The 285,135-nt window shown below is 42.8% G+C and overlaps 20 protein-coding genes and 4 long non-coding RNA genes across 43 annotated transcripts; 16 read left to right on the plus strand and 8 right to left on the minus strand.

Moving 5' to 3' along the window:
* Positions 1–2,514: 2,514 nt before the first annotated feature.
* On the plus strand, positions 2,515–26,371 carry LOC108163709 (insulin gene enhancer protein isl-1). Of its 2 annotated transcripts, none has more exons than XM_017299152.2 (9): positions 2,515–3,301; positions 21,175–21,364; positions 22,094–22,224; positions 22,294–22,482; positions 24,491–24,611; positions 24,678–24,840; positions 24,890–25,123; positions 25,201–25,387; positions 25,454–26,371. In XM_017299152.2, exons 1-9 carry the CDS (start codon positions 3,163–3,165, stop codon positions 25,759–25,761), a joined length of 1,662 nt encoding a protein of 553 aa, XP_017154641.1. In that variant the 5' UTR covers positions 2,515–3,162; the 3' UTR covers positions 25,762–26,371. The 2 variants fall into 2 exon arrangements, with proteins under 2 accessions (XP_017154641.1, XP_017154642.1); XM_017299153.2 differs by having other exon boundaries at positions 24,908–25,123.
* Positions 26,372–28,204: 1,833 nt separating this feature from the next.
* LOC108163530 (39S ribosomal protein L13, mitochondrial) lies at positions 28,205–32,131 on the plus strand. Of its 3 annotated transcripts, XM_017298879.2 has the most exons (7): positions 28,205–28,306; positions 28,371–28,494; positions 29,778–30,037; positions 30,094–30,242; positions 30,324–31,062; positions 31,125–31,453; positions 31,511–32,131. In XM_017298879.2, the coding sequence occupies exons 1-7, from the start codon at positions 28,283–28,285 to the stop codon at positions 31,971–31,973; spliced, it is 2,088 nt and encodes a 695-aa protein (XP_017154368.1). In that variant the 5' UTR covers positions 28,205–28,282; the 3' UTR covers positions 31,974–32,131. The 3 variants fall into 3 exon arrangements, with proteins under 3 accessions (XP_017154368.1, XP_017154370.1, XP_017154369.1); XM_017298880.2 differs by lacking the exons at positions 28,205–28,306; positions 28,371–28,494 and adding an exon at positions 29,458–29,623 and having other exon boundaries at positions 31,511–32,114; XM_017298881.2 differs by lacking the exons at positions 29,778–30,037; positions 30,094–30,242; positions 30,324–31,062; positions 31,125–31,453; positions 31,511–32,131 and adding an exon at positions 28,798–29,258.
* A 294-nt stretch (positions 32,132–32,425) lies between these two features.
* Positions 32,426–44,179, minus strand: LOC108163531. Its single transcript, XM_017298882.2, has 6 exons — positions 43,096–44,179; positions 33,939–34,410; positions 33,686–33,880; positions 33,480–33,611; positions 33,160–33,418; positions 32,426–32,935 (listed from the first exon to the last, which is right to left on the minus strand). Exons 2-6 carry the CDS (start codon positions 34,263–34,265, stop codon positions 32,742–32,744), a joined length of 1,107 nt encoding a protein of 368 aa, XP_017154371.1. The 5' UTR covers positions 34,266–34,410; positions 43,096–44,179; the 3' UTR covers positions 32,426–32,741.
* On the plus strand, positions 41,428–42,432 carry LOC117188793. Its single transcript, XR_004472839.1, has 3 exons — positions 41,428–41,702; positions 41,768–42,187; positions 42,259–42,432. It is a non-coding gene; the product is annotated as an uncharacterized LOC117188793 (long non-coding RNA).
* Positions 44,180–44,962: 783 nt separating the features above from the next.
* On the plus strand, positions 44,963–48,018 carry LOC108164210. The gene is made up of 4 exons (XM_017299841.2): positions 44,963–45,167; positions 45,234–45,325; positions 45,897–46,185; positions 46,264–48,018. The coding sequence occupies exons 1-4, from the start codon at positions 45,160–45,162 to the stop codon at positions 47,945–47,947; spliced, it is 2,073 nt and encodes a 690-aa protein (XP_017155330.1). The 5' UTR covers positions 44,963–45,159; the 3' UTR covers positions 47,948–48,018.
* Positions 48,019–48,391: 373 nt separating this feature from the next.
* On the plus strand, positions 48,392–51,297 carry LOC117188935. The gene is made up of 2 exons (XM_033393571.1): positions 48,392–49,164; positions 49,228–51,297. Exons 1-2 carry the CDS (start codon positions 48,558–48,560, stop codon positions 51,213–51,215), a joined length of 2,595 nt encoding a protein of 864 aa, XP_033249462.1. The 5' UTR covers positions 48,392–48,557; the 3' UTR covers positions 51,216–51,297.
* A 4,288-nt stretch (positions 51,298–55,585) lies between these two features.
* On the plus strand, positions 55,586–59,310 carry LOC108162661 (centrosomal protein of 97 kDa). The gene is made up of 8 exons (XM_017297501.2): positions 55,586–55,894; positions 56,172–56,335; positions 56,398–56,864; positions 56,933–57,294; positions 57,353–57,610; positions 57,683–57,859; positions 57,935–58,376; positions 58,444–59,310. The coding sequence occupies exons 1-8, from the start codon at positions 55,888–55,890 to the stop codon at positions 59,027–59,029; spliced, it is 2,463 nt and encodes an 820-aa protein (XP_017152990.1). The 5' UTR covers positions 55,586–55,887; the 3' UTR covers positions 59,030–59,310.
* Positions 59,102–59,983, minus strand: LOC108162663 (probable RNA-binding protein EIF1AD). The gene is made up of 2 exons (XM_017297503.2): positions 59,725–59,983; positions 59,102–59,657 (listed from the first exon to the last, which is right to left on the minus strand). The coding sequence occupies exons 1-2, from the start codon at positions 59,894–59,896 to the stop codon at positions 59,338–59,340; spliced, it is 492 nt and encodes a 163-aa protein (XP_017152992.1). The 5' UTR covers positions 59,897–59,983; the 3' UTR covers positions 59,102–59,337.
* A 305-nt stretch (positions 59,984–60,288) lies between these two features.
* LOC108162664 (hydroxysteroid dehydrogenase-like protein 2) lies at positions 60,289–61,048 on the plus strand. 2 transcript variants are annotated; one of them, XM_017297504.2, is made up of 2 exons: positions 60,289–60,394; positions 60,459–61,048. In XM_017297504.2, exon 2 carries the CDS (start codon positions 60,464–60,466, stop codon positions 60,884–60,886), a length of 423 nt encoding a protein of 140 aa, XP_017152993.1. In that variant the 5' UTR covers positions 60,289–60,394; positions 60,459–60,463; the 3' UTR covers positions 60,887–61,048. The 2 variants fall into 2 exon arrangements, with proteins under 2 accessions (XP_017152993.1, XP_017152994.1); XM_017297505.2 differs by having other exon boundaries at positions 60,304–60,394; positions 60,464–61,048.
* A 151-nt stretch (positions 61,049–61,199) lies between these two features.
* On the minus strand, positions 61,200–107,636 carry LOC108162659 (protein cappuccino). Of its 5 annotated transcripts, none has more exons than XM_033394076.1 (10): positions 107,412–107,635; positions 90,724–91,123; positions 84,949–85,395; positions 81,321–81,881; positions 76,043–76,645; positions 68,713–68,900; positions 63,033–63,948; positions 61,884–62,960; positions 61,522–61,819; positions 61,200–61,447 (listed from the first exon to the last, which is right to left on the minus strand). In XM_033394076.1, exons 1-10 carry the CDS (start codon positions 107,601–107,603, stop codon positions 61,330–61,332), a joined length of 4,800 nt encoding a protein of 1,599 aa, XP_033249967.1. In that variant the 5' UTR covers positions 107,604–107,635; the 3' UTR covers positions 61,200–61,329. The 5 variants fall into 5 exon arrangements, with proteins under 5 accessions (XP_033249967.1, XP_017152982.1, XP_033249968.1 ...); XM_017297493.2 differs by lacking the exon at positions 107,412–107,635 and adding an exon at positions 94,432–95,115; XM_033394077.1 differs by lacking the exon at positions 84,949–85,395 and having other exon boundaries at positions 81,321–82,127; positions 107,412–107,636.
* A 330-nt stretch (positions 107,637–107,966) lies between these two features.
* LOC108162660 lies at positions 107,967–237,278 on the minus strand. Of its 9 annotated transcripts, XM_017297496.2 has the most exons (10): positions 237,089–237,278; positions 233,727–234,373; positions 169,603–169,825; positions 142,617–142,877; positions 141,910–142,106; positions 126,493–128,712; positions 125,779–126,435; positions 122,526–122,936; positions 119,655–120,053; positions 107,967–110,949 (listed from the first exon to the last, which is right to left on the minus strand). In XM_017297496.2, the coding sequence occupies exons 2-10, from the start codon at positions 233,752–233,754 to the stop codon at positions 110,921–110,923; spliced, it is 4,425 nt and encodes a 1,474-aa protein (XP_017152985.1). In that variant the 5' UTR covers positions 233,755–234,373; positions 237,089–237,278; the 3' UTR covers positions 107,967–110,920. The 9 variants fall into 9 exon arrangements, 8 of the variants coding, with proteins under 8 accessions (XP_017152985.1, XP_017152988.1, XP_033249972.1 ...); XM_017297499.2 differs by lacking the exon at positions 122,526–122,936 and having other exon boundaries at positions 237,089–237,277; XM_033394081.1 differs by lacking the exon at positions 122,526–122,936 and having other exon boundaries at positions 237,169–237,275.
* LOC117189095 lies at positions 163,287–163,915 on the plus strand. Its single transcript, XR_004473156.1, has 2 exons — positions 163,287–163,782; positions 163,845–163,915. It is a non-coding gene; the product is annotated as an uncharacterized LOC117189095 (long non-coding RNA).
* Positions 200,077–201,623, plus strand: LOC117189093 (hsp90 co-chaperone Cdc37-like). The gene has a single exon (XM_033394084.1). The coding sequence runs from the start codon at positions 200,189–200,191 to the stop codon at positions 201,449–201,451; it is 1,263 nt and encodes a 420-aa protein (XP_033249975.1). The 5' UTR covers positions 200,077–200,188; the 3' UTR covers positions 201,452–201,623.
* LOC108162662 (E3 ubiquitin-protein ligase RFWD3-like) lies at positions 215,841–216,506 on the minus strand. The gene has a single exon (XM_017297502.2). The coding sequence runs from the start codon at positions 216,463–216,465 to the stop codon at positions 215,917–215,919; it is 549 nt and encodes a 182-aa protein (XP_017152991.1). The 5' UTR covers positions 216,466–216,506; the 3' UTR covers positions 215,841–215,916.
* Positions 237,279–238,538: 1,260 nt separating the features above from the next.
* On the plus strand, positions 238,539–240,180 carry LOC108164267 (hsp90 co-chaperone Cdc37-like). 2 transcript variants are annotated; one of them, XM_033394031.1, is made up of 2 exons: positions 238,540–239,703; positions 239,824–240,180. In XM_033394031.1, the coding sequence occupies exons 1-2, from the start codon at positions 238,641–238,643 to the stop codon at positions 240,024–240,026; spliced, it is 1,266 nt and encodes a 421-aa protein (XP_033249922.1). In that variant the 5' UTR covers positions 238,540–238,640; the 3' UTR covers positions 240,027–240,180. The 2 variants fall into 2 exon arrangements, with proteins under 2 accessions (XP_017155399.2, XP_033249922.1); XM_017299910.2 differs by having other exon boundaries at positions 238,539–240,180.
* Positions 240,181–250,470: 10,290 nt separating this feature from the next.
* LOC108160815 lies at positions 250,471–252,330 on the plus strand. 3 transcript variants are annotated; one of them, XM_033393969.1, is made up of 3 exons: positions 250,471–250,558; positions 250,837–251,097; positions 251,154–252,330. In XM_033393969.1, exons 2-3 carry the CDS (start codon positions 250,985–250,987, stop codon positions 252,001–252,003), a joined length of 963 nt encoding a protein of 320 aa, XP_033249860.1. In that variant the 5' UTR covers positions 250,471–250,558; positions 250,837–250,984; the 3' UTR covers positions 252,004–252,330. The 3 variants fall into 3 exon arrangements, with proteins under 3 accessions (XP_033249860.1, XP_033249858.1, XP_033249859.1); XM_033393967.1 differs by lacking the exon at positions 250,471–250,558 and adding an exon at positions 250,680–250,772; XM_033393968.1 differs by lacking the exon at positions 250,471–250,558 and adding an exon at positions 250,695–250,779.
* Positions 252,331–261,562: 9,232 nt separating this feature from the next.
* Positions 261,563–261,998, plus strand: LOC108161617 (leucine-rich repeat extensin-like protein 3). Its single transcript, XM_017295916.2, has one exon. It carries the CDS (start codon positions 261,626–261,628, stop codon positions 261,881–261,883), a length of 258 nt encoding a protein of 85 aa, XP_017151405.1. The 5' UTR covers positions 261,563–261,625; the 3' UTR covers positions 261,884–261,998.
* A 612-nt stretch (positions 261,999–262,610) lies between these two features.
* On the plus strand, positions 262,611–263,180 carry LOC108161393. The gene has a single exon (XM_017295641.2). The coding sequence runs from the start codon at positions 262,698–262,700 to the stop codon at positions 263,019–263,021; it is 324 nt and encodes a 107-aa protein (XP_017151130.1). The 5' UTR covers positions 262,611–262,697; the 3' UTR covers positions 263,022–263,180.
* Positions 263,181–265,092: 1,912 nt separating this feature from the next.
* LOC108161516 lies at positions 265,093–265,777 on the plus strand. The gene has a single exon (XM_017295794.2). The coding sequence runs from the start codon at positions 265,196–265,198 to the stop codon at positions 265,529–265,531; it is 336 nt and encodes a 111-aa protein (XP_017151283.1). The 5' UTR covers positions 265,093–265,195; the 3' UTR covers positions 265,532–265,777.
* A 1,678-nt stretch (positions 265,778–267,455) lies between these two features.
* Positions 267,456–267,980, plus strand: LOC108161602 (probable serine/threonine-protein kinase DDB_G0281745). The gene has a single exon (XM_017295890.2). The coding sequence runs from the start codon at positions 267,523–267,525 to the stop codon at positions 267,889–267,891; it is 369 nt and encodes a 122-aa protein (XP_017151379.1). The 5' UTR covers positions 267,456–267,522; the 3' UTR covers positions 267,892–267,980.
* A 3,157-nt stretch (positions 267,981–271,137) lies between these two features.
* LOC108161440 lies at positions 271,138–272,118 on the minus strand. Its single transcript, XM_017295702.2, has one exon. It carries the CDS (start codon positions 272,116–272,118, stop codon positions 271,138–271,140), a length of 981 nt encoding a protein of 326 aa, XP_017151191.1.
* Positions 272,119–276,007: 3,889 nt separating this feature from the next.
* LOC117188955 lies at positions 276,008–276,425 on the minus strand. Its single transcript, XR_004473014.1, has 2 exons — positions 276,295–276,425; positions 276,008–276,239 (listed from the first exon to the last, which is right to left on the minus strand). It is a non-coding gene; the product is annotated as an uncharacterized LOC117188955 (long non-coding RNA).
* LOC108161642 lies at positions 276,155–276,549 on the plus strand. The gene is made up of 3 exons (XR_001775491.2): positions 276,155–276,247; positions 276,300–276,354; positions 276,421–276,549. It is a non-coding gene; the product is annotated as an uncharacterized LOC108161642 (long non-coding RNA).
* Positions 276,550–283,571: 7,022 nt separating this feature from the next.
* Positions 283,572–284,242, minus strand: LOC108161571 (S-phase kinase-associated protein 1). Its single transcript, XM_017295860.2, has one exon. It carries the CDS (start codon positions 284,172–284,174, stop codon positions 283,641–283,643), a length of 534 nt encoding a protein of 177 aa, XP_017151349.1. The 5' UTR covers positions 284,175–284,242; the 3' UTR covers positions 283,572–283,640.
* Between the last annotated feature and the right edge of the window lie 893 nt (positions 284,243–285,135).

Genomic DNA, 285,135 nt, shown 5'->3' on the forward strand with positions numbered 1-285,135 from the left:
TATACCTTCCATTAGAGCGGAGTACTGGTCTTGCACCTTCCCAAGGTTTAACCATTGTAATAGATAGAAAAATATAAAGATTACTTCTGGTTTTTTCATTCTTATAGCTTGTCTTATCCCTCTAGGCTTCAAGTTACCCATTCATTATCCATACAACACCCAGGAGCTCCATTCAATTTCCTATATCTCGTCCAAAAGATAGTTCTCCCCCATCCTCTATGTATTCTGTTTAGCCCTTCATTAGCCACCGCCTTAGATTACCTTTCATTTAGTGAATTACTTGACCAGTTTATCCCATTTCTCACTCATTACCAAGTAACAATCACAATTAGAGCTATCAGGGCGGCTAAGACTCTCTTCCAGGAAGAATTTATGCCACCAACTTATACAATTAAGTCTAGAATAGAGACAGAGATAGAAAATGAACTGTCAGTTAAGCTTCAGCTGATGGAGCAGAGCCCTGATGGCTCCCAAACATATAACCGCATTCAACGATTCCAGGAAGCTCGAGATTGAGGTCCAGTCTCCCGCACTGCAGAGACAAGTCCAATTCAATTTCAATTAAAACCGAACTATCTTGCAACCAACAAGTGGAGCACACTGCCCCCCAAATCGATGCGATTCCGACGATATCCCGGTAACCGTGTGCCGGGCGGCAACTTGAGTGACATGTCCTAATTCGTAAGCGTTGACTTTTACCGGCATTTCAATTAACCCAATTAATGGACGGGACCTAATTAAATTTTGAATTCATGTTCATGCTACTGCACACACACCCACATCCGCAGAGCGAGAGCGAATACCCCGCACACACACACACACACAGATACACACAGAGAGCGAGTCCACAGATACAGATACATCAGTCAGCTGTTTCTCTGCTGGCCAGCTGTCGCTCTGCTCGGCTCGGCTCTGGCCTCAGTGTGCAAAGGAGACGGCGCGAAAGCTTCACAGTGTCGGCGGCGGCGGCGGCGGGTTAATGGGGGTGGCTATTGCTGGTGGGGGTGGCTCTTGGGGGGGGTCTGTAACAAGTATGTACTAATGTCGGCGTCTGGCTAACTGAGACACGGCTATGAATGAGTGTCCCGAACGGAGCTTGAAACTGAAGCTCGATGACCTTGATTATACAACACACACACACACAGACACACATACACGCGACACGACCCCATCCGACCTCTCCACCCCAGCACGGTGGCACTCCTCCTTCAACCCTGCGGAAGGAAGAGCAGCGTCAAATAAAAATGGCAAAAATAATGCCCCCAGAGAGAGAGAGAGAGAGAGAGAAAGAGAGGAAAAGTAGCTGGTGCTGGTGACTGACATTACAACAAATCATCGGGCAACAAATGTTGGCAACTGGGTGCCAAGTCAACGAACTGCTAACCACAACACAGGCCCACACAGATACACGGATACACGGATACATGTAGGAGTGGGCCTTGCAGGCGTGGCAAATGTCATTAAAATTGCAACAGGGGCCTTGAAGGAGGACCAGAAAGACACACGGGAGGGGGGGGAGCAGGTGATGCCCCACCACACAGGAGACCCAAAAACCAAAAGACAAAATCAAAAGATCAATAATTATTATGATGTTAGCTGGCAGAAAAGCCCCAGCACACGGAACAGACACCAAAAACTAGACGTAGTAGAACCGCAAGAACCCAAGCCAAGTCAAGACATGTACAGACATCCCCACAGTGGGGAAAGGGGGGAGCCAGGGAGCGAAAAGTTCGACAAGCGCATTACACACGGCCCAGCAATCATCGTTGGGGGAAGGGAAGGGGCTCTTGAGAGAGCCAGGGTGCAGGGTGCAGGGTGCAGGGTGCGGGGTGCGGGGTGCTTGGTGCGCGGCATTTGCTTACAAGTGCAACCATTTTGTAGTACAAACTTCGAAAACCAAAAGCGAAAATTGGCAAAACAAAAGGCATACGCGACAAGCAGAGACAGCCAAAGGGAAAAGCGGGGAAAAGGAAAAGCGGATGGACTGGATCTGGATATGGACTGCCACCATTCCGAGATGCCTCAATGCCGTGTGTGTGTGGATTGTGGAATGTTGCAATGTTGCTCCAGCTACAGCTACAGCTACGGCTACGGCTACGGCTAGAGCTCCCAGCTGGAGCGGTTCATGCGCACTGAACTCAACCGATTGGCCCGCTTCGACGCCATTTAGAAAATCCCATAGAGTGGGTAGCCAAGGCGAGAGAAAGAGAGAAGAGACCCCGCCAGCGAAAGAGACAGAGCACGGGGTGTGCGAGCAGTGCGGACAAACACCTGTTCCTGTTTCGAACTTCGAGACGCCCAAAAAACACACGACGCGCATCTGTTGTCCGAAAAATGAAACACCACCAACAAGAACAACACGACGAGAACCGGTTGCAGCGACAGCGACGCAGCCCACAAACGCCATATAGCGGTGCTCTTCTGGCACGTGGGGGACTGCGCGAGTGCCAGACACGGCCACATTTCGGGGTGACTGCTGCGTCGTCGTTGCGGTGTCGTCTCGGGCTGAATGGAACGACCGGTTTAGTCGTTCAGCATTCTCAGCACCGTTAGCATCGTACGAACGAAGCGCGTCTGTCTGTCGCACGTTTGTTGATCGTCGTCGTCGTCGTCGTCGTTGTCGTTGTCGTCGTTCTCTCGTCGTCATCATCGTCGCTCGCACTACTCGTCGTCGGTGTCCGGAACACAGGCGCAACCACATCTCATTCGCCCCGGGCCACAAAAAATCACAAACGTCGGGCAAGTCGGTTGCCGTCGCCTTTTTGGATACGAAACCGAAACTCTTTTTACCTGGCTCCTGGCTCCGGCTCCGGCTCCGGCTCCGTGTTACCTGTTCGCGTGTGCCGATCCATCGGAATAATCACCTAAAAAAGGAAGAATCATCGCGTAGAACGTAGAAGCAGTGTGTGTGCCAATCTCTAACTAAACTGAAACTGAATGCAAGCAGTACCAGTGCCTTAAACGAGTTTCTAGAAATTCAGATTCATTCAGAGATCTCAACCCGAGAATACAATCCAAAATACTCTTTGCTCAATGCCCGAGACAAGGCAAAGGCAACGTAAATTTCAATATTTTTGAGTTTTTCCTTCCACAACCCCCCACCCACACACCCACCCACCCCGTCTCGAGTGTGTGTTTGCCGGGGTTTTGTAAGCCAAATATATGGTAATGGCAGAGATTGGTGGCCATTTGGCTCACCAGCTACCATTGCACAATCACAACCACAATCAAACTGGATTACAGCCGTCGCTGGTGATGAACCATCACCTGGACTTGGATTGTCATGGGCATGATGTGATAAGTAAGTAATCAAAACATAAAAAGAACCCAATTCGTATTCCCAGGCAGTTTCTGCGGGCATCTTTTGAGGGAAAATCTGTTAAGAAACATCCACAAAAGATTCAATTCATTTGACTGTTCTCTTCGTATCTTATAGATGAGATTTTTCATATATTTCTACCTTTTATGGATAGGCACCTATTCGATACGTTTTCATCCTCTTTCTAGCCACTTTCCTATCTATATCTACAGCTTTTTCAACCATAGCCTCCCCCACAATATTAACCATGGACCATCCAATAATTCGACTATCAAAATACAAACCAACTACACCCATTGCCTAGATCAGAGCCAAGTGTTTTTCTGTGCCATATCGTTTACCGCTAATAAAGCTATTCAAACGAGTTAATGACTTATTTATAGCCCTTGTCGCAGTACCCCGAATAAAAATTGGCAAATTAAACTGTCATTAAAATGTGAGCGAAGCCTAATCGCGGCGCAGTCAGTGAACTGTAACTTTCTCAATCCATATGTTCAGAGATACTCGAACGTATAATGAAAACAGTTTTAGACATTAAAAGCCCATAAAAAAGGTGTAATCACAGATGGTTCTGGTTTTGGTACAACATTTGGTTTGGCAATTATGTACATACATAAGCCAAACTTTTAAAGGTCTGGCCTAAAGATCAGGGTTTTGGTGCTGGTTTGGGTTCAAAATTCAAAGTTTCGATAAAATGCTGTAAGGTTTAAGGGCTGTTGGAACTGAGAGCAAGTTTATGGGAAGACATTGAAAAAGGTGAAGCTTGTGCTGAACTCTTTCTTATGGTCAAGGAGAAGACCTCAGGGCTTGACATAAACGATCTTAAATGAATGTTTTATATAGGTATTACAAGATCAAGAAAATTAAATGGAAGATTCGTAGCTATAAAATAATTCAACTCAAGTTCCCCCCGCGGTGTGCCAAAGTTTGCCTCGTAAAAAGAAATTTTAATTCTCTCTTTGACCTTATTGTGCGAGTTCTATCTGTGCGAATTACGGTCATGAACCGATGACAGATCAGACTTATCTTTGCAATGGGCTTTGCCTTTGTAATGGGCTTAGGACTTAACGCGACTCGAACGCCGCCGCCTATGGCAATAACTTTTAAATTATAGCTGTATTTTATTTTAAGCACAATTTACATATAATATAGAAGCCAATTAACAGTTGAATGACATTTTAATGTTGAGCAATTAAAAGCGGTCAAGCCAACAACAACAGCCCGAACGGCGAAATTATCAAAAATGTATCCCCTGCGATTTAGTGTCGGGCAATTTTTAAACTAGACAAAAGTTGTTGTTAACCCGAAAATGCATTTTATAAATTCATAAACCAAAAGTGTCATTAAAAAATGTACTGCGTGAGCGTGCCAGAGGAATATGTTTTATTTAAATTTTATTTCGTGTGTGCTAAATTGTGACAAATGTTACGCCTGACAGTTGTCTAACCAAACCGAACAAAAGACCGCAACAAAAAAACAACAAAAGTTAACAAAAAAAAATATCATAAAACATGAAAAATCATAATCATAAGCACAAATGCAACAAAGAGTGAGGGGGAGAGAGAGACGGCTATTTAATTATGAATGAATCTGGACAACGACACACACACACACACACACTAAAGATACATAGATACATGCTGGCCATCTAACTGTGGAACATTTAAATTGCATTGAAATTTTTGTAATTGTAATTTAAATTCGAATTAGTTTCGCTGCTAAATATTTGATGAACGGACATTTTAATTTGAAAACTTTTCGCAAAAGTTTTTCCCTCCCCCTCCCTCTCTCTCTCTTTCTCTCTGTCGCTGTCTGACAAAACTTTAAGTTTTAGTTTTTAGTGAAAACAATTTTTGTTTTTTTGTTATTTTTTTTTAGCCCATCCTCCTGGCCGTTCCACTCTCTTTTTTGTTTTTGTTGGTTCAGTCGCAGTCCGAGCTGGAGGTTTTTGTTTGTTTATTTGATTTTTTGAGCACTGTAAACATTTTAATGAGTTTTTCATGTCGCAGCCACCTCCCTCCCCCCTTCGGCCACAGTCAACATGTCGCCGCTAACTTCTCAAGTAGTCGTTAAATTAATTAAATATAGTAGAAACAAAAAGAAAACCTTACAAAATGGCTGAAGCGTACTTTGCTTACACAAGATATGGAATGTGGAATATGAAATATGGAAAAACCAATGCATACTTCAGGGCGTTTCACTCACGGAATAGTTCTTCACGTTCGGGCCATAAAATAGTATAAGTTTATGCCGAAGACCATAAAAAATTGACAATTATTTGCGGCCATTAAAACGCTACGATTTTTACTTTTATGATTTAGCAATTAGCTGAAAATCTAAATAAAAATATAAAGACACTCGCATGTGCGCGAGTATCCAACAGATACTTCTTCGCTAATCGCATTTATATTTATTTCATTTAAATCGTCCAGCTACTAAAATTAATCGTATGCTAATTAACATTTTTTTTTGGTTTTGGGTAACGTCAAAAGTTTTTCGAAAGTTAATTGTGAAAAATTGATTGAGCAAATGCTTAGCCAATTCACCAACAAAAAGTTGATATAATTTTTGAAACAATTTGTCAACTGTCAGACACCGAAATGCTGTGGGGGCCCCATATAAGGTTAAGTTGTTCGAATGTCCAAAGAGAATGGTACGGTGCTCGGACGAGAGTGATAGTCCAAGATAGATAGATCAACAACGGATCGTGGATCTCGGGGGGGATCCATGTCTATTTATAGTTTCGCTGAAACGTGAGTGAAAGGCCAGGGGCTTAGGCATACAATACGAGCCATAAAATTAATTATATGACCATTCTAAACGAGGCTCGATCGATATTTGATTACAATTTGGTATGCATTGATTTTTCGTGGAGCATTTTATGGGATATATCGAAGGTTTCCCTTAGTCAAAGTTTTGGTCCAAACAAGATTTTTCTTAATATTCAATATTCAATTGTTTTATATTTTGAATTCTAAAATATTCTGCATTGATGACATCACAAAAAGGGCCACACCCATTAGTGTGCCATAGCCAGACACGACACTATCTATATTTTATGAGTTCCTATCCAAATTCCTGGTCGTTTTTTGCCTTCCCGTTTCCGGTCAGAATCCCTGCTGGTGCCTCTGGTGCTGCCTCTGGTGCTGCCTCTGGTGCTGTTCCTGCCTTAAGGGGTGTGATAAAGTTATTTAGGCGCAATCCATAAATTCCCGTACCAAAACAGAGACCCAAACGTAAATCCCAAAAGCTTATCTGATTTTGCACTTCGGGTCCCGGGCCGGACCGGGCCGGGCACTAGATCAATATGTTATGGACAGAGTTGTCCCCGTACCTGGGACGGGACCCAAGACAGCTGTGCGCCTGCGCCGTGTGTCGCCTCCCAGGCATTTGAAATGCATTTGCACGAGTATCTGTGTCTCTGTGTGTGTGTGTGTGTGACAGAAGCAGACGGGGAACCCGAGACCCGAGAGAAACACACTTGGTCTAGAAGACAGTTGGCAGATATCAAAACATCAAGTCCAAAAAATCCCAAAAATCTGTCCCCTGTCCCCAGGTAAATTTTCGGGCCAGAGTTTTGTATTTTGGTTCTGTTTTTGTTTATTTTTGATGCCTCTGCTTTAATTAACAGCTCGTTGACTGGCGAAATTAGAAAATTATGCCTGGAATTTCCGTTCACAGATGAGCCAGTAATTTTGGGTTTGCTGATTAGCAAAAAACAAAGCAAAAATAGAGGAAAACGATAATAAAGTGGAGTGCCAATAATTGCTAAACTAGTTGATTAAGGGTTTTCCAATGAAAGAAGGAAAATGGCTATGAAATTGGATAAGAATTGGTTAATTTTTGGCTTTATTTGTGAAGAAGATTCTTATCCTCATTCAGCTTTAAGAAAATGTTTAAGGTGTCACTGAATTATTTAAACTAAAGCCTTCGCTTTAAACTACATTTAAACAGTGGATTACAGAGCTGTAAAAGTAACCAAAAGATTACATATCCCCTTCCAAAACATCTCTATTATTCAATATAATTTGTATTCCATTTCGTGTTGTGTATTTTTCAACCGAAATATCTTAAAGCTCAGACCCTGCTCAATGACTCCGCAGATACTCTCTAACCTAATTAATGCACTTCAAGATATTCTCCCCCCCCCCCCCCTCACCCCCTTCGTCTGACCCCCCTGGAATTGGGCATATTAAAGCAGCCGACAACCTATTAAAGTGCAATTAAAATTTTTTTGAAATTCTGTTTTCCATTTTTTTTGTATTTTTTTTTTTTAAAGTTCATTCAAGGTGTCAGCAGCTTGTCAAGGTGAGAGCCAGGCGGCGGCTACTGTTTGCTCAGTCAGAAACGAACTGGAAAAAATATTAAGTTTCAACTGGGGAAATTGTCAGAGAGAGCCCGAAGAGGTGGGGCGGCGACACGGCGAGACAGGGACAGTGAATCAGAGAGAGAGAAAGACTGTGAACTGATGAATGTTCAGGCCAAAAATTAGTTGAAACCAACCAAAAACAGGAAGAAGAGAATAGTTTTCAAGGCCGAAGCTTAAGATACCCTGGAAGAATGAGGGTTCTTATAGAGATACAGGAATAGGAAGAAATGCTATGAGGAAACTCGTTATAAAATAGACTTATTTACATCTATCCTGGGTCCAGGGGAACGAAGGGACTCTTAAAAAGTATAATCTTCGAAACTATCAGTACTTTCTTAGAGACCTAAAGACCATTCATGTTTTTCGTTATAAAACCTAAGGGGTAAGCGTCCTACTCACTCGGTTCTCTGCTGCGCCAACCCCCGGCTCACTCGCTTCTATCCCAAATAGAGAGATGATGCTGATTCTTCTTTCGATGCTTATAGGTTGTAACAGAACCTCCGTTTCTCATGTACAGAACTCTTCTGATAGTCGTAATACCTTCTTTCAGAGTATCTATGTATACCGACATGCCACGCCCGTTTATCGCGTGAGATGCAACCCGTATGGGTGATTGGGGAGTATCCGCGACTCGTGCCTCTCCCTGGGTTATCCTACCCCCCCCAACCCCCACCCCCACCCGCTCCCGCTGTGGCTCTGGCTCCGAGGCTCTCCAAGCGCTCATTAAGAGTGCGGCGCGCTTTGCATTTCCCGCTGGGATTTTGGTGGTGGGGCAGAAGTTTAGTTTTCGGTGGCCGTTGAACACCCGCTGCGCCATATGACACCTAACTACCTTCTGTGGGAGTTAGTGTGTGTGTGTGTGTGCTCAGGTGCATCGGTGGCACCTGAGGGGTAGCGAAAGAGTGCCGAAAGAGGGGCAGTACAGAGAATTGCGAGCTGTCCCTTGTGTGGCATTTTGGCGTGTTGCATGCAATGCGGTGGCCACTTTAATGGCGTCGTTTTTAAAGCTTTCTGGCGAGGCATGCCTCTCCCCGCCTCGCCTCGCCTCGCCCCTCGGCAGAAGCACCTTTGCTGCTGCTGCTCTTTATGAGTGTCATTTTTATAACCCTTGTTTTAATGACTAATTAAGCATGAAAGACAATAAAAAAAAAACCCTACAAAAGTAAAGAAGGAACAAGAAGAGGATGCTGCCTAGAAAAAAACAAACTTTTATGTCTTCGATCTATAAAGTACCCAAGTAGGGAAGAGGGAAGAGGGTAGAGGGCATGGAATCCCCTACCGATGAGACTTCAAATACTTGCCGCTGGCGTCAGCTGCCAGACGCCACTTGAGTACGGGCCCTACTTGAGGGTACACTCCACAGAACCCTCTCCGTGTTGCACAATCTAACGAGTTCATTTTGCGGCCAAAAAAGAATTGAGATCAATGCCTGAGAGTGGTTTTCGGTTATATCTTGTTACATTCGAGGGGGTGGGCCCTCGCCTTGTTTGTTCGTTTAGAGGCTCTGGCCACTCAGGCCACACTTCAATGTCAAGTGTGTCTCGTCTCGTCGCGACTCGTCTCACCCATCAACAGGTTGGACCGCCTGCAGTGGCTCAGACCCAGACTCCGATTTGAGCCGAAACGAACCGAAACCAATTTTGAATGTCGCGCCACGGGGCGACTCATTCAGCACTAGACGAACGACCCGTCGCCAGACAGTAGCCCGAGAGATGCAATTACCGCTGCCTGACAATATTTTGACTCATCTCCGCTAACCAGGATATGGGATATGGCTCTGGCTCTGGCTGCTATATGGTTATGGTTTTTGTATGCATAACTAAGCCAGATCTACTTGTACCCCCTGGCCACTGCCACTGCCACTGCCTCGGGCACTACCTGTGCCTGCAGTCGTCTGGCCTGCGGCTCATTATGTCAAATTGAAATGTTGCCACACGGTCAGACAGAGAAAGAGAGTAAAGGAGATGGAGATGCGGCAGGGAAAAACAGGCCAAACACGTTGGCCTCTTTGGGCCTTTATTTACGGCCAAATCACCGTTGGCCAAATACTTTGTGGCTGGAAATGGAAATTATACGACCATTCCTCTATGTAGATCAAATCATAATCAATGAAATTTTACACCAGACGAGACTGCAATGCAGAGGAAGTTGTAATTGTGCTCCAGTTTTCCAATCAGAGGAGGATGTGGGCTTAAAGAAGCCATCAAAAAAGTTATGGTAATTGAATACAAAGTGCATTAATGGCCGAAACCCCATCCTAACCATAACCATTTCCTTATTCAAGAAGACTTTTCTCTAAGAATTCCTCGCCATTCCATCCACCTCTAAAGCACCTGTGAAAAATTACACCTCCGATCACTTTAAACCTGTAAGCATCATCAAAACCCATGCCTCCCCCTACAAACCCCCCGCTTCAGGCGTTTTTTCCCTACTCTATTAACAAATGTGGCTCATTATGTCAAATTGAATTGTTTGCCTACCATCGGAGCAGTGCAGAAACGAAAATACATGACAGACCGAAGAACCGACCAAACAAGTTAAAGACTGGACAGAGATCTCTCAATGATTCCCCCCGTGACTTTACTTTATTTATGAGGAAGTTGGCGGCGAGCGTTTTGTCGCCGCCTAAAAGTGGGTAGCGGCCGAGGTAATACATCTTCCCGATACACCACCGACCACACAGATCCCCACAGGGAAATGAATCATACGAAACGGGTATTGAGTGCGGAATGGAGTACTATACAACGCGATACTCATTCGCAACTAGTTCCTACAGAAAGATACATATACACGAGTGGAGAGAGAGAGAGAGAGAGAGAGAGCGAGAGAGAGAGATGTGGAAATGCAGAGAAGTAGAGCCATAAAGCAGGCCTACTTAAAATGCCATAAAACCAAACAATTTATTGGAGCGAAACCAAGATGCAAGGAGTCCGAGTGGAGTCCTCGAGACCTGCAATCAACGCGATTGGAGCTGGAGTCGGAGTCGATCTTTGGGTCTGTGTGGAATTGGTATTGGTATTGGAAACATGCCGCTGCGGTGCAACGCTCCTTTGAAATTCAAATTTTATGAAGCTCATTAAATATAAATTTGTCGTTCGGCTCTGCCACAGAATCGACTCAACGCGACTCGACGATGCAGGCAGCCAGCCACAAGGCATGTCAACACAATGAGCCCGGGACTCCTCTCTCTGTGGATCTGTGTGGATCTGTTGATCTCTGGATCAGTGTGTGTGCGACTGCGGTATACGACACCCAAATAAAATAATATAAATTAATTAACAAAACGAAGCCGAAATGAAGTTAAAAATTTGCATGAACACAGGCCCAAAGCCTTTGGCGGTCGGCGCGGCGGTCTTCTCATCGGGTTTGCTCTGTTATTTTGGAGTTGCGTGTGCGTAATCGGTCGGAGGGGTTCAGGGGAGTTGCTTTAAATACTCTAGGGTGGGGGGGGAGGAGGCAGCAGGACCCCAACGATTGTTGTTGGGTGGGGAAGGGAGAGAACCAGAGCCGTAGCCGGAGCCAGAGCCAATACAACGCGTTAAATGGGCAACTCGATCTTCGAGTGCCATAAAGCAGGCGGCGTCTTTTAATGAGGTCTTAAGTTTTTATAACGGTGTCGATGCATCTGTATATGGGAGGGGGGGGGGGGCATCATCTAGGGGACACACCTTGGAGAGCGAGAGGGCAGGAATTTCCAATAAGGAACAGGAATTTCAATTAATCTACAATAAAAGTAATTTTTACTGAAAGAAACTTCATCGGGCATCGGTCAAAAGTATCTGTAAAAGTATGAAAGGAAGTTCCAGGATGCTTTAAAACCTTTCGTTGATTAAATCTTCAAAAACATGTACCAAAAGATATTCAAATACTTAGCCTGTTTCCCTGGGACTCTCTCCTAAGCCTCTTCGATCCCATAAAATACATACCCAAAATGGTTCACGAATCCTTTGGCAACTCAAGCGAAATTAATATAAATCTGCGGCTTTGGGCATGTAGCATGCCACAGCAGAAATAGGTAGAGCACCGCACAGGCACCGCACCGCACCGCACCGCACCGCACCAAAACAGCAGATACCGACACTACGAGTACAACTACAAGAACACCACCAACAACACCAACAACAACAGCAACAACAGCCACAGACAGGCGGAGAGACAGACATACAACGACAATGTTCAAGTGCAAAAGGGGCACGCATGCGCGGCAACAGCCACAGGCTGGCCAACAGGCAAACACGGCGGGGATTTTGTGGCCAGGAGGAGTAGGACCCGGAGATGGTGTCAGCAGTGGAGCAGTGGAGCAGGGATGCACCTTTTGTGTTGTCATGTTTGCGCAATATTTGCGACAAATAAAGCATAAAAACTGTTAAAGTTCACACGCATCAGGTCAAATATTTACACAAGACCACCGCCGCCAAGAGACAACAACTAAAACAGCAACAGAAACAACCCAGAACAACAACAGGGCAACACCAACAACACCAACAACTGCGACTTCAACTGCGACTCCAACAATATCCCAGCATACAAAAATGTGGCCAAATCGCACACATTCTAATTAGCCAAAAGCCAAATGCAATTTGTGATAAACCAAATGCAATAAAAATTAGTAGAAAGACAAAAATACAGAAAAATAACAAGAAAGGCAATCGAAGAGACGACTAGTCGAAGGCTGAGATACTCTAGAAGAGTCATAGATTCATAATTTATAAGATATGAGATATCTTTCTATTATATACACAAGTTCTAGGTCGTTGGAGTCGTCTCTTGTTTCACTCATAACGGCGCGAGCAAGTGAGCTAAGCGAGTGAGCCTGGGGTTTGTGGCTTGAAAGAAGTGAATGCGGAGGAGGCTTTAGTAATGAAATATATCATAAGAAAACATACCAGATCATATCAAACCCCAGTAAAGGGATTATCTTAGAAAATACTTCATTTTCGAATGGCTGCTTCTATGGAAATTACTCTTAGCAGGATCTTTAAATGTATACCTGTAAAACCGAGAACCTAGTAGTCCCAAAATCCCACCAACATGGCTATAGCTACTTGGTTATTAATCCCGCCAAAGAATACGTAAACTCTAAGGATTCCGAAAGCCTGCCAAACAGCCCATAAAAAACATCATACTCTCCAAGAGAGCATTCCAAAAAACCTGCAGAAAAACCACCTCAAAAATGGGAAAAAATTAATATGGTAAAAACTAGGAAAAACAACAAGCCAGCAAATAAATTGAAAATTTTGTTATGTGCCGCCGCCGACAGCCGACAGCCAAACCCGTTTCGATTCCATATAAAGGTTAAACTGCATTTTGAATTTCAACTTCAATTTTCTTGTGCGTTTCTTTTCAGTTTTTCTTACTTTTTTTTGTCTCTTTGTTGTTGCTGCTGTTGTTGTTGTTTCTCTCTTTAATTGCAGTCAAATCAAAGTCAGATTTTTGAGGAGATTTTTGTTGTTCATTACTGACATTAATTTGACACTTTTCTGAGTCTGAGCCGTGAGCCCTGGGCTCGCTCGCGCGCAGACAATGAAATGAAATGAAATGACGGCCCTGACTCTTAACGTGGCTTTCTCCCCTGGATAGGAGGAGGAGGAGGAGGGGGGAGGAGGAGTGGAGGAACCCCTACCTACAGACCGATGAGAGGGGGCGCCTTGTGTTAAAACACCATAAATAAATGTCGCCCGCTTATCGCCAAGAGAGAATCCTGCGTCGGCGTCTGGCTCTGGTTCTGGCTGTGGCTGTGGCTCTGACGGCCCCTCCTGCCACTGCCACTCCAACTCCATTGAAAGACAAATGCGTTGTCAACGCAACCTGCCTAATAACCCATCATGATCATCACTTAACCCAACAACGAACGGCCGAACGGCCGAACGGCCAGCCCAAGGTGGAACAAGAAGCTCAAGAGGCGAGAGAGTCCCGGGACTAGGGCTCGGTTTCGGGTTCTAAGTCGGGTCTGGGAGGAGGAGAAGGCTCAGGAAAGACACTATCGCCTCTTGTCATCTGTCGGCGACACGCAGCAGAGGAGGCAAGTCTCTCCAGTCGGAGGCTGAGGCCGGAGTCCGGAGTCCGGAGTCTCGCGTCCGAGTCGAGTGTCTGCATCGGCATTTTGTTTTCTGCTGCATCTCTGCAGCCGCCACTGCCGCCGACACACAAAAAAGGTCATTTCCGTTCTTATGCTTGCAACATCTCTCTCTCTCTCTCTTTCTCTCTGTCTCTCTCTCTCTCTCTGTCTCTGTCTCTCTGTCTCTGTTGTGGCATAAATTGTTGCAGGCCCATGTCCATTTTGAGTCCAGGCACTCTTTGATGTCGCGACTTCAACCAGCCAGCAGCCAACGATGGCATCTTGTGGCCTCAGTGGCAGCGGCTTCTACCACCGGTCTCTCGTCTTGTCTCGTATTCAAATTTGGCTTCAATAAAACGACAGCCAACACCACACCAGCACCAGCACCAAGCAGCAAGCACAGTGAACCACCACCACCAACAACAACAACAACAACGGCCACATTCAGTTAGCTGCGACGGCCAATTCCAAAATCAAACACTTCAAAGTGATTGCCTGGCGGCGGCTTCTTTTGGTTGTATGATTTTTTTTTCCACTCTCCCCCCACCCCCTGCCGCCCCAGCCACTGTTTATTGTTGATTTTTTTTTAACAGATTTTTTTATATTTTTTGTTGTTGAGGAGAAGAGTCAGTTTGCATTGATCAGTTATTGGCTGCGCTTACACAAGGGAGATGGTGGCGTGACACGAGCAAAGGTTTTCGAAGATGGCAGATCTGCAGATACATGCCCAAAGAATGAAGCGAAAGATGGGTCAGAGTTGGGCACTTATGGGATGCTCAAATGAAGGCAATGAATGAGAGAAAAATGGCATAGAATACAAATAAAGTCGAGTTCTTATTAATTTAAAAATTAATCCATTAAAAAGTCTTTTTAATACGTCCCACATTTCATTTAAATATAAAACACTTTAAAATAAATACTATATATTAGATTTGTTGGAAATATATTTAATTTAAATGGGAGAATATTCAATTTAAATATTAAATATATATATTTTAAATATTAAATTAATCTAGATCGAATATTTGCTTATAAATCGCAATCTCAATTTAAGTGAAAATACTTACATTGAAATATTTCCTCTCTCGGGAAAATATATTGTCATAAATACTTAAATCTAATTGTATCTAATCGATTCTCTGGTCTGTTTTCTGGGAGATCCATACTCTTGAATACATTCCATAGAATAGGAATGAAATTTCTAATTAAAATCCTATTGCCAGTACGGGTTTTTCTTTGATTAATTTCTCCACTTCCTCTAATATGTGTTCGAATTTTATTCCAATTAGTTCTACACGAAGTGTTTCAACAATCGATTGCAATCAACATTTTCCAGCCCGGTTTTCCCCATCTCGAATTGACCTCTGCCCCACCCTCCGAGGCGGCCAGGTGGCTTCTGTTAACCCCTTTTTGGTTGTGTTTTGTGTAATTAATTAGGCAAATTCATATACAGACAGAAGACCAGACACAGAGCGACAGCGCAGCGAGAGGGAGAGAGGCAGGGAGGGAGGGGGAGCAAGAGCAATGGCATTGGGAACAGCAGGCCCGTGCAGACCGAATATCGATCGAGAAAACTTGATGTTTTTGCTGGGCCCCCAAGCAAAATTAAGATAATGTTGTCCATTGTCAAAGCAACTGCACTTAATTAAGCCAACTTAAGGCCAGCATGCGAGTAGATGTATAATTGAGAGTATCAAAAGTCGATGGGCAAACAAATCAAAAACCGCAAAACTTCCTTTGAAGCAGAAAGACAAGAGCAAGGATTGTCCGTCATTGAATGAGTGAGTGGAGGAGCAGCAGCCCACGCTGGATGGCGAGACAATAGCCAGGGCCAAGCAAACAAAACATGGCCTAATCAGTGGCCACACTCCCCATCCCATGCCCGCCATCCTTTCGGGGGCCCCTACCTTTCGGGCTCTCTCCTTTTTCGGTATCTACAAAATTGATGAGTCTGTCAAAATGTGAATTCGAATTGTCCGCCCAAAGCGGAGTGAATGTGTGAGTGAATCTCTGGCCGAGTGTGTGACTGAGAGTGAGTGGCTGTACGAGTGTATTTGTGTGTGGTGGCCGGGCAGGGCACGTGTTTCAAAGGGTCGTGGTAGTAGTCGTGGTCGTGGTCCTCGCTGCTGCCTGTCATCATTAATTTTTTAAATCGTTCCCCGAGTCACAGGTAAACCGAAAAACAGCGAGAAATGAATGGGAGGAAGCCCACAAACCCAACAGAAACTTCTTCCAGGAAAAATGACAAATTTTCCAAGAAGTCACGCGCTCTGCTGTGTCTCTCCCCCTCCCAATCTCTCTACTACTACTTTTTTATGAGCATGTGAAATTCCTAGTTAAATCCGACGGAAAGCGGCACTTGCTATCCATCTACCAATCCCCCCCCAAAAAAAAAAGAAGGAGAAAAAAAAACACCATCCAACGAACGATTGCTGTGTGACTGCGCTTTGTATTTGCCTTATAACAAATATGCCATAAATCAAAGAGGAACGGAACGTACCGGAGCCCTTTACCTTGCCACAGACTACAGTGCCTCCTACCTCGTACCGCCTACCGCCCCGCCATGTGGCAAAGACACAAACAGTAGTTGCTTTTGAAATCGCGCCCATATCCGGCGGAGCTTCCATAATTTTTTTTGTGGTCTTTGAGGCCGGCCCCAAGAGTAGGGAGACAGAGACCCAGAGACCCTGGCCAAAACGTATCTTATCGATGCTTTGCATTTTGCATGTTGCCTCTTGTCCGAGCAACAGCAACAAGCTGGCGGAGATGGGGTTGGGGCAGCACCAGAAGATGCTGCTGGGCAGCCATTGCCTTGCAGTTGGAGCCCCACTGCTGTCCGTGTGTGAGTGCGTGTCAAGTATCTGTATCTGTGTGCGTGTGTGTGTGTGTGTGTGTGTGGAACCTGGTTGATTTGACTGCAATTTTACTTGTTCTCCTCATTCCTCTCTCCCTCTCTATCTCTGTCTCTGTCTCTCTCTCTCATCTTGTTCCCTCTTTTGGTCTTTGAAAGATTGCCGCCACTGATAAGGAGCCGGCACCGAGAGAGGGGTGTGGTGGGGGTTTTTGGGGTTACCAACACACATGGTGGGCGTTTCCTATACGTATATTCCACGTGGCCATCCATTGATGATGTCCACCCAAAGATCATAGTTCATCGAGAGCATCATCCTCCTACGAGTATCAAATCCATCATTAACACACGAACACCCAACGAAACTCGTGTCTATTAGATAAAACTGACTTAAAGATAGTTTAATTGGTGGCGGAATAGCCAAGGCTAAAGATTAAGGAATATACTTGTACATAAAAGGCATTGGAAAGGCATACAGAAAGGTGGGGAAGCGCTCCTTCTTTTCTTCTCTCACTAAGAAGTCTTTATACAAATTATTCTCAAAGAATAAGAGTTCTAGTTGTAAATCAAACAGAAATGAGACCAAGTCCACTTCCATCTATGAGAGTCACAAAATTACTGATTAGAAAACTTCAACTTTGGATAGCTATATCTTCAGGTTTATCCAATCTGTCGCTACGAATCAAAAATCCTATGAAAGGTTGTACAATTCTCTTTTGAATCTATTCATTTTGATGGCTATCGCCTTTTCAGATGCCGAGTAAAAAAGATAAAGGGGATTTATTGAAAAATCCAAGTATAATCCAGCCCCACAACCTGATCTCCAAAAGTTCTAGAAATAGGTTCTTCCTAGCTTTGGTGGTTCCTGGCATGGAATATTCTTAAGGGACACACCCCTATAGGTCCTAGGGTTATCCTGTCTCTGAATGCCGCAAATGTTTAATCACTTTAAAGCCAAGAACGTGGCCAGCCCCAAAAAGCACTAGATATTTAAACGACTTTAAGTACGGGTCATATCCGCAGAACAGGGCTCGGCCACAGCTGTCTCTATTCGCACACACACACACAGAGAACTCTCTTTTAGCCATGTCCGACAAGGTTTTTGCCTGATCACAGAAAAAATTACATCATATGCGAGTACATGGCAGCAAAAAAAAAAAAAAAAAAGGTTGAGGAGGTCAAGAGCAATCGACAGACACCCCTTCGTGAGGCAGAAAAGGTGCGGCCATTAAACATTTAAACACCTTCGCCATAAAAACTTGAATTCGCTCGTTGGCCAAGATCAAGTGCCTTAGACAAGCAGCAGCCAGTTGTTTAAATGGAAAAGATACATACATATACATATACAAATGTATCTACGAGGATGTATCCCCAAAAGAAGAGGCGAAAGACCGAGACCGAGGCAAGAGTGACAGGCAAAAATTGGAAACACGCAGCTTGTGAAGCGTTTTCCTCGTTAAAAGTGAAAAAGCCGCAGTAGCCGCATGTGCCCCACGCAGCAGCAAAACCCTCTCCCTCTCTGCCTCCTCCTCCACTCAACCGAAAGAAAAACCGCCGACACAGTCGCAAAAATTCATAGACGACAACACGAGAGACAAAATTGCATTTTGGTCCAATGTGTGCCGCATGGCAGTACAAAAACACACACACCAGATGGAACCGCGACGCGTCAACCCCCAGTCCAAAAAAAAAAAACGAGAAGGAAAGAGCGGGAGCAGGAGGAGGAGGAGGAGGATTGGCAGGCAGGCAGGGAGGTGGTGGGGGGTTTTTTTTGGGGGGGGAACCAACAAAATGGCAACATAACATGCAAAAGATACGCCACAAAAGCGGAAAAACCCCCCCCATGAAACGGAGGAAAAGATACAAACAGGCGCAGGAGTTGCGCTTAAATTCCCATTACAGCCATAATGGCTGCGGCTGTGTGTGTGTGCAGGAGAGTATCTCTGTGTGTATGCGTAAGTGTGCGTGTGGATGAGTGGGTGGCAAAAGAAAAATGAAAACGAACTGCGCAGGATCATTAAGGCAGCTCCAGCGCCAGCCCCAAACTCAACCTCAAACCCAAGGAGCAAGCAATACATAGATCCCCAAAAAATACACACAGATACACACACACATACAGGAGGCAAACAATGCGAAATGTCAGATGAAGGAACACAAAAGATACACGTACGGGAGGGCCAACTGAAATTTATACAAACAGAAACGAAACGAAACGCACACCAGAAAAACGAATGAAACGCACAACAAAAGAAGCTGCCAAAAAAAAAAACAAAAAACACACACAGAAGAAGAAAAAAAAAATGGCTAAAATGGTGGCCCCAGCACACGCACACTTGCGGGCAAATCACACACATGTCTATATGTCTATATAGGGTAGCATTATATAGCAGGAAAGCACAACAAAAAAAAAGGCGCACATGCCCCCAAGCCAAGGCTGACGGAGAGGGAGATTGAAGCCGAAGCAATTGGAGGCTGAACATGGAAGTAAATGCTGACTGTCTGTCCGTCCGTCCTCCAGTCTCCCCATCTGTCTGTCTGTCAGTCGGAAACTGAAACACTTGGAGCTTGAAAAGCAACAAATACCAAGTACTAATGCTTTTCCTTTTTGGCTTTGAAGCAGCTTAAAAATACCCTAAAAATTGCTAAACGAATTTATGACTAAATGTTGATAAATACATGAGAGCAGATGTGTTTCAACCACAAGTTTTGGGGATATTTAAGGTATGAATGGTACATGAAAAGTAGGTATAAAAGTAGGAAAAGGAGGTCTTTGGTTTGGGATATTGATTGCTGATTTTCATGATGTATCTTAAAGTTTAACGAGCAATAAATAATTAAACTTAGATTAATAAATAATTAGTTCATGGGGGAAAAGGCTAGCAGTTTTTTGAATTCCCAAAAATCATAGAATTTATTCATTAAATCAATATTTCTTCAGAATAATCCCAAGGTTTTAATATATGATAAATCCATTAAATGAATTCTTCTTTTTATGCAGTGATTCCAAAGAAAATATACGTTTTTTTAAACCAATTACAACTTCTAAAGATTAAACAGTATTTTGATAGTATGCCAATAGCTTTCCAATCCCTAAGCACCCTACCAAAATGGCCATACCCCACTAGTAGGGTATTTACAAAAAAATCGGCGAAAAAATAAGGAAAAGAATATACAGAGAGAGAATGAACAACAACAACGATATCGGACAACGGCAGCCAGCAACTTGTCTGCTCCGCCTTTATAAATAATTCATGTGTAGCTACAGCGAGTGCGAAAGATACGCAAGATACTACCCGTGCATGTAGACACCACACCACACCACACCACACCCCACCCTGTACTCCTCCACCTCCTTCCGGCCCCATGCGCCCCTAACCACTCCCCACAAACACAAACACACACACACACACACACAGATACACGCAGCCACGTTTAAAGATACTTTCGTACAGCAGCAGAGGCAACAGATACAGATTTTATGCTGGTGTGTGTGTGTGGCGATGGTGGGGCAACGAAACATTTAAAACGTGCTAAACGCGCGTCAAAGTTTTTCTTAATTTTTCAACAGCAGGAAAAAGTTTCTTTTTTTTCCTCCGCCAAGGATTACAGCCAGCAGCACATATTTACTGGGAAGGGGAGGCGACAATGGGAGGGAAAAAAAAAATATATGGTACGAGTGCGAGTACGAGTATCTTATAGAGTGGCATGCTGTGTGCTCTGCTGTGCTCTGCCGCCTTGTACATAATGTGGCAATGATTGCATTGATTTTTTTTTTATTTCTTTTTTTTGCGCCAGCAAAAGTTTTGGGGTCAAAAAAAAAAGTACGAAGATGAAGTAGCTGTAAAAATACACTCGAGAAAAATATGGGGTATATTTCCAGAACTATAGGGACTCGAAATAGAGAAGAGAAATGTATTAAAAGTGGATATTTCCATAATTTAATGTATATCATAAAATGTATCTCTTTCTACAATAGATAACGTATCTGGGCCTCAACAGAGAGGGAAAACTGTTCAACTTAAATACTGGAAAATGGCTGCCTGGCTTGTCCGGGATTTATGAATTTTTCAAATGTTTTCTCTTCCAAAAAAGAAAGCAGGGAGGAAAAAGTTTTTTGGCAGCAAAAGTTTTTCGGTTTTCGGTAGGTCTCAGGCACCCCAGCACTTGGGTAAACAGGGAAAACTCAGATTATTTGATAACAGTTTGTTAATTAGCGCTGTCTTTGGCTCTCTGTCTCTCAGTCGCTGTCTCCCTGGCTATTTGTTTGCGTTTCCGAGGCATAATTGGCAAAATGAATTTAAGTTTTGGCCCAACAAAAAACTGCAGAGCCAGGAAAAATTGCAAATTGAACAGGGGACGGTGGGGACGGGGGGGGCCGGGGGGGGAGGGACTTACTGGGAACTACTTTTACCGCCGGCAAATGGGAAACTTCTATTTTTAGCTTGTTTTTGATTAGGTATTCTTTCTCAAATTGATTTCTATTGAATAATAGATGCAAGGAGAAGCCTGCGGTGCGCCCCCCAAGCCCCCCTTCAAATATAGATATGATATTAAATTGTATTCTCTCTTTTTTGCAGAAAAACAACGTTTATCGCATTGCGTTGGCTGTGGCGGCCAGATCCACGATCAGTATATATTGCGCGTGGCACCCGATCTGGAGTGGCATGCGGCGTGCTTGAAGTGCCAGGAATGCAGGCAGTTTCTGGACGAAAGCTGTACGTGCTTTGTGCGTGACGGCAAAACCTATTGCAAGCGTGATTATGTTAGGTATGTAAAGGACGCCCAATCCCATGACTCCTCTTCCCCAAGAGCCCCATTCAGCCCCCACACACCCCCCCCGCACACGCTTCTTGTCATGCGCTGGGCCTTTTCGTTTCCAATTGTAGCATCAGTCCGGCCACCGTTTGTCCGCTTTTTTGTTAGCCAGCCTTGTTAGCCCAGGCAATTAGAGTGATGATGCCAACACACCGAGGCAGCCACATTTCTGTTCTAATCAACAGATGGTGGTCCAGTAGCATCGGCAGCAGGCACTTGGCGGGGGTTTCATCATCGCTAAATGTATGACGTGCAATAAAAAGTTGTTTGCGGCGGTGTTTTTTTTTCCCCCCCAATAAAGCGGCGGTGGAGGACCGACCGACCGGCAACGTCGCAACTATTTGCCATGCAAATCTTTGAATAATTGATTAACACGTGCAAAGCTATAAATTAACACTTTTCCACACACATATATCTATCGTATCGTATACGTATAACCGAATTGAATACGAACAAATGATTGATGAACACAGGGCACACAGCACACAGTCATCGTGGCTGTTGTCGGGGCGGCGGCGGCTGTGGCGGTCACAAAAGAATTTCATTTTATAGCCATAAACAAGGTAGAGCTATACCCATCTCCTACCCATCTCTCCCGATACCGACTTTGACCACATTCAAGGCTGTTTACAATCATCGGCTAATCATGGGATCTTCTCTTCTCATTTTTTGTCGTTTCAGGTTATTTGGTACAAAATGTGATAAATGCGGTAACTCCTTCAGCAAAAATGATTTTGTGATGCGGGCCAAAACGAAAATCTTTCACATTGAGTGTTTTCGCTGTTCGGCGTGTGCGCGACAATTACTGCCAGGTAGGAATCGAGAACCTACTCCTCAAATATGTACCTTACTCATTGTTTATTTGAAAACCGAATTTTCAGGCGATGAATTTGCGTTACGTGATGCTGGGGCACTGTATTGCAAGGAGGATCACGACGTGCTGGAGAAATCATCGCAGAGCAGTCTCACCTCCTCCTCGGTGGAGAGCAACAACAATATTAGCAGTAGTAACAATAACAACACCAACCTTAGCAATAACAACCATTCCAGCGAATTGGGTTCAATGTCAGGTGAGTGCCAGTTTCGGTTTCGAACTTGATTTTGTTCTTGAAGAGGTGTGCTCTTAATGAAGCAAGAGATTTCCAAATACTCGACTCGAGTGGGTTTAAGACTCAGTAATAGTTATAGAAGAAGTACTGTCTTAGTTCGGGTTGATTTGGGTTCTTGAAGAATGAAGAGTTTACTCAAAGGGTTGGGCACTGATTCAAGGAATACTCTTAGACCAGGGAAAGATTCAGAAATACTTTAAGAAGGGTGGGATTGCTGTAGTTCCTTCATCCCTTCTTATCGGCCATGGGGGATGCTTCAATTGTGTGAAAGTCTCTCCCTCTCTCTTTGTTTTGGCTTTCAGTAACTAGATATTCGTTCGTTAGCTTCTCAAATATTATGATACAACTATTATTGTTTTTGGAGCCCATATTTAGAGTCATTCATCAGGTTAATTGGTCTCGAAGTTATAAGTTTTTGTGATAGAGATCCCATAAATCTTCGAGTTTCCATTACCCCTAATTATTGTAAGGAAGAATCACACAGTACCTTGCAGAAAACGAAAGACTTATCTTATTACTTCTTTAGTTCTCAGAACACAGCCCAAGTGCCTCTACTTAACCTATATTTTATGGGTCTTAGATAGTCGACTCCTACAACTCCTACTGCAACTTCCACTCTCTAATTGCAATGGCAAAGAGCACTCCCATCTAAGTAGCTCCGACTCCGAGTCCCCCGAAAAGATTGCCAATCCTAATTAGCCCAAATTGGTCGGGGGAATGGCATAGTGGCACTATGGCTGGGACTCTGTGGCTGCCACATAGTTCGGCATCACACAAAAGCGTTGCCGTTCGTGTTTTATTCTTAGAAAAACAGCGTTACATCCTTGTAAGTGATAAAGTGTCAATAGACATCGGCAAACGTCAAACAATGTACGACAATTGTCAAACCATATCGTCAACATAATCTCATTGTTTAACCTGAACGAAGGAGACAGAGACGGAGACAGAAACGGAGAGAGAGGCAGAACCTTATCAACATGGGGCGGCGTTGTCAAACGATGCCAAAACGTGTGTGGCGTAGAGAAAGATAGATGCAGGCACCCATGCCCCCCCCAAGCCGTCCCCCAATTTGCAAAAGGTACAGGGGGATAGGGGATGGGGGAGAGTGGTTCCAGCCAGCTGCCAGTTGGGGCAAACACAAGCCTGAGAGACTCGGAGCTGCATTGAAGCGTTCAAGCGGGCAAACATTGACAAGCAACTTCTTGGGAATTGGATTTCTGTTTGACTGACTTCGATCGTCGATCGTATGATCAATCAGCCTTCGCCTGCGGTACTCCCATACTAGGGTGCCATACATACACCATTCATAGTTCCACTTGTTGGTTTATTTTGTGTTTGTGTTCAACTCGAAAACGGCATGCAGTCTAGTCGAGTGTTTGCCAAACCACGACGGCCCCATCCACGGTGCGGTGACAACGCTTTGATGTCCCCGAGAGCCATGGAGGATCGCGCTTCAATTTGTATAAAAGTTTTTGCCAATTTGGCAGCCAACAGGCCACCCCACAGGCTGATAAGGAGATGGAGCAACACCGGCCCCGATAGGCATCCATCCATCGATCGATCTATTCTTCGGTTTCGGTTTCGATTTCGATTTCGGTTTGGTTCCGTTCCGTTGCGATCTTCATTGATCAAAATTAGATAACAACTTGTTCGGGGGTTGTGAAACACGACTTAATTATCATCCTATCGGCTGTACGATCGGGTACAAGGCAACGCGTGTGCAGAGATAGCTCTTTGATCTCCATTCGCCACATTTGGCGATATTTTTGGGTGCAATTGGTACTCGAAAACCCAGCCACAACAATACAACCTTACAGAAAAGAAATAGAACGGAAAGAAAGAAAGATATTTTGGAGGGCAAGAGCAAGAGCAGGGCGCAACAATTTATCAAACGGCACTTCAAAGTGTTTTTTCTTTTGCCAAAAATAGCAAACAAATTGATCATATCTCTCTCTCTCTCTCGGTACAGATTCTGGCAGCGAATCGGGCTCACATAAAAGTATTAGGGAAAAACGACCCTCGGGTCCATCGGATGGCAAGCCAACGCGAGTTCGGACCGTGCTCAATGAAAAACAGCTGCATACACTGAGGTAAGAATCTGATTAGATATTTTCTGTTTCTAAGTCATCATTCAATAACTCAATGAACTTCTGTAGAACCTGCTACAATGCTAATCCGCGACCTGATGCGCTCATGAAGGAGCAACTGGTTGAGATGACAAGCCTCTCGCCGAGAGTCATACGGGTCTGGTTCCAGAACAAGCGCTGCAAGGACAAGAAGAAGACCATCCAAATGAAGCTGCAAATGCAACAGGAGAAGGTATGTCCACACCCAGCCGTATAGCCTAGCTCTATAAACGATCAATAAGATGGTTTATCCTTTCCAGGAGGGTCGCAAACTCGGCTACGGCGCCATGCAGGGCATCCCGATGATCGCCAGCTCGCCGGTGCGCCACGACTCGCCGCTCAATCTGCAGGGTCTGGACGTGCAGACATATCAACCGCCGTGGAAAGCCTTAAGCGATTTTGCCCTGCACGCCGATCTCGACAGCAATGGAGCAATCAATACGCACACACCTGCATTTCAGCAGCTGGTCAATCAGGTAAGATATCAACACCCCATAGCTATACTGATAACTAATTTAGTTACTAAATTCCACAATTATAAACTATTCTACAGATGCATGGGTACGATCTGAATGGAATGCCAGTGCTGCCGCCACATCCGCCACAGGGACCACACCCACCGCCGCCGGGCCAGCAAATGAACGGGCCGCCCGGCGGCAGCAGCATGGACTCGGGCATCACCTCGCACCACCATCCGGATAGCACGGACTCGTATGTCACCTACCTGGAGAGCGATGACAGTATGCAAGGCAGTCCGTAGACCAAATCGAACCGAATCTAATATCAGCTTCTTTTGTTGCTCCCAGAATCCAAACTGGCGCTGACACCGTCATCCTCGTCATCGGCATCGGCTGCCACATCGATCTCCTCGCCGCCATCGTCCACGTCGGCGGCCACTGGCGGCGTCGGCGTCGGCATCGGTGGCGGTGGCAGTGGAGTTGTGGGTGTTGTTGGCGTAGGAGTCGGCATGGGCGTGGGCATGGGCATGGGCATGGGCGGGGTCGGTGTTGGTGTTGGTGGTGCCGCCAATCAGTCGGCCACCGAGCAGCTTATGCAAATGCTCCAAAAAGTGACTGGCTCCGGCGGTGCCCCGGCATCCCATGCGGTGCTTTGAGCTCTGGCAAGGGGCAAGGGGCGTGCCGCAGACATCCATGACGCAGGCTCCTGCTGATGCTGCTGATGCTGCTGCTGATGCAACAGAGAGAGAGAGAGAGAAAGATAGTGGAGGAAGCAGAAAAGAGCTCACGGGCTTTTTTGGGTTTTGTGCAATTTCCGCGGCTCGATTTGGGGCTTTTCCCCCTCCTCCGTTTTCCCGTTTTCCCCTGTTCAATTTTTGTAAACTATGATTTGTATTTTGTAACTTTATTTTATTCTGTTTGATTCGGTGCCAAAAAATAGTCTGTAGGCCGTTGGCATTTCGCTGGCTAAAGGGAGGATTATTATATCTGGTTCTGGCTTTGGCTTTGGCTTTGGCTCAGTTTTGACCCCTTTTTTTTGTTATGTAATATACAGTTTTGTTGTTGAGTTCCGTGTCAAAATTCAATTAAAACAAAAATGCTCACACACTTGAAAAGTTTTAACAATAATTTTTGCATTAACAAAACGAAAAAAAAAACTCGAAAAAACCACACACAAAAAATATTATTGATAAACGAAAAACAAGTTACTGCGCATCAAGTAGGGAATTTCATTAAACGAAACAATTTGTACATAACTTTTATAAATATATATATAAATATAAATATATTTTCATTCAAAATGCAAAACGATTCATAGACATTCAATCAGAAAACGAAACAAAAACAAAAAACGAGGTAAAACGAGAAATTGACTATAAAAAAAAAGAAAAGGAAAAACGCTCGTGTGTATTATAGAGGATATATAAACTGGGGATTAGAGATATAGTATAAAAACCACGCACTTGGCAAAACTGTAAATCGAATTAACAACAAAAGAGGTCTACGTTTAAGTTCGTAAATTGTATGGCAACAGAAACAACACAAAATTATTATAAATAAATGATTAAAAAACGAGAATCAATGGGGGATCCGTGAATAAGTGAGAAAGAGAAACTGTAACTAAATCTAGACTTATTTGTTAGTTTTTAAATATTTCCGAATTGCATTCGAACGAAGGAGTCACACAAAAGAAAGCAAACAAGGAGATGTCAGGAATGAGGGACAGAGGGAGAAATGTACCAAGGATGTTTATAAATTGTTTCGTAAAACAACTAATGTATTTTCAATAATATTTAACTAATATTAATAATAAAATCAGTGCATAAGTAATTTTAGTAACTATAGAAAATGTTTAAATGAAATTACAAACGAAAATAAAACAAAAACAACAAAATAATTGACGAATTTCAAAGTGTTTTGATTTCAAATTGGCCGGTCTGTTAAGTAACGGCACTCTGAACATTGTGTGGGTACAACAGTACATTGTTTACAGCACGCACGGCAACGAAAATCATTTATTATCTATGCCAGCTCGTATTGGGCTTTGTTACAATTATTTGTATTGTTAAGTTTTCATTTTCAGGCTTCTTGGTTACCTGTTTCCGTTCCTCTTGGGTTTCAGCCAACCGAAGAGAGGAGAACACTCATGTTCAGACTTGTTCAGACATGTTCATGCTGTCGTTCCTCCTGGTGCGGTGGTTCCAGGTGCCCAACCCAATCGGCAGAACCTCAGAGGGCTAGCCATTGTTTAACGAATTGCTGCACTGTAAAACCGTCACGATGGGATCCAATTCGTATTTTGGTAATTCTCAATCCCACACTTTGCCGACCGTCACGAGTTTTGTCCATCTTTTCTAAAGGAAATGTGAAAAAACATGAATGAAACAATATGGTAATTGTTAATATGCAGCACAAACCTTGTGTTTCGAATAGCCATCAACAGCACGGTCTTCGCGCGAATCAAATTTTTTTGTAAACACTCGATTTTATAACATTTCCCGCGAATTTCTATCGCACAAAACTACCGATCAGTGTGACCGCGGATTTATCGATACAATATACCCTCCGACCCTCAGAAATATACCGAAACATACCGCCTCATTTTCTAAATATACCGTATATGAAGTATCACGATACCTACCAACAGATGGCGCTGTAAAATGTAAAAACATGTCATGAATCGATGTAATTAAAAATCCCATCCCTAAATCAACTAAAATATACCCATCAGGGTGACCGTTTATGGTATTTTAAATACTTTTCGGTATTTCTTGAGGTCAAAATTGACCCGACGGCATATTTACACGATATACTGTATATTATGGTATATTTTGTCAATTTCATCAATCAAAATATCATTTTCGACGTTATATAGAAATCCAATAGAAGCAATTATTTAAATTAAGCCAATCAAATAGGAAATTGATTCGTAAATCGTATAAAACTATGTGGGTAGGGCTGAGAAATATATCTAGCTAATAGTATATGACCGAATATTAAAATTGAGGAATATGTAAGACAGAATTTGAATTTTTCAGTATATTTACGGTATATTTTTCAAATGAGACGGTATATTTTGGTATATTTCTGACGGTCAAACTTCCGCGGTCACACTGATCCCATCCAGCTAAAATTTTTATTTTGAAATTCTATTTTTTCTATTAAAATAGCTTTAAAATGTCTATCGCCAAGCGTGTGCAGGTGGGGTACTAACGAGACTGTTTATCAGCAGAACCTGAAAATACCTTTATTGGCTTTTTTCTAGCAATGGGCAACATTTGCACGAACCTGGCACATTTACGACTGCACCTGGCAGAACCCTTTTGAGTCCGCTGCACTGGTGAAAACACATTTAATGGGTCTGCACAAGCCCATATATCATCCTATGAGTAAGTACAACCTATAGTTGTAGCCACCGGTACTAGTTTTAAGTCAGAAATGTGATACAATCGGGGGCTCGGTGAATGTTTACGTGCGTCATTACATCACAATCTCGGCCGGCGTGTTGTGGCTCTGTTGGTGGGAGTAAAACAGAATTAGTGGGTGTGCTACACCATTCAAAATGGTAATTATTAAAGCGTCTTCCTAGTCCGATTGATCCCATTTCTGATAAGCACTCTGTTTTTCTAGGTTAAGAAATTCCTTCCATCGCCAGCTGTCATTCAAGTCTAAACACAAATCCGTATTTGCAGATGATTGCGGGGACCATGTGGTGTTGATCAATACCAAGGAAATTGCACTGCCCGGCGACGAGTGGATCAAGCGTGTCTACTTCCATCACACGGGCTACCCCGGCGGTGCATCCTGGACTCTGGCCTGGCAGCTGCACGAGAAGGATCCCACCATGGTCATGAAGAAGGCGGTGTACAATTCAATGCATGGAAACCTGCAGCGCAGAAACACTATGCAGCGATTGCATCTATTCTCCGGCGACTCGGTGCCCGATGAGATTCTCCAGAACGTCACAAACCAGATACGCACTCCCCGCACTGTGCCCCAGAGGCTCGATCATATTGATAAGGAGACGCTGGAGAACTTCCCCACCATTATGGACTATCCAAAGGACTACATATTGCGTTGATTGTTGTTAAAATATTGTAATTAAGCAAAATACATTTAAACACAAAATAAACGTTGTGTTTTCCCTGTAAAAGAAGGTTATTGGGGTATATTGTTATGAGTTTGATAACATTCCAAGAATTTAAGAATTTTATGTTATATACAATAAGTTTTCATATCCACAATATCATATATATCATTTATTTCCAGCTAAAATTTTCAGTGTACAAGAAACCAAGATATTTCTCAATCTGATTGTTGGTCTGCTGTAGTGCGTGGTATCAACAAGTCGGCTTTCTGCCGTTGCCATTTCACACTTCTGTAAAGTGGCAAGGCTTTGCATTTAGAGTTGCCAGATCTTTGAAAAGAGCTTGTTCAGCCGGCACGGCAGTGAATTGCAAGTTCTTAATATTTTGTCTTGGCGACGCCTACTAATTCATCTCCAAACATATATCAGAGGTGCGATCATCATATACTATACATACTTTTCGCATCTGGAGAGGTTTTTCCCTTCGCATTGCTCGAATCTCTATCAAATCTTTATTTATTTTATGATAAGCTTATCGGCGTCCAAGAAACACAAACCAAACGCTTTCTCCCTCTGTTCTTGCAGTCTCCAAACGCGGCTTTTGCACGACACACCTACAGCAGCTCCAGCAGCCGTTCCACCAGCCACAACTTTGTCCAATTTATCAACTCCAAAAACGCAACATGGGCCGCCTGGGTACTGTGGATCCTAGCTCCTACTCGCAGCCGGATTTGATTACCACGGAGCACAGTGTTCTCAACTGGAAAGTGGATTTCGATGCCACCAAACTGCAGGGCAGTGTGGTGCATCGCTTCAATGTGCTGTCCACTAATTTGGAGAAGATTGTGAGTAGCTGGAAAGAGATTAAACCATAGTCCTGAACAAATTGCACCTTTGGTAGCTCCTGGACGTGCGCGACATCAATGTGACCAATGCCACGTTGCTGGCTGGAGGCAGTGAGCTGCCCATCAATTACTTCATCAGCGATCCCGTGGACGATATTGGACAAAAGCTAACACTGGAGTTGCCAGCCGGCACGGCTAAGGGGAGGTGAGCATTCGCATTCAGATCGATAAGCTAATCTTTATGGGACTTGTAAATAATCCACACTACTTCACTCCTATCGTCTAGCCTCAATGTTCGCATCGATTACGAGACCTCAAGCAGTGCCAGCGGCCTGCAGTGGCTGAATCCCACCCAGACCCTGGGCAAGGAGCATCCCTATATGTTCTCCCAGTGTCAGGCCATACACGCTCGCTCTGTGGTGCCCTGCCAGGATACGCCAGCGGTGAAGTTCACCTACGATGCTGTGATTGAGCATCCCACCGAGCTTACTGCCCTGATGAGTGCCATAATTGACAAGAAGCAGCCCGGCAAGACACACTTCAAGCAGGAAGTGCCCATACCCGCCTATCTCGTGGCCATTGCCATTGGAAGGCTGGTCTCCCGACCACTGGGCGAGAATTCCAATGTCTGGGCCGAAGAAGCCATTGTAGATGCCTGTGCCGAGGAGTTTTCTGAAACGTCCACCATGCTGAAGACTGCCTCCGATCTGTGCGGTCCCTATGTGTGGAAGCAGTACGATTTGCTGGTGATGCCACCATCATTCCCCTACGGTGGCATGGAGAATCCATGCCTGACCTTTGTCACACCCACTCTGCTGGCGGGCGACAAATCACTGGCCGATGTCGTGGCCCATGAGATTGCACACAGCTGGACGGGCAATTTGGTGACCAACAAGAACTTCGAGCACTTCTGGCTAAACGAAGGATTCACCGTGTTCGTCGAGTCAAAGATTGTGGGACGGATGCAGGGTGCCAAGGAGCTGGACTTTAAGATGCTGGGCAATCTGACCGATTTGCAGGAGTGTGTGAGTACAACGTCCATTGCATTCCTTTACTATTCCTCCTAATTTGCGTTTTCCTGCTACAGTTGCGCACTCAACTCAGTGGCACACCAGAGCTTACCAAATTGGTTGTGGATCTATCCAACTGTGGCCCTGATGATGCGTTCTCCTCAGTGCCTTATATCAAGGGCTCCACATTCCTGCGCTATCTGGAGGATTTGCTTGGTGGACCAACTGTCTTTGAGCCTTTCTTGCGTGAATACCTGAAGAAATTCGCCTACAAATCGATTGAGACCAATGACTTCAAGAGTGCCTTGTATGATTACTTCAAGGATACGGACAAAAAGGATCAACTGAGTGAGGTGGACTGGGATCTGTGGCTAACCTGTGAGGGCATGCCGCCAATTATACCCAAGTAGGTACTCATAATTTCTAAGGTAACTCTCTTACTAAAATGCGCATGTTTCTATAGATTCGACGAATCCCTGGCCAATGTCACCACGGATCTGGCCAAACTGTGGAGCTCTGCTACTGTATCTAAATTGGTAGACAACAAGGACATCAAGCAGACCATTTCCATCCATCAACTGATTGACTTCCTGGGCAAACTGATCGAGTCGAAGGATATTGTGGAGTTGAACGAATGCAAGATTAAACTCCTCGAGTCCACGTACAATCTGAAGCAGTCCAAGAACGCTGAAGTGCGCTTCCGCCTGAATCGCTTGATCATTCGTGCACGCCTGATCAACCGCCTGGACGAGATCATTGAATTTGCCAACTCCAATTTCCGCATGAAGTTCTGCCGCCCCATCTACCGCGATCTGGCCGCCTGGCCCGAGGCCAAGCCTGCGGCCATTCGCAACTTTGTCAAGGTCAAGGACCAGATGATGGCCGTGTGCTCCCACACTATCGAAAAGGACCTGGGATTGAAGTAAACTAAATTTAAGTCGAAAACTTTGTGCATTTCGAGATCTGATCTGTTAAGTAAATATGAAATTGTTTGTGTATTCTTATGGGTTTTGCTTTCCGTTTGGTTTCTTGAATTATTTGTTTTTATTAAAAAATAAGCAAAACTACGTTTATAACAAGTTGATTTCCGTTTTCCATGCTCATTGTAATTTCTAATTTTCAATTTTGCTTGCAATTTTGTTGTGTTATTAGGTTTCCTATTACAATTACAATAAGTATTACCAATTTGTTCAGCTCAATTTTTGGATATCCGTTCAACATTGACCAATGCTCGTATGGCCTCCGTGCTCATTCGGTTCCGTATACCTAATCAAAGGGGCAATGATCTTGTGGATCTTCCTTCTGTTTCAAAACTTTACTTTGTATCATCTTTCATTAAATTCTTTAAATTTCTCTCTCGGCTCGTAATACACACATACAATTTATTATTAAATTTATTATTGTTTGCTTTGCTCGGCGCTGCTTAAATATTTTCTCTGTTCTCCCTGTTCTCCTCTCAACTGTTTTCATCGACGTGTTTTGCTTGTTCGTTTTCTTGTTTTCTTTTTTTAAACTAATTAACAATTTTGTTTTTCACTTCTTACATTGACCAAAATTCTACAACATGCTTCAAATTTCTGTTATTCCAGTTTATAGCTGAGAAATCTTCATAATTCAGTTTGTATTTGGGGCTTTTCTCCTTCGGCTTCAGCTTCAGCTTCTCCTTCATGTCGGGGTTGAGGAATTAAAAACTATCACGCACTAGAATTATCATTGGAACGGGACGTGGATGGACCGGCACCCTGATCATCGCCTAACACGAATGTGGGACTCTGGCGGGATGTGTGATAGTGATAGCCCTCTCGATAACGTTGATTGGGTTTTGTCCGTGCGGTTTGTGTGTGACCCAATGCTGGACGCTGATTGTTGAGCTCATTGGGTCGTTTGGCTGCGGGGCGGAAATAATAATGCAGATAGTCAATGGATATTACAGAAAGGGAAGATATCAGATACCCTTGCAAATTGATTGGACATTTATATTATAGCGTGTTTTCCCATCGATGTGTCAATATGAAATATTGAACCGATTTCGATCAAAGTTTACTTTTTCATTCGATTCCAAATACCTTTGCAAGGGTACAAATCATTGCATAGCTCCTTATTTGGTCTTACCAGGTATATAAGGCTTTTGATTATAGGACGATTGTTGTTGTTGTTGGTTATATAGATCCTCCGATGCTGCTGCATTGCCATTACGATATGGCGTCGCATGCAGCTCGGTGCTACAAATAATGGGACTCATCGGTGTCATTTCGCGATCCTCGATAAACAATTCGCTGGCATCGTCGGGCACCTGACGGTACTGAGTCCATGGCCAGGATGCGATGCCCGACAAAAGAAATGCCTCCAAGGCGCACACATATCCAATAATCTGGAAAGAATAATCATGTCATTTGATGGATGATTTTCTGCTTCATGATGGTGCGACTTACGCCTGTGGCTAATAGTGTGTCCCTGGAATGCTTGGATACCCATGTGTATTCAGTGGCACAGAGGACCATGTGGACAAGTAATGTGGAGCTCAAAATAAATATCAAACCAATACTCAGGTACATCCACGTATTCTAGGGAGAGAGATGATATAATTATATATACTTTTTGGGGGGTTTTGTTTGTTTTTGCTGTTATTTATAGTTACCACTTTAGTCCAATTGAATGGAAACATGAGAGCTATATGCGATATATCCAGAAAGAGCATGAGACATGTGATGAGTAGCGAGAAGAGCGCACAGAAGACCATCAGTCTCAGGCGTCCGATGAGTGGCAGTAGAAAGAGGCCCACCTGTACCGTGCCCGCAGAGCATTCGCAGGCCAGGCAGGCGGCCGAGGATAACTACGGATATACATACATATAGTGGATGTATAGGTGTACTATATACGATCGATCTTACCACCAATAGTATGCGCACAATCCCTGTAGGCGTTTTCAAGTGTTGCGGATCACAGTGTAGGGCAACGCCCCATGGCAGCGGTGTCGCTCCGCTGCGCTGTTTGTAGTTGGCATGCGAGTCCCAGGAGGTGCATGTGCCCAGCGGCGATTCGAGGGATAGCGAGAGCTCACCGGCCCTGCTGCCAGCTATTTCAAAGTCCTGCTCATCGTCCAGCTGACAGCAGACCGGCTCCAGCTCCAGCTCACGTATCTCGTCCAGCAGCAGTTCTATCTCGTCCGTGCCATATAGATCAGATACAGACGGTATGAAACGTTGGGGTTGTTGCATTGCCCGTTGCGGGATGTGTCCCACATCACCGATGGTTGCCCCTCAACTTTCAATAGCTGCTTCCACGCTCTATATCTCTTTCTCTCCCGTCCGTGGTGCTATGTACTCTGTCTCTTTTTCTCTGTCTTGTTCTCTATCAGCGTATCTGGAAGTGAAAGAGTGAAGAAGGAGACCCAATGAGTTCTACATTTTATATGCCACAGAAATTGATAACTGTCAAGCAGCCTGCCCCCGACGCTCATTAGAGGCCCCTCGAATCCATCCCCATCCCCATTCCCATCCCCATCCAAAGCTCCGTCCTGTCCCAAGCTTTTGTGCATAACCATAACGGTAATTTGATATGAGTCGTCGGCGACGACTTTGACGTTGCCGCGGCTCGGCTGTCACTCATACGCCATGTGTGCCGCGGCGAAGCGCTTCTAGCGAGCCCCTTGGGTGTTGCCAATCAGAATACACTACGGCCAGGGCCTAGGGCTATGTGAACTTCCAAAGCAGATTTGTTTATATTAATATTAAAGTAAGGATTTAAGTAAATAATGGTGGAATCTTTGTGGAATGAGAAATGAACGCTTAAAGAGATTAACTTTCACAGCTAGGAAACTTTTAAGTACAGAGTACTCCTGACTGTGAAAATCGGAATGTGAATCCAATATTTACATAGCAACCATTTCCTATTCCTCTATGTAGGTATATTTATACAATTCCTTCCGCAATTCCTGATTCCAAATTAAAACCAAAAGCGCTCATCAATCACTTTAATTCAAAGCAACAGCACGAGAGGAGTATCTGCCATGTTTCATTTATCAACTTCACGTCTAATTACCGAGAGAAACACTCGCTTCGGCACTCCGCTACAGTTTTCCATTTATTATTTTTAATTGCGTCTGATGTGCGGTCTCTGATAAACCTCTCCACATTCCGCATTCCACATTCCAGATGAGGTGGCTGCCAACTTGAAATTAAATCGAATTGGTTTTCCTTTTACCACCAGGTAGGAGTGCTCCTCCTGCTCCTGCTCCCGCTCAAGCCACACATCGATGGCCCCAGCGCGTATGCAATGCATTTTTTTTTTCAGTGAAACATTTTTATGCCGCACACATACACCGGCAATTAACACAGACAGATGCATGTGTGTGTGTGTGGAATACATGTAAAGGAAACTCCTTGGAGAATTTCAACAATTTTCGACATGGACTGCTGCCTGCCTGCCTGCCTGCCTGCCTGCCTTTCTGCTGTCCGGCAGCATTCGCCTTGAGTTGTCATAATCAGGACACAAAATGAAGGTAGCTTATGCTCCCTGCTGTCATTCGTCCTGTTGTCATACCCTGGACGAGGGTATGATGATTATGAAAAGATGTTTTGTTTGCAATGAAGAGAATAAAGGAAACATCTCAAAGTGGAATATAACCATCTTTTTAGTAGTACAGAAATCGGTAATGCTCGAATCGGACTATCTGGGAAGAACATACTACTTTCTAAGGACTAAGGACTTTCTTCCCAAACTTCATCAACGTCCGGCAAGGGTATATCCAGCTTCGTAACCCATATAGCCGTATCTACTGTTGCTGTGGCAGCAGCACAAGGACTCTGGGGCAGGCAGTGGCAGTGGCAGTGGCATGCAGCAGCAGGACAAGAGCAATGCAGCTGGCCAGTCAACACGAGAGGAACTGAGGCATAGGAGCAGCCCATATGTACATACATATATGTACACGTATATCTCTCTCGACAGGCAATGTAACAACTCACTCTCTCTCTCGCTCTCTCTCTCTATCTCTCACACTCTTGCGCTCCCTGTCTTTCTATGCTGCTCTCTTTTGGCTGTTTTTTTGTGAAGTTTTTGTTGCTGTCAGAGCCTTAGCCTCTGCTTCTGCTGATGCTGCTGCTGCTGCTGCTGTTCGTGTTGTCCTTGCTCTAGTTTGAGCGCGAGAATGTCCCCAGCCTCCGGTTTTGGACCTGGTCCCCCCCACCGTCAACCCACCTATACACGCCCTTATCTGTGGCTATTATCGCTGCATATAATCTGCTAGGAAAAAGAGTACCCATCGAGTGCCTAATGAGAGTCCTTGTCAGCATCTTTCTGAAAGGACAATCATGCTCTATCTTATCCCATCGATTCCCCCGCATTAAGCCCTTCACCTGAACCTACCACACAGGCTCCAGCCCCCGCCATCGTACAATTTGGAATCAATTATGCTCATCTGCATATAAACTGACTTGGCTTCCTGTAGGGCTCCCCCTCGAGCCACCACCGCCGCCACCGCCACCGCCACCGCCACCAGCACCTCACGGAAGTGGAAGTGGAAGTGCAAGTGCTGTGTATGCAAATTTATTATGGAATGAGTAAAAGAAGGATGGAAACTGGCGTTTAGGCCTCATGATAGTATAGCCTGCAGGACAGGACAGGGCAGAGAACGGCAGTGGTAGTAGGTTCAAGGGTTGGACACTCATCGGGGCTCAACGCTGGCGTCGGCTGCATTTCTTATTTATGAACGTGCATAGACAATGCCCTGGGCCGCAGCCCGACTCTTGTTGCTTTTTGTTTGAGTTGAGTGCGGACATGGCACGGACACGGTATGGTATGGTACGGTACGGTACTCTATGCCTTCCTAAGTACACAATCACACAGCACTGCACAGCACAGCACACCCATCCATACGATGTGCAACTTTTGTCGCATTCAATGGACCAAAGTTGCCGTAAATAACTTTTAATAGAATTTTTAATGGGCTTCGGTTCGGTTCGCTTGGTTGGCTGACCAAATCGTTTGTTGGACTCCACCTAAAACTCAGCCATATTGTATGGCAATTTCATATTAATATAGATTGCTGTAATGACTTTGTCCAGGCAATAAACGCAAATACTGAATTTGTTTGGCAAATATTACAATAAGTATTTGGGCTGTGGTCATGGAAAGGCATTAAATGGTACGAATATGAGATTGATATTGAACACAAGCAATTTTTAACAGACAAAAAAATTAATCAATTTAGCGCCATTTAGTTCCTTAGCATTTCCTTAGACACCGTTTGTTCTAGGGTTTAACTAAGAAAAATCTTGCCTAGTTGTAGCTTAATTTCTGCACCTGGTTTCGGGAAACGAAGCACACCAAGTTAAAGCTGAGAAGTTCTTAAAGGAATTAAAAAAGATAGCAAGGCATCTATCTGTAAGTTTTTATCCCTTATACGATACGAGCACTGGTAAAAGCTAAGAGAACAGCTAATGGACCCTCAAAAATGATTACAAAAAATTGTATATTCCCTAAGAGATATTAGCACTGAGCAATGCACTCCATAGCCATAGCTTATGAAGCATAAGCCTCCAAAATAAGACAGATGCACAGGCCATCAGATGCACATCAAATTCCACTAGATGATATTATAAAATTTTCATGCGATTTCTTTCGCCTGGCAAACGAAAACGAAAACTTCTCTATGCATTTTAAACTTGCACAGAACTTTTGCTGGAATAATAAATTTTTTATGGGCTTGGAGAAACTAATGACCTAAGCAGGGACCAGGATGGATCCACGTAAAGTTATCAGCCACGTGGTCTTTGAACTGTGACCATAAACCATGGAGCATAGAGCAAATGTCGGACAGGGCTTGGGCTTGGGTTGGGGCTTGGGGGGTCCTTCGTAAGTTGCGTATAAATTTGAGCTAAAATTATTGGAATTTTTTGTGTATTTTTTTTCGTTACTGCTGCTGTTGCTGGTTGCAGACATTTTGACTCTCGTCCTCGATTCGTGGCGGCAACATTCAATGCGGCTGGTCTGGGTCGAAAGAATGGGGGGCATGGGGCATGGGGCATGGGGCATGGTATTGGGGCCGAGTCTGTGAGTCTTTTGCCTACTTATTATGCCGCCGCATGTTTCTCTATGTTTGCTCTTTCTTTTTTGCGGAATTATCGATTATAAATGAATATTTCATTAGGGCAGAAGCTTGGAGAGTGGGAGAGAGGGGTAGAGTGGAGAAGGTGCCTGGTGCCTGGCACCTGCTGCCGGCTGGCTTCCGTTTCCGGGTCGCGACACTTGCAAGGCTATTTTCAATTAAAATGCAGCATACTTTTCCACTTCTCCGCTTCACACGTATTTGTCTCTCTCGTTCCATATCGCTCCACTCTTTCTATACACTCTGTATCCGTCTGTGTGTCTCTGTGGAATGTTGTATAATGGATGGTATCCCCACTTCTGCTTTGTGTCGCATAATTACCAATGGCAGGATAATTAAGGCAGCGCCAGCCAGGGGCCAAAATAAAAAGGACAACGAGCCCCGAATGCGGGTCCCGGCTCCAGGGATTTGCAAATGGCGTGGGTCGAGTAGGAGTGGGAGGCCTGCCAGTGGGGGTGGCGAGTGGGTGGCAGGTGGTTGGCCGGTGCTACGAGCACGTGACTAACGGTAATGGCACGCCAAATCACAGAGCGAATGAAATATTTTCGGTGGGAGTGTTTTTGCCACTCTGTTCATTGCGAATCCTCAATGAGTGTCCTCTGTATACGGCAAGGTGGAGTATTTTAGCGTATTTTAAACTTTAATTTAGTTAAATTTGTATCGAAATTAATTTTGGAAGATCAGCCAAGGACCCCAGACCCCCCATGCCTCCTTTTCAAGTGGATTTAAGGTTTATAATTTTAGAAATTAAATAAATAGCCTTAGAAGAGTAACTGATATTCGCTTGCATTCTCTTGAAAATAATTTATTTTAATAGGAAGTGGGGTTTTATTTGTAGACCCTTTCAGAGCTCATGCTAAATTACAGAATATTACTAAATGTTTCTAGAGAATTCTGTATGCATCACGGTGTGAAAGGGCTGGAAAAGGAGATGGATGAGACCGAGTCCAACAAAGTGCCTCCAAAATAGTAGAAACCACCAAAGAATATTTAACCAAAATAAACTGCTAGTGCCAGAGGCCATAGGCAGTCCCTCAAGACAAGAGATCCTGATGGTATTTACTTAACAAAAACATACTTAAAATGTGCCTAAACTTATTCAAATATCTTAAGATTATGCATTAAACTAACTTCGAATTTCCTCCAAACTTTTGAATCAATTAAAGAAATAAAGTTTCACTTTTCACGACTAAACTTTGCTCACTGCGAAGGGTTTCCCTTTGGAAACCCCAACCCGTGATCCTCTTATGCTAAACTTATGAGCCAACTCCACTTGAGATTTAACCACCTCACCCCCTAGCCAACCCCACTGAGTACTCACCCCTCTCTCTTAGCCCAGCGGCACTCGACAAAAACTTGAGGGAAAAAGTGATTAAAGCTCACGTTTCGGGATTACGTAAGCTCCTACAGGGATACTTAGCCGGGTCCCATTTTTCCCCGTGTGTGTGTGTGTGTGTGTGTGTGTGTGTGTGGGGGCTAAGCATATCATGTGTTTATGCGCGAGTCCTGAAATGAACACCTACCCCTCTGCCTCCCCTCGAACCATTATATACCCCCCTGTAGGGCCACAATTTTTACCTGGGGCTTTTCGGGGCGTCCCCTGACACGTGAGCTCCATAAAATACAAGGAAGCCTCGTCATGTCATGGACGTTGCAGCACGCGAGCGGACCAATGGGTCCCTCATCCGTACACTCCACGTTTGCGTTGCTTTTAGCCCCCCTACCGCCTTTCTCTAATCGCTTTCCCTACTTGGCTCCTTTCCTGTACGCTTTCACACCCCCATTTCCCTCGCAGCTTTGCCTCCCTCTTCATTGCGTTTTCACTTTTGTTGGGAATCATTGTTGTTTGGCCTGTCGAGGGAATTAAACATTTTGACCAGATGTTTTCAATGCACAGAATAACCACAAAGGGATATACATACATATATGTATATACAAAATTTCTGTCTGTTTCTTTACCCAATTTAGAAAGCTATCTGGCTGCAGATCGTCTCATAAATATAGTCTAATTCTTTTTTATTTTCAAAGATGAAATTTTGTAGAGAAACCTTGAAATATTATGCTGTGTGAAAATTCTCCTTGTAGATTCATCTTTCCTCTTTACTCAACAAAAATTATCATTGAGATATCTTTCAGATCGATGTTTAAATTCTTCAAGATTCATCAATTTCAAGGGTATTTAAATATCCATTGCCCCTTGATGGGTTAGGGACCAATGGAAGAAAAACAGAGCATATAACTTTTCATTTTCAACAACAATCAAGTCTATTCTTTAATCAGTATCCAAATTGTTTCCAAATCAATACAAAAATGTATCTATAAGGGTATCCAAATCTTCGATTAAAACGTTCCTTTCTCTTCTCTTCCTTTTTGTTTTTGTTTTTTTTCTTACGCTGCGTAAACACCGCTATTAAATTTGAACTGACCCCAAAACTGACTGCTGACCGAACTCGGAACCAAAAGCCATCAAATACCCAAGCTGCAATCCAACATTGTGGCTCGTGCTCCTCCGCCTCTACCCCTAAGCCTAACCCTACCGCCTACCCCTCCAATGACAGTAAACGGGCGGTGCAACAACCTCGTTTAGTTGCAGCAACGACCTTGACTCAGTTTCATTTTTACATTTTCTTAGAAAAGAGGCAGACGAAGGCAAAACGAAACCCAGGCGAAATAGGAGAAGTCTTAGAAAGGCTAAGACACCCCACCAAGTGGTGTTAGTATCTCGAATATCGTGTCTTATTAATAAGGCTTAAACCGTCTAACGGCAGTTTAATTGCAGCAACACACACACCCCCACCCCCACCCCCACCATTAGGCCATATGAGGTTTGGTTCTATGACAGCAAACTAAAAATAAACAAATGAGCCAAGAAAAGTAACAAAAAAACAACCAAGAGGTTGAGGCAGCAGCTGACCAGCGCCTGCGTAAAGAGAAAGAGAGAGAAAGTCTGAGAGAGGGGGAGAGAAAGTAAGAGAGATAGTGAGCTTGAACAGAGATGGAGAGAGAGAGGTTGCGAGAGACAGACCAAAATGATTGTTGTGGCTGTAGAAGGATTTCAAGGAAGTGAAATAGCTGCAGACAGCATTTTTCACACACAAAGTTTCCTATTTTCTTCCTCTTCCTGCTGCTCCCTCCTCCCATTATCCACCGCCCACCCCTCTACAGAGTTTTCCCTAGCTGTCACTTCCTCTCCATATTCATTTTTGCCTGTGTGTTGGCGTCTGTTCAATCTCTCGAACTGCCCTGCACACACACACACACAGTAGCCTTTTACACAGATTTTTTTTTTGAACCTTCAGTTTTGATTTTACGGAATTTTTGCTACGAATTTGAAAGCATTTCCCAGAATTTATATGTATTTCGAGGCAAAAAGACTTTGACACAACATTTGTTCGCACTGTAGCTTGAATATTTTATGAGAGCTCAATTGGGGCTTGGAAATTGTTATTGGATGATGGAAATGCATGAATATTTAGAAGAAAATAGAGAAGCTCCTACTAGATAATAGCTATCAAGCATGGGGGATGTACATGATATAAAATCTCTTCAAGTAAATGTTCTTAATTGAATATAATATCAATACCAACTAAAAATACAATTCTCTTGGTATTCCAGCGGCTAATTAAGGCTACCAAAATTATGTTAATGTTGTCATTTAATGAAAGAAAGGCATGAATATGAAGGAATATTCAAAGAATTGAAGCCACAATCTTGTTTCCCCCTTATGGTCGAAATTACTAGGGCTAATTAAGACTAAACAGAAGGTAATAGAAATACAGAAAATGGTCTATACTTAGAGTAAACGATCTGGACAATAAACAAACCAATTAATGAAAGTTAGCTACAGGAATCGATTAGTATTATTTCGTTAAGGAACGTTAAGGAACTTCCATATTAATAACAGTTCTATATAAATACTTCCATTTACCTAAGCCAAAATTCAATAAGAAACTCCTTCACAGAAGTCGATGCATAAATTTATTTAAATATTCTCCATTTCCAAAAGAAACTCCAATAAGACCTATAAGACCTATGGTATTTATTTTATCATTTATTCCTTTTATTATTCATACAGGCTTACATATGCCCTGCATCTCCACTCTTAGCCCACAACTCCACCCATTTCGAAAGGCAAACACACGCTCGAAGGCGAGTACATACGAGTATATCTAGGGAAGTTTCCTATTTCTTAATTAAGAAGCTCATGTTGCCATTTCCCTACAAAGACTCTTATTTACTTGGACACTTTCTTAGCCATAAAATCTATTAATAATGTGATGGCTTATATGCCCTGTGTTATTTGCTCGTTTTGATGGTAAAACAACTTTGAAGATTTAATGTTTTCTTTCATTTGGCGGTGAATTTGGTTCAATTGAACCAATTCCGAAAATGAATCTTGCACAAACATCCCTAGCCAAGGCTTTTGCGTACGTATTAGTAATGTTTTCCTCAGTTTGTGTGTGTGTGTGTGTGTGTGTGTGTGGCAAAGTGTTATATTGACATTTGGCTACATAATGATTTATGCTGCTGCAGGCAGGCAGGCAGACAGCAGCAGCAGCATCATCGCAGGCAGGCAGCATCGTGAGAACCTCGAGAACGATCCTTGGCTTCATGTAATCCCTGTGCTGCCACTTGGCTGCTATTTTCGAGGCATGGCCATAATTTATTTTTATATTTACAACAACAAAAACAGGAAGGAGGCAACTATTACACACATTTTGAACGGGTCCGGGGCCGGGTCGGTGGGCAGTGGCAGGAGTACCAAAGGGGTCTGCGACGGGGACTGTGGGGCAAGCGAAGGGCAAGCGCGCTGGAAAGCATGCTATGATTTCTGTTGCCACACGCGTGGGCGATGCGTGTTGGGGGGGCACCACAGCGGGAATGGGGTGATTGGGTGGCATTTCGTGTATACAACTAGTTAAATAAATTTACACTTGACCCACCTTTTTATTCGCTATATATGTATATACACGTATGTATGTGTGTGTGTGTGTGTGTGTGTGCTTTTTTCTGGTTTCCAAATGCGCGGCTCGCAGCGTTCACGTAGTTTCTATTTCCCTTTCGTCGCGCAAAAATCTCTCGAAAATTGCCTTTTTATATGCTTTTAAATGTTGCACATGTGTATGTATGTATGGCTCTGTGAGAGGGTGTTGGAGTGTGTGTGTGTGTGTTTGTGTCGTGTGGGTGTGAATGGAGGGAGGGGAAAAGTGAGAGGCAAGGCTGGTCTGCTCTTGCTCTTCCTCGTCAGCGATTCGATGGCAGGTTCATTCATGGGCCAGGATTCAGGCCCAGGACACGGACTGTCGTCGCCTGTCCGTCGTAATGGAGTGTGTGTCCGTGTGTGTGTGTGGCACTGTTGTTTGAATGGTCGTGTATGTGTGCCGCAGCATATTTATGAAGCACAACGTTCGCTTCCACGTTTCCACGTTTTCCCTTTTCACAGTCCCAATTTTGCGATTAATTGCAATTTCGCACACACTTTTTTGCTTGAACGCGTATTTGGCTCTACTTTTCTCTTGGGGTATTTCAATTTTCCATTTCCATTTTCGTTTGATGGCAGCGCCAGCACAAAACAATTTTCATTTCCAGCGAACACAAAAATCATTACTCAGTGCGACCGAAAGTATGCACGCTTTTCCCATTTTCCGCTGTCTTTTCGGGCCATGCTGTGCTGCTGCCTTTCAACATTTGCTCGCACTGGCACTCACACTAGCACACTGGCTGGCGCACACACACTGAGGCTCTCGGAGATAGGCTGGGCCACACACACACACACCCATACACACAGGCACAGAGGGGAGAGTGGCGTGTGGTGCGGTGTTGGGCAAGGGAGGGGGCACAATGCAAAGCAGCAGCAGCAGCAGCGGTAGCGGCAGCGGCAGCGGCAGCGGCAGCGACGTAGCAATGGATAACGCAACGACAAACGCAAAACGGACGACGCCAAAAACCACCGACGCGACGCACAAAAAACGGACCAACCCACAGAGAACCGACAGCGTTGAAAGCCAGCAAACGACTGAGAGCTTTGGAGCTGCTCCAAGATGCACAGAGAGAGCGAGGGCCCCAAGTTAGAGAGAGAAAGAGACAGAGAGTGGGAGAGGGAGAAGGCTACCCGGAAAGGAGAAAGTGATGGCAGGAGAGAGCGCTGCGTGTGTCCTTTGCAGACTCTGTTCCCGGAACTAGCTCGCAGCAGGCAGATGGGAGAGAGCGAGAGCACAGCACGAAGAGAGAGAGAGAGTGCAGGCCGATTACACTGGAAAGAAAAGGATACAACTAAATAAATCCATGGGAATGTAAAGAAATGCTGGAAAGCCGAAGATTTAAGAAGTAGTTAAGTATTTTCATTATTTTTAAGACCGATATATGATAAGATAATAGATCGATTTTTAATAAATTTATATCTTCTATTGAGGATCCTTTTTGTAACAAGTCGTATATTTTAAACCGTTTAAACAGACATTTCGGAACCACTCGGAACAATTATCCCTAGAAAAAGACAGAGACATGTGTTTATGATATAAAAATCCATTCATGAGGTTTAAAGTTGTCTTCAGCTAACTATCCAACTACTAGACTAGTTACACTGATATATCTTATTAGTATAGACAGTATAATATATCCATTATGCATTGAAATATGAATAATACATTTCACATTCGTATTTCTATGCCATAATTGATACCGAAATCATGATTAAGAGCTTTTTTTGCCCCTGTGTAGTGCTTGTCTTCAATGAGAGCAAACGATTAGACTGATAAGCTGTCCAAGCACGACCAGACCTATGCGAATCTATTGTATTGCATGTCTGACCGATCGATCAGTCGTGCCCAGCACATTAACACGAACGAACGTGTACAGATCGGGATAGAGAGAGATATAGGTATAGGTATATAGAGAGAAAAATCAGAGCCGAGTGTACGCGTACAGAGTGTATAAAGTGCAGCAACTATACTAAGTATAGCTTCTGCTTCGATCTGTCTTGTGTCTTTTCTTAGAATAAACCGAAAATGGAAAGGTATGGGTGATATACTATATTTGGCTAATGATAGATTACAAGTCTTTTGTTCTTTTACCCGCACAGCTTCTGGCAAGAGTTGAAATCTTTGTTGAAGACCTTACTGTGCTTTGTGGTGGCTGTGATGCTAATGCCTTTGCTGCTGTTATCGTTTCTGTGTAAGTGATCATCATCATCTCCCCAGCAACGATCGGATCGATCCAGTGTACCAGATGATCATCGATTGATCAGTTCGACACGCGCTGCCTACGCTGATAAGACGAGTAGATCACTGGCCCCCCTATAAATCAAGAACATCAAACACGACCGACTATATAAATAAGCGAGGCATGGGTTGATTAACCGATTCCACTCAGCCAAAGCTCTAGCTCTAGTTCTACCATATAATTGACTCTCTTCCCAGTGAAAGAGAGAGTGTTACAGAACGAGAGACAGTCCCAGAGATAAGCTTTTTGTTTATAAATAATAGAGAGTACCTGTTGCACCTTTGGCGCAACCCAGACGAGCGCCCGAGCGAACCTTGACCAACCGAATTACTCATAAAAATTTTGCAGCCGATAAGGCAGCATTGTTGCTGCCGTGGGTTCGGTCTTTCGGGTGGGCGATAATGCTCGAGGTTTTCCCCCTATTCAGACTCCAAAAGGAAAGCAAGCCGAATCCAATCCAATCCAATCCAAATCAGCTATCAGCTAGGCTGACACCTCGTCATATTTCGTCTTTTTTTTGCAGGCGCACACTTTGGCAACGAGCTGGTCAACTACATTCTGAGTATCAAGTATCCCAACCTGACTATCTCCAAGTCGAAGAAGATTCGCACTTTGATCGACACCCAGAAGAATGCCGGCATCTTTCACTTTCTGCTGCAGGTGGAGGGAGCCTGCGACTTTGAGCTGATCAAGCGATCGTATGCCCAACACCTCACGGACCTGCGGGACAAGACGGGAATGGTGAGGTTCCCGAAGCTAAGACAGAAGCTGGTCAACTGTTGGGGTCACTATGCCTGGGTGAATGATAGCAGGTAGAGATGATCAATGATCAATGATCAAATGATTTATAAACGTTAATGTGCTCTTTCTCTTCCCAAACATCCCATCAGTGGTTTCAACATCAACAACCATGTACTACTCAGCACCCACAAGTACCGGGGACGCCTTGTCAACGACTCCAATATCCAGGATTACGTGAGCGAGCTGGCCACCAAGTACATACCCTCTGACCTGCCTCAATGGCAGGTGATTGTAATACCCAGCTCCGACAGCACCCAGCCCTACTACATCCTGATTAAACTGCACCATTTAATCATCGCCGAGGAGGAGGATCTGCATGTGGGGGAGATGCTCTTGCTGCACGACACCACGGAGACGAAGACCGTGATGACCCTGAACGATGGTGTTCTGGGCCAGAGTCCATCACAGCAACTTTCCCACTTTGTGCGGCAGCCAGAGCACATCAGTCGACTGGTCAAACATCTGATGCACTTGGTCATCTGTCGCTGGCAGCAGTTCATCTACGAATTCGAGTCCCTGGAGACGCCCGATGGCGCCTCATCCAGCATCCAGGTGCGGTCTCTCAGCCAGCTCTTGTCCCTGATCCTTATTGTGCTGGTGAATGTGGTTCTGGGGTACTGGCGGAGTCGCTCAAAGCTCCTCAAGTTGAAGCGCCGTTCCAGTGGCTATAGGAATGATGTGGGCCGCCTAATGACGATTCGATTGCTGCTCAGAAGGGAGCTGGAGCATCGCAATCTCAGCTGGACGGTGGCCAGAATGGCCCTGTACAATAGTCTGCAGCCCACGAATCTGGCCAAGGTCTGGACCCGCTTCATGTGGCGCTTCAATCTGAACCATGTGCTGCTCCTGCCCTACCACTTCTACTGCGAGGCCCTGGCCATGCGGGATGTCCTGCTGAGAGGCCAGACCAGCTACACATCCACCTACTGTGCCCGGCTGCATCTGTATGTGCCGCTCCTGCTGTACGCCCAACTGGAGCTGGTCAAGATCTGCTGGGAACTGTTCAAGGCGCCCCGTAACATCTATGAGGTGCTGTTCGAACAGCCCACCAAGGAGTTGAATATTCTGCACAAGAAATCCTATGCGGGCAGGAAAATAGTCTCCTTCAGTCGCTCTATAGATGGCACCCAGCTGAGGGAACGACATCGGGACAGATTTAACGATCAGCTGCGTGAATCGGACTTTAGTCTCACGTGTCTGGCCGGCGCCGTACATGATTACTTCAACACCTTCTCCGATCTGGCGCCAGTGCCTTCGCTTTTGAACACTACTTGTAGGACCATTTCTAAGGGATACTTCACCGATCGCCGAGGGGACAAAAGCGATAATATAGGTGGTGTGGTCTTTCTGCAGCTGCCCCTTCGTCAGCCAGATGTGGAGCATGCCCGTCATTTGCACGGAATTGTGGAGTGCATCAGGCAGCAGCAAATCATGATCTATTTGGCCTCAATCGGTCAGACCAAGTACAGCATGCTAACGGCCCTTCTACCGCATGTCCTTACCAAGATCTTCATCAACTTCTTCTCGTATAATTTTCCAATTACGATCACAGAGATCTATGGGTCCTCGGCCGAGTTCCAGTCGACTTGGGGCCAGAGGGTTCAGGATGTGCTACTCTTCAGGCCCCCCCAATCGAAGACTTGCCTTTCCCTGAACCTCCATCGCTTCGGGGATAAGTACAGGCTGGCTATTATGGCAGACACACATCTGGCCCCGGATCACACGATCATAACACGATCTTTCGAACGATATATGGAAACAGTAACACTCTGATTCCCAAACGATTATAAATGAGGGGAAGCTATAACTTTCAAGTATACGAATAAAATTATTATCTATTAAAATGCAGGTTTCTATGAAATTGTATGCAGAATCCTCCTTTTCAGGGCATACTCATACGAGTATAATAAAAAAACTCGAATCGATTGAAATATCAAAAAACTTCTCTCGATTTATGGATAACAGTCTATTACCGATCTCGTTTAACAACCCGTGGCCGCTCCCGGTTACAGCTGTGCCACTCTTGGAGAGACCTCTAGACCTAATCACTTACAAGGCCCCGATAAGAACTTACCTGTTAACGAATATATATATATCGCACTTGGACTCTTCTGCATGCTCATCGCTGGATTACTTCTCCAACAAACACTCTATCTTTTATGTTTGAACAAGAAATGTGCTTCATTGAAATTATCTTCATATTTAATGAAAATCTTCATATATATCGTACCCTTCAAAACTTGACTCTTTCTACATATCTGGTTTATCCCTTCGTTCAGTTTCAACTAGCAAAGTAACCCTGTTATTAAAGTCATCTCCTCATTCGAGCATACAAAACAAACTCGAATCGGTTGAAAATTCCAAAAAAAATATCTCTCGATCTATGGATAATCAAGCCTACAATTATTGCTTGGACTTTTCGAATTTTTACGAGGCCAGAAGTGCAAAAATAAAACCGATTTGCTCATTTCTCCAAGTTTCCGACATGAATCAACGGACAAGCGACAGCAATACCTCGTTATTAGTAAACGAGGAGGTGTCACAACAGGATAAGCGCACGGCACGAGAGATGGGAGGTGAAATGTCTTCTCAAGCCTATCTAGAGGACCTAAAATGGCCAACGAAGAACCTTTCAAAGCAGCAACAGCAGAAGCCTTCCATCCTGGACCAGACCCAGGCTCAGGAGCGTATGTGCGCGAACAGATCCGGCTGTGGTATGCACCGTAGCTATCATCCAGGCGATTACCTAGCACAACAGCCGCATCAGTGTCAGAAGTATAAGAATTTAAATCAGAGTCCTGCCAAGAAACAGCAGACTTCTCGGGATCCTCAACAACAGCAGCCGCAGCATCAGTGTCTGGAGCAGAGAAGCCAGACTCCTTCCATGCCGAGTCAGTGTCTCCAGACTTCATATCCGAAACTTCATCAAGAACAGGCACAGCGTCATGACAGCCCGAAAAACAAATCTTCAATCAGAGCCAGCTCCAAAGGTATGAACGTCCTATTTTTGCGTCCTCCGCCACGAAATGTTTCCTTTCTGACGGAAAATCCAGAGCCCTCCAACACAGCAAGTGGCCAACCTTATTCATGCTCGAGCAATACGGACGAGGAGAATTTAGCCGATAAACGTGATGAACGTGATCAAAATAAATCAAATAAGTACATGGAATTCGTGCCTCAGCACTATTCGCATCAGCAGCAGCACCCACATGAACAGTATCGGACGGCTTTTCGTCAGAATTCTCCTCAACGCAATCAAAGCCAGAAGAAAGCACCCATAAGCAAAACTAAAGACGTCCTATCGCCGTGTCCTCATCAGTACAGTCCGCTAAAGCTAAATAAACTTTCTAAGAAAACGGACGTGACAGATTTTGACCAATATATTAAGGAACTTGATAAAAACGCATCGTACAAGTACAAGGAATATGCCCCTAAACTCGGTCAGAGTCCACCCCATCTTCATAAGCACAGACAGGAGCATTATCAAATGTATTCAACGTCACGTCAGAAGGTCGAAAAACAGCAGCTGTATCCGATTCATCTACAGCAGCAATCATACCCGAATCCATGTGAGAATACTTGTGAAAAGCCGTCACAACGTAATCAAAGCGAGATGCAAGCTAAGGATATCCCATTGTCGACTCCTCATCAATACGGTGATCTCCCTGTGCCGGATAAGTGGGGTAGAGAGATTGGTGGGGAACTTCTCGCTAAGACTCGGACTCGGAGCGACACCTCCGAGAAAAACCGCGAAGATTCCACAGTAAAACAAAAAAAATATAACAAATGCGGAAGGTGCAGTGTCGAGAACGGCACGGACAGTACCTCCACAGGATCGTCCGGGAACGAGCTGTGTTCCATTGTCCGGGACGAGCTGTGTGCGTTGGTCCGGAACGAGAGTGAAATTCAGTCGGTGTTCGGTGAACTGTCTGATACTGTGATCTGTCATGTGAAGGACTTTTTGTGTGGGCTGTCAACAACTGACAATGTTCCCCCGGACGAGTATATGAAAGAGAGTGTATCTACAAAGGCACCCAAGAATTCAGCCATAGATGATGTCCTGGATACCAAGAGGCAGGAGTCATATCAAACCCAAAAAAAAGCATCTCCTATCAAAGGCATATTAAAAGCTCAAAAAGTCCAAATGCCGCAAAATCCAGGGCTAGACAGAAAAAAAGTCGCGGAGCTCCAGTCTGTGCTTCAGAATCCTACTCAGCGTATGTATCAGGATCTTACCAAAGAGAAGAGACAGGAGTCGTATCGACAGGCTTCGCAACATTCCCATCGTACCTCGAAGCTGAAGGGTCAAAAGAATCCTCAACAGAAGCATCCAAATCAGCAAATCGCGGACTTTCCTCCATTCTCGCGCTTCGGCGATACGCCTGAGGATGATTCCGAAGAGTGTAATTTCGGAGTGGATAAGAAGGCACGCAACAAGTTCATGGAATGTTACGGTAAAGGCTTCCCAAAGGACAAACCCAAGCACAGGCAGTCCGGTGCCGGGCATGAGGTATTTTCCATGGCCAGTAGCAGCTCGGTATCGACTTCGATCAGTGCCAAGAGCGGGCACGAGCTGCGTGCCATGATCCTGGACGAGATGCAATTGCAGTCGGTGCGTGGTGATCAAACATCCAGGCCACGATATAAGGATCTTGAAGAGAAAGTTTCCACACTTTCAGACTTGAATCCGCCCAGAGATGACACCCATCCTTGTTCAAACGTGTCCAAGTTTCAGGATATGAAGGAAACAATGTCCACACCCATCGGTTCCCTCCCGAATTTGGCCATAGCTGTTCATGCGCCCACCACTGAATCATTTAAGGGTTCCACAACAGATGAGATGCCACAAATCGAGGGCAGTATGAGTGTAGCTGATTTAGTGAGCTACAAGGTAATCACTCCCATGATCATGAAGATACGCAAAAGGTGTATGACCCATATGCAGAATGAGATGCATCTCTTGAAGTATCTGGAGACGGTGCCGCGCCTTGTCGGTCAGATTTACATGGACAACATCACGATGGAACAGAGGAAACTCTAAAAATGTTTAGTCACTTTTGATTCGATGATACCTTTTTATATATTTTATAATTATTGTATTAAATAAAGAACAAACATCCAAGCCACGCTATAAGGATCTAGAAGAGACAGTTTCCACCCTTTCAGACTTGAATCCGCCCAGAGATGACACCCATTCTTTGTTCAAACGTGTCCAAGTTTCAGGATATGAAGGAAACAATGTCCACACCCATCGGTTCCCTCTCGAATTTGGCCATAGCTGTTCATGCGCCCACCACTGATTCATTTAAGGGTTCCACAACAGATGAGATGCCACAAATCGAGTGCAGTATGAGTGTAGCTGATTTAGTGAGCTTCAAGGTGATCACTCCCATGATCATGAAGATACACAAAAGGTATATGACCCATATGCAGAATGAGATGCATCTCTTGAAGTATCTGCAGAAGGGGTAGTGACGAGAACGGCACAAACAGCACATCCACTAGATCGTCCGTGATCACTGTGAAGAGCAGGGACGAGTTGCGTTCCATGGTCCGGGACGAGCTGTGTGCCTTGGTCCAGAACGAGAAATTCAGTCGGTGTTCGGTGAACTGCTTGATACTGTGGTCTGTCATGTAATGGACATTTTGTATGGGCTGTCAACAACTGACAATGTTCCCCCGGCCTAGAATAAGGAAGAGCGTGTATCTACAAATGCACCCAAGAATTACAAAAATTACCAATTACACAAAACCAAGTAGGAATCTCTTTAAAATGCTATTCGCGATACGGTAAATACTTTTGCCAATTAAAGGAAATTCTTGAGCGGTGTGCTGCTTTTCAGATCTTCTTTTCAAAATATCGCCCCGCTCTCTGCCGCCTCCAACACACGATGATAATCGTGAATATTGAAGAAACGGTAAAACCAAAAATACAGAACCATAGGACCATATCTACCAGATTTCAGAATCTGGATCAAATCGAATCAATATTATAGTCAGAATATTATCGCGCAGTGTGCGACCTGTTGGAGGGGAGCAAGATATAACGGCTGGTGTTGGTATGAGAAGGGTGAGAGACAGACAGATTTAGCGTAATAAGAAACAGCAGCATTAAATTGAGACATATAAAATATTCTAAAGTTCTAATTAAATCGGTCATAAGGTGGATAGAGGAGAAAAGAAATAACAATTGAGAGAGATCTCCCCTCCCCACTTTAAAGAACAAATCAATTCGTTCCTGATTGCCGCCTCTCTCAACGTTTCCACTCATTTTGAAAATAAGAATAAAAACCCTACCACACAAAACTTGACTTTTCTTTCATCATATTAGTTTTCATGCTTTCAGTTCGAGCAAGCAAAGTAATCTTGTTATAAAAGTCATTTCTGAAAGGGGTAAAATCTCGTCATACGAGTACACTGAAAAAACTCGAAGCCATTGAAACAGCATCAATTTCTGCTCGCTTGATGGATACACAAGATCACAAGTGTTGCTCAAGCGATGGCAAAAGCGAAGAAACAAGTCACAGAAATCGCTACCTATTAGAGGATGAGATGCCGCAACAGAGCAAGAAAAAGCTATGGAAGGAAGTCCGTCAGATTATGTCTCCTACCGATCTAAGAACATTGCAATGGCTTACGGAGAAAACTCCAATCCAGGAGAAGACTAAGTTTCAGAAAACACATCACAGATCTGTCCTAGTGCAGCGGTCCAGTAATCCTGACAAGATTAGGCATTCGCATGAGAATCCTCAGACGGAAACCCAGACAGAGGATGATCAGATTCGCCAGAGTACCTCCAAGATGATGCAGAAAAATCTGCAGAAAGTATACCAGGAACCCCCTAAGAAGGATCCGTATGAGGATCCTCCTCAGAGGCCGACTCATGATCAGTTCAAGCAAAAGCCACCGGAGGAGTATCGAGTGTCTGCGTATCATAATTCTACAAAGAAGCATTCGCATGAGAATCCTCAGACGGAAACCCAGACAGAGGATTATCAGATTCGCCAGAGTACCTCCAAGATGATGCAGAAAAATCTGCAGAAAGTTTACCAGAAACCCCCTAAGAAGGATCCGTATGAGGATCATACTCAAAAGCCGACTCTTCATCAGTTCAAGCAGAAGTCACCGGAGGAGTATCGAGTGTCTGCGTATCAGAATTCTACAAAGAAGCATTCGCATGAGAATCCACAGACGGAAACCCAGACAGAGGATGATCAGATTTGCCAGAGTACCTCCAAGATGATGCAGAAAAATCTGCAGAAAGTTTACCAGAAACCCCCTAAGAAGGATCCGTATGAGGATCATACTCAAAAGCCGACTCTTGATCAGTTCAAGCAGAAGTCACCGGAGGAGTATCGAGTGTCTGCGTATCAGAATTCTACAAAGAAGCATTCGCATGAGAATCCTCAGACGGAAACCCAGAAAGAGGATGATCAGATTCGCCAGAGTACCTCCAAGATGATGCTGAAAAATCTGCAGAAAGTATACCAGAAGCCCCCCAAGAAGGATCTGTATGAGGATCATACTCAGAAGCCGACTCATGATCAGTTCAAGCAGAAGTCACCGGAGGAGTATCGAGTGTCTGCGTATAATAATTCTACAAAGAAGCATTCGCATGAGAATCCTCAGACGGAAACCCAGACAGAGGATTATCAGAATCGCCAGAGTACCTCCAAGATGATTCAGAAAAATCTGCAGAAAGAATACCAGAAACCCCCTAAGAAGGATCCACATGAGGATCATACTCAGAAGCCGATTCTTGATCAGTTCAAGCAGAAGTCACCGGAGGAGTATCGAGTGTCTGCGTATCATAATTCTACAAAGCAGCATTCGCATGAGAATCCTCAGACGGAAACCCAGACAGAGGATGATCAGATTCGCCAGAGTACCTCCAAGATGATGCAGAAAAATCTGCAGAAAGTATACCAGAAACCCCCTAAGAAGGATCCGTATGAGGATCATACTCAAAAGCCGACTCTTGATCAGATCAAGCAGAAGTCACCGGAGGAGTATCGAGTGTCTGCGTATCAGAATTCTACAAAGAAGCATTCGAATGAGAATCCTCAGACGGAAACCCAGACAGAGGATGATCAGATTCGCCAGAGTACCTCCAAGATGATTCAGAAAAATCTGCGGAAAGAATACCAGAAACCCCCTAAGAAGGATCCGTATGAGGATCATACTCAGAAGCCGTGTCAAGATCAGCTCAAGCAGAAACCATCGGAGGAGTATCGGGTGTCTCTGAATCATAAATCTACAAAGAAGAATTATCCTGAAAGCCCTCAGAATATGCAGAAGTCCTTACAACAGTCATCTAATCAGCAGCCTCCTAAAAATGCAGACAATATTATGCAGCAAAATCTGCAGACGGAATACCAGAATCCCCCAGTGACAGGTTCTCGGTACAATGTCCGCCTGATACCGCAAAGCCCAGAGTTAGCCAAAGAGAATGCTATCGACGGGCTTTATAGGAGCGGGGACCATCTCCAACCATCATTCATGGTCGATAAAGCCAAGGAACATTTTCCAGACTCTGCCGTTGAACTGAATAAGAATACATCGGATAATCACATGGAATGCGAGTGCTGCGAAAAGGAGAACCCCGAGATGGGATCCAAATACAAGCTGTTCAGAGACGAGAATCAGATGCCTGGTACGGAGACCAATTCCTCTAGATCGAATCAAATCAGTGTGAGGGACGGGGACGAGCTGCTTTCCTTGATCCGCAACGAGGTAGAATTGCAATCGGTTTTTATGAAATTTAATGATGATCTGGTGTTGCATGCAAAGAAGATGGGCTTTTTGGTTCAGGATCATCCTCAGAATCCGTGTCAAGATCAGTTTAAGCAGCAGTCGCAGGAAGAGTGTAAGGAGGCATTCTTTTGCAATTCTTCTAAACAACAGTCGCATTCGAATCAATCACAGAAGCAGCGTTTCTCGAATGATCCTCAGGAGCTGTCTGCTTCTAACAAATCGGACACCCTGAGTATGAAGAAGAAAGCCGAGGAGAAGGTGCTTCAGGATATAGATAAAATAGTGAGATCGAAGGTCATCAGTCCCATGGTTCGCAAGATAAAAAAACAGTTTATTCAAAATCTTCGACACGAGATCTCTCTGGTGGATGATTTGGAGCGGGTGCCGTTTCTCGTCAGTGAGGTGTGCAAGGGAGCAGTTAATTTGGAAGAGAGCAAACTTTCAAAATGACTCCAGTCCTTTTTTAATTAGTACAACCTTTGCTTTATATATTTTCTAAGCGTTTCTTCAAAACAAAATTAAAAACCAAATAGGGAGTTTAAATTATGCTTAGTCGTTAATGGCGCCTAACAGCCCAAGTTAGCAGAGCAATGTTAAAGCGTAACATTAACACCAACACGCCACTTGGCGCCGTGTGTTTTGCAGCACTACAAACACGATAAGCGATATCATTTATTTTGGATTTAAGCGCAGCGGCAAGAAAAAAGAAATAAAAATAATTTATTGGCCATGGCAGCACTAGAACCATAAACTCCTGGTAGCATAACCACCCAAAGACTGCAGATCATCATCCAGAGCATACGGCTGGGGCACAGCAAGAGCAGAAACACTGGTTCTGGAGAGAGAGCGACGCCACATTCCGCAACATTGATTTTTCGTGGTGGACGCCACTCCAATCGGCTGGCAACGACGTTCGGTAACAACTGCTGAAATTTAACCTGTGCCACCCACCAGCCATCATGAGCGGTAAGCCGTAAAAGAGTATAGGAATTTTCTTCGCTACCTCAAGAGGTTTCGACCGGGGTTTCTAGCCCAGCAGCTGTCGTTGGGAGCTCGTCTCCTATGCATCGAAATTTGCAGTCTGCTTTTGGGCAGTGGAGTCGGGGGGCTTGGAGTCGCACCTGCGCGATGCTCCCCAGCCCCCAGTCCACTAGGACTAACCCCGATGAAGTCATCAAATTACTTTACATTGTATGTGTATACATATACGTGTGTTTGTATCTTCCCCCCTCTCTTACGGCAGGCGACGAAGGCGGCTGCAGCGAGAAGCAGACCCTGAACCTGTCCAAGCAGAAGCTGAAGAAGGTGCCCAAGCAGGAAGATGCCCACAACATACGCAAGCTGATACTGGACGAGAATGAGCTGCAGAAAATAGACAACATTGACTCGTACCTCAAGATAGAAACGGTTCCTTAAATTGATACCCTCTTAAAACCTGAATTTGCGCTTATATAAATTATGTTTTTCAGCTGTCGCTGGCAAAAAACCAATTGCTGCGCATGTATGGCGTCTGCCGGCTGCACTGTCTGCGCGAGCTAAACCTCTCCTTCAATGGCATTCTCTCCATCGAGGGCCTGAAGGATTGCCAGCATTTGCGAGTGCTCAATTTAGAGGGCAACAACATCAAGACCATCGAACATCTCAACACGAACGTGGCGCTGGAGTGCCTTAATCTGGCGGAGAATAGCGTCACCAGCATATCGGACATCTCATATCTGTGCAACCTCAAGGAGCTCTACCTGCACGGCAATCGTCTGACGCATCTGCGGCAATGCGACAAGTACTTGCCCACTTCCCTGGAGACTCTAACGCTGGCCAAGAACAACATCGACGACTTGAACGAGATCTGCACGCTGTCGCATCTGAGCAATCTGCAGAGCCTCTCCATCACCGAGAATGGCTGTGTGAACATGGCCCTGGGTCCCAACAGCGTGGAGTGAGTAGGATCCACCCTTAAAAACTCGGCATAATCTCACTGAACTTTTTTATGTCCTTAACTTTTAGCGGCTTTGACTATCGACCTTTTGTCTTGAATTGGTGCATGAGCCTCAAGTGTATTGACGGCTATGCGGTGGATCCCATCGAGAGCCTCAAGGCCGAGTGGCTCTACAGCCAGGGACGGGGCCGCCAGTTTCGTGTGGGCGAGCAGCTCTCTCTGGCCAAGCATCTGAGCACTTTCTGTCCGCTGGTGGGCAAGGCCTTGGAGAACGAAGACGATCGCAAGCTGCGCCTAATCCTAAGCAAGGCGCAGCATCATCAGCGCCAGCTGCAGGAAGAGATCATGGACAATCATGCGAATAGCTCGGCCAACACTTCACCCTCATCCCATCGCCGGAAACCCACGAGTCGCATACAGTCACCCAGATGTAGGTGTAGTTGTATCCTGTGTTAGATATTTGCTAATTTCATGCTTGATTTTTGCAGTCTCCCGCTTGAGTGGCCGCCAGGGCTCGCCCGAGTCCATGGTTAACAGCTATCATGGCAACAGCAGCAGCAATAGCAGCATCAACGATAATGGTTCCCTCAATCATTCGCTGCAGATGAGCATTTCGCTAATCGAGAACATCAAGAACGATGGCGACTTCCAGCTGGCCGGCAGCGGTATGTCCAGCAGCGTGACCACCAAGACCTACAACTCAACGGAATCAACGCCTCGCAATATAACGCCAAATCCCTATAATGGTACGCTAGTCCTTTTATTTATTGCATCCATATAGAAAAATATATATATCAAATTCTCTCTCCTCAAAACAGATCAAACATTCCTCAGTCAGCCGCCTGCGGGTGGTCCCTTGGCTGCTGCCTCGAAAATGGTGCCCGTGCCGGAGACTCTGATGAGTCCCGATGTCTGTCCCGCCGCCGTTGCCCAACGGGTGACGGTCAGTGCTCTCAACTCGCAGTTGCACAAAACGAAAATCAACAAAAACAAAGGTGGCCAGCCAAGCATAACTAGTCTCTGTAGTAACACGGCATTTAAGTACACTTTTGATTTTATTCCCTGAACAGACAACAAACTGAATTTGCCCCGCGTGCATAGTCCCCTGCTGAAGCGCACCCAGAGTCCCATAAGCAGTCCACAAAAGGTGGCCCCTAGAACAACAGACAGAGTGCAGCAGCAGATGACTTCGACGACGACGACGGCGGTGGATTCGGGAGGTGGCAGTACGGATGATGATGGCGAGCAGATGAACATCGACAAGTTGAGGACCATTAGGAAGATGGCTGCGCAGAGGAATCAGCAGCAACAGCAGCAGCAGCAGCAACAACAACAACAGCAGCAGCTGGTGGACAACAGCAGTCAGAACTGTGCGGATCGGTTGATAGAGCACATGACGGAGTCATCGGCGGTTATCATACAGAAAATGTGGCGTGGCTATTATACCCGTAAGAAACACAATCCCGATATTGCAGAGAAGCTACAGAGACGTCGCGTGCAGGAGTACATTGAGTGAGTCCCAGGAATGGCAGAATTTTTCCTTGAGACAATAGCTAATTCTTGTTTTCGTATCCCCCAGGCAACTCAGCAAAGACATGCGGCTGACCAAGGCGCAGCTGGAGAACGAGCGCAAGATCCAACAGCTGCAAATGCAGGCCATCAATGCGCTGTGGAAGAAGGTGTCCACCATGCATGTGGTGGATCCTAAGGCAGCAGGACAAGTCGCCGCAGTCCAGGGCACAGTTTCGGGCGAGGATTCCAGTGCCCCCGTGAGTCTTGATCATAACTCGGCCTCTGTGGTCAACGATCTGGCCAAGCGCTGTACCATGCTGACGGACCAGGTGCAGCAGCTGCGCAGCTCGATCGGAACGATTGTCAACTGCCTGACGATGGTGTGTAATCTGCCACAGTATGCTCTCATTAGCAATCCCGAACCTGATGCCCAGGTGCCCGTGTCGGAGCAGCGCGACTGTAGCTCCACGCAAACCGATCTGATTGCCGTACACACGCCACAGATGGAGGACCTAACGAACTTTCCGTTTACCAAACCGCGACCGTCTACCTTGGCGTTGGAGTCGAAGATCGAGGCGTTGCCTTTCAAGCAGCTGGAGCCGGACGATGGCGAGCAAAAGGAGCATGATGAATCGGTGGAGGCGAATGCATAAACACCTGCATCAAAGCGAGCCGCATCTTCAAGAAAAGGAAATCAAATCCCAGTGAATAAAACGCTTTAAGAATCGATCTCAACGCGCATTAATTAATCGCGTAGGCTTTTATGTAGCTTTTGCAAGAATTTTCAATTCAGTTAAAACACTTAGTTTAGCAGCAGCCACAAGAACAACACTTAATTCATAGTGACCATCTATTTTTTGTTACATTTTGAAAGATGGGCAGAAAGTAAGAAAAAGAATAAGAGAAATATACAAAGCTAAAATTTTGTAATGCACTTCCACAATGCACTCATGAACTCGTGTCAGTCTTCCTCATCGCTGCTCTCCGTATCAGTGTCCTCGTCCTCTTCATCGGATTCCTGTACGGGACGATTCGTGTTGGGCGTTAGATCATCTTCAAAGTCGGAGTCCTCATCATCGTTCTGTGCTTTGGCCTCCTGCGGCGGATTCTTGGCAAATCGTTCCGGCCATATGCCTGCCTTGGTGTACTCCTTGACATGGTCGTTGGTGAGGATTTTGGATATTTCCGCCTTGACTTTGTCGCCCTCCTCGATGGGTTCCACCAGAAGGAAGTCACCGCGCTTGACCCACATGTTCTTGCGATATTTGTTGGGCATGGACACTGGATTAGAGTTACGTATGGGTGTACGTTAGTCGTGGTTTCTCTAGATGATCATCCCAGTTCTCACCCAGAAAGTTCTCCGACTCTGGCGTCGCAGTTTCCACCTCGTGGAGATTGTTCCCGCAGCTTCTGACGACGCGCACGATCTGCTGCTGCTCTGTCGGAAGTTCATAGTCATCCTCCATCATTTCCTTAATCAAATGCTTCCGTCGCGTGGTACTCGGATGTGAACGATGCATAGTATAGCTTTTTGCAGAAAAATCAAAACAAAAATTGATTTTAAATTTTGCTTGTATACAGTGGGGATTAGTGTCTGTGCGTTAACCCATTTAAACCACGATTGAAAAACTTCTATTGAAACAGGTGAACAGGTTGAGTTAAACCACGGAAAATAAATATATTTTAAATTCTCCTTATAAATCCATCTATCCTTTCTCTTTACTCACAAAAAAAAAAAACAAAAACTAAAGTTTCATGATTTTCGGTGGTAGTGTTACAAGGGCCCAAGAGGGTTAATCGTTCATTTTGGTTTTCGACACAATGGGGATGACATATCATAATACTTCTCTTTCTACTTATCGATGTGTACCGATAGTTTTGTGCGATAGACGGAACGAGTTCGGCGGTAGTGACAGACCCAATTATAAAATCAGAGTAGGCGGTGCTTTTCGTGCAAAAAAATAGGATTCACATCAAAACAGATCTATTAATTGTTGTTAGAATTTCATCAGTACAAGGTTTGTCCTGTAAAAATAACAATTACCATACTATTCCATTCATACATTTTCGAATTTCGTTTAGAAAAGATGGACAAAACTCGTGAAGGTTGGCGAACCATGCTGTCGTGTGCGATTGAGAATCAACAAAATACGGACATTGAGATCAATCGCGAAGGGACTACAGTGCGCCAAGTCGCTTCCCTATGGCGGGCCCAAACAAATTCGGCTCTGCGTTGCTTGCACTCTGTTGAGATGCTTACTCTCGCTGAACAGTTGGCAGTACAGGGCCAAGAGCAACCACAGGCCCAGGAGGAACCACAAGGCCAAGAGCAACCACAGGCCCAAGAGGAACCACAAGGCCAAGAGCAACCACAGGCCCAGGAGGAACCACAAGGCCAAGAGCAACCACAGGCCCAGGAGGAACCACAGGGCCAAGAGCAACCACAGGCCCAGGAGGAACCACAAGGCCAAGAGCAACCACAGGTCCAGGAAGAACCACAAGGCCAATAGGAAAAGGAACCTAGACAAAAACTGCCATCTCATCCCTTATTAAAGCATTGTTCTTCTTTTTATGTATTTCGAATGCCAAGTACATCTAATTTGTATAGGACATTTCGTTACAAACATCTCCCCCAATGTTACAATTTATAAAGAAAATTTGTGTATAGAAAACATGGAAATTGAGATCTTCAAAAATGTAACAGGACGTCCATATGTGTCCAACCGATAGGCAGAGATAAAAAGGGCTGCCATACATCTCATCTTCAGTGCTGTAAAAGTTCAACATGTGGCGGCTTATTTGAATTCAAATTGTAAAAAAACGTTGAACGAGTGCTTTTGTATAATTTATCTTTAGTTTAGTTTAATATTAAAATATCACTTTACAATTAGTGAAGAATGTTGCCATTAAACGAGAACTTTGCTTAGCAATAGTATCTGAAGCGCAGGTAAAACTAGTTTTTGCCGCGTCGCATCACCATTCGCTCCTTGAGCGATAGCCGGCCGGACTTTTCCACCTTCGTGGAGACATTGCGACGCGACTCGACCTGCACCTGCTTGGATTTCTTTTTCCTGCAAATTAAGCAATATGTTAGATAATCGCCGTGTCAGTGGCAGTGGGGAGCACCCCAATAATATTCCCTTACAATTCATTTATAAGATTCTCGATCTCCTTGCGCCAAATGTCCTTAAAGTCGTTTGTGAAAAGTGTCCAGCACTCGAAGAACTGGTCGGGCGTGCAATCTCCCAGGGTTTGAGTCTCCGGCGTGTAATGATAGAAGCGCATTGTCTCCAAAAACAGTTCCCGGCCATCGTTCAGCATGCGATCCAACTTGGCCATCGACATGTCGGCACTCTCCGTGAATTCCTCCATTTTGGACTTGAAGGGCTCCACAATGTCTTCACTGCAGGCAGCCAGTACCTTGGCCTTGGTCCTCTTGAAAACTAAACCAAAGGATACGCCGATTAATGCAAGAGAGCAAGCCAGGGGATTCCCAGCGGATCTTACCCAAAAACTTCTTTTTCAGCTCGTTGATATGCATCTCCACATCTTCAAACTTGATCTGTGCCGCACGCTCCACATCCGCTGGCTCGGGTATGGGTAGACGAATTTCCAGGGGATGGACACCCTCCTTCCGCCGCTGGGCAATGTAGGTGCGCACTATGAAGTGCAGGAGTGTGGTATGTCGCTCCTTGGACTTGACGTCCTTCAGTTTCCCAAGTATATCCAGATTGAAGCCGTCCGCCTGGCCGCGCTGCCGATTGCCCCCGTTCATGTAGTTGCCCAGCGTCAGGATAATGGAGAATACCAGCTTGAGGTCCTCGCTGTCGATCAGCTCCTGCGACAGCTGCTGGATGGTCTCCAGCTTGCGCATCTGCTGCGACAGCGACTCCTCGAACTCGGCCTGGAAGATAATGCACGAGATCCGCTCGCTGGCCATCGAGATGAGAGATATGTCCAGCAGGAACTGCTCGGGTGTATCCAGAGGTATTTCCCCGCCAGCCGCATCCTTGATCTTGAACAGCTCCTCGTCGCTGGCCTTGATGTGGCCCAGGTGCTGCAACGCCTCGAGGCTCACCACCGATGTGTCCAGGTTGTAGATGGCATGCTCGATCTCGCTGGAGGGCACGTGCAGGCTGCGTGAGATGATCCCCACCTTCCTGGAGCGCTCCGGCTCCAGCACCTTGATGGACTTGGCTCGCTTCATCTTCACCTCCTTGGGCTTGTTCACCGGCACAACGGCCTGTCGCGAGAAGAGCTCGGTGAACTCCTCAATGTTGTCCAGCGGCGTCTCCTCAATCTCTGTCCAAATCTCCTTTATGGGCGGCGGGGGCTGGGGCACAACTGGGGCTGCTGCTGCATTGTCGCCGCTACGTGGCGTTGATGCCCCACTGCTGGCGCTCGTCGAGGGCAGTTCATCCGGGGAGCTGCCGCTGTTCTCCACATTGTCCACATTGTCCGCACTGTCCGTGGAGTTGGCCACCGAGGAGGGACGCGGCACTGGCGGCAGTGATATTGTCACAATCCGCGTCCAATATAGGGGACGCATGGGCTTTGGCGGGTTAACTGCACTTTTACGAAGCGCTGCAGGAAAGCAGAGAGGGAAATGCATGAATTTTCAATTGGAAAATGGAACCCAGGAGCGTATTTACTCACTGTTTGTGCGATTGAACCAATCTCCCTCGGAGGGATCGGGCAGCGGTGCGGGTGAGATCATAGACGGGGGCGGTGGAGGCGGGCCTCCACCACTTCCTGGTGGCGGGGGAGGTCCTCCAAATCCTGGCGGAGGCGGGGGCGGCGGTGCACCACTGCCAGGCATGGGCGGCGGCGGGGGTGGAGGTGCACCACTTCCAGGCATGGGTGGCGGCGGCGGCGGTGGTGGGGCAGCCGGGGGAGGCGGAGCACCAGCAAAAGGAGGCGGCGGCGGCGGTGGTGGGGCAGCCGGGGGAGGCGGAGCACCAGCAAAAGGAGGCGGCGGAGGAGGTGGAGGAGGGGGCGGCGGAATAACAAGCGCTGGTGCTGGCGGTGGGGCAGGCGTCCCAGCCGATTCGGCACTTTGCTCTCCGGCCTCTTCGCCGCCCTTCAAGGATGCTCCACCACAGCGACAGGAGCCTTGGCAGTCGCCCTCCGTCTGCGTCTCGCCATCTGCATAGCTCCTGCCCTCCTGCGGCTTGTTGTACTCGTAAATGGTCGACTCGCTGGCGTTGAGCAGCTCCGTGAGATTGGTACACCTCCTGGAGGGACGGCGGGGCGGCTCATCCACGCTGCTGAGCAGCTCGTTGACCACCGCATGCACGTCGGCCAGCGTGGAGCAGTTGAGGAGTCGCTTCTTGAGGATCTGCTGCAGTGTCTTCTGGTTTTCGGTGACAGTGGGTGTTGTCGCATCCGCTGCCCCTGCCGCTCCTCCAGCCACTGCGGCTGTCGCTGTTGCCAACGATGACGCCTCCAAGGTCCTGATGCCCGCCGGTGTGCTTGAGAATGGCCAGGAGGCCACCTTGTCGAGTTTGCCGGGTGTGAGCGGCAGCGATGTCGTCGGCTGCTCCGTGTGTGTCCACTGGTACATCTCGTACGGCTGCAGGGGGAGGAGGAGCATTGGGTTAGATAAACTTGTATTAACCCATTGACTTCTAATTGTCGAGTCGAGTCGAGTCGAGTGCTGCAGTGCTTCCTTCCAAGTGGGTCTCGAGTGTGCCACAAGCGACAAAGCTTAAAAGCTCCCCCGATTGGCCCCAAATCCCCTTTCCCCCTACTCTGAATGCAAAAACTCTCTCTCTCTCTCTCTGGATTGTGCATGTCGCCATCGCCGTCGACTCGACTTGGCTTTGGCTCCCGCAACGGGAATTGTCTTACTTTTGTTGCCGTTTTCTTCTTTTGTCAGGCCATTAAGGGTGGTGGTGGGGGGGGCAGGAGGTTTGCAAAAGTTGTGGTGGGATGAGAGCAGAGGTGCATATATGCAGATGAGGTGGTAACTGTCGAGTATCGAGTTTTTTGCTTAAAGACAGCTTGAAGATCTACCGCGTAAAATATTGCTTTTCAAACACTCAATGGCGCACATTTAGGGCTTTTACGATTATAATATGAATGTAGTTCTTGGAACATTGTGCTTCGAACGCAGAAGATCGTAAAATGTGGCCCCTTGAATATCTTGTGTAAAAAATGGATGGCTTTGTGATCAAATATGGTAAGCAAATGCTCGATGAATTTGCTTATGTTTTTGTTTTTTCCTTTTGGGAACCGACTTTTGAGCGTCGCCATCGAAAAGTAAGTCTTTTCTGCGCCTTGTGGAAGACGGTGTATATTGTTATTGGATTCTGGGGACCGACTCAGCTGCCCAAAGCATTGCCGAAGCCCAAGCGAAGTCACGAACCCTGCGTTTCTGTTCCAAGAAGCAAACGAACGAAAATTGAAATGGAATTTGTTCCAGATGGTATTTTATAGTCTTTGATATGGCTCATCGTGTATAGAATTAACATATTTACATCGAATGAATCTATATGTACCTATTTATTGAACATCCTCTAACCAAAAAGGCACAAAGAGATCTCCAAAAATGGCTCAGAATATCCCAAGTATTCCATCTTTCATACACCCCATAGTACTTCCTGAACCCATCTGCTTTCCACAGTAAAACTTTCTCTATGTGGGTGTCTATCGTAGGGTTTTTGTGTTGTCTTAGGATCCATCTGGGATGCGCTTGAATAGTCTGCTTGGGTTGCTTCTTGGCTTCTTTAGAGTAGGAAAAAAACATGCAAATTGTGTAAACTGCGATAAACCCCGACTCCCACACAACAGGAAGGGACATAGCCGTGGGGTGTACGAAGTCCTATCGAATAAGGCGTCAGGCATCAAAGCAAGCTGTTGCACTTGATTTGCATTTGTCAGATGCTCAGATTCTTTGACTGATTAGGGTCGAACCATGTGTATCTACGAGTGTAAGTCTGTATCTATGTGTGTGTTCGTTCTGAATGTATGTATCTATGTGCTGCAGGCACAGACAACTGCATTGTGGGACGCCACTTGTTGGAGGCATAATTAAATTTCAATTACAATTTTAATTGCATTTGTCAGATTTTGTTTTGAGGGTAGATGTGGGCGGGAGGGGCATGGGCAACAGTCTGATGTTGCGGCGAAAGCGTGTTTTTATGATTTAAATAGTTTTTAATTAGCAAAATGTTAATTAAAACAATTTGGCAAGCATCATTTTATATTGTTTTAAATATGTTGTTTAATAAATAATCATACAAAATGCTAAAGGAATCATTTCGAAAGCGCTGCCTGGTACCCCCTGCTTGGAGCTGAATTTTGATAAAGAAAATGCGGGATTTTATTTAGTTTTTGAAGAAAACGATGACTGTTCTTAGTTTTCAGTGCTATTTTTTCATAGAAATAATTTTTAAACATTTTATAATTTTTTAAAAAACGGAAAAATGATTTTTTTCTGTAATAAATTATATTTCAATATAATTTCCTTCGAAATTAATTATCTTTGATTGAAACCTCTGGCAGTCATTAAATTAAGCATTTATTGAGGTCTCAGCCGCTCTATTAATAGCACGATGACATTGGAATCGCTTCAATCTAATCCACCATCAACCCCTTGAATCCCACCCCCCCCCCCCTCCCGAAAGACAGACCCCGACAAGACATTGCATTAAAATCCATTGAAATCATTCCATGGCATTAAAGTTTCGAAACCCAAAAGAATATTTTGGAGGGGCACGAAAAACAACAACTTTCGACTGAAAGTAATAAAAACGCACAAAACTTTCAATGAGCCAAGGCACACAGTCGCTTCTGCCACGAAAAAAAAAGATGGGGCACGAGCACCCAAAAAAAATGTAGAGACAAGGGAATCCCCGATAGAAAAGGCAAAAGAAAAGTCGAACAGCGAACAACGAACCTTTGGCTTCCCCCTCTTGGCATATGCTGGCCTGTTGCCCAAAAAGTTGATGATGCGCACATCGGTGGGGAGACATTTGGAGACACCGCCCCTACCCCTACCCCTCCCCCTGCCACCTACCTCCTGCCCCTGCTTAAGGACTGTCCCTCGGTTCTTGGCAGCCAGTTGAAGAAATTTGTGATATCATAATCTTGAGCTCAAGTATCATCACATAGAAAATCACTTAACGGTGTTGTCTGTGCGACTGGCGGTGCTCCCCTCCCCTCTCCACCCCTGCCCTTTCGTCTTGGCTCCTGGCTCGTGGGATTTGAGGTTAAGCTGCTGTGGCTAAAACTTTTGGCCTAAACTAATTTGAGGGCTATACTCGTATCTAGTGCTTCATTATTTGTGGTTGTTCTTGTTGCCGTTTGGCTGCTGCTTGTTGTTTCTGTTTCTGTTGCCCCATGCTGTCGCCTGTCAAATAACACTTAACTGGAGACGAACTGTGGGGTTTTACAGGCGGTAGAAATACGAAATGGAACCAGTTAACAGGTCTTCCTTCTCCCAGCCTCCACTCCACTCCACGCCCCGCTCTCTGCCTCTGAGCAATTAAAGCTTTTTCCCTTTTGGCCAACTGTTTGTTTATTTAGCTGTTTGGTCGGTCAAGAGGCTAGATGCTTTGGCTAAACTGTACCTAAATATGGTCAACTATTATGGAGTCCATTAGGCACAGCACAGCGGCTGAAGATGGTTACGAAAGAGTTGCACCCAGATGGTGGCAGGGCAGAGTGTTGGCGTGGGAGGCGAGGAGCTGCACTGAGCGAAAAAAGGGACTTTAAGGGATTGAATTGGTGGCTTTTGTTGGGCCCAAAGGCTGTTCTAAATCTCACGGAAGTATGAAGTTATGGAAGTTACAGAAATATGTACATTTTAAGGCATATTTTAGCAGATTTTCATCGGAAAACTATCCATATTTAAGCAAAAAAGGAACCCAAACTAATTTAAAACAAGTTTAAATGAAAATAAATAAGGAACTGGCATGTTAATATTCATAGGATACGTTTCAAGGGAAATATTTAAGATATTAATGCTTCCGATAATCCTAGAACGTCGTTCACAGATTCTTGGCACATTTCAAGATTTTTTCAAATTAGTAAAACAGGAAAATAAGGGGATCAAAAATTTATAAAAGATTTTGTTAAGGCTCTGGAGCATCTCATAGTGGCAGATGAGATGGCCCTCTTACCTGGGCGCCCCGGTACTGGCCTCCAAGAGGACGCCGCAGGAACTACTGCCCTAGGCGAAAAAATACCCCGATTCTCGAGGACTTTAAAATCCCTGAAGCACTGCCTCGACGGTTCTCACCCTTATCCGGATCCGTGGCCCCGCTGAAGCCCGTTCGGGTTAACCTAACCTTTTAAACAGGACCATTTCTTAACTAGAATTTTTTGTATGATTTTTTGTTGGCTTAAAGTTTGAAGACCTGTCGAAAAAGTGCCAATATCTTAGATAATTCTTTGAAAATCAAATTATATAAATTCTCTACTCTCTTATGGAAATTCTCTTACAATCCTAAAGGACAAACATGTGGGCTCGAATGTTCAAAGCCTTCCTATGCACCTTTCCCTGTTGCTGGTTCGCCCGACGATTGTTCCCAGTGTAGTGGCAGCGTCTCGTCCAGCGTCAAACTTTGGTTTCATAATTTTGCATGCAGCGAAACAAGAAGTGGGAAAAAAAACAACAACAACTGCATCGAGAAATTGTTAATGCAGAGAACCAGAACCCAGAGACCCAGAGAGCCAGAAGCCAGAGTGAGTTTTGGCTTTTGATAGTTGACGTCTGCCGACTGTAAAGTTTTAACAAGTTCTGACACTTGCAGGCGAGAACAGGGGCGGGGGTCCAGGCGTGGGGACCCCAAAGAGGGGTCAATTGGGGCGGCCAAAGGGTTAGATGGACAACCGCTGGAGTCCGGGCTAAATGCAAGTGCAACCAAAGCCCGAGTCCTGGTTTGTCTTTCATTTTGTCTTCTTCTTCGTTTTTTTTGCAATGGAATTGCTAATTTCCGGGCACAACTTTGCGGTGCACAACTTTTGCCGCCATTCGCCAGCGACTCCTTTTCGACGGAGGATGACGCGGCGTATGAGTAACATTACGGAGACGCAGGACGACGCATAAGTTGGCTGACAGTTGGCCTCCTCGGGGGCGTACACGGAGAGCGAGAGAGAGAGAGACAGAGACAGAGAGTGCCCATTATCAATGGGTTTTTGCCTTCAAACGCTAATGACTTGAAACTTAGTTTAGTTTTGTGGACCGGACCGGACCGGACCGGAGTGGACAGGCTTCCTGTCCCCCGCTGTCCAGCCAAACGCGGACTCTCATCATTTCCGCCAGCGACGTGGCAACATCCGACGCAGATGACCAATTTCCTGGCCTGGCCATAAAGGCCATTGAACTTACACTGAAGCCCGCCGTGGAGTGGCCGTCCAGCTGGCCGTCATTGGAAATCTGCTTGAGGACGCCGACGTATTTGAGATTATTGCAGAATTGCAGGGCCATCGCATTGAATTGTTCCTGCAGCTCCAAGGCAGCCGTCGTCTTGGGGTTGCCCTGCAGCGTGGATATCAGCCATTTCATCAGCATTTGACCTGCAAATATTATGGATACGGGAATTAATGAAATCGGATCCACAGCTGCCCCAAAAAGAAGTAGAAAAACTTTGACCCACAAAGATTTATGGTTGAGAGACGCTGGAACTCCCAAGGAAAAAAGTTTGGCATAAATAAATTTTCTAGGCGAATATTTCGAATAGATTTTGGGGCTGTTGGAAGATACTCTAACATGTCTTCTGCCTATATCAATAGTTCGATATCTACCAAGGGTTTGTAGGGTTTATTTAAGGGCATATCTAGTATTGTTTTTGGTAGTCTTTTAATAACAGTCGACTTTCTGGTCTATAAAGACTTATAAAGGCATGACTAATGCCCCACCGATAAGATAGAAAATGTGAAATTAAGGAAAGTCAATCAAAGTATAAATAAATATGAAATCAAAGGCAAATAAAAGCCAAATACTTCCCAAGGAAGAGACAATGAGGGCTGGGAGCAAAACCTTTCCCATCACCAATCGACTCTTCTGAGGGAAATTCAAACCCAAAACAAACTTTTTGTGGAAGTAAAACTTACGCTTGCTGTCAGCGTGTGAGTGGGAGACGGCTCGCAGCTGCGGGTCAGGCGGGTCGGGCAGGTCCACGCTAATGCGGACAATGCGTAGGCTAATGCTGGTCGAGGAGGCAACATCAGGTGGCAGCCACTTTGGTCGAGAGCTACGTGAACTCTGAGCCTGTTCGGCGGCCAATGACATTAGCTGGAGATCACGAGGAGACGAATGGAAGTTCTCCTCCTCCTCGATGGCCGGCCTTTCCACATCCACATCCCAGTTTGCTTGCTTTTGGGCCAGCAGTGAGCACCAGACGTTGCTCAATGCCCTGGACATGGGGCCGCAACAAAATTATAACCTTCTCAGACTAAATCCAACTCTAGACTGTTTTGAAGGGTGGAAACACACAGAGCTTCGATCGAATTGAAATGTGTCAAAACTTATCAGTATTATCAACGCTAACACAACAACTGCGACACTACTATGTACGATGTTCAGGTTCATTGATAGCACAGTGCATTCGCAGTCGAAGGAGGTAGAAAGAGAACTCTATTCTCTGTATATTCTCGGAGAGGCACAATGGCCTGGCAAGGTCGTTTTCTTTATCAGTCACGGTTGCTGTTGGTTGTCTCTAGGGTTTTTTTTTTGTTTTGACCCCACTGAATCATTTCTATAAATTCGAGTATGCTTAATCAACTCTAAAACAGAATTAGAAACCATATTCCAAGTGCGTCATTGCCAAAACGTCACCGGGCCTCCCGTTCAATCGATATTCGCGCTTTCTTTATGCCAACAACTTTGTTTTGGGCTTTCATTTGGTTATCTATCTCCCTCTTCCACAAGATAGCGCGATCATGTCTTGGATGATAGCTGAAATCGATTGATACTCGTCCAATCTAAATACGCTATAAAGACTGATTGGCGACAATCAGTAAAGGAAATCTTTATGGCTGCCTTGGCAAGTGGGTTACGAGTATTACTTGAAGTGAGCTTTTCATACACCGAAATAGATGGTAAGTGGAGTTCTGCAATCTCTCAGATCCAATCGTTACTGATCTGTCTGGGCTGTAATCCATAATCATCGAATCTTTTCACTGACTAGAGATTTATTTACTCATTAAACCTCTATATCTATATCTAATACTAGTAATAATACGATGTGCCCAAGATTCCTGTCACTTGCTGCAGGTGGAGGGAAGATTATTTGCTTCGATTGGAACCCAATTTTCCTTCCACATGAAACTGGTTACGATAGCTACTAATCGTACGAGTAGACCTAAGGTTATAGAGGACTAAAAGGCGCCCAGATTTGGAGAGGAAATGCACTGCAACAGGCATCTGGATGTATCTATATCAGAGGATATCTGTAGATCTAAGTAAACCATTTTAAGCATCAAAAACTGTATATAAACCGCACATATTTACTAAATAAAACCAATACTTATCGAACTAGTAGCTCAAAACTTGTTTAATGGAAAACAAATCCTTCCTTCAATAAAAACAGCTCGAGTGGAAATCTTGAGATGGCCTTACAAACGGTTCAAGGGTTGAGCATCTCCTGTAGACCCAAAGAAGCCTCAGTAAGCCCAAATCCTAGTGCGACTTACGAGGAGAAACCCCGAATACGCCCAACTGTTCGAAAAGCTGATCAGTGAATGGCTTTGGTATGCCTCGAGAATGATTCGAAATGGCTCCAAATAGAAACCAAATGGGACTCCAAATGTAAACCAACACAAATGCAATTGCCTTTCAGAACTTGTAGTTCCATAACTAACCATTTCCCAAACTCCACCAAACCTATTTGGTATCTTCGCACTAAAGTCTCATCAGCGAAGCAAACAGCGATTGGGCTCACAAGATCATTAGCCCAAAAGGTTGATGCCAAGGATTGTAGCCCATTCCCATTCCCACCATCCCATTCCCATCCCATTAGCTACCAGTATTGAGGAGGAGCAGGATGATGATTAGGCTGATGATGGCTAAGCGTCGGGCAACAAAGGATGCGCCTTGGGCTTAGAGGATGGCCAGCGTTAGAGCCTCATCATCGCCCATCGTCATTGTAGTAGTAGTTTTTGTTTTTTTCGGTGTTGTTTCTGTAGTTCTTCCCATTGTTGTAGGCGTTCATCCTGTTGCTGGTGTTGTTGGTTCCGTGTTATTGCCGGCGCGCCGGTCGCGGCATTGTGGCACAAACCGGTTTTGATGAAAACTGCGCCACGGACGCACAACAAATTTGCATAACTGCTTGCCTGGCACTGCACCACCCCTCCCCACAGCACACCACACCACACCATGCCGCATGCCACAAAAGGGGGGATGTAGAGATGGGGGTGGTGCAGCGGCTTTTGGCGCCTCACGCATGCATGCGTTGCATTCATCAACGGCAGAGACTCCTTTACAGCCACTCCCCGCTCTCCCCCTACACTTTCTGTTGCACTTTCTGGACGATTCTGACAAACAAAACGGATGAAAATGAAACGATGCCGGGGAAAACCACAAAGCAGAACGCAGGAATGAAGCAATGAGGAGAGACACCAGTGGTAGAGGCAGAGCCAGCGCCGAGAAATAGAGGAAGCTACTTCGCTTACACGGAGGGAAAAAGCGTGTCGGTCAGGGCCGAAACTCTCGCTCTCCTCCGCCAGAGAGCGCACATTGCACGACGAAGAGATTAAGCGAGTGTTAAGGAGTTGCATGGCCACTGCATTGGTTACCCTTCTGCCTGTAATGATCCAATCTCAATTAGATTAGGCAATCTGGTAGATATGGTCTACCATATTTGAAACACACAGGAGTCTGGATACTGAATTTGATTGCTCTAGCGCACATCGGGACGGAAGGATAAACGGACACACAGACAGAAACACGCTTCTTTCTGGGTGTTACCCTTCGAGTATCGGGTATAAGAAAGCATGTACCATAGAAAAATATGGCTTTTGCCCTAATTATTACTTATATTGTCTTTGGTTTATGGGTTAGGAGATGGCTGGGCTGTAAATGTTGCCAAAAAAGATATAAAGATAAAAAAATACAAGTGTTTCACATTCTTTCTCGCGGTTTGCTTTACATAACACCTCAAATGAGCATCTAAATTATCATTTTGTATCCCTCCTTAAACATAAAGCATTCAACATTCCCAAAGACTACGACAACTCCTTCCTGGACAACCTTTTCCCTCAGTGTATAGTAGTTTTCTCTCACACCAAAAAAAAATATTGTTTCATTACGCTTTGGCCAAAACATTGTTGCCCGTCTCTATACTTGGAGTCAGAGGCAGAGACCTCTCCTTGAAGTTGACTCTGGCACCGAGGCATCAGGGTGCTCATCCCAAGTCCCGGATCCCGAATCCCGGAATCTCTTCATCCCGACAACAAGCTGCTGGGGAACGTGATGTTGTCGAGCATATAAATCAGATTTTTGGATCCCAAAAACGTTCCGCTACACGCCGGACGTTGGCTGTCCGTCCTGTCTGATGAAAAGTCGCGACAAAAAGCTTCTGTTGCCGCTCTGCTCTCCCCGCCACGGGGCGGACTGGTCCTCGGGTAAGCCACGAAGAATTGATGGCCACTTCAGAGACAATGACGATGGCGACGACAAACGCGACAGGCGACATGCGACAGGGATACAAGCAGCGACTTCTGCGGATGGACCCTGTCCAGAGCCAGCAAATTGCGTGTCCAGCGATATCTAGAGGCGCCTGCTGCCTGCTCCCTGCTGCCCGCTGCCTGCCTGCCTCTTCGCCTCTGATGTTTGTCCAGCGAGGCGTTAAAATGTTTGTTTGCATTAATTTGCAGCAGACGGCGACGATGATGATGACGAGGAGGATCAGCAGCCAGTGGAAGAGCCCTAGAAGCCCCCACAACGATGAGCTTACCAATTAGCGCCACCATTTTCCACTACCACCGCCATTCGTTCTCCTCCTTTTGCTGGCTGGAGGCGTGGCATGTGTCAAAAACTGCGCCTCCCAAAAAACTTGAAAGCCAACAAAATTTTCGCGCTGCGTTTTAAGCGAAAGTTTTCCACTTGCTAACGGGGGAGATTTTAATACGAACTAAGGGGAAAGAAGGGTATGCTCGGATACGTACAGATGGGGACCATAAATATATAGCTTCAATGTAGTTCTACGAGTGTTTGATCTATCAGTATCTCAAAGACCTTTTTGGAATATACTTACAAAAGCTGTGGCATCCACAATAATAAAGATATGTGTATAATATTTGGTGAATGTGTCTACAATGCTATTGTCTACTCAGCTCTCAAAAATGATCTTAATCGGAAATGATGTTGGTCGAAAATGTTGTAGCATCCACAATTTTAGACATATTTTCATCAAATCTGATAAACTCATCTACAATGTCATCATTATCTACCTAAGAACCAAAAATCATCTTAATCGAATAATGATAACCCTTGATCTTTTGAATTATTATAAAGCCAGAGGTGGTATTCCTTAATTTCTGTGTTAGAATCAGTTCTCCGACACCTTTTTACCTCCTTAAATGTAAACTGGTCTTCAAATTTACTATATGTCTATATAAAGATATAATCTAATGTTCTAGAAACAATCAGCTCAATGGTACAATGATAAACCCCCCAAATTATTGCCTCGGCTCTTTCAAAAATAGTCCCCGACTTCAGCCTTTCATTGTCGAAACTATTAGGTCTAATAGGTATCCCCTAGTCGAACCATATGTTATCTAGCACTCACGCAATTGTTGAAAATAGTTTGCCGTTCGACGGGGAATTTGTGTCTGGAATTTCGAGCACACGCAATAATGCGAGCGAGCAACGCATCGCACATCTGTATAGAGATATATATCGCATAGTGGAAGGTAGGGGGCGTGTCATGTGCTATGGAAATTCTTGGGTGTCGTGGGCGACTGAAAGTCTTAAAGTCTGAGAGCCTGAAAGTATGCCACTAATTTCGGGAATATGGTAGGTTCTTTCTGGTTTCTTAGTTGGACAGAATGGGCGAGAGTTTTCGCGACTTCAAACACTTGCAAAATGTTAACCCAACAAAAGTTTTCCCTTTCCCATCCCCAACCAAAATATATATATATGCCAAATATTTACATACACAAATTTCCCCAATTATGCAATCATTCGACTTGATTTGGCTTCCCCCTTTCTTGAGTGATTTTGCGCTCCACGCTGAAAGTTGAATCAGGGGAAATTAATTGTTAACTTTAAGCAAACAACAAACGCAATCAAACGTGGGACGAACATAGCGAATGATTGGAGGGATTGGGGGGGATTGGAGCCGAGGGTTGGGGTTGGGGATGGGAAAATAAAATTAAATGTTTCCCAAGAAACGACACAAAAGGCAAACAGTTAGTGCGCAAAAATCGCTGTTACCTTTATATTTCTCCTTCAATGGGTCTGCGCTCTTGTGGGTCTCCGCCTCCCCCCTTCTATGGTACTGGGGGTCCGCCTTTTCTGCTGCTGATTTTGGCATCGCTTCACTGGAGTCGCAGATTGAAACATAAAGCGGAAACCCTACCTTCAGAGGCAACCACAATCGACGAATGCTCTTGCAGAAGGTACTACGCAATTATTGCGGGAGTCAGTTTTCTATTCCAGAAGATTTTATTGGGAACAAAGTGAGAGGGTAGTCTCAGTGGAGAGCGGTGTATTTCGACTACAAGATGAGGCCTTCCGAGAAAGATCTGTACTCAAAAAATTCCATTGCACTTATTCCAATGATTTTTATAAGCACACATAGTCGTATGTATGACAGTTTTCCTATCAAAGAACTTACAAGGCATTCTCCACTAGGTCGTATAACTTTATCAGCTATCCAATCACTTGTCCCCGTTTCCCTGTAATCTTCGCCTAAGAGAAAGGAAGGAGGCTGTTTTCCAGTAAGCAGTTGCAAGAGGATTTCCACTGTATTTCTGAATAATTTTGTTAGCATTTCAATCGCTATTTCTTGGCTTGATCAAATTCGATAGTATATCATAACTATCAAACAATTTAGTGCTGTTAAGCGCAGAATTTAGAGCACTGCGCGCTCAAGATCCTCTGTTATGTCAGCTGTTAGCACGAAAACGTAAAGTGTTGTTGGCTTGGCAAACTATTTTAGATCCAACTTGAGTTTGGGTTAAAAAAAATTATTTATAAAGAAGGCACAAGCTAAATTGCCCTGTTAAGGGTGTCAATTGTATGTTATTGGGTCAATAGGTCATATATTTTTTCCTTTTGCAATTAAGATCTGTATTTTTGTCTAAAAAGCCGCTTACTTTTCATGTCGGCGAGGAAAATGCTGCCGTTTTGAATACAGACAAATCTAGCGGGAGCACCAATGCAGAATATACTTGTAGTACTCGTATAGCACTTATATCTCCTCATCTTTGATTAGAAATACCATCTCTCAGATTTAGATATGTAGGAAAAGTATATTCCCGTTGCTATTTATCAGGTTTTCATATTATTCTCTTAAAATTACACCCTAATTCCCCTTCAAATGTGAAATAGATAAATGGATCCACCAAAAGACTCTTCATTCAACATTTTCAAGTCGTATCCCTGTGTCTTATTCCAAAACTCCTTCCCCAAACCCCATGTCGATTCGTTTATGACCCACATTGCCCTCTTTTTTTTGAGTACGAAATGCAAACGAATATTTGGACAAACTTACCTTCGAACTTTTCATATGCAGCGAAGCTTAACTTTTCCGGTACATAAGATGAGCCGCGACGCGAACCAGTGCCTCCACCTGCCCCTGTGACGGCGGCACCTGCCATCTCTGGCAGGGTTGCCAACAGCGACGATGTCGGCGTGGCCAAGAGCGTTGTCTCCGCCTCCATCAGTGGCAGCGTATTCGAGGAGCTATTGCCCGCCGCGGACTTCTCGACCGTGAAGCTGGCGACCTTCTTAAGCACATTGCTCGTGAGCAGCGGCGTTGTGGGCGTACCAAATCCAGGGGGCGGCGGCAGCGGCGGCAAGGGCAGGGCTGCCATGTCATCCTCCACATTGTCAGACGGAATGGGTGTAGCAGTCGCTGTGGCAGTCGCTGTGGCAGTTGCTGTGGCAGTCGCTGTCGGGGTTGGGGTCTGAATCGCAGTCATCGTTTGAGACTGCACAGGTGTTTGAGATGATTTAAACGAAATTATAACAGTTGATTGCGTTTCCAGCGTGGATGACGGCGACGATGGTGTTGTTGCTGGAGCAGACGCCTGTGGAGCGGTGGAGGAGCCCGCTGTTTGAGCTGCTGATGCCACTGATGCTGATGCTGATGCTCCTGTGAATGAATGACGAGGCAATGGCATTAGCAGGATAAATTTGTATAGAAATTCAGGCACATCCCTCCCCAAGGGTGCTCTCAAAGGAGGATCCTGTTTAAATGAGTGAAAAATTGAAGATAAATGTACGAGTATTCGCACTGCGTTTAGAAGTCACTTCAGATAATTACTGCTTAAATTGTTGGGTTCTTATGGGTGGCCAGCATTTGCCATCCATTTATCATTCGTGTTCTAAAATTGTTTGTGTTTTTTGGATTGGTTTATATAGAGGTCTTTGAGGTACTTAAATGTCCCATTAGTTCCTGGAAAAATGTTGCTGGTTGGGTGGGGAAATGGATACTTTTCGGTGTAAAAGGTTCTCAGAACTGGTGGGGTTTATGGTAGAGATGTTTGCACTGTTTAAGGGAGGGATATCCCTTAAGATATGTATTTATTTTATGTATTCTAAAAATTGCAGAGGAATTTGTTTTCACATACCCAAAACAACATCATAAATAGACCTTTAAATGTTCTATAAAAGTTCCCTAAAATCAAATCCAATCAAAACCCTAAAACAAAGTTTTTTTAATCATAAGAGTCAAAAAAGTTCTTTAATAACCCATTCTAGGCACTAAATTCTATGCGTTCGTTCTCTAAGAAAGACTTTATCTGGTTCCTAAAAAATCCTTAACGAGAATCCAGTAATAATGTTAGAATCTTAAATACACACCATTTTGTTCTAGATTTAAGCTATGAAAAGTATCTCTTAACGAATCTGCACAGTCCATAGATACATCTCAATATCTATAGGTATATCTAATTAGTTATATATCTGTCTATCTATTTATTCATCGATCTGTATATTTATCCCTCTATCTATCTAACTATCATTCTATCTTTCTATCTACCGATCATTCCATCTTTCTATCCATCTATCTATCTATCCCTCTATCTATCCATCTATATATCTTCCTTTCTCTATCTAAAGGAATCATTTAATTGATGGAAACTGTCTCCCCTTGATAGAAGTAGATCAAATTAGGGAGAACTAATCGCACTCTAGATTTTTGGTTCCTATACTTCCAAAATTCGTAAATATACCCAGAAAAATATCGAATTATTTGCTCTTAAAACTAATATATTTTCATCAATTACAATCAAAATGTTTTCTTTATCTAAAACAAAGTGGTACCCAAAAATGCAACTACTTTCCGAAATCTTTAAAGATCCCCTTTAATGGAATTTTCTAAGCTCAAAACTTCTTCAAGCAACTTCTCTCTCTCTCTCTCTCTCTCTCTCTCCAGCGTAAACCATTTTTTATAGCCCCATTCCGCCGTGCAATCTGTTTTGTATTCCTTCAGTCAATATTTAAATGATTTATACATTCATTAAATCGAAATTCATGTCAGAAAAAAAACACAGAACCCATAAAAAATTGCCTCTTGCAGACATATAATTTTTCTAGTGCATTAAATCTTCCATTATCCAACACCTCCTCCACTGAAGCCACTCCCTCCACCCCTCCGCCAATCAGATTGTGTATTTTAAGGCGGATTCCTGATTTTAGGAAGCAAATTTTTATGGTCCTCCTGTCGCCTGCCTCCTGGCTCCTCCAATCCCCCAGTTCCCGCTCCGATTGAGTAGACCCTGTGGAGCGCTTATCATGCGGCCCCCATCATCATTGACTGTGTACCCAAGTGGTTATGCCGCCTCCTGCCTCCTGCCACTTGCCCCCTCCGCCCGTCCCTTCGATTTGCGCGGAACACTCCCGCGTGTATCATTCTATATAACATGATTTAATTAAAATTTAAACTTTACTTTTCTCGTTTTTTTTTCCTCCCTTTTTCTCTTGTGTTTTTTATTTGTTGTTTTGATCCCCCGTCGAGGAACAATGGGGAATACGACAGGAACAACAGGAAAACAGCAAAAACGATGGAAGTCCAAGGCCTGAAGCCTGAAGCGCCCGTTTCCCCTGCCTATTGCCACTGCCTGTTTTCCTGCCCGTTTTCCTGCCTTTCCGGCCAACATTTTGTAAACAATGAAGACGTGTTTGCAATTTTTAAGTTTTCACAAATGTTTTGTTTATTTTTTGAAAGTATTTTGATACCGCGTATTGGCCGAATGGAAAAAAGTATCCTGTAACAGGAAGGAAGGAAGCAAACGAAGGGATTACGGAGCGTTTTTTGGAGGATTGTGCTGGGTTGTTGTGGCCGTACATCAGGGCAGAAAAACACCTGATAGGTGGCAGAAATCCCTGAAGAACTGGGATATGAAAGAAGGGTTCAATTATTCTTAGATGATAATGCATTGAATAGGGTTTATTAAAGGAACTAGATCTCCAACCTCCAACCTATTTCCCTAAAAGTATATCTATTAAGCTGAAGAAAGCTTTTCCAGACTTTTCTGATAACATTTTTGCGTGATCTGTTGGTTTTTAATCTAGGCTTCCTTATTCTTCTAGAAATGACGCAAAGCCTGTGCTGTTTACTATTTAAGAGATAAGGAGCTCAAATTGCATATGATTCTATATGAAGTTTTAATCTATCCAATTATAGAAATTCATTTAGATCAGACAACTATTACAGCCAGAATAAGGACAAGACGCGCTTCTGCTACCTTCAATCTCAAAGGAATTCGATTTTGAACAGTGATATTTCTCTATATATCTTTTTTAAAGAGTTATTATTGTATAAAGAAACTCCATTTAGATAATTTTTTACTTTGCATACTTGAAATATATGTTCTAAAGATACATTTTTCTATTTATCTCTCTCCGCAAGAGTCTTTTGAGTAAAATTCCACATATTTGATTTTCTTAATAATTTACTTTCCACAAATCGAAATACCAAGTATCCCTTAGTCGTAATATCTTCCTATACTTTCTCTAACTTGTATTTTTTTGCAGGGATCATTTTACTCCGCTCTTTAGGGTATACTCCAAGCCAAAGGCAAAGCCAAAGCACGGTCCCTGGCCGGGCCCGGCCCAAGGCCAAAAAAAAACCAGCGAACCATGTTCGCATTTCGCTTTTGTTTATCGAATCGCAAGAGATGGTCCGCTCCACGGATTCGTGGGGCATCAACGCAATTAGGTAACTGTTTGGGGAGGCTGGGAGGAGTTGGAGGCGGTAACTGATAGAGAGGGGGTTGGGGCGGTGTGGATTGGGGGCCAATTATATATTTAAAATATCATGTGAAAGGAGACCCATGGAACGAGTCCTTGCATAAATGTGCCAATAATTACTTTCGGGTCCGTCCTGCTGTTGTTTTCGTTTTCGTTTTTTTTTTTGCCACCCATCATTCAACATTTTTCACCATCCGCTGATCGGATCAGTTCGGAAAACAAAGAAAAGAGTTCTGGAGCGTTGGGGTTTTCGGGGCTGGGAGTAAGGGGAGTACAGGGCGACTGTTGTTGCATGAGTTAATTAAAAAACTTTGCATTAAGGTTCTCTGCCAGGGCCCTTAAGTTTTTCTGTCTCTTGTGTGTGTTTTTGGTAAAGGTTTTTCAGAGTTCTGTAAGGAAATTTCTCAAGTCTATGAAGTTTTTATGTTATTGCCGGGGAAATCATAAGAGAAATACAAATGGTTTGTGGATATTGTATATTGCCTGTGGTCTATGGGTTTCTTCTAGCAGAAAGAATGAGAATCTTTCATTTTCTGGTAGAAAGAGGTCTTAGGAATGAGTTATAATATCAGAATAAATATAATAATCCTCCTCTTGTGATATTTTCATAAGTAATCTCTGCACTTTCGTCTTGTTTATGCGATCTCTAAACAGTTATATGACTATAAATCGTTTCAAATTCAAAAACTAATGAAAAACCGATATTTATCGACGACTTGGAACTATCAAATTGAGTATTTTGACCACTCTAGCATTAAATGAGTAATTTATATAGTTTAAAAGGTTTTAATTGATTAATAATAATAAGTAATTTACGATAAATATTCGATTTATATGCAAGACTCATAAAAAACCGATATTTATCGTTACATTACACTGAATATATGCTAGTTTTTAGGTAAAATAAATCTAAACAACAATCTAAATGATTTTCTTGAATCATTGATCCTTTCCTAGAGATTTATGAAACTGTTTAAGTTACAACAAATATCGATTAATTAGAAAACTTAATAATTCGATAAACAGCTGACAATCAATCGATATTTTTCCCTTCCAACTTCCCTATTTTCAAATCACGAATCAAAGATCTCCCAAGCCGGTGCTCTTCTTTAATGTTTTTACCCCTACCCCCCCATTCTAGGGTTTTTCCTCTTGCAACTTGTTGGTGCGTTTTCCCAGGCACTTCAATTATGTGCCAACAGAAAAGAGACAGACAGACAGATAGATGGTGAACCATGGCTAGAGGGAGAGAGTGAGAGGGCACCACTCCAGCCAACAGTTTGACAAGCACTCCAGGGCCAAGCCGTATTTACCTTTGAAATTGGCGCAAAGCAACAAGCGGCACGACAACAACAACAGCAAAAAAAAAGGGACAGGACAAGCTTTTAGGACACGGTTTTTTTGTCGGACTGAAGGACCACTCAGTAGAGCACACACACACACACACACACATACTGAGACACAGACATGTGGCATATGGCTACAAGTGGGGGCACAACAAACAAGCAACGGCAGGGGCCACCAGCTTGAGTTCAATGGAGAAAAAAAACGCTCTTTAAAGTCTAGAGTCTCACCTGAATCCTGTGTGCCGCCTGCAGGAGGCGGCGGCGTTGGATAAGCGGCAGCTGTGAAGCGCGATGATAGATTCTGGAGCTCCACCCTCTTCGACTTGGACACATTGAAGAGTTCCCCATTGCTCAAGGGGGAGTCCACTCGGGTGATTCCTGGCGTACCGCCCTCCGTAATGCCACCTGTTGGCGGCGGTGGGGTACCGGTGCTGCCCAGCACCTGGGCCAGCTTCTTGCCCAGCTGCAGGGCCATTAGTTCGTCGGGGGAACCCTCTGACACTACCAGCTCTTCGGATCCCGCTGGATTCCGCTCCTCCGCGTCCTCCAACTCCCTCCGATCATTGGCTATATAGTGGTACGATGTGGGCGAAAAGCTCAGGCATGCCAATTTGTCCGCTCGACAGCGTCGCTGGAGCTCAAGCACTGCCTTGGCCGTGCTCGGCGAGAGCGTGTCCACCGAGGTAACACTGATCTCGCTCAAGGGACGATCCCGTTTCGGCAGAACTGTTGCCTCCGATTTAGTTGCGCGTAGAGAATCCTTGGTCACAAGCAAAGCGTCGACTGGATCTGTGAATAGGGAATCATTGCTTGAGCATGAGGTGCACAAAGATCTCTGATCATGGTCGAAGGGATGATGGCTGTGATGAATGTGTTGGTAATAGCGATGCTGGCTATGCAGATAGCATCGTGGATGGTGACGCTGCTGTTGCTCTTGATGCGTTAGCGTGTCGCTCGAGGCATAGCAGCAGGAGTTGTCGCTCACGCAATTGTAGAACTCTAGAGAATCGGTATAGTCCAAACTGACCACGTCGTCTATGTGTGCGTCGATAGGGTACAGGGACAGACATACAAGATAGAGAGATTCAGTTGAATAGATAGAGGAAGTTGTACAGAAAAGTATATATCAGAGTTCAAGTTCAGAACCAGGAAAAAAAAAACTTATTCTTTACTTAAGAAAGACAGGCTAGAAAAAAACATAATAATAATGGTAATTGAAGATTTTTACAATATTCCAGGGTATCCAAAATATAAATACTTTATTGTAAACCAACTAAAATTTGAATTAAATAACAAGTCTATCAATTCTGGAGTTACATCTATTCTAGTAAAAGAAATTAGCTTAGTCAGGGCTGCTTTAATTCAAAGGTTTATGGAGCAAAGTCTGTAGATAGTTGTCTTTTTTTATAGTAACTAATAATATGATATACTAAGCTTGTATACAATTATTCGTTTTTACTACGCAGGAATCTTGAACCGAATTGATATAAAAATTTTGGGAACAAAGCTAGAGATTCTCCTACTAAATGAACTATGAATTCCATCAAGTCTTACCCTCACACATCAGACAACAAATCTCAGGAGAAAGAAGTGTTACGTTTGGAAATTTAGACGTACCTAAAGGTATGTTCCTATGGAATTTATTACTTTCTAAACATATTATGTACTTCTAAACGACAATTAGTAAAGTTTAACCAATTGTCTTCCAAATAACAACAACAATAACTTATCTTTCCACTGCTCGATCGTATAGCAGCATACTGTAATTGGATTTTAATCGATCCGAACTATAATAACTGGCAATGCAATAGCACTTTAATCAGCAAAAACCCTGTATAGTTACATCATGTTTTAAAAAGCCATTGGGAAAGGCTCTACTCTACAGATATATCCATCATAGCCGGATGATCTAACTCCCCAAATATTTTCGAATTAATGAAAAAGTGTGCCAACTGTTCCTCCTTCCTCGCTTGATTTATGTTTATGTCCCATTGGAGGGGATTGATGGCTCATTCATAAAAAAAAAAACAAAGCGACATGTGTAGAAAATAATAATTAAACAAAAGTAAATACTCGTAAAAGAAGGCGCCACTGGAAGGCCAAAAGAGAGTGAGCGTGAGAGAGCGTAACAGAGAGCAGCACTCACTCTCAGAGAGAGAGGGAAAAAGAGAGAGAGCTCTGCTCCGCTTTGACTGGAAATCAGAAACCGAAACCGAAACAGAGGCAAAATTATGAAAATCCATATGGAAAACGGTCAATAAAAGAAAAGCCGCAAACAAAGCACAAAAACAACAACAAAAGAAAAAGAAGGTGTGCAAGGCAAAGAAAAATGAAAAGTGAGGGTTCGAATGAGGGGCGATAGCGAGGTGAGGTCAAAGAAAATCCGCCCAAACACAAAAAAAATAAACAAAGAAAATTGTACGAAATAGAACTGAAAACTGGTTTCGGTTATGGGTCTCTGTCTCCCTAAAAGAAGGGTTCGGCAGTGGCGGAACGTGGAAGAGGGAGAGAGGGGCAGCAAAGCGTTGGCGTCAGTTTATGCTCGCTCTCGCTCTCCCTATATCTCTCTCGTTCCACACGCACACCATTTGTAATACACTTTAAAGAGAGAGAGTTTCGGGTGTAAGAAGATGCTTGCGACGCAGGGAATGAAGCATTTGGGATCTCAGATGCCCTTGATAAGCTTCAAATAACGATCGATCAAAAAACAATTACAATTCAGAAATATATGCAAATATTTCCACAAAACCTTCACATCGCAGCCCTATTTCACATCTCACTCCACCTTCAAGGGTATTCCAAGTTTCGGTCTCCCGATTGACAGCCTTCCCTCTCGTGTTTCGTGTTTAATTTGTTGTCCATGAGCAATTAAAGCAAATTGAGAGCAAAACAAAAGCCCAAAAAAAAAACCAAAAAATAGATGGACAAACAGATAACAAAGGAAAAGGCTCAACCTCAAAGAAGAAGCACAGGGCGAAGACAGAGACAGAAAAGGAAGATTTAATAACCTGAAACGTAACCCTGCTTAGACACCTTTAGATGGTTATTGTTTTATGTAGTTGTTGGCAGCAGCAAATTAGCTAATGGCATTTGTCAAGCACCGCACTCTTTCCGGCGAACACAATTTGTCACTTTTCACAGATTTTTCACCGTATTTGTGTTTGTTTTTTCACTTTGTTTCGTTGGCCGTCGTTGGCTTTGAACCGATCTGCGCGGAAGCGGGCTCAAAAAGTTAATAACAACCAACTGGTTTCCAGAAGGGGGGCTCACCAGACTGGAAAGAGCCACAGAAACAACGCTGGAAAGTCGAAAAGCCGCACACAGCAGACAGAGAGAGAGAGAGTGAACGAACGCGACCGGGAGAGCAAATGCGGGAGTGCGTGCCAGCGGGAGAGCCAGTGAACAATGAGAGCGCGAGAGCGTTGCTGGCGGCCGTCTTAAGCTCGAATTACACGAAACGAAAGCAGAGCAGAAAGGCAGACAACAAAGGGTACGATGATCGACTAGGGCATGTTCTATAAGCAGAAGAGTTTGACTTAAGTTGAGGTAATGTTGAATACATTTCAACTTTAAACTTTCCATAGACATATTTATCAACCTATCGTTCCTCACGACGATTTCTTCAATCAAAGATCAATATAATACATATTTTATATAAAAACTGGAATAATAAATAAATATTGATAAACACAGTTGCTGGTGCCGACGGCAGTTCGGTAATGTCTGTCCTCTTTGGACACCGTTTTCCGCAACCCTATATACCTCTCTTTTACCCGTTCACCCATCATCGAAGCAGAGCAACAACGTCCGTCATATTGTGCATGTGTGTTGGTGCATGTGTGTGTGCCGAGCTTACCTGCAGCTTCGCCAACGTTTTGTGTTGAAATTTCTAAAGCTTTCGTTGATTCTGGCGGTGCTTTCAAAGCTTTTGTTTCTATTGCTGTCTCGATTGTTTCGACCAAAAGCTCTTCAATGAAAGCTCCACTAGAACGATCATCAATATCGTATTTGACTTTTCTCATCGGTTTTGGTGGCGGCTGCGGGGCCGTACGACGCTTGCGCGGCTGTTGGGTGGTGGGTGGCTGCATTTGGTCTGGCAGAATCGCTGCGCTTTCCTGTGCCAGATCTTCCCCCTCGTCCCGCTCGGTTGGACTCTGATTAAGCTTTGCGGAAAGCTGGCAGAGCTGTGCGATGCTGCAGAGTTGTTGTTGCTGTTGCTGTTCCTGTTGCTCCCGCTGCTGCTGCTGCTGCTGTTGTTGTTTTTCTTTTTGTTTCTTTTTGAGTCGCAGCGGCTTGGTGGGCACTTTAGGGGGCAAAGGTTGAACACTTTTGGGCTGACGCATTTTCGAACCAATTTTCCAAAACACTACGGCCGTGGCCACCGCAGTGGTGGCCTTGCAAACCCATTCTCCAATTGCACATTTCATTTTGTTATATTTTTGGGATCATACATGTTCTATGGACTTACGGACAGATGGTATCCAAAAAAGTTATATTTTAGTCGATCAGAGATTATGGCTATTCAACCATGAATATCTCTTGGACCCCAGTGTCCGGGCTCCATAAGGAGATTGTTTAATTTGGAATTTTCTAGCCAAAAATATTTGTCAAACATGACAACTCTAATCAATGTTGCTGGGTTTAGAGATCTAATGATCCAATGAATCCCACGATTCGGATGGAAAATCTTAGCTTTCTCCGACCCCAGTCTATCTTTTGGAGCTCATGAACACTAAATGTCTGTGCGTAAGCCTCTTAAACGGATTACACTTGCCCACTAATACGATTGCCGGCTTAATGTTTATTCAAATTCGTTCAAAAATGCACCCAAGAGTATGGCCAGGCGAATTTTCGCTGGCAATATCATTTGCAGAAATGGTACAACACGCTCAATAATTGCATTATAATAACAAATTGTAAACAGCATTAAACAGTTGTTAAAACTAGAAACACACAGACACACACAGAGGCAGGCAGGAAGTCAGGCAGGCAGGCAACAGGGGGTTAAAGAGAGGGGGATATAGAGTGAGAGATACAGATAGAGAGCGAGGGCGAGGGCGAGGGCGATGGTGATAGAGATGAGCGAGATGGCGAAAAAAGTTTACAACTTTTACATGGAAATTGTACAAGCAAAACTATTAAAACTAATTGCCATAAATATTAGCGGCCAGCCACGTGCCATGCCCGAAAAACTTTTCCACTGTAATGTGTTCCCACTGTATGTGTGAGTGAGATGTGACGTGGTGTGTGTGTGGCGGGCGAGCGAGCGAGAAAGGGAGCTTAATTGAGCACGTGTTGCCTCTCACTCCCGCAGGCTGCACTTGCCGAAAAAAAAGGCACCGAAAACTAAGCCAAAACTCAACCAGCAGCGACCCCCCCCCCCCCCTCCACACCGAACTATACACCTCTCAGGCTCTTCCACCAGCTCCCACATGTTGCCCCATCCACCTCTTATATGCCGTCCCAACCACCGCTCATACGGTGCCCCAGCCACCTCTCATAGGGTGCCCCAACCACCTCTCTTATGCCACCCCAACTTCTCTCACATGTTGCCCCACGAAAATCCTTTCATTTGGGGGGTTCTGTGCTGCGGGATATGTGGTTTTCGCGTAGAAGTGTTTGGGTAATGGGATCAGGAGAGGAAACAAGTGGGGGGAGGATTGCTCATAGCGTAACTCCGGATCAACAAGATTATATGGTAGTTGGAAAGATCTGAGTGCTAGTCAGGAAAACATATGCACAGAGCATCTAAAGAGAACCAACGATCAACGATAGCGAGTTCACATAATATTCGGCATGATATATCAAGGATGATATATCAATGAAATTTCTTTAATGGTTGCATTATCTGTGGCTCTAAAGCAAAAGAACTCAAAGTATATAGAGAGCTACCTTTTAAAGATTGTTATAAACGATCACTCCACTATAGTTATAGAACAGCAATCCGTTGTGATCCCTCCACATCAGAACTGATTTAATTCTTAACCTAAACGATGCTCTACCTATATTCCAGTCTTTTCGTCCAGTTAAATGGTGGCCCTTTATTCTCATTCTTGAGATTTGTACAAAATGCCCCAGGATCGTGGGGTTTCCTGCCCTCCTCCAACCCACATGGCACTTCTTTTATCGAGTCCCCGAATCTTGGCCCACATGAATTATGAATTTATGCATTGAAAGAGGCCCGAGTGAGTGAATGAATGAATGAATTGAGTGTGTGAGAGTGAGGTCCAAGGAGCAGTCGGCCGGTATCATCTCTCATCGCTAAAAGGGAATTTTTGATAGCGAGCTCGAGCCCCCTCCGATGCCCCTCCTCCTTTACAGCAGGTCCTGGCACGTTTAGGATTTCTCGTTGATTTGATTTTAGACTTTGCCCCACACTGCAATGCCAAAAGGCCCCATGCAGTCAGGCGGGTGGTCTGTTGTTGGGGCGCGGCAGCCATGGGTGGGGCATCTCTTTTTCGCCTCTGAATTGCTTTTTGATATGCCTCAGCCTTGAAAGCGTTTTCGCGTCTTTGTGAAGCGCGGAAAATTCCGTGGCACACTACAGTGCAGAAAAACCCGCTGCGAAACAAAAACAAACCCCGGCAAAAACGTTTTCCAGAGTTCTTTTTGGCGCAAATTTGAATTTATTTGATACACTGGGGGGTGCTAAGGGTATTACGGCTATGGGAGGTGGTTTGTTAGTTGGGGTAGGGAGTTTTTCCAATAAATTTGGTAGGATTTGGTTATATTTCTTCTATAAAATAATGTTAAACCTCCTCAGAAACCCTTTCTTTCAAATGAAGAAGGCAATCTTTCTATCATAACTAAGCTCTGATAATCATATTGCAATATATATCCCTGGAATACCAAGCAGAAACGTTGCAGAACCAACCAAAGGGCGCTGCTGCATGACGCGTGAAACGTATTTTCGAGGAAAATTGGATCTTAAGTGAATATTCCCATATAAAGACCTCTATTTCATCTACAATAAACTCTGATATCAGTAGGTATTCCAATATCTCTATATATATCCGATATCCCACACTATTTAATAGGATATACATATGTATCCTCTGTTTTACTACAATTTCCCACAAACACTATACAAATAAGCTTTCAGCTAAAAACTTGTCCCTTTCTTTCTCTAGACCCAACCGATGGGCACTGCCGCAAGACACGCCACACGCATAACCGAACCGCTGACCTTCTTGCCTTCTTTAAAACTATTTTCCGCCAACTTATAAGAGTATTTCTTCGTTCACTTCACCGAGTCCCAACCCTTTACTTCCGCGCTTCTTCACACAAATTTTCCAGCTTTGAGTGATTTTTTTGCTGGCGTAAATGTGTGTGTGTTGTTTTTTAAGTATTGAGGAAAAGTCAGTCGCCTGCAGCTTTTTGAACTCGACGCGTTTTTCTTATGGCTGTTAATAGACAGTCGTGAGTTTTTGAAGTGGGTCGCCGTTATGCTTCTGTTCATGCTCCTCCCAGAAAGCATGCTACCATCTCGTGCCCCTCCGCGTCGCATCCCAGTTCTGGCCTTCAGTTTTGGGTTCTGTTTTGTGTTTTTCGGTTCCTAAGTTTCTGTCTTGTGTTGAGTTATGACTGGGAACGTGCTCGCTTTGAGTGTTGCTTCAGGCTTCAGATGCTGTGCGGGGGGGCGGCTGGTGGGGTCTGTTTGTGCTCTTCTTTTAATATTTTTAAAGGAAACATCTTAAAGATTTCACATGAATAACTAAAATCTATAAATTTTTGATTCGTACGAAACAACCGAATGGAAACTTTAGAGTAAAAAATATTATATTTCCCAGGCAAAATGCCAATAAGTTACAAGCAGCCTCGCAAAACTCTCAAGTTTTTCTCCTTCTTTTTTTGGCTTCGATGAGGGATGGTGCACGGATCCGGTACCCAGAAGAAGGTGCCACAAAAACAACATCCAGCCGAAGGGTGGGGCGAGAGGGGAGCGGCACAAAAAGTGAAGCTCTAAAATTCAGAAAGTCAAGCGGTAGGTCTGCTCAGGTTAGGGTAGGGTTGAGTGGCAGAGTGGTGGAGTGGCAGAATGGCGGAGTGTTCGGGGAATGCGAGTGTAGAAAATTTCATAAAAAACTTCAATGAAAAGTTTATATTTTTCTCGTATCGTATCGTTCCTTCTTCTTCTTCTTCCTATTTTTGTGTTACAGGGAACTTGTCCGAAAAATTCTTATTTAAACTACGCTTAAATTGCAATAAAGTCGACTTTCAGAAAGAGCATTGCATGTGGAGTGCGTTTCATTGTTGTAAGAGAGGGTTTAATGTTTTTCGGTATTTATGAGAGCTATTCAAGGTCCAGAATATAATCCTTAGTGACAGTGTAGTAAAAAATACATACAAATTGTATTTATTTAAGGTTTTCTTTTATTTTTGTATAACAAAATAGAGTTCAGATGGATTCATCGAGTATTTGTCTCAAATCCTTGAAAAACGATGGTCGGATGTGGTACTCCGATATCGATATATATCGTTATTTATCGATTAAGCCATTATTGATACGATTCTGTTATGGAACTGACTCCAACATTGAAAAAACTTTATAAATTTCTATAACTACAGAAATACATCGTTAATTATCATGGTACTCTCTGTTACTATTCCAAAGTCTCAAATCGACTTACTCTTTCGTGACGCACTGTCGTCTGAAGAGTTGTATATTAAAACAAAAGTCTGACAAAAAAAAGTTGCAATAAAAAAACGAGTAAAACCCCTAAACGAACAATAGAGGTACAACAACAACAATAACAACAAAAAAAGTTTCCATATTGAAAAATGCAAGAGGTCAATTTGGTGAAGCGTCATGATGAAGGGGAAACGGACGGGGTAGAAGAAGGAAGAGAAGAAAAGAACATGAAGGAATTTTCCAAAAATAAAAGGCAGAGAGGAAAAGCTGACAAACTGAAATTTGATGCACAACAACAGCCACATTTACAACAACAATAGGAATCTCAACAACAAAAAATAGAGTAGGGATAAGTCAGCAACGAAAAGTCAACAATAAGAAAGTAAAATTAGTTTTGGGATTAGAAGTTTTTGATACCCTTAAAGATCAGATATGAAACTGAATTTTTATTGATTATTTTTACGGGATATTTCTGATGAAAACTGTACAAAAGCCTGAGCAAAGTTTAAGCCTGATAAAAGCTTTAAAACTGATCCAAATCGATAAGTCAATAACAATCGATAAATTGATAACAAATTTGCATAGAAACATACTATAGGAAATGGTTGTATTCTTGTATCCGCACAAAAATCAAGAATAACCGATAAATCGGTAGAAATGTATAAAGAAAAAGACCATAGGACATGGATATATCGACATTGATGCTATTGCGAATCAATTCACAGAATAATCAATATAAATCGATAAGTCGATAACATGTTTTAATAGATACAGAGCATTGAACATGTCCATATCGACTCGATTGATATACATCCTTTACAAAAATCGTAATACTTTCTGCAGTATAGGGTACGCCACCCAAAAACAACAAATAAAATTGAAAACTCACCAACTAAAATTCCACAACAACAACAATACTAAAAACAACAACACTAAGAGTTGCAACAACAATAACACAATAAGACGGGAAAGGAGAAAAAACTTGGAAAATTGACTTACGAAAATCTATTTGTTCTGCGCTGGCATCCAATTGTCCATGCTCCACTGCCACTGCCGCTGCCGCTGCCGCTGCTGCTGCTGCTGTGGTCCTATCCCCCACCGTAACTCCTTTTCCAACGCCACTGCTGGCTCTAGGTGTTCCTTGTTCCGTTTTCGGGTTGAAGAATGTCTCCCGAATGCGTTTCTGTCCCATCAGACGACCCAAAACATGCACTCGACCACGCTCCACCATAGCGCCGCTAGCCAAACCCAGGGGCGATGATTCGCTGCTGGCGATTCCCAGACGGGCTAGACTGCCACCTGGCGGCGACTTTTCATCGCCAGTTGTGGCACGGTTCTGGGAGTTTCCCATGCTTCTCGATTTTCGAGTATAGAGCTTCGGCTTTCGATGCTCTGGCAGCTGCAAAAGAAGTTTACAAAAATCAATTAAAAAAGTTTTCAATCAGTCGCATTGTTTGGGTTTGGATTTTCAGCTTGGTTTTTTAAGTATACTCTAACAGAGGGTAGAGGGATTTGTGGATTAACCCATCAAATGATCAAAACTGTGATCAAAAATGTACAGTATTAAGCTGTGAAGATGAGGGATAGGATAGGGATAGGGATAGGCTTTACCAATGATTATAGAACCCACTATAGAACGTACATAAATAGGGCAGATTCCTAGATTCTTTGGACCGAAATGTAAGTCCTTTCTGCGCCCCGTCAAAGACTGTGTATATTGTGGTTGGATTCTGGGGACCGACTCATCTGGTCAAGTCCCGAGTAAGGCTTCCAAAGCGCTGTCAGAGGCAAAGGATAGCCCAAGAACCAAGTCTCGAATGCAAATTGAAATGGAATTGGTTCCTGAGGCAATACCTTGGTGTTTTATAGTCTTTGTTTACAGATACATCTCCCAAGTGGTCTATAATCTTTAGCTTTACGTATTATTTAGTAACAAGAGCATCCACTCTTCGGTTATTCCCTCCACCAAACGACCTTCCCGTTTATTTTTGTCTACTCTTTGGGACAGGCTACAAAAGTTTTTATTTATTTTTTTTTTTTTGTGGCGAAAATGTTGCAGAAATATGAAATGAATTAGTTGCACAGGTAACAGAGCAGGCAGGCGGGTGGCGGGTGGTGGGTGGGTTTGGTGGCTGGATTGTCGTGGAGGGGTTCGGTTTGGTGGCCTAGGAGAGTTGACAGAAAGTTGCTACTTTAGTTGTTTGATTTCTAAAGGCAAGTACCACAGTATTTGGGGCTGGTTCGAGAGGGTGGAGCTCTACGGCTCTGCGGCTGATTCTGATTCGGATTCTACTGCTGCTGCTGCTGTGTCAATAGCAAAATGCTCGAGGCCAACGCATTTGCAGGTTGAATGAGAAATCGTTGTTCCTTCCTCCCTCCCTCTCTCTCTCTCTCTCTGAACTTTTACTTTTTCCACAAGTTTTGTCGAGAAATTTCCACCGATAATGATCATTAAAGAGAGAGAGAGAGATTTTGATATAAAAAAAGTTAAGGATAACCTTTGTTAGACATCTGTCAGGTGGTCGACGCTGGAAAATCTATAGTACTCGAGGGGGGTTGGGGGCCCATAGTTTGGGGAAAGTAATGAAATTTCATTTGCATTCGTTCGGGAAAAGTTTTTCCATGCTCAAGGTTTGGCAGGAATTATTTTCAGACTTTTTCCAACAATTAAAATTTTAATTCAACACGAGATTTCTATTTGTGACAAGACCATGCCCCATCGGGCATTCGGTGTAATTGTCATGCAGTGGCAGGACACCAGCAATGGTGTACTTGCATTAATCCTTAATTAAGGATTTCAAGGCGTTTTGGAGTGGGTTCGGTTTTTTTTTTCGAATAATTGTAATTGTTTTTTTTTTGTTTGGAGGTAAAAGTGTGTGTTTTTTAAACTAGTGATTAAAGGGTATGGGTAATAGTTGGTGGTGCTATTAATGCATTAAAGATCGAGGCTTTGAGAGCTCTTAACCCAAAAGAGGTAGAATTTATTTTGATGGATTTTATCTAAAGGTTTTTTTCAAATAGGTAAAACCATGAAAATGTATGTTATAAGATATTGTATCTCCTATATGACTATAGTTCTGTCCTTGTAAATGGGTCTTGGCACCGATATTGGTCTTGGTTAGTATTATTTTATGGTCCGAGCAAAAAAATGGAACCCGAATTTCCCCTCGAAAACCTCATTGGCAGCTTGTATTCTATTATAGAAACCCAAAGATACATAGTTTTTTTATCATTAGATATAAAACGAGTGATAAGATTGTTATAAACAACATTGTTGCCCATTATAATGATATATAACAATATTTTAGAGCTATTGTTATGCAAATCTTATGCCCTTAAGAAACTTTTTGCTTTAATTTTTCAATTTTCTATAAACTTCCTTATCTTAATCCCTGATAAACGTATGCCCCATCTCCAAAGCTGCTTATCTTCCACTGAACCACAAAATTCATTTGACCTTACGATAAAAAGCCCCTCAATCGAGTGGACTCTGATATCATTCAAGTTCAATGACAACATTTTGCATTCAACTTTTATTAATTACAATTTTTGATGATTTTTATAAAGCCTCCAGAGAGAGAGAGAGCGGAAAGGAAAGATAGGGGAGGCGAGTCAGACATAAAACATTAGAAAGCCTCACGGCACTCTCATAAATCACAATAAAAACAAATTAGGGAATTTTTTATCGGCTCGGGGCCAGGAGAGGCGCGCGAGAGGCCTACCAAAAAATGTTGGACTAATTGAAATACTCCAACAGGGGCGGGATGGGGCGGGGATCAAGCGTGAGAGGTGTTAAAAATTGTTCACCAAAATTAATTGCCAGCAATAAATTGTGCGTCGTTTGCCTGCCCACGTGACGCATTTAAGGTTTTTTTTTTGTAGACTTTTCTGGAGGGTATTTTTGGGTTTGGTTCGAATTTTTTGTAAGGAAGAGATATTGGAGATATAGAGAGAGATTTGTGGAGATCCAATTGGGCGGTATTGAACTATTTTTTGGAGTCTTTTTTTATAATTTCATAAAATTTGAAGACCTTTCGTTTGAAAGGAAGAAACTAACTTTTTTCCCGACCAGTTTGTGAGTTTTTAATTGTTTTCTATAACATTTCAATGAGAAGTCTATACATACTCTAATTGATCAAAGTTTGATACAAAACTGACAGTTTCATAGAGCATTCCCTAGAAAATATTCCTTCCAAGGCACTCTTGGTACGAAAAAGTCATCAAAAGCTTAAGATAATTCCAAAAAAGTCTCAAAATAATCAGTATCCTTCTTCAAGGGCATTTAAATCTTCCATCCTCCAAGTCTAGCCTTAATTTTCTTCTCTCTCTCTGAATATCAGGCTGCTTTTAGCCACCTTATCCCCCTCTTTCGTTTAGCATAATTGCCATGCGGCGGCGGCAGTCACAAACGCATTTCTTTTAAATGTTTTGTGTCCTTCACACAAATCAGTATTTCAATTATGAGTAAAAGTGTGGTGGAGGGGGGAAAATGTAGTAGGTTTAATGGAAAATAGTAACAGGGGGGGTGTGGAGGGGTGGGGGAAAGCCACGTGGAAACACATTTTCTTAATTGTGTCAAAAGCGCAATTTTCTGCAATTTTCTTTGAAATGTGAAATGAAAGTGAAAGCAAAGCGCACACAAAACAAGAAATAACTGTAATCCAAAAAGCTTACGCATCTAAAACGTACACACACACACACACCTACCAGTCAGAGGGAGAAAGAGAGAGAGAGAGAGAGGGAGAGCGAGAGCGTTGTGGGTGGTCTCCTTTCCGGTGCAATTTGCTATATAAATCCGCGCTTTTGTTGGCGCTCTTCCTTCGCCCTCTTTCTCCTTCAATTTAATGCTGCTTTCTTTGTACACTAACGGGGCGCGGCGTAACTTAAATTTCTCTCTTTTTTGTATATTTGATTGTTGAATGATTTCGGTTTTTTGTGTTTTTGTGCTGCCTTTTGCTAATGCCTCATGTTCGTGAGGGTTTCTATTTCCGCTGCAACACCACACACATTCCGCTGCCGTCTAATGGCCCGAAATTCAACCGATTAGTCCTTAGTTTTGGCAATTTCCCATCACGTTTAGCATTTTTTCGCTTTCTCTTGCTCATGGCACACACTTTAACTGTATTTTGATTCGTTATTTAATTGCAACATGCAGGCCGAACGGTAAATGCAACCTACTGCAGCTGTCAAAAACGGCACTTCGGCAGCGGCCAGCAAGTGTCACAACAAAGCGAAGTGCAGCCCGAAGCCCCAAACGAAGAGCGCGGATGAATCAGATGTTTCCCCGAGAGCGAGCAAGAGCGGCAGGAAGGATGAATCAGCTGACTGAACGGAGCCGTGAAGCCTAGGACAACATCCACGGCACGGAGAGCGAGAGGCGTAGCTGTAGCGGGAAAAATCGATGGCACACTGACTGCCTGCCTGCAGTACGAAATGAAGCACACAAAATGGGCGAGAGAGAGAGAGCGAGAGAGGTGCGACTAAGAGAGCGAGATTACGTTTTCGGGAGTGCCATAACTGGACGACGTCTGATAACAGCTGAGCGAATTTGTTGTGGATTTATTTACGGTTGTTTTTTTTTGTTTTTTGGCAAAGGTTTCGTGTTGTTCAGGTTTTCAAATGCCCTGCACAAGCGATTGGGAAATTATTGAACTTTTTTTTTGATACCCTGCGAGGGTGGCTCTTATATTAAATTTCTTAATAATTTCTGTTTAAGATAATTTATAATTTTTAGGATGCTTATAAATCTTAAGGGACTGTTTTAGGCTGTTCTAGTTCTTCACTACAGATTTTAGAAGATTTCTGAAGAGTTTTAAGATCATAAAATTCAATTATTTTTCATTTTTCACGAATTTTCATAGTTATAAATAAATAATAACGTTCATCGTTATCGTTAAATAATTTATTTTAGATTTTCAAAAAATTTTTTTATTATATATTATATAAATTTATATTTTTATTCTTTAAATAGTAGACTTTTTTTTCATGTGGAAAATTTGTATTTTATTGTAAACAAGTTTACTGCTACCTTTCGTGGCAACTTAATCTAGTTTTACATTTAAGGTGAAAAACAATTGATCACAGGAGATACATATGTACATAAACTTAATGTTACATATATGGAGCAGGTACATACAATACATACAATATTTACAAAAAGTTAATGAGATGTTATAGGAGGGATCTAGTGGGGAGATCCAGTGGATGACACCTTTTGAGTCTTCTTTTCCTTGGCGGGTTAATTAGACGTCTGGCTAGCGCATCAGGGTGACCACCAAGTCGTTGCAAGTACCTTGCTGCATGTAATTGTATAACATCGCCCACTTTGGGAACCTTTAGGTCGCTCTAAAATAGTAGACTTATGAATAATCTTTGCCCTGGTCCCAAAAAGTAAGTTTCCGTAAACGAAAAATTGGTAAAGTCGTTAAAGGATAGAATAATATGATCATAGAGTATTATTGAACTTCGATCACTTATAGATTTTTTTTTACTAAAGAATATAACCTTAATTTGCTTCCTCTAAAATTTATTTGTAGAAAAAAAAAGTAATTAAAACCTATGTAGACTCTTTATAGAGTTTATACTATAAAAAAAGACCTTTTAGTGTCTAGTTATTATGACTAAAATTAGATTTTATCTCATCTTTCACTTCCACACCCCCGACACACATCTCTTTAGCCTTCTTTTAGTTTATTGTATTGCCACTAGACCACATTGAAGTGGCATTCTCGTTGCTCCTCTAATTGTAGCTCACATCTTGGGTCGGGGAAATCGAATCGTGCTGCTCATTAGCATTTTGTGCCATGAGCACAGGGGACTTAATTCTAGGGTTACGATATCGTGCACTCTGCAATGACTCACACAATCAACAAACACACAAATCTGTCAGCTACATATACACCTAAATGTATGCTCACACACACACACACACACACACACACACACACACAGCTACCAATACAAATGCAATCAGGTCCCAAGGCAATTGCAATTGTGATTTTATGAGCTTTTCCGTGCGGTTGAGGATAGCTTTTGTGTATGCGCGGAGGGGCTTAAAGCATCGATCCATGAACTTTGAAATGATTATCAGCTTAGCCATCGCTCTCTCCTTCACTCATTATATTTCCCCCCTCTCTTTAACCTTTAAGTGCCCTCTCTCTCTATCTCTCTCTTTAACCTTTGATTGGTGCAAATAAAAGAGACTTTGCATAATACTCGCACTCGCACTCGTAATCGTATCATAAAATTCCATTTACTCGACAATAAAATGCTTAGCTCTGTTTGAATGAATGATTAAATGTTTAGCTCTCGTTGGATGAATGCTGAAATGCTGAAGAAATGTAGAGCCCCAAGGGATATTGGAGCCGGGGCTGAATGGGGCACCGATGATGTAATTTTTTCACAACGTTTATGGGGCCTTTTGTTTGTGTGTTTGTTCTTGTGGCGGCTGTCGTTTTGTTGGGGGTCAGCACTCATTGTGATTTCTTGATGTGTCCACAATTGATATAAAAAATATAAAATGAGAGAATTATTTCATGCCGAAAGGGAATACCCTAAAGGGAATTCCACCAAAAGTTGAGATGGGAAAAATAGATTCAAAGAAAATGAAAGTCATTGAAACTAAATTATCGAATAAGTGTTATCGATATCCGCAAGTTTTTATCGCTTTATATTACACTCGATAACTTTTTTATATTTAATTATTTTATTATGATCAATTTCTCCTTTTATCGAGTTATCGGTTCTCAGTTACCGATTTTTGTACTATCGAAAAATATGAAAAATATTCTTACCAGTAGGTTATGTTTCATGGGTGTATATATCTATATTTTTATCGTTTATTGAAGTAAATGTTGCGATGTTTTGTGTAGCGACATTTTCAATTTTAAATTTCCGAAAGATAAGCAAAAAAAAAAGACTACTGGTTGTTACCGATGTGTGCTAATGTTCAATTATTTTATTTATTTGTTTTATTGGAATATGAGAGACAGCCTTGGAAAAGCCTACCTTATTCCGATTTTATATATAAAACCTATAACCATCCTGGGACTGAACTTAATGATCTTCCAAAATTTCAGCTCAATCGATGCGGGAGTTTTCGAGTTTTTATATGAGCATTTTTCTATATATAGACTTCAAAATTGTGTTATCGATGGCCAATCATTAGTTATTGCTCAGCTTTTTGAAGGTATTACTATCGATCTATAACGAAGGGATTTATCAACTCTGATATTGATTTATTTGAACATGTTCGATTACTGGTCTTTTCATTCTCATTTTCTTTTATAATATTTTTTGTTTGTTTTTTTTCCACACTTTTGTCATACCCCATCTCTAACATACCCCTTCATGGTTAGCGTATTTTGTATACCTTTATCTTTGCTTTTGTTTTTATATTATGGTTATTTTTTTACTCGTTGGGGTGTTAATTTTTTTCGGACTTTTCGCACATTTTGGTCGTGTTGTTTTGCTTTTGTGGATCATGGAGGGGTTCCCTCTCTTTCACATATGTATGTACGATTGTTGCTCTGTTGCTCAGCTGATAAGCCGTTTACTGCTGCCTGCTATGGCACTCAGATAAGACCCCCGCGGACACATGAACCAACAAAAGCCCACAGATGGACTTATGTACGTACGTACAAGCCGGACAGACATACGGACGTACAACAGTCGCCATGGGTTCAAGTACTTAGTTGTAGCATCCGGAATCGGATTAGATTTATGCATTTCGTAACTCATTAGAGGGACTCAAATGCGATTTGTGCGACTAACGAAGCACACAGAGGGGGGGGAGAGAGAGGGGGTTGATCGGGGGGAAAACGGAATAAAGGAAAAGCGTTTTTAATTAGCTCATGAAAGATTTCCCATTTTAATTGGACTTAATGCATTCAAGGGAAAACCCACGAAAAACTTTGACTCCTGCAAAATGTTGAAACTTGGATTTTAATTAATTTTACACGACATGTGGGTCGGTGTGTCGCTGGGATAGGGAGCGAGAGGCCTTGGGAATGCATTTTGACACATTGTTTGACAAATTGCCAGACACTAGGGACACACACACATACAGTGGAGCCCTATATATGTATATAGGTTAAGAATGGAGACAGAAGAGTTGAAGGCAGAACAGAATCATCAAAGCTAAACTTGACGGCAACTTGTGTAGTTGACGCACAAGTTTAATGCCAAAAGCCAACGAAAAGCTGCCACCCAAACGGCCAGGGGCTGTGCTCCAAAGGGGATCTAGAATATCAGCGAAAAACGAGTATAGATCACGCATAAATAGGTCTCAGAAATACCGCCCCAACGAGAAGCCTCTTCTCACATCTGCCTCCCCCTTTTGGTACGCCCCTGTTGTTGGTGCAGGTGCAACAGCAACAACAATGTTGCACTAACGGCTCTTACTGACAACGCGCAAAATGTCGCCCGCAACATGGCGTATGAGCAACGTCTGAGAATGGCACCAAAAACACCAACACAAAAGCAACAAAAACAACAGCAGCAGCAGCAATCATCATCTGGCCCGAGTATCCAATACGCTCACGGGATTGGCTAAAACGGGGACAACACAGGACAGCACCCCTTCCCCCACCCCCACCCACTACCCCCCACCCATTCAGCGACAAAGTCAGTTATGGTCAATAAAAAGCAATGTGATAGGGGGGGGGGAGAGCAGCGGCAGCAGCATAGCAGAGCGACAATGAGAAAGCGTTGCGATGCGACGATGCCATTCCAGAGCCCCAGCATCGGCCACCAGACAACAGATGGCGCCAGGGACAGTGCTAGAGATGATACCGTGAAATCGGATGAAATTGATGCGGGGGGAGCGAGAGAGAGTTAGAAGTATGAATTGGGTAGTAGGAGAGTGCAGCGGAGCTAATGAAAAGCGTGTGTTTTATGTTCTGTGGGAATTGAAGACAGGAGCGGACGCAGCAAACGTATGGGAAACGATTTACAATGGAAGCCGAGTAACAGAACTGGAATAAAGCTATGGGTATTGAGTACCGCTTTTCATAGACCGAAGATGACCCGAAAATTGAACGCGTTTCAACGGGAACTAAAACTGGAAGCTTTGGGAGCGAGAGGTACAGATGATACGGTACCGGCCTAGTGCTCACTTATTAGAAGCTCTCATTCTGCTTCTCTCTCTATTTGCTCTCTCCTATGATAATCTTTCACAAGCAAACTCTCTTGTCGGTTCTTATTTTACGCCCAGCACAACGGAGAGCGCTTTGAAGCCATGTTTGATCGAGAGAGAGAACTAAGAACGAACCGAAAAGCGAGCGCGCTGCGGCTGGCTCAGTGCTCGCTCACTGCAAGCTCTCATTCTGCCTCCCTTCCCATTGCTCTCTCCCACTCACAATTCCACTCATCTGCCTAATTCCGCGCTCATTCATTTACACTCATCTTCGCCTTCCTTTCCTGAGAGTGAGAAAGGTATTGAAATGCGGGTGAAGCCTGCCTAAATAAATCGTTTGCCGTCTACCTGACCCTCCCACTCTTCATTTAATATCGTTAAAGCAAACTTCTGGCCCGCAGTAACACGAGCCCCTGCCCGCAGCCAGAGACTACAAAAATTGACTTGCAAAATGCCAAATTGCGTGTGCGATTCGGCCTGCAACATCGCTGGAAAATGTAACCACAATTTGTAGAGTCTACTTTTAGTTGCCGCATTACGGGGTACACGCAAAAGGTGACCAAACGAAATTTCGTGACGCGACGAAATGAAAATTATTTTAAATTATAGTTTTCCAATGGCAGTCCCGTTCCCTTTCCATTGCCCTTTGCTTCCCTCTCGAACCCTTCACCACAACCACATGTTAGCCCAAATATGCCAGCGACAGGTTACCAAAATTTATCTGGTTGAATGGCAACACATTTTGCACATTTTGTAGATAAAAATGGATCTGGTTTTAGTTGTTTTTTCTTCTCTCGTTTGTGTTGGTGTTGGGTTAATTTTAGCTGCGAAAATTATTTGAAAATTGCAAAGGGCACAGGGCATCGGGGCAGAGTGCAATATTTTAGTGGTTCAATTGATTGCGTGTTAGAGGTTGTACGAGTGGGAAGAGGCTTTCCCTAACTGGTAGACAATGTGGTTGAGTTATTTGATTGGGAAAGAATCGTGTGATTTTTAATTGATTTCTACATAAATTCTACTTTGAAAGACTACTCTCCGTAGTTATTCTAGCTTTTTTCTATTTTTATATTCCATTATATTGTTTTATTTCACTCTTTCTCTCACTCAAAACACAAAAAAAATAACAAAGAAAGGGAAATGTCTTTTTTTTAACTCATTAAATTTTTAAAGAATTCAAATAAATTTTCCACAACATTAAATTTTGGCGAGAGTTGTGACGATCCAAAATACAACAGCTTTAACAGCCGGCTAACAGGGAAAGAAACAATTCTAACAGTCCTTAACAGCGAGCTAACAGCAAAAGATAACAGAAGTGAGAGAGAACCTTGACCTACATTCGTTCACTGAGATCACACACACACTGACATACAATATGCACTACGAGATGATTCGGCCACAAACCTTTGCTCTCTTTTTCTGCAGTCAGATCTCTCTACTCATGCCTCACCATGTCATGAACTTGACTTGGAACGAGAGCACTCATTCCCTTTTGATTCTCTTCTTCACTCCATCCCACTACAACTCTCGAGGAATGGGAGTGGGAAAGGGACAAAACTTGAAGAATTTTCAAGCACGCACACATACACGTTGCTGGGACTCACGTGAATGAAAAAGCGAGACAACGGAAAAATAATATGTTTATCTATAAAATAGTTGTATGTACATGCATATATCACAAATGGCCGCGCTTTTTCTTCGTCGGGCTGCATTTTTGACGCCATTTTGCCTTTTTTTCCGCCTCCGCCATTTATTCAACACATTTTCTTGCAATAAAACACACGTTTTTGTACATAATCACTGCACCAATCCATTAAACTTAGCTACACTCCTGTGCGACTTTTTACCCGTTGGATTTTTCACCATTTTCCGCATTTTCTCGAATTTTAACGCTCGCTTTGACCGAGTGAAAAAATTGAGTGAGAACGGCGCAAATGCGTTCATTCTTCGATCTCCTGCTGCTCTTCCCATTTTCTCTCTCTCTCACGCTCTATTCGGGTACTTTAGCAAAAACGAAACGAAAAAAAAATGGAGACATCGGAATAATAACACATTTCAAATATTTAAACATGAAAAATAATATGTTTTCATCCATATTTATCAAATATGTGAGACACATATACATACATATATCACACATTGCTGCACTTTTCCATCGTAGATCTGCATATTATTTTACCATTTTGCCTTTTTCTTCGCTTCCCCCCTTTGACCAAACAAATTTTCTTGCATTAAAACACGTTAAGCAATGTTTTTTTGCATTTCTATTTAATCATTGCACTAAACTTTACTTCACACACCTTCTTAACGTTTTTCCCGTTGGACTTTTCACCCTTTTTCCCGATTTTCATAGACTTGAACGCGGAGCTTACTTAAAAACGCGCGCTTGGCCCCGGTGAAAAATGAGAGTGATAGAAGTGCAAATGCGTGCCATCTTTAATCTCTTATTCTGCTGCCAAGGGCGTAACCAGTATTTCGCGAAGGGGGGATCGTGATTGTTATATGTATTCATTTGAAAAATTTTTTAAAATCAATTAAGCAAATACCTTTATATTTAAATATGCAGCGAAAATTATATAAAAATATGTTTCCTAGTCATAAGCATGTTGAGGGTGGGCCAGTTCCCCCTTCACCCACTGACTACGCTCTTGACTGCTATTCTGCCTAATTGCCGTCTCTCCTCACACGCTCTCTTGAGCTGCTTAGGCTCATGAGTATAGAGTATAGAGTTAGCGGACCTTCTTCTATAACTTCATTATGCTCTTTGTCGTTTTCCTCTGCTACTGAAAAGAGAGATCAACCGAGTGTGGGAGTGGGAGTGAGATCGATTGACTGATGAGAGAGCTACAGTAGTTTCGTTTTTGCAAAAGCAGCTATAGAGTGAGTGCGAGAAAGAGCAAATAGGAAGACGAGCAGGAGATCGAAAAATGAACGATTTGCGCCGCTCTCACTTTCATTTTCCCGCCGGCCCAATCGCACGTTCTGAAGTCAGCTCCACGTTTAAATTCGAGAAAATGCGGAAAATGGTAGAAAATCCATCGGGTAAAATGTCGCGCGGGAGTGTAGTGAAGCTTGGTCTACAAAAAAGTCTTTTAGTGCAAGAAAATGTGTTTAAAGACAAACAAAAGTTTTTGTTTAAGGGCGGGGGCGATGAAAAAGACAAAATGGCAAAATGGCGACAAGAAGGTGATATGTATATTTGTTTCATATATTTGATATATGTATGTACATACATATCTACATATATGCAGGAAATCAAAATTTTTTTGTTTAAATTATTTTTTTCATGTGTAAATATCTAAAATGTGTAATTGATTCGTTTTTTCGCTTTTTTTTCGTTTCATCCCGTGAGTTCCAGCAAAGTGTGCGCTTAAAAATTCGTCAAGTTTTGTCCCTTTCCCACTCCCATTGCGCGAGTATGTGGGATGCAGTGAAGAAGAGAATCAAAAAGGAATGAGTGCTCTCGTTCCAAGTGAAGTTCATGGCAGGGTGCGGCATTCCCAATAGTGCTATTCTGACTCTCTTGTGTTTTCTGTGTTTACACGAACTTCCGCCCTCTGGTGCCTCACCTTAAATTAAGATGCCTAAAGTTTTTTGCTAACAGAACAAAATTATGGGTAAGTGAGAAAAGAGACGAACGAAATTATGTTGTTTTCTAATGTTTATACTTTTATTTTCTTTCTAATTATTATAAGCGCATATGCACATCCCAGGCTCTCCGAACGGAATTTTCGCGCGGTTAACGTTGTCCCACGGTCCCGTTTCTCCATCCGTCGGCTACTTATGTGAGGACAACAAAAGAGCAAGAAAAACGTAGCGGCACACGACTATGAGCCAAAAAGGTAAGAGAGAGTGTTTCTTTTTCGTATTTTTGTTGTTTATTTGTTTCAGTGTAGATCTATTGCGGGGAATCTCTTCTTCTTTAAGGAGGAAGCGGTGAAATTTTGTTTCTTTTGCATTAAGAGAGAGAAAGAAAGTGACACTTTCAGTGGCACTTCACCTGCAAAAATTTCCACAAACACTCTCTCAATCATACACCAACACTCATTCACACACACACACACACAGCTATCGAAAGGCAAACAGAATTCGCATTTGGACACCGTACCGTACCGTACCGTTTGCAGTGCTGCAACTTTAATTGCTTTGGTGGTTTGTGCCAAATTAGATTCTGCGGTTTTGTCGCGTCGCCATTCCGGTAATCGAGGACGGAATCAGGATGGGGCTGGGGGATGGGTGTGTTGGGTGTTGGGTGTCGGAGTCTTGGACCTTGCCTTTTGCCCCCAAAACTCAATTGAACGCTGGACGGCAAGGCATGAACATGGCGTCTGACGCTGACGCCCATCAATTAAACTTGTCAATGGGAATGCGAAACAAGAGCGCGACCAAGAAACAGGACAACAAGAAGCGGTCCGCCTTATAGAGGGGGCAGCGAAAAAGCGTGGGAAACAGTGGTTAAAGTTTTTCACTGTTTTTCACTGGAATAAAACCGAAGCAAAAGGTTAAACGAAAACTTCAGAGCCAGTCATTAACATTCAAATTAGATTTCCATCTTGGATATAATCTTAATTAGATTGCTCTTTTAGGTCATTTATAGAGATCTTTAAACTTTAAGTTTCTGCTTTCCAAAATACCCGTTTAGCAGAGCTTAAATAAAGCTCCATTCAGCAGTGAATTCTTATAAAAATGTATAAGTTTTTTCATTAAAAGAATTCCTTAAAAATGTACCAAATTTTCATGAATTTATTTTAAAGAAATCTCTTTTGAATCTTTAATCCAATTCCTGTACTATTTTCTTAACTTTTTGGTCTCCTATTTATTCAGTTTTCTGTGTGTTTGTGTGTGTGTGTGTGTGTGTTTTGGCAACAGCTTACACATTAAGAATATCCCCAAGCCATAGGATATTCGGGCTGTTGTTCTCGAATGCAATCAAAAAGGTCACAAAAAAAAAAAAACAACGAATAAGTCGCTGCCACACAAACACATACTCGTGCATATATTCGAATGCCCTGTAAAAATGAATATCTTAAAAAATATAAGCAAATGCTCTGATCCCAAATTCTCATTCGTTTCGAGATGCCGCAGGCCATTGACATGACTCTCGAATGTCCTCATGGACGATGGTCCTCCCTGTGTGTGTGTGTGTGTATGTCCTGTGTCTTATCCTGTGAAATGAAATTGATTTATTTTTGTTTACGCCGAAAACAGAAAAAAGTTTACCACAAAAACCGAAACTCTGTACCCGGGAACCGGACTTCCACAATGCCGTCGGCTAGTTTCTTCCGTTTTCTGTTGGCTTATTTCTAGGGACCTCGTTATCCTGCTCTTATTGTCGAGCAGTCGGGCTAATCCTAATGCTCTCCTAATTACATTGCCCAAAAAGAGAGTAGAGTCAAGGCCAAGTTTGTGTCGTGTCTGTTGTCTACTTTTCAGGCTACTTATCATTTTTTAGCCGCCTTATGCCTTCTCTTACACTTGGCTTATAGACACTCTTAATTATTGGCCCTCTGGCCATCAAGGCAGGGGCGGCCATTGAACTGTTTGTTCCCCAAGTCTGAGCCTCCAGTGCGACTGGAATGGGCATGGGCCGCAGAAATGTGGCCGAAACGAGACTAAGCAGCCGACTGCCTGACCGACAAATGTCAAGACGCTTGCACTTTTCTCTCTCTCTGTGGGGGGGCTGGAAAATACTCTTTAGTTTGTGAGGCATGGTGAGTTTTCCAGAAAGCACAGTGCATAAATCTTCTTGCATTTCTTATTATTTTAAACATTATGTGCCTCACAAACACAGAGAGTCACATGCCTAACAAACATTTATATTTATTTATTTTTTATATATTTTTTTGCCTTCTTTCTGGCGTCGTGCAAATTTATGAAGGGCACTTCAAATGGCCTACGAGACGGGGGGACGGGTTTCACCCGCCGCAGACCCGACCCCCCAGGGCTAAAGCCCCACAGTAAACAGCAGCAGAAGAGGGGCCATGGAAAGTGGAAAAGCGCAGAGTGTGGGAGGGGAGTGGCGGAAAAATGGCAAGCAATAAAAATAATTGCAAAAATTCGAAATTTAAGTGTGAGTGTCTGTATGTGTGTGTGTGTGAGGCACGTTTAAAGCCCCGCTGGTACTCCACTTAGTCACTCCCCCCTTAGTCCTGCTGCCTGACTCGGTTCACACCTACCCAGCAGATTCCTCCTCCATATCCAGCTTCTACCCCTGCCTCGCAGCACAAACAATGGCCAAAAACGAGGCGAATGCTCAACGCAGTGTAAAATCAGCGAATCGCGGTTTCTTTTTTATGTACCCTGTACTTGGTGGCGCACAAGGGTATATGGGGTATACATATAAGAAAAGGATGTGACAACAGTGACTTGAAGAGTAGGCAGCGTCGATCGCTACCTGAGCAAATGTGAGCGGCAGGCAGCAGAGCTTAGAGTTTATTTAAAGGGCAAATAAATTCCATTCCCATTCCCTTTCGCCGTCTCTGCTCCACCTCTTCATGCTGAGCTTCGATCCTCTCCCACGCAATGCACAGGCTCTCTCCTGCCATTCTTTCATGCCTTTGCTCTCCCAACAGCAGCAACAACAAAAGCAAGGCGCCGATGTTCTGCTCGGAGGCCCGGCACTCGGCAAATGCTTTCGCTCTCGCAGCAACAACAACAATGCAGCAGAAAGCTACGACCGAAGCGTCGCTCAGCCATTGATTCGGTTTTTATTTTTAGCGTAGTCCCAGGAGTAAAGCAACAACAAACGGGACCTTGCTTTAGTGCGTAGTTTTCAGGCCGATCTTCTCTTCTTATTTCCTCCCACGATGTATTTACGTTTGGCACAGCTAATGGTTTACTAGAAACCCCCGAGAAAACCCAAAATACTGGGTACTTGTGCATTCGTAATTTCATTCTTTGTTCCACATTTTCCCTGCTCTTTGTGAATCGGTGTATGTGTGTGTGTGTGTGTGAGTGTTTTACAATCTGTTTCGCAACTCACGTAAAATATAAGGTAATTTGTGGAAATTTGATGTTTATCGTAAATTGTTTTTTATTTGCACAATGTCACCATTTTGCGGTTTGCCAGCAGTGGCACACAGCAAGCAGACACACGCACACACACCTCAGCTGGTCAGAGTTGTCAGAAAGACAAAAAAAAAAAAACCCACTAAAAATGAAATGTGAAGCGAATGGTTAAATACTCTCATAAAGTCGATTAGGCTATGTTTTTTCAACAGTTTAATGCAAGGTCTCAGGGAACATGGGGCCTAACCATAAGAGAATGGAGTTCTGGCCTACTATCCAGGAAACCCCCAACCAGGGGCCAAAAGTGATCGAAGGACCTGCGTACCGAGTGCATATCGGAAGGGAATTTCACACAGAAACCCCTTTGCCAATTCCTCATATGCAAAATATATGTAAATGCCCCTTGCAAAGAGCAAACATTTTGTATGCCCCACAGACCACTCCCCCCCCACCCCCCTACCTTAATTGTGAGCCGGCAAAAGAGCCACAGAGCCACAGCCGACAAAAAGTTTTTGGTAAAAACAATTGCAAACATTTTTCAATTTACCCGCGTGGCGGTGAATGACAGGGGCCGCTTCATCTTGATTCGTGGCAGTTGTGTTGATCCTTTCGCTGCTGTTGCCGTTGCTGTTGCCGTCGTGGCGGCCATTTCCGATAACATTGCACGCTTGCCACATTTCCATCGATAGAATGCATATAATACTGCGATAACTGCAATGCTGACTGCCAATGTAAACATCGAAAAACTCAATTTAATTTGAGTTAGAAAAACCATTTCGAGAATTTTCTTCGACTAGATTTTGACGCGTAACAAATACAAAAAATAAATGTGTGACAACTTTCTCCTTGTTTTTTTTTGTTTTGGTTTTTATAATTATACTTTATTTATCGTATTTTTTGCTGTTGCTTGCTGTTTTACACATTTGCATAATATCGTATCGTATCGTTTACTGTCTAAGGTTTTTTTAAGAGCTAAAAATTAGTTGTATTTTCTTTGGTTTTTTTTTTTTTTACCAAACGCCTGGCGTTCTGTGAACATACCATTCTCTACCAAAGAATAGTTTTCGAATAGTTTACAATCGTATTACAGAGAGAAAACTATCAATGGGACACACATGTATGTATCATTGGAAAAAATGGACAGTTAAACATAGTTTGAAGACTTAGCTTAAGGTTAACCATAGTTTAAAGACTAGTTTTGATCATTATTTTGTTTCGGATTACAAATACTTGCGGTTCCTATAGCTAGTGTGTTGGTCTGGTCTTTCAAAACTCAAAATTGAATGGAATTTCTTGCGCTTCATGTGACATTTTTTTGTAAGTAATGTTTTCTGTATAATACATAGCCTTGATGGCGGTTTATTCTCTGGAATTTTGGGATTGGTGGGAGTTTGGAATGCAATTTTTTTAATTTTTAAAGATTTCTTACCTTTTTCTTCGTTTTATATGAGACACCAGACCAACATAACATACAAACACACTCTCTTCGAAAATCCAACCCTTAATTCTATTACATTTTCATAACTTTTTATGACATTTTTTTCGGTATATATTAAATAGATTTTATTTTGGAATTAAATTACGATTTAAATATTTTTCTTTGGTTTTGTTTTATGTACAATGCCCTTAGACTTTAATTATGCATTTAAAATTGTTACTATTTCTATGGGGGTTTGGTTAAATATGCGCAGCATTTATTTATATTTTAATTGAATTTATTTAACTAAATTTCTATGCATAATTTGTTGCGCAAATACACCTTTTTTCTTTTGTTTTTGGTAGCTTGAAAAATAAATGCTTCAATTATGGCAATTTATTAGTTTTGAATATTTCATAACAGAGTTTTCGGAACAAGTTTACGGATTAAAGATGCAATATATTTTCTGTTTTTCGGTGCAGTATTTTTTGTATATCACTGAGTGCTAAAAAGGGGCGCGGGGGAGGGGCAGTGTTGCAACAAAAATGACATTTTACAAACCATTTTGATGGCTTAGAGCTGAGTGTCTTTTCATCAAAATACGACAAAACCAATAAAAGCTTGGAAAATTCCTTAATTTTACGTGAGTTTACAAAATAATTCTTTCACTTTCTGGCAGTTTAATATTTAAATTGAATTCTGTTGATTATTCCATCTATTTTTCATGCATTCCTTTTTTGTTGGTTTTAGTTTTAGTTTTAATTCCATTTTTTTATGTTACGTGTTTGCTATTTTAATTTTCATATTTTTTTCCTGTGGCTTTTGCCTGTCTGTCTGTCTGTCTGTCTGTGTATTTATACTGTATTTTATTTGGTAATATATACCTGCTAGAATTTAAATGCAACTCTCCCTTGGACTCCCTTTTGACTGGCAGCTTAATGTTTCAACTTGTTGTGGCAACAATTTAATACAACCTGCAACCAGTGTCCAGGTCGTGGCTTACTATTTACAGATTCGTCAGAGTAAAGACCATTTTGTATTCCATTAAGATATCCTATACTAACGTCTATACAATGTAAAAAATGTAAAATAAAAATAATACAATCTGTAGAAAACCCCTCGGATTTGTGTGTGCGAAAATGAATGGATTTTGATGTACTCTGATTTTGTCAATTCGAATCGTGAGTGGCGCTGAGGGCATTGTCCATTGGCAAATTAATTTGCAAATTTACACAATCTAATTTTGCACCCGAGGAGGAGGTCAGGTCACGCGACACTGGACACTGGACCCTGGACCAATTGTTAATTTGTAATTACAATTTTTGCATTATTGTAAACGCTGACAATGGAGAACAATTGAAATTAGCAGCGCAATTAGTCGATCCGTGCAAACAAATATTCGCTTTCCAATTTAATGCCCCAATAGAGACAAAAGCTAATGAGGAGCCCAGCGCCCAAAGCCCAAAGCCCAGACCCCAGATCGCAGGGCAACAGTGCAGAAAACTCTACGAATTTTTGCCTTTGGTAAAGTTTTGATTTTCTATATTTACCCTCTCCTTTCTTCGCTCTTCGCTCTATTTTTGGGCGTTGAAAAAGCAATTAAATGCACATTTTGTCTCTTTTATTTGATTTAAACCCACCAAAAATTTCCATATTTTCCACAGAAACCAAAAAAAAAAAGAAAAAAAAAACATATACAACAGAAAAACCTCAAAAGGTGGCTTTTGTGTTTGGCTGTGTTTTGGTTTAAACAATGGGCCAGACCAGAATAACAATTTTACCAGCATATTATGGTGGTGTTATTGTGCCCGCCCGGCCACAGGCTCGCAATAAAATGCTATCCTCTCTCAATAAAATACCAAAAAATAAGAACAATAAATGATTATTTAACTGCGAAAATCTGAGTGGAAATAAAGTGGCTGCGTTACTCCCAAAAAATGATTATATTTGCTTAGTGGTTTAATTTTACTACCGTTTTATTGCCTAGTGCTTTTGGTATATTTGGTTGGTATTTTTTTTTTCATTTTTTTTTTTTGGTATATTTGTGTTTGTATTTGCATTGTAAATGTTTTGTGTTTGATTGCGGTGTTGTTGGTATTTTTCCTGAAAATCTTTTTTAAAATGTAGTTTGATAGGAGGAAGCATTCGTTAATTTTGATAAAAAGCAAACTTCATACCATAAAGAATAATCCTAAAAAATACCATTTACAATACAAAAATTCATGGAGTAAAAAATACCTAAAAGCTAATAATGGAAAACATTTTATTTCTAATCCAAGTTAAAAACTAGTTTTTGGTATATTTATAGTATATTTCTTAGCATACTTTTAGTATTTTGTGTGGTATTTTTTGGTATTTCTCTGTATTTCTTCAATTTTTTTACATTTACAATACGTTTTTCGTTTTTCATGTGTTTTTTTGGTCGAAATAGGCTCATTTTTATACTGATTTTGGTTTTTGGTTTTGCTTTTGTTAGCAAATTTCACGCTCACTTAAACAGCTAAAAATTCAAATTGTTTAATCTTTTTTTTGCGTGTGGTATACTTACTTAAATGCTAATGTCAAATTGTTGCTTTGTTGTTGTTGTTGTTGTTGCTGTTGTTGCTGTGGTTGTTGTCTCTCCTTAACTGGCAATTAGTTTAATTTGCCAAATCCTGTATTATATCCGCTGCAATGAAACGAACATCGATTTGTGTGTTGTGTTTTAGTGCGATTTAAGCTCATTAATAAATATTGTTTATTTTTTTTGTATTTTGTTTTATTTGAAAATGCAATTTAAATTAATTAATGCAGTTTGATGAGAGGCTAGGCGCCGCATAGCCGCCGCCTGTCTGCCTCCCCGTTAAGCCATTAATTTGTATGAAACACAAGAGTATTATGCATTATAATATTCGCCCCCACCACTGGGGGATTGGGGTCAGTCGCTTGTTTGAATTTGAATAAAGAGAGAGAGAGAGGAGCGGCACAAAAAAATATTTATATAGTATACTTATATATATTGAAATTTTATATTTATAAATATAAATTCATTTTTGTTTGTGCCGCTCCAAATGCATTTGCATTCAATCAGCATAATGCTACAGCACTCTCAATGGGGGGAGGGGGAGGGCTGGTTTTGATATCCCATCTATCTGCATTTATAGCCCATCCATAACCCATACGAGTATTCCATTCTGGTGTGTATTTGGTGTGATTTGAAGCGTATGGATCTGCTGCTGTTCGATGGAAAAACTGAATTCAAATGCCAAAACACTTCACACACGCCACGCCACTTGTCACCCTATACAACACCTCTGGATCTCCTAGCCATGCGACACCTTCTCCTCCACACTTTTGCGCTGATTCGGTGGCAACACTTTATGCACTTTGACTTGTGCCTCGCCTCTCTGACAATTGCAACTTTTGCATAAATACATTTTCCTGCATTTTCCATAGATCCAGTCACCCCCAACCCTCACCCCTGCCCCTGCCCCTGCCCACCTTTTTTCAAGTCAAGTGGAAGTGTGGAAAGTCTGGCACAATAAAATACTTTTCAGATTCGTTTTCCTGATGCACAGCACAGAATTTATCTCCGTTGCCGCAGAGTTTTGTTTGGTTTTTAGCCAAATGCATTTGCAGCAAAGCTTTTCCTCTGATTCCTGTCTCTTTGCCGGGGGTTTTCCCCACCCCGCCCCCCTCCCCTCCCCCATCCAGCCACAACCAACTCAAACAGTTTTCGCTTGGAAAACTCAATTAACGCTTACTTTTTTTTCGTGCTGCTGCTGCTGCTGCTGTTTATACCCCCGGTAATTGTGGAGTGTTTTTGGGGTCGATTGGGGGTTTTCGAGAGATGAGCGACAGAATACTCGTAAGTGTTCTTTTTCAAAATCAACGAAAGAGTCGATATGGGGGATGTTGAAGAAGAAGAAGGAGGAGTAGTTTTTCATATGAAACACTAGATCTTGTAGGGGAATTTTTTTCAGTATTTTCTGTATTTTTTCTCTTCATATATTATTTTTTTTAATATCTAATAAGATTTCTGGTATAAGGTATGCTTTTCAGTATTTTTCGGTAATTTTGTTTAGTATTTTTCGGTATATTTTAGTAGTGTTTCAGTATTTTCTGCACAACCATGCATGCTGATGCAATTTTTAGTATTGTTTGGTCTTTTTTTTTAGTATTTTCTGTGAAAGCTTGTACCCTTAACTAGTTTAAAGTATTTTTGTTGTCTTCTCCAAGTATTTAGCAAATTTTGTATTCAAGTTTTAAGTATTTTTGCTATCAAATATTTTTTGGTATTCAGAAATTTTTACAAGATCTTGCACCCTGATTAAATTTTCAGTATTTTATTTTTATTTTTTAGTATTCAGTATTTTCTGCCAAATCACTGAGCCTTCATGTATTTTTCCGTAATTAGTATTCAGATTTTTTTTTGGTATTTTTTAGAATTTTCTTTAAAAAGTCTAGTTTTCAGTATTAATCAAGTTTTTTCATTTTCAGCTTAGAATCTTTGCACAAATAAAATATTGCAACAATATAGGTAACCCGGCAGTCGTAGCACTAGCTAGAGGGGGAGTAAAGCACCGCACAGCAGCACAAAATTTGACACGGTCGTTTGAACTTTATGGCAAACGTTCGTTCGTTCGTTTGGTCGGTGGTCGCTTGTTGTTATGTTTCATTACCTAATAAACATTTTATGGGTGGGCAGTGGGAGGGGGGAGTGGCTCCTGGTCAAAACAGAAAGACAGACAACCTACAGGCAAATTGGTAAATTGTTTGAAAATATGCATTACACTGCCCCAACAGCGAGCCCAAACTGGGGCCCCCTTTTAACCGACCGCCACTCGACATTCAGGACATCCTCATTTTCCTTCCGCTTTCGGCAGCGCAAAACCATTTTTCCAGTGCCATGTAATTAACAAGCTGCAAAACGGCTCCAATGGGCTGGCAATGAGTTTTTACCAACAAGCTTTTCTTCTTTTTTGTTTTTTTCGTGGGTTGGCAAAGAGTTGATTAACTATCGAATGGCGGTTCGGGATTCATAAATTAAATGCAGCCTCTGCTGAGAGCCTGCACAAAGTAAAGTTTTTGAGGGTAAAAGTTTCCTTTCTGGGTCAATGTTCAATTAATGTTGAATGTTTTTAATGTTTAAAATTATTTTATTTCGATGAATGCCAGAAATGAGTTAACATTAAATATTTGTACATCAATAAAACTCATTAAAAAAGCACTAGTAAAACCTTTTTAATAAGCTACTACAACTAATATATATTTAGTCTTTATATTTTTCAGGTAGAAAGATGAAAAGTCCTTTTCTTATAATGAATATTTATACTGATGATAGGGTAAGTCGAAAGAAATTTACTTTTAGCAAATATTTATCTAAATTTGTGTATATTTTAAACGATTTTATTGTGGAGTTTCCGCTTAAGAGTATCTGAAATTCATTGTGTGTTCCACTGACCCTTGTACTCTTCCCCGCCCTTTTTTGGCCTCTTGCTTTATCCTTCCTCTTCGTTCAACCGCCTGCCGTTCACCTCATCGTCAGCTGATAGTCGGGATGGCTTTTGTTGGCTCATAAAACATGACGCAGCAAGGTGTTGCCTGTGTCTGGGATGCCACGATCCCTACTGCCCTTCTCTTTCACTTACCTTTTCTCTCTCTCTCTGTCTCTCTGTCTCACTTTCTCTTGCTGCCTTTTGTGGGGCTCGCTCTTGTATTTATGCCTATGAATATTTCATTTAATTGAAGCGCATTCATTACCAACCACACAACAGACTCCACCATGCCCCCTGCCCCCCGCTGCCAGGGCCATACTTTGGAGGAAGTATCTCTGGCAGGGATACCCTGCCCTCGATGCTGCCGCCGCACTTTTGGCGTTGTAATTAAAATAAATTTATTACGTAAAATGTTTTGCCAAAAAATTTGTCGAAAGCTGTGGCCAGGCCAGGGCGCCCCATGGCGGCATAATAAATAATGCTGGAAGGTGTACTGCACTGCCAGTATCTGTGTGTGTGTGTGTGTGTGTTTTCCCTGAATGTATGTTTAATGATCTGTGTACATTGTACTCCTGTGTGTGTGTTTTCGACTGCCCTACGGAAATTGATGCGGTTAATATGCTTCCAATTGTTAATTTTTGCATTTCGTTTGCACGATACTCCCCCCCACAAAAACATAGCGAAGGGGAGGCAAAAAAAAAACAAACACACACCCACACACACGAAAAACCTAGTAGAAAAACGTTGAAATCTAATCAACGGCAAAACGCAGCCGACCAACAAATTTAATGGATAACCAAATAAATTTATGATTACTCGTATTTGTGGATATTCCCCAGAATTCAATTTTATTTGAGAAGAAATAGAAAAAAAACAGACTGAAATTAAATTAAAACGATTTATGACTGGGATTGTTTGATTTATTTTTTGGTGGTCATTATTTTCGGATTATTTTGGTTTTCGGTGCCAAATGTGTTTTCAGAGCCTCAGGGAATGTACAAATGATATTTTTAAAAATTATTTAAACAAATTCGACTTAATTTTGGGTATCCTAGTAGTAGTAGTATTTATACAGGAATTTTTTTGGTATGTAGTATTTTCTGCCAACAGCGGGCAGTATTTATGGTATATTTTCAGTAATTTTTGTTGTACTATATTTTAGTATTTGAGTTTTTTCTGCAAGACCCTGCACCCTGATTTACATTGCAGTACGTACAGTATTTTTTCGGTATTTTTTACCTTTCTAAGTATTTTCTACAAGACCCTGTACCCTGATCTATTTCTCAGTATGTATAGTATTTTTTTCAGTAGTTATTTATAGGTATTTCTTTAGTATTCAGTATCTTGAAAAAGAATCAGCACCTTGACCTAATTTTGAGTATTGATAATATTTTTTTAATTTTTTTTTTGTATTTCTGGTTGATTTTGAGTATTGGTAGTATTTTATCAGTATTTTTATAGCACGTTGATCTTATTTTCAGTATGTATAGTATTTTTCAGTATTTTTTAGTATTCAGTATCGACTTTTCAGTTTTTTTTTGTATTTTTTGCAGGATTCTGCCGTCTTCTCTCATCTAGTTTCAATCTAGATATTCCCTTCCTTACTATTTCAGGCGTTCCACTAAATTCTGTTTAATCTGAACTTCATTTTGGGAACAAATAATTCCAAGAACATTTCCCTGAATCAACTTCCAATCTCTTTGGAAATTTCTTATCGGAAATTCCTTCAAAATTTAGTACGAAATTCCTCGAATTTCCACAGAAGTTGCCCGAGATAATGATTTCAAGAACAACACTGCCATGCAATGCCACTCGAACGCTGTTGCAATTCAATCCAGCGAATAGAGTGAAAGAACGCGGCGCTTCGTGATTTGTATTGGTCCTCCATTTGTCCGTTTGGCTTTGGCTTTTGTCTGTGGGAAAACACAACACACCCGTCGATCCCGCGACCCCCACAAATCGGCAATTGAATTGCGAAAATCGTAGAAAAGTCAAAAGCATTGCATACTGTACTTTGGCGAGCAATTTTTGGGGCATGGCATGGCATGGAAACACAACAGAGGAAAATACTTTCGTGCTGCTTGCTTTCCCATTACTTTCTTTGCTTCTATGGTCATCAAAGTCGAAAGGAGCGAGAGAGTGAACGAAATAGAGATAGCGAGAGGGTTAACAAGATTCGTCGGTTGTTGTTTCTGTTGTTGGCCTTTATTGCTTTAAACTGGCCCTCGAATTGGGGCCACTCCGCCACTCCACTTGCCGTTGAAGTGGTAGATACCGCTGAAGAGGTTCAAGGAGGCAGGGCAGGGCCGGGTAGGGCAGGCGAAAAAGCAAAGATGGTAAAAGCATAAAAGCAAACTGAAGCAACTGTAGCCAGGAGGAGTCTTCCCGTAGTAGTCTTCATCTAAGGGCATCAACTGACACTCTCTTTTGTACACTTTTTTGCATATTTTTTCTCTCTCCGCTTTTTGGTTGCCCTTTCGATCGAGGGGGTATTCAAATTTTCAAGCATTGTTTGTTTTGGTGAGTGGGCGGGTTGCATCTTTGAGTGGCATTCTAGGCATCTACAAAACAATACAGGTCTGTCTTCCGTTCGATTATTTGTCGACAAATCCCTTTCACAATCGTTTCAAATGTGTTGGCTTCGATAAGTGATCGACTACTAGGGTTTCCCATCGATTAATGCACTTTACTGTGTTTACTAATCGCGAATTTATCGAACCAGATGTTTTACCTTCGATATTTATCGATAAATTGATGAAAAGTCTCCTTTTTTAGGACTTGCAGGGTATTTCCAACTTCCACTCAACCTCCTCCCCCTTCCATGGCTATGTTTTTGCCTTGTCTTGAGCTGGCATATTTTCATAGTCCCCACAACGCCAGGGCCTACAGTCTTCCAGGTCTTCTTTTTGATTCGTTGCTTTGTGGCCAAAAATGCGGCACACGACTGCAGCGAGAGAGAGAGAGAGAGAGAGAGCAAAAGAGAGTCCTCAGAGTCTTTGGCCATGGCTTTTGTTTTAATTGAAATGTTTTTGCTGCTCCTTGCAGTCCTTGCAGCTGGTCCTGCAGCAGCAGCAGCAGCTTCTCCTTTAAGCCGATTAGAAGCAGTTCATAATGTATACGGCTAAATATGAAAGAGCTGTTACCCCCCGCTCTGTCCTGTCCGCTCAATGGTTGGGAAAACAATTGTTTTGGGTCTGCATCCTGTGGAGAGACCGCAGTGGTCAGTCCTCACTTTGTTGACTGTCTAATTGTAGGAGCATTTAGAAGATACCACACACGGATGTGGATGTGGAAGTGGAAGGAAATCTTATGCATAACTACAAAAAATCACGCATACGCCCCGTTCCCCGTGCCCCGTGCCCCGTGCACCGTGCACGTATGTGAGCATACTGAAAAAAACCGCAAACTAGATGAAGCAAAATGCACTGGCAGTGGCAGTGGTAGTGGCAGTAAAAGCAGTAGCATTCGCATTTGCAATCCTTTTTATGCATTCCATGTGGCATTTGCCCCACATAGGACACAGGACTCGGGACAATGGGGAGAACCAATCAATTCCTGAGGTAAAACCAGGGGCTTTGATGTTCGTTCTCTGTGGTTTGTTTAACAGCATCGCAATGAATAGTTGATGCGAAATTACAGAGCCGTTGAACGGAAATGAATGTGATCACATAGATGCGATGTTTTCATGGTTAACGAGTTGGTTTTATAGAAAAACATCGAAATATCGATTAGTTTCTAGTTAATTAGGGAATTCGATGAATTTCAAGACGTTTTACTATCGATAGGTGGAAGGGTTATCATACAAATTGCACCCGCAATGTATTTTAAGTACTTTCATTTATTGATAATACATTTTGTATGGATTATTTATCGATAAATACGTTCATGTATATAATTTTTCAATACAAAAATTGTTCCATTGATGGTCTTTCGAAAAAAGGTTCGATTAATTATCGATAACTATTTTTAGCGATAGATTATTGTTAGAAAAATCCATAAATATATGAACCAACAATGAGGCCTCGATAAAAAGTTTTATCGTCGACAATTTATCGATTAAAAATGTTCAAAATCGATTTATAATTGATTACCTATCCATATCTGTGTTTAGCGATAGATAGTTATCGAAAAATAAATTCTGAAATAATATTTTGACCAAGAAATAAATGTACCATCTATTATGCTTCGATGAAATGTTTGCCGCGATAATTTATCGATTAACACTTTGCACAATCGATCAGTTATAGAAAAGTCGGTTTTATAATCGATTAGTTATCGCTGTAATGTTGTTTATTTATCGATTAATATATTACAGAAACCCTACCTCCCACAAAATATCCTTTTTATCCCTTCCTTGGCGATTCCCTACCACTGTCTGCCGCTGTCTCCGCTTCAATCTCCCTTAATACCACTGATGCTAGAGCACTGCCTTTCTCTCAGTCTCTATACAGATGTAAGTGTGTGTGTGTGCTTATGTTTGTATCCCTGTATTGCCCCTGCGAGCGTGTGTGTGTGTGTGTGTGTGTTTGTATCTTTTTTGTGCATGTGTTCGGTTTCTCTTCAGTGATTCACTTCACTTACAGCTGGCAGCGTTGTTTGATTTTGATTTTGTAAAATATTTTCTGCTCCTGCATTTTACATTTTTAATAGCGCTCGCACTCGCACTCGCTCTAGTCTCCGTCTCTCTCTCTTTTTCTCGGATTTGCCATAGTTTATTTTTGGTATTTTTCCAGTATTTTTACTCCTTTTTCGTTGGTGTTTTTCGTTGAAGAGGAGCCTGCAATAGTTGTCGCTGCAAGCGATTTGTTGTTTTTGATAGATGCGAAGAGGAGGCGGTGCATACCCTGGAATAAGGGTGGGGGTGCGTGTGGGGGCTGGTATGCTAACGGAATGTCCTAGAGCTGACTATTTTATGTGCATTTATCGTGCATCCTGCTGCTGTTGCTGCTGCTGTTGCTGCTGCTGTTGCTGCTGCATAAAAGGATATACAGATGCAAATTCTATATGTGGAATGGTTCTCGAGTGGAGTGCGGGCGCCTGGCATGGCGTGTCCTTGCCTGCCATTGTCCTGACAGTGAGGAAATTCTATTTTATTTATCTGGCCAGGCATCAGCTTGGAGCAGCAGGCACCAGCAGGCGGCAGCCACCAGCCACCAGCAGCCAGCACCAGCAAACTCTTATTCAAACATTTCCCCAACACTTAAGTGCATAATCAATCAAACTGATTTCTTAGTCGCCTGCTCAACCGATTTGGATAAGGATTGAGGATTGAGGAATGCAGCTTGGGATTCGGCCAGAAGAATGATTATTGCTACGAAAAATGGTCAGTATGTGGAAAGGGAATACATATATCGATTCCTTGTTGCTAAAATAATGTTAATATGTTGTAAGAATTTTATGAATATCGATAAGATATCGAAAGCTTTCTTTTGATAAATCCGTTTCCGATTTAAATATACCAGTTTTCATCTTTATTTGCGTTAAATGTTCACATGTATCGATATGTAATCGATAGTTTTCCCTTCCTTTTGATAAATGTCAATACTTTGTTTCACCCCCCACTGAACATCTATTTAGTTTATGTTTTCCTTAAAAATCCATGAAATTTCGAGATAGATTTTCATAATTTTGGTAAAAATATCGATAACTTTCTTGAAATATATCCTCAAAATATTTAGAAACCACACCCAACTAAAGACTAGGCCTTTAATTTGATACTTTTCATGCAAAAGCTACGTTTATCGATATATCAACAAAATTTATATCGATTTTTATCGATACCATGTAAAGTTCTTATATCTACAAATATCTATGCTTTTCTTTCTATATCAGCTAGAATTCTAGATAAAAATATCGATAAATTCCAATAAATATATCGAAATGACTCGGCACTCACCTAATTGCTGCTGTTGCGGCTTCTGTTGCTGCTGCTGTTGCTGCAGATCCTTGCGCAGCGGCGGCAGGGGTGGCTGTTTTCCCGACTTCCTCAGCGTGCCATACCGCTGGGCCGCCTGCAGCATTTCGTGCGGTGCCAGGGGCTGTGTGCCCGATGCACCGGCTCCACCCGCTCCCCCCACCGACTGTCCGAAATTCTGTTGACTCAGCGAACTGGTGACCGTCTGAATGTGCGACGGATAGCCGCTGTAGTCCACCAAACCGCTGAACGCCGATGGCGGTCGTTCCACGTAGATTTGCTGCGATTGCTGGGCCGCAACCAATTGGAGCCGCCACAGAGCCTCCTGCGACAGATCCCTGGCATTACTGTAGTTGTTCTCATTCGAATTGTTGCTCGACCCTGGAAAATTAGCAACATTTTGTCGGGTTTAATTGGGGCTTTCGGTGGCCTAGAGGAATTTGTAATTTTATATTTAGTTGTGCATCGACAAAAAGGTGCCAGAACGAGTGCTGAGTGCGTGCGAAAGTGCTGCGGCAGTGCAGAGCAAACTTGAGAGTCACATGGTTAATTGGAAAAACACCAACACACACACACACACTAACACTTACACGGAAGAAACCTCCACATAGATATGAGAGGAGATGCCAAGTCATTCTAATCAGAAACACACGCTCTGATGGGTTTTTACTACCACTTTGGCTGGCTTAATTAAGGATGGGGTTAGCGATTTCAACCAAGAAAGGAAATGGAATTAGGAAGCGTGCGAGAGCAGAAGAAAAGCAGAAGGAGGCCCCCTTGTAGAACCAAGCAGTACACGGTACTCCACTCTACTCCCTTCCTTCGATCACTTCCTCTCGGCTTATTTCTGTTTCTTCAAAAGAAACACCCAGTATTCGCGGGATTAGAGAGAAGGAGAGGCATGCAGAAAGTATAGATGCCTTCTAGAAAAAAAACCTGTCTTTTGCGATCTATGAATCCAAATGCATGAATCAAATGGCGAGTGAGCGAGAAAAAAAAAACGAAATTTCTGTCTTTAGTGCAGTAAAAATGATAAAACCTGCTTCCTTCAGTCCGTTTTTGGCGAGCGATACGAACCATGATGGAATAATTCCAACGAGTACGAAGCGAATACCGAATACCACCGAATCCATTCGGTTGCCCGTTCATAAAGGGCTCTATCTGGCTTTGTCTCAATTGTTTCTTGATTCCTATAAGCACTGCCCTAGCTGTCAATATTGGTTTGTCTTTCGTGACGATTCGGGTGGAATATTAAACCAAAAACAAATTTAAACTTTTGTAATGTATTTTAATTTTTATTTTAATTAAAATTTGTGGCATTGGCGTTTGAATTTCTTGTCATGGTCTTTCAAATAGTCGCTAGTCGATTTTTGTATTGGAATTGGATCCCAACGCCACTCAATGGACGCAGGCAGTGATTCGTGGTGTTAATGCTCCATACGAAATTTGAAAACAATTAATTTGCATCGAATGAGCTGATGAAGAACGTCAATATTGGCTCTGCACCCGCGCAACCGCTCTTATCGTACGCCGTAGGTCCCGCAATACAACAAGTTAAACGAGTTCAGCACAAAGGATCTCCTTACAATCCTTTGCATGTGTGTGTGCCTGAGTGTACCCTTCGGTGGGGCAAGGCACGATCTTCGGAACGAATCCAAGCCTTATATCCCTATGAAGAATCAGGAAGTTGGTTGAAGTCTGTGATCCGTGATCTGGATCCTGCTCTTTTCTCCACAATTATGAAAGAGATCACCAAACATAGCAGTTCTGATTGTGGAAAACAATACTTGAAGCAGATTAGCCGAGAGTTGAACTTAATTCATTCTCAAATGGTCCACACTAAGTCCCTCTATGCTGAAACGTCTCAGAAAACCCTTCTTCAAGCCGTCAATAACATCAACACCCTTATAGGGGATTAGTGCTACCTAAGACCTTGGGAACGTCAGCCGATCCAGAAGTTGCCACGAAAGTATCTGCGGGAGGTGGGATGCTAATCATTTCCGTAATATGTAGGGTATCCTGTGGGAATAGTACCTCCTGTTTTCCTCCAAGGTCCACTCTTTTTGAACATCTTTTGTCTTGAATTCAATTTTAAGAATATATGTCTAAAAAGTTTTATCGAAATTTGTTTTTACTGAATTTTCATTTTGAAAATTTTGTTTCTTGTAGGAATTTTATTTTTATTTTGAATTTCGGAGAAAATTTATAACTGAAATGTAAGAACAGAAAATACTGAATGAAATGAATGAATCAGGTAATTGTAATAGACAGTTCGACACGAAAGGCAACGCTAGAGTGGGTTTGAGATATTCCTTTATGAATTTCCAAGGAAAATTTAATGAAAAATCAGAAAAGAGCAAAGGCTGTATAGAAGAGATGAAAGTCGACAAGCAAAGGGCTTTCATTGAGTGGAAAATACAATATCCTAAGAAATTCCCCATTTGAAAATATTTCATAGCATACTTTCCGGCTGGACATAGAAGTTTCACCAACATTCACAACAAATTCCACCATAAATTCGTTTAAAACTTTAGTATATCTCCGCCATTTAGAAAAACATTTGTGTGCAACAATTAGTGACAAAAAGAACAACAACATCAACAACAGAGTGAGTGCATGGTGCAGTTGAAGATACAAAAAACAACAACAAAAAACGAAACATTTTTCTTTGGTGCTTAATTTGTGGAGAGTGCAACAACGTTTTTGGGTGCACAGCGACTAGTAGTCGCTGTGGTGCAAAAGTTTAAGTGGTGTCTCTTCCTCCTCCACACAGCAGAGAAAAGAGGAGGAGAGGAGTAGAGGAGTAGAGTGTGCTCCAACGATGACGAGGGGGGGCGTGGGGAGGGGGGTTACCTGTGATGGCCAGCGTTGTAGTTGTTGTTGCGGTTTTGGCATTACGTGATGTTGTTGTAATGGTGGTTGCCAGGGCTGTGGTTGTTGCCGCCGTGGCTGCGGTTAGCAAAACCCTCTCCCGCTCCCTCTCTATCCTATCCTTGCCACATCCACTTCCCAGATGGTTCTTCCGCTTTAAGGTTGAGGTGGCATTCGAAGTGGAGTTGGGGTTGGAGTTGGAGGTGGCGGTGTTGGAGTTGGGCTTGAGGGTGCTGTGAGTGTTGGTGAGGTTCGTGGCGGTGTTGGAGATGGTGTTGGTGTTGGTGTTGGTGTTGCTGATGGTGGGTTGGTTCGTTAGATTGGCGCGTGCTGAATTTTGTTGTAGTTTCTGCTGCTGGATGCCGGCTACTGGTGTCGCCTCAAGTGGTCCTGCTTTGGTTGCAACCACACACACCGAACCACCAACGATGTGGAAGTGTGTGTGTGTCCCGAGTGTGTGGGTATGTGGGTGTAAGAGTGTGTGGTGTGGTGTGGTGTGGAATTGTGTTGGGACAAGTGTGAGAGAAGGGTTAGAGAAATAGTAATTAAGTTGACGCTTGGCAGAGACGAAAAAGCACAAGAAGGAGCGGAGCGGAGCGGAGTGGAGCGCAACAAAGGCACACACCGGCGACCAGCACAATTAAAATTCGCTCTTTGTGTGGCTTACGATACGGCAAAGGGGAGCTGCACCTCCATTTAACTTTCAACATGTTGCAGAAATGAGAATGTTCGGACACGACACCACTTCCCTTTCCCTTTCGCGTTTCAGGTGGGGGACTCAGCGTTTTCCACTTTTTGAAAGTATGCTCGAATGGTCACCCCTCTCTTGCAATTGTTGGCGTTTTAGTTTTGAGTATTCTCTGTGGTATTTTTTGTGGTAGTCTCTGTATTTTAAGGAATTTTTATAGTGCTTCAGTTTTTATTTGAGTTGTTTTTTTGTTGTTTAGTATTATTTTAAGGATTTTGATATATTTTTTGTCTTTTAAAGAATTATGGTATTTTTCTATAGTGATTTTTAGTATATTTAGTATTTTGTAGTATTTTCTGTAATTTTGTGCCGGATTCTCTGCATTTGATGGAGTTTTTATGGCGCTTTAATTTGTATTTTATTTTATTTTTTATTTTTGAAAAAATTTTAGTATTTTTTCATTAGTATGGTATTTTTTGTCTTGTAGTGAATTGTTTTTAGTTCTTTATATATTTTTATTAGTATTTAGCATTTTTTTAATATTCTCTGTGGCATATGTTGGTATTTATAGAATTTTTTTAACGCTTCATGTTATTTAAAAAAAATTTGTTTGTTGTTTTTTGATGAAAAAAAATGACGTTTTCGATTGTAATTTTGCGTCCGATTCATGCAGAAGGTAAATATTGCTTTTCATGGGTTGTTTATTTGGGGTTTATTTTCGCCCCCAAAAATGGTCGGTGGAAGCCCCATCGTGTAGCTTTGGAGTTCACTTCAGTTTCAGTGAAGAGGGGAACGGTTCCCTCCATTTCCATTTCCCTTGTGTGTTGGCCGCCCCTCCCTTTAGTTTTCTTCATGTTTCTTTTCATTTATGTGAAAATAGGTGTGAAGTGGGACTTTTTTTTGTGTATTTTATTTTGTCACAACTCTGATAAAAGAGCGAAGAAGAGGGTTGGTGCTGGGGATGGCGTTTTCGCTTTGGCTTGGGGTTAAGTTCTCTCCTGCCTAATCGGATTAAAGTGCTCTGACTTCTTTAAGCAGTCCTGCGAGTCCTTGTAAGACGATTAGTTGGGCCAAAAAAGTTAATATTTCAATTGCTTTCCAGCTTGTTTAATTGCTCAAATCATATTTACTCTGAAAATCGTATTTTTTGTGGGAGAATTTCGACGGGCTGTGATTTTGCGCTTCTCTTTCTGGGCAAAGTCTTCAGCGTTCTAAAAATACGATCTAATCTCAGCAAAAAGGACACATGCCACTCTTCAAACCAATCAAAAAAATGACATACGAGTGTATCCCCAATTTGATTTGTTGGCATTGATATGGCAGTGGTATCAAAGAGCTTCCTGGCTGGGCACTTGAGTCGACTTAAAACCAATTAAGAACGAACCAAAAATAATAAAAACCCCTCGCTAGCGAACAAAGCCAGGCACAGGATAACGGCTTAATTCTCACTTAATTGGAATTACGACGGAGTCGACGTCTACTTTTCGGTTGGGGACTTCACTCCGCAGGATTGGTGTCATGCCATATCCCTGGGTTGCCAAGGCGAAAGAGCTGCTTATGCCGGACACTCGGACACCAAACACTCGACGGGGGAACAGAGACAGAGGGAGAGGGGGAGAGAGACAGCGATGCATTTGCATGAGTAGCCTGGTAAGTGGAGGAGGAGCTGCGCTGACGCTGGTCGCCTGTTTGCCGCCTCTAGATTGACATGAAATGCAATTACGGCCAAAAACTCCGGCAGAGAAGCGTGGGGGAGTGACAGCATCGAAATGGCGGCCATAAATCTGGGCCGAAAAATGTGTCGCTTAATCAAGACACACATTCACATGCCACTGCCTCATGGCCCACTCCCCCACAGCCCACCAGAGCCATGGCTCTTCATAAGTTGTCGCTTGGGTTTGCCCCAAAAGGAAATGTTGGTAGGAAAATATAAGCCAGAGAGGAGCCAGGAGTTTGCATGTTTTTCTTTTTTTTGTAATTTAAGGATTTTTAGGTAGAACTAACATTTTTCTTTGGCTATACATTCTAAGAAAAATATTGGTAGTGAGAAAATGATTCCAGGAAACTCAAAAAACGCCTAAAATCTGGTAATCCCCATCTACAAAATTTAGTTTCTTAAGTTAAATATCTGTGGATAGAACTGACATTTCTCTTTGGCTGTAGACACACACGCTTCTGTATTACGCCCCAAGGAAAACGTTGGTCAGGGGAAATATATCTCTTATCTTCTTAATTTGAGTATTTTTTAGGTCAAACTAACATTTTTCTTTGATGTACGCCCTATGAAAAATATTGGTAGTGAGAACATATTTCAAGGAAACTCAGAAACGACTAAAAGTTCCACCCATCTACAAAATATACTTTCTTAAATAAAATAATTATAGATGGAACTGTCATTTCTCTTTGGCTGTAAAAACACACTCTTCTGAACCAATTCTCGTGAATTAATCCCCAAGGAAAACGTTGGTCAGGGGAAATATATGCCATGTTTCTCCCATTTTCAATATTTTTCAAGTATAACTAACATTTTTCTTTGGCTGTACTTACACTCGCCTGCACCGTGTCCTGCCGCTGCGGCTGCTGCTGCTGCGGATGAGGGCATCACTTGATAGCTGTCGCCATCCACACCAATGGCACTTGTCACATGATAGCCATAGCCATTCGAGTGCTGGCTGCCGCCTCCGCCTCCACCGCCGCCGCCACCGCCGCCGTAGAGTCCCAACATGGCTTTGGCCTGCGGCTGATGGTACAGTCCGCTGTGGAGAGCTTCGTTCTGCTGCTGCTGCTGTTGCTGCTGTTGCATGTTCAGCTGCTCGTCAGGATCGTGCAGGGCCGTGAGGGTCAGCTCCATGCCGCCACCGCTGCCGTCTTGCTTGCTGTCCAAAGTGCCACTGGGATAATACGGTGGTGGCGGGGGGAGATTCGGTGGCTGCTGCTGCTGCTGTTGGGTTTGCTGCGGGTCAGTGCCGGATGTTGGGGTATCATCCAGGTCGTACTCCTTGGCCCCGGGCCCCGTCGTCGTGGCTGTCGTTGTGGCTGTGGCAGTGCCTCCGGCTGCTTGCTTTTTGGCCGCATGCGTGCGCCGACAACGGCAAAAGGCGTAAAGCAAGGCCAAAAACACCAGAAACGATAACGAGGCAATGACGATGGCCACCAGCGCCGAGGTGGTGATGGACGAATCATTGGGTATGTAGGATTTGCCAACTGTTGAGCGGAAAATTAGCGGAAATTATGCGATTAAAGGGGGGACTCTCTACTCACTTTCTGCATTCGCATAGGCCCCGCAATGCTCGTGGTTCGAGCGGAGGCACAGCTTCACGCGTACCACGGGTCCGGGTCCGGCTGTTTCCGCCAGTGCCATGGTCCGATCCTCGCCCAGATGGGCCCCATTCCTGCCCGAAGACGTGGCCGTGGTGTAGTGCGCCGTTCGAGCCATGTGATTGATGACAGCCTCCTTGAAAGTCGTCTCCCTGCCGGACGGGAGCAGCGTCAGGGTCTCCACAATCTCCCACATGGGCACGGTGGCCTCCCGCGTGACCAGCGACTCGACAACGGCAATGAGGGACAGACAAGTGGCAGCCACATTGATGCCCAGGACATGGGAGTTGGGATCGTAGCTCACATGCAGTGGGGGCGGTATTTTGCTGACTTTCGTGGTGGCCAGGACCTCATTGGAGTACCCCGAGGTGCCCTTGGAGTTCAGGGCGTAGACCTTGAACATGTAGCTCTGGTGCTGATCGAGGGGCGCCAGCTTGCAGGGATTCTCGCGGAAGCAGTTGAACTCGATCCACTCGTGGGCCCCCACACTGGAGGAGCTCGAGGACACCTGATAGCTGGGTATATAGCCGTTGCCCGAACAATCCGCCAGCATTTGTTCCCGCGGCGTGGCCACGCGGCGATAGCTGACCAGATACTTGGTGCTCATGAAGCCCCCATTGAAGCCCGGCTGCCAGGCGAGCACCGCATAGTTGTGGGCCACTTCCAGGACCTTGAGATTCGTGGGCTTTTCCGGCTGTCCCTTGGGCTGCAGTTTGATGGGCGCCCGAATGCTGTCCAACGGATTGACAGCCCGACAGATGTACTCGCCGTAGTCCGAGTGCTGGAGGTGTGCAATCCGGAGAATGGAGGTGTAAATGTCGTTGTTTTCCATCCTGGTGCTAATCTCGTAGTGGCCGTCCGAGGACATGGTCAACGGCGACGGATTGTTGCCGAATTGCCACTGAAATTCGGGCTTGGGATAGGCCTGGACACGGCACACGACCTCGGCGGACTCGCGCATATCATAGGCCACTTTATTGTACTGATGGATGATGATGGGCTCGTGTTCGATCCGCAGATGCATCGAGGAGTTGGCCGAGTTCACGTCGTTCTCGTACAGGCACGTGTAAAGGCCGCGATCGCTGGGCAACAGCTGATTCCCGTTGGGTCGGGCCTTGCCCCTGAACCGCAGGATGCTCTGGACGGCAACGACTCCACCGCCAGCGTCCGTCGGAGTGGTCCGTATGTCGAACATCTTTCGGGTGGGCAGAATTTCGGTGCCGTCCTTGATCCAACGGATCTGCGGCGTGGGCTTGCCCTTTGCACTGCACGTCACCGCATAGTCCACGTCCCCCACGCGTCGAGTCATGTGCTGCTGCAGCTTCGCCAGGAACTGGGGCGGCTGATGGACCTCCAGTGTGATGGTGGCAATCTTTCCGTTGCCCAACTCATTCACCGCATGGCAATGGTACTTTCCCTCGCTGCCCAGGTGCGCCTTGGGTATGGAGTACTGGGGTCCCTGGGCGAGAATCTTCTGGGTGTTGCCCACATCGCCGTCCATGTCGCGGAACCAGCGGTACTGCGGCACAGGCCAGCCGGGGGGATTGGCCGAGCAGGTGAGCGTCACACCATTGCCCACGTGGACCACGGGCTTGTTGGGCGTAATGTACGCCTGTCCGGGCCGGTGACGGACCAGCAGAGCCACCGTGGAGTTGCCCACGCCCTCGACACGCTTCGTGTTGAACGGCTGCATGATATTCACCGAGCGACAGATGTAGTTTCCCGCATGCTCCGCCCGCACCGAGACGAGTGTCAGGAGCTCTCCGGTGTAGCGGAAATCGGGGGCACCCTCCTTCAGCCATTCGATGGTAATCGGAGGCGGGTTGGCGGTCACATTGCAACGCACCAGCACTGTCTCCCCCTCCTCGGCCTCGTGCGTCTTCGATTCGATGACCACAATTGGCGGATAGAGCACATCCAGGACGATGTCCTTCTCCCCCGTCTTGCCCAGGCCGTTGTCCGCGCTGCAGGTGTACTTTCCGGCATGATGTCGATTCACACGATAGATCGTATGCACGGGCGTGGCACTCACATACTGCCCGTTGCGTGACCATCGGACATTGCTGACCATCGGCTTGGCGTCCACACGGCACTCGAGTTTGGCAACATGATCGCGTTCAATCCGCATGGGGTTCTGGGGTCCCACCTCCACTCGAGGGTAATCTGGAAATGGAGGGAGAAAAGAATGGGGTTTTAGCATACAAAATAGTCAATTATTGCTAGTTCTATGGGCCATGGGCCATGGCTTTCTGGTTTCTGGTTCGTTTGAGCCATTAACTTGCCAATAACCGTTTTCAATTACACAACAAGCGTCCCAAACAACCCAACCACCCAACAACAACAGCAGCAACAGTCAAAGGACCTACAAGTACAAGTACTTTGCCCATGAAGGACGCTGACGTTGACGTTGACGAGGAGTTCGGTCAACAGCGTGACCCATCGACATTTTTAAATAATGCCAATTTGTGGAAACAAAAAAAAAATATATATATATATTGGGTGAAGTGGGAAATGGGTTTCGGTTATTGCTAGAATTACTTTTTTGGGGTCACAGTGGCTAAAAATATAGAATTCTTGGTTAGAAATTGTGTTTGGTTGGGGAACTACAGGAGTTTCTATCAACAGAATGAAGGATTTGTGAGATTTATAGTTATCGATAAATGTCGATTACTTAGGCCAGATATTTCTGCAAATCTAGAAGATTCTCTCACAAAATTGTGGCTTGGTGAATGAGTTAGAGCAGTTTCTATGAGCATCAATCAACAGAATGGATGATTCTTAAGCGTTTATATAATTATCGATAGTCATCGACTAATTATAAAGTCGATCCATAAGCTTGGATAATTCTTTTACATAAATATCGTTTGTTAAATGATTTAGAGCAGTTTCTATGAGAATACATCAACAGAATGAAGGAATTGTAGGATTTTCAATAATCGATAATCATCGATTACATATAATAGAGGATTATTTTACAGAACTCTTGCTTGGTGAATGAAATAAAGCAGTTTCTGTGAGCATGCATCAATAGAATGAACAATTCTTGTGATTTTATATAGTTATCTATAATTATCGATAGCTAATAAGGCATATATACAAGCCTAGAGAATTTTTCAGAGTATTGGCTGTTGAATGAAATAAAACAGTTTCTATGAGCACAAATCAACAGAATAAACGATTCGTAAGAGCTTATATAATTATCGATAATTATCGATAATTATCGATAACGTATAAAGTATGCCTACAAGTCTACCGTCTTTAATTTCTACTCTTCTGCCAATGACTGGCACACACACTTGCCTCCCCAATGAATCTAAACATAGAACCGCCCCCCAATCCGTGCTCGACTCGACTTTTACGCGTTTAGCTCTCGATTGTGCCCCGCGTTGGTCATTTGGTTTAAGTGCCGTTAGTTTCGTTCCGTATCGCATCGTATCGAATGGTATAGCCCCTCCCCCCCCCACACAACGCCCACCAACTGCTGCCCATTCAAGCGTGAGGCATAATAGTGGCTAAGTATAATTGTTGCTACTGTTGTAGCCGTTGTTGTTGCGCCAATTAACTTTCGAACACTTTAGTTTAATCACCGTCTGCCCCTGCCCCCAACCCCAAACCCCAACAACAGTGTGTGCTGCAGACTCCTTCCACCCCCCAAAAAAAACGGCATAACCTCCCCCTTCCACCCTTCCAACCCACCATCAACATTCAACCAATTGTTCTTGTTGCTGCCACTAATTCGTGAAACGGAGTGTAATGTGCCTGCGTCATGGTCTAAGCTCCTGGAGGAGGCAACAGTTCCCGAGAACATACCGAAAAAAATATCAAAAAAAATAAAGGGAAGACTGGTTTTTGTCGAGGGGAAAGACTGGATACCCTTAGAGGATGAAATGTTTCTAAAGAGTCTAGTGATGCGCTCTCTTTGGAGTAGAATTTGGGCACTTTTCATGGGATATTTCTTAGTCTGAAGCAAGCGAAAACGCACTTCGATGATGTCATCTGTGATTTCCGATCAAGAAAGTAGATAAGACAAGGAGGACAGAGAAGTCAGCGTCGCAGCAGAGCTTAGTGCTTTAGAGAGGCGTACATTTCTATTCTCCGCTCCCTCCGTCGCTGCTCTGACCGAGCTTCGATCCTCTGCCACGCAATGCACACAATGCACACGCTCTCTCGCAGTTCTTTTATGCCTTTGCTCTCCCAACAGCAGCAACAACAAAAGTAAAGCGCCGATGTTCTGCTTGGAGGCCCGGCACTCGGCAAATGCTGTCGCTCTCGCAGCAACAACAACAATGCAGCAGAAAGCTATGACCGAAGCGTCGCTCAGCCATTGATTCGGTTTTCATTTTTAGCGACGACCGAGCAGCAAAGCAACAACAAACGGAACCTAGCTTTGGTGCGTAGTTTTCAGGCTGTCTTTATTGGCACTCTCTTATTCCTTTATGTACCATTTACACCGAACTTCCCCTCAAAATCTCAATACCCTCTCCCCGCATAGGGTATACAACGAAAAAAATGCGTTATCCGGGACCCAATTACGCGTCGCCTCAAAACATTAAAGCCTAACTCCTAAATGAGGGGGAAATATACACAAACACACGCGCACACGTACATACATATGTAAATTGTGTGTGTGTGTGTGTGTTTGCTGGTGTGTGTAATTATAAAATAAAATTTAATGAGCAACGCTTGTCAGCAGCGACCAGCGCCCAGAGGGAAAAAACCCAAAGAGGGAGAACAAAAAATCAAGTTTGCATTTCAACACATGCTCCGAAACACCCTACCCCCCCCCCCCCCCCCCCCCCCCCCCCCCCCCCCTCCAGTTCCACCCCACCCCAACCCACCCCCCAACCATGGCCATTTTCATGCCCAGCCAGCCATGTAGTTTCACGCTGATGTCGGGGTGTTACCGGCACGCCCATCTACGCCCCCTAACTACCCCCACTCCCTCATAAAAAATAAACTAGAGAGGACCCTGCGCCACGGCTGACATTTGCCATGAAGCTCTGGTATTTTTGTTCTTTACATACAAAAAAATATGAGCAGAAAAATTCAAGAAAATTGGCAAAGAAATAAAAAAAAAATAATTTCTATTTCTTGCAAATGGGGAATAAGGATTTAATGATGGCAGTTGTAAGACTTTAAGAAAATAATTACGGTTTGAGACATTTGGAAGATAAATGATAAAGGGATATAAACAGATAAGGAATAGGAGGATAGTAGATTTTAATTCAAGGATCTTCCATACTGTTAAATGTTTATTTCATTAAAAATCCCCAAAAAAATCTAGTATAAAGTATATAAATTTCTCATCAAAAAGGGACTATCCTTTCAAGAAATCTCACAGAAATTGGGTGTTATATCCACTCGAAATTTGTATATATTTCCCATAAAAAAAGGGCCTTTGTCTTGACTTCCAATAACCAGTCGTTTGGCTCTTTGAACACCTGGCTTTTGAGCACTATTAAGGCTAGAAAAAAGGGTACTACTACCACTAATTTAAACGATTCATCAGGTTTTATCTTAAAAGTGTGATCTGTTCTCCAACTTCTAATGATTTTTCGTGACAAGAATCTATTAAAAATATTCTTACATTAATTTTTATTTATTTCCAGAAAAAAGGGCATTCTATATTCTTAATTATTTTCTCTTAACTTCTGGAATTCCCATATTTTTTTTATGAAGCCTACAACTTTTTTAAATGAGTTGCTGCTGCCTGCTGCCTGCCCCTTGGGTTGGACCTTGTTCACATATATGCTGCCACGCCTACATATACATATAGCTTTCGCTGCCGTAGAGCCCCTTGCACATTGTGATTTTATGACCGGGGTCCCAACATTAGTGCCATGAAATATGCGTTGCAACCTGCACCTGGAACACAGCCCACACCCACACCCGCACCCACCCAACGGCCTGCCTGCCACCACCGACGACGACGACGACGAGAGCCTGGCTTCCGGCTAGGCATTCGCGTTAAATAAAAATGAAACGTTGCGCATACGCCCGGCCGTACGGCGTACGCGTGGCCGCCGTAACTTATGGCCGCTGGCCATTTTGTGCAGTGAAATTTAATTATTTAACCCGGAACTGGGACGCCGAGCTGTTGTTCTTGTTTCTGTTGCTGGTTTTCGGTGCCCCCCCCCTCCGCCAGGAAGTATCACACACCTCCGCCGGAGTTATTTTAATGAGTTGGAGTCGCAGTCACAGTCGCAGTCGGAGTTTGACTTTAAAGCTCGTCTCTCTCTCTGGCGATGAATCTCTGGCAGTGACTCTTGCGTGGGACTACAGTTCCTGCCTCCGACCTCTGACTGTTCCTGATTTCTGCCTATGACCTGTGAATGCTCCTGCTTTTTGCCTCCTCTCTCCCTGCCCCTGGTCTCCCTGCCTCTGAACGCCCTGCCTCTGGACTCCCTGCCTCTGGTCTCCCTGCCTCTAGACTCCCTGCCTCCTTGTCTTGTCTCCAAATTGAAAAATTACAACAAACTCTGGAGCTACACAGGGAGCTAGGGAGAGGGGGAGTTGCATCTGCTGTCGCGTACGTGTCACACAGAACACATCACGTGACTTCCGCTGCGCGTGCTGGCAACACCTCGTGCTGCCACCCCATACATGCCCTTTCCCACATGCCGCCCTGCTCCTCACTCTTGCCGCCCCTCATTGCTACCCCTGCCCCTTCTTGCCTCTTGTCACTGGCCCCCCATGCTGCAGCCACAACAAAAATAAATACCAAAATGCCAGTGAAAATGAGTTGTTGGTGGCCAAGCTTCGAATTAAGCAAACAAAATGAATAGGGGGATTCCTCGTGCCTCTGAAGGAAGCAAAATTAATAGAGGGATTCGTCCAGCCTCTGAAGGAACCAAAATGAATGAAGAGATGATTCTTATTGGGGTCGAAAAACGACAATGTTCGGTGTTTGAAGGGGAGGCTACGCGAAATAAAATCAAAATAGTAGGTGATGGCACAAGAGATTAACACCAAATTCATTTCAAGTCTTTTGGTAACTAATAAAACAGCAAAAAACTACGAAAAAGGTTTATAAATCCTACTGAAATAAATCTTATAAAATTGCAAGAAAATGGTAAAAAATTAAAAAAATATTTTGTGCAATCAGTGGGAGGGTATCCTCCCACTTTGTATCCTTAGATTTAGTGTCTAATTTTCAATCCATTCTTAAATTTACTGACGAAATTCTTTAGTGAAAGATGCCGTTAAAGATTAGGTTTACTGTTATATTTGTATGGTTCATCTAGGACTTTCAAAGGAATCATCGAATGGAATCTTCGCCGCACCGAAGAGGGCTGCCAGTATACCTTCCCCGACCATCCATTTGCTATACACGTATGTTCCGTACTGTGTCACGTAAATGGGGACATAAAATAAATCATCCAATGCCTCATATAACAGTACATTATATGCAGCACCTCCCCTCCCCCTCCCCCGTTCCTTTTGCTGCTGCAGCTGTTTTTTGCGAGTGTTGGAAAAACTTTTGTAAAGCAATCGAAGGGGTTATAAAAACTATCGCCGAGTTTTTTGGGGCCACAAAGAGGGTCACTGAGGAGTGGGCGGTGGGGAGGGGGGGGGGGGCGTCACTTTATTGTGCACTTGATTGCGCTTTGTGCACCGGTCCATAGGTGTCATATGCTGCTGAATGCTGGACACTGGACAGTGGATGCCGGCTGGTGGGGAATTAATTGAATTGGCTTTCGTATTCGTAGTACACGTGGTCCGCTGTAAAAACAATGTGCTGAAGAGAATGTCCCTTGTGGGGAGTCCTTTATAGCACTTGCGGTTGCACCGCACAATGCACTGCGATCCAACCCCCTCCCCTCCCCTCCCCCCCTTCGTCCTGTTGGTTCAACCAAAAAGTGCAGTTAATTGAAATTCGGGGCAAAGCAATTAATTTGCTTTTGTCACAAGAGCTGTTAAGCCGGCCAAGGACTCTCCTCCACTCCTCCACTCTCCTCCACTCAACCCAAAGAATCTTCCACTCGACTGAAAGAATCCTTTGGCGTAGCGGCACGAAACATTTGTTTCTATAATTTCAGGCTTAAAGCGGCTTAAAGTTCTCTTGTAGCTTGGAAAAAGTCTCAAGTTGAAAGCACTCGCAGGTGGAAGGCAGGACTTGGGACTACAACAATGCCAGGACTCGGCTGTCCCAAAAAGGATGCCAAAGCGCTGGCCGGCTGGCTGGAAAAACTTGAAAATCAGCTTAAGAAAACTGATGCCACACGAAAATCTTGCTGTCCCGAGCCGATGCAGAAATCTTCAAGGATAACAAGAAGGAAATTCGACTTGTCTTCGCTTCTTTTTTTGCCTGTTTTTTTGTCCCTTTTGTGGTTATGCAAAGCAGGCCAATAGCTGGACGGACGTGGCTTCCAAGTTAGGGCCTGGTCGAAAGGCTCCCCAACACTGACACTAATTGCAATTGTGTGCAGCATTAGCCAGACGGCGAGGAGAGCCTCCCCTCCGCTTTACCGCCTTAGCTCCTGGTTTTTCGGACAGGTTCTCGTCCTGGAGCTGGTCTTGTGGCCTGTAAAAAGGTTTTCATGTTGCCAAGTCAGCAAACGTCGTCGTCGCATCTTTTTTTGGCACTTTGCTTTTTGCATTTTGGCAGTGGCATAATCAAAAAGGACAAGCCACAGCGGCACTGCTCCTGCTCCTGCTGTTGCTGCTGCTGTGGCGTCCTGCGGTGTGTCCCGCCTCCTGTTGATGCCTCCTGCTGTTCCAATGATATTGGCATCCCATAACAACGGGGGACCCCCAAACGTGCTGAAGTGAGATGTGATTGTGGCTCTGCTCCCAGGGATTGCTCGAGTGTTCGCTCGAATGTCCTGTCAGAGTGCCGTTAGTGTGGTGTTTGAAGGATTTGAAGGACGAGGAGTAACGGCAAATAAATGTACCATAGTTAGGGTTGGGTATATTTTATAAATAAAACAAAAATGGACGTGAGGAGAGATGGAAAAATGCTTATGGAAAAGAGTTTTCTCTCTGTTCATGAAGATATTTTCGATAATGAGACGGTTTTGTATCGATTAATTGTTGGATGTTCTGGCAGAACCAATAAGAAATCGTATTTTTCGATTAAAAATCGATTTATTAGATAACATTTCGATGAAAGGTTCGATTATACACGATAATAATCTCGATTCTATCTGGGACTATGATTTTGACCGATAAATTTTCTGAAATAATTTTTAAGATAAATATATCGATAGATTTATTGCATTTATCGATTTTAATATCGTTTAAATAAATTTAAGCCGATAAACTATTAAATTATAATAGTTTTTGTTATCATTCGATAATATATTTCCATAAAATTGTTCGATAAAATCTTCGATAACAGCTCGAATAACATTTACGATAGATTTTGAAGACGCATTGTCTATCGATATATGAGTACTAACATATCGATTTAATGTCTTTTTAATCAAGAAAGTATAACCCGAAAACCCATGAAATTATTCTAGTATCTGTTATCATTCGATAACTTTTTCGGTCTGCTCGATTGAGCCAATCGATTGTTTATCTTTTGAATATTTGGCCATGGGGAAGCAATTTTCTAACATTTTCCAGCTGTCGGTTGCGCTTTTCTGTTTGTTCGCGCAATCTTCTGGCTAATGCGCATTATTGTCAGGCTGCAGGTGCATTTGCATGCCACACAGCTGAGCACACGCCACACGCCACATGCCACACGCCACACGCCATCCCATTGCAGCCACTCCACCATCAATGCCCCCGTCCTGCTCGTGCACCCGCAGAGTGCCACACACATGGAGGAAGCATCTTTTTATTCAAATTGAAATGTCTTTTCAACGGGTTTGCTTTCCACTTCAGCGGCCCGCGACACATGAGTGCTGTTTGTCTTCGTCGCCAGCGACTTTTTGGCCAAGGACCTTCCCCCCTCCCCCTACACCCTACCCTCTGGCACCGAAAGCTAAAAAAGAAAACGTGGGCATACGGCGGTGCGTGGGGGTTGGGGCCCAAAAGGTTTATTACGTGCACCGCATGCAACTGAACAAAAGTCACGTGCTGCTGCCGGGGGGGGGGGCAGAAACACACCTCTGGCCGCCACACACTAGAGGTAGAGCCACAAAAGGAGCCGCCACTCTTCCAGCAGCGGCAGGAGATTGCATTTGCTAAACCGAAACAGATGCAACAGAGGCAAGGAATGTGGAACGTGCCTCTCACATGTGCCACACCGAAAAACTATGCCAAGTTGACAAGCCGCCGACTCCCCACTCGCACCGCCACGTCGTATTTTGTCTATGCGTGGCCACGTTGCGTATGCGCAACTTGATGTCCTTGCCACACACGCGCGTGTGTGTGTGTGTGTGTGTGTGTGTGTGTGTGCTCCTCTTGAAAAGCCCGGCCTGCCCCACATATACATACGTATGTACATATGCATTTTTGATTCCATCTAAAGAGAAAGAGAGTGCTCCTCCATTTTCAATAATTTCATTTGGGGATTTTCGCCACGTTATAAAACACTCAACAGTCGAACGGAACAGAACTGAACAGAACGCGAACAGAGTCCTCGCCTCGATGACAACATGACGCATCGAGGAGAAGTTTATTTTCACCCAAAAATATACTATATATATTTCTGCGTTTCTCTCTCAATTTTTGTGTGGTATACCCTTTGCGCTGAGGGAAGTCCTGGGATTTGGGGGAGATTTCTGGCCAGGCAGAGAGGGTGGAAAAGGTTAAAGTCTTTAAAGTGGGAGGAAGATTGGGGCATGGGCTTGAGAGAAGCCAATTGGAAGCACAAACAGTTGAAAGTCACTAAGATATCGATTAATTTCGACGACTATCGATAAGTTTTCGATAAATTTCGATTATTTTCCATGAATATTGATGAATTTCGATGACTTTCGATACCTATTCGATGACTTTCCATGACTTTCGATGACTTTCTTTGATTCTAATTGTATTTTTAAGTATTCTGTAAGATACAATCGCTTATTTATCGAGATATCGATTTCTTTCTTTGACCAAAATTGTATTCGTAGGTATTCTCTTTTCTTCTTTCGCGATATTTATCGATATACATATGTATGTATGCCGTAGCGATATCATTTCGATTGCCTATTGGTTATATTGTGTGGATTCTAACGAAGTTCTTGCGCAGAACCGATTTATTAAATTAAAATTTTCCGTTCCTTACTAAAATCTGTGACATTTCTGATTAATTATTAAACAAATCGAACTATTATCGATAAATTTACATCGTTTCTAGCTGAAAACATGCTTAGATCTTATTTTTTCATATTTATGAATTTCCTAAGAAAATTCGTCTAAAAAAATACGTAATAAAGCTTCAATCAAAAGTCAGATGAATATATCAAATATCTGCGATTAAGGATATCAAAAGATTCGTTCTTGCCTCTACGAATGTTTTGTTGTTGTTGTTGCATGTTTGGGGTTTCCTTGTGGCATAAATCAATGAAATGCAGGCACAACACGCAACGCACACACCAAGAAAGACAGCGAGAAATTGTGGGGGGGGGGAGGAGAAAAAAATAAACAGAAGCAGCAAGAGAAAGCGGTGAAACATTTATAAAGAAGTCTCAGAGATAGGGAGAGATGGCAAGAGTCGGGGAGAAAGTATTGCTGGAGAAATGGTTAGCAGCGCTTTCCATGCAAACATTTTCAATTAAAAAATTGCCATGCCATTTGTCATGCTGTTGTTGCTCCTTCCGTTTTCCACACTCGTTCCTTTCTTTCTTACATCCTCTTTGATTTGCTCTTCCTCTCCCCACTCCCCTCTCCCCTTTACCCTCACTCCTCTGGTGCTATCAATTGCTTATCAATCACAATCACAGTCATGCGACAGTCGTGTCTTTGCCTCTGCTTTCGCATTCATATCAGTCTCAATGCAGGCTGCTGCTGTCAACCCCAGTGCTTGTCCAACTGTACAGAGACATTTCCCTGATGCAGCAGGGAGGATAACTAATTTTCTGGGAAATGCTAGCAAAAACTAGATGGGGAAAATGAGAGAGATATGGAAGCCGTAGAAAGGCTTTCTTTGTTCTTAAAGCCGAATGATTGGAAATGTTCGCTCACTAAAGAACTTCTGTCTCGGAATGCCCCCAGAGGCCTTCCCTAACTCTGCGACATCACAATGGCAGTCAAACTGTATTGTCGCCACTCCCCCCCAGCCCCGAAGGCGTTTGCCAAGCCATTCAAAAGCCAAACTCCTGCCGATTCAATTGTTAAACGTCGAACGTTGCACGTCCCCGGTGGCGCCTCTCCTCAAATGCACCTTCGAGGCACACTTTTGACTTGTGCGCCCCCACCCCTAGAGTGGGGAAAACACACCCTCCCCACACATGTGGGGTTGCTGTTGTTCTGTGGCCTAGGCTGACTCTTGCCGCTAATGGATTTTAAATGAGCATCCATAAATACCATCGTTGTTGTCGGGTAGAAAAATTGCAACTGCCACGCCTTTGAACCCATAAAAGGAGTTCTACTTGGGGGGCACCTTCTTAGAGGCAGGGGCCTCCTGCTTTCTATCGTCTTTCCCCCCTCCCCTTTGGCTTGTTCTTTTTCGCCTTTTCCTTCTCCACCTCCTCTTGTGCTGTTCTCATTTATTATTGTTTCTGTTTGTTGTCTGTTCGTGCTTCTTATGTTCTTGTATTATTATATTTCGGGTCTATACCCTGTAGAAGTCGAGAGAGAAGGGTTTATACCTTGTAGTAGTAGAAAGAAGAGGGGTTATACCCTGTAGAAGTAGAAAGAAGAGGAGTTATACCCTGCAGAAGTAGAAGGAGAAGGGTTTATAACCTCTAGAAGTATTCGAAGGAGCAGAAAGGGTGTTCTGGGTGAGGTATTCGCTCGAAGAAAGGCAGGGTTTCCTTAAAAAGCAAAAGGTGGAATCATTTATGTGCGATTCTTGTTTGAATATTTGTAATTCAGTGCTCAAGACAGGGATATTGATTCGAGAGAGTGAAAGTTGAGGCATAGCTTCATTATTTATAGGTACACCAAATCCCTACAGCTATAATCTTTCAGAATCTATGGCGATTTTGTCTTGGATTTCAGCTTAAATTTAACCCTCAATAAATCTACTCTTAATATATAAATGGACTAGCAGTTTTCTTCGACTTTATAAACCAATTTGGCATCAATTTCAACGACATGCCCCTGCCTATATCATGTAATATCTTTAATCTAGGTTTCCAGATGGAAAGACGAAAGATTGAAAGACAAGACATGCCTAAAATGCGATGGAAAACAATTTTGTGATATTCTTTCAGCAAAAGTCCATAGTCTTTACAGTTCTTATTTCCAGTACCCCTTAAATATCCATAATCCACGATTATATAGCGGGGTATCCATAGGCCGAACACCACTGGAAACCCGAAAAATCGTGTCGTGCATTTTTCCTACTTTTTGGTGCTTTTTCTATTATATTTTTTTTGTTGGTCTTCTTGTTGTTGTTGTTGTGTTTGCTGCCAAATAGCAAGGGCTATAAATATTTGTTACGCTGACGACAACGCTCGGATACAAGATACACAAATAAGACATACGGATACATAGATACAGATACATATATGAGTTCTAGCACTGGTTGTGCTAGCTGTCTACTTTTGCGGCTTGCACTGCAATTTATGTTTTCCTATGACTACACTTGGAGAAAACACACGTGAGATTTCAAAATTAAAGCCAAAAAAAATGTGAAACTTAAAATAAATATATTTCATTTAATTTTTAAATTCAATGAAAAATATTTCCTATAAATATTTTTATATCTTTTTTAATACATTTTATGAATTCCATTTAATTTAATTTTTGTATTTATTTATTTTGTTTCCTCTTTTACCATGCTGTTTTTTTCTCTGAGTGTATATTTCTGGGGCACGGCTCTCCTTTTTTTTTTGTGCTTTTCTTCTTCCTTTTTATTGCTTTTAAAAGTAGTTTGTTACTTTATTTGAGTGCATAAATTTTCATGGAAATTTTTCCATAAAATGTTGACGATTTTTTATTAAATGCAACTCAATGGAAAAGTGGAAAAAGTGACAAGTGGATTGCGCATACGCAGCGTTGGCTCAACATTTAATATCCTCAGACGCATCATATATGTGTCTGTGTGTGTGTGTGTGTGTGTGTGTGTGTGTGTGTGTGTGTGTGTGTGTGTGTGTGGGTGTGTGTGTGTGGGGCAAGTAATATGACAAGTTGATACTACAAGCAGACGACAGGGGCAGACCGCCGACCACCCACTGCCTTGTGACGGCTCCCGTTGTAGTCCTGTGGTCCAATAACTAACAATCAAGTGGGTTGCACGAACATGTGAGTGTGTGTGTGTGCGAGTGTGTGTGGTTGCAGACACTTTATGTGTCTGTCATGTGCTTGGATTTTCGGTCACGTGGATCATGCGACAACATTTGCTACGGGAATTGGTAGCATATGTTCTCATAAAAGCAGTTGCCAAACTTTAATTACAAAAGAAAAATCCTAGAAGGCCAAGGAGGGGCCCCTTTGGAAAATGCAATAAACTTTTCCAGGAATAAATGTAGTTTTATTGAAGTTTGGGCTGCACTTTGGTTTTTAATTGGCATTCGACAGATGTTTTGCAAATGAAGATTGAAAATTGAAGCCAACTTACGCATAGAACGGCAAACAGTCCCAAGATTCCATAAAACCATAGTCCCCGAGCAGGATCTGGCATAAACAGGAGACCCGACTTGGTCTGCTCCTAGTCTTCCATTGGTTCTGAGGCACTCGCAAACATAGGACGGCAAGGACATCCTTTGCTTTGAACGCATTCTCCTTGTTGGAGAGCGGTGACCATGGCGTGCGATTGGAACGGCTGCGCGGGAGTAGAACCAATGTCGACACACCTCATCCACCCATTCGATGGAAATCAATAGCTTCCCATAATTCCAATGGCACATTATTCCGCCAATGGCTACCTGGGTCTATCGAGGGACTTTGTGATCCGTTGCCAACACAAACCAGGGCTAGCGACGTGTTTTGAGACCACTACGACATTCCAAAAGCAAATCACACAAATTTTGGGAAAAAAAAAAATAAAAAATAAATTTACAAAAGTCGGAAATTTTGTTCCCTTCACTCGAATTTCGACGAAACACAAACTAAAACTGACTAACAGATAAGGCACTGCTTATAGGATTCAAGGAAACAAATTCTAGACGGGAAACAGTCGAAACAAAGCCTACTAATTTTTGTAGAAAATATGTAGTTCAAACCCCCTTTGATGCCAAATAAATTAACCAAAAATCTGATATAAATCTAAAAGGTCTTAGGACAAACTTCATAGCCAAATTTTTGACCCCGAGGCCCCAACCCCATTTAACATCTACTCGAACTCGTACTCTTAGTCGTACTCATTTTCGTACTCACAGTTGACGTTTAGAGAGACGCTGGTCTCGAGCGTATGGCCCTCCGGCATGGCACGATTCCAAACGACACATTTGTATTTGGCGCCATCGTCGGCCCGCCTGGGCACAATCTGTAGTGTGGCGTTTGTGTAGTGGTTCTTGGAGCCGCCCTTCAGAGCATACGACTGCAGTGGGACGGTGCTGCCCTCGCGATACCAGCTGCAAAACAGAGAGACAAATGGTACGAATCAGAATGGATAGCCAGAGACAAGGATTTAGTGCCAAAAAATAAGTAACGAAAGCCAAGGACAAAAGATACGACTAGGGGATACTTGTTAGTGGAGGATAGAAAGGTTTTTGGAGCCAAAACACTATGAAATATCAGCTATATTTCTTTTCAGGGAAATCTTAAAGAACTTTTAGCCTCAAGATCGACGAAAAACAGACCAAAAGACTTTCAAAGAACTACTGGAATGAAATTCCTTTTTTTGGTGAAACATAAATCTTTTGAAATCCCATACACCCATCGTTATGAGGGGTATTTGGAGAAGTACTGGCTGCAGTAACCATGTGCGACAGACGGATTATTAATGAAGGCTACCGCCCGTTAAGTGATTTACTTAACCACAAAACCACCGAAAGAGAGAGAGAGAGAGCCCAAAAGGAAAGAAAGAGGGAAGCACATCAATTTAAATTTTTCTTTTGGCCCTTGGCCCGTGGACCGCTTACGTTATCATGGGATCCGGTGAGCCGCCAATGCTGCTGCAGGTGAGCTCCAAAGGCTTCTCCTCGGTGGCCACAGCAATGTTGCCCGGCGTGACCATCGGCGGATGCGGAGCCGTCAGCACCGTCAAATTGTAGAACTCCTGGTGCACATCCGCCCCGGTACCTTTGGCCTTAATGCGGCACTCGAAGCGTCCATTGTCGCGATTGTAGGAGGTATTCTTTATTTGCAGATCGTAAATGCCGCGGCCCGGTCGAAAGTCCAAGCTGCAAAGAGACGCAGAGAGGGAGAAGTTGAAGAATTATATTATTTCCACGAAAAGTAAGCGGAAAATTCCAAGGAAAATGAGGGTAAAGAGGGCTTCGGTTAAGTACGTTGGTCAGAAACAGGGGAAAATATTCCGTACTTTATGCAAATTAACTGCTGGCAGGGCGCACATCTTTTTGTTGATTTACAATACAAGAATCTGCATATATGTAAACATATGTACCATCCACATTGTACATGCATATTCCCATATTTATTTATCATTTATATGCGTATTTTTGTTGAGTTAATGCTTGGATGGCCGTTTAGGGTATGAAGGGGAGTTACATTTTTTAAAAACAGCCCATTTGAGGATACAAAATGCTTAGCACTTTTCAGTTTCAAGACAAAAATATTGCACAATTGAGAATATATGTGGTATCTTTATTTTTGACAATAGTTTTTATTTGTTTTTGTTCCTTGAAGGATGGGAATACTGATTTGTGGGACTATATCGTATTTCTCAGAAGCATCTAGCATTCATTTTCATTAGAAATAGATAAAATAAGTAAAAAATACTGATCATAGACTTGAAATCCCATTGAAAAACACTAGGGAAATACTACAAATTAGTAGAAAATTAAAAAAAATACAAAAAATAAATAGTTAATTTATTTTTTGTAAATACCGGAAAGGAATTAAAATTCGAAGATTTTTAGAACAAATACTAGAAAATACCATTATGAAATAATTAGACAAATTCTACACAATACCAGAAAATACTAGACATAAATATTTATACAAATATACCAGAACAAAACCACTACGAAAAGGAAAGTTTATTGACGAGTATTTTTAATAATTTTTTGTTTTTATTCGAGAAAACATTTGAAAACTACATCTAGTAGCTTCAAATCTTTAAATCTCTAAACAATAGTCAAACTGTATTACTTTATGAAAGGCTTAGAGAACTTTTCTTTTAAACTATAGACAATGCTAAGGGGAAAAGTTGATAAAATAATCCATTCTATTGAGACTTGTACTTTTTCTACTCTCCGAAAACTAAAGCTCTCCCAACTCTCCAACTTTTCCCTCGATAGAAGAGCATTCTTTAGTCCACATCTCCAGAGAATGTGAAATAAATTTGTGTTCACTGGTTTTCGTTAAGTAGCTTTTCCCACTGCCTCTCAATGGGTCCGTCCTCCGTCCGCCGTCCTCCGTCCGCCGACCTCCGACCGTTCCGTCCCCACTTGAGCTTCATCTCTGGCATTGCCTCTGCTCCTCTTGTTGTTCATTTTCATTCTCCTTCTGTTTTCCGAGCTTTTCCTTTTGTTGTGTCGTTGTGTTGTTGTTGCTGTGTGTGTTTGGGTTTTTCCCTCGATTTCATTTTGGTGGGGGCTTAAGAGCCTTTAGACCAGGGCTCGTGCCCGGCGTGAAATAAAATGAAAAATGCTCATGGCAAATTAAGCGTCGAACTCATTTTTGTAAATTTATTAGCTCAATTTCGGTTGGACGCCGGCCTGGGCATTACATTTTTATTAATTTAACATGGACGTTGGACGGGTGCTACCTTGATGATGGGACGGGGAATGGACGGAGGATTGAGGATTGACTTTGGCAAAAAAGAAAAACCAAATGGAAAAACTCAATCAACTGTTGCATAAAAGCCAGCCCCAGACTCGGCCTCAGCTTTGGCCTCCTCTTCTAAGGATATTCTTCATCAACATTTCCGCATCTAGGCTCTGGCTTTTGTATTTAAGTTTTAATTTCTTATGATGAGATTTTTGCTCGAACTGCAGATGGCATTCCAGATGAAGAAAGAGTGAGGAGCAGAGCGGAGGAGAGCGGCAGGAGCACTCGACATTATTAAAGTGGATCCTATAAAGTTCTTCAGTTCTGTTCTGCACGCGAAACGCGAGGCAAACGAGATGCAAAGTTTTCGATTTTTTTTTTTGGTGGAAATAAAATGAGAGAAATTTTCAATTTTGATAACTTTCCGCGAGGAATGTGTGTGGGAGAAAATTTGTGGGCCTTCAAGGATAGGAGTGGAGAGGAAGTGGAGAGGAAACGGTTGCATTTTGTAGAGATTTTTTTGCCTGAGATTTATTTTTGGGCTCCTATGCGGGGTAACCCTTTTTTTGGGGTGTAATGATTCTTAAGAAAGGGTTTGACAAGAAAGAGAGCAGTACCAGAAAAATACTCGAGAAATACCAGAAAATGCTACAAAAATGAACAGAAAATACTAGAAAAATACCAGAAAATACCAATAGATAGTAGAAAAAGAAGGCAATACCAGAAAAATACTGGGGAAATACCAGAAATACTATACAACTGCCAGAAAATACTATAAAATACAAAAATTCTAAGAGGAATACTAAAGTGAGCAAACGCATATATGAAATACCATGAAAATATCGAGAAAAAAGTATACAAAAAATACCAGAAAAATAAAAAAAAGTACCAGCAAGAAGATGCCATGAAATGCTAGAAAAAGCGATGGAGCAATACTAGAAAGAATCCAAGGATATACCAACCTAACCTAAAACAGCCGACGGAAAATGAAATAAAATACAGGAAAAATAAAAATAAATAAATAGAGTGCCTCTAGATAGACCAAAGATTTCTTTTACAGCCTTCGAACTCCATTCTACGTTATTTTTCAAAGAGTTTCTAAGAAGAATTTCCCAGCAAAGGGTATCCAGACAGTCGTAATGGTCACTTCTACTGGTATTTTTTTTTTTTTTTGCTCGGGCCACTGCCACTGCTTTTGCCATTGCATTTCCGGCAGCGACTTTTACGAGGCGGCTGCTGTCTTGAAAGGATCCCTAAGAGTGTGGAGTGAGTGGGGGGGGAGATCCTTAAGAGTTTGGGGGGGGGGGGGGGGGGGGAGGAAGTTGAGTACCGGGGGGATGGAGTCGCAAGGAATGTGTGGGTGTGGGTGTGTGTGTTTTGAGAGTGGAGTGCAGCTCAAGCGAAGCACATAATTGCCTCTGCCATGGGCCTCAGTCGTCCCTCAGTCGAAAAGAGGGAATTTCTAATGTGTATATAAGTGGCGCTGTCGCTGTCGCTGCCGCTGCCGCTGCCTGATGCTGCCACAGTGCTCCACCTACATTTTATGCCTCATATACTGCCCCATCTTCTGGCTCTTGTTCTTCCTCTTTTTGGGTTATTATGTTGCATCGTCGTCGTAGTCGCAGGACTTATGCAAAACAGTCGCAGAATTGTTATGCAAATTGTAGCCAATTACATGAGAATGCCTCCTGCTTCAATGAGTTGCAACAAGCGCCCAGTGTGTGTGTGTGTGTGTGGGGCTTGAGAGAGTCCTTCACAGAATGTATTGAACAATTACACTGACCTACATGTTCAAGGAAAGTAGATAATAAGAAACCATTTTGTTGATTGATTTTCCTAGTTTTTCCATACTTTAAATAGAATTTGAACTTTTTCCATAAATTTCATACCCCAACCTTGCAGAGCAGTGTAGCAGATGGCCACCGATGACGACCAGGAGTCGTCTGAACTTGGAAACTTCCCTGGATGCTGCCACTATCAATGGGTGGGGGAGGAGGAAAACCCGAGGCAATCGAGCAGGCCACTTGGCTTGTTAACGGTAACTAAAGCTCACTTTTCCTCCAAGAAAGCTCTATAGTTGGAAGAAGTATGATGGCGGGGGCCTGATTCCGGGGAAAGACACCGCCGTGGTGGTGGCTGATTATGCTATTATCGGTTTAGTATCGAAGTCTTATGGCTCTCGTCGTTGGTTACCCGCGTCTCATGTCTCATGTAATTCAATTTACCGAGACATCCCTCTCTCCTGCCATCGATTCGCATGCCAAGGAGTCGTCTTCGTCGTCGTCGTCGTCATCGTCTCATGAAAGTAATAAACTTTTCTTCGCCTTCTTTCTTTCTCTTTGGCGCTGAAGAAACTTGCAAAGAAAATGAGGGAAGCTGAACGACAAAAAAAAAAAAAAAAAAAAAAAATCCAAGAAAAAAAAAGGAAAATGTAAACGCGCCAAATTTGACGCGTGGCAAGGACTGCACGAGCGAGACCCCTCCTGAAACGATGTGCGTTATGTGCGGATAATTGACTTTTAAAATGTGTGTGCGATATCACAAGAACAACAGCAACAGGAAGAATGAATGAAGGAAGGACGAGGGAAAGGTCCTGACGTATAATTAAACGGCATATTGTCACGCATCCCTGAAGCTCCCAAAGAGAGGGAAAGTGAAAGAGCAAGGGTGTCGAATGTGTGCGCGTCGGCAGGGGTGCCATTCCGAAGGGGAAGAAAAGGATATATGTAGGGGGGTCTGGCAAGGACGTTCGCTACTGTTCGGACCATTAAATATTGTGTGCGTATTGCTCACTGTTTTGCACCCTTTGTTTCTGTTTAAACTTTTACTTTCTCCCGGGCAGACAATGAAGGGCAGTATTTACAGGGCTGCACAGAGCGCTGTTGGGGGGAGGGGAGCGACTACCAGGTATTATTAGTTAAAAAGAATCTTTAATGAGAGCTACAACTCGGATTAGAGCTGCAACTCGGATTAGAACTGCACTAAGAACAGGACTAAGCTGTAAGGCAAAGCTCGAAAGATACTCAAGAAAAATGCAGTGCAGTTAAGTGTTTTAAAGATTTACGAAGTTCCTACGTTCTCCAGCGAAGTATAATAGCTCTAAGCGGGAGAGTAAAGATACTTAAAACATGTGCACTGGAGGCAATTAAAATAAGTTCAGAGAAATGGAAAGTTCTGCATGGATATACTATGTATGGTGGGATTTTCACAGCGGTTTCTACTTAGAGAGCTAAGATTTAAAAGTATTCTGCGAGTGTGCATCCTATAGGTACATTCCTAGAAGTCTAGGACGAAAATACTAGAAAATACCAAAGGATACTAGAAAATACCAAAAATACTAGAAAATACAAAAAAATGACTAGAAATACCAAAAATACTAGGTTAAATACCAAATATACTAGATTAAATTTACTGAAATTTGGGGAATAATGCCAGAAAAATACTAGAAAAATATTAGATCAAAAACTAGAAAAATTTTTTTTTCAATACCAAAAAAATTAATAGAAGAAAAATTGGTAAATCTTGAAAAGAAAAATAGAAACAATTTAATAAAAATACTAGAAAAATATCGGAAGTTACTAGCAAAATACCAAAGAATAAATTATCACCAATAAATCTTCGTGTAGACCTTCTTCGTGATACCAGACCATACCAAACCAACGACAGAAAAAATTCAAAAAAATGTTGCCCAAATTCTGGAAATAATACCAGAACTATACCAGTAAAATACTATAAAAAAAAATAGCAGAAAAGGCAAGAAACCGTATGTTCATGGCATTAATACTTATACGTATGTACATTTAAGTGAATTCTTGTGAAAGGAAGTGACAAAATATAGGATAAAAAGTATCTTAAGATCAATAGAGGTTTATTTCCCGCAGAAGTTTTAAGATGGAAAGTGGGATCAAGAGAAGTTTTGGAAGGAACTCTTTTGAAGCACTATAAAAAACTGAGAATTGTAAATATTTTGAAAAACAGCAAACAACAGTGAAGTCTATTTGCACTGCCCCCAAATCTGCTTTCGTAACACGCGTGCCACCCTAGGTGGGGTGGGGGTGTGGCGTTCATCAAGTTATTCACACAATCTCCGTCAACTGAGTGACTCCCCCGAATGCCCCCCTTCGTGGCAGTTCCCGAATGGCAGTGCCAGTGACTTATTTATGCAAATGGCCATAACAAATGAGGCGGCGCATACACTCGACGCACCGCACCGCACCGCTCTGCTCTGCTCTGCTCTGCTCTCTGTGTGGCATGGTCCAGAGATGGAGGAGTGGATATGGGGGGGCGTGCTGCTGCTGGTAACCGCACAGTGGAAACGATTAATTTGGTGCCGGTTCAACTCCAAAACTCAAACGCTGTCCAACCAATTCCAAAAGGGTTGTCCAGCCCCCAGGGTCTGTCCAGGCGCCACTGTTGGACCCCTTGGTTGCATGCAACGCACGAGAGCATGTCTCAATCGTGCAGCCCGGAGGCAAGCCGCATCAGGCATCAGGCATCATGCAACGACAGCAGCAGAAACAGCTCATCAGTGGCAGCTAGAGGGGATTAGAGCACAGTGGGATGGCCTGCCGCCTCATTATTGAAACATGTTGCTAACATTTGTTATGCAAGGGCGACATTCATGCTAAATGTAACTGCTGCTACTGGTGCATGAACACCGGTGGAGAGAGGAGATGCGTATGGGAATGCTGAATGGTGCAAGCTCATTGGACTTACATCCACTACCCGCTTTGTGCCTGTTTTGTATACGGTATTTTGTGCGGCACAAGGGTATGCTGTGTTCGTGTAGATCCATCCGTTTGTACTTTGGATGATAGATCTAGGTCTAGCTCTGCATGGATATGCTACCTACAATAGTACTTGGAGATGTCGTATTTAAGAGAAATACCCAATCAATAAAATCAATAAAAATATCAGAAAATTACTGGAAGAAAACTGGAAAAATACTAGTATAATATGAAGCAAATACTAGAATAATACCACAATAGAAAAATATTAAATAAGATCAGAAAGTATCAGGCTAATACTAGAAATAAATAAAATAAATACCAAAAAAATTCCACAGAATACAAAAAAATAAAAAATCAACAAAAAATTAAAAAAAATATATCAAAAAATACTGTACAAATTAGCAAAAAACAAGTATAAAAATAACTGACTAATCAAGAAAAATACTTTAAAATACCAGAAAAAGTCGGGAAATATACCGTACAAATACTACAGACAAATTATTAAAACATTAGAAAAATAGCAGAAGATAAACCAAAAAGATACTTCAAAAATACCAGAAAATACTAAAATAGTTCTTAAAACATCTTAGGATAGTACTAGACTGATATTAGAAAAAGTATAAAAAAAATACCACAAAATACTGTAAAGTAGACAAAATAATTAGAAAAATACTAAAACATATTAGGAAACTGATACTAGAAAAACTACCAGTATATACACATGTATCTACTTATGTCTTCTACTGATTCTGCTGTTATGACCGACTGCTGACTGCTTTATGTCCTGTCCAGTGTTTGCACTGCTCTTGTGCAAAATTTCTATAAATGGCTTGGCGTCCGCTATCCCTTCGGCAGCTCCTGATGGCCGCGGCTTTAACGAGCCAGGGCTGTCATGTCCACCTACCTATACCGCTCCGCACAACTCTTATTGGCAATTTGATGCTGTCCGCCTCCACCACACTCTACACTCTTTTTGGGGATGGGGAGAGAGAGTGTGTCTATGGATGGATGTGTGTGTTGACTTTATCTGCTGTCCAAGCGACAGAGCACGGATTGGGAACTCATCCTGCAGCAGCAGCAGCAGCAGCAGCGCCAGGAGGACCCAGGGCTTTCGTCTTTGTGCTTTTCAAATTCAATGCAATGCTCTGACAGGCAGCAGCGGCACACACACTACAGAGGAGGTGCACGAGGAGCACGAAGGAGTGGAGTGTGCGCCAGTGTGGCCTTGCCAGCTAAACTATTTACCTTATGTGATGTTTGTTGTCGCCTTGGCTACAGTTGCCACACAGTCTCTCCGTCTCCTTCTCTCGCTCGCTCCCTTTGTGTGTTCGCTCTTTAACGTTAACGGTAAATGTGTGCAAATGACAGCGATATGACAGGTCAAGGCAGTCATCCAAAGGGAGACAGCGACAGCCGGTAGAAAACGGTAGCAGCACTAACCTAACGGTACACGCACACACACCCATGCACACATGTACATTATCCTTGGATCCTTGGCAAAGGTTTTAGTGTCACTGTCACCAGGTGTTGATAAGGGAAACGTGAAGGGTCCCCCAAAAGCACCGCCCCTACCCTCTCGAAGGTCAAAGTTATGGCTGATAATGGCACCGCCTCCCCCGCCACCCATATTTCAGGCAATTTCTTAAAGGTTTCCACCTTTTTTGTTGGGTGTCATGTTTGCAGAATTGATTAGGGGCCTGCAATCAGGGGGCCTTGTACCTCTTGAAAGTTTCGCCTTCCAGCGCCCCGAAATTGTGACCCCAATATTCCAATATTCCTTTCCTTAGTCCGCTCCCAAAACTGTGCCCCACGACTATTTATGACTGAAGGAAAACCAATTTGCATGAATCGAAATGAATATTTGAATATGCATTTCAAAGACAGGGCCACAGGGATTTCGAAGCGTTTAATATTTAAAGCATTTCCCTTGAGAGCGGGGGACTACGTCTTTTTAAAAGACTTTTGGTGAAATATTTGCAATATTACGGGTATGACAGGTAACGAAAAAGTATCTAAGGTATCCTCCATCTCAGATAGCAGTTCCACTGCATTACCATGCACCTTAAAGGGTTCATAAGGTAGCAGAAAAAACTTAAATTAGCAATTTTTTTAAATTTCATTTTAATGTAAAATACATTTTTTTTTAAATTCCTTCTTTCAATTTGTATACTTTAGTTATATTCATTTATAATTATTTTAAATAATACAAAAACAAATATATTAATATTAAATATATTATATATTGAATATACTATATATTTTATATTAAATTATAAAAAAAATAAGAAAAAAATTGAATTTAAATATATTTTGAAAATTTCAGAAAAGATCTCTTAAAAAATCGTTTTTAATTTCAATTTTATTAAAAGAGCTTCTAAAAAATTAAATGGGTTTTGTAAAAATTAAAATATATAATAAAAAAAAAAAAATTTGTTCTTCTACACATTAAAAAACTACTTATTTTTGATTTCAGTGCAAAAATGGTAATAATAAAAATCGTTAACTAATTTTTTATTTAATAATTTCTATAATATCAAACATAATTCCTTTGATCGAGCATATGGCTAAGAAATATTAGTAATTTATGAGCCACTAATGGAAATTCGTGAAGATTCTTAAATTCAATTGAATAAAAGTCCTTTAAAATAATTTTAAAAACACTTCCCTAGTCCGAGTCCCGAAATAGAACATAATCCCATATAAATATTACCACGCCTCAAACCAAATGTCCATTTCCTTATGGCCACAATTGGATGAGCTGCTCCTAAACTCCTCTGTCTTCCGTCTCTTCCGTCAGTTTTTGTCCCTCTCTGGCGAACCGGAATTAATCCTGAGAAAATTTTGCAGAATTTTGCTCCCGTATTCAGGCGCACCAGGCATCCCGAATCAAAGTCAATTACATGACAAATGGATGCCAAAGAGGGGGGGGGGCGCTGGGGTGGGTGGAATTCCCATTGCAATTGTGTGGCGGGGCGGCAGAGGGAGGGGGCCCATAAGCCTGTTGAGTGCCTAAGTGAGATTGCATTTGTTTTGTTCTTCTACTGGAAAATTCTTTGGTTTATTTTCTTTGTTTGTTTGCGTTTTTCCTCGTTCTTTATTTTGGGGGGAGGCTGAAGCTGGGAGCTGGAAGTGGAAGCCATGTTTATTCATGGCAAAAAGAGGAAGAAGAGAGGGACATGCTTAAAAGCCGCAATGACTCTTCATATTGACAATATTAAAGCAGTGGCCAAGAGGGGGAGAAAAGAACGAAAGAAATGGCTGGCCCATGCATCATCGTATGTCCACGAGAGAATCCCACAAGCAGCTGCCATCTGCTGCTGTCCAGCTTCCTGCAGAATGAAGGCTCTCTCTCTCTCGACTGTCACTGATTTCTCAATAGATTTCACAGAGAGCAATGTGCATAAATCATAACTTGGGGGGAGGGAGGCGCCGCTGCAGGGGGCAGCAGCGTTAAGCAAAAGTCAAACCACTGACAGCTGCAGAGTGGGGAGTGGGGAGAGGGGAGTGGGGGCTGGCTCCAGGATAAGCGCAATTTTTGGGTGGTTTTCCCCTTTTTTTTCGGTGCAGCAGCAGCTGCAACTGTGCTTGCGGCTTGCCATTTTTTTTGAAATATGTTTTTTTTTGTGGAGCCAAAAGGTATCCAAGTCTATGTGGAATGATATATGCATGTTCGTGGCTCACAGGGCACTGAAATGTTGAAGTGTTAAATCTCTTTTGGTTTATTGTTGGGATTTTGGGCAGAGTGGGGGAGATCTCCGATATAAGCTCTAGAAATCAGCTCCGAAAAGGGTATTCGAACGATAGTTTCAATAGTAATCTCGAATCCCACTGTTTGGCTGCCCCATGGCTCCAAACTGACTTTTGAGCGTTCTCTTTTGGCGTGATCCTAAGGCCACCCCACAAAAATCGTGTACCCAAGAAATGTCCCAATAAAAAACAGCAGACGTTGCAGCAGTGGCATGCCCCACCCACAGTGCCACAATCCTTGGCACTGGCTCTAGCTTTTCTGCTGTGTCAAAATGACTGTGAAAAATAAATATGTTAATACGACACACAGTCGGCGTCTGGTCAGCAATGGAAACCCATCCACAAACAAAGGGAAAGTACTTTTGGCGCCCCCCAGGGGCGGGGGAAAGCCTTCTTCCTTCCTTTTGTTATAATTTGTGGCATGGACAAGGCCTAGAAGGAAATTGCAGCCAGAACGAAAGTGAGAACCTACATAATTTATGGGTCTCTCGCGTTGGTCTTCCACTCTTTGCCATCCTCCCCCCCCCTTGGGGGTGGGGGCTTCTGCTATCCTTGAACTCCTGTTAATATTCTACCGCGCAGCTTATTTACGACCATACACATGCATGGCCATGAGAGTGGAGTGTGGGTAACATGCTCCAAAAACACACACACACAGACACAGACACAGAGATCTTTTGTGCGTGCACGAGTATGTGTTGTGGGGGGACACTTTGCATTACTTGTCATAATTTTTGGGGCACTTTTTTCAACCGGGGTATATGGTGAATGGGGAGAGGTTTGTTTGCGGCGAAGTGGAGCTGAGATTTCGAACAAGGAACAAGTACTACTCAAGTAATACTCACATGTCTCCCAAAAAGTAAGGCTCCTCCGCCGGTGTTATTAACCCATAATCCCCTAGTGGTATTTGCCATAAAACTAGCGATCGACTTGGTCGACTGCTCCTCTTCCTCACAAACCATTTCCCATCGGAGTGTGCACAGAGGCACTCGCTCACACAGGACGGTAAGGACATCCTTTGCGTTGAACGCATTCTCCTTGTTGGAGAGCAGTGATCATGGCGTGCGATTGGAACGGCTGCGCGGGAGTAGAACCAATGTCGACACTTCTCATCCACCCATTCGATGGAAATCAATAGCTTCCCATAATTCCAATGGCACATTATTCCGCCAATGGCTCCCTGGGTCAATCGAGGGACTTTGTGATCCGTTGCCAACACAAACCAGGACTAGCGACGTGTTTTGAGACCACTACGACATTCCAAAAGCAAATTACACAAATTTTAGGAAAAAAAAAATAAAAAATACATTTACAAAAGTCGGAAATTTTGTTACTTTCACTCGAATCGCCACGAAACACAAACTAAAACTGAATAACGGAAAGGGCCCTGCCTTTAGAAATCATTCTGAGGGAAACAGTCAAAGCAAAGCCTACTAATACAGAGGCAGAAAGGCAGAATTGAGTGCCTGGCAAGCCCTCTACAAAAGTGGAAGCGAAAGTGTTGTTGCTTTCGTCCAAGCCGAAGAGGCGAAGAGAGAGACGGAGATTGCAGAAGTTGTTTTTGCATCTAGCTTTGGTTTCTGCACTCGGCTGATCTGTCGGCAGGCAGATGGCGAAGCATTGCACTCTCGTTCTCTCTACGAAGCATTGCTCTCGCTCGTTCTGTTTACGAAGCACTGCTCTCTCGTGGTCGTGGTCATTCTCTCGCGTGATGCGCTGAGAGGGAGAGCTTTATCAACCTAAAACGGTGTCTATCTCTCAATCATTCAATCGCCCTTCCCCCGAGAGAGCATTCGCTCGTCGTTGCACGCCGAAAGGAGTTCTCTTCAAGCATGTTCAACCATGCTCAACAATGTTCTCTCTTGTTTTATGCTTCCTGCTGTCTCTTTCTTTCTTTTTCTACTGTTTTTTATTTTGCATATTTTGCTTTTTGCTGCAGCAATTTTTGGCTTTTGTCTGCCTGTCGTCAGATGTTTTGTTGTTTTTATGCATAAATATGATGTTGATTTTTATGATTTCTATAATGTTTCATTATGTTGCGTTTTACGACGCAAGCGAGAGCCGAGCAATCCCTACACCCACCCCTCCTCCGATCACCACACATGTGGGGCATCCCCCCACAGAATATGGAGTATATTTCGCTTCGTTTTTGGTTTAATTTATGGGCCTTTTGTTTACAGTTGCCAAAAGAGGAGTCGGCTGTGTGTGTGTGTGGGGGGTTTTGTTTGGCCTAGACCTCATATCCTATCTCCCCCAATCCCCCTTGACAGTGTAATGCTCACTCTCTTTGGGGGGTCCTGCAGCAGGAGCAGCCGCCTCTTCGCTTTACACGTTTTATGTGCGCTCAAAAGCCAATTTTGTAGAGATTTGCTTTTGGTCCAAAAACTTGCGGACCGGACCCATTATAAGCGCATAATCTTTTCGTAACACACACACACACACAACAGAGGGCTAAAAATGAAATGGCTAAGCTCCTTCGTTCCAAGTCCTTAGCCCCCGCTAGGACTCCCTCGATGTTGTTAGATAATTTTTGACTTTTGTCGACCAGAAAAATACACATTTTTTGGTACACACTGGAGTGCCTCTACCTTCTTTCTGGGAATTTTAAAGCCCACTTTCAGTTTCGACTTTCGGTCGGTCGGTCGGCCCCCAAGCTAATGGCCCAAAAACCAAAAACTCTGCTGCTGCCAGTAGCCGAATGTCTAATTTCTTTTGCTGCCGATTTTCCCTCTCAGTTTCCGCTCTGTGCTTTTTTTTTACCGAGGCAACGACGGAACGCCCTACAAATGAGTTTTAGGCCACTGACAAGGCCACCCGTTGGGGGCGTGGCGGGAGGGACTCCGGGAGAAGGAGATCCCCCTCGTTGGTCGTTGAGTTCTATTGCCTGCTTTATGACAGTTTCATAGACTTTTTATGTTTATGCCGGAGCGTTTAGTGAGCGCAGCTGTTGCGCTCCAACTTCCACTTTGAGCTGTGTCCCACCCATCATCCGCCCCACCCACCTCCCAAAAGAACAAACGCCCAATGCTCTGCACTCTGCCCCTCTTCAGTGGCTTACTCTCGCTCTCTCTCCCTCTCTCTCTTTCAATGGCCTACTCTCTGTTTGTGTCTCTCTCTTGTTCAGTGGTGATTACAGTGAAGCTTGGCTTTCAGGGACAGCTGTGTGAATGTCTCTAGAAGACGCTCATTAGGAACAAGAGAATTTCAGTCGAAGGAAAAAGGGAAGACTCTTTTGGTGCCAGTAAAATACAACATAGTATCTTTGGCAAAGATCTCTCTCTCTCTTTCTCTCTTTCTCTCTCTCTCTCTCTCTCTCTCTATCTCTCTCTCTATCCCTCTTTGGTGTAAAGTCCCTCCAGAAAGATCGAGAACCTTGAAAGGAATAAAAGCCCTCCATAGAATATTGATTTTGTCCAAAAAATTTTTTTTTTTTAGTCAAAAACTAAGAGAAAACAGAAGTGTAAAGAATTCCAGAACATTTTATCGTGTCTCTGCCCCAGAAAGTATTGCATTCCTAGAAATATTTGGATAAAAAGTGCAAACTTCCATAAAGTATGGAATTTCTGAAAAATAGTATATATTTCCTAAAATAATTGAAAAATTTTAATGATCTGTAGCTTATTTTGTAAAGAATTAATGCCACTAAAGAAATAAAGTATAAAAATATGGTCATACCAAACAAAAATACATTTTTAAGAAATATAAAAAATGTTTCAAAAAATCTGCACTTTTGATACGAATAAAAAAGAAAAACCTACAAAAGCCCATACAATACTGGCCTTATAACCTGTGAATTCCAAGTAAAAATGATTATTCTTTGCATAAGAAATTTTTAAAAATATTTTGGAGCTACGAGAGTATTAGAAATTCTAAGTTTGAGGATGGGATCTACTCCGTCCCAAAAAAATTTCTATCACTGTCGCAAAATTTTATTTTTCGGTTTTCTTACAGTATTTTTCACCACGAATCCTCACTGTACCCCACGCCCAAAACGAAACAAAACGAAACTCTGAGGCGTTGCTATATTTATATTTGCGTTTCTTATCTCCACGTAATTAAGGCAATGGGCAAGGAGCCACCAACTGCTGCAAGGCCTCCTTGGAGGCCGTTCCTTATAATCATCATCATCATCGTCATACCCATGCCCCGTGCCCCGTGCCCCATGCCCCATTATAGCCATCATCGACAAGCGTTGTCATCCCCTTAACCCTTGGCACAAGCAGGCCCATAGAATATGTTTTGGTGTGGGATTTTCGGTGGGGGGAAACTATGTATTTCTTTCTGTTTCGGGGGCCTCGCGGGAGCAATAATGTCTGCCCATGGGTTGCCAGGGGCAACAGCTGCTGCCGCCAGAGAACCCTCAAGGCTAAGCCGACCCCAACACCGCATTCATTGTTATTTTGTTGATGAGGAGTTCCGACAGATACACCGCCCGTCCCCCCAACCCATACGGGGAGTACTTCTCAACATTTTTGCACACCTGCGGCACGGCATGCTCATCAACTCAGAGCCCCAGAGGACAGCAGCCGAAAGCGCCCTCGAGGAAGGTCCTGCGAGCAGCAGCCCCATTTGATCCCCGGGTTGAAAATCCACTGATTGGTAACAGGTTACCGGCAATCGGCTATCGGCTACCTGTCTTCGGATAAATGTTAACAGATTTTTCCCCCTTGTTGATTTTTCGCGTTGAATTTTTAATTGCTGCGGCAGCGCAAAAAGCTCAAATATTCCCTCGAAAATTACGTTACGACTTAAGCTGTCTGGGGCACAAAAAAGCCAGAAAAAAGGATGAGACGAGTCTGCGGTATTCGGTGGCAGATTCTGTGGCGGGTTCACGAACCCCAAGCTCAGGCTCTGGTCTGTTTTCCATCAAATTATAATTTTTATTCTTCGGGCAACTGGCGGACGGGTGCGGGGGTTCCTTGTTAATTTGGTGTCAGATGAAGTTTGCTTTTATTATTGGGGGATTTCTTAATCAAAGTGGATTTCAGTTTAAATTTGCATACAAAATCTCTGAGTTTGAGAATTAAATTTCCAAATCCTTAATTTGTGAATGTGCTTCATAAATTCCTAAAAAGCAATATCTTTTCTGACCCCAAATAAATTTTAAAAATAAATATCCCTAAATTTCTTTAATATTTAATGGAATTTCAGTTTAAAGTTACATACAAAATGGCTGTATTTAGGAACTAAATTTTTAGACCCTTAATTCTGAATTTTTATATATTTTAATAATTCTCAATAAATTATTTCTTTTCTACCTTAAATCCTTATTTCCTTAATATTTATTGGAACTTCAGCTAAAATTTGGACACAAATCTCTGCATTTAAGAATTAAATTTTTATTTCCTAAATTCGTGATTTTCTTTTTGCTCTATTAATTAAAATAAAAAATTAATTTTTAAAATAAATATCATTATGTTTTTTAATATTTAGTGGAATTTCGGTTTAAATTTGAATAAAAAAAAAAATGCACTTAAGAATTCCATTTCTAGATCCCTAATTCGTGATTTTTATGTGCTTTAGTAATTCCCAAAAAACTATATCTTTCCCTCCTTAAATCCTTAGATAAATCGTTAAAATAAATATCCTTAAATTTCCTCAACATTTCATGGAATTTTTCCTTTAAAATTTAATGGACGTTTCAATCTGTGTAATTTGTAACCAGGCATCTATCTCCCTGCCTTTGCTAAAATCCTAAATCCCTGCAGCTTTTTAATGAGGGACACACACACACAGGACACTCCCCTGCCACTCTGTTATCCTTCCTGCCAGCTCTATGGAGATGTTACTCTGTGATATTCTCGCACTTAATGAGCTTCACCCCTCATAAACTTTGGCCATAAACTATGCCTTTCCGCAGGACTTAAAGTTTTTCTTGCCTGGACATTAAAAAATCCCGGAACCGGGGATAACCGGGGAGCGTTAGGTCAGCGGCCCATTAAATTTTTGTAGGCCCCAAACACACGCACATCCTTAAGCCAATTTTCGATAAGCTTTTTGCCCCGCCTCCCCCTCCGAAACAATCTTCATTGTCTGTCAAACAACAAACAGCGACAGCAGCGAGCGAGGAAGTGGGGAAAAAATATTTCTACATTAAAGGTGACATCGCCAGACTTTTGGGTAGTGATTCCTCATCCATTCCGAGAGAGAGAGCTACGCGGTTTTTCTGGGGGGCACTGGTGCTGCTCCTGGTGCTTGTGACAGCAGCGCCAAGCAGGAAACAAACAAACAACGGCAGCAGCAATGCAAACAGAAGAACAGCACAGCTGTATGATAGAACCGGGAGCAGGTCCTGAAGTGACAGAGGGAGAGCGAGAGGGAGGGATAGGCAGTCGGTGGGGGACAGTCCCTTCCCGGCATTTCAGGACAGTGCGTGTGTTTATTTTGTCGTAAATTGATTTTAACGGCGAATGACAAACAGCAAAAAGAAGCGGCGGCGACAGCGTAGCAGCAACCAGCAACAAAGTTGAGGCACGAACGCCATTTTGCGGCATTTAAAAATATATTTAACAAGAAGAAAATTCTAGATTTTGAGCGCAACGAAGCTTCAGATGCACTTGAAAAGATTGAAATATTTTAGAGCCTAGAATACACAGAGATTATGATAATATTTCTATAGAAAGAGAGTCGTTGAATGAATGAAATTTTGTATGGACGGTATCTCTTTGATGGCTTGGTATGTGATTATACGAGTTTTTAGTATATGTAATATTGTTTGATATTTTTGTGGAAAATATAGTTTTTTTGAGAGGGTATTATGAGTCGGTTCTGTCCGTACTGCCTGCAAAATTCCTTTAACTGTTTTATTGTATTGCTTTTTAATTCCTGCTAGCTCTAGGAGCCTATAAAAGACATTAAAAAAATTAATATATTTATATATATTCTTGGCATAATTTGATCCTTTATATTATTAACAATTTTATTTTAATTTGTTTCTTTATTTAATTGTTATTTAAATTTGTATGTTTTTATTTATATTTTTATTAAATATTTTATGTTTTTTTAAATTAATTTATTTGTAAATTTAAAGTATTTTTATTTATATTGTTTTTTGTTTTTACATTTAATTTATTTTTTTCTTTTTATTTAAAATTCTGTTGTGTTTTTTTTTTAAATTAATTAGTTTATATATTTTACGTATTTTTGTTTATTAATTCTTTTTTTTTTATTTTGTCCTATCCATTTTTTTATATTTTATTTCAATTGAATGCTGCAAAAATTCGTACTTTTAAAATTTTAAAGATTCGTGTGTTTTTTTTATTTGCAAACATCTCACAAAAAAATCACAATACCCTCCAGAAAGGGTATTTTTAAACAAAAATTGAGCCTGAAAGTGCGACGCCGCATATTCATTTTCTAATTAGAAAAATTATTACATAAAATTTATGTTAGTTGCCAGGGCGGCAAGGACGTTGGACGGAAGGACGACCAAGTTTATGGAGGAAGATGCAGACAAGACATGTCTTCGGTGGCACAGTGGCTTCCTTTTCTTTTTTCTTTTTTCTTGGTGCCCACCAAAAAGGCTGTTAATGGCTTCCCTTCGGGGAGTTGTCGCTCACCATCTAAACTGTATTACGGCAGCCACAAAACACACAGAAAAGCAAACATCAGCAGCAACAACAGCGACAACAAGAGCAACAACGAGCTTAATAAATGTCGACACAAAAGGAAGAGGGAAGAAGGAAGAAAGGAAGAAAGCGGAGAAGTGTCTTTCGTCTACCTTGCAACATGTAAAGCAGGTGTTTCCAAATCACTTACGATGAAACATTCCCCAAAAACGAGAGGAGGAGGAGAGAGTGGAGGGAACATCCGGAAGGATGTGGGAACCCAAAGGATGCTACTGCCACTGCCACCGCCTTTGGCGACAGTCTCGACAGCCAACAATAACATCCAGCCAAATAATAAACAACAAATTTAGCAACATCAACTTTGCCCGCCCCTTCTCCCCCACCCACGAGAAGTGCGCGCGCGACATTTTCATGCCATGCTTCCACGAAAAATCCCCAGCCACAAAACACAAATGCACTGCGGGGCGTATGCGTAATGTGCGGGAGGAAACATTTGGGAAAAGACCAGCCAGTGGTATGGCGGGGCTCTATGGAAAGTCTTGGGGAAATTTGAAGAAAGGCAACATAAGTATTTCTAATGTTTAAATTGGTTTAAAGTAATGGAAAATGGATAAAAGATTTACACGATTTACACACGAAAAGATCTCCCAAAGGGGTTCCGTATCCTTAGAATCGCTGCTCAAAGGCTAGATAAAAGATAGTTCCCCCCATTCCCAATGATATCAAAGATATTTTAGGACTGGCTAGCATTCAGGCAGCTCTCATTTCAATCCCTCGAAGAGCGGCCCAAAACTTTCCTTCAACCACCCTCCAACCTAGTTGCACAGCCCCAATAGCCGTTCATCGTTCACCGTTCAACTATAAATCAATCAGAAACGTTTAAAAATCAAAACAGCAAAACCCATTTGCTGGCACGCATTAAATGACTTTATGACCTGCGACCTACGACCTACGACCCACAGAGATCTGTCCAGATTTTACAGATTTGGCCACCAAATGCAATGGACATACACGACCAAGCCCCCTAAGCGCCCCAAAGCAACCACCCAGCCCGCAAACACACAAAAGGCTTAGTGCCGCGCCATGTGGCACATAACCAGCAGCCACCGCTGGTGCGTGTGTGTGCGAGTGTGTGCGAGTGTGGTTCTTGCCACTTGCCGCTGGGCGGGGGCCTTGGGTATTGTTGTTCTACTGCTGGTGGCGTTGCGTAAATTAATTTCAGTCGCTAAGCGTAATTTAAAGTTGGCTTAAGCCCGCAGACACATGTATACACGGGCATATGTAACCGCACAAACACACACAGACACACACACACACACCCACACGCATGGGACATAACATTCTGATATGTTATAAGTGGATATTACGACTAAACAGGTACCTTTTGTAGAGGAAACTTAGGAAAGCTCTGCATACAAGGCTTTCGTCTTTGGTTTTTCAATGCCTTGGGCAGCTGAGTCGGTCCCCGGAAAACAACAACAACACATGTATGCAGAAAGGACTTCCTTATCTGTTCGGAGAATCTTAAAACAAGTTGTATAGTCCTTAGGGTAGTCCATAGATGACTCCATAGAATGCTAGAGAACTTGTTTTATTCGGCGATTTCTAGTCGTTGAGAATTTTCATAAATCGCTCGATATAGTGCCATTGCAAGGGCCATTTCTTGATAAAAAAATTTAAAATTAACATCTCTTTAAATCTGTATTAATAGATTAGGTTTTTCTTTAAGATTTTGGTCCTTATAAACCCCATAGACAAAGAAAATATGATAGAAAGATGGTGCATGATTTTTTTCAGGCTGGATTTTGTACAGGCTTTGTTTGGGTTTTTTTTCAAGTTTTTTTTCAGACTATTTTTTTAGTCTTTTTCAGGATTTTTTCGTGTTTTTTTTTTTCAGGTTTTTTTTTGGGTACAAAATCACAACGAAATTTAAGAGCTATCGATGCGGATAAAAAGCCACCTTTTTACGGATATCTGTAATCGATAGAAAGCCCTTTCCTCGATTTGAAAGCCCTTGCCGCGAGTACCCTACATATATACCCCTGCTCAACCCCTCGTAAATTACAGGATATTAAGAGCCTGAAAGAGAACAGAAATAACAGAAATCTTAGGGACGTCGCTCCTTTGTCTGCCTTTGGGGTTTGGTTAGCCGCGCGTTGGTTGACCCTCGACCTCCCCCTACTCCACCCAGAAAATACGCAGGAATGCAGGGTATGAGGATAGAGGCAAAACGATGCAGGGGGGCATGGGCTCTGCCTCCTGAGGTGCGGAGAGAGGTGTCCGACGACCACCCGTCGGATCGGTCATATGAAGTTCATAAAGTTCTGCGCTTCGCCTTCGAGGAGGCAAACCACCGAATGGCGAAAGCCGCCACCGGAAGTTGTCCGCTGTACGAAGTGCGACTTGTCAACGTGTACTTCCGGCCGCCGTTCTTCGCCCGCAATAACCGCAGAAGGCCGCAGAAAGACAGAGAGGGAGAGCAGCAGCAGCAGCAGGAGCTGGAGCCATGGCCATGACACACAGGAAGCAGTTGGCCAGCGCCGCCTCCGTTCTCCATCTTTCAACCCAAAAACTTTATGAATAATTCAATTTAAATTCACTTTTTCTCCTTGTATTTAATGTTGTTGTCATTTTTGGGCTTACACTTTAAAGGCCCCGAAATGGGGATTAAAGGGAATGCAAAAGAAATCATTATCCAAGGGCCAAAGGAAGCCCCACACACGGTACTCCATTGGCAGATTTCCGGCTGAGTATTAGTAGGCTTTGCTTTGACTGTTTCCCTCAGAATGATTTCTAAAGGCAGTGCCCTATACGTTAGTCAGTTTTAGTTTGTGTTTCGTGGCAACAAAATTTCCGACTTTTGTAAATGTATTTTTTATTTTTTTATACCCAAAATTTGTGTGATTCGCTTTTGGAATGTCGTAGTGGTCTCAAAACACGTCGCTAGTCCTGGTTCCAATCACAAAGTCCCTCGATAGACCCAGGAAGCCATTGTGCCATTGGAATTATGGGAAGCTATTGATTTCCTTCGAATCGGTGGATGAGGAGTGTCGACATTGGTTCTACTCCCGCGCAGCCGTTCCCATCGCACGCCCAGGCTCCCGTTCTCCAACAAGGTGAATGGGTTCAACGCATAGGATGTCCTTACCGTCCTGTGTGAGCGAGTGCCTCTGTGAACACTCCGATGGGAAATGGGTTGCGAGGAAGAGGAGCAGTCGACCAAGTCGATCGCTAGTTTTATGGCAAATACCACTAGGGGATTATGGGTTTTTGGGACCGGCGGAGGAGCCTTACTTTTTGGGAGGAATGTGAGTATTACTCCGCTTAATCGTTGCGTTTTTTACTACAGCAGTATTGTCTGTTCCTATAGGTGGGTGCGACTCTTCGTTGGACATATTTTGTATTGAATTGAAATTAAAAGAACTTTCTTAACAAAAAAAACCCCATTCATAATGTTTTTCTCTCTGGTAAAGGCGATGTAACCAATTACAAAAGTCACTTCTTACACCCAAACCACTTGAGCAGATAATTTCTGTTTGAGATCCTATTGGGGGAATCAATCAACCTTCAAAATGTCAACGTTCCATCACGTATCGAGGCCTAAGAACCAATGAATGAATGAATGAATGATGGATGGTTGGTTGGATGGGATTCGGGCTCTGGCCAATGTCCGATACATTGCTCTTATCTGCTCTTCCACTCCCCCGCCCGAGTTTTGTCATTTTTGATGACCTTAACAGCCTCGAGTGCTATCATCCCTCCCCCCCCTAACCCTCACCACCAACCGCACCCGCACCCGCATTTTGTAGGTCTGCTCTGCTGTGGCTGTTTGCTGAATGATATTGGAATTTTGTGTTGTTTAAGTGCCACAAACATTTCGACCAGGAACCCGCTGGAGTGTGCGAAACAATCAAAAAATTTGCTTTTCACTGGGCAGATAGAGCAGAAAGCAGGCAAAAAGCAAGCAAAAAGCTGCCAAAAAGCATCCGCACAGGAGAGGCATTTTTCAATTGTGTTAAAAGAAAATTTAATATGAAACTCATGTCTATCGATTTTGAATTTTGATTTGCTGCTACGGGGGCGGCCATTTGGTGGGTGGGTTGGGGGGTTTCGCTGTTTTTTGGCCTCTTTGTTGTGGTTCTTCCTATCGTAACAAATTTTTCCATGGCAGGTCCCAGGGGAGGAGCTGGAATGGCATGGGGGGTGTGGGGTAGGTGCGGGGAATGGCTTAAATGGTTTCGAGTTTTTGATCTTTTTTTACGAGTTTTATTGGATTTTACTGACTTTAAGAGGCAGTTATATGGGCTACTCTAAGCCAAGGAGATTCCATGAAAGTTAAGAGGATATGGCGTTTATATTTATGGTTTCGTAATCGAATCGAATTGCTGGAGTTTCGATGGAATTTTTAGGTGAAAAACAGTCTTTAAAAGGCAACTTTCTTTTAAGGTTTTGCGATTGATCGGGGTCACCAAAAACATTGTGGCGCTGTCATGGCATTGTGGTGCTTCATTGATGGGTGCTGTCCTGATTCTTTTGATGCTCGAGAGCTTCTCCTATACCATGCCTATACCACTCATCCTCTACCATTCTATTGCAATAGATTTCTGTGATGGATCTGGAAATTTCATGAAAGTCAAGAGAATGTAGCACTTATATTTCTGTACTTATAGAAAATGATTTGGAAATCAAATAAAACTGTAGGAGTTTCGATGCAATTTATAAGAGAACACGGTAGTAAAAAGGCAACTCTCTTTCAAAGTTTGCGATTGATCGGGGTCACCAAAAACATTGTGCCTCTAGCATGGTATCGGGGTCACCATTGTGATGATTCTTTTGATGCTATCCTCTGCCTGGAGAGCATCTCCTCTGCCCTTCCAAAGCCTTCAGCCATCTGGGATTGGGGTCACCATCTGTGGGTACCCCCCCTGCTTTCTTGGGATGCCTCTTTCGATGCTATTCTCTGCCTCGAGAGAATCTCCTCTGGCAATCCAAGGCCTGCTGCTACAATACATTTCTGTGATGGATGTGGATGGCAATAATTTTAGCTATTTATGCAAAAGCAGCATGTTGTTATCAATGGGAATGGCTGGCTCTACCCTCAGCTGTCCTCTCTGCTCTGCTGCCATTTGCCGCTTTGAAGCGGGGAGGTCAACATTTAACCTTTACCTTGCCAACAGACATACATCAAAATATATAGATCAAATGCCAGCCTGCGCCTGACTTTTCAGCAGAGCCTCCTTGTGGAAATGGCAACACGTGTGTTGTTTCCAATTGGATGCATGCCCCGGAATGGTTGCCCGCGACATCTATCAGGGATATATGGAAATATCCCTGCCTACACTTATGCAAATTGAAATGCAAATAAGCCGTCCCCCAAACAGCGAGCCAGAGAAAGAGAGTCACTTCTTTTTATTTGTTATCCTGTTTTGTAGTCCTGTGTTTTCTATATTTCTGTATTTGTTGTGGCGCACGCTTTATTGAATTCATTTAAAAAACAATTTATCTTTTTCTTTATTTTTTTCTGCTTGCTGCCTGCTGCTGTTTCTGGTTTTTTTTTTATAAAAAATGCCAGCGAAAAGGTGGCCGCAGCTGGAGATACCCTGGTAGATGGAGGACTTCTGTGATGGAAGATCATTTTAGCCCTGCAAAAACCATCATACCCTCCTCGGAAAGAACAGAGGGAGAGCCAGAGGATAGCCCCATGGATGGTTTTTGATATAAAGACTAGTTCCATGTGATTCCACTGGCCTTTTTCTTTTGTCTAACATTCCAATTAGCCTTTTGTTTCGATGTCAATGCAAAACAGAGGCAAACCCTTCGTTGAAAACGAAAAAAACGAAATGTTGTGCAGATTTTTACACCGTATCCTGGTGCTGGTCCTGCCTGCCCGGTCACGCCTTATAAGGATCACAATTGCCTTTTGTCCGTCCGCCCTCCTCCTGTCAATGACTAAATGTATGGGGCTCTGAAAAAGGGCTAAAAAAAAGAAGAGCAAGAACAAATCTGGTTGGCCTTTTAACAATCTACAACTTGACTGGGAAATTCTTTGCTTTTTACCCCATTCTGCTGTTCTGCTGTTCAGAGTCTTAGAGTGGCTGCTGCTGCTGATGCTGCCTGAGACTAATGGCTAGTTAAGGTAGCACTTCTGTCTAGAGAAGCGAAACACTGCTTTAAGGCAAAGCGAAATGTTAGCAGGACTTTAATTGAACTCCTGCCGGCAAAAAAGTGGCAAAAAATCTAAGAAATGTGGGAGAAGTCCCAGAAATGTTGGAAAATTAGCAGGAAATATAGGAAATGCAGGAAAATTAGAACTTACGGAAAGGTGTTAAGTGAGTGAGAGAGAGGAGAGGAGTAAAAGCGGGGAAGGCGTTGCGTAACTACTGAAATTTCATTTGCTGGCCTTTTGGCTAGAATATTTATTCGATCTGATTCAGATTCGGCAATCTGCTAGATATGGGCATTCTCTATGATTCTGCGTTTTTCCTTTAATTGTATCTTTAAAATTGTATATGCTACACCCTTTGTGGAGGCTGTAAAGGAAATTTTTTGAAACAAACTTGATTCAGTGTGATTTCACTGCTTGCTCTACCTCTTATAGTCTCTGAGATCTAAGCGCTCATCAAGACAGAGAGACAGACAGAGAGACAGACAGAGGGACAGACAGACATGGCTATATCAGCTCGATGATTGATGCTGATTAAGAATATATGTACTTTATGGGTTCAGAAATGCTTCTGTCTGGAACATAGTCCCAATAAGGTGACTTCCAAAACGGTTTCCAGCTCCAAACCACATCTTCTGGGCACGCATCGGGATGAACCTCCTCATGGCAGCCAAAGAAGACGATGGCGATGATGAGGACGCAGAGGAATCGTTTGAAACGTCTCCATCTGCAAACTTGTATTTTGTTTTTCCTTTCTTGGGACCGACTTTTACGGTTCGCCAAAGACTGTTGGGTTCTGGGATCGTTCAGAGGCGAAGTATAGCCCAAAAGAGGAATGAAGTACCAATGCCACGAGTTCCCGTACCACGAAGCATCGAAGGAAAATTGAAATGGTTTTTTTTTCCTGCTGCAATATCCGAGTATTTTTGAGCTCACATTTAATGAATTTCTTTCGAACAGGCAATTAAGATGGTGGAAACGATTTAAATATGTATTTATATTGTTTTAATCGCTTGCGTTGAGTATCTCGATTAAATCGGACTTCCAGCGCTTGCAGGTGGCGCGCATACGAACCCAAGCATTCGCGGCAGAATCCATGGCAGGACGGACATCCACCTTACCGTGATAGTAGTCGATCACATACCGCACCTCTTTTTTGCCACAACGATCGACAATCCAGTCATGACGATCAAACTGAAGCTCGTACCCAAACCAGCTGCGGATACTGGCACGGGGACTCAAGCCTTTGGCATTATAAATCCAATAATACACATTTTTCCTTCACAAAATCCTTAAAACATTGCAAAATTGATTCTTTTTCTTACAAAGTGCTTAAAATTTTGAAAAAATATTGATAAAAAACACTTTCCAAGGCCCTGATTATAGATACACTATAGATCGACAATTTCGGTATCAAAGAAATATCTACTGCCTCAACAAAAGTTTTATATTATTCACAATTTTATTTTCTTTCTTAGATTTCTTCTTTTCCTAGATTTCAAATATTTCCTCTACATTTTCTTGAAATTTAAATGAGATTTGCTTGAAAATTGAAATGCCATCACAGCCCTGGTCTAATCGCCCATTTAGGCCCGCCGCTTTTCGCCCGCTTTTCGTTTGCTTTGGGCCATTAGCCGCATGCTTTTCCGAGTGTTGCACGCATAAATCAAGGAAATTGTTTAACGCGCGATTAGCAGCATTTTGTAATAATAATTCTTGTTGTATTTTCTCTGCCACTTAGGCCCTGATATATGCAGTACATGAATATGTATATGTATATATTCCTGTTTATAGATCATTTATTTATTACGCTTGTCGTCTGGTGGTTTGTCTGTCTGCGGCCCCTCTATGCGTTTCCCTTTGTGTGGCATGTATTTTGCATAGAGCGGCCCTGTTGAAAATTTTCCAAACGATTTGCAGCATACGCCGCATTGAATGATTTTTACACTCCTGCTTTCTCCCGGTTTTGTTGTACTTTTCTCGCCCTTTTTCTCTCGCCTTTTGTTGTACTCATCCCCTCCCCCCCTTTGCTGCTTATTCACGCTCAAAATGCTGGGGAAAATGATTATTATGATTAATAAATAAATATGCTGCCTGCCTGCAATATTCATGGCATATTTTCCGAAGAGTTCTAGAAGTGTTTTCCCTTTTAAGGCGGGCGAACGTTGCGTATACGCAATGTGTTACCAATAGGCGTACAATGGGCTGAATCGAGGTATTTAGTGGCTAGAAAGGCGTGCATCCCAGAAGAAACGCCGCCAACCGATGTACGCTGCTGCATGACGCGCGATCTCCCACAAAATTTCGCTTATCTGCTTATTGATTAAATAATTTTCATAGATTTTTCTCATTAGCACAGTTTCACACACAAAAAACTCTCCCACGTTTTTTTCGGACCATTGTCTGAACGAATAATTTTCCTGTTTTTCCTGGCATAGAAAACTCTTGGCCAACAGCTGCGCTTGATGGGCGGCCGCCAGCCTCGACCCAGCGTCAGGGCTCAAGGGCTAATGAATTATCGTCCATGCCTTGATGAACATTTAATGATGTACAATGCTCATCGATGACATTGCGACGACGTTGTCGCTGGCAATTTTAATAAATTTAACAGTTGAACGCATCGCTTCGCCCATCACAAGAGACATCGAATGGGACTTGGATGCCGCGCATCTTTCATCTTTTTATCAATGAATATGTGAGGAGGGAGGCAGGCCTACGGGCTATATGTCTGCTGAGTGTCGATGTCAGGCAGGCAATTAAATAAATGTCCTGGCTGGTTGCCTTAACCCGTTCTGCCTCCTCGTCCTCGTCTGACAGCCATCAGCGTTGAATTTATGAGGCCGTCTGTGATTTATCAGTCCATTGAACACACACACACACGCACAGTCCACAGTCCATCCGTTCGACACAGGACATGACTGGAGGGGGGGAGGGGGAGAGAGAGGAAGGACATCCATGCACTTACCGATAATTCGAATTGAGCTGCACATCGCCAATGGCCACGTTCTCGAACAATGTGGGACAACATGTCCATCGGGCCCAGTAGAAGGTGAAGTCAGTCGAATCGTAATGCTCGGTGAAACGGCACTTGAGCACCAGATCGACGCCTTCACGTGTATCCAGCGAATCATCGGCCCCGATCTGCTGCACCACTCCAATCATCAGACCAATCCAAAGCCAAAGTTTGCCTGCAAAAACGAGAGAACGAATTTTTTAACAATTGCATTTCACCAGGCGACATTTAATTAATACAGCAATACAGATCGAATCGAGTCCCCCCCAAACACACACACACACAGAGCGATTTTCCTAAACTGATTTGATTTATTTTTGTACCATTATTGCAGCACACAGACGAGGGTCTCTCTGTGGCTGGAATGAAAAATCAATACCAGCCAGAGAGCATACGCACAAATAGAGATACGTACTCGTAGAAATTGTAAATCTATACCACAAAAATGAATAATTCACATGCCACGGAAAACCCCTCCCCCTCCCCATCACCCAAAAAACACATGGCAGAGTGCCCAGTGCCCAGAGAATGTTGGGTGTTCTCGAAAAGCGTTTCTGCTAAATTTTAGATGGATTTGGGAATAAAAAAATTGTTGTTGAACCAATTTTCGGGCAAAAAAAAAAAGTTAAGCATGCCATAAATTTTAAACCATGCTAAATATACCCCTGGGAGACCACAACAAGTGTAAACTAGAGATTAAATAAAAATTTGCTATTAAAAGAACACAAATTCCAAGAAAAATTCCAGTATTTTAATACACACCCCAAAAGCATGCTACACTTTTTTGTGTGCTAATTTTACTCCAACTCTCCAACAGTCTATAAGTTTTTATAGAAGCTCGCAAAAACCGCATGAGCAAAGTGTTTTCTATAAATATTTATCCCCCCCCCCCCCCCCACGACTTGCAGCTTAGTAAATACTTACATTATTAATCCCCATTAAGTTTCATGGTATTTGCAATAGTTTCCGAATTTCTTTTGCAGCGGAAATAATTGATATCAAATTTGTTTGCTTTCCGCTCTCTGGCTGAAAGGCAATGCAATGCAATCGCTATAGCATTTTTATTATTGAGCCAATTGAAAGAGAAAGAGTTGATTTTGGTCTGGCATTAAATTCAATTCTCCGCTCGAAAAGTATGCCATGAAAATCGTCTTAATTGCTGGCGAAATATTGGAGAAATAAGAGTTCCGTACCGCCACGGAAAACAATTCCAATCAAAAATTTTTCAGGCCAATTTGATACCCTTCATAGAGGGTGGGAGGGTATGATGGTGCACCAGTGGACCTTAGGAAATAAATCTAATGGGATTTTTCGGCAAAAACCATTTTTTTTTTGAATATTTTCTTTAAAAAATTATAAAAATTTCTTGATAATTTTGTAAAGGATATCCCAGTCTGTGTTGCCCGCAAGCCCTTAAATTTCCTTCGTTTTTTGTGAATTTTTTGTAGTTGTTAAAATGAAACTTTGTGTGTGGTCGCTTTACAGTTGGAGCAGCACTGGTCAAATAAAACTAAGCACGCAGTTTAGTTGCCAAGTACCGTTAGCCCCAGTATATGTATGTGTGTGTGTGTGTGTGTGTGTGTGTGTGTGTATACAGCTAAATGGAGCAAATGGTCGAGTGGAGTGGACCAGCAGCCATTGGGTCGAGTGGGCAGCCTTTTTGGTAGCTTGTTTGCACATCCAGCGCTTAGTTTTAATTTGTCTGCCTGCACAAGTTTTCTGTTTTTTCCGTGTATATATTTCTGGTTTTAATACCACTTCTCCTGCCACTCTTTTACTCCTACTCCTTCCTATGGTTTCCATTGCTTTCTCTGCTTCAATTTTCATGTATTTTGTTCAGCGCAAATCTGTTTTTTGTGTGGCACATCTACCTCCACATCCACTAGTATATATATATTTTTTGGGGATATTTTCCACTAGCTCTTCATTGTTACGCCATCCCTATCTATATAGTATTTCATGTACAAAAAACGAAAACCAGACGAAGAGCAACCAGCTTTATTGTGTTGAGATTTTTTGGTGGGCAGCAGGCGAATATTGTGTATAAAATACAAACAGCTCAATGCACTCTGCGGCTGCATTTTCAATTGATACTGAGTACTGGGCACTGGGCACTGGGTCCTGGTACGCATAAATTGTATACAGCATCTACCTTTTTTACCCCTATACCCCTTAATCAAACCAGGGTATATTTCATTCGTGGAGATGGAGAATCATATTAGCTCTGAAAACGAATGGAAGTGCACTGAACACTTGGCATTGCCAAAGACTTTGTAGGTTATTTTTTAGATTCCAGGGACCAATAAGTAAGTCTTTTCCGCACCTTCACAAAGACAGTGTATGCTGTTGCTGAATTCTGGGGACCGTCTACTGGTCCCTGATGCAATTTGTTAATATTTTTCAGTCTTTAATGGAACCTGTATACCCAGTACCTTAGTGCCGTTCCAACTGTTATTTTTTTGAGTGAATCTCCTTCCTTTTTTAATGCCGTATTGTAGCACGCATCAGGCATAAACTTTTTCGGTTACTGTTATTGTAATTAACAGTTGCTGTTCATTTACAAAACACCAAAAAAAAAAATAGAAAAATACCACACAAAAAAATATACAAGAAAAGCACGGAAAAAGTGCCTCCCATTTATTTACTTAAAGTTTCGTATTTTTCCCTTGAAATACTACCCTTTTGTTATGCTGAATATTATTATATATTTTTTTTTTTTTGGGTATAGGGGTACATTTGATTCATGGCTGTTTTTGCAGCCAGAAATGCGAAAATAATGTGAAAATAAATTACAACTTAATAAAATACAACATGTTTTTTGATGTGATATTTAAAGCGAAATCAATTGTAAAAAAATTTAACTTGAAAGACTTTAAATTTAAATACAAGAAATATATTTACACTGCCAGTTTGGGGGTTTTTCTAAAGCCAAATGCAACTTGATATCAATTTGTTTTTGCTTTTATTTTTTTTACCTTTTTTCTTCGCTTCTTTGCTTGCCCCCTAGAGGAAAAATTCTTGGAAGGGCAGCAGCAGAAACAGAAGCCAAACTTGGGGGAAAAACATATTGTTCATTTAATTTTTATTTTCATTTATGAATATTGATTTGTTAAAGTTTTTTTTGTGATTTTTCTAGAGCTGTCCTCGATGGCTGCAAATTGAAAAGTATTCCAATTTTTGGACAAAAAAATGTACAACAAATAGTGCCTCCAAAACTGCGCCTAATTAGGTTTTTATGTAAATTTATTTTCAATACTTTAATTAGCCTAAAATCCATTTCTTTTTCACTAATATAATACATATATATTTATCTCTGCCTGTCCCTCTGTTGGATGCCCTCCAGAGCTATCTTTTCCATTGAAATTTTCCCCCCAGCTGTGCTCTAATCAAAGGAATTTTCAGCCAAATCCAACCCCCCCCCATGATCGATCATTGAAAAATCAGCGGGGGGAAAAGAGGAGAAAACAGGGGCTTAAAAGCATGTTTAACATTTGCTTTGGCTACCGATTTACATAGTATTTGCCATGCAAATAATTATGAATGAATTCCGGAGGCGGAGACCCCCCTTCTCTGTGCATACCAAATGCATGCCATGCATATGGATATATATATGATTTCATTTGCTTTATTTAAGTTGATTTCCGAATAAAGAGCGAGCGAGGGGGGGGGGGGGGGCATTTCCATGTGAAAGTCGAAAGAAAAACATTTTTTGGTCGGTTCGTTGTTGTACGAAAGTTTTTCTTATGTCAGCCGTGGGGGGAAAATGCATTTTTGCAATTATTTAAACAAGCTTTTGCAATCTGATGGATTTTAAAATGTAAATTAACTTTGTTTGCATACAAAAAAAGTTTTTTTTTTTTAACTGTCATTCCTGTTTTTCGCTACAGAAATGTGCACCTCAGGGTCATGTGCTCCAGAGAGTGTATTTTGTAATAATTAGCCATCATTAGAGTTTTGGGCTCAAACACACAGAAAACTTTGCCATCGTCTCTATGAATATTTCAATTGTTTTACCAAAAAACTTCATCTACTCGAAAATTGCTTAAACATTCATAAATGCAAGTGCACAAAGAGAGGGGGGAGAGGGGAATGAAACAGGCAGTGGAAATGGAGAAACAGACGGCAGTGGATAAGAGCAGAGCCAGGAGAAGGACTTGCAAGAGGAGCCCCAAAGAGCAGCAGAGTTCGTTGGAGGTCCTTCTTCCTTCAAAGATGCTCTGCCACAAAAAAACAAATAACAAATACGAGCAAATGTTTAAAAAAACACAAAACTTTTTCACTCAACTCGTTTTCTGTTTTTTTTTTCTCTTTTTTTTCTCTTTTTTTTTTCTTTTTTTCTTCCTAAAAGTCTAGTCGAAGCCGTTGGAGAGGCTCGGCTCTGGCAGGAGCGGCTGTGTTTGTTAGAGGTCGACGACGCGTCATGTCATCTTCATAAACACAACGATAACGGGCTTCCAGGGCAAAGGGCAGGGGGCATACGCTTCCTAGCAACGACGATGGTATGCCCTGAAGTTTATGATGAATTTTTTCACAGGAATCCAAAGGAATTGCAATAAAAGCGTGCTCTTAGATCTTTTGCACTAATATGTTTCCCTTTTAGCAATGATTTTCTTTGAAATTTTCGCATAGTTTCTGTTTCTATTACGTTTATGGCATGTTAAATGATTTTCTTTTGCTTTGAAACTGTGACCATAATGCACTTTGCACTTGCAACTTCTCGTTGCAGGACTCGCCCTTGCAACCAACTTCCACAACTTCCGCTCCTCCACAACATTTTCTGTGTGGGTTGGGGAGGAGGGTCGTTGGTGTAGTCTTCTGCTTGACTTGTTTGTAATTATTTATTTCGTATAAAGTGTGGAATACTTGTGCGTTGCATGTAGCATACTTTTGTGCGTACGGACAGGAATTATGGTATTTTTGGGCATTGTTTTTGCAGTGTTTGGTGTTGTAGTTTTGAAAAGATTTCATGGTACAGCGCCCAACGACATCAACGAGCGTACAACAAGCAGCAGAAGAAGAAAGCAACGAAACAACACACAGGACGAGAGACAGGAGGAAGTTTTTTGTTTTGCCCAGCACTGCAACTAATGTGAGAGTGTGTGTGTGTGCGTGTGTGTGTGTGTATTGTACTTAAAACAAGCTGGCCGTCTCGTTTACTTGTGGCTTGCCCTTGTTGAGACAGTAGCCCCTCTAGACCCCTCCAGCAGACCCTTATCACCGCCCTTGATGATTTTACAGACAGAGCGTCCAGTCGTTATAATTTTAGAGAGAGTATTGCGTTTAGAAGGCAAAGGAAGTACTCAGAGAAGTTTGAAAAAATATCAAAAATGTATCTCAAAGATGATTTAGAAAGAATCGAGGAAAAAAGACTCCATACAAGGGACTTTTGTGGATATATCTAATGTCTATCTATCACATAAGAGCAGGCATCGTAGGGATTATAATTTTAGAAGCACAAAATTAAGAAACCAAAATAAAAATAAACATTATTTTTTGTAAATAAAAATTGATATTAAAATAAAATTAAAAAAAAAACCTAAATATTTAAAACTATAAAATTTAAATAAAATATACAAATAAATTTTAATAAAAAAAATTTTATATAATAAAATATTTTTTTTTTTAAGTTTTCTTAAAATTTTATTGTATTTTTTAGATAAAAATTAAAAATTTTTCAATTCCATATATTATGAAATAAAGTTAAAAAAAAAAAATATTTTTAGTTTTTAAAATTTATATAACTTAAATAAATAATTAAATTAAACTAAATTAATTGAATACAACAAAAATTTAAGATCATTTATGTTTTTAGATATTTTTTTTATTTTAAAATTTGATTTAAAAACGATGACTTTTGTTTGGTACATAATATATATGTCCTTAAAGGACCCAATAAAAATAAGAAACATTAATTTTGTTATCAATTCTGACCTTAAACGTGTAGAAACACACACAAATCTCTTAGAGTATCTAAAACTTCGTCTTTGGTAGTTTTCCTTTTTCTGGTTGCTTTTCTTTCAGCTTAATGTGAATTTCTGCTTTTAACAACAGCCATTGTGTGTTTTTATTGTTGCTGCTGCATCTGTGTGTGTGTGTGTGTGTGTGTGTGTGTGTGTGTGTGTGTGTGCCAGAGCGGCATAAATATAATATGTAGTCTCTCGCCTTTTGCCATTGTTGCTGCAAAAGATATTACTTTTTAACCTCCGGAGTTTGTGGAAGTTCCTTGCCTCGAACCCTCCCCCGCAAACCCCCTCCCATGCGTGGCTCCGTCTACAGTTTGTGGCGTCTCCTCCGTCGCTCTAGTTTGTAATTTTTACTCATAACAATTACAACAATAGCAATTGCTGGCTGAAAAATCAACTCCATGCCTGCCTCCTCGGATATGATGCATGTTCGGTGCACTCCAGAGTCCACAGTCCAGAGGAGTAGTCCAAGTGGGGATTTGCTTTTTTGAACGAGGAATGCAGCATTTGAATGAGAGACCAAGGGCTACTTTTAGAGCGAAAAAGAAAGACACATTTAATCTGCAGATTCCCCTTAAAACATCCCGAAATACTCTCTGAAAGACCCCCGTTTCGAAAACGATTTCCTGGCCACATCCCTGGATCGTATATATCCTGGAAGGTCTCTGTGCTCCGTGTAATGTGCTGCTGACATGCGCTAAGTTGTTGCGGTTGTCGTTGTTGCTCCGTGTCTGCTCCTTATGTTGCCTGCCTCTGTTGCTGTTGTGTCCTTTCTAATGCCATAAGTCTTTAGTGGGGCTCTTAGGGCCCGGCACAAAGCGACTTGCAAGAGGGACGACAGAGAGGGAGAGAGCCTTGCCTTTGTGGATGGGAATACGGATATGTTGCAAGTGCGGTTGCACGAGTACCAGTACGATGTGGCAAACATATGGCAGTTTATACGCTTAACAGGATGCTGCAACTGCTGCTACAACAGCCTGAATGGAGGGAGAATGCAGACTCCTCCAGAGATATACTCAATAATCGCATGCTCAATATCGTATGTGACAAATATTTGCGGGCCATAAAGAAGCGATACAAAATGCCTGCCTTCGATGCCTGCCAGCAGTAGTCGCCACTCAATCGAAAGACAAACTTGAAATTTAATAATATGTAGCATATTCCTTCATGCCGGATTGTATGTACGAGTATGACGCTCTCATTAAGAACTCATTTTCTCCACTGTGAAACATTTTGCAAATTAACTGCAAACGTTGCGTATGCATATGCGACAGAGGAACAGACGGACAGACGGAGAGAGAGAGAGAGAGAGCGAATGAAGCCCCAAGTATTTGCTTAGCCGACAAACGACAACGATATGGATGCGAATGCGGATGCGTATGTGGCATGCAGCAACAGCATCTCCTTCTCCTTCTCCAGCTCCATCGCCATCGCCATCTCCATTTCCATCTGCTCTGATGACTAAGCGATGGTCGGTCGCTGGAGAGTGCTGCAGAACGGAACGGAACGGAAGTATGGGGATGGGTCTCTGGCTTTGGGTCTGGCTCGGGCTCGGGCTCGGGCTCGGTCGCTGGTTCTCTGGGATCTGTGCGGTATGCCGTAAGACCAATTACATCAGCAGCCAAATGGGGTTCATGCATTATAAGCCAAAGGATGCACTTGAAGGGATTATGGATGATGCAGGGATTATGCATAGCAGGTCCATGGTTCGGAGCAGTACTTGGAATATGGAAAACACGACATTTTTAGAGAAGAGGGTGCAAAAACTAGACGTGATATGGAAAAGAATTGAATTTGGATATTGAAAAAGATTATTATATATGGAAAAATCTTTTAGCAGATATCGATATATATTTCTCTTTCATTTATAGGTATATCGATCTAAAACCATCCAATATTTATTTGGTAAAAAATTATAGAATATTTATACAAAAAATACAGTTAATGATAATTCAAATAAAAAAAAAAAAAAGATCTATAATTTATATCGAAATTAATTTATCAAATATTTATCGAATTATATCAATTCATTATATATATTATATTATATTATAAAAGTTTATTATCAATTATTCATATAAAAAATGTATTTAAAGATAATTTGTATACAAATATTAATATCGAAAGTCATTCATCGATTATATATGTGTATTTATATATATATCGAAATAAATATATCGAAAATTTATATGAATATCATTTAACTATTTTTTAAGCAGATTAATTTCGTTTTAATTTATATCGATATCCATTAATCGAGTTTTGTATATGTCTATCGATGTACATTTATCAAAGATTTATTTATCATTTATATCGATATAAATTTATAGAATTATTGCAGATCTGCCCAGAAATATCCCTTGGAAATAGTGCTTTTCTTTCTTTCTTTAACTATTTCCACTTTTTATGGTTTTACCACTTGCTTTTTCAATTCAAACTTTATCGAATTTTTCGTAAAACAGCACTCATTAATTTTCTTGAATAATTATATATTTTATACCCATAAACCCTTATCCCGTAGCTAATGTACCCCAAAGACAATAAAAGTATGGCGATTCCCTCCATATCCGACGGCTTATGATGGGAAAAGTTTTTACGCTGCGTATGCGTAACATCTGGCTAAATCGTTTGCCAGTTGGGGGATTGCAGATGGAAAACCCAGTCCCAGTGCCAGTCCCAGCCACCCCGAAAGGGGTCTGGGGGGTCGCAAGAGATGTGAAGATGTAAGGACTTGTGTGTGTGCGCCACTCAGAATACCCAATTTCACTTTAATTAAAACATTTGCAGCTAGTAATGTTGGCAAAAGTTGGCCGCCTATCCACTTAGGATCTGAAGAGAGCGAAGGGGGAGGTGGGGCATCCAAGGGGGGCACGTATATTACATAATATGCCATTAATAAAAGTGTTTAAAGTTCACTTAAGTGCCGCACGGAGCTTTAGACAAACGGAAAGCCAGTATCAACAACAGTTAAAGCAAACTATGACCCTCCCAAAGAGAGGGCGAGAGAGAGTGGGGGCTTGGGACTATCATTTCCACCTTCATACGGAAGTGGGAGGGGGGGGGGCTTTATATGCGACCAGTGCAAAGTAAACATTTCTCCTCCCCTCAGGAGTGAAGCACAAGGATGACAATGAGACGTGTGTGTGGGGCAGTACTCGCTTGGATTGAAATGAAAAACTAGAACCCATCTTCCATATCCGCTGGCTGAGAGACACAGAATTGACTTTGCGGCTCAGTTGGTGCGTTGAAAGCCCCTAGCCCCCAGCTCCAGCCCCAGATTCAAGTCAATAAGGCACGCACAGATGGACGATGATGGCACCGAGCGTGTCCGAATGGGGGGCACAAACAGAGATGACAAACGAAGGATGATGAACCAATCCAGTCGCATCCAGTCCAATCCAATCGAAGACTATGCCTAGTGCCCGACCACACACTGGAGACCTCTACTGTATCTATAGGTTCAAGCGGTCAGAGGTCCGAATGGATCCAGCATGCAAATTTAGTTTGCAAGGCAAAACGGGCTCCAGGGAGCCAGGGAGCGGGTGTGGTTGAGGTGTGGAAATTTAATGAGGATGTTTGTCCTTATTTCGGTTCTAAAGAGGGCGGGGAGGGGGTCACATATGAAATGGGGAAACTGTGAGGCCCAAAAGAGGAATATGATTACTAATGGAGGTAGATTTTTTTAACGGAATCATATTCTCACAGATATTTGTCTCTTTTCAGATGTGCCTTTCTGCCTGAAAAGAGTATCTATGGCACCAATTCATGCGAACTCTTGACCTCCACTCGGGCTCGGGCTCGGACTCGGGCTCGGGCATAATGCAATTCCAAGTGTTCATTGCAATGCAGCGTTTTCCCAGATAGATTCCTGGCATTCCACTCTGAAATTTCCACTCTGCATTTCTCTGTGCCTCTCGTGCATTTTGATGTGCATTTAATTTGGAATAATTTGTGCGACAATTGTCAAAGGTTTCTGCAGTGGAAGGACCCTGATTGAGTGGACCAGTGGGGGGAGGCTGGGGACTGGACCCTGTGTCTGCATAAATCATGTGTTTAAGTTGTAAAACATTAAATTTAATTTGTTGTAAATTAAATATTACTTGAATATTCTGTTGCGTCGTTGCAGGCAGACCGTCCGGTTGAGGCTTGTTCTGTTGCATACTTTTGTGCGGTGCCAGAATGTTCGAACATGCAACAGCAGCAGCATCAGCACTTGCCACACACACACACACACACACACAATTTATGACTGCATTAATACACGTACATGCAACCTGCTACGCCAGCTACATATTCTGTTCTTGTTTTGTGGCATATGCCACAAGTTTTGGCCTCCTCCAGTCACCCCCGCCCACGCCACCGCCCTGTCCATTCTGTTTTTGTCGACCAGCTGACGCGCCTCTTAATTAAATTATGCTTTTTAATTAGCCCATTCTCTGTGGGTGAGAGAGAGCCCCCCACTCTCTCACAGTGTGTGTGTGTGTGTGTGCCACATTCCGGTGCAAGTGGCACACAATGTGTGCATGGCATCCAATTGAGTGCACCACTAATTGAGCGTTTTCTTTGTTGCATTTCCTTTGACACCGACAAAATCATGGCTGCATTTTCAAGACTTGAACTTTGCTTTGTTTTCGCTTTGTCTCTTAAATCTTATAAAATGGCTAACCTAATTGGTTGTGTGTAATTGAATATAGAGAAATTATCATTCTGTCGAGAGACATAATTGCATAAGCGGTCAATCGAGAGCAGGGAAATTGAGAGTTTATTAAGTGACTGGGCCCCACAAATTAATTAATTCTGGTTTCGAATTTACAGGAAATCGGATATTTTCCCTTAAATGTTTTACAATAATGGGCTCGACAGTTTGAGAGCCACTGTACTGCTGAACAAGAATGAACAGGAATCGTAGGAATCGAGGCAGCAAAGAGAAGCGAAAGAACGGCCAGGCGAAGCAGAGCTGTTGTTGTTGTTTGTTTTACACGCATTTGTTTTTGTGTCTGGCAGAGGGATCACAATCTGTGTAAAGACAACTCGAAATGTAATAATTATTCTGCAAAACCAGCACAACAACAACAGTCTTATGCACAGCAAAGGTGTCCGACGAAAAAATGGAGCGAGAGAAGCAAACGCAAAAGCAGATAACGCGAGCAGAGCGAGCAGCTTTGCTGTTGTTGTTGTTATTTGTGTAAACGACGTCGAGACGAGGTTCGCTTTGGAGTTGACGAACGTCGAGGTTGGGGTGGATCGTAGGCGAAGGTAAACAAAGCATGCTCTTGCAGGCACGCCTACAAGCAATGTGAGATCTTCATTTGTTTTTTGCCCTCTCTTTCTGCACTCAGACTCTCGCTCTCTCGGGACAGCGCTATCTGCTTAATCTCTGTTTCTTGGCTGCCTGCGAGCAGAGGCCTGTTTACTGTTGTTGTTGTTAATGTGGAATCGATTTGTTTACAGCAGCTGGGAGTGAATGAACAACGAGAACCTTTACCACAGTATGATACTCTTTTATGCTCTCTGTGATTGCCTATGATACTATCTTTTTCTACAATATCCAGCATATTTAATTTCTTTGAATACGAAACACTTAAAAACCTGTTAAACTTCCTTGGTTTTCCCTGTAATCCCCCAAGGAAAGCTCTCTATTTTCCAGGCAAACCCCAAGCCCAAACCAATTCCAGCCGAATATTTATTACGAGTTTTCCATTAGAATAATCTCTTAACAGATTTCACTTTACAAGAGAATTTCAGTTAGCTCTCGACCTTTCTCTGTGTGTGGGTGTCTGTGTGTTGCTCTAAATTTTATTTTCATATTTTCTCTGTTTTCTGCATAATTTGCCATGTTCCATATTTCTTTCTTTTTTTTTTTGGCCCAAGGACGCTTATCTAGGAGAAGGTTTCTGTGTCTGTGGCTAAACGCATATTCACACAAATTTGTTGTCATGTTTGGGGATAATTTAAAAACAGGAGCACCTTTGACACTTGCAACTGACACTTTGGCTGAGGATATGCCAGGAGTTTCGGTGATCCGAAAAAAAGGGACAAACACCAGACGCTTTAATTTAATATGCCGTTGACCAGACAGTTTTCCCAGCAGCAGGAGCTGGAGCAGGAGCTGGCGAAGGTCCTTGTGCACAAAAGCAAATCCCAAAAGTGTACCCAAATCACTTTTGAAACTATCTTGCGCCTTGACACAGGCCCCAGAGCGTTAGAAAAAAAAGGACGTGGACGACGAGCAGAGCAGGACTCTGGCTAAACATTCTCTGACCACATGGCAATGGTTTGAATTTCACTCGAACGTCCTGCACTCGTACACACTCGTACATATTTATGAGGTCCTTGTGGATTTTCATTGAGATAAGCGTCCGAACATTTAGGCCGTGTTTGAACCTTTTTCAACCCCCCGCCTCCCTAACGAAAGCAAATTTAATTTGAATGCGTGAATTATAACGATCCAAACAGAAAATGAATGAAAGAATGAAACAAATGAATAGAGGAGTTTCTGAATCATTGATGCCTTGGGGGGCTACGGCAGTGGGGCAAGGCAATCAAAGTGTAGTCTTTGTGGCTTTCTAGCTTGCTTTTTTTTTTGTTTCAACACAAATCAATTGCCCAAAATGTCAGTTGGAGCGTGAATTACGTGACACGCCACGTTGCGTATACGTAATGAGTTCCATTTTCTACAAACAAAAGAAAAAACTTGAAGAAAAAACTAGGAAGATGAGCTGGAGAGGGCTGTTAAGACGCATGGAGTACCTGGTGATCAGTGGAGGGCATAAGGGGCTTCTGGAATAGATGCTATAGAATGTACAGGTTATCTTATTCAGAATGATTGGGAGGGACTCCATTCCGAAACCGAGGGGTGTTGCTGCATGACGCGCTACATTTGAACCCAAATTAAATCGTTCCCTAAGCGATTTTGGGTCTAAAAACACCCTGTTATATCCTTATCTTTATATGAGTAATATCTTATTTATTCTGGTTATGAATCTAGTATTTTTCTGGCATTATTTACAATTTTGCTGGTATTTTTTCTATTATTATTTCTGGAATTATCCGTAGTTTTGTATGTATAAATGTTGTATTCATTCGCGCTATAAATCCAGTAATTTTCTGGAATTATTAGCGTTTTTTCTAGTTTTTTTTTAGTATTTTTTCTGGTATTAGTTCTAGTATTTTCTGGAAAATTGTTCGCCATGAGCATATCAGAATCATATTCACTTTATATGGCCCCTTCTGCTTGACACCTACCTTTCCCCAGACACCAATCACCTTTTTACTCTGGGAAGTTCCAGGGTATTAAATAAGAAGAAACAGCACGGAGATAAATACAGAAAACACACATGGAGAAAACTAACGAGCTGCTGGGGGGATTGGGGGAGAGGCTGGGTAAGATTTTCGTGAAAGGAAAAACTGACAACAGCATGAAAAATTGTCACTGGCTGAGAGTTGCCCCAGCGAAGAAAAAAACCCCCACCTCCAAGGCACTAGCTGCTGCTCCTCATGCTCGGCATACCTCCGCTGGAATTCAACGTTCCATTGCAGCCAAACACTCAAGAGGAACCGGAAATGTTGCTTAATAAAAACGGATATACCAATTTAGTTGTGAGCAAGAAAGACAGAGAGAAAGAGAGGGGAAATGGGAGTACAAGCAGCGAAACAAGCGAAAACAACAGCCAAGGAGTAGAGCAATGAGTGCCAGAATAAAACAGCAGCAGAAATAGATGAGGACGACGACGAGGACTTGAATGAGGACGACGACGAGGACTTGGATGAGGACGGACAGCCCCAAGCACGATAAGAACAAGAATTCTTCGGGGTGGCAGCAGCACGGAAGGGGTTCGGGGGGGTATATCCCTGGTGAAGCAACTGCAAAGCTCAAATAAACACAAAAATAATAGAAATTCATTTAAAGTTAAACCCGAAAAAAAAATCTGAAACAAAAAGTGTTTTTGTGGCGAAAAATACGAAGAAAATAAGATAACTGATGATGGCACCAGGTGATATCCTTTAAGAAGGGAATTTACAGAAAAGATGAATTCAAGGAAGGGGTTAAAGGTGTATAAAGGGCCTCAAAGGGTGTCCTTTTGCACCAGCAATGAATATTTGTATGGAGTACAGCACCTCTACCGCACTGTACCCCACACTCGATCTACACACCACAAATAAACAAGAATCTATGCTCGAATCCGCTAAACTCTAACCCCATGCCACCTGTCACTTGGCTCATAGAAAACCCTGCATACCCCGTCACACACAGACAAAGGGACATGGAGGGAAAAAAAGGAGTGTGGCCAGCGTTCAAATGCACAGTGCAGTGATCAGGATCAGGAAAACAATGGGCCAGGACGAAGCTGCGGCATGTTGGACATATTTGTTGACTGAATTGCTGCAATGGGGCGAACCCGGGCGGGGGAGGAGAGGCTGGAGAGTCGCTGAAGTATGGCCCATGGCTCCCGGATAGCGGCTCCCCGCGGCTTGAGTGGAGTTTCGGGTTTGGTTTTGCCGCTGCTGTTGATGTTGGCCCCGGCCGCAATTTTTGTGTTTTAGGTTTTTAAGCTTTTTAGTTTTTTGGTTTCTGTCCCTCTCTCTTGCGCACTTTTTCGCAACCTCTCGCTCTTTTTACACTATTTCCTCTCCTTCCTCCCACTTTCCTCGTACTTTCTCTATAGTTTTGTCGCTCATTCCCCATTTTTTTTGGGTGGGGGACTGTTGGCCGCTTTGTTTTGCGGCCAATGCAGCTCGTTTACGTTTGAATGCACTTCAGTGCAGATGGGTCCTGGCTCTAGGAGCACAGAGAAGTTGGATTGCATGGGAATAGGGTGTAGGGTGTAGGGTACAGGGTCCCCCGAACGTAGGCCAGATCCACTGGGGGTTTGTCTAAAACAAATGACCAAAATGACACATGACCATGGGCCAGGCAACCCACACACAAAAAAAAGGAGCAGCAGCAGAATATAGGCCAAAAGACTTAATACAAACGAAGACCAGGACAAAAAAATACGGACAATTCTGAAACCAAAATGAAATTGCAATGCAGTTGAGGCGGCAGTAGTCATAGACATTCACAAAAGACCTATCATAATGGGGAAATGCTATTCCAGAGATGTTGAAAAGGAGCCACAGAATTCGTGCGGAATATGGAGGAGCCCCTGCAGACCTTTCTTCGCCTGTTCTTTATGGTTATACAATAATTTAGGACGCAGTTGTGAATAAATCACTTGATTGAATGTTTAGCAAACACCCTCTGAATATGTAGAGAAAAGTTCCTGAAAATACTATAAATAGTATCAGAAAATTGCTTGAAAAGTGCTACAAATAATGGTAGAAAAATATCAGAAAATACGGATATAATACCAGAAAGTACTACAAATAATGTCAGAAATATATACTCAATTACATTAGAAAAATACCAGAAAATATTGAAAAAATACACAAAAAAACTAGGTTTTAGAAATTTTTAGATTTTAGAAAAATACAACCAATACTAAATACTATTTCTACTAAATAATACCATTAAAATACTGGATTTTATGAATTTTCAGAATAACGAAAAATACCAGAAAAATTAAATAACAAAAATACCAGAAATAATAATAGAAAAGTACCAAAAAATACTTAAACACATAATTACAACAAAAAATACTAGAGATTTTTAAGGTTATAAAAAAATACAAGAAACTACTAGATTTAAGGAATTTATAGATTCTAGAAAAATACCAGAAGAATGAATGAAAAAATTAAAAAAAAAAAAACAGAACTACCAAAAAACATTAAATAATAAAATATATTCAAAATGGATTTCCGAAAGCAGAATTAAATGCAATTCTAATGCTTCCTGGCACTCCTATAAATCACACTATTTATCCCAAAGAGCCATCATAATTTTATGTAGTAGCCATATTCCCTTTGACAAGGGTTACAATCCATTCCAATCGTGCGGCACAGCCTGAACAACCTAGGATAGATCTCCTTTCCTGCTGGAACAAGAACTGCAATGGAATAACACTGCAATCCCGAAAACAGGGGATCCCGTCATAATTAGAAAAATAGACTAGCATTTGAAAAGGGTTCCCCGCAGAAATCGTGCGGAAAATCCATATTCTCCAGCCTCCTCCTCCCTCCAGGAGCCGGGAACCAGGAAGTGTGTCCCCTAAAATGCTTAAGAACCTTACAGAAGCCGAACTAATGGTTCGGGTAAAACGAATGTTGTTTCAAGCTGTGTGCACGAGCGGACTCGAACGATATTTTTGTTCCTCCTAGAGTTTTTCTTTATTTTTTTTTTTCTAATGATTTTCTCTTTTTTCTTTAACTGTTTTTCGCGTTGGAGTCTCTCTAGCGGGCGGGCCGGGAGAGCTGTCATAAAAATTCGCCATAGAAAACAGAGGGGGGAAATTTGCACAACAAACAGAGAGGGAAAATAAAAAGAAAAGCTACATGCCGAGTTGAAAGAAGAGTGTGGGAGGTGGTAGAGCAGTGGGAGGCCTTCTTTCAAAGGAGTAAAATATAAATAATGGCTGACATGATGCGTTTACATACGACGTGTGTGTGTGTGGGTGTGTGTGTGCGTAGGATGATTGAAGGCATTGCCATAACCCGGGGTTTCCTCTCCTGCTGCTCCTGCTACCCCTGCTGCTCCTCCTCAAAGCGTATAGATATGTCTGAGGCCGGAAAGCGTTGGCCAAATTGCCAACACAAATAAGATGATAGATAAGCCCCATGCCAGATGACTCAATTAGCGTTAGATAATGAATCTTGGCTGTAAACCGAACGGAGGAACATTGTCAAGCCAGATGGTGCTGTAAATGATGATGATTTGCATTTCGGAGTAATGAGAACTATTTATAGAGAAAGGCTGGCATGGCGAACTGTAGCTGGAAAGTGGCATCTGTTGTTGTAGCTCTGTATCCCTGAAAAGTGATGAAAAATCCTTGAATCCTTTGCCCTGAAAATCCTCCATCATAAGTCATTAAATTAAAGCTTCAACGAAATTGTTTTACAACTAACTAAATATTGTTTCTGTTTTCTTACAATTCGCATTTACCTTTGGCCAAATATTTGTTGGATTGATTGGCCTGATCTCTTACAAGGATTACAAATATTTCCCCCTCTATCCCTCTCTCGCTCTCTCTCTCTTTCTCTCTCTACCTTTTTGTTGCTCAATCAGCTGAACTTAAGCTACTGATTGGCCATCAGTGTGCGCCATTCCTCGAATTGAAACCACAACTCCTCCAAGAGCTCCACATTTCTTCCTCCTCCCCCCGCCCTAAACTGATTAAGGTGCTGCGTCCTACGTTGGCCATTTGTGTGTGTGTGTGTGTGTGTGTGTGTGTAGGGGGCCACAACATTGTTAACGGTTAACGGCATTCAACTGTGACAAATGCTTTTCTCGGTTCAACCCACAAACACCCTCGTATGCGATAGATACTCCTGCCACCCCCCCTCCCTGGCATATGTTCGTGTGCATGTCTTTTGGCCAGCTTAGGAATATTATTTATGAACCAGGCAGACAATGGGCAATGGATCTTGGTGGTGCTCCATTCTCAGCCTCCATTTGTGCCACTTGTAATTTTTGCTGATGTTTTTTCCTGTTTTTCCTGTGTTTTTCGTGCAGTGGAGGGTGTTATGGGATTGAGCAGATGATTGCATGGCTGTAAGGTGTTTTTAAGGAATTTTAGTGAGAATAAGGCTTAGGAATTGTTGTGGTGTGGAATATACATAGACAATGGAGGAAGAAAGGGCTAAAAAATGAAGAATATTTATTAAAATCTGACTGTGTGAGCTTCTAAATGCATCATAGATAGAAAATAGTCTAAATTTTCAAAAATAATAATACTTGTGTTTTTATTTATGTATATATTTATTTATTTTCATGTCTATTTCATTTTAATTTTTATTATCATATTTTTATTTATTTTTTTAAATATTTTTTTTACTCTTTTTTAAATCTATTTTTTTATTGATTTTATTTTATTTATTATCATAATATTTATAATACAAAAAATATTTATTGAAGTATTTCTTATTATTTTTCCATTATTTATTTTTTTATTTTATTTTTTTTTTAGCTTTTGATTGAAAATCGATGACCATTTCATGGATTCCATACGGATTTTGCCAAGGTATGTACACCTTCGATCTCCCCCTGCCTTCCTGCCTTTCTTCCTTCTGAGATTTTTATGTTTTTTTCCCGCTTTGTTGCACGTTTAGTAAATAAATCACGCGTTACGTGGTTCGGCCATTTTTTATATAAATAATTTGAGCCAAGTTTGCTGTTTTAGTTTTTTCCCGAGAGAGAAAGAGAGAGAGAGAGAGACAGAGCGAAAACGAGGGCAAACATTGATATACTGATACACTGACCTGTGACCCCACTGACCACACGACCTGCTCTCTTTTCTCTCTCACTCTTTCTGCTGGATGATTTATGGTGTGTGGCCTATTAACGTGTGTGTGTGTGTGTGTTGCGTGCACCTCTGGGGACCCGCAGTAGTCCCGTATCTTTGTGTATCATAAATAAACGCAAATCTATAAACTAAACAAAACTAAATACATATGGCTGTCCCATGGATATGGCTATGGGATGGTAGGGTGGTGGAGCAGGAGGGGGGGGATCAAGGGGAACAAGCCAAAACATGACTTGGTTGTTGTTTATGTCTTGGCTAATGAGCACGAACTTGTCAATGTGTCAATTTAATTAGACAAGCAAACTCACACTAGTCGACACGGAAACCCCCCGAGGGCACCCCGGGGACACCCTCCAGAATCACCCAAAAACCAAACAAGGAACACCCCATCTCCGACCGAAAGCCCGCGTCGAGGCACTGTCTATCCCACCCGACGTTGGAACCCCCTAGATCCCCCCAAAACTAAACACGGAAACGCCTAGAACCAACCAAAACTCAGCCCGGAAACGCCTGCAACGACCAGCAATTCTACACAGAGGGAAATGTGGGGTACTTGTGGAGGTGCATTCAGTTTTAAAATATTTAAAAATCCTTTTAAAATATACCTTAACACCTACACTCAGAGAAAAAAGACACAAAGCCATATTTAAATTAAAAATTCGGGTTTTAAAAACATAGTAAAATTCAATAAAATTCACTTCGATTTAAAAATAAATTTATTAAAAATTCTTGTAAATAAGTTTTCATTTAATCTTAATATAAGCCACCTAAAAATAATTATATAATATATTAACCTTGGAGGAAATTTATTTTTATTTTTAATATGAAATATATATAATATTTTTTTGTAATAAATCAAATATAAATATTGGTATAAATCTTTATTAATCTAAGTGTAAATATTAAAATTGCCTTGCTTTTTTTCTGGGTGTACTTGTGCAACCTTTTTTCGAAGATTTTTGGTATGACTTTCAATATTATAATTTATATTTAATATTAAAAGATTCCAATTACAGTAGAAATTTTCCATAGGCGGACTCTCAAAGTATACCTAAAAATTAAGTCCATTTATTTTTCTGAGTGCATTTAAACTACACCACCACCCCCCAGGGAGCCGCCACTAAATCGAGTCCCAAATTGACATCGAATATTGAATAATGCGACAACATCGACAGCCTCGACAGCGGAGAACAGTGTTATTTGACCATGTTGAATGTTTACTTACATTTTGCTATTGGCTGTTAACATTACACCGATTCCACAGCCATTCCCTACTCGAGAATATATGTGCCTGGAGGCCAAATTGGCTACAGAAAATATTACGCATACGCCACGTGTGCGTGTCCGTGTGTCTCTGTGTGTGTGCGGCATCGTTGTGGTAGTTGTAGCCTTAGCAAAATCAAATCATTTATGCCTCTGCTGCTGTCCTACGGCCCCCCATCAATAATGTCCCTTTGACAGGAATCCTCCTTAGAGCCACAGTCCGACTCCGAGTCCTCTCGCCCTCCCCGCTCGGACTTTGGTCAAACAATTAACGCCACAGACGCCTTAATGATTTATGCGAGACATCAAGGTGCGGATTTTGGGGTTGGGGGATTCGATTGAGGTGTTTTTGGGTGGGGAATACGAGATGGTGTTGCTTTGTGGGCTTTGCATTCGTGATTCGGGAGTTTCAGGAACAACTCTCTTGAAATTAGATTAACTTCTATTCCGAGAAATTGTGCCTTTGAATCTATTTGTTCATTGAAATGTATTTCGCGAAATATGTGCCAGAAAGAACCAAATAAATTCGCTATAAAATCTTGTTTTTATAACCAAAAACTGTTTGGCTTTCTGCCCTTTAGGCCATCGTATTTGGAGAAGTTCTCTTTACTCCAAGAATCTTCTTTTTTGTATTCATTTAATTTCCTTGGGGTGTTATTTTATTTAACTTCTGGTCCTCCTTCGAGCCAGACTCGAGAAGCTTTTTGGAGAAGCATCTCCTGAAAAGTTCTTCAAGAGAATCTTCCCAAGTTATTACATTCTCTCGGCCAGAAAAAAACCCAAGATTTTGGGTTAAATAATCCAGTTCTAAGAGTTAGCAGACCAGACAGCTCTTATCCGTCGCAGTCCTTCCATCCTGCTCTATCTCTATCGCAGCTTTCTACTCTTTAACTTCTGGTAGTACCAGCTCTTTTCTATCTTCTGGTAGGTACCACCGCTTTCTCTCTCTCTCTGAAGTCCCCCTCTCTGGAGGGCCATTCCGTACGCTTGCTTAGCATGCAAATTTGATGGCGTTGGCCATAAAATGCAACTCTCATTCCCTCTTCAGATGCTGTTTCTGTCGCTGCTCGTCTACATTTTCATTTTCAAATTTCACTTGGAAAATTTTTAACTACTTTCTGGCAAAGGCACTTGGCTGGAAGACCATGAAGACCCCTTCCTCCTTCCACTTCCACTTCTGCCAGCTCTCACCCAATCCTCTTTTGCCATTGTTTGTCTATTTACACGAGCTCATTAACATTTGAAATGACTTTTTGGGTTTTCCGAGTGGGTTGGGTTGGAGAAGGGGTACGGACGTTCGGTTGTAGACGGAAGGAAGGACGCAAGGAAGGACAGCATTTTTTGTTTGTCGAGTTATTTTAATGTTTGGCTCGACAAACATTTGGCACGGCTCTGGCGGCACCACTCATCTCTCCTTTTGCCAACATCCACCTCTCTTTTTCTCTCTTAGCCCCACTCCTTTTCCCTTGTACGCCCTCAAGCTCTCATTCCATGCTATGCCTCTCAGAGTCTCTTGATTTTTCTGGCTTCTCCTTGATTTTTGTTTTTGCTACTTGTCTCGTTTTAATTTCTTTTTTCTCTTTTTTGCATTACATAAAATTTGCAAAAATAATTTATAGCCAACAAATAAAAAAAGGATTTTAAATATTGTCATAGCTTGAGTGTGGGTTCATTCATACCCTGTATATCAAGAGTGGAAAGAGTAGGCAGGCTGTAGGCCTACTTCTTTGGGACATAATTTCCTATGATCTTTCTATGGCTATTAAGTATAGGATGAAAGTACTCTATGAAAGAGTCATTCCCTAATGAACGCTGGATGGCATCCAATACACCAAAGGGAATACCCTTTTTTAATGTTAAGAATTTATTTGCATGGGATTAAACTAATCTAGTATTATTGAGTATTTTTTACATATTTGTCTAGTATTTTTTTTAAGATTCTGGTATTCCCTTTTGTAATTAATGTGGTATTTTTCCAGCATTTCTTCTAGCATTTTTCTGTGTGTATTTATTGCTATTCTTTCTAGTATTTTTAACACAGTTTTTTTTAGTATTTTTAACTTCCGCTCTTCTTAATGATATTTTTTGATTTTTCCTGCTATTTTTTTTTTGTATTTTATCTAATATTTTGGAGTCTTGACTATGCTATTTTGTTAGTATTTTATCTAGTACTTTTGAGTATTCTATATAGTATTTTGAAGTCTTTACTGTGGTATTTTTTTTTCTAGTATTTTCCTGGTATTTTTCTAGTATGTACATATATACATTTCTTCTCCATTTTTAAACAACTCCAAATTTTCGCTGGAACTCATTTATGCTAATTTGCATAATTATGCGCTTCATGAAATCACTTTACAGAATGCAAGAAAAACTTGAACCATTTCCCACAACTTCAGCTCTCTCTCTCTCTCTCTCTCTCTCTCTTTCGCTCCCTCTCCTTTTCCTCTCCTCCTTATCATTTGTTGTTTTTGTAACAATTAACAAACAAGCCAAAAGGCAATACAAATAACACATCAAAACATTGAAAAAGTTTCATCGCGCCACCTCTTCTCCCACGGACCACCCCCACCTCCACCCCAGTTACAAGCAGATGAAAATGATGAAAATTCATTAATGAGTTCAGCAAGGCCCTAAACAATGTTAACCCTCTGTCAGAATTGTGCTCTACTCCATTCTCTCGCTGGACTGCTGTTGTTTTTTTCACAGGTTTTCCTCTGAAGTGTGGGTTTCTATAGTACCCCTTTTTCTAGGAGGTATTTGTGGGTTCTAATGGGTATATGTCACTCGGGGAGAGCAGAATGTAGAGATTCTGGGAGCATATAGTCGTCATATGGATCGAATGGAAACGGAAATATGTAGATAGGAGCCCGAAGTTGCCAGAATTGTGGAAACTTTTCCTCGATTATAAGTACAGTTTTTTATAATATAGCTATCTATCAAAATTCATCATGATCCTAACCTAATTTTAGTTAGAATTCGTTCTTGTAGTATGTCAGGTATCCTTTAGTCTGAATCTCCCCCTATAAATATCCTAACTTGTTTATTCTCTGTTCTCGAGTGAAGTTTTCTTCTTTTTTTTTTGCTTTGCTTTGCTCTAAATGAGGCATCACGGCTTCACGCGCCTGTTTGCCTTCCAAATCCCAGCTACGCTTCATTTGAACTTTCCCCCGTAACCCCTCTGTCACTCTCCCTCTCTCTCTCTCCACTAGTCTATGCCACTGGCACTCGTAAAAGCAGAGCTTGCTGAATGAATAATTGAGGAGAGAGATTTGTAAGCGTGTTTAGAGGGATTGCTTAATTATTTAGTAACCATTCGTCCAGTGGCTGCCAAACTGTTTTCACTGCTCGCTCTCTCTCTCTCCCTCTCTGTCTCTCTCGGTGGAACGTTCAGCATAAATTATGCCAACAGAAAACCAGAAAAACCAGTAAATAAAAAAAAGAAATACTCAAATAAAATCCGAATTTTACCTCCATTGTGTAATTTTCAATTTATCCTAACGAGTTCCGCTCCCATTATCCCCATTACCTTCTCCACCCACCCCCCACCCTTGTTCCATCCATCAGCAGTTTAGAAAATATTCGGAAATTGGCCTGGCTAACCATTTTTGATATACGATATGTAAATATTCTGACACGAATGTGTGCGCCAAATCCATTGACAAATAAAGTGTTTTTGCTGTGGAGGCACAAAATTTCAATGCATAAAAAATGCATTCGCATTCGCATTGGCATTGGCATCGGCATCTATTAATAAACGAATTTTGTGTGCGTTCTATTTGCATATTTTATTTGAAGAGAACGCGCTCCAAATACAGTTCAATACAATCCAAATTTCATGTACTGCGGGGGGGTACAGAGACAGGGAGGGAGGTGTGATGAGCGGTAATGGATAGTTATTTAACTTGTGGTTGGGATTTAGAGTGTGTTTAAGGGTAAACCAGCCAGGAATCGAATTTAGACTTTGAGTTGCAGGTAACACGGTTTTTATTCGAACTCTGGTTCGTCTCTGCCTCGACAATTCCTCTGAAAGCTGAGTCGGTCCCTAGAATCCAACAACAATGCACACAGGCATAGAAAATGCTTGACTTTCGGTCCCAGGAAGCAAAAAAAAAAAAACAAAATACACAGCCTGTGGTGACTGTAAACCTATTTTTACACTATAATTTTAACTTTTACATTTATTTCCGTATTTATTGGTCAGCTATTTTTGCCATTCACACTATTTGTAGCAGTATTCACACGTAAATCAAGTCGTTTTGGGTTGTAACAGAACTCAGTTTCACTTCCAAGCGATGAATATTCGGCAAACCCATTTTCTTTCACAGAAATGTTACCAATATTCATAAAACAGCAACCTCTTTTATGCAAATGGCCATCGAATTCGTACGAAACAAAATTTGTTTTCCTTCCTTCCATATTTCAAAGATACCAATTTTAATTGAATTGTTGAACAATTTCTAGATTTATTTCCCACAAATCATCTCACATTTTTACACCAAAACCCCAACCCATAAATACTGTGAGTCTTAAATTCTTTAAACAAAAGTCAGGCCAAAAATAAATTCTTTAAAAATCTATATGTATTTTGTATTCACACTTCAGAGCTTCCTTTCACAAGCAATTTTCTCAGGCTGGACAAAAAAGAGACAGGGAGAGAGAGAAAGAGAGGGGGAGAGAGAGTTTGAATCATTTGGCCCTGTCAAAAGGAATTTTTTTGTTGTATGTCTTGCATTGCATCCACTTATGCTCCAATTTATATGCTTTCACATTCTTTTGACCGGCAATTTTCGTAGTGTTAAATAAATGTTTCTTGCAACAAAAGCGTACACTTTTTTGCCCCTCCCCTCCACCGCCCACCCCCCATTCCCACAGGAGCTGGACGCCACTGGACGGCGGCGGACTCGTGTCTGGCACATTTTGCCATTGAAATGCAAATGAAATTGAATTGTTAATTTCAAATAGAAAATCCATGCGGGGCCATTCATTCAATATTGAATGTGCTCTCGCAATAAATGTAATGACTGGCACAGTTTTTTCCTCTTTTCCTCTTTTCTCTTTGCCCTCCCATGGCCGAAAGCCCAAAAATTGGCAAGCAAACAAATTTCTGTAGGAAACGTGGTCCATTATTTTTTCGGTCATGACAGTACGAGCGCGCCAGCGACTGCAAGGATTTCCAAATTTCCAAATATGTGGCAGATATGCATATAGAATATGACATTTCCGTTTCCGCCTGTCGTAGGAAATGCTCGGGAATCAATTTACATGCGCGAATAATATATGTATATTTTTCATAATTTTAGAGCGCAATTCGATTAAAAAAGTGTAATAATATTTGGCATTAATTTGCGAAAAAGAAAGAGTGCAAAATCGAGTCAAATGTCGGGTAATGACGGGCATCTAATGTGGTTTTTGGGATGTTTTCGGATGGATCTAAAATGTATGAATAAATTTTAGAAAAATTCTCAAAGTTTCTCCTAACGAAATCAAAAGGAAAGTACTCAATGGTGAGTGTTTTTTTTTTTTTTTAAATGTACTCCCAAAAAGCCCATGCTTTCAGGGGTCCGTCTTCTAAGCCTTGCCAAAGACTGGAATTGTTGTTGGACTCTGGGGACCGATGCATCAGCCCAAGACAGAGAAGACGAGCAGAAAAAGAGGAGTAGAAACGATAGGCCCGCACGAGCCCCTCTGTCGCCGAGGGGAAGCATCAATCTCGCCATAGAACACCTTTTTAGTGCCTCTTGCAACATCTTGGTAGAAGAGAGAGTGTGTTCCACCGCTGGTAAATTCTTGGGAACTATACTTTGTTCATATTTTGACCATATCCCCGACAATCCTTGCCTTTATTGACCTGCCTGCCCCTTTAGACCTTTGTTTGTGAGTCCCTCAATGAAATAGTTGTACAAATAATTTCTTTTAAAAATAAAACTTTCAACCTGTTTGACCCTTGGTTCTGCCTTCACACACACACACAACACTCCATAACCCTATTAACCCCCCTCTAACCCGTGGAAAACCCCAAACGTTCGTTTTTCTCTGTGTCAGAACTAAACGCTGTCTGAACGTCGTCGTTGAACACGTTGACAAAGGTCATGGAGGTGTCCCTCTTTCGACTCTGGCCCAGTGACCCTACCCCATCCTCTTTCTCTCACCTGTCAAAGGAGGGGGGGGGGGGGGGGGAGTCACACAGTCAGTGCCAAAAGGGTGTGATTATGCCGCTGACACCTGACACCTTCTCTTCCATATATGACTTTTCCAGGCACTTTTCCGAGTGTGTGTGTGTGCGGTCAGAATGCTGCTGGAACCCCGAAAAGTGTTATGGGGAAAATATTGTGTAGCATACTTTGTGGCGTCTGTTGTCCACGCTTTTCTCTCGTTGGGGCTTCTGTTTCAATTCGTTTCTCTTTTTTTTTATATGTGTATGTGTGGGTGGCACCTATATATATATATTTGCTCTTTTTTTTGGTGGAGGTAGAACCCTTTTAGCACATGTCAAAGCATTTTGAACTTGTTGGCATTTCGTAACACTTTTTCCCGTGCACTTTTCTATGACTTCTCTGCAGGAGTGTGTGGTGGGGTGTAGTGGAAAACCGGTGAAAACCTTCGGCCCTAGCACTTGCTGATGTTTGTTATTTTTCAGGGGTGTGTGTGTGTGTGTGTTGTACTCTTGAAGAGGGTATGCCGGTTTTGGAGGTGCAGAAGGAGATATGTACCCATCCGAGAGAGGTATGCGGTATCTTAGGTGCCACAAAGGTGGATATATGAATATTTAGGAGTATTCTAGATTGATTTGGGTAAATCGAGTGCTTCTATTGTTTTCTTTGCTATCTTTTTCCTCAGATATTTGGTTGGTAAACGCCTTAAAGGTGTTTGTGGTACATAAGTGGAAAGATCTTAACACAAAATCAGCATAATATATAGCCGATTAGTGGTACTGGCACAAAATAACTCTTTTTGTGGGAAATTCTGCTTTCTTGTGCCATAAATTGAATTTAATCGTAATCATAATGTATCATAATAGGACAGCTTTAACTCAAAGATTACATAGGATATGTAGGTCTATAAATCGTCCAAATTTTGGTGGAAAAAACATTGCCCAGTATAATATAAAATGGTAAAAAAATCCCATGAAAGGTCATGGTTCAACCCATTCATTGCAATTGATAAATAATTATAATTAATTAATTATAAAATAATTATAAATAATTATTTAGGATATCGACGCTGCAAATCCAGTCACCAAATCCTTATATTTAAATTTTTTAAATATATTTTCGGTGTTTATTGCAAATTCTAAGTACAACCTAATTTTTGTCTAGGGCAAACTGCATTCATTGATGTGATTCCATCGAAATAAACCTTCAGAATCACCACTGATTGTTGGCATTCCCATTCAATTTGATTTGTTTATTGTTTTCTTGGAATTCTTTTCTTTGGTAATACTCGTATCTCTGTCTGTAAGAGTATCCAAAGTTTCTTTACACCAAAAGCGGTTTCAGCCTTTTCTTTTGCTTTTTGTTCTTCTCAGTGTTTTGTTGTTGTTTTTTTGTTGTTGTTGCTGTTTGGGGTCTGCTTTCAAAATGCCATTTAGTAGAAAATTCAATAGAGCTTTGATTTTGTTTCGTTGATTTTCGCAAAGTGCTAACCAAACTGTGGGGGGTAACGGGGCACCCCCCTAACCGCTAACCGTTAACCCTAGACCCCTGCTACTCCTCCATCTGCCAAGGGGTTTCGCCTTCTCCTCTTGCTGGGGTGTTTCTCCCCACTTCTCTTGCTAGTGGGTTTCCCTCCATCTCCTCTTCTTATGGGGTTTACCCCAATCCTCTCCTCCTTCTAGGGGCTTTCCCCCACTCTCCTCTCCGCAGAGGTTTTCCCATTTTCACTCAAATCGATTTGGCCGCCGTTCGTTTTTGTTGATTTTTCGTTGCGTTTTTGTTTAGCGGCGGAGGGTGCGGGGCGTGGGGAGGGGCGAAAATCAAACTGTTAATTTGCGCTTTTGTCTGACTCTCCCACCTGGTCAAAAGCACTTTGCCACGCCCCCCTATATCCACAATGAGGGCCGCCTGGGCCTGGGCCTGGGCCTCGGCCTCGGCTTCTCCTCCTCGCATTTGTTTGTTGTTTGTTTTTGGGGTTAGCTCTTGGCGGGCCTCTCTCTCGCTCTCTCTCTCTTTTTGTTATTTTCTGCGGCTGGAAATTAATGTTTGTCTAAAGGATTTAATAAGTAAATGATTTTCCATTTTCCATTTGGGCCTAACGCTTTTTTTCCCCTCCATTGAATGTGCCTGTCCGTGGGTGGAGGGTTTTTCCAGCATCAACATCATCAATTTAAATTGGAAATTGGAAAAAAAAAGGAACAGCCTCGGCCTCAGCTTCAGTTTCAGCTTTGAATTTGGTGCGAATATTCCTTTGGCATAGAAGTGGCATGTAAATATTTTTTTGAAAAAGATTTGAAGGCTAGATTCAATGCGGAAATTGGTGAAAAGAGTTGGAGATTGTGGAATTTTGATAAGCGGGGAGCCACGTTACTAGGGGATTTTGAATAAAAGGTGGTTTTTGGAATAGAAATAGAGCTAGTGGGTGGATAAAAGTCGAAATATACCACAAATGGGTGAGTATTTTCCGAATAATTGGCACCAAAAATACTCAGAAATATTCGAATAATCGATTTCTAAAGAAAAAACACTCGAATGAAGATACAATCTGTAATCAACACATTTTTCTATAAAATATATAAATTTACCCCCCGAAGAATTTTGTTTTAATTTAATGTTCATTTTCGTAGATCTTTGTTTAAATGCAAATTGGGATTAAAATTTCCAAAAAGAGCAATAAATGTAACACAAAAATTACACATAAAATAGAAAATATGAAATAATCTCCAGCCATTGGTTTTGCTCAAAGAAAATCCTTATGGATTACTTAGTTTATCAATTGAGATATTTCAGAAAATCAAACGAGGGGGAACGTTGTGAGTTGCTGCGGACACCGCAACTCTACAGTTATACCCGATACTAAGTCAGTATGGCTCTCCTCCGGCAGACGCAGCTAATATTAAACGACACGACAAAGAGTGCGTGCGAGAGAGACAGAAAATCAGTCTGAGCGTGACGTCGGGCGCTGCGTAGCCAGTGCAAATTGATTTGTTCCTTTTGGCTATAAAAATTATCTGATCTGGTCCAGATTCAGCAATCTGATAGATATGGTCATTATCTATGATTCTGCGTGTTTAGTTTTCTCGAATGTGCAATATTGTGGATGCAACAAATTTTCGTCCTTTGTGTGGGTGGAAGGGGGTGGGGCGAAATTTTGAGATACACGTTTTATAGTAAGATCTAACAGGAGTGCGGATACCAAATTTGGTTACTCTAGCCTTAATAGTCTCTGAGATTTTTGAATATCCCCAGATTTTCGTCCTTTGCGGGGGCGGAAGGGGGTGTGGCGAAATTTTGAAACAAACTCGTCTCGGTCCGATATATTAGGAGTGTGGATACCAAATTTGGTTGCTCTAGCTTTTATAGTCTCTGAGATCTAGGCGCTAATGTTTTACTCTAAGGAAAGCCGCCTATGCTACGTGTGTGTTAGAGAGAGACAGGGCGAGAAAAAATGAAATTGTTTTCTTGATGCTGGCTATAATAATAATACGATCCAATTCAGATTCCGCAGTCTTAAAGATATGGTCATTCTCTACAATTCTACGTTTTTGGTTTTCTCATATCTTTAAAATTGTGGATGCCACAGATTTTCGTCCTTTGTGGGGGCGGAAGTGGGCGGGGCGAAGTTTTGAAATATTTTTGTAGCAGTGACATATCACAGAAGTCTGGATCCAAAACATCGTTGCTCTAGCTCTTATAGTCTTTGAGCACTAGGCGCTGAAGGGGACGGACAGACGGACGGACGGACAGACGGACAGACGGACAGACGGACAGACAGACAGACAGACAGACAGACAGACAGACAGGGCCCAATCGACTCGGCTATTGATGCTGATCAAGAATATATATACTTTATGGGGTCGGAAACGATTCCTTCTGGACGTTACACACATCCACTTTTACCACAAATCTAATATACCCCAATACTCATTTTGAGTATCGGGTATAAAAATTAGTTAAATGCTTTATATGTTTTTTTTCTGCGTGGCCGTATATTCGGTCTTTTTTGCAAGAGTTGCCATACGGCCTATTTCTAACCTTAAAAAATATAAATATAAAAAATATTTTCGAAAAGTGGAGTAAACTTATTTGAAAAATTCTTTGGATTTGCTTGGGGGTTTTCGGGGTCAATAATTACGCATTTAAAGTTTGTTTTAAAAAATTCAATATGGCGGATCCAATAAGGCCGTATTCTCTTAAAACGAATAACTCCCCGACCTTGCTACATCTATATCTACATCTACATCTACATACATGTTACTCGTTTAAATAGATCTTTTGAAGAGAAAAGAACTCGATACAAATCGAAACTGACAGAAAACTGACATCCAATTGGTAAACAGCGACCCCAAAAACCCCCGATTGACGAGTTTCCAGCAATTTCGATGAATTTCTTAGATACATTTGTAATTTTTTTTGAGGTTAGAAAATAAACCCGACGTGATTGAACAAATCTGACCTTGAATTCGTGTTTAGGCCCCCAAAATAGATGGGGCTATGATGCTCTGATCAGCCGCGCACGAAACTCTTTTTTTTGTGGGGCTGTAAAATCCACTAGGGATGCCATATGGGCCGATAGTGGTCACAATGGGGCTGCCATACTGACCGATAGGGGCTATCGCACCACAAAATGGCAATCATCAGACAATCGATGCTTTTTACGTAAAATTGCACTAAATTTCACCTTTTCGATTGCTAGCTTTGGCGTGGGCTAAATAAGAAAAAAGATTTTTTGAACTTTTACGTGGAAAAAAAAAGCATCAAAATGGTGGACTACAGCAAGTGGAAAGACATTGATATTTCGGATGCTGAGGACGACGAGGAGCCGAAAATTAATAACGAGGCCCTATTCCTCTGGCGTGAGCAGGAATGGGTGGAGCGTCTGGAGGTATTGGTCAGGGGCGAGGAGGACATTAAAGAGAAACGAAAGAGCATCGACGCTCGCCTCGTGGATATCAAGGAGCGCATCAGCGCAAAAGATGGCGATGAAGTCGCCCTCAAGAAGGAGCTGGAAAAAGTCGAGAAGGAGGGCAAGAAACTTGATCGCGTGGAGAACGACATGATGCTGAAGGAGAAAAAGGCATGGGATGTGGACAAAATCGACAAGTCGTTCTTCGAGAAGATCGGGATCACTAAGAGTGCCGGTCGCAAGCCAGACGAGGAGCTTTCCTTGGAGGAGTTCGAGGAGTTCGTCAAGGAGAACGAGGAGCTGTGCAAACAATACGGAATGCTGCGCAAATACGAGGACTCCAAGCGCTTCCTAGAAGAGCACCAGCAGTTGGTCTGCGAGGAGACGTGCTGCTATCTGACGAATTGGTGCATCGACCTGGAGGTGGAGAAGAAGCACGAGCTGGTGGATCATTTGGCCCATCAGTGCGTCTGCATGCAGTACATCCTCGAGCTGGGCGAGCGCCTGGGTGTAGATCCGCGGGCCTGTGTCAGCTCGTTCTTTTCAAGGACCCAGCTATGCTTGCCCGAGTACCTCTATCACTTCGAGAACGATGTCAAGGAGTACAAGAAACGCGTCCAAGATGAAGCACAGGAAAAGATTCAGGCGGCCAAGGCGAAGGTGCAAGATGTGCAAAGCCGCTTGGGTCCCGGCGGGCTGGACCCACTTGAGGTCTATGAATCCCTGCCCGAAGAGGTGCAGGCCGGCTTCACGACTTGCGACACAGAGCTGTTGGTAAAGCTCTTCGACGCAATGCCATGGGAAGTGGCCAATTATCATCATCAACGTTGCTTAGCCTCGGGTCTATGGCTCCTAAAGGATGCAGACGGGGCCGCTGGGAAAGACGCTGCTGCTACAAATGCTGCTGCAGCTGATGCTACAGCCGCTGCCACAACTGCTGATACAACTGCTGCTGCAGCCGCTGCCACAGCTGCTGCCACAACTGCTGCTACAGCTGATTCTTCAGCCGCTGCCTCAGCTGATGCTATAACTACTGCTACAGCCGCTGCCACAGCTGCTGCTGACGATGCCAAGGAGGAGCCCATCTACACTGGCGTCAGCACCGAAGATCTTGACTGATTGCCTGCGGCGAATCATTGCCGGTGCCATCTTCGCTAGAAGTCTAATCCTAATTTCCGGTCCCCGGCACACACACACACATACAATAAATATAATAAACAGATTCAATCATCCGAAGCCTTCTAAGTTCAGTTTTTCGGTATATGATTTGAAAAAAGTCAGCTAAATTCTCAGTAAACAAATGTTAAAATATTTGAATTACAATAAATTAATCAATTAATAATTTGTTGGGTTTTTTTTATTATTATAAACCTACATTTTTAGAGCTGGTTCAAGGGGTCACATCGATAAGACGAAGAGGCGTAACGCTATTGAATTAGAAATAAAATCTAACGAGGGGGAACGTTGTGAGTTGCTGCGGACACCGCAACTCTACAGTTATACCCGATACTAAGTCAGTATGGCTCTCCTCCGGCAGACGCAGCTAATATTAAACGACACGACAAAGAGTGCGTGCGAGAGAGACAGAAAATCAGTCTGAGCGTGACGTCGGGCGCTGCGTAGCCAGTGCAAATTGATTTGTTCCTTTTGGCTATAAAAATGATCTGATCTGGTCCAGATTCAGCAATCTGATAGATATGGTCATTATCTATGATTCTGCGTGTTTAGTTTTCTCGAATGTGCAATATTGTGGATGCAACAGATTTTCGTCCTTTGTGTGGGTGGAAGGGGGTGGGGCGAAATTTTGAGATACACGTTTTATAGTAAGATCTAACAGGAGTGCGGATACCAAATTTGGTTACTCTAGCCTTAATAGTCTCTGAGAATTGTGGATGCCCCAGTTTTTCGTCGTTTGCGGGGGCGGAAGGTGGTGTGGCGAAATTTGGACACAAAACGGTCAAGGTCCGATATCACAGGAGTGTGGATACCAAATTTGGTTGCTATGGCTCTTATAGGTTCTGAGATCCTTGAACTCATATTTTGCAATTGGCAAAACCGACCATGAAACGTGTGTGTTAGAGAGAGACAGAGCGAGAAAGAATGAAATTGTTTTCTTGATTCTGGCTATAATAATTATACGATCTGGTTGAGATCTTACATTCTAAAACATATAGTCATCCTCTACGATTCTGCGTTTTTGGTTTTATCGTATCTTTAAAAATGTGGATGCCACAGATTTTCGTCCTTTGTGGGGGCGGAAGTGGGCGGGGCGAAGTTTTGAAATATTTTTGTAGCAGTGACATATCACAGAAGTCTGGATCCAAAACATCGTTGCTCTAGCTCTTATAGTCTTTGAGCACTAGGCGCTGAAGGGACTGGACAGACGGACGGACGGACGGACGGACAGACGGACAGACGGACAGACGGACAGACAGACAGGGCTCAATCGACTCGGCTATTGATGCTGATCAAGAATATATACTTTATGGGGTCGGAAACGATTCCTTCTGGACGTTACACACATCCACTTTTACCACAAATCTAATATACCCCAATACTCATTTTGAGTATCGGGTATGAAAACCACAAAAAGTAAGGGAGAGAGAGTGTGCGAGTGAGAGTGAAAGGTGGTGGCAAACCACATGCGAAACTTGGCCGCAAAATGTCTCTCCATCATCAATCTTTCACTCAAAATTTTACTTTATTTCGATGGCGCTCTCTCGACTATTAAAACATCTTATTAGATTTCTTTGATGGCAAAGTTTGTGGATGGGAACAGCACACGAGATGCTAGTTACTTTACTTTTTAATTACTTTTGTGCAAAATTCATTTATCACTTTTATCCCAGACTCAAACTCAGCTCCGAGGCACTTCTAGCCAGGACAAGAGAAAGATCTATGCGAAGGGCCATTTTTCACCAGCAAACTTTTCACACATATAGAAATGTGGGGGGGGGGGGGAGGGAGGGAAAATTGAACGCCCTTTGCCCAGTCATCGGACAGCATTGGCAGCTACAAAATAAAACTGAAAAAAAAACCCCCCATGTGTGGGTGGAAAAAAGATAGGAAAAAAAAAACGTGAAAGTGGAAATTCAATGATGCCATTAATTGGCCAAAGTTTTCACTTATGCTCTGATTTTTGGTAACCACCCAAAACCCCCCCCCCCCCCCCCCCCCCCCCCCCCCCCCCCCTTTCACTCCACTTTTCCCACTTTTTTCTTGCGGGGGGTGGGGCAAAAACTGTGCCAGGAAGTACGAATGTTGGTGGCTACCGAAAAAAATTTACGATTGCCCCCACCCCCTCCCCCAACGCTGCGAGCCAAATTGCATGAAATCAGTTTAGGTCCGTGGGAAACACGCCTCCTGCAGCCGTACCCGTACCCCTACCCGTATACGCCACCGACACGTGCTTGCATCATCCATGGGGATTGTGGCACGCCTCCTTTGTACAGCTGCTTGGGTAATTTATCTTGCAACTAAACGTTTCCGGGAATACTACTACATATGTGAGCGTCGAGATGGGCCACGGCACTGCATTGGTCTGGGTTCTGGACTCCATTCTGGTCTGGGGTCTGGGGTCGTGGGGTTTTCGGGAAGCCAGTTTTCCATAAATTTTTGCATGAAAAATGGCCGCGTCATTAGGCGTTGACATGCCGTAAACAGAAATTTTGTGTCCAAACAAAAAAAAAATCTAGGAAAAAAGTAGGGCTCGAAAACGAAGTGCTGGATACCCTAGAAGATCTATTGGTCTAGGGGGAAAGACTCGATATAGTACATGGATTGGGATAGGAATTAGTGAACACTTTAAAGGGATTTTTTGGTATTGGTATATATTCTTTGGTCCTGGGGGAACCAGTAGACGATGGTTTTGACCTTCTCTCAGGAGAAAATTGAGAGATATCGTGGTCTCCTTCTCCCAAAGAAAGGATTTCTAAGCAATCATATACTGCCTATAGAATAACCAACTAGTTCTTCCAACTTTTAGGACCAGTTTTCATGGAAGAGCAACCATCATATGATGGTTTTTATCTCTAGAGCAAACCTCTCCTCAAAATCACAGTATGTATGTCCCTGAAAGGGTTTTCAGACTCAAACTGTGTCCAACTTTTGGAACCGGCCCTCAGATTGATGACAGCCACTCAGAAGTTAGGGGGAAGATGGACGACCTCCTGGGCGCCCCAGGAGGAGCCTGGGGGGGGGGCTGCGGCTAGGTGCAGCGGCAGCCACTGCAATTTCAATCGATGGCTGCCTCTTGTTTTTGCCACACATTTTGTGCCATTTTTTTTTGTGCTCTGTTCGTACTTTTACTATTGAAAGTTTTGCCAAGTTGAAACTATTCTCCAGGACGGGCCATGTCGGGGCGCAAACCCTTCCCCCGCCTAACACTAATAGCCAAAACTTTAAATTGTTCCTACCGCGAGGCGGAGCAGGGCGTGGCGGAGCGGGGCGGAGCGGAGCGAGGCGGCCATATGAAAAGTCAACGGCACGGCATCTCCTGCTGCCAGGGACACAGAGCCACGAGAAAAATTTTCCAGAGAGTCGTTTATCTTCGAGCCCATAATGACAGTTTGGCAAAAGAGCCTGCCCGGGCCCGGGCTGCCTGGGCTTCCCGGGCTGCTGTGACAGTTTGGAGCGGGTTATGTGTGTGGGCCGGAGTGTGCTGCCGGCGAAGGAAAGGCTGCGCGTCCGTCCGCGAGTCGGCCAGGGCTAATGTTGATTGCGGCTTGACAGTTACCTGTGAAGCAGTTTGCGGGCAGGCGAAGGGGAGGGGTCACAGAGTTTTAATATAAGTCATTCGGTGCATAACGAAAATGATGCGGATTTGTTGTACAAAGCTCCTATTAGCTAATGACATTCGTTCGATTGATACAACAGGAAGGAAGAGGCAGTCGCCGTGGATGGAAATACATTGAAAAAATATCTACAGCAAACTTCACTAATTTGAGAGAGAGAGAAAAGGACCCTGGGATTAGCTTCCCTACATTGTGTCAGTCACATGTCAACGGAGAATAATGCAAACACCGAATGACACACGACTCGTGTGACACGAGTCATTCAAGAATGGTGTACGTAAAAACCACGGGGAGAACCACTCTATCATTTTGGAATGATAATTAGCAATTAGTTAGTCAGTCACAAGTCCAACATCGAGTTATACAAACCAGGGTAAATCGCTTTCATTACAAAAGAGACGATTAGATATTTGACAGTCACAAGAAAACGTAGTAATAAAGCTCAAGGAAAATAAACGATTATTAATTTTCTGTTCATAAGAAAACGTAGAATAAAAGCCTGGACAAATCGCTGTCACTCAAAAGTAACGATAAAAAATTTTCCATTCACGCGTAAACGTAGAATGATACAAATTAAATTAAATCACTTTCATTAAAAGAAAGACGATTATATACTTGTATCTCGTATAGCCGCTCTCGACAGTCGCACAAAGACGTAGAAAATTCAAATGAAATGGATGATTAGTAATTTGCCAATCACACGGAAACGTAGAATGATGAAAAACAGCGGAAAACTCTATTATTGTAGATAGATTTGCCAGTAAACGAATGGTAAGAAATCAAAGGAAATGTATGAATACTAATTTGCCATTCAAATAGAAATATTCTGCATTTGCATGAAACTCAAGGGGAATAGCTTTTACTTTCGATATTTGATAGTCACATGTAAACATAGAATCATAAAATTCAAAGAAAATGAATGCTTAATAATTTGCCATTCACAATCAAACGTAAAATGGTGAAACTCTGGGGAAATCGCTATTATTGTAGATATCTGCTAGTCACCCGATAACGTGGAAATTAATAAATAATTTTGCCAGTCACACATAAACGTTGAATGACGTTTGGAAATGGATCATAAGTAATTTGCCATTCACAATCAAACGTAGAACGATAAAACTCATTTCCGAAACTGCACTTAAATATAAATATATTACAGCTCCCGCTCCATTTCGTTTGATTGATTATATTTCCTCCCCATTTCCTTTGTTTCCCCTCGCTCTTTGACCTCATGGAGACCCCTTCAGTTCGTATTAGCAGTCATCAAAGTTTTCGCTGACTTTTCTAAGCCCTTAACGTGGCTTACAGCCCTTGCAGCTTATACGAGTATTGCCATTGGGAGACCTCGAAGCCATTCAACTTTTATGGGCATTACTTTGATTGCAAGCGACCGACAAACACTTAACCTACAGTTTTATGGCCACTGCCACCGCCACCGCCACCGCCATGAAGTGGACTCTCGTTTGCATAGTTTGACATGCAGTCTGCCTTTTTTTTTTGGGGCCAATTTGATTGGCTTGGCGCTCATAAATAACATGCAACACTTCCAGATCACACATCACACGGTATCCGACTTCTGGACTTCCTCTTTCTGTGCTTGCTTCCATATTCCTGTTCCTGCCGCCTGCCGCCTGCCGCTTGCAACTAACCTTCAACATCGGTGCAACAAAGTTCCGGGAGTCGTGTCATAAATTATACGACAAATGCGTTTGTCTCGGAGAACACCCATTCATGCAGCTCCTGCAGCCGTGCCAGAGCTCCCTGCCATTTGCAATCATTGCCAACGTTGCACTGTCGTGTTGCATACTTTTTTGAGGGGGGGCAGCCGGCAGGGTCATATAGACTATGCAGCTAATATTATTTTATTGCTTGCGACTTAAGAAGCCGCAAAATTTATGCGACAACAACATGGAAGCAATGTTTTCCACCTCCCACCCCACACCCGAGAGAGGGGGAGGGGGGGCTGTGCCTGGTATATCCATAATAATAAAAGGCAACCAGCAGGTTGCCGTTTGCCATTTCTTGCAGCATTGTTCTTCCTGCTACTGCTGCAACTTCCACCCTTTCCCGGTGCCCCATAGCCGTGGCGAATGCAAACAAATTTGCATGCCGTCAGTTACTATTTTACTGCCAGCTGGGAGAAAGTCTGACGGCGGCAGGCAGCGCCGGAGAAAGATAGTTGCTGGCTGCAGAAGTGTGCTGGAAGTAGTAAATCTTTTGGGTGTTTGTTTGAGGAGAAAGAAGTGGGATTTTTCCACCTGCCACTGCGGTTATTTCGCTGCAAGCGCCCACGCAGCAGCAGCAGGAGGGGGTGGGGGGGGGGCCTGGAACTTCTTGCGAGCGTTGCCACATGGTGTGAAATATGCAGAAGGTACAGCAGTTTCAGGAGAGAAGAAATCAACGAAGAGGTAGATACCCTTTTCGGTGGATTGTTTCTATGGAAAGTGCAACATTTCAGCGCATTTTCAGGCAGATATCCTCCCAGTCGAAGGCTAAACCCTGCCACAGATGCTGCTAATCAGCAGAAAGAGTATTCGTAGCCCTCTAAAGGATCTACCAGGCATTGCCCCAAGATCTTAGTGCCCCATTTTGGCAGCGTATATCCCTAAGAAGCGGCAGGCCCTACCATGTGTGTGTGCAGGGCGAAGTTGGCAGGTGGAAGAAACAAAAGCGGCGCCGGTTACGAGTGCCACATAAACGTCTGCTGCTCCTTCAGTTCTTGCCTCCACTCGGCGTCTCATTTCGTTGCACTTCGCACACGTTGCACACACGTGACTTGTTTATGTAGTTGAACTTTTGGGCTACACACACACTCACACACACACACACACACACAGAGCCTTCATAACCCATCCACGACTGCCTGGCTGCCTGGCTGCCTGCCGCCTTTGCTTCATTTTCTGTTTCGTTAACTGCAGATGGAAAGAGAGGCAAAGAGAGAGGGGTAAGGAAGGAGGCAGGTGCTGCTGAACCTGAGTTGACTGAAGATTTTGCCAGGCTTTCTTTTTATTGATATTTAAACATTTTTTATTCTGCCCGCATAAATTTTGATGCTCATTTGTAGGGCGGCTTCTCTGCTCTTTTGGCTGGTGGCAGAGGGAAAACTTTCACGAGGGGGGAAACAGGGATTGTAAGAGAGCGACGAAGGGGGGAACATTGCTTGTTAGAGGGAGGGGGCACACAGTGATTGTGATTGAGGGGAAAGCAGTGATTGTGACTGGCATTGTGATAAGGTCATATCTGGATATCTTTTGATGTATTTTTCTATTGAATTGCATGAAAAAGAAAGAGTAGATAAATATTCTTTTAGTTTCATTTAAATTTATATAAAATTTGTATAGAAAATTTGTGGATATCTTGGCCTTTACATGTACCTGCATTTTTGAAATAAATCCCATCGTAAAAGACTTCCTTTTCAGTGGAAGAAAACCCAAAAAAAGTCGGTCCCACGAAAGCAAAAACAATTGATATTGTTTCAAGTCCTTGGTGGGTTGTTCTCTGGCTCAAAAGCCAAGCTCTGATTGCCGCCAAAATCTAGGGATCTTCTGAGAGTCAGAGCCACCGCTTGGGGTTGATTCCCAAGCACCAATAGCCCCCGAACAAGTAACGTGCAAAACTCCTTTTCGCATCACAGTCGCATGTAGTCACAGTTTTTCATTCACCTTTGCTCGGGGCCGGGTGCAGGTGAAAGTTTTCCACTCATTATATACTTACAAAAACTTGTCTCCATTTCGACAGCAGCTGCAGCTGCAGCTGTTATGCAGCGCCTCCTCCTTCCGCCTCTTAAAGTTTTCCCAGAGGATGGAAAATTCGAGCTAAACTTAAAGTCAACAAATCAGGAAATGGAGAAGGAGCCCCACACACACACACACACCCAACAAAACGGCCAGCTAATTTGGCATTTAAACGTCAAATGTCAATCAAATGGCAAAAAAAAAAGAGAGGAGGAGGCAAATCCTAGGGGAAATGGAAATAAAAAACCCGAATAAAAATAGTACAAGAAAAGAGACGAGAAGAAAGGAACAACGGGCAAGCAGAAAAACATAATTGGCCGCAAAAACCAGCAGAAAAAAATAAAGAAATGGAGCAACAGGAGATGCAGGAGCAAAGGGCAGGGGGAGGGGGGGCAAAACAGGGGCAAAACCAAAGAAAATTTGCTTAATGCCAGCGAATGGAAATAAAACCAAAAGAAAAACGCCAATGCAATGGGATAGTTTAACAAAAAGAAAGGAAATAAAGAAAAAGTAAGCGGAAAAACTGGGAGGGAAAACTGCAAAACCGAAGCGGAATTGAAATAGCGCGAGGGGCCATCTAGTGGGAGGGGAGGGGGCGGGGAGGGTAGGGGGGGCTCGTAAGTAAAGTTGTAAGCAGAATGCACGGTGGCATGTTGGCAACCGAAAAATCTGCATGCTGCATGCTGCATACGCAACAAAACACAGAATACGCGAATGCTACAGCGAAATCGCATTTACAGCAGACGTGCGAAGGGGAAGGGGCTGGGAAGCCGGGGAAATCTCTGAGAAAAATCACACGCCACGCGCCCGATGCGTTGAAAGGCAAGCGACAGATAAAGTCGGTAAACGAAGGGTTTTTTAGAAGTAGTGTTTGCATAGGGTATTCAGGGTGCCACAAGGGGTATGATGGGTGGGCCTTAAACTTAATCAATGAAAGCCGAGCTTCGACAAAGATTTCTTCATCAATTCTTGGCTCCAAGAGGTCATAAGTGCCTGAGGAACCATTGGCATTCCACCTATTCCATAAAAATCAAAGAAAAGGAGAAGAATACCTCAAGGAATCACCCTGGCTCGTCTTCTCTTGGACAGCTAAGTCGGTCCCTCAAATCCAACAATGTGTAAGAGTGAAATATAAACACTTTTTGGGTGTTTTACTACTCCGAACACGGCTATATTTCCCTGATGCGCCATTTGGAATGATCCAGCATCGATCTGCATACTTTTTAAGTGGCCGTATCTTCTGCAGTTCCCTAGTGTTGCCGTACATTCAGGGATTCATTCATGGATGATAGGAGTTATCCCACCACAAAGGTTAGGCACAGTTTTTGCCACAACAAATTGCATGCCTTTGGCATATTTTCTCCCAGAGTGGGTCCGAGCACTGGCTTGCAATCGGCGAAGTGTTCTTTTCAGATACTACCTAAATTCTAAGGTATCTGCTAGTCCAAAGATCATGCTCAAACATTCCTTCCTATTTTTACTTACAGCAAATAAAAATAAATAGCGATGATGCTGCCCCTCTCTGACACTCCCCTCCCCAAAAAGAGAGAAGCTGCAGCGTTACCCTCGCCTGTCGTTAAGTTGAAAAGCGAACAAAAGTTCAAGTTTTCAGATACTTCTTTTCGTTTATTTTTTTTCTTTTTTGATTTTTTATACTCCACCAGCTATCGCCCCTGAGCAGACACACACACACACACACACACACCCAAACCATGCTTCATCATCATCAATTTTTTTTTTGTGTTTGGAAGAGCTGCAGCTTTTTGGCTTCCTTTGCTGCATCTGTGTCTGTGTGTCCCAGGCGCCAGGCACATGCATAAAACATGCATACCATGGCCTGCCATAAAGAAAAAAGAGAAACTGCAGATAATGTTGCAAGGACCGAGGACCGAGGACCAAGGAGGCGGCAGATACCAGATAGCAGATAGCCGGGCATCGGCCGCGTCAAAATTCAATTGAGGCTGCCAAGCCCCTGCCGTGACAGGGGGGGGGGGGGGACAGAGAGACGGTGGCAGAAATGCAAATTAGAATCCAAAAGGAGAAGCCAACGAATAACAAAAGATACAAATGCAGATATAGCCCTGGCACAGATACAGTTTGAGAGGCTCTGTGGTGTGGTGTGGCGGTGGTGGCTGGTGGCAGGTGGCAGGTGGCATTGTTAATTGTATGCAGTTTTCCGAGGCCCTCTCGCTCCCTCGCTCTGTGTCTGACAGCTGGGCCTCATCCCCAGACAGACAGCCAGCAAAAAGGGTGTCCCGGGGAGGCGAGGAAATTCCCAAGATTCATTTTTCAAAAGGTAATTTTTTTGGTGTGAAATTTTTGGTTGGAGATACAGCCAGATGTGAAGTCCACAAACATTAATCGGATTGTTGTTTCCATTGGAATGAGTTTTGCAAATTGTACGACTTAAGGTGTCCCAATGGCAGGGTGTCCTTTCCTCTGAAGTATTGGAATACAGCCTTTGAAATGTGGAGGAGGTTTTTTGGTCTCCTAGAACCTTGGAATTGCTGGGCTTGAGGCAATGAACATACAGTTTGGTGGGGATTCCTTTTTTTGATTCGCTTTTGGGCTATCCTTTGGGCTATCCTTTGCTGAGTCGGTCCCCAGAATCCAACAACAATGCACGCAGTCTTTGGTGAGGCGCTGAAAGTGCCTACTTTTCGGTGAACAGCAAAATACATGGTACAAAAGTCGAGAGGATCATTGTATAGTCCTTGCCATAAGATCTTCAGACATTGTAAAATTAGCAGCACTCTTACGCGGAAGAGCAGACGCTTCTGCCTTCCAATCAGATGCTTCAAAGGCTTCAAAATCCTGTCTCTGGTTATGAGATCGCCTGCCTAAGATTTCATCCATCATCCATTACATCCAACAGGAGTCGCTTCAGCCACTTCCTTTTGCCTCCCAATCAGATGCTTCAATGGCTTCAAAATCCTATCTCTGGTTGAAAGATCGCTTCCCCAAGACTCCAGCCATAATTTACTGGCTTCTAAATCTCCTTTCTTAAGTTTCAATCAACCGCTTGGCAATGGATTAACGTAATAATTTATCGATTTCGATATCCACTTAACAATGACCGTCCTCCCACCACCCCCCCTCCCCCCATTAAGAACTCAATTTAGTTGAATGGCCTTGCCAGGGCATTCGAAATTCGTTGATTGTCTGTCCGGGCTCTCACATTTCGGCAGAACTCACGTAATTTGCTTGTTTATCTGTGAGTTTTGTGTGCGTCATGTGTCTGATTTAATTATTTGCTGGCGCACACAGGCACACACACAGACACACACGACAGTTACAGATACAAGATACTCCCCCCCCCCCCAGAGGTCCCCCTGGCACGGCTAACAAATATTTGCAAGGGATCACTTTCCATTTTTCGAATGAAAGGAAACGAAAGGAAGCCCGTGAATATTCCACAACTTTTTTTCGGGTGTGTGTGTGTGGAAACGATGGAAAAGCTAGAAAATTGCGATGCCAAAAGTCTGTACATTTTTGCATTGTAATTTTAAACTCAATTAAATTGTTGGAACCGAACTCCCATGCCAGAGAAAGAGAGAATATGAAACAACATGGCATTTTTGTGGCAGAGAGAGAGAGAGTTTTTGAGGAAAATTGTTTTGGGGCTAAGCCGAAAAATTAAAAGGAAATTGAATACAAACAAAAGGCAGCAGCAGCAGCCACACATCTGATTGGATGGGGATCAGTACCCAAGGGGGGTCAGGGGGGCAGAAGGGGGGGGGGGGGGGGGGTGACACCCTGAAGCATAATAATAATTAACAATTGTATAACCAGTCCAAAAGAATTGCCTCGTTTCAAGCCAATTTGTCTTGAAGCCGGATATGTGTGTGTGTGTAAGAGCCAAAATTTATGGGCGGCAGCATACGAGGAAAATGCCCCGGAAATTCAAAGAAAACAAGCAAATATTTTCCAGCCGTAAATTGCAAAATAAATGAGAATGACACTAACCTTTGGTACGTTCAATATTCGATGAAGCCACCGACTCAGCGTCTAGACTTCCGTCGAGACTGCGACACTCGGTCTGAATGGACGCGCAGTGGGGGGGGGAGTACTGGGGGCACTGAGGGACTGTAATCTGTTCGAACGGAAGTCAACGCACTTACAGATACTTAAGAGCATCCGGCATCCATAAAGTGGAATGTCCAGCCTGAATGTTAATAAACATTAATTGCACAACAGTGTTTCCATGAAAATCTGTGCATTTAATAACCAGACAATTGCCAGATTTGTATGCCCTTTCCACAGTCCGAAAATAAATCCAAATTGCAGGAATTTCAAATGCAGGAATTTTCCAAGTGAATTAAGCCATCAGGAATGTTACAGTTAGTTAAATGTCTTTTTGTGGCTTATTTTCGTATGAAAAATCAATAATTAATTGCACATATTTTGTGATTATTTCTAAGCCGTTTTTAAGGCTGATGATCCCCGATGATGGATACCCCACCGAACCCCTGATTATGATTGATATATATGTATCTCTGGCACAAACTTTGAGTATCATTTATAATCTTCTGCTGACTTTTGGTGCGGCTCCAAGAGCATTTAAACTTCGATCCTTCAGACCTTCAGAAATGAAAGAAAACTGGGGGGGAAAACAGGAGTAAAAATCCTTCAATTTTTATTTTCTTTCGTTTTTTTTTCGTTTCACAGTTGAGCGAATTTTCTTTTAATTAATTTTAAATGAATGTCGTCCGTTTTGGCGCGCTGCAAACTTTTGCCTTCTTCCACGGAGTTCCGAAGGGGAGGGAGGCGGGTTCCGGAGGATTGGACAGGGGTCGAAAGAGGTGGACAGTCGGTCGGTGCCGCGTTGACTTTTAGCTTAATTAGCTTTCAGGCGAGCAGCATTTTTTTTTTTTTTTTTGAGTACAGTCAGGTTAGACTTCTGCCCCGACCCCTGGATGTCCTGATGCTGCTGCTGCTGTTGCTGAAAGGGCAGCTTCCTTCTTTGGCAATTAAATATTGCATTCTGTGGCAAGCAGCAGCAGTTGCAGGAACAATACTTGCCTTGAATGACGTCAGTTTGGGGGGGGGAAGGGGAGACAGGCAGACAGAACAGAGATGGAGCCACAGACAGAGACAGCGATGGAGACAAACAGATGATGATGTCCTGTTTTTGTATACTGTATGTTGTTCTTTTGTGCGTTTGCCTTTTGCGCTTTTATGCAACATTGTTGTTGCTGTTGCTGTTGCTGTTGCCATTGTTGGCACATGTTGTTGCTGGCGTCACAGCATGTGGCAAGGCTTTTGTTGCACTCGCAATCGCCGTTGCCATCGCCGTCGCCGTCGCTGCTGGCAAAAATGTTTTCTTGTTTTCCACATTTTTCTATACCCGTTACCCCACACGGGGAACAAGGGTATATTGTGTTCGTGTCAATGTTAGCAACAGGAAACGGCTTTACGCACACACTATTTGGACATTTGAAAAGAGTATGCCATATCCGCCTCACTCCTGCCATCTGTTTCTATGTTTATCTACTGATGATTAGCCGGATATGGTGTTCGACAGCTAGAAAACTTAACAGCTCGAAGAGTTTTGGGCACTAATGGGAGCCAAGTGTGGTATTATGGTACACCCAGAGCAAAAAAAGCCATGAGATTCGAATATTTACTATTGTAAGTTTTATAGAGAAAGTTTTTTCTGTAAAATTGTACCATTAATGTAGTGGTGCTTCAGTTTTTCATGCCATCAGACTCAGGTTTTAATTGTAGCGCAAGACAATGGTCTTTAACCATGGCACCAATCAGCACTTTCGGATGAGCGGAATATTCAATATTTGGCTCGTACTCAAATGTGAGACGAAGAAACGATGCGGGACTCATGTTTTAATTATAGCGCATGGCAATGCGGACATTCTTTGACCACCAATCAGCACTTTCGGATGAGCGGACGTGAGGCGAAGAAACGAAGCAGGCGTCGTCTGCCATTTTCTCTCTCGTAACATCGCGCTTTGTATCCTTTGCCTCTTGCCACATCATCACACGCGCATTTTCGTTATCTTGTTGGATTCGTTCTTTCCGCTCTACTATTTCGTATGTTTCTTGCTTTATTGGTATTTTTCTGTGACCATTAAATGCTACAATAATTACAGACTGTCGAAGTAGTGTTCTATTTTGTTGTTTTTCTAAATCCAGAGGATACCCCTCCGTCGTAACACTAAATTTTTCAACTTGTTTTTGTTTATTTTTTGTTCCGTTTTGCTGTTTGTGATGTTGTTGGTGCCTTCCGCTGTTTTTGTTATGTTTGTCGTCGCTCGTTTGTTTCTGTTTTGTATTGCAACCGCCGCCGCCCCCCCCCCTTCTAGGAGATGCCTGCAATCCCCGCAGCTGGTATTTAACATTCATTTGAAATTGTCATGGCCCGCTGTTGTTCGGACGGGGGACGACTCTTTCCTGCTCGACGATTATGTTGATTGCAGCACAGTTCCTGTGGCTCCATCCCCCGTCCTTTATGGCTCACGACGACTCCTTATTGTTGGACTAACTGAATGATGAAATGCACTCCACCCCCCCCAACTCCTTCCCCTGGAGGGGTGGGCGGGGGTTTATCAACTCATTTAGCTTTTGTGCATTGACATTTGGTCCCCATCGCCAGGGCATAACGTTCATTATATCCTGTTGATCTGTTCTAAGCGGAAGTTCTCATTTCTAAAGATAAAAGTGTGGTGGATGGACTGTCTGATGGTCTCCCTGTCAATTGCAGGCTTATGTCGAGTACAAAGGGGGGGGGAGAGAGAGGATTTTTCATTGCAGCAATAAATTGCTAAAGTTTTTGGCAGCTTTTCGAGAACATCCCCATGCCCTTCGCCCTTCGTCCCTCTCCCTTCGCCCACTACCTCTTTTAGTATTCAGTTTGCTCGGTTTTTGGTATCTCACTCTCTCTGTGCGCAAAAAATTTGCATTTTGGGCATAGACTAGTAATTTGATTTTGGACAAAACGCCAAAAACTTCATCAGAGAGAAGGTATGGGGGCATGGAGGTGCTCCAAGAGGTGGCAAATTGTTTAAAATACACAATAAAATCAAAATATAATACAGCAAAACTAAATATCAATATACATATAGCGTATATCAAAAGTGATGGCCGTCTGGCGGCAGACGGGACAATTCAACCGTCCTCTCCCAAGGTAGTTCCGAATGCACGAGTCGCCAAAGAAATGGCCGCACTTCAGCGAAATCATGCGATGGGGCCCAGACATGTCCCAGCCCTCGTAACAGATGATGCAATTGGGAATGAGTACGCCCTCGGACTGGTCGGTACGGGGTGCCAGCTGCATTTCATGCAGTCTGTTTTCTAGTTGCGCCACGTTTAATGTCTGCTCTTGCAGCTGCAGCTTCAGATCCTCATTTTCTGCGGCAAGATCCCGGTTCTTGATGCGTTCCTGGTCCAGGGCTGTCATCAGTTCGGCTTGACGGGTTCTGTCGAATGGATTTATGCGTCTGATAGAACGGACAATGGCTCGGCTTCGAAGATTGAGGTCCCGTGGTGGGTCCGGTCCTCCATTTGAATTTGTGCGATTCATTTTAAAATTTTTTGTATAATTTTTGTAGTGAAAATATATACGCACAAATATCAGAAATATCTGAAACATGACGAAAGGAATTTGTGATTTGCCTGGCCACAAAAACCAACGTGTACTAAGGTAAAGATTCCTGGAAATACCTTAAAACTAAAACACAAATTGAATAATTTTTGGTGGAAATTATTGCTTGGAACTTTCCTTCATTATTCCCCATAAATAAGCCATAGAAAATCCCTCTCCTTTTCTGTTTCACTGCTAATTGCTGCCCCTCTCCCCACCCGACCCTGACCCTGCTGCAGAGGCCTGACATCCCCCCAGTCCATGTTGAATATTTGTCTCACTATTTCCGAAAAATCTTGTTTTATTTATGGCATCCACTCCACAGTCTGTCCTCTCCTCTTTTCAGGCAGGACTCTTGTCGCACCAACAATTTATATTGCATACTTTCAGCGTTTCGAACGATGCATTTTTGGCTCGCTTTCGGATATCTGCGTCTGCGCCTCCTCCCTGCCAAATCGAGTTGCGTCGAATGTTGCTTCATTTATATTTCAATTTTGATTCGTTTCTTGTCAATCAGTTAGACAAGCAAAGCCCCCGCCCCGCCCCCAGCCGTCCCCCCCTCGCTTTTGGCAGCTAAAAATGTTTCGCTGTCTGTGGCTTTTCGGCGAAAAGTAAATTTTTCCGTACGTTAATTGAAAATTTATTGAGACAAATTGTGTTTTATTTACGCATTATTGACGTTTTCCGCCTCCGTCCCCGCCCCCCGGCCTGCTGCTTTATTTTGGATGAATTATTGGTTTATCTCGCGAAATGGAGATGGTGATGGATACTCTGGCCCATCAGGCTTTTAATTGAGCTAACGGTCGGTTACACGATGCCATATCCAGCGATGGCGAATGAATGCTTTTGCTGGTGTGACTGTGAAAAAAGCACTCTGCGTTCTTTGTTTTTCATAAATTGCCTGATAAACATGCCAAAGTCATTACCGCAAAAATACAGTTCGTCAAAAAGCGAGGTGTTCTCCCCCTCTGTGTGCGTGTGTGTGTGTGTGCCTTTAATTAATGCAAACAGATTTAACTGATTTTTTTACAGCCACTATATACTTCATTATGTACATACGTGTGCTCAATCATCCCTGTAACTCGTTACACAAGTGAAATACTTGATGGAAATTGATATGAATCAATTGTAACACACGAATTGCTCTCCTCAGCCCTCCCCCTCCACCCCTCTCCAGCGACAATGAACAAACAAAAATGATGAACACTCCGCGTTCGCGACGTGTGTTTGAGCAAATAAAAATTAAATAAAGGCAGGGCGGGGGTAGAAAGGCGAAAAATCTGTGAATAAAACAAAAAAAATATAAATATACATATGTGTCCATTCTGCAGGGATTATGTCACTTTCGTTTCCGCTTTCGCCGCCCCCTTCTATTCCCATGGCAACCCCCACCGGAGTGCGTCTGCCAACTGGAGTTTGGGTATTAATTTATATGATATGTAAATTAATATGGAATATAAAATTTGTGCAATTAGCCGCTCGAATTGATTGACAAGAATTGTCCGCGTCCACATCCACATCCACATCCACATCCACGTCCACGTCCTCTTTTTTTTGTTGTTTTGCTCCTGTGGCTAGCGGCAAAAATGATCAACAAATTATATTTGAAAATTTGATTTATTTATTGCGTTTATATTTGGCTTGTTATTTTTCCTTTGTTTTGGATTATAATTAAGAGCATACTAAAATGCAAATATAAATATTTTTTAAGCGATTTGGAATATATTTCTATGCCGGAAATTGGGGTTTTAGCTCGTACAAACCGAGTTATATTTTTTGCTATATTTATTTAATAATTTGAGGGGAATATCAAAGAAATAATTAGAAATACTGGAGGAAATATTGTACACGCGCGTCATGCAGCATACACCCTCGGCTTTTGTTGCATTTCAGCCTAGGATGGAATATAGAATTTTGATAATTTAATGAAAATTACAAAAAAATTTAATTTTTACAATTTTTCAATCTATATATATTTTGTAAATGCTCCTAAAATATTTCTTTAATTTTATTTATTTATAGTTATTTCTATTCCATAAATTGCATTAATTAATTAAAAATATCTCCCAGTAAAGTTTGGCCTTCAACGTTTCAGCAATCCCCTTTTCAAATCTCTGTAATCTTTCCCTGCCGCCGAAAATCCTGTAGATTAATCCACAGACAAGCATTTAGCAGGCGGGCAGATCCCTGGGGGTAACCCCCAGTTATGTAATCAATCAATTCCCACCGCTCTCTGTGCTGATATTTTCATTTGAAATTTCAGCTGCTCAGTCAGTCGTTGAGGCTGTTTCCACTCGAACGATTTCCACAATCAATTTGTGTTACACAGTAAGTATATCAGCATTTATATCTCTCACTCTCAGTCTCTCTCTCAGTCTCTCTCTGCCCCTTCCACCACTCACGCAAATTATTTAATTATTTATGCAAATAAATAACTTTATTTTGCACTTAATTTCATATATATTTTTTTTTTTTTACGCCCCACACACCACACATTTGTGCAACGTGCCAAATTGAAGGCAAAAAGATTTTTACGCCAACAAAAGGTGTCAAATGGACTTAATTCATATTATTTTCTCTTCATTTTACGTTCGTGGATTTTTAGTTTTTTTTTTTTATACCATTAATAGTCTCGTTTTTTTGCCTTTTGTGACATTTATTATTTATTAGGTGCATTTAAATATTTTATGCACACATTCTGTTAGTTTTTCCATAATTTATAAATTGGCCAATTGTGCGTGAAGAGGCTTAACAAGCCTTCTCTTCCTCCGTCAGCCCTGCCCAGCCCTGCCACTCGGCCATTCGATGGGCATTGAGTGGTCGTGTCAATTCCGATAGGGACCGTGTATAGACCCTGTGAATGTGACAATCGATTGTCAGAGCATAACCATGGAGCATAGACGACCCTTCGCTCTCGTTGGGGCAATGCCCCACTGTGCACTGTGCACTGTGCGTTGAGGGGCATAATGAAGTTGATGCGACATTGTTCTCCGGCTCCCCCATTGTGTGCCGCTGCTGCTGCTGCTGCTGCCGCTGGTGCTGCTGCTCTCCATCGTGGCTTGTCAATAAAGTGTCAATAATTTATAAAACAAACAAAAGTTGTCCCGGCATAATGCCGTAAACAAGTGTTGGGAAACGGTTGCGGGGGTGGAGCAGTGCGGAACAAGGACTGGAAAGTACTTGTGGATCCATCTCAAAAGGGAACAACAACAACAAAATTTATAGGAAAAAAAAATCATTGCTAGTCAAAGTGCTTGATACTCTTTCAGCGGAAAACGAGAGGCAAATTTGTCCAGTACTGGATGCTGTTGGTGGTTCAAAGCAAGCCGAAAAGTAGGCAACAGAAAATCCTCACCAACAAAATCTCAACAACAGCAAAGAAGGGCCGCCTGAGGCTTGCTATCAATCCCTTTTTATAGGTTAACAAACTTCTCTTCAAAATCATTATACCCTTTTGAAAGTACATGCAAAAGGGATACTTTTCTAATGCAAATATTTGCCTACTGCTCGCGACTCTCTCGCTGGCAGTTCGATGTTTATTTAAAATTTATTAAAAAACAGCAGCACATACTTTATGGAGACCCATAGATGGTGCTGGGAGATGAGATGGCAGGGAATTGCAATTTATGTTGACATACTTAAAGCTCATCAATGATATTTTGTTGGCACTGTCGGTGTCTGTCTGTCTGTCGGTCTGCCCGTCTGTCTGTTTGCCTGTCCTTTGTCTGTCGTTGTTTCAGTTTCATTTGTTTGCCACCGAAGTATGTGTCGTGTAAACATTGGCAATTTAAATAATTAATCCATAAATATTGTATACATACTGTCGTATATTTTAAAACGATTGGAATTGATTATGACAATGATGGTCTGCTCTGTTCTGTTGTTGACTTAAAAGTGTTTTGCGTAAAGTGATTGCCGAGTAAAATAAATTCCGATGATGATAATATTTGAATAATTCAATTGTAATTACGATATTTGTGCAAATTAAAGGATGGATCCTAGGTAAACCGCTGAGTTATTTCTATACAGAAGATGAGTTTGAGGTGTTGGTAAATTATTGAACAAGTAAGTGTTGTACATTTCTGTCGGTGGAAAGCCTTTGAGGTTGGGGTTGGGGAATTCGAGCTGAAAATTAATTTAAATTTGTCTGGTGATTGTGGATTTATAGATGGGATTGATATATGGGATAAAACGCATTTAATCGCCAATGCCGAAAAGTAGGCAACATAAAAATCTTCAACAACAGAATGTCAACAATAAGAAAAATTTAAATATCTTTGGAAACCCTGCTAAAAGAAACTAAAACAATAACTATCGTTAATTTCCCAATTAAAATCCCTTTTCCAGTGCTGATTAAAAGCTTATGGAATAGTTTTTCGCCCAGCATCGCAAAGTTGTACGATAATTCCCTCGCCCCCAAAGGCACAACTTAATCTCAAATATTCAATAACAAACCGCAAAAATCGCGCACTAATACCCTTAATCCTGGGACCCCCCAACCCAGGGCCAGGCCCTATGCCCCACAGGAACCATCCATGCCACAAAGTGATGAGCAAAGTGTTGTAAAGTGCAGCCAGGCGCAAGACTCATGCGACTGATTAAAAACGCGCCGTACCGCCTTCTAAAACTGTCAAAGGGCCTTTGGCAACGGATTTTATGATGAGAAAAACTTTTGAAGCGAAAGTGCGAACGATGTTGTCAGCGGCGGCAGGCGGCAAGCGGCAGGAAGGAAGGGTTTGAGAAATTAAAAGAGGAGGTGTGGGGGGGGGGAGCCCAAGGTGAAAGTGCATGCGGCAACCCCTTTGGCAAGCAGTGCATTTTGTCCTTTGTAATTAAAGTTTTGCGCGCGCGGGGATTATGAAATGTCGAAGAAGCCACAGAGACAGAAGCAGCAGCGGCAGCGGCAGCTGCATCCGAAGGTGCAATGGCAGCTCCAGACAATGGGAGGACCCAAAGACACCCACAACAACGACAACGACAACGACAACGTTGCTGAAAGTGCCACTCGAGCCGGGAACAATAGGAAGAGGAACAGTGTTGAGAAATGAGAACTGAAGAGTGTGCGAATGGGACCCGCCAAGAAGTGCGAATGAGAAGACGTTACAGCCAGCCGGCCCGTTGCCCGCCAAGTGTCTCATTTTAGTTATGGCAGAAGGAGCCTTCGTCTGGTCTGGTCTGGTCTGGTCCCGCAGGCTGTTCTCGGAGCGCACGCTTCAGCGATTCGAAACAAAAGTGCCGCCCCTTTGGAGAAGTTGCCACAGATTTAGCTGCAACTTACAGCACAACAAAAAGACACAGAGAGACAATTGCACGGGAAGGGGCGCCACGGGGCACAGAGACAAACTGTTGCCTCTCCCTCATTCTGGGAAATTGAAAAGCGAGCAAAAAGTCCTAAGAAAACTGCGAGTAAGCGGCAGCAATTTGCACAGAAAAGAAATTATGCACAGAGCACCAGAGAAAGAGCGAGGGACATCTGCTCTGCTGTCCTTGGAGAGAGATGGCCACTCAGCGATACCCTGGAAACGGAAGGAAGGAAAGGTGGGGAATGGGTTTGGGGAAACAAAACAAATTAAGAAGGTCAAGGCGTATCCATTAACTGATTTTCTAGAGAACAAATTGCTTGGCTTTAAAGCGTTTCCCCCTGCATTGGATTGCATTTAAGTTTTTTTCTATAATGTCAACTCTCAAAAATCTCTTACCCCAACAGCAAATTCACCCCAAACCACCCCAGAGCTATCTTTGAAGGAAAAACAATAAGAAACAATAAGGACAAAAGACGCCAAAAGCGCAGTGGCAACACCTGGCCAAAAAGGGGCATTCCCTTAACCCTCGGGCCACCCCAAACAAACGAGAGAGAGAGAGAGCTGGAGGGGGGGTTGTGGAGGTGCGAATTTGTAATAAAAAATGCACTGCGCCACGCGGCAGCAAACCCCGAGGCAACTCTGTGGCAAAAGCTAAGGTTAAGGCGGTCCTCCCCTTCGGTGTGTGTTTTTTTTTGGGGAGCCACACTTCAATGGAGTTTCTTTGGGGAGCTAAATCTAATTTGGGTTTCGGTGGCTGCCCTGCCGCCCTTTTGTGGCATTAGCTTGCCGGGCACGTGTTTAAGAAATTATCTAGAGCAGCAGGGAAGCAGCAGAAGCAGGAGCACCCCAACCGAAAAAAAGGGCTACGCTACGGGGAAAAAAAAATTCAATTGCTGGAAGTTTTCTTTGGAAACTCGCTCTCTCGCTTATATTTCCTTCCTTTTGGCAGGGCAGGACGGGCAGGCAGACCTGCATTTATGAAAAATTCATAAAGGATAATGAGCGACAAGCGCGTGTCAACGCAGGACCATGAAGCAGCAGCAGGAGCAGCAGCAGGAGGATCAGGACCAGCGAAAGAGCCAGGGCCAAAACGTTTTGCCAAACCAACGAGCAGGCAAACGGCGTGAAACAAGGACATGCAAGAAGGGATACGATGGACGCTGGACATGACAGCATTAGCTGCAGCAGCAGCAACAGCAGCAGCTCCTGTTGCACCTGCTGCTGCTCCTGTCCTGCTGCTGGGGCTAATTAAAATCCCGACAAGTTATGCACTGATGGGTTGCCATGACAGATAAGCAGCTGCCACGGCGGGGCATAATGGAGTCAAAGGTGTTAGATAAGTACGAGTGGCAAAGGGTTGCAGGTTGCAGGTTGCAGGTTGCAGCCAGGGATTTTGGGTAGGGGTTTCGGCTGCCGCTGCACCTGACAAGTGGAGCACACAAAGCAAAGCAAAGCAACGCTAAGCAAAGACAAGCGACCCGCATTCCAGTCATTTTGATACCCGGTACTCTCTGGCTGTGCGAAGGGGATATTGGGTGTCGCGGAGGTGTGGGTAATAGGGAGCGGAAAGGGGCGTGGGAGAGCATTAAGTTAATGAGTGGGTGCCTGTCTGTTTCTTTACGATTTCTATGTTTTCTACTCATCAAAAGTTTATATTAAATCTTTTCACTTATTTTTCTGCCTTTGTAAATCAAGAAAAAACTTGCGGAGTCCATAATTATTAAGAAACATAATGGAGTCGGAGATAAAAGGCATATATCTATTATATAAATAAATAAATAATATATATATAAATAAATATAAATATACATAAAAATAATAATAAACCAAATAAATAAAAATATGAGAAAATAAAAAAACATTCATATTTAAATTAAATATTCGCTTTTTAAACAGAATTCAGGCGTGTATTTTAATACGGCCCATAATTTATCTAAATATAAAAAAATAGAATTTATTTTATTATAGGAATTATACCATATCTAAATATTAAAATAATTCATTTGAATGGGAAACATATTTATTTTTAATCATTTTTATTATCTAAACAGATTTGAAAAATCATCGGAATGTAAGACGAGCATTAAAAACCAATCCGTAACAATTAGACAGATATCTGGCTCATATTTAGTAGATATATCTTTTCCCCCTATTTATCGAAAATCATAAAAAAAGATACATAATAAAGTGAGCTATTATCTCCATAAATATAAAAAAAAAAAATAATAATAATAAAAACCAAGGATAAAATTAAATAATAATTTGTGACATAATAAATTACTAAATTAATAGAATAATAATATGTAAATTAAATAATTAAATACTGTTTAAATATATAATTTTCATCACCAATTTATTAAAATCCGAATTCTTTAATTAGTTCCCTTAGAACAAAATCAGCCGCCTAGAGGGTACTGTACACTCATACTATTCCCTAAAGTCATTTTTTGCGAGTACTTGTTTTGACTTTAAGTTTCGCCCTAGACTTTAGGGCGCGTGGGTGTGGCACAAGACAGCGACGGGGGGCGAGAGGGTGGCTAGAGCCGCATTCTGTGTTTAGTTATTGGGTTAATAAAACAACAGGGGAAACGCACACACACACACACACAAACACACATGTGGAGAGGGAAAAAACAAAAGCCAAATTACGAGTAGTCAGGGGCTCACCTAGTTTTAACCATTTTTCTGGCACATAGTTTTTCAGCGTTCTCCGGGGCGTATGCGCAATATTTGTATGTGGATTAACAAGCTGCTGGTGCTTCCTGTGGGCCAGGGGACAGTGCTGAATGCGTAACTAAGACATGGCCAAGTGTACAGAGAGTTGACAGTTGTCAGGGGGCCCACAGAGGGAACTGCTGCCGCTGCCAGAAAGAATGAGAACGGACAAAGGTAACCAAGGTGCCACTGCCACTGGATTGGACTGGGGCTTGGGTCTGTGCTCGCTCTCTTTTATGGGGTTTGGTTTTCTTTTTCACTTTGGCAATAGTTTTGCCACATAATTTATGTGTGTTGAGTGTTGTTTGGGTGCGGGCAAAACAAAAAAAAGCTGGTGATATATAAGCCATGTGCTATCTGTGCAGGAGAATGAATGATATTTGTACGAGTATATGTGCTGAAGGGGGGGTCATAAAGCCATACCAATCTATTTGAAATGTGTATTTGTGCTGCTCGGGAGTCAAGAGTCAAAGGTTGGACTTTTCTTTCTAAAATGGTCTTGGGGGCAGTATTTTTGCAGTTATTTGAGCTGTGAAAGCTGTTTTTAAACTGGTTTCAAAGGAAGAACATGGCAGATGGCTAGACAATACATAAGAAACCTTTTTAGCAGTGGTTTCTGATCAAATCTCAGAGGCTGTTGTGAGATGACAAGAAAAGAGTTGAGTTCTGACCAAAAACTCGATTTAGTTACCTTTAAGAGAGCGTAGATTGTACCTAGGGATACACCTGCCTGATCTGTGGGCTTACACACGAAATACACTGCATTTTCGCCCGCTTTACATACATTTCCCTCGGGGAATGCACTTTAATCAAGAGCCCCAGAGGCCCCCGGCCCAAGGCCCACTCGTATTCGCACTCGCAATCCGCAACCCGGCGGCATTTCTCAGATTCATGTATCTAATTGATTTGCCTGTGGGGGAATGGCTTGGGTGCGGCATGGCCCATAATAATTCGAGTGCTTTCTCGTGCTTGAATTCCTGCCTTCCTTCCTGCAGAGGCATTCTTCATCCGAGACGCGCAATCAAGGCGACATCTTAAATGATTCAACACCTTGAGCGGATAAGATCCTCCGCTGTCGAGGACAGACATATCAATCAGTGTTCCGAAAGCCAGGCAGAGGGGGGAAGGAAGGAAGGGCAAGGACTCATTGTCAGATCTTCGCCAGTGCTGCTTCACAGTCTTCTTCTCAATGTCTCGCTGGCTGTCTCTTTCTCGCTGTGTCTCTCATACTCGCTGCCTGTCGCACTGCGTGAGAAAAATTGCGTTGCATTATTTACATGTGCGCGCGGCGCCTGAAAGCATGCTTTAATTTATTTTAATTCATTCTTTCTCCACTCTACTCCACTACTCCTACTTCTCCCACTCCTCACACTCCTCCTCCCTTTCTTCCGGCATTGTCAACGATGATGTTGCCCCCCTTCTGAGTGATATGTAAATATGCAGTTACGCGCTTACTTTGTCGTGCAATTACAGTAAACCAACCATGCCCATACCCATACCCCGATACGACCCTCCTACGCTTCCTCTACACCACCATCCAACCATTCTCTCTCTCTCTCTCTCTTTCTGTCTTTCCTATGGCTGTCTCTCTCCTTGTATCCCCTATCGCTTTCTCTCGCCTTGTATCCCCTATCGCTGTCTCTCGCCTTGTATCCCCGTCATCAGAGCAAACATGAGGGAATTCCTTTTGCTAATGCCAAACACATCCGTTCTTATTATACCCGGTAGTTCTGTGGGGTACCTCGAAGGGGTGTATTGGGTTCTCAAAGAGATGTGTCTGAAAAGGGAATCTAGGATGCCAAAAGTCTTGGCTAACGCCAGTGAAACTTTGGGGAGTTGTGTAGAGATCGATTATCTACCAAAACTGACAAGAATCATAAGGATCGATGGGATATTACCAACAGAAAAGCAAAAAAAGTAGTACTTTCTTTTCTCTAATGAACCAGAAATGCGGGTGAATGTTTCCCAGGGAATAGACATCGAATAATGCCTGTGTCTTATCATCGTTGCCCCTAAAAATGGTATACAAATATGCCTTCAAATGGTATTTCCATAAAGGAGTATTTTCTCTTTTCTCGTACTAGTATTCCAAGGGTATTCCATAGGTCCGTAGTCTCCCTCCCACCTAAACTCCTACACTTCTTTTTTTTCTGTATTTCGTATTAATGCCGTGGGTACAGTGGTACCAAAGCATCTTGAGCTTCTATTTTTTATATGCTGTACCTGCCTTGTACCTGGCTTATTAGCAAAGCAATTGCCATGCCAGAGCATTGAGAATCGAGCTTTGAGGATGGCAACTGGAGGATGGAGGATGGAGCATTGAGCATGTGTAATTCCCCAGACATCTGAGGGAGAAACGCTGTTTGGCATCGTCTCTCTCTCTGATTGACTTCCGTTTGCCCTGCCACTGCAGTGCCTATCCTCTCGATGCCTTTCTGCCTTAATCGATTTTACACCCAAAGGACATTTTCTTGTGATTGTGTCTGCGGTTTGTTCTTTGCCGTCTTTGATTTCCGCCAACCCATCCCTCCCATTCCCCAGCTGGTTTAAGTGTCTGTGTAAAATGCTCCTATTCCCCTACTTCTAGAGGAGATCCTTTTGCGGCTGTTTTCAGCTTCAATTAGATATGCGTATGCTGTTTGTTTTTAGGACCTTTGCCACGTTTTTATTGCCGCCCCACGAGCGACGTGCTCTGTATGCAACCGATGTCATTCCAACCGTGCCCGTCAGGTGGAAAATCTTATAAATTTTGGAATAACTTTCATAACTTATGGCGAAACGGGGGGCAGGATGGAGGGTAGGGTGGCGTAGGGTGGCGCCACAGCGTGGAAGCTGGAATTACCTCTATGCAACTAATGCCATTGTCTTGTCACACATCGCTTTCCGTCGCTTCTGCCAGTTTTCCCCAGTTTTCCCCAGCTTTCCCCGGTTATACGAGAGAGCTTGCTATTTGAGTTTGTCAGAGCGGCGCTTAAAACGATGCCAAAAGAAAAACTTCTACTGGCTTTTTTTTCAAGCGTCAGTGGCGTGGGGCATGTGGCATGGGGCAGACACATAGCGACTGTCTCTCTGCTGCTGCTGCTGCTGCTGCTGCTTAATGTGGTTTAGTGCTTGGTTGACATGTTTGTGTGTCGTGGACTTATGGGGCGAACATCCAGAACTTATGTCTGCTCTCTGCTTGGGGTTTGCGGATTCCTTTTGGCTGCTTTTAAAGCTGCTTTTTAGGTCTCCATTTTGGGGCTCTTGGACACTGTGTAAACAGATAATTGTTGAAGATAGTGCAGGAGAAAGTTCAATGGGTGGATAACCGACTCCTGATTGAGTCTTTAATGAGGGGATGCCAAGGAAAGGCATCTATTATATATCTTATGTTTTTGTATTTTATTTGGATTTTTCTTGGGAGTCTCTTCTTTAGTTCTGGCTCTTTTCTGCAACTCCATGCAGCAAAGGCCACTCCTTTTTTCCTACTTTTGAAGTCCAAAAAAGCATTTAGAAAAGTTTAAAGCAGCTCAAGGCTGGGTTCTGGTAAGTTTTAGTAATCAAAAGTATTAAAAAAACATCAGAAATATATTTGAGAATAATTTAGGCAGTCTTTCTCTTAGTTCTCTATTTCTAGATAGTTCTTTAAATACTCCCAAATATTCCTAGTCTTTGTTTTCTAAAGTCTAAATGCCTTGGATGTGGTTTTGGCTTAATAATCTAACCATTTTGGTGCTTAAAAACAGAACCATTTCTGCGAATAAGTCCTTTATTTCATTAATAGAAATTTCCTATAGTTTTAGAAATTATTTTATGCACATCATGTCCTTGAAAGACAAAGATATCTGTCAAAAATCCATATCACTCCTTTTCTAAAATATTATTCCATATTCCCACAGTTTTCGATGCCCCTGCGGCAAACAGTCCTCTATAATTTCCAGAGCTTCCAAAAGCACCTTAAAAACTTCCTGAAATCCTTCCTTCGTCCCTATCAAAGGCAGCACCAAGTCGTTGATGCTCACCTTTTCAGTTTTGGGGAAAATTGTTTAAGCTTTGCTTGAATCGAGTGTTTTTTTCTTTTATTTTTTAGCTGCTTTTGATTTTTCTTATGTTTTTCGGTGTGTGTGTTTGCCCGGTGCTCAGCCGCAGGCGGTTTGTTTGTTTGTCTGCTGTGTGTTTGAGCAAATTTGCTCGCCAACTCACTTTCATGTTTAATTAAAAGATAACACACACACGCTCACACACACGCACACACACGGGTGCACACACCACACCACACACGTGTGCAAAGACAGAACGTTATAGTGCGAGGAGGCAGGAGGAGGCAGGAGGAGTGCACTGATATGACAAGTCTTTAAGCAGCATGCCAGCGTTTATCAACAGAAAAGTTCACTCTGCACTTTAGTCTTTGCTTTTGCGAAAATTTATGCAACTTTTGTGTGCCTTTGTGTGTGTGCTGGAAAATCTAAGAGGAAAGGAAAGGAAAGGAGAGGCAGAGGCACTCGCTTATCGTCTCATTTATAATTGAATGCTTTACACGAATTTATGGCCAACTTTTCGGCTATTTAGCATATCAAATCGTAAAAAATAAATACTTATTTTTAGGTAATGAAAATAAAACAATTTCCAATTGGTTTTCGGTGCTTTTTATGAGGCGTATTTTGCTGGGTTTTTTTTTTGGTGGCACTGCCTGCCATCAATTAATGTCGCTGGCAATAAAAAAAGTTCTCTAAAGTGATTGACTGTCCACACAAATACGAGCACAACACGGGGAAAAGTTGAGTGACCCCCAGGGGGAGTTGGCCAGGGCCTCAATTGGCCCAAGTTGGCATGTTGAAATATTTAAAGCCGCTTAAACAAATTGTGGTCTGGTCATGCGGTGACTTGTCAGACAGTAAAATACACCCAAAGAGTGGAACAGAGAGCGAGAGAGAGAGAGGGACAGAGAGAGGGAGAGGGAGAGCGCGGACAGAGAATCAATAAAATGGGGGTGTATGGGGGTCACTTTCGTAATCTCTCCACATAAAACTCTCTCTCGTTAGGCGCATTAAATTACAAATTCCATTAAAATGATTATTAAAGCAAGTATTTGCTAATTAATTTACTTGCTACGCACAATGGCAGCAGTAAGCAGGACGCAGGACTCAGGACGCAATTAATAAATCCAAATGAGTAGCTACATTATAATCAAGGCTCCTTACAGGACTAGAGTCCCTCTGGCAGCCTCTGGACACCACAAACACCCTGTAAAACATCAATTTTCGGTGGCTTAAATGTGTGCCTCCTTCTAGCGGCAGGGGCACCCTCTCTGGCTTTGATTATGTTAATTACATTTTGGGGATTAGAGGATTTTTGTGGGATTTTTGGGGGGGCTTTTTAAAGAGAAAAACAGCACTTGATAAATTTTAAACAAATTTTTAAAGAATAAAAATAGAAAGAGTGTTTTTATAACAATTTATAGAACTTACAAAGAACTCTCGTTGCTCTGCTATTTCCCTAGAAATACGAAAAGAGGAAACCCATCAGCAACACCATCATTCAGCATTCAACATTCAGCAAACTATGGGATTCAATTAGCCCAGCCACAGGGCAGGCGTATCTGTATCTCCAGGCAACACCCCACCCCCCAACCGGCACACACAAATCATCATCCTACACAGCCAATCCAATTCCATAGCAATTCCATTAGATTGTACGCTGTACTCGCACTCCCGCATTGTGTTGGCATCGTAACAATCTACCCTTTGTTACCCACTGAATTACAAGTACCACATGACCCCCAGGAACATAGTGGGGGAGTGGCTGGAGGGGGGGTGGCACAAGTACTCGTAGTTCTTATGAATAATAAAGCAAATAATCTGTCAGCGTCGCAGCCGCCTTAACCAACAACAAAACACAGCACAGAACGGAGGCAACAGCCAAAAACCGAAACCGAAAATAAGGACCAAGCCCCAGCCAAGGACCCCGACGAATGTCAGTGAGGAATCTAGTGCGACACAGCCAAACGACTCAATTTGATGAAGGGCGTGGGGGGAGACAGGGGCGGGATTCAGAGGCGGATTCAGAAGCGGAGGCGGAGGTGAAATTCGAGTACTTTCATTCCGGAGAGCCTCCCACGATATTTGCTCTCTGTCCGGCTCTGTCTGCCACATGTTCTAGCGGGGTGGACAGGGGTGGAGGGAGGAAGGAGGTCAGTGCTAATAACGAGAAATCCGATTTGAACGTTCGGGGCCGTGCGTGTGATAAAAGCAACAACAACGTCACGCAGTCTGCGGTTTGCTCTTTGTACCCTATCAGGGAGGGTCTTGTGTGGTTTACCATGAAGCAGAGCTACAGAAGCAGCAGAAGCAACGGAAGAAGGAAGGGTGTATATTGGGATATCGTGCCACAAGCTATGATCTTCCCTAAGAATGATATCTTGCTCTCAGAAGAGGACTTAGAGAAATTAGAGCGGGAACATCTGACATAGGCCTTGATATAGCCATCTCCGTATAATCACTTAGCTCTATAATTATGGCTAAAAGTGTCCTTAAACTCCTGTTTTCACTGCAGATAGTCAATAAGTAAAAACCACAAATATAGGAGCATTTTTTCATAGAAAAACCTATGGGAATTCAAGCTTTTCTGTTAAGTAAAATCGTGGTTCCTCAAGGTCTTTAATACAAGTGGGAAAAATATTAAAATTAAATAACCGGAGGCCTTCGGCTCAATAATATTCCTTTATTTATTTACAGAATACCAAATAATAATTAATAATTTAAGCAAAAGCCACAAGACCTTCAGGCTCATATTGAAATAATTTATCAATGTTTTTAGGTCACAAGTTAAGCCGTTGGAAAGTCAATTTTTTTATTTTTCCTTATTTTTCAGAACCTGTTCCAGTAGATCCCTAGATCTTCGAGAGTATCCCAAACTTCGGGCCTTGGAAATCGATTATTTTCTTTCCTCTTTTCGTTACGTTAGCCAGGCCTATTGGAGCAGCCGCAGTACTCGCTTTTTTTGGCTCGTGCCACGCTGCGTATGCGTAACGTGCGTTATAATGAAATATTGAATTTTATTGCCTGTCGTGACTGCGTGCTCTGACAGACCGAGCCGTCAGCCAATGCCAGAACTGGCAGCCTGTCAACAACTTTCAGGTCTCTCTTTCTCTCTTTTTGTGGTCCAAAAACTGACCCCCGACCGCACCCCCGTTGCCGCAGGACCTGCTTCACAACTTGTCACTGCCTCGAGGGCACGGTCTGGGAGATGATATCTCTCTCTCTCTCTGCCCTGCCCTGCTCCTGCCCCGCCTTATAATTTGATTCGTTTTATTTGTTATGCAAAAAACTTGAAGTATATTATTATTTCCCATATAAGCATTCGCTTTATTCCTGGCTACGCAGGACCTTCTTTCAGTTTTCAGCCTGTATTTTATATGCTTTTCGTTGCGCCTGCCGCCTGCCTCTAATAAAAGCAATTTATGGAGCCCAAAGCGCGGAAATGAATTGTTAACCGACAAAAAAAATAAAAGTAAACTTTTGGTCAGACGAGAAAGAGTCCTGCCCGGCGAGGGGAGGATGTGGAGTCCTTGTGCGGTCCGGAAAGGCAAGGGGAAGTGGAGACCTTGCGCGGTCCGGAGAGGCAAGGGGAAGTGGAGTACTTGCGCGGTACGGAGAAGCAAGGGGATGTGGAGTCCTTGCCCTGTCCGGAGCGGGGAGAATGTGGAGTCTTTGCGCTGTCCGGAGCGGGGAGGATGTGGAGTCCACGCACTGTCTGGAGGAGGGGCATGCTGGTGGAGTCCATGCTGGAGCAGAATGAGTCCATGGCTGTCAGGCGTAGGATGCGTCCATGATGCTCGTTGATGAGTGGGTGGTAAACGCCTTTGTCTTTTGTTTATGGTCACGGGAATCCCTCCCCCACACGCCGCACACCACAGCATACCCATACCCTCCCCGCCCGCCGTGAATGTTCCACGTAAACGCCTTTTGTGGCATTGTGAAATTTCCCAGAGCGCACATAAAAATGAAAAACGCCAAAAGGAGGGAGAGATGGAGGAGGACGGGGCGGATACCGAACAAATGAGAATGCAATCTTCTCGAAAGAGAGAACCGTAGAGAGAGAATGGAAGAGAGGGAGTAAAAATCATTCAGCTATGGAGATAATGCAATCGGTAGATGCCTCGGCAGCAGGTGGAGGATACGTGGCAGGTGATTTCAATTAAGGAAGCTAATATGATAAGTACTCGTTATTAAAAAGAACAAAAAGAGGAGAGTAAGAGAAGCCATGGGGAGGAAGGAAATAAGGAATACGAGAGCATGCAACTGGAAGTGAAAGTGGACTATGTTTTAGGAAACGAGCTTTAAAGGAGGCATTAGAACTGAAAAGAAGCTATTTCTGGTCTCTTCACATGGTTGCATCAACATTAAGACCATCGTTTGGTAGAACTTGTATTATATTAGCGATATTTCTAGAAAATACCATGACAATAGTGTAATAAGAATATTTATACCCCGTTTAAAGGCTTAAATTCGTTGTCTTAGGCCTGGAATGTCTTTAGTTTTGGATGTACTTTGATAAAAAGATGTCCATACCACAAATAAATAAGGTCCAGGCTTAAAAGCTACAGTTCTAGGGGGCGTTAAACCATCTTTAGTAGAAATAAATCATATATGAGACATATCATAATGAAAATATACCCTAAAAAATCCACCAAATGATGCTCCTTAAAGCCAAACAGATTTGCCGGGGAAAGTTCTGTGGGGAAACCTTTGAAATATTTAATTAATTAAACGAAAACCGTATAGCCACAAGATCCATTTGTTTTTCATAATTTTACTATCTATTTTACAAACACATTTTATTGTATTTTCATTGAAAAAAGGACCCCTTTTTCCTTTATTTTTAGGACTGAAATTCGACTGTCTGCCAGCAATGAAAGGTATCGTATTTATATATATTTTATATAGTAGTATATAAAGGATTAGAAGGGAAAATACATTTCTGTTCTTTAAATTTTCCAATATATCTCCCAAAAAGACCATTGATACAACAAACGAAAACAAAAGCAAAAAAAGACCATCGAGAGGGGAAAAAAAAGACCAGGAAGAGGCGTTTCAGAGTAAAAATCCCAGGCTCGTTGGCCGCAGCAGCCTGCTGTGTGTGCCTGATGATGATGATGATGCCACCACACAGTCTATGCCCCCCCTGCTGTTGTTGCATGCCCCCTGCACTGTTTTTGTTTTTGTTGTTGCTTTCCCGCTCTCTCTCTCTGTTTAATTGTGAGATAAAACTTACCGATAATGAGCAGCTTTATGGTCGACATGTTTGCCCGTGTTTGCTGTGCTTTTTGCTCGATTTTCCTGGCCTTTTACTCGTTGATTTTGTTTTTTGTTTTTTTGTTGTGTTTTTTTTCTCTTTGTTGTCTGTTTAATGCGTGGCCGCAGCTGTTGCTGCACGATTGATATTTACAAAAATATTAATCCATTCCATTCAAGTGCGAAAGAGACGGGCACGCCGGGCGTAAGGAGCGAGCGAGATGCCGACGGTAACAGTTTGACAATCACTGGCCGCGAGCGCGTAAATTGCATTTTAATGTCGGAATGGCAATGCCACTTTGATGGCTATAATGCTACTTGCCACATGCCACAATCTTTGGAATTTGTTGTTGTAATTTTTTCTCGTTATTTTATGTGGTTTTTATTTGTAGTTTGTTTTTTTTTCGTTATTTTTAAGGGTTTTCCATAGGCTTTTTGTGTGTTTAAATGTCTATCGAACAGTTAATTATTGCCTCACTTGGGCATTGATTTACTTGATTTTTCCTGGGTTTTATGCCATACAATAGTTATACGAAAACTCCCATCCAAAGATGATTTTTTCGAAATATTTTAAACACTTGGAAATGGCAAAGGCCAAGGCATTTGCTGTGTGGGCGAAAACGAGAACTGTAATTAAATGTTTTCAATTAAATTAAATGCGACATTTCACAATGATGCAACACACACACACGCACACACACACAGAGAGAGAAAAGATGAAGACAATTCTCATTCGGAAATGTTCTCATGCAAAATGCAGTAGGGAGGCGCCTAGAAGTAGGCAATGAATATTTAAAGCCACAGACATTTCAATTTGAAGAAGTCCGTCCCTGTCCCCCACCCCCTCCGCCACCCTCCGAATGAGGTTAGGCAACGCCCAGACATTAAATTAACATATTTCCTAAATAATAATAATTTCCCCAGTCAATGGTGTCTCTCCATCCAGTGTGTGTGTGTGTGTGTGTGTGTGTGTGTGTGCGGTCAGAGGTCAGAGATGTAGAGATGGATCCCCTATAAATGGAATTGGACATTGGGCCGCACAAAGACAGAGAGAGATGGAGAGAGCCCTGCCTGCCTGCCTCCCTTCTACACATGTAAACTGCTGCCTAATGTCTTATTCATGTTTACACTGTCCTACTGCGAGTACGAGGCTAAGGACTTATGAGCGGTCTGCATGTCAGTCGCACCAACAGTCGCTCTTTGCGTGCCCCAAACTTATTAGACCCGCCCGTAGGTGCTAGGATGGGGTTTTGTCCAGGTTAGAGAATGGTTAATGAGCCGAGTGGAGAGCAGACCAAGCCCCGGCAATTGTTGTGTGCTATTTATTTAAAACTGTCTCGAACAACACACAACAAAGCCCCCCACGCCCCCAATTGTTAATGGAAATCTTATGCCTCGTTGGCCGCCTCTGGAGGTCAGGAATTAAATGCGCGGTAATATCGTATATTTCTGGGAGGCTTATTAGTTATTTATGGAACGGCTAAAACTATTTATATTCTCGTATGCTCTGTGCGTCCGAATGGATGTGTTTTCTAGGCAATTTAAAATCCTTTTCGGTTGAATTTATTTCCAGACTAAGAAATTAATTGTTTTCCAGAGAAAAATAAACGGGTTCATGGGTTTAGTTAGTGATATTTAAGGTAGTTTAAACATTTTCACTGAACACAAGACACTGGAAGGCATCTGGTAACCTTTCTCAATGGAAACATAGACCTTTCCCTAGAGTTTGACTAAAAATTAATATATTTTTAAGTGAAAACAATGGCTCCATTAATTTTGGACAGTTCTGGAGTGGATCTAGATTGGATTTATCCATAAAAATCGATGAATTTGCTGCTTTAAGATAAGGTTCTAGCAAGAATACAGCTCCAGGCTATGCCTAAAATTCAAAGAGAGCAAAGAAAGCCCTTCCTAGAGGCCTGAAAGACCATGTTTAACTATAGAATTGTAATAGGTCTTTAGTTTAGCACAAATCTGGGCACTGTTTAAGCCAAACAAATCCCCGATTTGTCCTAAGAGATGCTTCACTGTTTCAGAGTCCGTTTCCTCAATGATTTCCAGACGAATCTGTTCACCAAAATCCATGGTTTGTACCAAGAGATGATTCAGAATCCCGCTCTTCAATGATTTCTAAACGAATCTGTTCATCAAATTTGTGCCCCACATAATTTAAAGAAATCTATAGTTAAAGTTTAAGCCACATCAAACATTATAATTTCACTAACTTTCCAGTTTCAAACACTCACTGAAAACACCAACTTTTGCTCTGAGATCCCACTTTAACCACACTCAAACCCTGCCATAACTCTTCCCATAGAAATATGCTACCTACCATATTTAACAAATTGAATAATCTAATTCGCAACAAGGACTCTGACCTCTTAACAACTCGTAATAATTTCGCACCCAAACTTGAGGCAACAACAGCACAATATAGCGAAGAAAAGTCACCAAGAAATGTGCTGTGGATCCCATAAGAAAGACCGAAAATCAGCTGTCACAGTGGAATAATAAAAATAATTTATTTGCATTTTATTTGCGCAGAGCAGAGTCGAGTCCTGCGACTGTTGCTGGTGGGAAAACCTAGAGGGAAACCTAGAGAGGCTAGAGGTTGGCTCCTTGGTCTGGTTTTCTGGGGGTTTTTTTTCTGTCACTGACTTTGGCACTGACTTGGATGCCGGGGCGCAAGGACAACAAGTTGGCGAAAAGCAACACACACACACACACACACACCAGCAGAAAGATACACCGAACCAGAACCAAAACCGTAGAAAAGAAGGAAACAAAAAAGTAAGGAAATTATAAGGATTTGACAGATGAGCGAATGCGACAGGAAAGGCGAAGAGGTGCCGGTTCCGCCTCCTGGCACCGTGCCATGGAGGAGCCATAGAGAAGGTAAGTGGAGCACAGCATTTGCTTTTGGGTCCTGGCTTTTCGGGTTTGGGGATGCTTTAAATTGAGCAGAAATTGTTTGTCACTGTAGCTGTGTGTTGGCTTTGGCTTTGTGTTGCAGCAGGCGAGAGTTTGCCCCAGTTTCTATGGCCAGTGTTTGTTGGTGGTGGCGGCGGCGACGGCGGCTGCATGAATATGCATGCGGCATAGCGTACGTCCTGGAGTGGAAGGATGTTAGAAACGTGTGGGGAGGGGATGTGGTGAGGGGCAGGGCAAGGTCACAAATATCCCAGCGAACGAGAGAGGGAGACCCTGCAACAGTTGCACTTGAGTGCCATTTGTCGAAAGAGGCCTAGGCTGTGGCTCTGGCTCTGGCTCTGGCCGTGGCTCTGGCTCTGGCTGTAGGTCTGAGTCCGTGCCACCCAGCAATTTGCATAATTACAAACGCACATGTAAACGAAACGCGGTTTCCTGTCCGCAATTTCCACTGCGGCGCCTGCCGTTGCACACACACACAAACACACACGTACACGTTTCGGTTTTCACACGGGTTTTCCACGCTAAAAATTCTTGTCTTCACTTCGTTCGGTTCGGGATTCGTTTCGTTCGGTTTTCCGCTTTTGCCGCCCGTTGCCGCAGAATGCTTCTTACCAACTAAATGCAATTTCAGAAGAACGAAGCGCGCTATGCCATCCACGAAGCTCGGATCCCCGATGATGTGCTTCGGCGAGTATCGTGTTCGAATGTCCAGACGAAGGCCAGAGTCCTCGTGGATCCCCCCAGCAGAAGGCCCTCGGGTTCTTGTTGGTGCGACTGCGCAGAGAGTGGCCACTGGCAACATGTTGCCAAGGGAGAGAGAGAGTGAGAGAGTGAGAGCGAGACTTGAGTTGAGAGAGAGCGAGCGCCCCATGTGGCAAGTTGTTGAACTTTTGTGGTAGGTTAGGGTTTCCAGACCGTGGCAAGAGAAAGATTTAACAAGTTGTCGTAGGACTCAGTTCAAGAGGAATTTTTGTAGCGATTTTTACTACCAATTTGTGGAAATTTTCTTTGATTTTGGAATATTTTTATGAATATTCCGAAAGGGAGTTTTTTTGATGCAATTTGTATTAAAATTAGTTGTCTCTAAGCCATAATTAATTTTTAATAACAATATCTATGTCTTATAAATAAAAGCAGTTCTTCCCAAATCAAAAAATTAGTTAAATTCTTTATATGTTTTTTTTCTGCGTGGCCGTATATTCGGTCTTTTTTGCAAGAGTTGCCATACGGCCTATTTCTAACCTTAAAAAATATAAATATACAAAATATTTTCGAAAAGTGGAGTAAACTTATTTGAAAAATTCTTTGGCTTTGCTTGGGGGTTTTCGGGGTCAATAATTACGCATTTAAAGTTTGTTTTAAAAAATTCAATATGGCGGATCCAATAAGGCCGTATTCTCTTAAAACGAATAACTCCCCGACCTTGCTACATCTACATCTACATCTACATACATGTTACTCGTTTAAATAGATCTTTTGAAGAGAAAAGAACTCGATACAAATCGAAACTGACAGAAAACTGACATCCAATTGGTAAACAGCGACCCCAAAAACCCCCGATTGACGAGTTTCCAGCAATTTCGATGAATTTCCTAGATACATTTGTAATTTGTTTTGAGGTTAGAAAATAAACCCGACGTGATTGAACAAATCTGACCTTGAATTCGTGTTTAGGCCCCCAAAATAGATGGGGCTATGATGCTCTGATCAGCCGCGCACGAAACTCTTTTTTTTGTGGGGCTGTAAAATCCACTAGGGATGCCATATGGGCCGATAGTGGTCACAATGGGGCTGCCATACTGACCGATAGGGGCTATCGCACCACAAAATGGCAATCATCAGACAATCGATGCTTTTTACGTAAAATTTCACTAAATTTCACCTTTTCGATTGCTAGCTTTGGCGTGGGCTAAATAAGAAAAAAGATTTTTTGAACTTTTACGTGGAAAAAAAAAGCATCAAAATGGTGGACTACAGCAAGTGGAAAGACATTGATATTTCGGATGCTGAGGACGACGAGGAGCCGAAAATTAATAACGAGGCCCTATTCCTCTGGCGTGAGCAGGCATGGGTGGAGCGTCTGGAGGTATTGGTCAGGGGCGAGGAGGACATTAAAGAGAAACGAAAGAGCATCGACGCTCGCCTCGTGGATATCAAGGAGCGCATCAGCGCAAAAGATGGCGATGAAGTCGCCCTCAAGAAGGAGCTGGAAAAAGTCGAGAAGGAGGGCAAGAAACTTGATCGCGTGGAGAACGACATGATGCTGAAGGAGAAAAAGGCATGGGATGTGGACAAAATCGACAAGTCGTTCTTCGAGAAGATCGGGATCACTAAGAGTGCCGGTCGCAAGCCAGACGAGGAGCTTTCCTTGGAGGAGTTCGAGGAGTTCGTCAAGGAGAACGAGGAGCTGTGCAAACAATACGGAATGCTGCGCAAATACGAGGACTCCAAGCGCTTCCTAGAAGAGCACCAGCAGTTGGTCTGCGAGGAGACGTGCTGCTATCTGACGAATTGGTGCATCGACCTGGAGGTGGAGAAGAAGCACGAGCTGGTGGATCATTTGGCCCATCAGTGCGTCTGCATGCAGTACATCCTCGAGCTGGGCGAGCGCCTGGGTGTAGATCCGCGGGCCTGTGTCAGCTCGTTCTTTTCAAGGACCCAGCTATGCTTGCCCGAGTACCTCTATCACTTCGAGAACGATGTCAAGGAGTACAAGAAACGCGTCCAAGATGAAGCACAGGAAAAGATTCAGGCGGCCAAGGCGAAGGTGCAAGATGTGCAAAGCCGCTTGGGTCCCGGCGGCCTGGACCCACTTGAGGTCTATGAATCCCTGCCCGAAGAGGTGCAGGCCGGCTTCACGACTTGCGACACAGAGCTGTTGGTAAAGCTTTTCGACGCAATGCCATGGGAAGTGGCCAATTATCATCATCAACGTTGCTTGGCCTCGGGTCTATGGCTCCTAAAGGATGCAGACGGGGCCGCTGGGAAAGACGCTGCTGCTACAAATGCTGCTGCAGCTGATGCTACAGCCGCTGCCACAACTGCTTCTACAGCTGATGCTACAGCCGCTGCCACAACTGCTGATACAACTGCTGCTGCAGCCGCTGCCACAGCTGCTGCCACAACTGCTGCTACAGCTGATGCTTCAGCCGCTGCCACAGCTACTGCCACAACTGCTGCTACAGCTGATTCTTCAGCCGCTGCCTCAGCTGATGCTATAACTACTGCTACAGCCGCTGCCACAGCTGCTGCTGACGATGCCAAGGAGGAGCCCATCTACACTGGCGTCAGCACCGAAGATCTTGACTTATTGCCTGCGGCGAATCATTGCTGGTGCAATCTTCACTAGAAGTCTTATCCTAATTTCCGGTCCCCGGCACACACACACACATACAATAAATATAATAAACAGATTCAATCATCCGAAGCCTTTCTAAGTTCAGTTTTTCGGTATATGATTTGAAAAAAGTCAGCTAAATTCTCAGTAAGCAAATGTCAAAATATTTGAATTACAATAAATTAATCAATTAATAATTTGTTGGGTTTTTTTTATTATTATAAACCTACATTTTTAGAGCTGGTTCAAGGGGTCACATCGATAAGACGAAGAGGCGTAACGCTATTGAATTAGAAATAAAATCTAAAAACTATAAAACACCATGGCTGGTGTTTACTTTCTGCCTCAATAAATACATATATACAAATTTATATTTTATTTATTACATTCCCTTGAAGATGTCTGATTTTTTGACAGTGGCATCTTAAAAACCTAATGAATATATTTTAAATTTTATATATTTTTAAAAATACATTTGATTTTATTTTAAAAAGTTGTGTATTTAAAGCATTTCAATTAAATTTAATTACATTTCAAATTAATATATAAAATTATACATCTAAGAAAAAAATTTGATTTTATTTAAAAAAAACTTCTTTATGGAAAGCATTTAAATTAAATTAAATTACATTTTAAATTAATATTTTAAAATTGTATATTAAAAAATAAATTTGAATTTACATTTACATTTAAATTAAATTAAAACTGCATTTCCAATTTATAATTTATATTATATATTTAAAAGAAAATTGATTTTATTTTTAAAAATTTGTTTATTTAAATCATTTAAATTAAATTCAATTATATTTCAAATTAATATTTTAAAAAATACATTTTTCAAAAAAATTCTTCCTTTACCTTTAAATGAAATTAAACTGATTTTTTAAACAATTTAGTTAAAAAAAAAAATTGGATTATATTTTGAAAAAATTCTTTATTTACTCTTATTATGTGCTTTTTGTTTTTTTGGGGTCAGTCATCTGACGAATGCCTGGTGGAACGGCTTCTGTTGTTTATGGCCATAAACACTCACGAAGGGCCGAAAGCAGTTCGCTTGGTGCCTCGGTCTTGGCCAACATTTTTGCTCCAATCCTGGCCAACTCTCCGAGAGAGAGTGCAGGCACTGTTCCAATTCCATTTCATTCCGCTCTCTCGCGCGCTCTCGCTCTCTCTCTCCTCTTGCAACATGTTGGCAGAGTGCACTTTTTGCCTTCTGAAAGTGCATCCTATCCTTTTTTTTTGCTGGCCAGAATCAACAGTTGTCCCTGACTACTGCAGACAGAATGTTTGAGTCAGGGCTCTGCACCCCAAAAAATTATGATATTTCAGAGGAGTAACATGGGGCACATGGGGCATGCCACTATCTACATATTTAGGCGCATGAGAAAAATGTCGTGCAATCAGGAAAAGTGGCAAGCACTCACTCCCCCTTTTGCCTTTTTCTGAGTAGTTTATGGCTTGCCGTCCAGCTTGACGAACCCCGCCCCCCTCTGTGTCATGTGGCACATAAAAAATATTTGCAAACTGTATGTGGCAAGCTCTGGGGGAGACGAGAGGAGAGGTGGCAGAGAGGGGCACCCAAAGGTTGTGCCAACACCTTACACAGAGAGGGAGATAGTCGTCGTCCACAAAAGTTGTTAAAAAGTCCAAATAAATTTGTTTGTGTCGCTCACAGAAGGGTGGCAAGAAGGGGCAGACAACGAACGAACGCCTCACAAAATGTTTGACATAAATTTATGCGTTTTGTGTGTCCCCCAACAACTTTGCTTGTAGATCAGAGAGTCAGCAGAGGACAGGGGGGGAACTCTTCGACTCTGACTCTGGCTGTAGTCATGGTTGAGGCTGAGGCTGAGGCCAACTAAAGTGTATTTCGAAATTGAGTTGTCATAAAAGCATTCAGCATGGATGTTTTTTGGAAGAGTGATGTCCACAGTGGGTATTCAATGATGAGAACAGCTCAACTGATTTCTTCGATTTCTTATTCAACAATTTGCAGGAGTTTTAATCTGTGACTGCTCGTTTTTCTATGAAGGGTAGAAATAGCTTCAAAAAGGTCTTCCGACTGCCGGCTTTTCGGCTGATTTCCATCTGTGAAAACGCAACAGCTGATTTGCTGCCTCCAGGCTAAAGATTTTCTCATCGATTACCATTCCAGGCTACTTTTCTGAAATCTTTAGTCATATAAATTCATTCATACTCCAAGGAATGTGGTTTACTAAGTCAACGTTTGCGTGTGAATGGCATTTTGATAATTTTTTAAGCGTCTTCAAGCATTTAAATTTACATCAGAGTTTTGTTAGCGATGGAAAATGCTCGATTAAGATAAATTTATGGATTTCTCAATTAACTACGGGTATTTTTCCCAAAATATATTATTATTTTTCGGGGTGAATACCATTTTTTCATGTGGTATCATAAAATATATGTAATTTTTTGTTTAAAAAATGTAAAAATTTAGTGAAAATTTTGAAAATTCGCCTAAAATATAGAAACTATAAAAAAGAATGAATTTTTTTTATTTTTTTGCTATAAATATACTTTGAGTTCTGTACTAAAATTCCATTTTATTTTTAACATCACGTACACCTTAGGACTGTGCCCACTGTACTTGACAGTCTCACCGTAGACAATCTTTTATTTGCATGGCAATGCCAAGCCATGAAGCAACTTCTCGGTGGAGTACCAGAGGTGGAAGACCGACTCCTCATGACTTGTCTCGAACTTTCCAACCCCTGCCACACTTGCCTTGCCCCCCTCAATACTTTCGCTACCTGGAGAGGGGCAAGTGTGTGCGGGAGAGGGCGAAACTTTTTTCGATTTAAATAAAAAGCCAGCAGCAATACGACAACACTTTGAACTTTCCATGGAGGAGGGCGCTGCGCCGTAAAAAAAATATCTATAAAAATATGTCAACACTTTTAGAGCCATTTACGTGGATCTACATGACGGACAAACTAAATTTATGTCTAGAAATTTTATGGAGTGGCCTTAAAGGAGGGGTTCTTTGAGCAAATATTCGGCACCCTTTTGCCCATATTAACTCTGTATTTTACCGCTTTTACATATCAAACTTAACAAGCGCTTTTGTTCAGGCCACTATGCATTTTCCAAGAATTTTCCAGACCATTGTGCGAAAGTTAGCTGCCGCCTCATGCTTTTGTTGTTCTTTTCTGGTGGCGGGGTGCATTTTTTTTTGCATTATTTTATTTTTTGGTAACTGAAAAATGTTGCCTGGAAAAGCAGCTGACGAAACCGGCGGCGGTTTAAACATTTTTAATTAATTTACAGACACATACTGCGCGTGGCGGAGAATGGGGGGACGCTGACAGCAGCTGCTTGGTATGTGATGCACGTAAGATGCGTGCAACGCGCGTGGCAGACACACACACACACAGGCAAATTAAGCGGCAGGGTGCGGGGCAGGGTGTGTAGGATCCTGAGGTGCGGATGAAATTAAAATTGTAGCGAAAATACTTTTGGCTGCAGCTGCATGCAACAGCAGCAACAATTGCAAGTCGCAACAACTGCAACTTCAGTTAATCAAATGTGAAATGACATGAGCACACACCGACAGAGAGGGGGGGGTGGTAAATGTGTTGAGGGAGGGGGTAACAAGTGCGTGAGTGCGGGGCGGCTGCCACATAAATCAGCGCTGGGGCATGCCCAGTTGTACCACCTACTCGCACGCCCCCACGCCAATTCGCACTTAATTGCTTAAACAAAATGCCACCTCCGATGCCTCCAGCGCCCCCCCGAGCGCGGCGTAGGAGGAGGCGCACTATTGAGCAATTATGCAGCAGTGTCACGGCCCCAACAAGTATGCTATACAAAAAAGGAAGGAAGAAAGCTTTAGGCCATAGGAGATAAGACCATAAGATACCCTTTTTGGGGACTACTCAAAGTGAGGCTTTTACCATATTTCAGCAAAGATTTTTCTTCTTTTATTTTTTAGGAATTTATACACCAAAAGTAATAGATTTTTTCTTTATTTTTCTGTAATAATTAATTGTTATTAATTAATTAACAAACTAATAGCGAAAATTTTTGATTTATAAGATGTTAATATTTTGATAAAAATTGTATTAAATGCATAATAAATATAAATAAAATATCTCTTTTAAATATTAATATTAAAAATAGTCGACGACATCCAGATGTTCTTTGTGATAGAACAAAATTTGTTTTCGGTGGCATTTTTCCCCCTTAAAACACGAAAGATAGTTCAATTATTATATCAATAAATGAAATATATAGCCTTAATCGAGGGAATCTTTTTCTCAATTTTCTGCCCTTTACAGCAGGCGAGAGCCAGGTGCTCAAACATCACGCTACTTCGACAGATTGTTCCCAAATACTTCCTCCTTTAGCAGCAATCCAACATGCCTTCGGAGCTCTTCGATTGCCAGGTACTTGATAATGAACAAAACTTTTTGAGGCAGCTCCACCGGCAACAGAAAGAGAAATACAAATAAAAGTGAGGCAGATATATAGAGACACAAATGAACGGAAAACAGAAAACCGAACGAAATGAAATGTTGAAAATGTCTTAATATATTCAACAAGGTTTGCCACTGTTCTATGCCCCTCACCGACAAAATCATCATCACCATCGTCGTCAACGTTTTCTGTTGGCTATAATTTATGCGCGTTTTAATTTCATTTTGTGCCTAACAAGTGCCACGCCTCCTCCAGCACCAGAGGCTACTCAGTGGGGGCCGCCCAGTCAACGCACAAAATATGTATGTTATTTTGACACCTTCAAGGTTGCGCCCAGCCAACAGATGATTGGGGGAGTTTGGGGGTCGAAACAGAAACAGAAACAAGTTGGGGAATCTAAGATGGGCAGACAGTAGGAGACAGTAGGGATACTCTTGCCAGGAAGGTAGAAGGATATGAGAAGTCATGGAATAAGAAGGAATAAGGATTATAGGCTGGAAAATATATATTCAAAAATTCTATCATTATTTCCTTTACAGGTTTTCCTTTATATTCCGGAAAATTTTCCCAATTTTCTATACATTTTCCCTTCTTGAACATTCCCTTGGAGCATTTCCGCTCTTGGCTTCACTTTCCCTTCGAATAGCACCTCAATTTGTTATCCTTAACACCAAATCCTTTTTGCATATTATTTTGTTATTCCTAACCAGTGCCACACCCCCACCCCTCTCCCCCCCACCCACTAGTGACAGCCTTCCATCAGCAAGCCCTTCGCCGCCGCCCCCCCTCTGCCCATTTATTGTTACGCCTTTAACACATTTCAAAATTCACAATTCAAAACGTGTTAATTAGCAAGGGGCGTGCGGGAGAACTTCTTCTCCACAAATGTGTTAATGACTAGGCGTGGTCGACGCCCCCCCCCCCCCCTCGTACCTCCCTCCCCGAAAGCGCGACTTTAATTTCCGCGTCGCCTTCTTGAGTTTTGGATGTCAATAAAATTAGCATTTTCTTTTGTTTCTGTTTTGTTGTTGTTTTTGTTGTGTGTGTTTTTGCCCTGTTTCACAAATTAAACTGTTTCGTGGGGCGTAGCCCCACAATACGCAACTAAATATTCATGCGAATTGCCTGTGAGAGGAGTACCCGAAAATTCCACAGGCCCTACCTCCCCCCTTCTATTGATGGCTGGTGGAGGCCCCGAGGGAGCCGTCATAACTATCAAATTACCCAAGAATATGCGGCAGAAGAGATCATAAAATGCCATTGCATATGGTACTATATAGAGCGTAAGAGCGAAAGGGGTTAAGTTTTAAATATTTTATGGCAATTAAGATGCGAAATTTCTCCCCAGGGCGGAGAGCGAGTGGCAGATGCTTTAGCGCCAGGAAATGGAATACTTTATGCCCAAAAATGGCGGAGAAAAACGGTAATTTTATGTACAAAGAATTTATGTTTATTTGGTAATCTTTAGAAGATCATTTATGGTTTTTTCTGAGAATTAAAGTGCCTTAAATTTTAATATAAAAAATATGCCTGGGTATACTACCAATTTTAGACTGCACCTAAAATAAACAAAAAACCTTTAAGGAAATCTTCATAAAATGCCTGAGAAAAACTTTCAAAATTGAAGCTTTATGTCGAACAAAAAGAACTTCAAATAATTTATTAGCATCGGTGTTCTTTTTTGTAGATTTTAATCAAGAGATGTTCGCTAGAGAACGGCCCTATTTTTGGGCATATTCCAATTTGGATCCACTTTCGTCCAGAATGCAGTTTCTTCTGATCCAAGGTCATCGGTGTTGGATCCTACTTTCCTTCTAAGCAAGCTAATAGTGTCCCCCATAGGGCCCATAGCAGGACAGCAGGCATAGGGTCCGAAGCAGTGATTGATCGACCGGAACCCCTGGCCGTTGTGGGGTCCACACAGGAGGCAGGGTCCTAGTCCACCAGTAGGTCCACAGCAGGTACCGGGCATTGTCTTTTTGACAAAAATAGGAGGAAATCTGGAATAAAATTGACAAATATGTCTGTACGGTTGCCATGCCAAAGTTGAGGGAAGATATTGGCAGAACAGAACCCACATTAAATCCCTTAAATTACAGCAGAACTTGTTCCCTATAAAGAATACTTCATTCTTATGAAATTAATCACTTATTAAATGGCAATCGACCATAATGGAATACCTCAACCACCTGATCTTTCTTACATGCCCAGACCTTTCTTTCATATATTCATATAACCTTCTGGTTAACCCCACTCCACATTTAACAAGCCACTGCCACGCCATTGCCACACTGTCCCTACTTCTCTCTGGTTGCATTGTGCGTGTGGCAGAAATAAGAAGAAAATTCCTTAACGAACATGTTCTTTTGTTCTTTTTTGGGGCTGATTTACAGCCGCAAGTTTTTGCTCCGTTGAGTACTCCTTCTGTTGTGCCTTTTTGGGAGGCAGTTAACATTTGGTGGGGCTCTGATGCACTGCTTAACACTGTTGTTGGCCGGTGTTAATTATGCAACAGCCTTCGTCTGCTTTTGGGGGGCAGGTATCCGTGTCCGTGGGATGTCTGTCAGACCAAGGAGTGGATCCTTCCTGGCGAAGGAGTTTCAAACTAAATGAAAACTGTCAAATGAACCGCAATTGTAATTGTGTTTCCACTGCATGTTGTTGTGGCTTTTCCTCGACTGCAAAATGATGTGTGCTATGGCTGAAAAACTTTCACCTGTTAATGACATTGCACAAGCACACACACACACACACACACAAATGCCACAGCAGACAGACGCCCAGAGATCTAGAGACCCCAGACCCAGACCCCAGACCCCAGACTCCAGACCCCAGGAGCCAGAGGAAAAGCCCCAGCCCGAGCCAACAGCAGAAGCCAACTATTCGCCTTTTCGTCCTTTTTTTCTTTGCTTTTTTTTTTTGCATTTTGTTTTGGGCGAAACTTTTCTCGAAAAATTGTTCAACAACTAAAACTTTAATTAAAAGTGGAAAATGTATTATTAAAACCAGAAATAAAGAGGAAAGCAAATGGATCATCAAACTTAACGCATTAGACGAAGTGGCGAACACACTAAGGTGTGGGCATACTTTTGGGGGAGACAGCGAAGAGAGATTAGAAAGAAATTTTAGGGGTCTTAAGGTGTTGGATGGGGGGATGCTACGAGTGGAATGTAAGAAGGTACTCGTGGTTGGCGCCTATATGGAAGTTTTGGGGTTTTTCTTTAAGAATTTTCGTTGAAAAATGCATTAAAATCATGATATCATGGGAATCCTCCTTTCTCTAGATGTGGCTTCCAGGAATGTTCTTTAGTTGTATGATATTCAAAGATATCCCCATACCGGCCAATGCGTGGCCCCGTCCGGGCTAACCTAACCTAACCTGATATCCTTACAATTTAGTGTCTTTCGAAAAAGTGCTTTAGTTGCTAGGAACTCCAGGATGTTTGGCATCGCTTGAAGCTAATTAAATCCCTTTTTTACCATTAAAATTTACCTGTTGATAAAAGCATCATTTGAGGGGTGAGAAATTCGAAAAATCAGGGAATCATTGAATAGATCTCGTAGTATTTTTGTGGCTAAATACCGGAGAATAGGATATCTCAATCCTTAAGACTCTTAAGTTTTCCTAGATCAAAACCCAGATCTAGATCTCCCAGACCTCTCCGTTAACCCAAGATACCCCACAAGCCCTGCCTGCTTTAAGTTAGAGAATTAAAAGAGTAGTCCATTTGGCAAGGAATCAGAATATACATAGTTCCAGACTGCTCTCTACTACCTCTCTCTCCCTCTATCCCTCTCCTACACCTCACAGACATTTTTGGGGTGACTGGTGAGCAGAGGAGGGGGGGGACTGGACTGGCTTGGAGTGCGAGGACATTGATGCAATTGCAATGTGCATTTATTCAACTGTAAATCAATAAATTTTAATTAAAATTGCAGCCATACACAAACGCATGGGTGACCCGGCGACCCGGCGACCCAATCGCCCACTGGGTCGGGGACCGGGCCAATTGTCTGTCGTCCAGTACAATCTATATATAGCTTCATGGATATACGGATTCGGAGGGATATATGTCGCCATTCTCTTGATATATCCGCTGTCTCTCTCACACACACACACACTGATAAATGAAACATCAAAATTTTGAGGCAGTGCTGCCAGCAGGCCTTGCGATGGGCATATCCTGGAAGCGATGGCCAAAAGCTCATAATGCGCATTTCCGTTTTTGGCCGCTAAGCCTCGCTCAGCATATAATTTGACAAGGTCGCATCCGCACTGGAAATCGCCCCACTCCCACCCCACCCTCCCCTCCCCATTGGCCACCCATTGATAATTTCGTTATGCATTTCGATTTCGGCAATTGGCGATTTGTGATTTTCGATTTGAGAGATGGCGAATTTTGTGATTTTCGATTTGTGATTTGTGATTTGTGTGTGTTTTGGGAGTTTCATGCGTTTCGTTGCAGCGACAATTATGCATACACCCACACACATACATACATACATCCCATTTGCATTTCCATATTTTCCCCCGAGGCGCCACAAGGAATTTATTCTGTGTGGATTTTTGTATCTGAGCTAAAGGGAACATTTGTGATAGTCGTCAAAAGTGAATCTGGTCGGAGCTCTAGGATCCTAACACGGTTTTGAAGACACATCCAGCCTTGGCACAGTCTTTCGGATTTAGAGATTTACTCCAAATTTGTATATCTCTTATACACCTATCCATAGAAGCACATATGTTGTCAAAATATATGGATTTTCAGTCAGAAATATACCTCCAATGATGTCAGCCCTTCGCGGTGCGTTACTTACAATCCATAGCAGGAACAGGCCTCTCTAGATGTAATGAAATCATGTTTACCCGGTGCTCTGCTAAGGAAGTTTCATAGGGAATCTACCTCCCCTAGATTCTTATGTAAAAACAAGTTTCTACCTACATATATTTATACCAAACGAGGGGGAACGTTGTGAGTTGCTGCGGACAACGCAACTCTACGGTTATACCCGATACTAAGTCAGTATGGCTCTCCTCCGGCAGACGCAGCTAATATTAAACGACACGACAAAGAGTGCGTGCGAGAGAGACAGAAAATCAGTCTGAGCGTGACGTCGGGCGCTGCGTGGCCACTGCAAATTGATTTCTTGCTTTTGGCTACAAAAATGATCCGATCTGATCCAGATTCAGCAATCTGATAGATATGGTCATTATCTATGATTCTGCGTTTTTAGTTTTCTCGAATCTGCAATATTGTGGATGCAACAGATTTTCGTCCTTTGTGGGGACGGAAGGGGGTGATATATAAGATATAATTATATGAGATATAATTTTTATAGTGAGATCTAACAGGAGTGCGGATACTAAATTTGGTTACTCTAGCGTTAATAGTCTCTGAGATTTGTGGATACCCCCAGATTTTCGTCCTTTGCGGGGGCGGAAGGGGGTGTGGCGAATTTTTGAAATATTCTTGTAGCAGTGAAATATCACAGAAGTCTGGATCCAAAACATCGTTGCTCAAGCTCTTATAGTCTTTGAGCACTAGGCGCTAATAGGGACGGACAGACGGACAGGGCTCAATCGACTCGGCTATTGATGCTGATCAAGAATATATATACTTTATGGGGTCGGAAACGATTCCTTCTGGACGTTACACACATCCACTTTTACCACAAATCTAATATACCCCAATACTCATTTTGAGTATCGGGTATAAAAAAACGAACAAAATGAATTTATTTTCCATTTATTCCCATTTTGACGGGTGACGTTTCGAATTAAGTGTCGTTACAAAGGGTTAAATTACTCACATTTCTTGAGCAATGGGTTGTTTGACCAAGGGCCTATAGTTTCTCCAGATGTGCCTGCATTAATGTAAACTAGTCTCCAGCCCGTCAGCGATTTTCCACAGTTTATTTCTGTCCGTATCGGATTAATAATGTAATATATCAATGAATACAAATCAATTTTTTCGAGGCTGTGGTGTTAAGTGATTTTTCTCGGCAGTACAGTAAAACCAGAACGTGGTATTTTGTGTGCACTGTGTACAGGGTTCACTGTTCCTGCTGTATACTTGAAACCGCTAAGATCAGATCTACTATCATATCAGGTACTACATATTCAAAAACAAAAAACTCACTTGAAAGGAGTTACATTTTATTTGTGTACTCATTTTCTTGGAGGATTATTTGACAACCCTGCACCACATCTGGTATTTTCAGTGTGTACACATCTAATGAATTAATAAAGAACAAGCCGTCACCATTTTCTTGTCAAAAAAATAAATCAAGTACTTGCAAAATTTTTTCTGAGCGAAGACTGAAGTAAACTGTTTGTGTGCTGTTTTGCGCTAGATAAATAAATAAATCTTACCCTTCTGTTATTCAGAGTCTTGTGGAACTTAAGCCGAGAAGCGCATTGGAAGCGCAGCTGCAGTTGGCATTATCAGCAGAAAATAGTATTATTTTTTTCACTTCGGATCGAGAATCGACTCAGCAAAGTTCGGTTTAGCAAATAGCAGAATTTTGCCAGGAATATGTCTACGCGTCAAGTGATCTCGTGGCGCATCTACGTGTATGCCAATTCTTTGTACTCGCTGCCACCACGGCAGACGCCCAGCTTCCGCAAGTGGAGCCCTCAGGCGCTCAGGTAAGTGTCCGCCATGGCGACCAATGACACCCTTCTTGATCAACTTTTGCCAACAGAAAGAATCCGTGTGCGATTCACCGCATCATGGAGTGGGCGATCCGCGATATAGCTGTGGTCGTATGCAAGGCGGAGACGGTGAATGCTTTCGAGGCGTTGTACGGCATGCTGTCGCATGTCAGCATGCAGAGCGCCGAGTTCGAGAACACTTTGCTTACCTTCTTTGGGCCGAAGACAAATCAGTTTATCCACGAGCTGATCAACTTTGCCCGCTCGCCGTACGACGACCCGATCTCCTACGAGTTGAACGTGAAGTATCGCGCTGTGCACGATGTGCCGGATGATGGAAATGATGTGGAAATGCCGTGCACCTCGGCGGAGGCTCTTAAAAAGGAACAGGCGAGGGCAGTGCGGCATACCTTTGTGGAGTTCGCCGCTCGCATGAATAACGATGACTACCTTAGCTTCGACGCGGCCTTGAACATCGAGGAAGAAGATTGCTCCACCATAGACGCGTTGGGCGTCAGCAGGGCTCAGAGAAGCAGTCACGCGCTAATAAGCCTTTCGCAAGCGGTGCCTGCGGGATATGCTCAGATGCCCGGACGGCAACAGCTGTCGCCAATACAAGAGGAGCAGCACTCGTTCCCTGCTTTTCAGGAGGCCCTATCAAGGAGCGTGTTTGATGTGGGTGGCAATCGTCAGCGGATGCGGTTGCAGCGCTGGCTTCCGGCATCGCTGCCCTCGGGAACGCTCCCAAACTGGATGACATTTCGGGCTCACCTGGAAGCTCGAAGGACTTTGGCTAATTCTGCTTCTTCTACGGGTTCTATTAGACGCGGGCGCAGACGCGCCCTTAACCGCGACGCAGCTTGGGCCAATTTTGCAGTTCCTAGGACCCGTCGGGACTAACCCGATCTTTGGTTATAATTACATTTCATTATCTCGTTTGCTTCGCAATAGCCCATATACTATAACACACAACGAACTCTACGAATTCCAAATTATTAATACGCACAAAGGGCTCTAGGACCCTTCATCAAAAATTGATAACGCCCATCCGAATGGCAACTGTAACCATGACGGTATTGGATAACTGAAAACGGATTGGCCATCAATAAAAGGGCGGACCGTAGAAAACGGTGTACCAAATATGCCTCCAACGCATATTTTGTGCTTCGCAACACGGCACGGTCCTTTGTCTTAATTTTTCGAGAATAAAAAGGTAGCTCCTGCCACGCTACGCCCCCGCTCCACCTCTATCCCATGTCACACGGCGTCGAGTCCGGGCCCCGGCTGTTTGCCAGCGCATGAAAAATTGAATTACACGCACTTTTGCGCATAAACGAGAGAAGAAATAAAAAAAAAATTTGAACAAAACAAAAAAAAATTAAGAAGCGATTACCATCGATGTACAAATACCCTTTCAGTTTCGGCGAACACTTAGCTTAATTCAATCTCAATGAAATCTGAAGGTAATCCCCTGCAGGACATTTTGTACAAAATCAGAAATAATTGTAGTTAGACAAACGATTATCTAGAACAGTAGAAATATGAGGGGATTACCTACAGAACACAGTGTACTTACATTTGAAATTTTAAAAATTAAAAGCAGACATGGTAAACGAAGACTGATGCTTGAAAAAGGGCCAAAAACAAGAAGAAATTATTGTAATTTGACAAACTATTGTAAAGAAGTATGAAAATAAAAGCCAAACCAACAAAAAACCAAAGAACTACATTTGTTTGGATTATAATAATCTGCAATCATCAGAATCCTTATTGAAAAGTATGATTTCTTTTTAAACATAACATTACAAATTTAAGCCATAACATTATATGATACATATGATATGAGCTCTGAAGATCATGCTAGATACTGTTCCAGTCTTAAGATACGTACCTTTTAGGTACAGGTAAAAACTGTTCGAAACGTGTATTTAAAGATTATGGTCTTCTCCTATTTTGAATCCTTAAATATATTGACCTTGTCCGCTATATATTTTAATATATTATTTAAATTGTAATGTAAGCAAATAGTTTTATCCTAGGCCTAAGGTTGCCATGTTAAGTTGTAAATATTCAAACCCCCTCTATACCCCTATTTTACGTATATGTTTGTATACCTACCTACCTAGCTATGTATAAGCAACATTTGTATAATGTTATCCCACGCCCTTAAAGTATCCAGTCCCCAATGGGATCCTCCGTCCGATATGTGATCCCTGATCCCGAAGATTGTCCCCTACCCAACACAACAACCCTTCCCCGCACATGTTGTACATTTTGTTTTTTAAGAGGATCTTAAAATACCTATATACAATAACTAAAGTTCAAAGTTTGAACCGTAGAACTAACGCCGCTCTGGCACACAGGCATCTGGCCTGATTCAGTTGTTGACAGCCCACACAAAAAGTCCTTCACATGACAGATCACAGTATCAGACAGTTCACCGAACACCGACTGAATTTCAATCTCGTTCCGAACCAACGCACACAGCTCGTCCCGGACAATGGAACACAGCTCGTTCCCGGACGATCCTGTGGAGGTGCTGTCCGTGCCGTTCTCGACACTACACCTTCCGCATTTGTTATATTTTTTTTGTTTTACTGTGGAATCTTCGCGGTTTTTCTCGGAGGTGTCGCTCCGAGTCCGAGTCTTAGCGAGAAGTTCCCCACCAATCTCTCTACCCCACTTATCCGGCACAGGGAGACCACCGTATTGATGAGGAGTCGACAATGGCATATCCTTAGCTTGCATCTCGCTTTGATTACGTTGTGACGGCTTTTCACAAGTATTCTCACATGGATTCGGGTATGATTGCTGCTGTAGATGAATCGGATACAGCTGCTGTTTTTCGACCTTCTGACGTGACGTTGAATTCATTTGATAATGCTCCTGTCTGTGCTTATGAAGATGGGGTGGACTCTGACCGAGTTTAGGGGCATATTCCTTGTACTTGTACGATGCGTTTTTATCAAGTTCCTTAATATATTGGTCAAAATCTGTCACGTCCGTTTTCTTAGAAAGTATATTTGGCTTTTGCGGACTATACTGATGAGGACACGGCGATAGGACGTCTTTAGTTTTGCTTATGGGTGCTTTCTTCTGGCTTTGATTGCGTTGAGGAGAATTCTGACGTAAAGCCGTCCGATACTGTTCATGTGGGTGCTGCTGCTGATGCGAATAGTGCTGAGGCAGGAATTCCATGTACTTATTTGATTTATTTTGATCACGTTCATCACGTTTATCGGCTAAATTCTCCTCGTCCGTATTGCTCGAGCATAAATAAGGTTGGCCACTTGCTGTGTTGGAGGGCTCTGGATTTTCCGTCAGAAAGGAAACATTTCGTGGCGGAGGACGCAAAAATAGGACGTTCATACCTTTGTAGCTGGCTCTGATTGAAGATTTGTTTTTCGGGCTGTCATGACGCTGTGCCTGTTCTTGATGAAGTTTCGGATATGAAGTCTGGAGACACTGACTCGGCATGGAAGGAGTCTGGCTTCTCTGCTCCAGACACTGATGCTGCGGCTGCTGTTGTTGAGGATCCCGAGAAGTCTGCTGTTTCTTGGCAGGACTCTGATTTAAATTCTTCTTATACTTCTGACACTGATGCGGCTGTTGTGCTAGGTAATCGCCTAGATGATGGCTACGTTGCATACCACAGCCGGATCTGTTCGCCCACATACGCTCCTGAGCCCGGGTCTGGTCCTGGATGGAAGGCTTCTGCTGTTGCTGCTTTGAAAGGTTCTTCGTTGGCCATTTTAGGTCCTCTAGATAGGCTTGAGAAGACATTTCACCTCCCATTCCATCCCTGATCGTAAGTACCTATATCCCAGAAACACTTTACATCCCCTCTGGCGGGTATCCTTCAGCCGTAGCCTCCCCATCTTGTGCTCCCAAATTAATCTCTCCACCAAATGGGAAACTTTATTTGGGAGTTTCCTTTTGGTTTGTTGCTCTTTCGATTTGTTGTTGTTCTTTTTGTCGTTTGTGTTCTTTTGGTTTTTATGTTTTCTCTCGGTTTCCGCATAATTTATTGTCAAATTATTGAGCTAATGAAGTGAAGTGAGAGCGCCATGCCCCCCGCTCCCAGCCACGCCAGGCTGTTGTTTGAGATTACCAGCAATTTATGCACGAAAGCGCTCGCCAGTCTCTGCCTCCGACTCTGCCTCCGACTCTGACTCTTGCTGTGGCTGGCTCCTTGCCACCTTCATCATAAATCTTGCCACGAGTCAAGCAGCCGTGTGTGCACACACACACACTTGCAACAAATCATCTACATGCCTGTTGTTGGGGTGGGTTGCTTGAGGTGTTTCGATTGTGATTTGAGTGCCGATTGAACAAGTGTTTCGGCAGGTGTAATCGACCTTTGATTGAAGTCGAGAGGCAGATGGGGTACTGGATGGGTGCCTGCCTGTTGCATATATCAATGAGATATATACATATATCTTTTTGATTGCCTTTCCCTTGAACTTTTTCCGCCCCTCTCGCAAATTGTGAAATTTTTAGAAAATGCATTTCCGACAAAAGTTTTCCTGTGATGAATTGTAATACAAATGAGCGAAAACAGTGGCAGCCATGTCTCGCGCACCTTCGCTGTGCCCCCCCTTGCCCCAAGCCTTTCCCTTCATAGTTTTCATCCATTTCCCGGCACGTCGTTTAGTGCAACAACTTAATTTGCATATCAGCGCCGCCAAATTGCAGGCGGCATGCAATGATTGAGACGGAGGGGGGCGAAAAGTCAGGCCAGAACCCGACCAGACCCAACCCGACCGGTTTGGCATGAGGAGAAAATGGAAAATTGTTTTGCAGCAGGGAAGCACACACACGAACACACTCACACACTCACACACGCACACTTCATCAATTTGCCAATAAACTTGTGAGTACTTGGCGCGCAATAGTTGCCTACATTTCAATCAGGGCAAACACTCAAGAGAGAGAGTGGGAGAGGGAGAGGGAGCGAGAGCTCTTTGCCCTTTGGCTGGCCCCAACCCGCCCCAACCATCCCTTCGTGCAACACTTGTGCGAACTTTTCGAGTCAGCGCAAAAATTTTATGCACATGGCATAAAATCGAAATCAAAGTTGTTGCTGATTTGGCGCAAAATTAACAGGCAAAGCAGGCGTTGAGCCTTCAATCTCTGGACAGGACCGGCTTGGTCCTTTCCTTTGGTGGGCTCTGGGTGGGGGTAGGGCTAGGGCTCCCAATGTGGGCAATTAAAGCGAAGAAACCACCCAGGAACCAGGTCCCAGGTCCCCCAAGAAGGAAGTCCTGCTCGCGTCTTGACTCAAATTAAATTTGCATTTCAAATTCCGTTTTTGTGTTGACATCGACGCAGGGGGACGCAGGCTAGGGGGAGGGGCCGGGGCCGGGGCCAAATCAAAGCATTTAGTTTTAGACAAATCTATGGGGCAGTACTGCCAGGCACAACACACAAACAAACAACCAGAAGGAAAAACGGAAACATCTAACGAATGGGGGATAACCATTGCTGATGTGCCAAGATGAGCGTTTCTTCGGGGATAAGTGACAATCCAGCAAACAAGGAATAGTTATAGGTCTCTGAAGTTCTATATAGAACATCCCATGAAAGCAAAATCAGGTCGTAATCTGCTAAAGGTGTGCCTTAAGGTGGATCTTCTAAGGGATACTACACAATTCTCTAGATTTGAAGGGTAGAATGAGCACTTATTTCACTGGATATTTCACCTAAGTCTCTTCTGCTTCTCTCTAAAGACTGTGTATGTTGTTGTTGGATTCTGGGGACCGACTCAGCGGCCCTAGGCATTGAGGAACAGACGACGAGGAGTACGAAGCGGAGCTGCGGTCTGAGACGAAGAGCGAATTGAAACCCATGTCATAGAACAGCCTTTTGGTGCCTTACCCCACAATATGGTAGGGTATAGGCCTTGCCAAGACATACTAGATCTTCCTGGGACTCTTGGAATTCTACACTATAGATATGCTTCTCCCATGGTCTTCAGATATCCATGAATCTTCTATCGATTCTATTGTTGATTCCCATCAAGGCCGAACACCCATTCCCACACGTTACCAACCACTCCCCGTAAGCATTACACCCCTAGACAGTACGCCATAAATAACGGGTATCAAGATATCAGAAAGAAGGGAATAAAGAAAGCAAAAACTGGAATGAATGAGCAGGTGCGTTCCATCCCCAGTCGTGGCCGCTGGCCACTGGCCCTGCATATAAATCAAAATAATTTCGTTGCCTGATGTAATTTTACAGCAGAAGGAACAGCAGAAGAGGGTGGAAGGGGGGTTGGTGGGTAGGCAGGCGAAGGACAAATCATGAAAAGGACAAATGAAGTGAAATTTAAATGATTGCTGCATACTCGCAGGCGTTTGCCGAACCACTTATTTTCACCTAATTGCACACTCGAGTGGACAGACGATGCTTTTTCCAGTTGGCTGAAACGTGGGGTCGTGGCTTAGGGGTGTGACCCGCCGGGGGAGAGGGGTAGCAGGACCCATACCCATGCGGCTAGCGCTTTTTGGTCATTTAATGTTGCAAAATATTTGTCAAATATTTTGACGTCCTACCACGGCTCCCATTCTTGGATTTTCTCTTTTTGGGGGAAATGGGGGGGAAATCTATGTGTGCGTGTGTGAAAATCATTTATGTAATCTGTAAGCATTTCTTGTGTGTTTTTGACAATAAGTGAAAACCAATTATAAAGCGGCATAAGAAAGTAAGAGCCGGAAATTGGCAAAAGTGTCAAAGAAGAACGTGTCAAACCCACACACACACACACACACAAGCACACACACACATGTGGCATGAGGCAGTAAAAGCTAAAGCTGAGGGTGGAAAATCCAAGCGGGGAGATGGAAAAGTGAAAACCGCAGGCAGCTCATTAAAGGCACGGCCCTCCTTTTGTTTTTGTTTAATTTTTTGTTTTGTTGTGCAAAACAAATGGAAAATGCAAATTAACCATTTTCTTAATGGGGCTTCTTGCAGTCCAGTGCTTGTCAAACTGCAGCCGCAGAGACACCGCCTGAAGTTTTCAATTAAAACTTGGAAAAGAGCAAGTGTCTTTTGCTGCACGTAATGACTTTTTCCGGTTATCAGTGGCTGTAAGACTGTAGAGGCTTGTAAAACTGCGAAAGTGAAAGAAACTTTCGTGGAAGATGTAGCTTCAAAAAGTAGGATATATTTTAAAAGTTCTTTAATGGGGATTTTGAATAAGGATGATATAGTTTTCAGTACTTTTAGATGTGGCTTTAGATGTCCGCTAAGTCGTTCCATCAGCTCTTTATCAGTATGCTCATATAGCTCTTCCAAAGAGTCGTATCTTGGAAAAAACGTGGTGATTCCACTTTGTGCACTTGAGTCGGTTTCCAGAATCAGATGACTTACTTTTGGGTCCGCAGAAGCCAACAGAATCCACACAAATACACAGCCTTTGGCGATGCGCCCAAGTCGCTCCCAAGAAAGCAAAAACAAAATGCATTGCTTGGGCATGACACAGCTTGCCAATCAATTGAAGTGCCACAGCTTTCTGTCACAGTTTGACGGCTTTCAAATTACAATTTAGGGCATCTTTTGATGACTTTTTATGAAACATTCTAATCACAACGAAGGATATGCACGAGTATACCTTATGTTTATGTCATTCTTTAAAATTGATGTCATTCATTTATGTCACTTTACTTTCATTTGCACCACAGCTCAGAGATTGAGCTGAGGAAATTCCTCAAAACTATATGAGGAGATGCACCCATAAGACACGCACTTTCCCATCCCTTTCTCATCTCGGGCTTCCCAAGTCAATTTTCGCAACTCAATCAATCAGAAAACTTAGACACTATGCTGCTGTATGTGTGTGGGTGTGTGTGGGTGTGTGCTGCAGTTCAATAAACTTTTTGCCCAAAAATGTAAAGAGAAACCTCAAAGTGTACTCGATCTGGCCCTGCCCCTGCCCCTGCCCAGCCCACGATTCCCCCTCATGACATGTCGACAAAAGCAATGATTCCTTTTGGGGGGCAGCCATTCCCGGATGCATCCCGGCACCACAAACGTTACGCGCTTGGAGCCGCGCACTGCATGTCATGACATGAGCAGGAAATGCGTTTTCCGACGCCGCAGCTGAAGATGGCTGGAAAAGCGGTGAGTGGAGAGTGGAGAGCGGAGAGTGGCAGTAGGGAATAGGAGTTGGTTCTTGGTTTCTTGGTTAGGTTTACGGTTACGGTTTTTTGGCCATGCCCCGTGTACCGTGCGCCTTGTTCCGTGTGCACCAAAGCGCAGCGCCATAAATATTTAAATTGTAGAAGGAAGCTTCTCTCCCTCTCCCTCTCTGCCACTCCCCTCTACGCCTGTCTGGCGTGTTGCTTGCCGGCTTATTTTTTGACAGTTATCGATTCGCTTCTGGTTGATGCCCCTGCCACTGCCACTGGTAGTGGCACTGGCACTGCTACCGTCTTGAGTCGCGCCTCGGAGACGTTTTATCTTGCCGCGACTCGCTTGCAATTCATTTCCTAAAATATGCATAAGAAGAGGCAGCCAACGAAGAAGGTAAAAAATATATCAGTGTGGGGTGGCGACGGGGACGGGCAAGGGGTGGAAGGGGGGAAGGGGAGGGAGTACTGTGGAAAAGCCAAAGAAACGGCATCATTACATTGGATACGCGCTGTCAAGCGGCTTGCCACGCCCCCACTCAGAAAAGGGTAAAGCTCCACAAACATATACACTGGAAAAAAATGGGGTAGGGCTTTCGAAGAAAATAGGGGTAGGGGTACGATATTATCCATCGATCGTTGGAAATTCAAGGCAAAAAATTCCCAGTAAATTCTAAAAAATATTTAAATGGGTTTTTGGTTTGAAAATATTTGAAAAATAGAGGATAGAACCAGCAGAAGGAATGGCAGGGATAGCCAACACGCATACATTTAACTCTCAGTCTTCGGCTGCCTCATGGCTCATACGAGAGAGCGTCCGAGCGGAGATCGGCTTTTGAGCGCTCTCTTGTGGCCTTTCAACAATAATTTAAGAGAGCCTGGAATCATTTTCAAGCTGAAAAAATCGTGTACCATGGTAATATATTTCTTTTAATCTATTTTCTTTGGCAAAACCATTCCGTTCTTCATTCCGGACCAAGAAAGAATATCATTTTGATCGAAAAAGACTTACCTTTTTGTTGGATCGATTTCAAAGGGTTAGACTCTTTCAGAATCTCTTGAATCTTCCAATATCTGCCCTAAAATCATTCACAGCCTGTGGGATCTCTGACTAATTGTTAGCTCTAATTGATGGGCTTTTTCTCGCAGTGCATCAACCGCATTCAATTCTCGTATGTTGAGAGTTATGCAGCATAAGCCCATCCTTCTTTCGGCGGCAGTTGAAAACTTTTGGCAGCACCAGAACTCGTTTGCCACTTTGTGCATGTTTAACTTTTAAGGCATCTCCACCCACCACCTGCCCCTCTACCCCCCTTGGCTTTGATCAAAAGTGACACTCAAGTGGTGAAAATGCTTTGCATTGAATGCAACAACGTGTCTGACACAAAAAAAAAACTCCCAACAACTCAATTAACAAAAGCCAAAAAGCCCCCCAAGACTTTACGGATTTCTGTGTGCGACTCCAGGGAGAGAAACATTTTGATTGACCAACCAACTAACGTGTTTTCCTTTTGCATGCCACTGCCACTGCCACACCCTGGGGGCGAATCGTGTGTCTGATGCATAATGGAAATGCAGGCAAATATTTGTCAAATATTTACAAATTCTCAATTAAGCCGAGGAAAAACAATGGAAATTATGCAACGAAATTGTGTAAAGACTTATTGAGGAATTAGCCAAGAATTTAAGGCATTTTTATGAGGAATTTAGGGCTTAACTTTTTTTGTTTTTAAGTGGATTATTTTTATTGTGTTAAAAGATTTATCAATCAACAGTATTTGTGCATTTTGTTTGTCAAAATTGAGTTGTGTTGATGTAAGTCAAGTGGCAAATTGATTGATTGATTGCAGGGAGATATTTTGCGTTAAGGATAATCTTTTCGAAGTTTTCTTTGGAGCTAAAAAACCAATGAAAATAATCTTCGATTGTTATTTGAATCTTTTAAACATTCCTTTCTGTAAATCAAATAAAAGAAGAGGGTCTTCCCCGTGATTCATGCCAGAAGACTGGTCTTCAAATGTGAATCCCGAGTGTAAGAAATGATTCACTAAAACCCATTCCATTTATTCTCTTAAACCCGAAAGTTGTCCCATAAAAAAGCTTTTGGAAGCACAAAGCTTAACTACAGAAAGCGAATATCAAATGGAACTCTTATCTATCGATAATAAAGTTCACCTATCGATATGTGGCATGATTAAACGCCCTCCAACCAAGCACACCTGGCGTATGCGTAATACACACATTTCGCAAAGCTTTTTTTTCTGGAAAGAGAAGCAGTCGATAAGGGGCAAAGGGTATATGTTCCATTTTAACATTTAGTCAGAGCCAATGCCATCTATCAGTAACCCACGATAAGTCCAACCGTTTAGACGTGCCAAAAGTTAACGAAAATGCCACCACCACACGATCATTGCGGCGGTCCCCCGCCCCACCGTCGCGGGCCGACCATCAAAGTGCAGATCGCTGCGCCCTGGCCCCGCCGTCATCGTGCACCACCGCCACCGATTGTCGTGGTGCAGCAGAGACCACCACCGCCACCACCCGTAGTCGTGGTGCAGCAGGCACCACCGCCATATGGATACTACCAACAGCCGCCGCCACCGCCAGGACCTCCGGGAGACAGTCACTACCACAATCCCCAGTACTGAACGGGAAAGCGAGAGAGAGGGGAAGGATCCAGGAAAGATGAAGATGAATTTATTTTAGCAGTAGAGAAAAATGTATTAAAAATATAAAATATACGACAAAAACAAAACACTTGAAGGAATGTGGTTTATGGATTTATGGAACAAAGTGGAAGTACAACAGGTGTTCGTTATCAAAGATCGAAAAAAACATGAATAATACGCAGAAATGATTGCATTTCTAATGGGAGCTAATCTAGTATTCATTTGAGACTTTTATTGAGGAAAAGTATCTACATTTCATGGGAATTTCTTAACAATCAAAGAACAACACCATCCATTTCTATTCATTTTTTTGTGGAAGAATCTTTTTATATCAAAATTGGCTCATTTTCGAGTACTTTTTTCCCCCTGCCAAAAGAAAGTTCATGTCTAATTTTCTCCACACATTTCTCTATGCCATTGCAAAGCTTATCGCGCAGATAAGCATAAGTTATACTCCACCAGCGATAAGCAGTGGGTCAGATAATAAGGTAAACAATAGTCAGGTGAAAAGAGAGACCACAACCCGATCAATACCCATCCATGGCTATCGAGCACACACACTATCGCTATCAGAACCCCACATCGAATGACTCAGACACTCGTTATCTCCAACGCGCCTGGAATAAGGCCTCTAAGCCCCGCCGCACCACACACACACAAAACATCAGATTGATGTTCCAGTTCTTCCAGTGGCATTGCGGCATTCTTGGGTTCAGTATTCAGCGCGTTGTTGTCTGGTTAGGATTGTTGAAAGTTGAGGAACGGAGAATTAATATTCACTGAAGACACAGGCATGCGACCGTACTATGAGGATCCATGTGGCTGTCCTCCTCGTCATCACCATGGTCGTCCAAATATCGAAATTGATGTTCTTCCCAATTGGGGTGGCGGTTACTATCCGCCGGCGGCTCCGGCTCGGACCGAGGTTGTCTACGTAACGCCAGGGGCCTCCTATATGCCGCCAGCAGTCGGGCCCCAGATGATGATGCCACAGCCATACGGTGGCATGACAATGGGCTCCGCCGGCTACTACCAGCAGCAGCAGGGCTATGAATATCAGTATCAATATCAACAGCAGCAGCAATATCCGCCGTATCCACAATATCAGCAGTGGTAAAAGAGGACTATGGATGATCTGGAACCTATATAGCATGGAATCTGTGGAAGTTCTGCCTTTTAGGGCGAAAATATGTGAATCAAACTCAAATTAAAGAAATCAATGTCTTCAGCATAAAATAAAAGTATTTTCTACAAAGTGTAAACAAGCAAAAGATAACAAAGAACCTCTATTTAATCTTAAGTTAAGGGAACTGTCATCGAAAGAAAAAAAGGAATAGATATGATATGGTAGTGATATCAATAATATATGGGTGCATATGTGTAAGAAGGAAGCATTGTAGAAGCAGGGGCTTGCGACGGGGAACGGCAGTAACCGCAGATCAGCAGAAGAGGAATAGCAATAACAGCAGATCAACAGCAGTAACAGCAGAGGAATAACAGTAACAGCACATTAACAGCAGTAGCAGATCAGCAGCAGAGGAATAGCAGTAACAGCAGATCAATAGCGGGAGATCAACAGCAGATTAACAGCAGATCAGCAGCAGTAACAGAGGAATGACAAATCAGCAGCAGAGGAATAGCAGTAACAGCAGGTCAACAGCAGTGGCAGGAGATCAGCAGTAGAGCAACAGCAGTTTCAGCCGATCTACAGCGGTAACAGCAGTGGAGGAATAGCAGCTCAATAACATAGTAACAGCGGATCAACAGCAGATAAGCAGAAGAGCAACAGCAGAGTAACAGCGGAACAAGATAAACAGCAGACAAGCAGCACAGGCAGAAGAAGAGCAGAGCTGAGAAGAAGAGGAACAGCAAAAGGGAGGCGTTCAAGGAGCATCGCAGCAGCAGCAGAAATCAACCGAAATCCATCTTTGTAGCTAAAACTAATTGGTCTTACACTTAGCAGCCTATCGCGATTGAATAATATCAATAAACTATCATTTAAATAATATCTTACATATGTCAGGCCTTGTATGTCGTAAGGCCATTTTGTCTCCATTTCGTATGCTCTTGATCGATGATCTCTTCTCATGTGATTTTCTCACTCTATTTTCCTTCCTAATCTTTTTTTCTTCTTCCTTTTCCACTTGAAAAAGACTTCTGCGAAGCTCCTCCAAACTGTGTTGTGTCTAAGAAACTCTTGAGACCCTACTCGTACAGATGAATCACTATTCCATCAGTTTGTAAGTGCCTACATATGAATGGGATTTTCGATTGCTTCGGCCACTTGATGGTGCAGTCTTAATGACTGCCAATTTCTATCTTATCTGGCACTAAGAAGAACCTAAAATATATGCGAATTTCTTTTGTCCACTTTCATATGGAATTAATGAGGGAATTTCTGCAAAAATGGCAACTCAAATTATTTATTTTCAATACCATACATACTCGTATGTAGATAGCATTTCTCTGGTGAAATTCATGCGCTCTTATCCAAAATTACACTACGCGACGAAATTAATCATTTTGAATGTACTTTGCACCAGAAAAAAATTACGTTGTAGGCCTTGAAGAGTAGACCACATCTTCTTATTAATATACACCCAATATATATTTTAATTTCATAATTTTTACTAGGCATACGACTATAAAATATATAAAATTGTATGCCTTTTGGATACAATTGATATACCTGGCGATATATCGAGACAAAAACAAATATCTTTTTCAAACTATGCCATCCCATCGTCATTTAGGCCCATATTCTTTAGATTTATATGTTTTCCAATCACTGTCATTCGATTTTTTGTTCTAGCCTTGGTTTTTCATTCCATTTATCACATGAGCAGATATAAATAATTGTTCGATATCCATAAAAATAGTCTGTTTTTTTCTGCATTTATATTTCAAGCTCTCTGTCCTTCCCCTTTACCCAAAAATGTGATGATTCATTGTAAAAGCAAACCCAAAACCTTGAACCTCTTGAAAATGAAAATCACACTTACCTCCCACTAGCCGCCCAACCACCCCCTAACTGGAAATTGTTTTATCAATATATATATTTTTTTTTTTTTATCGAAGAAGACATTAAGTCCACCTGACAAGATAATGAAATTAAGCTTCTGTGCGGCAAAACAAGTGTAAAAAATTCCCCAATTAGCGATAAAAGAGGCCTTAAATAGTTAGGCAAATGCCAGTAGAGCTTCAGTTCGAGCAAAGAGTCAAAAGGAGCAGCAAGCACTTGCCACAAAAAGGATAGCACGAGAGAAACCAGAAAGAGACAGACAGACAGCCATGCCCTACTACGAGGAAGAACGTCGTCACCACCATCATCATCATCATGGTGGCAGACCCATTGTGGAGGTGGATATCATACCGCCAAGGATACCCCGGCCAGTGATTGAGATCGATGTGGGTGGTCGCCGTCCACCCCCGCCCAGGGTGGAGGTGATCACACCGGCGGCTGTGTACCAGCCCGCCTATCAGCCACAATACCAGCAGCAACGGCCCATTGTCGAGGTGGATGTGGTGCAGCCGAGCAGGCCCTTCATTGAGTTCAACATTGGCGGTCGTCGCCCGCCCCCACGGGAGGAGATCATCGTTGTCCAGCAGCCACCACCCAGGTGGTAGACGGACACAGGACACAGCAAACAGGACTGTAACTGGAACTGGAACTGCCGTCAGTTAATTGGAAATCCGTTTCAAATGTTTGTTTAAATAAGTTAAATGCATTTTATTTTATTTTAATTGAAATCTACATGATTGCCTTTCAATGTTGTTTGTCCTTCGATGTGTGACATCATTCGATTGTCCAACCACTACACACACACACACACACACACACTGAAATATATTTGTATATGTATGTTTTATAAATGTTAATGGCATAAATATGAAAATTAAACTGTTTGGCAAATGCCAATTCTCTTTTTTTTTTGTACTTTGAAACGGAAATGATTGATGTCCTTTTGGCCTGCAGGATAGTCCTATCAATTAGTGAACAACTATTTGCCATTTACTGTCCTGGGTTTTTCTCCCTTTCGTTTTTTACAGTTTCAATCAAATCTAGACTGCAAAATTCCATTTGTTTGGGTCTTTTTTTGGTTCCATTTGGGGGGGCCGTTTGCTGAATTAATTTCGTGCATTCAATTGCTCTTTTAGTGGCGTATAAATATTGCGCATATTATTGGTGATTGTTGAAATGTGAGGTCTTTAAATTTTGGGCAGAGAATTTGATCTGCGAATGATATTTGAAAGCCATGGAATCGTTTTTTCAAGTCTCAGTTAGGCGATAAATCAATTACAATCGGTCATAACTAGAGCTTAACTTCTTATAACAATGATCCATAGGGACCCCTATGATAGGGTCTTCAAAAAAGTACAATACCACTTGCTTTGTGATGTACAGTCGCACTTCTCTATTAAGAACTTCCATTTGACGAAGTTTTCTATATAATAAATGTATATCCAGAATACTGGTATTTATTCTGCTAAAAATTATTTCTCTACCACGAATTTTCCGTAAAACGAGTTCCGCTTGAGATTCGCCATATGGAAGTACGTCTATATATTTTTTTTACTAAATTTGTATACTCGTATCTTTATTGTGCGAATTATCCCTTACACAGATCTAAGTATATATACTCGTAAAAATATATAGTATGACTATATACTAGAGGGCCCCATCAACGCGATTTATTAAGAATTAACGTGCAGAAACTATAAAGCGGTCAGATATATAATTTTTTCCCAAATTTTTGCTCTGAATAAAATACTTCTTTATGTACAATTCTAATCCTATGATTATCTACGATTTACTTTGTAAAAATCGCTTTAAAAACTTTTTTCAAAGTAAAAAAAACACGAGAAAAGCATTCCTTAATTTTGGATTCATGGTACAACTTTAAAAAATATATGAAACTGGAAGAATATGCAAAAAACCATATAAAATATAAATAAAAGATTCCATCAAAAGAAACGCTAAGAAATGCTTACATTTTTTGTATAAACTATTCGACCCACAATCCCACAAATTTTGTATATAATAGACAGATAAATATATCTAAAATCCATCTCTTCTTATACTCCAAAAAATATACCATAGGTCATGGCTGGTAATTCCTATTAAAGAGCCTTCCATACAACATCTGTTAATGATTTCAAGCTCCAAAACGTTCAAGAACAATCAATTTCACTATGTTGCTTAAATAAACCCTAGAAATATACACAAATGATCCCTTAATGTCCAGTTTTAAGTACTACCCAATAATGACTCACAAAACTGCAGCCGATCTTGAGGTAGACCCCAGATACGAGGACACCCATGAGTCACTCCCTGAGGCCTAAGACCCCCACAAAGAGTCGAAGAGTTAGAACAGCCCTGGCAAATGAATCACAGTCGTGGCTGCTATGGACTCTCTTTCGACTACAGAGACTGCACGAAAAATGGATCCATCAACGTGGCGATAAGGGGCCATAGAGGATTTCCTTATCGGGAACTACTGTCCGCCACAATATAAAGGTAGAATAGAATATATAAATGGACTGAACAAACTGGAAATTAAACATTCAACGAACACAAGCCGAGCAGCGAAAAACAGCGTTAAATCGAGTGCGAAAAAATGTCAGACATTCAGGTTAATGTGCAGTGCGAGTGCTACCATCGCCGGGGACTGCTCTATTTTGCCAATCCATTGGCCTGGGGACGTCCCTGCGGCCGTTGCCGTCGCATGATGCGCAAGAATATCGTAGTGGTGCCAACAACAACAACTGTGGCAGTACCAGCAGCCACCACAGGACCCTGCTGCGCCCACACCCACACCCAAGCCACTGTGGTGCAGGGCCAACAGGCAGCTAACTGGCAGATGCAACAGCAGCAGCAGCAACAGCAGCAGCATCAGCAGCAACAGCAGCAGCAGCACCAGCAGTATGCACCGATGAACGTCTCTGCATTGCCACCAAAGTACGACCAGGCGGTGGCCTCCTACTAATCCCAAGGGTTTTCGGGATCATTTGTAACCGGTGGGAAAAAAAGCAAAAATCTAATAAAAATCGTTTAAGAAACATTGCAGCAAACAAACAGAAAGTTGTCTCTGGGCCGTCCCAAAAAATCCCAGCAGAGACCTTGTTAAATGAGTATTAATTGGCCCGGCACCCGGCGCCCAGATCCCAACAACTGCTTTGTGCAATTAAAACAAATTGTAGCCAACAGATACACCAGCAGAAGGAGCAGCAACAGCGACCTGGTTAAAACCACAGACTAAGTTGGTCTTGGTCTATGAATGGGATATCTGTGGGTACTTTAGATACCCTAGAAGAGGATGTAATAGGGATGATTCTATATTCAATAGAACCCTCAAAATATCTATCAGATTTGCTAACTTAGGAGCAAGGGATGCCTCTTTAAGGTCTCCAAAAAGACCTTTATATTCGATAATCATACCTAGATCCCATATTTCTATTAGCTTTGATTTGTTTTAGCCTTTATCCCGTCGAAATCTGGCATAGATCGTTCCTCTCCATCTAGTTTCCTTTAATCCAGGGATAGTTCCCTCATCTGTAGGTATTTCCCAATTCGTTTCCTTTGAAAAGCCATCTCTTTTCTCTGGTATATGTGCTGTCTTGCCACCTTAACAAAGGTCTAACTGGTTTAGCAGCATCATAAAACTTTTCTGCACATAATAATTCATATTAAACTTGCCCTGGCTGTCCCTTCTATCTGTGGCTTTGGCTCTGGCTCTGGCTGTGGGCCAGGTCAACCATCCTGCCATCCTGCCAGCCAGCCATTCATTCACTCATTCATGCCACACCGCTCCTTATTCATTCATTCATTTAGCAAAACAAAGGCTGCAACACCACAGACTAAACACATTTCTGGCTAGAAAAGAAGGCTAAAAGTCGGCTTCACTTTGGCTTTTGTTGAGCTTGGCCTGGCCCTAAAGGCGCGAGGGTTGTTATTAGAGATTGTGAAGGATGAGTCCGTCTATGGGATATGATTAGGAAAACCGAAAAGTTCCGAAAGCCAATGTTGAATCAATTTTCAGAGCGAGGCACAATTCAATAGCTAAAGTTTACCCCGCCCCCAATAAATCACAAATTCTCATAGCCACCCTCTCAAACTATTACCCCCCACACACACACCACCTACCCATTACCCCTTTCATCAGCCTTTAGAGCCTTTGCAGCCCTTCCCCTTAACCATTTACCCCATCGCATGGCTCATCAGACTCTGGCGACCTGCTTTCGCCTGTTGTTTTATAAACAATGAACATATTATGTGTAATCCAACAACAATAGCCCTACGAGCAGGTGAGGTAAAGACCAGACTGCCTGCCAGACTGCCAGACGACTCTGTAGGCAGTCAAAAAACAAGGTGTTTCCGACAATTTTTACTTGCCCCGAGGCCTGCCTGTGCCCCACTCTGTGTGCGGCCAACGTCAACGTCATTGTCGACCGTTTAGCATCTTGGAAAATGGCATGCTATTATTGAAGAAAATTATGGCAGGTGGGTGTGTAGAAAAGCACCCGAAAGTGCCTGGAGTTTTAACCGGCCTTTGTTTCGGCATTCTAAAGTTTTTTTGGATGATTGAGGAACCTGCAGTTAGCCTCAAATGATTTCCTTCTGTTAGCCCTTCAGTGAATCCTTTAGTGCTTAGCCACTCCTCCACTCCCGAGACCTCCTTTTTCTTACTTTTGTTGGTCCCTTTTGTCTGCCAGGAAAAACCAGGACTCGTTTTAGTTAGGGAACATTTTTAATTGTGTTTCCGGTAATTTACACTCTATTAAAAAATTTACTCCAGCTCTGGTCTCTCTTTCTATATTTCCATCTTCTAAGCTAGCTTTCATAGATTGAAAGGACATTATTTGGTCATCATCCAGGGGGAAAAGGCGCAGAGGCAGGAGCAGTAGTAGCAGGAGTCCGAGAGTAAGATTGGCTTTGTCTATTGGCAAAATCAAATTACATTAATAACTAGAATTGGGCATAAATCAGAGGGTGTCCTGACAGACTTCTCTCATGATCTGCCCCACTGAAAATCGGTTGTGTTTTCCCAAAATGTTTGGTCAATTTTCAACAAGAGCCAAAGACCAAAACCCACACTAAAAAAATGTAAGGTGATGATAGAGGAAACGAACAGAAAACCACAAAATTTTGGAGAACATTTTACAGTAGCATCAGACTTGGGGCTTGAGCTGCCACATCCCCCCCGCCGCCCTCCCATCCACAAACAGTTTTGTGCTGTGATTGTTCATTGAGGCATAGGGGAATCCCTGAAGGAGTAGGAGTAGTTGTGTAGCATGAATATGTGGAGTAAATGAAAGGACCAGAGACCACTCTGAGACGCCTTTCATAGTTGATTTTGGCCAGGCAGTGGGGCCCACACACAAGCCCACAAAATGCATGAAATGTCTATTCTAATCCGGAAATTAAATTCCATTTAGAAATTGTCCTATACAAAATGTTTGGTCAGACGTGGTCCATCCTCTCTGGCACACACACACACATATGTATGCACAAGTTCTCCCCTGTGTATGTCTCTTGTTTGTGTGTGTGTAAGATCCTGGATAGCTGGGAATACCAGCCATCTATATGCTTAATTTATGGTGAGCCACTTGTCCAACAAGCGACAGGAGGCATTCTCTGCTGTTGTTTTTGGGCTTTGGGCCAGAGAACTTTACCCATCAAAATATTTGGAGAATCTCCCTCAGGGGTAACAGTTTTTACCAGATTGTCGATGCGGCAACGCCCCTCGGTCGGCTTGCCTTTGTGCCACATCAAAGCCTTCATTACATTATTTACTAAACTCTTTAAATAGGCTTCCAAGTAATTAGTTATGAGATCTGAAGAGAATGTAGAATTAGATGGGGTTTTTGGCATGCATCTTATGTGATCTACACTTAAGCCATCACCTATCACCTGTCAAAGGCGGTATCTACTGTCTGTCAGCTCTAAATCCTGCCCGTGGGACTATCTCCTACCCATGGGCACACTCCTGGTCGCTCCTGATCGGTTCCTCTATGTGATTATACATTGGTGAGAGTATTCGCTCAGAGAGGATCATAGGAGCGCGATAATGAGTGCTCCTTGGTGTAGAGAATATTTGGCATCGAAAGAAGTGTCTGCAAACTCTTCACGGAAGTCCGTTACGTTCTAGAACTTGTACATTTCTATCAGGAGTTTCTTTTTTTTTTACTTCGTTTACTAGAATTTTAGTCATTAAGATATCGAAATGAATCTCCTATTTCCATGGAGTGCCACCCTGCATCCGTACACCGACGGTGATGAATTCCGGTCCGGTGCGCTTGCCGGAGCCGTTGGAGTTCTTCGAGGCGCGCCGCGAGTCCTTCGCCGAGGCCGTGGAGAAATCGCCCGGCGACTTGGTAGAACCTGGCAGCTTGGACGGGGATCCAGAGTAGCGCAGAGTCGACTCCCCGACCGGCCTGCGCGTGCAGTAGACTGGGGCGTTGCGGTCGGCACGCTTCCGAGCGCAGGCTTCCGAGGTTGCTTTGCCACGCGCCTTCCCCTTGCCGTCGCGCTTGCGCTTCCGGGGGGCCTTGGTGGCCTCCTCGGTGGCTTGCACGGGGCCTTGGGGCTGGCAGAATTTCAGGCACAGCTGCGCATTGTAGAGACGAGCGGCACGGGCATCCTGCCGAATGAAGGCGCAGACGAAATCGCCCAACCGGAGCGTGGCGACCGTGTAGACAAGCCAGTTGAGATCAACGGCTCCCTTGACGCGGACATTGAGCTTCTGCAGCATCCACACGAGGCTGCTGTACTGGCCCGGCTTCAGCACCGGCGCGAGAAACAGCAGGCGCATCACCTTGTGCGCGTTGTCCTGGTCCAGCGGATCGATAAACTCTCCGCACCGGTCGTAGATGCTGTCGTTGATGGCCAGATCTTCCGCCTCCGTGTACGGGGCCTTCACTCTCTCCAGCGCGCGGCCGTTCCTATGGCACGACTGCGTCTCGAGAAGCGCCAGCCGGCAGAGTGTGGACATCACATATTGGATGCGGCAGCGGAAGAGCATGGCCAGCGAGTACAGGATGGCCTGATTGCGGTGGCAGGAGCATCGACACGCGTGCTGTGTGTCCGTCTTGCAGTGGGCACACTGGTATGCCGTGCAGCACTTACGTTCCTTGGGAACCGCCATCACCAATTTCTCCGGCCGCTGGCAGCTCTGCATCCTCTGCGCCCCTGCAGGGCAGCACGGGGCACACATTATCGTATCAAAAATTTAGCTCAATTACTAGATGGATCTCTAATGGAAGATTACGTTTAATTTTTTGTCTCACAAACTAGGAGTTCTTAGCTCGAATCGAACGATTCAAAGTCGAAAGCATGCTCAGTTTTGGGCAGATTGCAGAGGAAAAACCCTTTATTCGTATTCCCAATCGTATCTTCCACTGATAAGAGGATAATCTTCTAAGAATCTTCTCCATAATCTTTACTGAAAAGTCCCCTAAAGCTCCATGACGAAACTTGCCAATAAGTTCGCACCAGTAGCTGGCATTATCGATATATTATAGCGATTATCTACATAAAGATTAACCATCTGTCTATTACATTTATTACAAATCGAATGGATGAAAAATCGAACTGGAAAAGGTAAATAGATACGGTCGGGACGCCCGACGATAGCTGCAGTACCTTCTCCTTAAAGGCCACGACTTCCAGAGCGTCTCTAGAGGACCTGCTGAACGTCCGGACTCGTGGACAAACTTTTGCGGCAGCTACAGAGTGTGTCTGCCTCCCTTGCTGTTTCTGACGACACTGGAGGACAGAGCCTGAAGTGGTTCTTGACAGGAGCTACAAAATGCCAGATCTGCAAGGAGAACGGCACTTGTCCAGCAAAGAGTCGCATCTATTGAGGCGTTTATCGTTTCCATTTCCAAACAGAATCTATTTGAATTTCCATCAGAACACGTTTGAAATAATTTCAAAGGTTCAATCGTATTTTGGAAATAATTAGCTCATTTTTTTCGATTATTTACTATATTTATAGTGTTTATCGATATAAATTATACTGCAAAAAATACCAAATAAATGTATCTGCTCTTTTTTCATAGCTACGAGAATGTTTTCCCCACTTTTCCACACATTTTCCCATTCAAACAAAAAGGTTTAAATTGAATAAGGCTAGACTTGCCAATATTTTAAACAATTAAAAACTTTGCTTGAATAGAACCCAAAATATAACACAATCCACACATGAACAGACAGATGCCGGATATTTGATTTTGCGACAGAAAAGGGAGTGCTGCAAGGCACATAAATTGCTCTAAATAAAGTCTACGAATCAGCTTTGTGGAGGCACTTATATATTTACCCGGCAATCTGTGGAGTACAACGTTTTTTCTGTTTCCCGGGAATGACACATAAAGTGTGTCAACTAATCAAATGGCGACAGATAGGGGTTATTTTTTCGTACCTGCAGAGAGTAAAAGGCTCAATCAAAACATCAAACTGCCAGACATTTGTAGTACGAGCTGGGGGATGCATTCTGTGAGCCCTAATGCGACAAAGCCATTTACTTTATTTGTACATTTTTATATGAATATACTCTTTCGAAAGGTATGAGCAGCAGGGCAGGCCCGCAAGGACACTTTCCATGTTTCCAGATCGTTTAAGGCACTCTTTGAACATCAGCAAAAGTACGGTGTGAGGAGTGGAATCGATGGCTTGGTAGCTGAGTTCCGACTGTTGCAATAAAAGCTCTCAATAAAGTTTAGAACTTTCCAGGGTCAATCAGCAAGGTATTTTTTTCAGAATTATTTATGTGTACAATTTTTGGGATTTTTTTTTATTTAATGTTTTATCTGTGTTACAGTTTCGATTCCTTGAAACAGACCTTGTGTAAACGTGTCTTTTTTTTTGACTGGAACAAATCTTATCATATAAAAACTATCCCAAGGAGACGGTTGCAGCATCTTTAATCAGTTTCCATCAATATTTCTCTGCTATTCTGACAGTATTCCGTATTATAGACCACTTTTTTGGTATTTTTTCGTTGCAGTATTGCCACATTATCTCCAGGTTGGATTTTTGTTGTTTTTCCGACATTTTCTCAATTGATTTCTAAGAGTCTTGGCCTTTTTTTAAATCGCTACAGTGCTGCCAACAATCGATCTGTTAGGGTAAGGGTATCCATGCTTTCGTTCTCCGATTCTCGTCGTTCACTTTCATTTTCGGTTGGTCTTTCTATCGTTTTGTTTGTTTGTTGCGTGTGAGCAATAAAATTCTTTATCTTATTTTATTTTTTTTTGTCTTTTTTAAAACACGCGAAAATGGGCAAATGGCAACGGCAAATGTTTATGGCTTGTTATTTGAGCATAAAAGCATTTTGCCACGCCCCCGCCCACACACACGCGCCAAAAAAATTATCATTCAAAATAAAACAAAAAACAAAAAATGCCGAAAGCTGAAACAGAAGCGCGACGAACAATGAAATTGTCAAAAAATGTAAAACGAGACACGCATCAAAGTGGAACTCCAGGGCAGGGTGGAGGGGGGGAAGGTGTGTTTTCTTGGGGAAATTGTTTTGGCCAAACAAATAAATTTATGTTGGCAATTTGGAAATGAGAGGGCTGTGTGGGGGTCGAGATAAATAGAGCGCCACTTGAGATGCTCATTCAGGGCTAATAAAAATTACGCAGCAATTGCAGGAGTGAAAGCCAAAGAAAAAGTTCGAAAGTGTCGACACTTCTGTGTGGCGGAAGGCACTCCTAGCCTCCCCCACCGCCCCCACCCGTGTAACCCTTGAGCCTCGGGACACGTACTGGCAAGGATCGTTGAGGTCTCAATAGCCTGCCCCCAGAGGCGGCGGCGATGGCAAAGCGTGACGCAAATGGCAAATGAAAAGCAAATGAAAACCAAAGCGAAACTGCGCGCCAACATAATAAGAAATGTAATCAGACTAAAGCGGCACCACAGAGGAAATAGTTAGGGCTACAATTCAGGATTAGAGGTGGAACAAAACGAGGCGTTTTTCAGCAACCAAAATTCGATGTAAAATTGGAATCCATTCGAAAATAAAGCCATTCACGGGTAAACGTAAAACAACCCCTAATTTTTGGTATATCCTTGAAGATTTATGCCAGGATGTCACCGAAAAAGTGCACCAAAATGTGTGAATGGCAAAAAATCGCATCGGTGGAAAAGCTAACGTGCCAAAGCTGCCTTAAAGGCATAAAGCAGTTGGATGGCAGACTGTGCAGGACTTTGCAGCTCCTGCCGATTTCGTAAGGTTAGCGCCATTGACCGGAAATGTAAAATGCACTTAACACACTTCCCCCCTCTCCTTCACCCCCCCTTCACTGCCTCCGCAGAAACCTCCACCCCAAAAGCCAAAAGGAAACTGGAAAATATCGCTATCAATAAATTCGCACGTAGCTGTTGTGGGGGGGGGGGGGGGGGGACGTGGACTCTGGCGAGGGGGGAGGTCGTGGATAATTGCGAAAACTCAGTGCCAGAGTCAGCTGTAATTCCTTTTCTTTCTTTTTGGCTTTGGCTCCCGGGTCCCTGGCTCCCTGGCTCTTTCGAAACGATTTCATTCCGTTCCTGGCACTCGCAATTTGAGCTTTTTGAAACAAACACGCGCCGAAGCAACTAAAAATTGTTGAAAAGGAATCCTCCACATACTTGATGGAGGATTTAGGGGTGCCGGAGGTAAGGAAAAACTCTGGGATTCAGGTTGCAGCCGGATGGGGAAGAGCTAGTGCTCCTGTGGTGACTGCTTTTAACGAAAATTGCTTCATTAGAAGCAGCGGGTTAACTGTGGAAATACTCGACCGCTGCCTGATTGAGTTGCACTTTCGGGGCAGGCCTTGGCCCCGTGCACCATTGTGAGGGGGGCAGGCTCTGGCAGCAACAAAGTTGCGAAAATTAAAACGCAAGCAACCCAGCAGATACCCAGTAGGTGAACACTTAGATCCATCTGATTTTGATTGGGAAAGGGTTTAACAATGATTTCTGTAGGGGATATAAATCGAAAAGAATACTCGATATTTGAGAAATTTTTAGTTGGTACAAAAATATATATTGATCCAAGTAACATTTTTCTAATGCATTCAAAAATTTTGTGTACTCTAAATTAAGTTTTCGTATTCCAAATTATCCGGACTGTTGTAGATATTTCGGCAGACTCTGGGAGGTCGCACGATTTTTAGATGTGTTGAGGTGCTTGAAAAAGAGGCTTTCGAACAACACCCTGCCATTGAAAGCCATTAGAAGAGGGACAGGCAACTCCCCCCAGAGATCGTCGAAATTGCGACGACGGGGCATTGGGGACACTACAACGGCTTCATGGGACCAAGCACTCAACCGTTGAAAGTGTTACCACACCTTAAAAAGTAAGTCTTTAAAATAGCTACCAAAATGATTGCAACAAACGATTTACCTTAGTTTCAGTGTTAGTCAGAGTACGAATCGGAATCTGTTGAATTTTTCGAAATAAACGGTAAGTAAAAATAAATAAATTTTACAAGTTTCCGAAGAATTATAAAATTTACTGCTTTACTTTTAGAAACCAAATTACGATTGACCAAAAAACCAGAGACTACTGGATCCTCACCAATAAAATACCACAAAATATAAGCAAAATTAAATGAAGTGAATATAAAACATTAAAACCCACCTCTTTGATCAAAAACCAGACCTCCCTGGCCCTACCATTTCCCAGGGTACAAAATCCTAGAGAACTTTCATTGTGTTTTGTGCCAGGGCCAGAGCCCTAATGAAATTAAAGGTAAAATACTTTTAGGCTAATTGCTTTAAATGCGTGTGGCAGCAACAGAATCCACAAAAAAAGAACAGATTTCTATAGAAAGAAAGAATCATTTTTGTTGGCTGCTCTGCTCTTCGCTGCTCTGTTCTGTCGATTGTGTGGCTGCTGCTGCTGGCTGGTGGCTCGTTTGCATTCATAAATCAAAAGAGCATGTGTCTATCATGACCCCCCAACAGGCAGGCTGGCTGGCCGACTGGCAGGCAGCCACCAAACAATAGAATACCGTAAAGATTATATAGAAATAGCCAAACACACACACACACACACACACAATAAATAGGAGAAAATATGAAAGTGAGAAGAGCAACAAGAGCAACCGCACAACAAATGGAGCATAAATTACACATGGCCCGCATAGAAAAATGATACGCCGTGAACATAAAACAGATGCCTGTTTGGGACTAAGGATGGGAGGGCCAGCCAACCATACTCATCATTTATAAAAATTCCTCGCGTTGGGTTGTGGGCCTGCTTTTGGCATTTATGGTCATCAGCGATGGGGTCCGAAAAATGAAGTTAGCATCTCTCTGTCTCTCTGTCGCTCTGTCTCTCATATCCGTTTTCAGTCCCTGCTAAACTAATCGCGTTACAATGAAAATTGATGATGCTACACAAGGAAAAAAGTAACAAGAATGGGGCATTAGGGGTCTAACGACTAAGGGATGCCCATTAAATGGGGTAGAAAGCTTGTATGAGCCACGATTGAGCCGTGTGGATCGTGAGAGCGCTGTCAGAGAGCGGTAACAGTGCGCTGTAAACGGGCAACGGGCACAGGCTGTTAAGGGCCTGCGGTACCTGGGAGAGTTAACAGACTATTAACAGCATGCGGTGCCTTCGATCGGTAACAGACTGTTAACGGCCTGCGGCACCTGTGATCGGTAACATGCCGTTAATCGTGGTCGTTAACAGTGCCGTGGCTCTGTTACTGCTGCTGCCCTGAAAAGATGGGAAATAAAGTAATTTATACCAATCTACGATTCTGGGGATCCAAAAAGCCATCTTAATACCCTCTTCTAATCAAAGGACATACCCTGTAGCACACATAAACAACACAATGCTATCTCCAAATCGGAAAAAGCGAAACCAAAGAGCATTTTGGCCAGTTAGGCTATAACTATGCAACATATTTTAGTGCCACAAAAGTGGCCAAGCGAATGCCAGAGACCATGTCATTGACTTTGTTGCAGTTGCAGCCACTTAAATTCAATTGACTCCGACCCCGAACCCGAGCCACCCGCAGCCCCGGGGCAGCAGCAGCGGCAGCAGCAACAACAAATGTTTGGCAAATATTGTCAACCGAGTCGAGTGGATGGACGAGAAGCAGGCAGCATGGAATGGGGAGTCAAATATGGGGCGAAATCGGGGGGCCATTCAGTTAACAAAGTTTTCGCAACGAACCAAACCAGAAAACCAAACAACAACAGCAGCAGCTGCAGCTGCAGAGAGTCAGAGAATCAGAGTCAGAATCGGGGCAGAGAGTCCTGCCTGTCCATCCCTTTGGCTACTTAACTGTTCAGTGGACCAGGCCCCAAAGTGGCCTGGCTATAAAAATGCAACGAGAGCAGGGCGAATATTCTGCGGGCACTCTATCTGTTTGGTTAGCGAAAACAACAATCGAGACCCAAAATGTGGAACGCATTTAATTGAATTGGAAAAAAACTAAACAGCGCCAGGATTGGAATACGAGGAATTTTGAATGAAGTGCGGAATACACTAGGCAGGGATTGGAGGGCATTGGAGACCATTTACAGATACTTGCAGATATTTCAGTTGTAAGGAAATAGGAAAAAGAGATTGTGCGGGGGAAATACTCGTAAATATAGCATAGTTATAGATTTATATGGAATAAATCCGAACTTTGTGGTCTTTTGCCATCGATTAATGGACTTTTTTATGTCTTATATTTCCAGATCTTCCAATAATGGCACTGCAGGAACTATATCATTGTTAAATATACCTGTTATTAAGCAAAGGATCCCTCTATTTTTGAAGAAAATGCAGAAAAACCAACTAAGTTGTGGCTTCTTACCTTTTACTTTACCTTTGATGACTTGTCCACCTGAAAATCTACCAAAATTACAACTATTTTATACTAATACTAAGAGACAAGCCCCCTGATCACTCGCTTCACTCGCTCGCTCGGGCGCTACGACCCAAAACTTTTTTTGTATAATAAAGAGATTACTTCAAAACCATTCCCTTATTAAAAATACTTCCACTATCCATTTAAACCAAAATCTTTGATAAATACAAACCCCATGAGAATTTAGCTCTACCCAAAAATTCGTTGAGTGTAAAACCGATTCGCAGTCAAACGAAACGCGACCAAAGTCCAAACTCGAATGCAATTACAAGCGATACTCCCTGCAAAGGCAAACACTTGATGTCGCATTCTAGTGTGAGTGTATGTGTGGGTATATTCGTGTGTGTGTTGGCAGTTAATATGATGACGCTTAAACATGGCTAAAAAGCATTATGGCAGGCAAAGTCAATTAGAGCAGTGCGCGACTACTGGCAACGCCATTTCCCTGCCAGGGCAACGATCCCGGCTGCCCACCTAACCCCAGGGCTCTTCCTGGTCCTGGTCGTGGTTTTGGTCCCCGGCTGTAAGTGAATCCAATCCATATTTGTGGCAAATTGTGTTTGGCTCTGGCATTTTGCATCCACCTTAAATGTTAAACTCCCCCCACAAAATACAGAGTACACACTTGATGAGCCTGATTTTGGTTTCGGGGGGTTTTTGTTTGTCAATTTGGTTGAATTTGGCAACGTGCTTTTGAAGCAATTGAGACGATGTCTCCACGGTGATCCCTTTAGCACGGCCAATCCTTTGCTTTTCCCTGCCATTCTTTAGGGCCGGAGTTTATTTTTAAACGAATTTCAGGTTGAGCCAGGAGCCAAGCCGAAAATCTCGTAGCTTCAAGCAGAAGCTCTATCTCTTCCTTCGGGGGCGGGCTCTGGCTTGAAATATTTAGGGGACATTATGGGGGGAGGGAACTACCGTTGAGGATACCCCCACCGGTATTTATCGTAAACTTCAACTGCCAGAGCGGCGCGTCAAGGATGGGATATTCGGGGCCCCACCACCTCTCGCAGATATGTGTGTGTGTGTGGGATTCGAAAAGGATGGTTGGGCAACCCATAGACTATATCAATATTGGCCTAATGGCAATGACAACGACAGCGTTAGCTAACCATAAAAACCAATGACAACTCTTTACAACAGGAAGAATGGAAAAAGGTTGCGGCAGAAGGACAGACAGACAATGCGAAATGCTAATCCAATTGAGTGGCGACTCCTGGACTGCTCCTCCAGACGGCAATAATCATAAACAGATATTATATTATTTATCTCAGCCTCGTCCTGCCTTATGTATTAATCTCCCTCACCAAAAAACCCACATGGACCTTGGACCTGGCCGAAAACTCCACTGTCCAAGATGCTCTCCAGCCTAATTGCAGTCCTCGCTGCTCGGCTCTCGCTTGGGGGGGCATTCTCGTAATGACACGAAACGAGTTCAAAGCTAAGTTGGCTCATATAGTTTTTCATTAGGTTTTGGGTGTATAAGCCCTTTGATGACCGCCTTTTAAGTCTAATTAACTGCTAATAGGCAATTAATCATTATTACTCAAATTTCAGAGGCGGAACGATGACTGGATGGGAGGTGGAGTCCAGTAGTTGTGTGACACGGGACACTGGACACATTGAAATAAATTCATAAGTGTGGGATTTGGGTTGTAGGAATAGCGAACTGTGGGATACACTAACTATTTGTATGGGGAGAAGTTCTGTAGGTTGAAAACTTCATGATCAACTTCTAATTGATTTGAAGTCTCAAAGTCCGATAAAATTTAAGTTTAAGAGTTCCATTTATACAATCTCTATGAAAGTTCTAAATTCTTTGGAATTCAACTAAAGAAACTATTGTATAAAATTGCAGATCAATTCGGTAATTGGCTGTGGAGTTATAAGAGTGTTACTATATGAACAAAATGATTGGCTTAGAAAACTTTAAGCCCATTTCATTCCGTGGGTTCCAGTGTGGGACACAAGCACAACAAATTTCTTAATGCTAACTCTTTTAGATCCCAAGATCATATAATTTATCATCTTGAAACTGTATGAAAGTCAAATGGTTTATAGAAAATTACGTCATAAAACTCTATTAACTGTTTTAAGACATTAAAAAGAACCGTTTCTAAGTAAAAAGTTGTTAAAATACTGGAAAAATCAGATAGATTTCAATATCTATACTCTAAAATCCCCCCATTAGAATTATTGAGTAATTACTTAGATATAAATCACTCTTATAAGAAAAACTCTTTTTCCCAACCATGTTTTTCAGACTCCTATTCTCTATTCTCTCTATACTCTCTATTCTAGATACCAATATTCAATAGATGATAATTTCCAATCAGTATTTCATTAGAAAACCACATAAAAATGCAGAAATATGTGCCTCATACAATTTGTAAAACGCAAATCCAAAAACCCGGAAACTTCTGACTCACTCTCATATCAAAAATAAAACCCAAACCATTCATCAGGTTACTTTGAAGAACTTCTACCTACCGAAAATTGCCGTCTTCCCTTGGGTGACTAAGCCAAATCCTTTCATCGATTCAATATGCCTTTCGTGAGGCATTTAACCCTGGTTAGCGTATCATAATTCATAAATAAAGTGTGACTAATGCCAATGGGAGCCCTCACCATGCGCTGGACGAGGCTTCACCAAGTGTAACTGCGATCCATTAAGCAATAAAATTCATTCATTTATTATTTATTGTGATTACACCCCATCGTCCATTGTTCTTCCTTCCTTTGCCACTTTCTCTTCCCACTTCAGTGTGTTGTTCGAGGGAGGACTTTAAGTGGTAATTACAGTGCGCCACGCCCACACATGAAACGGGGAATGGAAATCATAAACATAAAGCTAAAAGGCGGCCGGCTGGGCTGGCAAATGAGCCAAAGCCAGGGCCCAAAAGGAGTAGCAAGGAGGCTAAGCAGATCATAAGCGTAAAGTGCTCTCAATATGGCATGGTGTGAGAGGGGGGTCCTTCAGAGTAGGGGTCAGCCTGCGTAACAAATGCAATAAATGCGAAAAAAGGACTTGAATTGTCCCCTCTCCCCCATCTCAAAGAACAACAAATGGCGACAGGCTGGAGCTCAAAGAGCAGGAGCAGGACAGGGACGAGGCACAACAGACTTTCCTTCCGTCCAAAAAGGCATAATAATAATTCGTAAATTGATTGTGTTTAGTGAAGTTTGAATAAATTCAAAGAATAAATGAGAGGCGAATAGAGGAAGATCTCTCGACTATGAGATGCCCAAGCCCTCAAGAGATGAGAAGAAAATATTGCGAGCAGGTCTGATCCCAATTTGATTGGATTGGTATCTAAAAACTAGAGACAAATTCATATCTATAGGACTATAGCCAGCACAGGGACTCGTCTGAAAGTGCTCCAGCTTCAATGAGTTTTGATGGACCTTCCTGTATAGCGAAGTTCTTTAAATTCTCCCATCGGCTGATAGTTCTCTTAAAGTTTTCGAAAGAAACTTGTCATTGTCGTCATTATATTCAAAAATGCTCCCCAAAAACGCTTTCTGCCGGCCGTTACATCCCTCTGCATGCATTCAATACACCTTTAAGTACTGGGTATAGAACGATGCCCAGAATGAACGACGACATGGAGGACAACCCATAGCAGAAGTCGGCAGGATAATCCACTAAAATTTACAACAAACGGAAACAGCAACAGGAAAAAGGCATGAGTCCAAAGCCAGCAACAGCAGCACCACCACCACCATCAGAATCTAACAAATAAAAATAAATTTCTCGCTCGATGAGGACGCTGCCGAAGAAAATACCAAAAAAGCACCGAACATATGCGCGCTGATGAGTTACTCGAGGGGCGGTGGGGTGTGGGTGGTCGTGTGGGCGTGGAAGAGTCTTGCAGAATGAAATAAAAATGGAAAGCAAAGCAAAACTTATGACTGTCAGCAGATAAAGCGAAAGCTGCCATGAAAGGACCAAAACCAGAGCCAAGAATCGAGACAGCAACGAAGCGCAGAGATGGCTGGGCGAGTGGGTGGTGGAGTGTGTCTGCCACACATCCATATCTGTCTCACCCTCTGGTTTCTGTGTCCTGTGCTGTTGCGCTGCCAGGAAGGAGACAGAACAGAACAGAACAGGACGAGGACTATCAAAGTGAAATGCTAAAGCAGCCAAAAATCCACGAAATAATGGCAGACACAACATGGGAAACAACTGCGACAACAACGCATGAGATGGGGCAGGATCAAGTGGGTATGTGCAGAGTTACAGAGAGGTACAGAGGAACGGGAAGGACACTGTTGGAGAGATGGACACACCATGCAAGTGATAGTAAAAATCCTAGCTGGAAGCCACGGTGTTGGCCAACCATTGCCATTCGGTGTCATTTGGCATCATCATCAATATGGCTAAAAGGACAATGCGTTAAATGCGAGAAGCTGCAAGCAGCTGAAGATGGTATCCCACCCTCCCCCCGCCGCCCACCGCATATCCTCTTTTTGTCAAGGACCCGTGTCCTCGTGTCTGTATAGGTGACATCTGGGGCAATGAGTGCGCATATTGTCCTGCCTCTCTAAGCTGTCGCAATTGCTTTGGGAGGGAACAGATGATGAAAGCAACAGCGACAAACAGGACAAAGAAAAAATGAAACCATTAAATATACTTCGCTGGGCAGGCGGTAGGTACTCTCTGCCCCCTGCCACATGTGGGCCTATTCGAAATCTATAGAATTGATTTGGTGGCTAAGATGACAGTACAAACCCAAGCAACTTTTATCTCTCCCTCCTAGATAATATTCTGTCAATAAATATTGTTTCAAATAAAATTTCAACAACCCTGCTTTGGTTCTAGGCTCAAAATATTCATTCCAGTAAAAATCCCAAATTCAACAAGACATATTTGTATTTATTTGCAAAAGTTCAGCATTTGGTGTCCATACCAATCCACATCACGGTTCAGGGATTCAAAATTTGGAGGGACGCCGACCACCGCAAACTCAACCAAGGCCTGTACATTTTTCAAATATGTATTCCACTGGTAGCTTGTGAGCCTTTCGCGATTGAAGAATATTTTCTGAATGCACAGCTTCATCAGCCAGTTGATCTCGAGGTAATTGGCGCCCTCCAGCAACTCACAGATGTTGTTCAAGTCTTCGCGCAGGAACTCCTTGTCCCAGTCGCCGGTCTGCACTTCGATCTCCAGGGCTGGGACCGGGTTGGGCTTGTTCACCCATTGGGGCTCCTTGTCGTCCTTGTGGAACTCGGCCCATATGAGGATCTTCAACAGCACCTCACTGCGGATGCCGTGCAGCGGTATGATGGCATCATCCGTACTCTCCTCCGGGCACGCCCTGCACATGGCGCGTATCACGTTGGAGCGATTCATCAGTTCTAGCTCGACATGAATTATCTTTCCGTCTTTGGTCTCAAAAGACATCATTTTGATCCAAATTTGCAGTCAAAGTGTTTTCAACGACAATAAATTTAAGCAAATGCACCTTTGTTTTTTTTTCGCTTCAACATGTGATTGTCGATTTTCTGTGACTTCAGCTCTGTTTATTTTTATACGAAATACGGTCTCACTAGCTTCCAGAAAAACAATGGCAGTAAGCTGCTGACTCATTGTTAGAACAGAGATGGCCTGAGGCCTGATTAACGAGGTTGTTTTGGTAATGGAAATGGATTATAGGAGTTTCAACCGTTGAAAGCAGCTCCGAATGGAAGACGGCTTTGGTTAAAAAATGTAACAAAGTAATGTAAAAAAATTACTCTTGTAGAAATTATCCAATCTCAAAGAAAATTTATTAATTTAGCGGAAAAAAATGTTTTTCTTTTGAAAATCGAATTGGAAAAGCTTTTAAAACAGCAGAAAAGTCAAAAGTTATTGCGCTGTACATTCATGTATGGGTAGGTGTTTTTTCTACATTCTACATACTTATATACATGACATCGAAGTTTGATGTCTACTTTTAGGCTACCGAAATGTATCCAAGACACGTAGAGAGCATGTAATATGTGATAGCTTGATGATCGCATCGTCAGATGTCGCCAGTGTGCATGTCAAAAGAATGTATTACGATATTCGTGTTACACGTAGAAAACGTGTTGGCTCGAGGCACCCCCAAATACTGGCGGATCTTTGGTCGTTAGACTTTCAAACTGAACTTTAAAAAATTCAAGAAATTGTAAATTTAACGAACTCCGAACGTTGTATGCCAAGAAAACTTCGTTACTTGTAATTGAATAATAGAACGAGTGCATATAAAATGCAATACCTTTATTCAATTAAGCCTCTTCGGTAGTACATTCTGTATGATTATCCGTGCTGAATGGCACTCCCCCAAATATCACCTCATCCCCTACTGCTTTCTGCACGACTGCTTTCTTCCAGGAGTACACAC

The sequence above is a fragment of the Drosophila miranda genome, chromosome 4 (assembly GCF_003369915.1).
Source record: "Drosophila miranda strain MSH22 chromosome 4, D.miranda_PacBio2.1, whole genome shotgun sequence".
Taxonomy (NCBI): domain Eukaryota; kingdom Metazoa; phylum Arthropoda; class Insecta; order Diptera; family Drosophilidae; genus Drosophila; species Drosophila miranda.

Bases quoted from the DNA above. Each gene is read 5' to 3' on its own strand.
- LOC108161617 (XM_017295916.2), top strand. From the start codon at position 261,626: ATGCCACCACCACACGATCATTGCGGCGGTCCCCCGCCCCACCGTCGC.
- LOC108162660 (XM_017297496.2), bottom strand. From the start codon at position 233,754: ATGTCGACCATAAAGCTGCTCATTATCG. The intron at 126,436-126,492 runs GTGAGTAGAGAG...TCCGCTCAACAG, and splicing joins GGCCTATGCGAATGCAGAAA to TTGGCAAATCCTACATACCC. The intron at 122,937-125,778 runs GTAAGTACAGCC...TTGCAACCAAAG, and splicing joins AGGACACGGTGCAGGCGAGT to CAGGACCACTTGAGGCGACA.
- LOC108161602 (XM_017295890.2), top strand. From the start codon at position 267,523: ATGTCAGACATTCAGGTTAATGTGCAGTGCGAGTGCTACCATCGCCGG.
- LOC108162661 (XM_017297501.2), top strand. The intron at 56,865-56,932 runs GTGAGTAGGATC...CTTAACTTTTAG, and splicing joins CTGGGTCCCAACAGCGTGGA to CGGCTTTGACTATCGACCTT. The intron at 57,611-57,682 runs GTACGCTAGTCC...TCCTCAAAACAG, and splicing joins AACGCCAAATCCCTATAATG to ATCAAACATTCCTCAGTCAG.
- LOC108161440 (XM_017295702.2), bottom strand. From the start codon at position 272,118: ATGTGTGCCCCGTGCTGCCCTGCAGGGGCGCAGAGGATGCAGAGCTGC.
- LOC108161516 (XM_017295794.2), top strand. From the start codon at position 265,196: ATGCCCTACTACGAGGAAGAACGTCGTCACCACCATCATCATCATCAT.
- LOC108163709 (XM_017299152.2), top strand. From the start codon at position 3,163: ATGGTAATGGCAGAGATTGGTGGCCATTTGGCTCACCAGCTACCATTG. The intron at 25,124-25,200 runs GTAAGATATCAA...ACTATTCTACAG, and splicing joins TTCAGCAGCTGGTCAATCAG to ATGCATGGGTACGATCTGAA. The intron at 25,388-25,453 runs GTATGCAAGGCA...TGTTGCTCCCAG, and splicing joins CTACCTGGAGAGCGATGACA to AATCCAAACTGGCGCTGACA.
- LOC108163531 (XM_017298882.2), bottom strand. From the start codon at position 34,265: ATGCAACAACCCCAACGTTTCATACCGTCTGTATCTGATCTATATGGC. The intron at 33,881-33,938 runs GTAAGATCGATC...GTATATCCGTAG, and splicing joins TTGTGCGCATACTATTGGTG to TTATCCTCGGCCGCCTGCCT. The intron at 33,419-33,479 runs GTAAGTCGCACC...TATTCTTTCCAG, and splicing joins ACACACTATTAGCCACAGGC to ATTATTGGATATGTGTGCGC.
- LOC108162662 (XM_017297502.2), bottom strand. From the start codon at position 216,465: ATGTTTCAGATATTTCTGATATTTGTGCGTATATATTTTCACTACAAA.
- LOC117189093 (XM_033394084.1), top strand. From the start codon at position 200,189: ATGGTGGACTACAGCAAGTGGAAAGACATTGATATTTCGGATGCTGAG.
- LOC108160815 (XM_033393969.1), top strand. From the start codon at position 250,985: ATGTCTACGCGTCAAGTGATCTCGTGGCGCATCTACGTGTATGCCAAT. The intron at 251,098-251,153 runs GTAAGTGTCCGC...TTTTGCCAACAG, and splicing joins TGGAGCCCTCAGGCGCTCAG to AAAGAATCCGTGTGCGATTC.
- LOC108163530 (XM_017298879.2), top strand. From the start codon at position 28,283: ATGTCTATCGCCAAGCGTGTGCAG. The intron at 28,307-28,370 runs GTGGGGTACTAA...GCTTTTTTCTAG, and splicing joins CTATCGCCAAGCGTGTGCAG to CAATGGGCAACATTTGCACG. The intron at 31,063-31,124 runs GTGAGTACAACG...TTCCTGCTACAG, and splicing joins TGACCGATTTGCAGGAGTGT to TTGCGCACTCAACTCAGTGG.
- LOC108161571 (XM_017295860.2), bottom strand. From the start codon at position 284,174: ATGATGTCTTTTGAGACCAAAGACGGAAAGATAATTCATGTCGAGCTA.
- LOC108162663 (XM_017297503.2), bottom strand. From the start codon at position 59,896: ATGCATCGTTCACATCCGAGTACCACGCGACGGAAGCATTTGATTAAG. The intron at 59,658-59,724 runs GTGAGAACTGGG...ACTCTAATCCAG, and splicing joins AGAGTCGGAGAACTTTCTGG to TGTCCATGCCCAACAAATAT.
- LOC108161393 (XM_017295641.2), top strand. From the start codon at position 262,698: ATGCGACCGTACTATGAGGATCCATGTGGCTGTCCTCCTCGTCATCAC.
- LOC108162659 (XM_033394076.1), bottom strand. From the start codon at position 107,603: ATGTTTACATTGGCAGTCAGCATTGCAGTTATCGCAGTATTATATGCA. The intron at 62,961-63,032 runs GTGAGTAAATAC...GCTTTCCTGCAG, and splicing joins TTGGTTCAATCGCACAAACA to CGCTTCGTAAAAGTGCAGTT. The intron at 61,448-61,521 runs GTAAGGGAATAT...CTTAATTTGCAG, and splicing joins GAGAATCTTATAAATGAATT to GAAAAAGAAATCCAAGCAGG.
- LOC117188935 (XM_033393571.1), top strand. From the start codon at position 48,558: ATGGATAATCAAGCCTACAATTATTGCTTGGACTTTTCGAATTTTTAC. The intron at 49,165-49,227 runs GTATGAACGTCC...CGGAAAATCCAG, and splicing joins AATCAGAGCCAGCTCCAAAG to AGCCCTCCAACACAGCAAGT.
- LOC108162664 (XM_017297504.2), top strand. From the start codon at position 60,464: ATGGACAAAACTCGTGAAGGTTGGCGAACCATGCTGTCGTGTGCGATT.
- LOC108164267 (XM_017299910.2), top strand. From the start codon at position 238,641: ATGGTGGACTACAGCAAGTGGAAAGACATTGATATTTCGGATGCTGAG.
- LOC108164210 (XM_017299841.2), top strand. The intron at 45,326-45,896 runs GTAAGTGATCAT...TTTTTTTTGCAG, and splicing joins GCTGCTGTTATCGTTTCTGT to GCGCACACTTTGGCAACGAG. The intron at 46,186-46,263 runs GTAGAGATGATC...ACATCCCATCAG, and splicing joins GCCTGGGTGAATGATAGCAG to TGGTTTCAACATCAACAACC.